The sequence below is a fragment of the Nomascus leucogenys genome, chromosome 11 (assembly GCF_006542625.1).
Source record: "Nomascus leucogenys isolate Asia chromosome 11, Asia_NLE_v1, whole genome shotgun sequence".
Taxonomy (NCBI): domain Eukaryota; kingdom Metazoa; phylum Chordata; class Mammalia; order Primates; family Hylobatidae; genus Nomascus; species Nomascus leucogenys.
Window position 1 is genome coordinate 70,549,673 of NC_044391.1, and position 288,358 is coordinate 70,838,030.

Sequence of the window (288,358 nt, forward strand, 5' to 3'; positions counted from 1 at the left end):
GATAAAGACAATGGCATTTCAAATTATTTTAATTGTTGTATGTTCTTCTTGAAGTGTGTTGAGGCAAATGGCAATACAGTTCAGCTTTTGGTATGCCAGATTTTAAATAAATTCTTGAAAAATATGCCAGAAATTGCTCAAATTGATGTTTTGTGTGTAAGAGTAAGAAAGTCATGCTCACTAGATAAAGAAAAAATTCCAAATGTGAGAACATAGCTCTTTCAGACTTAAGACTGGCCAGGCGCAATGGCTCACACCTATAATCCCAGCACTTTGGGAGGCCAAGTTGGGTGGATCACCTGAGGTCAGGAGTTCGATACCAGCCTGGCCAACATGGTGAAAGCCCGCCTCTACTAAGAAAATACAAAAATTAGCCAGACGTGGTGGCACGCGCCTGTAGTCCCAGCTGCTTGGGAGGCTGAGGCAGGAGAATCGCTTGAACCAGGGAGACATAGGTTGCAGTGAGCCGAGATCAAGCCACTGCACTCCAGCCTGAGCAACAGAGCGAGACTCGGTCTCAAAAAAATAAAAAGACTTAAGATCTATGAATAATGACTGTCCCATGGTTAAAGAATGTGCTTTGAATGAACTAAAATTTGCTATTTAAAGTCAACGGTTTTCTCTATGTTATCAGTATTTCACATCCCAGAACCAGGAGTAGAACATTCTTTCCCTTAATCATTCTTTGTTTTATATTTAAAGATCAAGTACAATTTGTACTAGTTTGATTAAAATGTTGCAGCAATTACAATTTCAGAACTATTATACTAGATAATGTTTTCTGAAATTAACTTTTTTGGTTTTTTCTTGATTTATTCTAATAACAGCATCACATGTACACATGAAAAATGAACACTTGTAACTGGAAAATGAAGTGTAGGGTGGCTTGTGGGGTTTTGGCTGGTGAGTAAGGAGGAAAGTGGCACTAAAAGGATGGTGGGGAAGATAAGGGTCAGATTACATAGGAACTTAAGAGTCTCCAGTAAAATTTGTGTTTTAACTGCAATGGAAAGCCATCGAATGTTTCAAGCAGGAGGATAACGACTTGATTTAGGCTTTTAAAAACGCTGGCAGCTCTGTGGAGAATTACAGGAAACAAGAATAGAAGCAACTGATAGGAAATTATTGTGTTCAGATAAGAGATGGTGGTGGCTTGGAAAGGGAAGGTGATGAAGCCAAGAGAACCAAAAGGTTCACTGATAAATTTGGGTAGGAATGGTATGGAAAGGAAAGGAATCCAAAATTTCTCCAGCCAGCCACTTCCCAGTCACAAACACACTTCTCATCTGCACCCCCAGCCACACACACACACACACACACACACACACACACACACACACACTTTATGCAAATTAATCATGTCATGTCACTCCCCTGTTTGATTCAGTGAGCCTGAAATCCAAGAATGGCATATGTGGCTCTTCCTCCCACAGTAGCTTCATTTCTCGGGTCACTTCCCAACCCACCCTGCCTATAATGGCCTTCACTAATTTCTCTAAAAACCACGGACCTGGCAAAATTAATAACAAATCACTTCTTAGTATCTTCTAATAACTAGTTCATAATAAAATGTTCACAATTGTCTCAAAAAAAAAAATTTTTTTTTTTTTTTTTTGATACAGGGTCTCACTCCAGTAGTCTAGGCTGGAGTGCAGTGGCGTGATTCGACCTCCTGGGCTCAAGCGATTCTCTAGCCTCAGCCCCCCAAGTAGCTGCAACTACAGGCACGGCGCCACCACCACCAGGCTAATTTTTGTATTTCTTATAGAGAGGGGGTTTTGCCACGTTGGCCAGGCTGGTCTCGAACTCCCGAGCTCAAGCAATCTGCCCGCCTTGGCCTCCCAAAGTGCTGGGATTACAGGCGTGAGCCACTTTTCTAGGCTGGGTGTGGTGGCTCACGCCTGTAACCCTGGTATTTTGGGAGGCCAAGGCGGGCAGATCAATTGAGGCCAGGAGTTCAAGACCAGCCTGGCCAACATTGTGAAACCCTGTCTCTACTAAAAATACAGACATTAGCAGGGGGTGATGGTGCCATGCCTGTAGTCCCAGCTACTTGGAAGGCTGAGGCATGAGAACCAGTTGAATCCAAGATGCAGAGATGGCAGTGAGCCGAAATCGTTCCACTGCACTCCGGCCTGGGTGACAGAGCAAGACTCCCTCTCAAAAAAAAATGTTTTCTACACTTTGCAAAATAGAATTTTAAAGCCATTGGTGTGGGGGCAGGGACCAAGCAGCAGGGAGGGGCTTTAAGAGAGGAATCTGAATATCTAGAAGTCTGGCTTCAATACAGAAACTTTTAAGCTTATGTCATAACTCATAGACTGAAGAAAGTAGGATGACATAAGAGCTTGCTTGTTTGTTCGCTTCTTTCACTCCAAAAGAGATAAAAGCTCAATTGAGAATTTTCAAGAATGACAGGCAGGAGGGTTTGCAGAGTAAATCCCCTAAGTGGGTCTTAGAGAGAAGACCTGGCATACCATCACACTGGGCCAATCTGCACAAAGGGAGAATGCTAGAAAGTCTAGCAAAGTTTCTGTAGATTACACAAGAAAAGGAAGCTATGCCACATTTCCCAGAGAGTGGCCTCAGTATTCTGCAGCTCTCAGAGAGAACCTCAGAGACTAGAAATGTGCCAAGGCAGTAAAGGAGTCAAGGTGACTGAGGTGGCTCTGTTAAGGGGACCAGGGGCAGCCTTGTGAGCTTCTAGCCCTGTGAAGGCTGGAGGGCATTATCAGGATTATGGTTCTAGCAAACAAAAGCAGGATGCTGGTCCCCAGCAATGAGGTGAGATGAGTTACATCTGCAATGGGTGACTGCATTAGATGAATGGAGTCCAAATATAACCTCCCTGGTGGGTAAGAGGAAGGGAACTAAATCTGAAAGCTGCATTTAAATGACTTTAAATCTTAAAATGACTGAACTATTCAGAAGTGACTAAATTAGGTTACCTGCCATTAGGCAGAATGAAGGTTTAAGAAAAATTAAGTTCAATAAAGAAATATAAAGTTTTACGTTTGCAAATATAGTCAGTGATTGAAATTCATACATGCTATATGTCCGTATGCACACATCTTGATGAATATATACCTAGATATTTATAGTAAATACCTCTAGCTAGAAAAATTAGGGAATTTTCATTTTCTTCTTTTTACTTATATGTATATAAAATATTTGCTACATTAAACATGTATTTCTTTTTGCCATAATAAATAAAATAGTAATTTATTAAATAAATTAAAGAAATGATGAACTATTATTCAACTTTATTTTTATCTAATTGTAGACTTACAGAAAATTACAAATTTAGTACAAATTGTTGCCTCATATCCTTTATGCCACTTATTTTAATACCGTACATAACTATAGTACAATGACCAAAATGAGGGCATAACCATTGGTACAATACTATTTCTGAACCATTTTTTAAAATAACCAAGACAATGCAGTGGAAAAGAAAATAAAATATTTTGTGACTTACTAAATTTTCTTACAGTTAATCAGGTTTCTCTAGATTTTGGGCAAAATCCAGAGTAAAACCACAGCTGACAGGGCCAAAATGATATAAAATCAATGCCAAGCAAAAATCTTCTTAATTAAATAATATAATGAATATGAAGTGCTGCCCTGGAGTAAGCACTCAGTAAGTGCTCTTACTGTTGTAATAGAGTTACTAACGAGTCCTCTAGCACTTAAGAAATATGGTTGATTGAGGCCTATTTCCTGATTGAGGCTCAATCAGCAGGGTTGTTCCTAAATAGCAGAATAACACTGTTTCCAGAAGCCAGTCATTTTTCCAGGTGCACGTCCTTGGTCCTTGAAGTAGACTGAATTGTTTCATCAAGCAGTAGGAGACACTCTAATCTCAACTCCGCCTCTGAGAAATCTATGGCGTTCCAGATTATACAGCCCTTTCCCAGGAGATAATTGTTCCCTCCTCCTTTAGGCCTTAACTCACTAAATGCTCTTACGTGGCTCAAGCCCAGGGTTGCAAGGCATCACGCCAGCCAGGATCTGCCCCCTCCTTTGCTTTCTGCCCAGGGTCCTTTCCCCAGCTTCAGGGAAGTACCACTCTAGGCCCTGGAATGATTTAGGGTTTCTGTCATGGCCATACCAAAGTAATCTTTTTATTTTAATGAATACTGCAAGGATTAATAAACATTTTTTTTGCCTCCTTTTTTTTTTTTTAAGACAAGGTCTTGCTCTGATGCCCAGGCTGGAGTGCAGTGGCACAAACAAGCTCACTGCAGCCTCAAACTTCTGGACTCAATCAATCCTCCTACCTATCTCCCAAGTAGCTGGGCCTACAGGCATACACCACCATGTCCAGCTAATGTGTTTTTTTTTTTTTTTTTTTTGAGAGACAGGGTCTCCCTAGGTTGCCCAGGCTGGTCTTGAACTCCTGGGCTCAAGTGATCCTCCTACCCTCCTACCTCGGCCTCCCAAAGTGCTAGGATTACAGGCAAAGCTGGGCATAGTGACTCATGCCTGTAATCCCAGCACTTTGGGAGTCCAAGGCGGGCAGATCACCTGAGGTTAGGGGTTCGAGACCAGCCTGGCCAACATGGTGAAACCCTGTCTCTACTAAAAATACAAAAATTAGATGTGCATGGTGATGGTCGCCTGTAATCCCAGCTATTCAGGAGGCTGAGGCAGGAGAATCGCTTAAACCCAGGAGGCAGAGGTTGCAGTCAGCTGAGATTATGCCACTGCACTCCAGCCTGGGCAATAGAGACTCTGTCTCAAAAAACAAACAAATGAAAAATAGGGTAAAAATGTGCTGAAAACTAAAATTGTCTCATACTTTGGTAGAGTCTTCCTGCAAAATGTTTTGTCTGCAAAAATTAATGTCTTATGAAACTCTCTTCTTAGGCTGAATCATACACAACATAATTTTCAAGCCAATTCACTTTGTACTTTTCTTGCAGGGATATTAGCAGAAGCCTTTTCCAGGTACACCAAGTTCTCTTGAGGAATTTCTGAAGGCTTTTGTGCTCCCTGTTGATGTTGTCCAGCACCTGCCTTTGTTTTATCAAATGTTTCTCGACCAGAACATCTTTCCATTATAATTTATTCCTTAATGCCAACATATCCTTTTGGATGCCTTGCTCTGGTTTTCTGAAAGATAAATGCAATATTTTTTGGTAGGAAAAAAAGTTCTGTCTTGCAATACCCAGAAACTTCTGGATACACTTCTCAACACCAGTCTGAATTTCTCCCTGATTAGTGCCATTAACAGTCATAAAAAATTAGTCCAAGACAAGTGATACCATCTTAAGCAAATGACAGGGAAGTTGCACACCTCACTGATGTTTCATATTCCACTGAAAAAAGTTTAGTCAGTGGAGTAGCCACTCCTGCAGCAAGAGAGGCTACGTAGTGATGTGCCTAGCTAGAAGTTTATTATCATGGAAGAGAGAACAGATTTAGGGGTACAACTAGTGATCTTCTACAAATCCTAATGTTCAATAACATAACTTTTGACAAGTATAGAAGATGAAATGCAAAAGTTTTTTATGGTAAAATGCCTATGTTACTGAATCAAAGTAACAGAAAAGATGCAAAATTAGAATCAGGAGTAGAGACTTTCTCTCTCTCTCTCTCTCTCTCTCTCCCCCCTTCTGCACATACAGCAGAAAGTCTGTGTGAGCACACAGCAAGGTAGCTAGCTGCACACCAGGAGAAGAACCCTCACAGAACCCAACCGTGGTACCCTGATCTCAGACTTCCAGACTCCAGAATAGTGAGAAAGTACATTTATGTTGTTTCAGCCACCCAGTGTATTTTGTTATACAGCCAAACCTGACAAATAAATATGGGTTTGTCTCTATATTTTCTTCTGTATATTTTAACTACCATTTTTAAAAGCAAAAGTGTATTAGTAGAAGCTAGATAGCATTTACCACGTAGAAGAGTTATTATGCAGAAAAACTTCACACAAATATATTTGAAAGTCTTAATGCTGTTATATAAAACAAATTAAATTTCTACACAAATACAAGAAACCAAAAGAAATGTAATTCCACATCAACTGTTATCCAAATATCTAGAACAGCATTGTTCAAAAGAACTTTCTACAATTATAGATACACTCTGTATCTATGCTTTCAATAGGGTAGTCACAAATGTGGTTAGTGCAGCTATGGAACCAATTTTTTTTTTTTTTTTTTTTGAGAGAGAGAGAGTCTGGCTCTGTTGCTCAGGCTGGAGTGCAGTGGTGTGATTTCAGCTCACTGCAACCACTGCCTCCCAGGCTCATGTGATCCTCTCACCTCAGCCTCCCGAGTAGCTGGGACCACAGGTGCACACCACTACGCCCAGCTAATTTTTTGTACTTTTGGTAGAGATGGGGCTTCACCATGTTGCCCAGACTGGTCTCAAATTCCTGACCTCAAGCGATCTGCTCATTTTTGTCCCCCCAAGTGCTGGGATTACAGGCGTGAGCCACCACACCCGGCTGAAACTGATTTTTAAATTTAAGTTTAAATATTAATTAACTTAATTAATTAACTAAACACATGTAGCTAATGACTACCACATTGGATGGCACAGATATAGAAGATACAACTTTGTAATTTTTTCCAGCACCAGATCCAGTCAAAATTTGCAAATTTTACTGCAGTATATTAGCTCATCCATTCAATGATCTTTAGGGAAAATGAAGGAAGGAATATATAACCCACTGAAACTGCAGCAGTACATGTCCATGTTTCTCTAACATAAAACGTCCACACCCTTCATCAGGATTTCCCAAACTGGACACTATTGAAATTTTATTTATTTATTTATTTATTTATTTATTTATTTATTTATTTATTATTTTTTAGAGATAGGGTCTTGCTTTGTTACCCAGGCAGGAGTGCAGTGGGGCAATCATGCATCTCAACTCCTGAAGCGTTAAACTCCTAGGCTCAAGGGATCTTCCCACCTCAGCCTCCCAAGTAGCTGGGACTATAGGTGCACACCACCATGCCCAGCTAATTTTTAAAAATATTATGTAGAGACAATGTTGTCACATTGCCCAGGCTGGTCTCGAACTCCTGAGCTCGAGTGATCCTCCTGCCTTGGCCTCCCAAAGTGCTGGGACAGGCATAAGCCACAACACTCTGCCACTACTGAAATCTTAGACTGGAACATTCTTTGTTGCAAAGGGGAAATATCTGTCCTGTGCATTGTTGAAGGTTTAGCAGTATCACTGGCCTCTATATGCTAGATAATAGTAGCACCCCTCCTGACCACTTGACAGTCAAAAATGTTTTTGGACATTGTCAAATGACCCAGTAAGAGGGGAGAAAAATCACTCTCCATTAAGAAACACTGCCTTACATGATCTCACTCACACGACTTCCTTTTTTATTTAAAATAACACCACCTTCCAAACCTAACACAATTGTAAATACCATCTATATGCTGATCACTCCCAAATATATGTCTCTCCAACCCTGACTTTTTTTTCTTTTTTCTTTTTTAAGTTCAGAGGTACATGTGCAGGATTTGCAGATTTGTTATATAGGTAAACATGTGTCATGGGGTTTCGTTGTACAGATTATTTCATCACCCAGGTATTAAGCCTAGTATCCATTAGTTCTATTGTTCCTACACTTGATCTTAGCCAAAAGGCCGAGAAGCGATATTAGTTCTATTGTTCCTGATCCTCTGCCTCTTCCCACCTTCCACCCTCCAACAGGCCCCAGTGTACGCTGTTCCCCTCTATGTGTGCATGTGTTCTTATCATTTAACTCTCACTTAGGAGGACATGCCGTATTTGGTTTTCTGTTGCTGTGTTAGTTTGCTAAGGTTAACAGCCTCCAGCTCCATCTGTTTCCCTGCAAAGGACATGATCTCCTTCTTTGTTATGGTTGCGTAGTATTCTATGGTTTATATGTACCACATTTTTCTTATCCAGTCTATTAGGTTGATTCCATGTCTTTGCTATTGTGAATAGTGCTGCAATGAACATATGCATGCATGTGTCTTTATAATAGAATGATTTATATTCCTTTGGTTATATATCCAGTAATGAGATTGCTGCATCAAATGGTATTTCTGTCTTTAGGTCTTTGAGGAATCACCACAGTCTTCCACAGTGATTGAACTAATTTATACTCCAACCAACAGTGTATAAGCATTCCTTTTTCCCTACAACCTTGCCAGCATCTGTTATTTTTTGACTTTTTAATAATAGCCATTCTAATTGGTGTGAGATGGTATCTCATTGTGGTTTTTATTTGCATTTCTCTAATGACCAGTGATGTTGGGTTTTATTTTCATATGATTGTTGGCCGCATGAATGTCTTCTTTTAAGAAGTGTCTGTTCATGTCCTTTGCCTACTTTTTTTTCCTTTGGCCCACTTTTTTAATGGGGTTGGTTTGTTTCTTGTAAATCAGTTTAAGTTCTTTATAGATGCTGGATATTAGACCTTTGTCAAGTGCATAGTTTGCAAAAATTTTCTCCCATTCTGTAGGTTGTCTGTTTACTCTGTTGATAGTTTCTTTTGCTGTGCAGAAGCTCTTTAGTTTAATTAGATCCCATTTGTCAATTTTTGTTTTTGTTTTAATTGCTTTTGGCATCTTCATCATGAAATATTTGCTCATGCCTGTGTCCTGAATGGTATTGCCTAGGTTATCTTCCAGTAACCCTGACTTCTCTGAGCTCCAGGTTCATATCTAAAAGACATCTTAAGCTTATAAATAAAAAAACAGGACTTTTGATTCCACCTCTCCCCTTCAACATGCTTATTCTTCCAGCTTTCCACATTTCAGTAAATAGTATTCCAAAACACTTGTAGTCAGCTATTGTTAATTCTTTACTTTCCCTCATACCTTATGCATCTTATCCCTCGTATTTACTCTCCTTCCAAAATATATCACAACTTACTTACATCCATCTATACTATTATTATACCATTTAAGCCACTGTGACTTCTCATCTGAACTATTGCAATACTTTCTTGACTAAATGCCTTCCTTTCTAGAATGTAAAGTATATTATGTCATCATCTTGCTTAAAACACTCCAATGAATTATGTTTGCCTTAAAACAATATCCAAATTCTTCCACAGTACGTTATCTAACCCCAGCTTATCTCTTTCATCCCATTTCACGTCATACTTTCCTCAGTTCTCTATGCTCCAGCTACATTGGCCCTCTTTCTGTTTATGACATCGGTACTACCAAGCTTGTTCAGACCTCCAGGTTTCTGAAGTTTCCTATATGTGTACCTCCAGATCTTTCCATGCCTGGCTCCTTCTCCTACTTCAGATCTTGGCTCAAAAGCCACCCTCACAGGCCTTTCTTGACTTTCTAATCTAAGATACTATTCTCCAGTTACTTTCTATCTCAGAGATCAACAAAGATTTTTTTCTGTAAAAGATCAGATGGTAGGCCGGGCGCAGTGGCTCACACCTGTAATCCCAGCAGTTTGGGAGGCCGAGGCAGGTGGATCACCTGAGGCCACGAGTTCGAGACCAGCCTGACCAACATGGAGAAACCCCATCTCTACTAAAAATACAAAAAATTAGCTGGACGTGGTGGCGTATGCCTATAATCCCAGCTGCTCGAGAGGCTGAGGCAGGAGAATCACTTGAAACTGGGAGGCGGACGTTGCAGTGAGCCGAGACCGTGCCATTGCACTCCAGCCTGGACAACAAGAGTGAAACTCCATCTCAAAAAAAAAAAAAAAACAGATGGTAAATACGTTCAGCTTTGTGGGCCATGAAGTCTCTGTGACAGTTTTTCAATTCTGTTATAGTAGCACAGAAATAGCCACAGGCAATACATAATGGGAGTAGCTGCATTCCAATGAAACTTTATTTACAAAAACGGCCAGCCAGACACAGTTTGCCTACCACTTCTATCTCATATTTCCTGTTATATTAGCTTCATAGAATTTATAACTAACTGTAATTAATTATTATTTCTTGGTTACCACCTGTTTCCTTCTCCTAGATAAACTCCACCAAAGCAAGAACTTATATTGTTCACAGCTGATCCTATAGCACCTAGAAGAGGATCTAGTAAATATTAAATATTTGTTGATTAAATAAAGTAAATCACTTTTCCTTGCATCTAAGCATAATTTAGGAAAGTAACAACTTAAAAAATCAAATTCTATCCTACCATGAAACATGCTTTCTCCTGTAGATTCTTCTGTTATTATAGAAGTTGAGTATTCCTTACCCAAAATCTTAGGACAAGAGGTGTTTCAGGTTTCTGATTTTTTTATTTTTTTATTTTGGTATATCTGTGGCCAGGTGCAGTGGTTCACACCTGTAATCCCACCACTTCGGGAGGCCAAGGAGGGAGGATCGCTTGAGCCCAGGAGTTTGATACCAGCCTGGGCAAGATGGTGAGACCCTGTAATTCCAGCTACTCAGGAGGCTGAGGTGGAAGGATCACTTAAGCCTAGGAGTTTGAGGCAGCAGTGAACTATGATCAACTCTACTGTACTCCAGCCTAGGTGACAGAAAGAGACCCTGTCTCTATGTTTTTACAGGAATATTTGCATATACATAATGATGTATTTTGAGGATGGGCTCCAAGTCTATATGTGAAATTCATTTATGTTTCTTACATACTTGATACACATAGCCTGAAGGTAACGTCATACCATATTTAAAAGTATTTTGTGCATGAAACAAAATCTGTGTACACTAAACTATCAGAAAGCAAAGATGTCATTATATCAGTCACCCATGTGGACAATCTGTTTTTGATTGGCATCACTATCATTCCTGATTCTGAATTTATATGCTACTGATAAGCAATCATTTTCTTACACTTATTTGCACATAAGTACTTAACAGTAAAAAAAAAAAAGGGGGGACATATCATTAAGATACTGAAAAAGGCTGGGCACGGTGGCTCACGCCTATAATTCCAGCACTTTGGGAGGCCAACACGGGCGGATTACAAGGTCAGGGGATCAAAACCATCCTGGCTAACACAACGAAACCTGTCTCTACTGAAAAAAAATACAAAAAATTAGCCAGGGGTGGTGGCGGGTGCCTGGAGTCCCAGCTAGTCGGGAGGCTTCAGGAGGCTGAGGCAGGAGAATGGTGTGAACCCCAGAGGCGGAGCTTGCAGTGAGCCAAGTTCGTGCTACTGTACTCCAGACTGGGAGAGAGAGTGAGACTCCATCTCAAAAAAAAAAAAAAAAAAGATACTGAAAAAAACAATGTGTTGGAGGTAAGTAAGCAGCACAGTAGCATCACCGGAATGCCTATATCATCCATTAAACAACAACATCAACAAACAATGGCAGGCTTTCAGTCTCCACTTACAATGCTGTATAAGTGAGCCTTGAAAAAAAAAAGCACGGATTTAAACTGTGCGGGTCCACTTATATGCAGATTTTCTTCCATTTCTGCCACCCCTGAGATAGCAAGAACAATCTTTCCTCTTCCTCTTCCTCGTTCTTTGCCCGCTTAATATGAAGATGACAAGGATGAAGACCTTAATGATGATCCACTTTCACTTAATAAGTAGTAAATATATTTTCTCTTCCTTATGATTTTCTTTATAAAATTTTCTTTGCTCTAGCTTACTTTATTGTAAGAACACAGCATATAATACATATGACATATAAGATATATGTTAATCGACTGTTTTTGTTATTGGCAATGGTTCCGGTCAACGGTAGGCTATTAGTATATAAATTCTGGGGGAGTCAGTTATATGTGGATTTTTTTTCAATTGTGTAAGAGGTCAGTGCCTCAACCCCTGCGTTGCTCAAGAGTCAACTCTATTTTGATTAAAAGGTTGCTGTACACTGTATTTTATATTTTTAGATGGGAAGAAACATCAGAAACCAGGACCAGGAAATGAGTTCTCAAGGGATAAGAAGGCATTCTGCTGGATGACTTTTTAAAATATTTCCTCCGGAGTCATCTGACTCATTAACAATAGTTTTTGTCTTAAAAGTCTCTGATTTTATAAACTGATATGATTTCTTGTTCTGTGATGAATGCATGCTACTCTAGTCCTTTTTGTTTGTTTTGTTGTTGTTTGTTTGTTTTGAGACACAGTCTTGCTCTCTTGCCCAGGCTGGAGTGCAGTGGTGCAAGTTTGGCTCACTGCAACCACCGTCTCCCAAGTTTAAGCGATTCTCCTGCCTCAGCCTCCCAAGTAACTGGAATTACAGGCGTGTGCCATCATGCCCAGCTAATTTTTGTATTTTTAGTGGAGACGGGGTTTCACTATGTTGGCCAGGCTGGTCTTGAACTCCTGACCTCAAATGATTTGCCCACCTCTGCCTTCCAAAGTGCTAGGATTACAGATGTAAGCCACCATGCCCAGCCTTGCTCTAGTCTTTTGATAAGTCCATCACACATTTTCACCATGTCATCTATAGGCAATTTTTCTGCAGTATAACAACGTCATCTTCATTGTCATGTTGGAGCGCAAAAAGATTTGGATTTTGGAGCATTTTGGAATTCAGATTTTTGGATTAGGGATTTTCTGATTAGGGATGCTCAATCGGTAGTTGAAAAAAGACAATTAATAATTCCCCAAAACTTCTCAGAAAGCAATTTCTTATCCAACCTTTTATTTTAGATATTTTAGACATTTTATCCAAATCACTGCTGTTTCCAATGAGAACTTTTGCTGTAAATTACACAAAATACATCTAACATGTTTACTTTTAAGTAGAATAAAGTCATACAAATCTGACCATCTTGATAAAAATTACAAACCTAGAGAAGGTCTCCTTCACTGGAATACATACAAAATGAATCATATTGTTACCAAAACACCATGGGTTCAGTCTAGGTCCTGCTGTTCACCACACAGAAAGCCAATCACTGAGACAACAATTATTGCCAAGGAAGAAAGTTTTCATCCAGTGCTGCAGTGGAAGAGATGGGAGATCAGTCTCAAATCCATCTCCCTTACCAATACAATTAGGAGTTCATATAGCAGGAAATAAATGTAACAGTGTGTTGGAAAACCTCAGAAACTAGAAAGGGGTAAAGATACAAAATGAAGGGTCTGGCTTCTCACGGTCTGCATGTGGGGATCTGGTTTCAGTTCTCTGATACTTTTTGAGAGACCTGGGGGTCTTTCCTGAGGAAGGAACTCAGAGAAAAACAAATACATGTTTCAAGCTTTAAGACCAGAAGGACCAGTTTCTATATTTATCAAAAAAAAAAAAAAATCTATTGGACTATTGGATTGGTCTCAATCCCTGCATTTTATTTATCAGTTCCTTTATTATGGGGAATCTGGTCATTGATCTTTCTGGCTGCTGAGGAGGGGAATTGTGGCTCCATATCATGGGTGACCACATGGCCAGCTAGGAATCCAAGGTTAATCTAATACTATAGTTTTTTTCTGAAACACAATCTTTCTCTCTCCAGTTCCCCACTTCCACCAAAAACAAGTCACAGCAAGACCAACCTACTTGCAAAATAAGCTTCTGTTACTATACTTGGCCTGATTATCCCCACAAATACAGCAAGAATCATTGTCCATATAGGGCCTCCTAAACTGGCTTTGCTGGAACCTCTCACAAGGCCATTTCAGTCAAAATTCTGGGAAAATAACAAGTTCCTCCACTGTGTCTCATTAGAAAAGAAAACAGGTTCTTATTAACCACATGCAAACAACCACATTGCCATGAATTAAGAATATTCACAAACAGTTTACAAATTCTGGAGAAATTAGGCAGAAAGAGAAATATGCCTCAAAGTCTGTTTACAAAAGTATATTCTACTCAATATACTTAAAGTATCCTTAAAGGCTATAAATAGCTCAAAAGAAAAAAAATTCTACATACTGAAAAAAACAAAGAATCAGCAATATTTCAAACAAAAAAAGCCATAAAAATTATTTCAGTCCTCCATTAGTTCAGTCCATGCAATCAACTCTTGCTCTGCTTCATAATGGGTTAGCAATCTTTATGAACATGTCAGCCTTTCAGTTAGTGCCCTGGAAGTTTTCTTTCTAATGTAATGACACAATCTCCAAAGTTATCAGAAACCTGCACTCAGATTCCTTTCATGAACTCCCCCAAAGAAGCAAGCCCTGGACTGTAGCTAATTATAAGTCACTTTTTGAGAAGGATCAAAGCAAAACAACAATTGCAGATGGCAAAACTTAGCACGGCCATAAAGACACAGTTGACAAGATAAATTGGTTATTTCCATGGCATACAATTTAATAATCATAATTATTACTGAAAACATATATTAAGACATACCAGAATTTTAGGAGTCTCATATAATCCTGGAATACACTGGCAACACATCTAGAAATATGACCCAAAGGAAGCTAACTATCGCCTCGGATTTGACAATGCTTCCTGCATAATTCTAACAGGACAAATAAGCCTAATATGTGTCTCTCTTGGAGAGAGACAGGTAACTTCAGGGAATCTAATATCCAAAAAAGTTTGTTTAAGGTCAAAAAGATTGAATTTAAAACCTGAAATTCCACTCTTGGAGTCTGTCAAAGGTTTAAGACACTTCATATCACAAAATAGGATCATAGGTCATTATGAAATAGTCATTCATCTAGCTGAAATGATAAAACAAAAATATTTACTCTTTGATAGACAGACCCAGTTTCCCAAAAAATAACACCTAATAAACTCAATATGAAGCCAACTAAATGTGTCTCCCCCCGTCCATTTTTTTCATGCAGTTTACTCAAAAGGTAAACACAAATCTCTTAATATCTCTTACATGAAAATGTTATTTAAAAGAGAAAACCAAATTTTACATTTGTATGGTGTATTAACACTAAAGCTGATTTAAATAAAATCTTATAAACAAATCTATCTAATTTTAATCAGTTTGACCATAAAGTAAGATTTCCATAAACTTATTATAACCTTTTATGATTTTTTATTAAATGGCTGATTAATGCTCTAAGAAAACCCTGTTATTCTGACACACAGTCCCAGATGCTGGCTTGCATCAGTATGCTTTTGATATTAATGTTTAATTTACAGAAACACTCTAATCTTATTCCTCAAAATCGGCACTTACAATCTCATGTGCCCACCTCTTCCACTATAGTCCCAGGGCCTAGAGGGATTGCATAGCTTTAATTTCCAGCCCTGTGTCTCATGAAAGCAGATAATTTTGATTGTTGCCTTCTCCTGCATCTGAAGACGATACTTCAACTGGTGTCAATGCTCAAAATTTAGAAGGGGTAAGTGCCTTCTTCAGACCCAGGAGTCAAAGCCCTTAACAGCACAAGCATTAGTTAATAGGATATTTATACTACAGAAATTCCTATCACTCTCTCTAACATGTTACAAATTAAAACACTATGATTGTGTGTATAGGAGTTACTGCCTGCATCACTTCAAACCACCATATTAAAGTAGTTAGATTACTCATTGCCTATGTCTAATTGCTAGCATTCTGTGATAGATCTGTGACCAAAAGCATCAAAAAGTGATAGGTCCTATGCCAACTCACCAGAGTAGGACAACTAATCTTTCTCTCCATCATTAAAAGTTAAAAAAAAAAAGCAAATGAAAGTATCAGTTCTCGAAACTCAGTATGAAGATAAATTATCTCCCTTCCCTTAAACTCCATACTACAAAACAGGCACAAAGTAAGGACAAGCACACAATAATTTATTTTCAGCTATGTAAACGAACATCATCAAGCATTTCCAAGATTGGTTTCTAGATATAGTACTAACAACTGATTAGGTAAATTTCACCATGAAAATCTTCAAACAAATTTAACATTTATACATATTTTATTTTCAAGTACACACATGAAGCCCTAACAGTGATAAAAAGCTTAGGATCAAAGATCACTAGAAAGTCTCTCCTTAAAAAAAAAATTACTACTTAATTCAAGTGACTGTCACTTAATTTTAATAATGGTTAATGCAACTAAAGCAATTTCAGAGAAATCCTAGTCAATGTAATTTCTTTAAGAACAAGGCTGGCTGGGCACGGTGGCTCACGCCTGTAATTCCAACACTTTGAGAGGCCGACACGGGCAAATCACCTGAGGTGTGGAGTTCGAGACCAGCCTGACCAACATGGTGACACCCTGTCTCTACTAAGAACACAAAATTAGCCAGGCATGGTGGTGCATGCCTGTAATCCCAGCTACTTGGGAGGCTGAGGCAGGAGAATCACTTGAACCCGGGAGGTGAAGGTTGCAGTGAGTCGAGATCACGACATTGCACTCTAGCCTGGGTGAGAGAGTGAGACTCTGTCTCAAAAAAAAAAAAAAAAAAAAAGAACAAGGCTAATCTTTCCTGAACGTTAAAACTTTGCACCCATATCACAGTTTGTCTTCATGACCTAAAGGAAAAGATCTGAAATCAATTCAAATTATTGAGTGAATTGAATTTCTTTGGAAACAAACACCATTTAAAAAATATGATTCTCATCTACTTTTCCAAATAACAAGATATATAATGTACTATTTCTGCTTAGAACTTACAAAAGTCTTTTATGTAATTTTTTTTTGCCAGGAACCCTAAAGCTCTCATAGCTCTCAAGAGCATCAGAAGTAGCAAAACCAATCAAATTTCAAATATCTGGTATCCTCTATCAATTTTTAGAGGCTTCATAATGGTAGCTTAGGGATTTTTGGATAAATAGAGCAGATAGTGAATTCTTGGAAATCCATAGGAAACAAAATGAATATTCATAGAACCAAATAAAAGCCTTCCATTAGAAACTAAAAAACATCAATGGTGTTTTATGTGTTTATATAAGTAAAATGCAAATGAGAAAAAACAGCAAATAAATGAAAATTAGAAGAAAAAAAACAAATAAACAGGAAACCACCCCCCAATTTTTCTCTTACTTGGTTTACCCGGGAGGCTATAGTATTGCCCTGAGCCTAGAAAAACAAATGATGAATATTTTGTTCCTGGTACACAATTTAATGTCTTTAAGTCCACCGATACCATTATGTATTTTTTGCAATTGAGAAATTCACTTTAGGTACATGATCAGTAAGTACTTTAGTGCTGAAACTGTCTATGCAGAATAGCAAAAATAGTGTGAAGCAATGCAAGCATATATGTGAAATTTGGCTCCATCTAACTAAATCTGGCTTCACGCTTAACTTTATTAAAAAAAAATGGCCAAACTGCCAATGTATTTCTTTACAATATTTTTTTATTTTACTTTCTTCAAGATTAAGAACTTTATGAGCAGTGTTACTTCGCTGAATTTCTCCAATTTTCTATCAGGTTTTAAAGAATATTTTACTATCTAAACTTTTTCAACTTTTTTTTTTTTTTTTAAATAACCAGTCATTTTACTTTAGGACAAAAATTTACCTTACAATTTACCATCCTTTCTCATATGAAAGTATTCTCTTTTCTTCGTAACCTTCCTTACCGAAAACACATCTTCATATCTGTAACTTTCTTTTTTTTTTTTTTTTTTTTTTTTTTCTGAGACGGAGTCTCACTCTGTCGCCCAGGCTGGAGTGCAGTGACGCAATCTCGGCTCACTGCAAGCTCCGCCTCCCGGGTTCACGCCATTCTCCTGCCTCAGCCTCCCGAGTAGCTGAGACTCCAGGCACTCACCACCATGCCCGACTAATTTTTTGTATTTTTAGTAGAGACGGGGTTTCACCGTGTTAGCCAGGATGGTCTTAATCTCCCGACCTCGTGATCCACCCCCCTTGGCCTCCCAAAGTGCTGGGATTACAGGCGTGAGCCACTGCGCCTGGCCCATATCTGTAACTTTCTTCACATCACTCTCCCCTACTTACTGATTCCTTGCTACTTTGTTTCACGAATAACCTTTTCAAGTCCATATTTTGAATTAAACTTTAGATAACTTCTGAATTAAATAAAAATTATTATTTTTCTCACTAAGAACACCTCTTTTTGGTACATTTTATATACAGAATAATATATTAACTATAATTCTTATCCCTAGACCTTAAATTTTAGCAAAAACCTAGGAAGCAAAAAATCCTGAGATGCCTATCAGATATCATCATTTTATAGGTGAAAACCATTCCACAATTTTTACAAATATGTTTCTCCATATGATAACCTTTTAGTTGGAAATGACAGCTAATGATATCTAAGGAGCATTAAAAATCATTTTAAGATTTTAAATTACACAAAAAATTCACCTACAACATTTATCCCATTTACAAGTACTCAATTCTTTCATTTTTAACAGTTTAGATGACTTCTGAAAACTGAGATATTAGTCACAGCTAATCATCATTTAAAGTTATTTCCTTGTTAGCTTTTGTTTTGTTTTATTTTATTTATTTATTAATTTATTTATTTACTTATTTATTTTTTTGAGACAGAGTCTTGCTCCGTCACCCAGGCTGGAGTGCAGTGGCATGATCTCAGTTCATTGCAACCTCCGTCTCCTGGGTTCAAGTGATTCTCCTGCCTTAGCCTCCCAAGTAGCTTGGATTACAGGTGTATGCCACCATGCCCAGCTAATTTTTATATTTTTAGTAGAGACAGGGTTTCACCATGTGGGCCAGGCTGGTGTCAAACTCCTGACCTCAGATAATCCATCCTCCTCAGCCTCCCAAAGTGCTGGGATTACAGGCTTGAGCCACCACACACGGCCTGTTTTATTTTATTTTACCTTTTTACAGCCATGAACATCAGGTACTCACCGACATAAGAACCTTAAATACATAGGTATTTTTGCCAGTAACTCAGAAGATTCAGCTAACAACATTAGTCTCATTTGTCAAGGCATACAAACCAAGATCATTTTGTTTTGGCTGGGTTTATAGTTTTATAACCGTCTATGCCAAAGCCTGATACCTCAAAATATCTAGCAGAGACAAATACAAAATCCAGACATAAATGTATGCTGACAATTCTGAAGGATTTCTATTTTTGTATTATCAATAATTTTAAAGCCAACTTGTTTATTAAAGGTTTACGTAAGTCACATGAACTTGAAAAATACTTTGGGCTTAATTTATTAAGTGCTCTTTTATGTATAAGCCAATTTAGTAGACACAACATACAATAAATGTACATACATAAACACATCTAGACATGAATACACACACATAAACAAAGATCCAATAGCTTTTACCTCAGAACTCTAGCTATGAGATAGCAATACAAACTCACCAGTTTACATGGCTATGCTTTGTTTCTCTCAATAGGTAATCCAGTGTATTAGTCCGTTTTCATGCTGCCGATAAGGTTTAACTGTAAGTCCAATTAAACTTCTTTTTCTTCCCATCCAGGACTTGGAAGAAAAAGAGGTTTAATTGGACTCACAGTTTCACATGATGGGGAGGCCTCACAATCATGGCAGGAGGCGAAAAGCACTTCTTACATGGCAGCGGCAAGAGAAATGAGGCAGATGCAAAAACAGAAAGCCCCAATAAAACCATCAGATCTCATGAGACTTATTCACTACCATGAGCATAGTATGGGGGAAACTGCCCCCATGATTCAAATTATCTCCCACTGGGTCCCTCACAAAACATGTGGGAATTATGGGAGTAAAATTCAAGATGAGATTTGGGTGGGGACACAGCCAAGCCATGTCATCCAGTGAACGCTGTGAACCAAAATTTTGGGTAAAGCAGTTTCCATGGCAGTTTGATTTTTAAAGGCCAAACCTCCCAGACTCCAAGGAACACTGAGGCCAAACAGCAGCACCACAGGAGAACACCATATACTAACCAGGCCAGACCCAGCTTAGAACAGCAGCACAAAAACTTTAATACATGGAACTCCATTTCACTTGCCCATTCAACAGCAAACTCCAGATTCCAAACAATATTGGGGCCAAACAATATTATAAAAGGATATTAGTTTATCAAATTCAAATTTCCCATGACTATACTGACACACACACAAAAGAATCACCAAAACACAATCCAACTGCTGCAGCCACAAACTAGCTCCAACAGTGTCCTCTCTCAATAGGTTGGTTTTGGTCAACCTGCAAACAAAAATTCCTTCGGGATTTCTCAAATTAAGAGGAGCCAGTCCCTCTGTCTGAAATCCACAAAAGACACTCACACAACAATTGTGACGTACGCACAACAATTACAAACAAGCCTGGATGCACACACAACAATTACAAACAAGCCCCCAAGAGGGTCCAAACTGAAACAAGGTGCTTTACTCTCTTACTCAATGGGCTTCTTCATCCTGCAAATGGAAATTCCTTTAAAAATTTCCCAAATTGAGAGGAGCAGATCCTTCTGTCTGGGCCCACAAAGGACACTCACCTATTCGTATGCATATGTCAAATTTCAAAGGCTGTTCTTTGTAGGCAATCAGGCACATAGTTGGGGCTGGCAGCCACAAGGCCATAGACAGACCAGAACTTAACCTCCAGCCAAAATTGGGCGGTCAGCTGATTAGGAGGTTTTCCAAGTCTTCCTGGCCCCACAGCAGCTGAGCAACGCATTCCAGGTCAGGGAATGAAATCTGTTATTGAACAAGGGTTCAGTCTAGGTCCTGATGCTCGCCACACAGAAAGCCAGTCACTGAGATGATTATTGCCAAGGTTCAAGAAGGCTTTCCCAAGGAAGAAAGCTTTCAGCAGTCACTGTCCAGGGAGATGGGAGATCAGTCTCAAATCTATATTCCTGACCCACTAAAATTAGGGCTTTATATAGCGGGGAAGAAATGTAACAATGTGTTGGAAAACAGAAACTAGGGAGGGGTAATGAAACGAAATGAGGGGTCTGGATTCTAATTGCCTGCATGTGGTGATCTGGTGAGTTTCAGTTCTTTGATACTTTTTAAGTGGCCTGGGGATCTTCTCGGGAGGAAGGAATTCAGACAAACGAAATATAACTTTCAAGTTTTAAGACCAGAGGGTCAGTTTCTATGTTTATCCAAAAGAACTATCTATGGCAGGAGTCCCCAGCCCTTGAGTGGCAGGCTGGTACTGTTCCACGGCCTGTTAGGAATTGGGCCTGTGCACAGCAGGAGGTGAGCTGCAGGCAAGTGAGCATTATTACCACCTGAGCTCCGCCTCCTGTCAGATCTGTGGCAGCATTGGATTCTCATAGGAGCCCGATCCCTATTGTGAACTGCGCATGTGAGGGATCTAGGTTGTGTGCTCCTTATGAGAATGTAACTAATGCCTGATGATCTGAGGTGAAACAGTTTCATCCCAAAACCATGCCCCTCCCCAGCCTCCTGCCCTAGTCTGTGGAAAAACTGTCTTCCACAAAACCGGTCCCTGGTGCCAAAAAGGTTGGAGACCGCTGGTCTATGGGACTACTGGATCGGTTTAAATATCTCCCTCTCATCCCACCTCCATTTGCTCTCCCAATTTGTGTCCCTTCTTTTCTTATATTCTTTGAGCCATTCCTTAGGCTTTTCCACTTAGAATCTGTGCTTTTACAAGAAACATAAAAATATCATTAGCACCCATTGTGGGTATTTTTAGACCTCCTTAAAATGTTTCTGGAATTAAACCACTTAAATAATTTTTTTTTCTTTGTTTGTTTGTTTTGATACAGAGTCTCACTCTGTTGCCCAGGCTGGAGTACAGTGGCATGATCTCGGCTCACTGCAACCTCCAACGCCTCCTGGGCTCAAGTGATCCTCCCACCTCAGCCTCCTGAGTAGCTGGGACTGCTGTACGCACCACCACACCCGTTAGGTAACATGGGGTACCTTAAAATGGCGCCGTACCTTAAGATGGGGCTGGTTCCGGGTTCTTCTCCCCTCCTTGACTGGGCACTGTCTGAACCCGCCAAAGGAGGGCCAATCAGAAAGAAGCATCTCCCGCCTTCCCTTGGGCCCGCCCCTAGCCCAATCCACGTAGGCCCAAGGGATATAAAACCCAGCACACCAGCAGCCCTCTCTCTCTTCTCTTCCTTCTCCGCTCGATACCTCCAATAAAGATCTCTTGACCACGACCAGTGTAGTTTGGTCTCTGCCTGGCCCCTTTCAACACCTGGCTAATTTTTTGTATTTTTAAAAGAGATGGGGTTTCACTATGTTGGCCAGGCTGGTCTCGAACTCCTGACTTCAAGTGATCCACCTGCCTCGGCCTCCTAAAGTGCTGGGATTACAGGCGTGATCCACCATGCCTGGCCTAAATAACAAATATTTTGAATAGAAGATCACTGTAATTAGTATTTCACTGTAATAAGTTTTCGTATCTTTTGGCTAAAGGAAGTTGTGAGGTGTTTTTTGGAATTTAAATCTAAAATTCTTTCTACTTGCCTTCCAATTCAAAATTTATTCAACTCTTAAAATGAACCTTAAATAATATTGTAATTTATTCTCTGAAGCTGGAGATGGGAAAACCCAAGAATACCAGCTAAAGGAGGAACTAATAAAAAATGAGGCCTATACTTGGCCTATCTAAAAAAGATTAAGCCAGAGGCATGATAAATGGTTAAAGTAAGACCCTCTAGGACTTAGCAAAATTAGGGAGTTCTTTTCTCTCCAGGCTAGACCACCCTTACATTTTTTTCCACCAAGACTATTTTATTGCAATATCTAAGATAGTACTGAATATTTTGTATTCAATTTTTCATTTAGTTATTGAAAAGTATTTATTGGTCAGCTCCTCTGTGACACAGCCTTTTCTACTAAACACTGGAGTTACAGAGGTGACAAGTAGCTGACAATCTAGCTTATTTGGGTAGGTCTCAGTACTGTTTATGAGCCAGACTGATTCAGTTCCAGGCTGTCATTGGAAAATAGATTGGACTACCCCATTGAGAGTCACCAGGAAGAATACTTCAGAAGAATAAATGTTCTGGAGCTATAAGGTTCTCTCAAGGGTTAGTTGCATAGGAGAGTTCTGCTGAGTGGTAGCCTTCTTTCCTCCATTGCCCCAATGCACCTTTATCTGTCTTTCCCCCTGACACCCCTGATACTCATAAGGAAACAGCTTGGACCTCCAAGATATCTCTGGGAACGTACTTCAGTAACAAAGACCTTTTCTATTTAGAAAGGTTTCCTCCATGTGTGGATATTCCTCAGGGACCTAAAGCCTCATACAATCCCCAGAGAAAACCATTCCTGAGATTTATTACGCTATAGGCTCCCCTAGAATTACCACATACCTAGGAGCTGGCCCAGAAGGAGTTGTGTTACTGAAGACTTAAGTTGCTTCTAAAAGGAAGGTCACCTCTTCTCTATTCCATTTGGGGTCTCCTCTATACTCTTCTCCACTTTTGATTGTAATAAAACCATTAGCACAGTTGTGTGAATTATTAGTTCTTTCCTGGAGGTACTTCTCCATCACCCAGAAAGGAGGGAGCCTGGTTTTTACTTCTCTCTCCCTGTGGGGATCCCAGGGAGATCTGGGACATCTAACCTCCTATCAAGGACGTGTGCTACAGACCCCGTGGAGCCTCTCATCAGCTTGGCCAACAAGAATCTGGCATTTACTGGGGAAGAAACCTACCTTCCTTTGCTCAGCCTGGCATTGGTTATGGCCTACTTCTGCCTCCGGGTCAGCCCCAGAAGAAAACAGGTTTTTGGTTTCTCTGCCATTTCCCAGTCCACCCTTCAGCAACACGAGTATATATGTTGACAGTTCTGTGATCAGAAGGAGGCTGTGAATGCTTGTTAATTTTTACACCATAATTTCCATTTCGACAAATGTTCCCGAAGTTCCATGTTTGCATTTTTGAAGCCTGGAAGATATATGTATTTCAACCCTTCTTTTCGCTTGCCTGTGTACAGTCATCCTAGGTTCCTCTTTTCTAAGGGGGCATCTCTTCTACAGATGCCATTATCAATAAACACAGCAAGATTCCTTTAGTACTTAAGGCTCATGCTTAAATTCCACATGCTCATAACGATTGACTGGTCCATTTCTAAGGAGTTGCCTTTTAGAAATTAAGCCAAAAGAGGCTAAGCAGCTTGCACAAGAGCTCACCATGAAGAGGAACGGACCCTGAGGTGTATAAAGGGAGGAGTGAGGTGGCAAGGACCTAGTCTGTCATTCCAAGTCTAACACAACTTCTGCATTTATGTCTATCAGTGCATTGCATATTATGTGTGTTCACATGCATATGTTGTGCAAACGGCTGGAAATCTCCTTCAGTTTATTTATTCGAATGAGATAGTTTATAAATCAGGGCATCCTGTGTAAGAAAAATGGGCAAACACGTGTGTGAATTTCTCTATCCAATGAGTGGCACCCACCCTACCCCCAGGGAGGCCCAAAGTAATCTACCATCCCCCACCCAATCAATTACCATTTTTTCCCCCAGCCTATCTCCTAAATACATCTCATTGCCATAATATCGTCTCCTCTCCATCTCCACTGGTTCTACTCTAGCCAAGATCACTATCATTTCTTCCTATGAATTCCTGGCCCCAATGTCAGTCATTCCAATCTACCCTCCACAATGTAAATGGATTGTTTTAAAATCCAATTTTGAGTAGGTAAGACCTCTGCCTAGAGTTCTAATGTCTCCATACTGTCCTAGGCACACAGTCCTAGTTGCTCAATCTGGCTTTGGGTGGTCCTTCTCCCTACTCCCACCTCTCTCCCTGTTATCCCTTTACTCTCCCCACCAAAGGTTTAAGTTCTGTTAACTCCTCTCCGGTCCCTGGGCCTGTGATACCTCTCCCAGAGACCTTGGGCCTGCTTGTACACCTTGCCAGCTTCCAGCTTGCAGGTGCCCCAGATTTCTGCTCGAACTTCAGTGCCGCTGGGCAACTTTCCCACCCATGTGCTTCTGCCCAAGGCAGCAATTGTAACATGATGTTTTGTTGGTTTGCTTGTTAGCCCTTTCCAGATTGGGAGCTTTGGATACACTAAGTCCCATGCCACAGTAAAGTCTTAACAACCCTCGACAGACAGGCAAATAGCAGGGTAACAGTCGCACCCACCCCACCCCTGGTGGCACCAGGCCAGCCTCGGGGGATGGCCACATGTGCCCGCTTGGCACAAGATCAGGCCCCAGCCTCGAGCACAGTGCAGATGCCAAGCAGGTCATGTGCATCCGGAGCACAAAAACTACTATTTCCAGGGAGCTTCCAAAATGCACCCTCTTCATTCGGGACTACACTTCCTTGAAAGCTCCACAGGGCTTTGCTCTGGGTTTCAAAGCTTTTCTTTCATCCAGACTACAGAGGCCAGGATTAATCCATATCTTTCCCTTTGCCAAGGGAACCAAGGCAGCCCCTGGCTTTTTCCTGGTGAAGGTGTCTGCGAAGCCTCTCTTAGACTTGACAGTTTGGCACCTCATGGTGTCAATAAAAGTTCCAAGAAATTGAGACTTTGGATGGAGTGGAAAGGGTAGGACTCTCCACTGCTGCCGCTGGATTCTCCTGTGTCAAGCAGAGGCAGGTGAATAGAAAGGGGTAGGAGACCCTATCTATCCCTCAGGTCTTTTCCTGCTCACACTGGCTTGAAAGGTCTCTTGTTCTTTAGGGGTCCCAGTGCCCTAGGATCCACACCTTAGGCATCTGCTACACAAAATAAGGTAGGAGCAGTGCAGCCACTGACTGTTCTCTGTCTCTAGGGAGGACACCTATATAGGGCCGCAGCCTTCCTTTTTCTCTTGCTCCTGGATCTTCAGTCCTCAAATTCCACTCAGTTCCTGCTTCAGGTACTATTTCCCCCAGTCTAGGTTCAAAGATCCCTTCCCGCCAGCCTGAATCTTCAACCTCTACCCTCCAGCTCTGATGTCCTAGCTTCTTTCAGACTACTTTTCCTTCGGACTCTGGCATCATCCATTGTTACTTCATATGGAGAAAGTCACACCTCTGGTGTCCCATTAGTGTTGGTGCTACAAGTCAGCCAGGGGCTTTCAGAAGCCTACCTGAAAGCATAGTTCTGTACTTGGGTCTCAGTTTCCCCACTTGGTATGAAGGCCCTTGGATTCAGGACAGAGAGAAAGAATGTGTGGAGATAAATGGTCTTAGCAATTACCTTCATTGGGCCTTAGTCCTCTAATTTGTTAAATGGGAACCATTATCCTTAACCAGAAAAATCAGCCTATATTTTGTCCCCATCCATCAGATTTTCCTACCTAACACTGCAACTTTTTCCTTCTACCAGGGGGGAAATCAAAATCCTAGGGTATAGAGGAGAGGGACCACCATTACTATCCAGATATTCTGGCTAAGGTTAGTCATGTAGCTGTGTTTGGCAGTTGCAGGTATCAACCAGGGTCATGCTTGGGAGCTAGAAAAAAAACCCTGGAAGCTATTAGTGAATGCTGGTGTTCCTTATAATGGGAAGATGTGAAGATGAGGCCACTCTGGGGGAGGATGCCCTTGAGAGGAAGTGGAGGTAGGTGGACCAGTCAGGTTCCAGTTCCACAGCTATCAATTACTCTCTGGGTCTCCGTTTCCCCTTCTGTATAATATGTGTATGTACGGAAGAGGTGTGTTGGGGAGGGGAGTGGTCATTGGCACCTTTTTCCTGCGTTAAGAGTGGTCCTACACCAAGAAAATTAGATTATTCGTTTAGGTTCTCAACAGACCGCCAGATGTCGCTATTGACTAACAGTATTCGTCTGAAGAGCTAGTCTGTTCAGAACTTGACACACTTTCACAGTTTTATACACATTAGTTGGAAAAGTGAAACAACGTCTTAGAGTAAGGGCTTCGATTTATTCAGTGCTCTAAGCACAGAAAAAAAGGGGTCTATAAACTCAGTGGTTCCTAAACTTTGTTGCAAATTGGAATCTTTAAAAAATACTGACTTCTATGTCTAGAAATTCTGAGAGGGGTTCTGTGTCAAGGATGCAATGAAAGATAGTGGTAGGAAAGCTTGGTTGGAGGTTGGAGAGAGACACAGGCCAGATAATGCAGGGCCTCACAGATCAACCTAAGAAATTTTACCTTTAATCTCAGTATCATGGGAAGCCATTGGGTTGTTCTGAGTAGGCAAGTGGCACTATCTCTTTCTCCTGCTCTCTCATATTTTAAATTCTTGAACAAATATTTATTAAGTATCTACTATGTAGTTAGGTACATATAGTGAGCTTTACCTTTAAGTAGCAGTATAATTTGGAATAATTTTCTTAGTCATATGTCTTGTGGTCTTTAAAAAAAATCCACATATTTTAAGTATATAAATTTATCCTTATAGGTATATGCATGTAATGTTCAACATATGCATATACCTATAAACCCATCACCGAAATCAAGATACTGAACATATCCATCACTCCCAAAAGTTTATCTGTGTTCTTTTGTAATCTCTCCCCCTCTCTCACACCCCTGACCCCCCATTCAGACCCAGGCAAACTACTGCTTTCTGTTACTATAGATTAGTTTATATTTTCTAGAATTTCATATAAATGGAATTATATGGGATGAACTATTTTTTGTCTGGCTTCTTTCACTCAGCATAATTATTTTGGGATCCATTCATGTTGTTGTGTATATCAATAGTTCATTCCTTTTTATTGCTGAGTAGTGTTTCACCATATGGATAAAACACAATTTGTTTATCCATTCATCTGTTGATGAACATTTGGGTTGTTTCCAGTTTTTTACTATTACACATAAAGTTCCTATGAATATGTGTTCACAAGTCTTCTTAAAGACAAATGCTTTTATTTATCTTGGGTAAATACCTAGGAGATGGAATGGTTGGATCATGTGGTAGGTGTATGGCATATGTTTAATGTTGTAATAAACTAACGAATGGTTTTTACAAGTTGTTGTACCTTTTGGATACCTACCAGTAGTGTATGAGAGCTCCAGTTGCTCCCCATACTCATCTACACTTATGATAGTCAGTCCTTTTCATTTTAGTCATTGTAAGTTTGTAGTGGTTTCTAATGGTGCTGTTGACTTGCATTTCTTAAATAATTAATGATGCTGAGCATCCATCCTTTCATGTACTGATTTGTCCCTATGTATCTTCTTTAGTGAAATATCTGTTCAAATCCTTTGCCCATTTAAAAATTTTTTTCCATTGTAGTGTTTAAAGACAGTTCTATGTATTTCTGGAAACAAGCAAATATTTTCTTCTGGTCTTGTCTTTTCATTCCCTTAGCAGTGTCTTTCAAGAAACAGAAATGTTCAATTTTAATGAAATCCAATACATATTATCCTATATATATATTCTTCTTTTGGAGACGAAGTCTCACTCTGTCACCCAGGTTGGAGTGCAGTGGCGCGATCTCGGCTCACTGCAACCTTCACCTCCCAGGTTCAGGCAATTCTCCTGCCTCAGCCTCCCAAGTAGCTGGCATTACAGGCACACACCGCCACGCCAGGGTAATTTTTTGTATTTTAGTAGAGACGAGGTTTCACCGTGTTGCCCATACTGGTCTTGGAACTCCTGAGCTCAGGCAATCTGCCTGCCTCGGCCTCCCAAAATGCTAGGATTACAGGCATGAGCAACCGTGCCTGGTCTATAATATATATCAATTTTTTTCTTCTCTGCATTGTATTTTTGGTGTTGTATCTAAGAAATTTTTGTCTTACTCAAAGTCACAAAGTTTTCTTTTATGTTTTCTTCTAAGAAGTTTTAGGTTTTACATCGTCTACTACCTATTTTGAGTTAATCTTTATATGGTGCAAAGTTTCAAAGTTTACTTTTTGCATATTGATTTTTAATTGTTTTCATGAACTACTTGTTGAAAAGACTATCCTTATTACACGGAATTGCTTTTGTATCTTTGTCAAAAATAATGTCAATATATTTTTTATTAAATATAGTGAATTATATTGATTTTTTCAGATGTTAAGCTAACCTTGCATTTCTGGGGTAAACTCTTCTTTGTTAATATATTATTCTTCCTATATATTGTTAGATTCAATTTGATAACATCTATTTAGAATTTTTGCATCTGTTGAGGTACATTGGTTTATAGTTCTCTTTTCTTGTGATGACTTTGTTTGGCTTAGTCATCAGAGTAATGCTGGCCTCACAGAATAAGTTGGGAAGTATTTTCTTTTTTAACATTTCCTGAAAGATTCTGTAAAATTTGTATTTTTTTCTTCCTTAAATATTTGGTAAATGGATACATGAAATCATCTGTAGGTATTAGTTTTCTTTTTGAGAAGGTTCTTAGCTACAAATACAATTTCTTAAATAGATACAGCTATTCAGATTATTTCTTTTTGAGTGAGCTTTGGTAGCTTGTGCTTTCAAGAGTTTTTGTCCATTTCATCTACTTTGTACACTATATTAGCATAAAATTATTTATAATATTCCCTTATTATTGTTTTAATATCTGAAGAATCTTTAATGATGTCACCCTTCTCATTCCTGATACTTGTAATATGTATTTTTATTCTCTTTTTTTTCCTGATAAGTCTGACTAGAGTTGTACCAATTTTATTGATCTTTTCAAAGAAACAGCTTTTGGTTTTATTGATTTTATCCAATGGTTTCGCTGAACTCTGCTCTGAACTGTATTTCCTTTCTTTTGATTACATTGGGTTTAATTTAGTCTTCTTTATTCTAGTTTCTTTTTTTAAAATTTTTTCTTTTTAAAATCATCTTCCCCCATTCTGAGATCAGTTTCTTAAAGTAGAAGCTGAGGTAATTAATTTGAAGTCGTTCATCTTTTCTAACGTAGGTATTTTTTTTTTGTTTTCATTTTCATTCAGTTCAAAATATTTTCTAATTTTCCATTTGGTTAATTCTTTGACCTATGGCTTCTTTAGAAGTATGCTATTTAGTTCTTACATATTTGGAGATTTTCCAGACATCTTTCTGTCATTAATTTGTAATTTAATTCATCATAGCATCTTCCTCAAATTGCATTGGTCTGGCTGGGCCCGGTGGCTCATGCCTGTAATCCCAGCACTTTGGGAGGCTGAGGCGGGCGGATCACCTGAGGTCAGGAGTTCGAGACCAGCCTGACCAACATGGAGAAACCCCATCTCTACTAAAAATACAAAACAGGGTGTGGTGGCGCATGCCTGTAATCTCAGCTACTTGGGAGCCTGAGGCAGGAGAATTGCTTGAACCCGGGAGACGGAGGTTGCGGTGAGCCGAGATTGTGCCATTGCACTCCAGCCTGGACAACAAGAGTGAAACTCTGTCTCAAAAAAAAAAAAAAAAAAAAAAATTGCATTGGTCTGATGTTTTCCTTATTATTAAATTCAGTTTATGCAATTTTAATAAAAGTATCTCAGAAATGATGCTGTATTCTTATTGCTTCCCATCACATGATACACAATTTCAATTTTTCCTATTGACTAATCCTGATTTTCTCCTTTTGGTAATTATACTGTCCTTTCCTTTGCCGGCAGTGAGAAACTTGCCTCCCACTCTTCTTAATATACTGTATTTACTGAACAGATCAACCCTCCATGCCAGGCTGCCCCTCTCACATGAACACCCTCCTCACCCTGTGCTGGCTCTGACATTCCATCCTGGGCCACTCCTTCCCACTGCAGGGACACTCTCTGCGCCGTGCTCAGGCTCTAACACCTCCAACCAGCCCACCCCATGTGTGGATGCCCTCCTTGTCCTGCATGAGTGCTCTCCTCAAATCAGGCTCTGACACACCATGGCAATGCCCTCTTCACCCATTGTGGCCTCTGACTCCCCACACTAGGCCATACCACCCCATCATGGATGCCCTTTTCATTACATTTGGCTCTGCCTCTTCACTTGCATGGCTTCCTCCTCCCCCCACTATGGTGGTCTTACTTTACCCCACCTAATAGTTTTAAGATGAATTTTTGGGGTGATAGAGAAAAGAAGGAGAGGGAAGAAAAGGTGCAGCACTTTTTAAAAAGGTCTCTGGCTGTTCTATGGAGAATACACTAGAGAGGGGCAAGGAGTACAGCAGAGAAACCAGTTAGAAGGCATTTGCTTAGGTAAGAAACGATGGTGACATGGACTGGGATGGTAGTGGTGATATGGTGAAAAGTGGTCAGATTGTAAAGGCAGAACAGACAGGACTTACTGATGGATTGGATGTGGGGTGTGAGAGAAAAAGATGGGTCAGCCAGGCGCGGTGGCTCACGCCTGTAATCCCAGCACTTTGGGAGGCCAAGGTGAGCGGATCACCTGAGGTCGGGAGTTTGAGACCAGCCTGGCCAACATGGTGAAACCCCGTCTCTACCAAAAATACAAAAATTAGCTGGGCGTGATGGCAGGCGCCTGCAATCCCAGCTACTCGGGAGGCTGAGGCAGGAGAATCGCTTGAACCCAGGAGGCGGAGGTTGCAGTGAGCCAAGGTCGTGCCATTGCACTCCAGCCTGGGGGACAAGAGTGAGACTTTCTCTCAAAAAAAAAAAAAAAAAAAAAAAAGAGGAAACAGGAAAAGATGGGTCAATAATATTCCTGGGCTTTTGGCCTAAGTGACTGGTGCTAGTTACCTAGTTAGGGAAGATAAGAGGTGGATGCAGGGCGTGAAGGAATCAGAAGTTTAGTTTTGGACATCTGAAGTCTGAAAATGACTATTAGGCAAAAGAGATGTTAAATTGGTGACACAGTTTGGATCTGTGCCCCCACCTAAATCTCATATTGAATTGCAATCTCCAACGTTAGAGCTGGGGTCTGGTGGAAGGTAAATTGGACCACGGGGGTGGATTTCTCATGCATGGTTTAGTACCCTCCCCTTGGTACTGTCCTCATGATAGGGAGTGACTTCTTGAGAGATCTGGCTGTTTAAAAGTGTGTGGCACCTCTCTCCTCTCTTTCTTCTGCTTTGGCCATGTGATGTGCCTGCTCCCCCTTCACCTTCTGCCAAGATTGTAAGTTTCTTGAGACTTCCCCAGAAGCTGAGCCGATGCCAGCATCATGCTTCCTATGCAGCCTGCAAAACCGTGAGCCACTTAAACTTATTTTCTTTATAAATTACCCAGTCTCGGGTGTTTCTTTATAGCAACGTGAGAACAGCCTAACAAAATTGGATATTCAAGGTCAGAGCTCAAGGAAGCTGAGAGCTGGAGACATAAATTCAGGGGTTCTTAGTATTTAGATAAGTTTTAAAGTGATGGGATTGGTTGATTTCACTGAAAGAGTGAGTATAGATGGAAAGAACATATTCATCTAATTTTAGAGTTCAGAGAAAGGAGGGATAGGATCCAGTAAAGGAGACAGAGGAGGAAAATCTGAAGTGGACTATCAGAAGCCCGGTGAAGAGAATGATTTAAGAAGAGAGAGTAATACAATGGTGCTGACGGGTCAAGATGAGAGCATTAGTTTCGGCAATGTGGTGGATCTTAAAGGCAAGGATATCCTCTAAATGCAGCAAGCCAGGAAAACTACAGAAGTGGCCTGCCTATGCCACTTTGGCAAAGAAAACTAGGGAAGAGAGAGGAGAGAAGAGGAGGCTAGGGAAGAGAGAAGGAGGGCCATTTGGAGCTGTTGTTTCCACCTCCTTACACCCCACCAACTGCTCTGAAGGCTGAGGGCTGGACACCTCAATGCTGGCGCTTGATTTCCCCATTGGGCTTCTCTGACAGTAGTGATGGTGTTGTTTAGAGATGCAGAAACCACTTCATCCATTGCTCTGAGAGAGTCACGTCCTATTCTTCAGGAAGCATGCTTACAACACCAATCTAATTTTTAAAAATCTTTCAGAGTCCCCTTTTTTAAGAAGCAAAAATAATGGAGCCACCTATGCAAATAGTGGTCAGCTACCTTTTGGGAATTCCTATACACTTTCCTTGTTTGATTTTTGTGACTTTTCCAGAAAGAACTTTGAGGAAATATAGAAATAAAAAATGAGAAGTAAATGGCATTTTGTGAGTGACTTTCTCAACACATTCTCTAAGACCAATGCAGATATCCCGAGGTACCTCACAGATGGGATAGGGAATCAGTGCTCCAGAGATCCAGAATCCTTCTTTTCTAGGCTGGTTGAGTACAGCTTTTGGTCCACGTTGTTGCAGAACCATTTTTGTAGCCATCCCCAGTGGTGTTGTCACCTAGAAGAAACTTGGGGGAGCTTTTTACCCACATAGTACCCTATATCTCCCCAGCAAATATAGCTTAAAGAAGTTCTAGGGCCAGGCGCAGTGGCTCATGCCTGTAATCCTAGCACTTTGGGAGGCTGAGGTGAGAGTATCGCTTGAGTCCACCAGTTCAAGATCAGCCTGGGCAATATAGTGAGACCCTATCTCTACAAAAAAATTTTAAAATTAGCCAGCCATGGTGGTATGTGCCTATAGTTCCTGCTAATCTGGAGGCTGGGATGGGAGGATTGCTTGAGCCCAGGTGGTCACGGCTACAGTGAGCCATGATCACACCGCTGCACTCCAGCCTGGGTGACACAGCGAAACCCCATCTCTTTAAATAAGAAAGAAAAGAAAGAAAGAGAGAGAAGGGAAGGGAAGGAAGGAAGGAAGTAAGTAAGTAAGTTAGTTCTCAAGACAACCCTTTTCAACAGAGTGCTACCCTAAGTGCATGTGCTATGGGCTAAATTGTGTCTTCCCCCCAAATTCTTATGTTGAAGCTGTAACTTCCAATACCTCAGAATGTGGCCGGGCGCGGTGGCTCATGCTTGTAATCCCAGCACTTTGGGAGGCTGAGGCGGGCGGATCACGAGGTCAGGAGATCCAGACCACAGTGAAACCCCGTCTCTACTAAAAATACAAAAAATGAGCCAGGCGTGGTGGCGGGCGCCTGTAGTCCCAGCTACTCGGAGAGGCTGAGGCAGGAGAATGGCGTGAACCTGGGAAGCAGAGCTTGCGGTGAGCCGAGGCTGCGCCACTGCACTCCAGCCTGGGCGACAGAGCAAGACTCCGTCTCAAAAAAAAAAAAAACCTCAGAATGTGACTGTATATAGATATAGGGCCTTTAAGAAATAATTAAGGTTAAATAAGATCATAACGGTGGGTCCTAATCTAATACGGCTGGTATCTTTATAAGACGAGGGAGAGACACCAGGGATGCAGGCACACAGAGGAAAGACCTTGGGAGCACATAATAAAAAGGTAGTCATCTTCAAGCCAAGGAGAGGGGCTTCAGGAGAAACCATACCTGCTGACATCTTATCTTGGACTTCTAGTCTCCAGACTGGTGAAAAATGAAATGTCTATTGTGTAAGCCACCCAGTCTGTGGTATTTTGTTATGGCAGCCCTTGCAAACAAATACAACCTCCCACAAGGAATTGATGGTGTGCCATTGCTGCCCCTGCATTCATAACAGGAATACAAGTGGGCAGCTCCTGCTCACAGCTCCTGCTCATAGCTCCTGACAAACGTGGAAACCAGACACATGCCCCACCTTCCCTTGGGTAGCATGTCTCTTTCCAAAGAATCTTAGATGAGTCAGGTGCAGTGACTATAGTAAGAAAGAAGACACTATCTCTAGGAAGGAATGGGGTTCCAGGTTTTGAGCAAATCTCACTTCTTTCTCCAAAATAGACATTCTTTTTATGCAGGTGAAATTACACTAAAGTTAATATCAGTCTTCATTAGGGGAAAATTGATTAGGATAATTAAGTCTTGAAGAAGAAAATTAAGCCAAAAAGAACAATATGGCAGATATTTGTGGAAAGGAATCTTTTTTACTATTGATTTTGATATTTGCTCTCAAGTGTTGTATCTAGAACAAATAACTTGTGCACTATTAGTCTGGTGGTTTTCCATAGGAGCCTTCTGTGATTTTTTGCAGCCCTAGTTCCTGACCTGAGCTACCTCCATGTCTACTTCTCTTACTCACTGAGTTTGACGAACCTGTTGTTTCCCATTACTTAGAGGTACTTTATTCATCTGAAGGGCCTAGGAAAGGGAGGCAAGTTTAACTTCAATCCAATTGCATCTAATTTACAAATTCTGAACTGGAAACTGACTGAAGAAAATTTTGCACTTTCATTTATGTCCCTGTGTGCCTAAATAAAACAGCATCCCTCAATCCATGCTAACACATATATTTTCTAGGTGAACTGGACAAAGTTATACTACTTGTTTTATCTAAATCTGATTTTTTTTAAAAAGGGAAAGTGTTGCGATCGTAAACTCAACGTTGAGATGTCAGGAATAGATCATTTACTACATAGTTTAAGGAGCACTGAACTGAAAGGCAGGAGATTTCCCTCCTAGTTCTTCTATCCTCTGGGGTTCAAACTAGTCTTTTGTCAAATGCCTACAAGATGAAGTCCATGGATTCTTTCATTCAATATCTTTTTGCCAAGCACGTTCAAGGCGTTGCTCTTTCCCGCTAAACTATTCTAGAATTTCCATTATTTTAAAGCAACTCTTCAGAGTGTTTAGCCCCGAGTTGCACCCCATTTCAGTTTTTGCAACCCCATCCTCCAGAAGCTCAGGGGCTACTGAAGAGACATGAATAACGCTCCTCAAAGTAAGTACAAAATGTTACAAGATAGACGATGAATTGTCAGAACGTACTCAGGAGCCAAAACATCCCGCCTGGCCCGAAGCAGTAAAAGACGAAAGGCAGGGACCCAGCGGTCCCCGCACCCACCAGCCACTGAGCGTAGGGCGGTGGCAAGCTCTGGGCGGCGGAGTGGGAGGCGCAGAGACCGAAAGCACTGCAGCGCGAGAGCGCAGGCCGGCCGGTCTGGCGTGACCGCTTTGCCGGCGCCTGCTAAGCTCCGCGGCGTCCTCTTTAAGTAGCGGAGCCGCGGGCGGGGCCGGCTGGCGTTCACGTGACCCGGCGTCCCTGGCTCGCTCGCGGAAGTGGTCCTACCTTCGCGGTCGGCGCGGGGTCTTCGGGCGCCCTGCGGGGCGGGCAGGCTGGGCCATCCCGCAGCTGGACGTCGGGATGGTGCAGCTGTACAACCTGCACCCGTTCGGGTCGCAGCAGGTGGTGCCGTGCAAGCTGGAGCCGGAGCGGTTCTGCGGCGGGGGGCGTGACGCGCTTTTCGTGGCGGCGGGCTGCAAGGTGGAGGCGTTCGCGGTGGCCGGCCAGGAGCTATGCCAGCCGCGGTGCGCCTTCTCCACGCTGGGCCGGGTGTTGCGCCTGGCCTACAGCGAGGCGGGTGAGTAATCGGGAGAGCCAGGGGCCGCCTGGGGCCCAGCGTGAGGCCTCCTAGCTAGCGGACCGAGCGTCTGGGCTGCAGCTCTAGCTGGGGATGGGACTTCTTGCTTTCCGGAATTTGCCGGATGGTCTCCCTGGGTCTGGCCGCTGATGGCTTGAAGTCGCATTGAGCTATGCGGTTGTCGCGGCAAGCATAGGTATGAGCTTGCTTCTGTCGGGGCGGAGACGCTGACATCTCTTCGTCTTGGTTTTCCGCAGAAAGGCCTGTGGCTGGATTCCACTCATCTCGGATACTTAAGCAAACAACAAAAAACTCTTTAGTGCCCCAGATTTCAAAGACTTACCAAAAAAAACAAGTAGGAATAAGGAGACTAGTACTGTATACTGGAACCTGCAAGTACTCCCAGCTTTAACAGTTATTCCAGCTCTTGGCAGTTCTGTCACATCTGTACCTCCATCCACTTCCGGTCGGTTTTTGAAAGCTCACATTGTGTGTTGATTTTTAAATGTGTGTAAGTAGAACTCAAGTCTTAGACTGCCCCCCTCTCTTCTCTTAAACAGCTGTGGCCGGGCGCAGTGGCTCATGCCTGTAATCCCAACACTTTGGGAGGCCAAGGCGGGCGGATCACGAGGTCAGGAGTTCGAGACCAGCCTGTTCAATTTAGTGAAACCCCGTCTCTACTGAAAATACAAAAATTAGCCGGACGTGGTGGTGGGCGCCTGTAGTCTCAGCTACTCGGGAGGCTGAGGCAGGAGGATCGCTTGAACCGGGGAGGCAGAGGTTGCAGCGAGCGGAGATTGCCCCATTGCACTCTAGTCTAGGTGACAGAGCGAGACTCCGTCTCAAAACAAACAGAAACAAAACAGTTGTAAGAGCAGCCGTTACTCTTTCCCACCAGAAATGTGAAGCAATACCAAGGAAATACTGTGTGGGTGAATCCTGTTTTAGAAAAATCCAACATTTAAAATTTAAAATTAGATTACAGAAGAATTTACCATAGAATTCCTTTAATACACTTACCTTCGATTCATACTTTACAAGATGGGTGTAAAGTTCAGTATTTACGGTGCAAGAGCTGGTGGCTATGGTATTAATGAAGTGAAGAACTTGAAACTGGAAGATTGGAGATCTCTCTCTAATCCCTACCCCGCAACTGGTTCGGTGTGAGTTTGTAGAAACCTTGGGGTCTGAGTTTATGTTAAAAAAAAAAAAAAAAAAAAAAAAAAAAAAAAAAAGTTAATAGATCAGTGATATCCAGACACTGGGATTTTGTGGCTCAATTAAAAACTGTGGGGTTACCATACATAGTATCTGACTGCTTATTTTGTCAAGTAAAGACATATACAGGCCTATCTTGTTTTTTTTTGCATTTCACTTTGTTGTACTTTGCAGAGACTGCTTGTTTTTCCCCCAATTGAAAGTTTGTAGCAACCCTGTGTGGAGTAAATTTACCAGTTCCATTTTTCACATTGCATGTGCTTGCTACATGTCTCTTGAGTCACATTTTGATAATTCTTGGCAATATTTCAAACTTTATCATAATTATTATATCCGTTATGGTGATCAGCGATCTTTGATGTTACTGTTGTAATAGTTTTGGGGTGCCATGAACTGTGCCCATATGAGATTGTGATCTTAATTGATATGTGTTGTGTGTGTTCTGATTACTGCTCTGATCGTCTCTGCCTCCTCGGGCTGCCCTAGTCCCTGAGACACAACAATATTGAAATCAGGCCAATTAATAACCCTACAATGTCTTCTAAGTGTTCAAGTGACACTTGGCTGTCTCTCACTTTAAATCAAAAGCTAGAAATGATTAAGCTTAGTGAGGCAGGCAGGCATGTCAGAAGCAGAGGTAGGCTGCACGGTAGGCCTCTGGCACCAAACACTTAGCCAAGTTGTGACTGCAAAGGAAAAGTTGTTGAAAGTGTTACTCCAGTGAACACAAATGATTAGAAAGCCTTATTGCTGGTAGGAAAAAAACTTGCTCTAGGTAGAAGATCAAGCTAGCCAAAATACTCCCTTAAGCCCAGGCTTAATACAGAGCAAGGCCCTCTGTTCAATTCTGTGAAGGCTGAGAGAGGTGAGGAAGCAGCAGAAGAAAAGTTTAAAGCTAGCAGAGTTCAGCTCATGAGGTTTAAGGGAAGACGCTGTCTCCATAATATAAAAGTACAAAGTGAAGCAGCAAGTGATGATGTAGAATCTGCAGCAAGTTATCCAGAAGTCCAGAAAATCTAGCTAAGATGAGTTTATGGAGGCAGCTGTGCTAAACAACAGATTTTCAGTGTGGACAAAACAGTCTTAAATTGGAAGAAGATGCCATCTAGGACTTTCTTGGCTAGAGAGGAGAAGATAATGCCTGGCTTCAAAGAACAGGCTGACTCTTGTTAGGGAGTGATGCAGCTGGTGACTAAATTGAGGTCAGTTCTCATTTACCATTCTGAAAATCATAGGGCCCTTTTAAAAATTATGCTAAATCTACTCTGCTGGTGCTTTAGAAATGAGAAAAGCCTGGGTGACAGCACAGCTGTTACAGCATTGTTTACTGAATATTTTAAGCCCACTGTTTTGATCTACTGCTCAGAAAACAATATTCTTTTCAAAAGATTACTGCACATTGACAATGCACCTAGTCCCTCAAGACCTCTGATGGAGATGCAGGAGGAAATTGATGTTGTTTTTATGCCTGCTAACACAGCATCCATTCTGCAGCCCATGGATCAAGTAGTAATTTTGATTTTCAAGTCTCATTATTAAAGAAATACATTTGGTAAGGCTATAACTGCCACAGATAGTGATTCTTCTGATGGATCTGGGCAAAATAAATTGAAAATCATCTGTAAAGAATTCATCCTTTCTAGATGCCATTAAAAACATTCAGGGTTCATGGAAGGAGATCAAATACCAACATTAACAGGAGTTTGGAAGTAGTCGATTCCACCCTCATGGATGACTTTGAGGGGTTCAAGACTTAGGTGGATGAAATAACGGTAGATGCAGTGGAAATAGCAAGAAAGCTAGAATTAGAAGTGGAGCCTGAAGATGTGTTGGAATTCCAACAATCTTATGATCAAACTTGAATGGATGAGGAGTTGCTTCTCATGAATGAACAAAGAAAGTGGTTTCTTGAGCTGGAATCTGTTTCTATTGAAGATCCTGTGAACATTGTTGAAACAACAACGAAGGATTTAGAATATTTCATAAACTTAGTTGATAAAGCAATGACAAGGTTTGAAAAGATTGACTCCAATTTTGATGTTCTGCTGTGGGTAAAATGCTATCAAATAGCATTGCATGCTCCAGAGAAATCTTTTGTGAAAGGAAGAGTCAATGGAGCAAACCTAATTGTTGGTTTTTTTTTTATTTTTTTATTTTTTTTATTTTTTGAGACAGAGCTTTGCTCTTGTTGCCCAGGCTGGAGTGCAGTGGCGTGATCTCAGCTCACCACAACCTCCATCTCCCGGGTTTAAGCAATTCCCAGCCTCAGCCTCCTGAGTAGCTGGATTACAGGCATGCGCCACCACGCGTGGCGAATTTTGTATTTTTAGTAGAGATGGGGTTTCTCCACGGTTGGTCAGGCTGGTCTCAAACTCCCAACCTCAGGTGATCCACCCGTCTTGGCCTCCCAAAGTGCTGGCATTACAGGTGTGAGCCACTGCGCCTGGCCCATTGTTGTCTTATTTTAAGGATTTGCCACAGCCACCCCAGCCTCCAGTGACCACCACCCTGATCAGTCAGCAGCCATCAGCATCGGGGCAAGACCCTTCACCAGCAAAAAGATGTCTTGTTAAAAGCTTGGGTGATCGTTAGCATTTTTTTAGCAATAAAGTATTTTTAGTTAAGGTATGTATATTGATTTTTTTTTTTAAGGTATAATGCAATTTCACACCTAATAGACTGTAATCTAGTACAAACAACTTTTTTATGCACTGAGAAACCAAAAAATTTATGTGACTCTTTTTATTGCATTATTTGCTTTATTGCAATGGTCTGGAAGTAATCCTCCAATATCTCTGGGATATGCCTGTGTTTTTTTTTTTTTTTTTTAAATGAAAAGCCTTACTATTTACTGTCATTATTTATAAAAGAAAAAACACTTAGCATCAAACATTGGATGTATTTAGTTTTGTGAGCAACTTACTCTGCTGTCATTGGTTTTTTGTTTTTGTTTTTGATTTTGCCTAATGACAACATCAGCGGGGGCCTGCACTGGGCCACGGACCTGTTTGAAAACCTCTCATTAACTCTTTAAGTTCTCTTTAAGCAGGAATATTCCAATTTTGATGTTTCTTATAAAATCTGTCTTTAATGGTCATACCTGTTACAGTATTGGTAGTTTTCTCTACATCACTCCTTTTAAGGCATAGGAGTTCTCACTTTCAAGAGTTCTATTGAGTAACAAACTCACCACTTTCAACTTTTATATGTGTGTGTATGAGAGAGAGAAAGAAAGACAGGGACAGACAGGCATACACACAGACAGATAATATGTTTACATGATTTACTTCATTCTTCCAAGTGGATGTTTATTTTAGAATTTGGAGAGGCAGGTATCATGTAAACGTCTAGCTTTCTTACCCGTCGGATCTTTGGATGGCCACTACCTATGCATACGAATCACTTGGGGAATTTTTAAAAATCTCTATGCCTGGGCCAAACCCTCAGAGATACAGTAGTAGTTTCCCTGGAGTGAGGCCAGCATTGGGGTGAGTCAGATATTTAATCAGGATTGAGAACCACTGACCTAGAGCAGTACTGGCTGCAGGAGGCCATGAGTAGCATTGTAACCTCATTAACGAGGCCTTGAAGAATAAAGATGTTTTTATAATCCAGTTGGCTGCCTTAAAGCAGGTTCAAGAGTCATGTGGGATGGAATTAGCGTCACGGGTCATGTAGCTCAAGGGTAAGTTTCAGTCCACAGCTTGAACTTCAACCCCTGGGTACAGCGCCTATTAATCCACCCATAAATGAACATAAATAGGGCTGACTCTGGCTATGATGATATCCAGATAACTTGTTTTCCACTTCACAGCTTTTCCCTTTTGGCCCCTTCCTTCCATTCACAGTAACTGGGACATAAGGATTCCAGCCCAATGCCCATTGTCCTCCTCTGTAGCAAGTCTCCTCATCAAAAATGGAAAGAATCTTACTTCAGCCATCTATATTTACTAAAAATGCTTTTCAGGTATCTACTCAAGCAGAAAACATTTTTGGGTTAAAAAAAATCTCAAATGAGCTGAAAGTTTTTAAAATAACATGTGGGGGTATTAGGGAGAAAGTAGGTCGAAATTTTGAAGGATGGGGGCCTCTGACATCGTCATCAGTAAGGGAAATAAATTTAGGCTTTGTGTGTGATATGGTTTGGCTGTGTCCTCCCCTAAAATCTCATCTTGAATTGTAATCCTCATAACCCCCACGTGTCAAGGGCTGGACCAGGTGGAGGTAATTGGATCATGGGGGCAGTTTCCCCTATGCTGTTCTCATGATAGTGAGGGAGTTCTCATGAGATCTGATGGTTTTTAAGTGTCTGGCATTTCCCCTACTCACACTTATTTTCTGTCCTGCCGCCCTGTGAAGAGGTGCCTTCCACCACGATTATAAGTTTTCTGAGGTCCCCCCAGCCATGTGGAACTGTGAGTCAATTAAACCTTTTTTCTTTATTACCCAGTCTCAAGTATTTGCTTATAGCAATAATGTGAAAATGGACTAATACAGTGTGTAAAGCAAAGAAGAGGGGAGACCTGAGAACTCCCCACTCCTGAAAGAGAAAGACGTGGTGGCCAGGGTCAAGTGCTATGGGGGGACCTTTGGTGGTAGACATTGGTTTATGGGGTGTCTAGGGTAGGTGGGGCATGGAGGACGCAGACCACAAGGCTGTAATTGCCTGGCCATTAGCACAAGTGTACTAAACCAGCCCCAGCCCATCTACCCCTCCCACAAGCCCTACTTTCTCTGTTTTCCTGAAGTCATAAAACATATTTAGATGCCTTATAAATTATTTCTGCCTTGTGATTCAATTTTGTCATAGGAGTACAACCTTTAATCTGGTATTACTGTTAGCCATGTTTGTGATCTTGCTACATAAAAGGGAAAGTTTACTTATTCTTAAAAATCAGTAACTGTAAGCTCAAGAGTAAAAATGAGAATGATTTTTCAATGTACTTAATAAAGACAGAAGCTGAGCCTGGGCTACATAGTGAAACCCTGTTTCTACGTGTGTGTGTGTGTGTGTGTGTGTGTACACACACACACATTATATATATTATATATATATATACATATATATATACACACACGCACACACACATACAAATTAGCCAAGTGTGGTGGCTCACACCTGTAGTTCCAGCTACTTGGGAGGCTGAGGTGGAAGGATCACTTGAGTTTGGGAGATGGAGGTTACAGTGAGCCAAGACAACTTGGGCAACAGAGCAAGATACTTAAATTTAAAAAAGGTAAAATGAGGCACTGCACACATAATGCTTAAAAAGTTTAGTTCCCCTCTCTTGTAAAGGGTTATAGCCTCCACAGACCCCTGTAGACTTGTATTTCCCTTCTGTCAGTTGGGGAAACAGCATTAGTAGGCAAAGAACGTAAACTTTTGAGCTAACCAGATCTAGGTTTGAGTCCCAGTTTCGTAATTTGTTCACTGTGTTGCCTTGGGCAAGTTACTTTGCTTGTCTGTGCTTCAGATTCCTGATGTATAAAATGAGGAGGGAGATTTATATCTTGAAGGGCTGTTGTGAGAATTAATTGAAGGAACTCTAAAGCTCTGATCATAAGGATTGTCAGGTAGGCACATTTAGCAAGTGCTGGATCATCATTTAAAGACCAGGTCATTAATCTGAAAACACACAACACAACATGGACACTATCTACAATTTGCAACTATAAACATTAGTTAATATATGAATTTTATAGATGAAATGGGCATGTATTTATAGGTATATGAATAAAAAGGTTTATTGTAATTAAATATTCTTAGTTTTAAAATTGATTTACTAACTTGAATATGATACCAAAAGTATAGGCAACAGAAGAAAAATAGGTAAACTGGACTTTATCAAAATTAATGACTGTTGTATATCAAAAGACTCATCAACAGATGAAAAGACAACATGGAATGGGAGAAAATATTTCCAAATCATCTATCTCGTAAGGGATTAACATCTAGAATAGATATAACAAAGAACTCTTACAACTCAACAACAACCAAAAAAACTTTATTAAAAAATGGGCTAAGGACTTGAATAGACATTTCTCCAAAGAAGAAAATACATGAATGGCAAAAAACGTATGAGAAGTTGCTCAACATCACTGATAATTAGGGAAATGCAAATCCAAACCACAGTGAGATAGCACCTCACACCCATTAGGATGCCTGTTATTAAAAAAACAGAAATTAACATATGTTGGGAGAATGTGGAGAAATTGGAACCCTTATACGTTGCTGGTAGGAATGTAAAATTACACAGCCTATGTGGAAAACAATATAGCAGTTTCTCAAAACATTAAACATAGAATTACCATATGATCCAGCAATTCCACTTCTGGGTGTATACCCAAAATAATTGAAAGCAAAGACTTGAATGGATACATGCATACCAATGTTTGTAGCAAAATTATTCACAAGAGCCAAAAGGTGGAAACAGTCCAAGGATCCATTGACAGGTAAATGAGTAAATAAAATACATTGTATGAACATACAATAGAGTATTATTTGACCTTAATGAAATTCTGATGCATGCCACAGCCTGGATAAATCTTGGAGAAGTTATGCTAAGTTATACAAGCCCAATACAAAAGGAAAAATACTATATGGTTCAACTTACACGAGGTACCTAGAGTAGTCAAATTCATAGAGATAGTATAATGGTGGTCTTGCCCTGGGGAGAGGGAGGAATAGGGAATTATTGTTTAATCAGTGCAGAGTTTTTTAGTAGATGAAAAAGTTATAGAGATGGATGGTAGTGATGGTTGCACAGCAATGAGAAGATACCAGTGCCACTGATCTGTAGACTTAAGAATGGTGAAAATGTACATTTTATGTTGTGTGTATTTTACTACAATAAAAAATTTATTTACTGGGGGAATTTTAGGAAGATGGAGGCCTCAACTTCATCCCAACTCTGTCCAAACTGCTTCCCTGGAAAACTGAACAAACTTAGGACACCTGCAGGATCTCTTTAGCATTTTTTTTTTTTTTTTTTTTTTTTTTTTTTTTTTTTTTTAGTTCTCGTGTTGCCATTGGATCAGGCCATCTCCTCACCACCCCCCCCCCCATTCCCCCCCCCCCAGCTGGACTACAGCACCCCCCATGCCGCTAATTTTTGTATTTTAGCAGAACGGTTCACCGTGTACCAGATGTCTCGATCTCCTGACCTCGTGATCCACCCCCTCCCTCCCAAGTGCGATTACAGGCGTGAGCCACCGCGCCCGGCCCAGGATCTCTTTAGACATTCTACAATCTCCAGGGAAAGAACAGGTTCAGGCTCCATCTCTGTGGCATAAAAAGAACCATCATCAGGAGAAAGCTTGCTACCTGTAGAAAGCAGGATCATTTTGGAGGAGGGAGCCTGGTCAGCCCAGTGAATGTCTGCAGAAAGGGGCAGCACCTGCTTGCTTGCCTCATAAGTACATGGGAAGTCAATGTAATGGCAGCATTTCAATTTCAATTCATTGGAAAAGGGCCAATTTGCTTAATAGAGTTAATATAATAGAGTCTACATTCGGAAGAAGTGAAATTAGATCCTCTGACTTATCTCCTTCTTTACCCACAAAATTCTAAAGATTAAAAGTGTATATTTTCTAAACCTCCACTAAAGTAGAAGAAAATATAGGAGCATATTTATGTAATTTGGAGGACATGGATGGGAACTCAGAAGGCAAGGAGGAAAAGATACATATAGTACATTCTAAATAAAAAGGGTATGGTAAAAGATGCCATCAGCAAAGTCAAAATCAGAAAATAGACTCTAAAACCATTTACTATTGATGACAAAAGGTTTATATCCCTTTTAAGTAGAGAGCTACAGTGTCATGATAAGAAAAACAGATGAACAACTTAATAAAAATTGGACATCATGCAGAAGAGAAACTATACATGGCTGATAAACATAGGAAAAGATGTCCACCTTTATAAAAAGGTATAGGAAATGTAAATTATAATAGCCATGAGAGTCCATGTTTCTCTCATTGTGTAGAGTCAGTGCTAGTGAGGCTGTGGGGAAACAGGTGTGTTTAAGCAGTGCTGCTGGTAACATGAATTTCTATTATCTAATTGATAGTAATTGGGCAATATTGAAATTTAAAATGCTCATGTCCTTTGGCCCAACGTATCTCACTTTTGGGAATCTGTACCATTAAAATAAATCCCCCAGTAAATAAGTATATAGATATAAGCCTATGTATTACTATGAAGCATAGTGGCAAAAAACCCTGGAAATATATTTGAATGCTTATCAGTAAGGGAATTCTTGAATAAATTATGCATATGTATGTACATATGGGATGTTGAACATATTGAAAAGTATGTTAGATATCCATGTATCAGCCTGGAGGGAGAGATTTATTAATAATTTTTAAAAGTTGCAGATTGTTAAATATATTTAATATGATTACATTTTAGTTTTTGTTTGTTTTTAAAAAAGACAAAATACCGCTCTGTGATCTCTGTTTATATGGGAGAAAGGTGTTGAAAGGCACATACCAGGCTGTGTGTTAACACTGGGTCCTCAAGGGGGAGATCATTATGCTTTTCATTTTGCATCTCTTTACCACTTTACCGTTTTGACTTCCCACAACCAATATATGTTTATAAGTTAAAACTTATACAATCAACAATTTAGAGAAAATTAACTTGGATTTGTATTTTCTTTGCTGTTTACAACTTTATCCTGTTTCTCAGACTTGTGACTTCTGGGAAGGAGAGGGTTTGAAGTGTAAGTTCTGCTAATCCGAGAATTCCTTAATGTATACCTAATTTTGGTGTCACCCTAGTAGTGAATTCTGTGTCAGTAGAGCTTTGTTAGAACTGCAGATTTAGAGCTACAGTAAACACTTAATTTTACATTTTATTCCTTATATGAACTTTCTGTATGTTACGTGGACAATTAATAGGTTGTCTTAAGACACTCAGATGTGAGAGATTGCATTTCAGAACCTCAAAGCTTAATGTCAGTTAAAAATACACCTAGGATTTTGTTACTTAGGGTTTTATCCTATTCAGTCTTTAATTCGACCATTTGTGTTAGAATTCATTAATAGTACTCACGTCAGCAAGGGAGATGGTTGTATTTCTAATTACAAATTCTCAGTATAATCTTCATTCCTTCTCAGGAGATTATTTGGTAGCAATTGAAGAGAAAAACAAAGCTACATTTCTACGTGCTTATGTGAACTGGAGAAATAAAAGGACTGAAAACTCTCGTGTGTGTATCCGAATGATTGGGCATAATGTGGAGGGACCCTTCAGCAAAGCCTTCAGAGACCAGATGTACATTATCGAAATGCCACTTTCGGAGGCCCCCTTGTGCATTTCCTGTTGCCCTGTGAAAGGAGACCTTCTCGTTGGCTGCACAAATAAATTAGTCTTATTTAGTTTGAAGTACCAGATCATTAATGAGGAATTCTCACTATTGGACTTTGAACGTTCTTTAATTATACACATAGGTAATATCACTCCTGTTGAGATTTCTTTTTGTGTTGGATATGTTGCTGTCATGTCAGACTTAGAAGTCTTAATCCTAAAACTGGAGTCAGGCCCTAAAAATGGAGAGAGAGTTCACCACCATCCACATAAGACCAACAATCAAATGAGACGGACAGAAGAAGGTAAATAATGAATTTGACTTGCTTTCTTGTTTTAGGAATATAGAAAACCTTCACCTTTGGCAGTTTGAAGGTCCGTGGTATATATGGTGCCTGGCCATGTTATTTATAGATTTAGTTATTCCTATTTCATGGGATTTGGGTTTATGATCTGGCTGTCCATATCTTATTCTGTAGCATGTGAATATATTTATCAGTAGAAGTAATGGAACAGCCACGGCTAGATGAGGGGCTTCTAGTCCTAGTCCTCATGGTTACTAGTTGAATGACCTTGGGTTAATAATACCATCTGTGAGTTTCAGTATCCTCGTGTGTAATGATAATACCTACTCTGTTGTACTTTATCAGTTGTGGAGATTAAATGAGCAAGCGCTAAGTCTTTTCACAACCATAGTGCCTTGTAAATGTGTGCATATTATAAATAAATAAAATTACTATATGTCTATTTAATTGGTGAGAGGATGTTGTAAAATCTAATTTTTATTCAAGCAGGACTGTTACATTTTATTTTTTTAAGGCATCAGTAATGAAATTTCACAGCTTGAGTCAGATGATTTTGTTATCTGCCAGAAGCCCCTGGAACTTCTTGGTGAAAAAAGTGAACAGTCTGGATTATCTGTTACACTGGAGTCTACGGGATTAGCTGATGAAAAAAGAAAATATTCCCACTTTCAGCACCTGCTCTATAGGTATTATAGTGCTTTTTATTTACCAGCATTTTATGTATATATGCCTGCTTAAAGTAGATGGAAGTTATATTTTTCCCTTTCTCTGTCTTTTTAAACCCACAGACGTTTTGCTCCTGATATTTCATCCTATGTCTTGTCGGATGACATCAAGCTACATTCCCTCCAGTTGCTGCCCATTTACCAGAGTGGTAAGTATGACAGTGCAGGAGTGTGACAGTGCAGCAAGGTGAAAATGCTCTGTCTGGGCTGGAAGTGAAGACCCGTGTGGGTAATAGGTTTGGTCTTTTGGTTCTTGCACTGGAGTCTCCTTGTGGCCCTTTAACAAAGTTCTTATTTTTTTTTTTTTTTTTTTTTTTTTTTTTTTTTTTTTTTTTTTTTTTTTTTTTGAGATGGGGTCTCGCTTTATTGCTTTATTGCCAGTCTGGAATGCAGTGGCACGATCTCGGCTCACTGCAACCTCCGCTTCCTGGGTTCAAGTGATTCTTCTGCCTCAGCCTCCCGAGTAGCTGGGACTACAGGCGCCCGCCACCACGCCCGGCTAAATTTTTTTATATTTTTAGCAGAGACGGGGTTTCACCATGTTGGGCAGGATGGTCTCGATCTCCTGACCTTGTGATCTGCTGGTCTCGGCCTCCCAAAGTGCTAGGATTACAGGCGTGAGCCACCGTGCCAGACCTTTATTTTATTATTATTATTTTTTTTTATTTTTTTTCTTGAGACAGAGTTTTGCTCTTGTTGTCCAGGCTGGAGTGCAATGGTATGATCTTGGCTCACTGCAACCTCCACCTCCTGGGTTCAAGTGATTCTCCTGCCTTAGCCTCCCGAGTGGCTGGGATTACAGGCATGCCCCACCACGCCCGGCTAATTTTGTATTTTTAGTAGAGATGGGGTTTCTCCATGTTGGTCAGGCTGGTCTCGAACTCCCGACCTCAGGTGATCCGCCCACCTTGGCCTCCCAAAGTGCTGGGATTACAGGTGTGAGCCACCGCGCCCGGCCCAAAATCCTTAGCAAATACTTGTGAGTACTAGAAAGGGAAGTCATACCTGCTAGGAGAAGCCACGGAGAAGGCGTGACAGACTGAACTCATTTCTCTTTTTGAAATGGCCTCTAGGCCCAAAAAGGAAATTGGAGACCTGTTAGAGCCAAGGTGTGTCTGGGTTCTAGCTAGGTATTTGGCAAAGCTTCTTATGATTGGCTTGTGAATTAGGTGTAAAAATGTGGACTGAATGGAAAATAATTTAGAGCAGTGGTTTTCAACCCTGCCACACAATGAGCTTACCTGAATGCTTTTTAAGATATTGATGCTCAGGCTCTACATGCAGGATATCAGTTACAGGGCCTGGACATTAGTATTTTTTAAAAGCTCCCCAAGAGTCTAATGGGCATCATGATTGAGAATCACTAATAGGCCCTGCACTCAGTTCTGGCCTGATTAACATCTTTAGATGTTATCTAGAGAGAGGTACAAATATTATTCCTATTAAAAGTCTTTCTAACCTTCATTTATTTTTTCTTTCTTTTAGTAAGTATTTATTGAGTACCTACTATGTTGAGCGTTGTGCTGAATACTAGGGAACTAACAGTGAGTGAAGTGCTTGCTCTTACGGAGCTAATTGTCTAGCGGGGGATGGGAGACATTTGAATAATGGCAGATTCACAGTTGTACCCTGAAATGAGTGATCTGTGGTAAACCTCCCTGTGAGAGCCTATAACAAAAGACCCTGACCTCATCTTGAGGTCAGGGAAGGCTTCCTGAGAAAGAGGATCTGAAGGGCGAATTGGACTCACTTGGGAATAGGGTTGGGTTGGTGCAGGGGAGGGGAAGAGAGCCTTCCAGGCAGAAGCAGCAGCAAAGGCTCTGTGGCAGAGGGAGGATCACATCTGAGAAACTGAGAGAAGCAGAACTAAGGCGGCGGCAGTGAGACGGGGCTGGAGACCAGACAGGGCCAATAGCCATATTAGAGGGTCAGCTAAAGATCCAGTGAGCTTCCCATGGCACTTGGAATAAAAACTCCAAATCCATTCCGTGGTGTATATGACCTTAACTCTGAGCCCATCTTGTCCCACTCTCACCCTGCTTACTGTTCTTCATCCATAGTGGCCTTTCCCTCTTCCTTAGAGACGCCACATGCACGCTTATCTGAGACCTATTATTTGCTCTTCTTGTGCATAGAGTGTACTCCTCTCAGCCTTGTGTGACTGGTGCATTTAAGTCATTCAGTTCACAGCTGAAGTGTAACCTCATCACGGAGGACTTCTCTGACCTCTCAATTTAAAATATCCCTTCCCCACTCACACTGGAGTTTACTTGTTTTCTCTCCATCCCAATCCCCATCACTAGAGTGAAGGCTTTGTGAAAGCAGTTACATTGTCTTGAACACTGTTGTATCCCTAGAATCTGGAACAGCAGCACTTAGTAGGTACCTGATGAATACTGACTGAATAGACGAATGGATGGGTGATATGTATTTGAGCTGGGCCCTAATGGATGATAGAGATTTTGGTAAGATATTACATAACGGGAACCAGCATTATATGAGGTGTAAAATTATGTGTATTTGGAGATTCGTGAGCAGTTCTCTTTGGCCAGAGCACAGATGTGTGTAAAAAAAGAATAGGGAGAAAAAAACTGGACAGTTGGCTTTCAGCCAAATATGGAGAGTACAGAATTGGACTTCTGCTATTAATTGGTGTCCTTCAAGGGTGTCAGTCAGGGTACTTGTTAAACAGCTTTGGTTATGAAAAATTACAGCCATGTGTAGATAGAAAATAGTGCAGTGAACCCCCATGTACCCATCAAACAGCTTCAACAGTGTTGCTCCATGCTACATTATTTTGATGCACATCCCAGAGTTCATACCATTTCATTCATAAATATTTCAACATATGTCTCTAAAAGGATTCTTTTACTTAAACCCAAAATGCTATTTCACATTATAAAAAATTTGTTGCTGGGTGCAGTGGCTCACGCCTGTAATCCCAGCACTTTGGGAGGCTGAGGTGGGTGGATCACAAGGTTGGGAGTTCGAGACCAGCCTGGCCAATATGGTGAAACCCCGTCTCTACTAAAAAAAAAAAAAAAAAATTAGCCGGGCATGGTGGCGGGCTCCTGTAGTCCCAGCTACTTGGGAGGCTGAGGCAGGAGAATCGTTTGAACCCGGGAGGTGGAGGTTGCAGTGAGCCGAGATCGCGCCACTGCACTCCAGCCTGGGTGACAGAGTGAGACTCCCTCTCAAAAAATAAAAATAAAAAAAATTTTGTTGATACCACCAGATATCCAGTAAGTGTTCACATTTCTCTAATTGACTAAAAAACTTCTATAATTCATTTGTTTGAATCATATTCCAAATAAAGTTCATACATTGCAATTGATTGCTATGTCTTTTAAGGCTCTTTTAATATCTAGGCTTTCCCTCCTTTCTCTTTGCATCTTATTTAACAAGAAATTAGACTCTACTGTAAAATTTCCAACAATCTGAATTTTGCTAATTGAATCCTTGTGTGTCATTTAACATGTTTCTCTGTCCACTGTATTTCCATGTGAGTTGGTAGATGGAAATCTATGCTGTTTAGTATGGTAGCCATTAGTCACATGCTGCTATTAAGCACTTGAAATATGACTAGTCTGAATTGAGATATGGCATAAGTATAAAATACACACTAGATTTTGAAGACTAAGTACAAAAATGTATATAATATTAATTTTTGTGTTTGTTGCTTCTTGAAATGGTAATATTTTTGATATGTTGGGTTAATAAAATATTATTAAAATTTTACTTGTTTCTTTTTACTTTTTAAAATGTGATTACTAGAAATCTAGTAATTACAGATGTGGCTTATATATTTCTATCAACATTGCTGGTCTATACTCAGGCTTGCTCAGATTATTTATTATTCTTGTTATTATTTTGAAACACAAGTAGTGTTGAGCTCTGCCAGTGGACTCTTTTTGTGACGTTAACAGCCATTGATGATCATTACTTAGATCTGTTAATTTAGTAGGGGTTGTACAATGCTGATATTCTAATTCTATTACTCCTTTTTTGTTTCTTATCAACATTCTTCTATAAAGAGCAACTTCCCCTTTGCAACTCTTTGGTTACCCGCTGATACAATTTGCATAGCAAAGTCAATATTTGATTATTTCCCCCTTTATTTACTGGTTTCATGGTGTTTTATTTCTTTCATTTTTGCATGCAGGTTCTCTTACATCTGATGGAAAAAATTGGTCGCAGGAAAAAGAATTGCTGAGTCTCTTTTGCTTTTTCTCCTTACCTCATGTGGGCTATCTCTACATGGTTGTCAAATCTGTTGAATTGATGTCAGTCTACCAGTATCCTGAGAAGTCTCAGCAGGCAGTACTCACGCCACAATTTTTGCACGTCATTACAAGGTACTGTTAGAGGGTCACTTGCTGGCCTGTGAGTCACTTGTTTGTAAATTTTTGAGGTACTGCCTAAATCTGTGAGAATTGTGTGAACTAGCATAGAGTACTATAAATGCATGAGTTATATGTCATTGTAAGTCCGTCTTTTGATGACCCATACCTGCCTTTTCAATGTCAAAGATTTAGACTCTGGTTTTGTCTTTGTTTTGTTTCCCTTGCCTGGATATGGGTCCCTGTAAGGAAGTATAAGGTTCTTCATAGAGGAAGACTTTCATAGGGAGTTTTAATGAAAAGTCAATGCAGCCAGTCAGGGCGTCTCTTTAAGTTTCTTTTTAGATTTCCTAAATTTTTTTTCTCACTGCTACCATATTTTTCTAGTATAAATTGAGTTATTTATAATAGTTTAGAACTGTGAAGGGGCCAGAGAGATGATCTTATTCTCTCCCTGATTGGCAGAGATAGGGAAGTAGTTACAGAGAGGTTAGAATTGGCCAAAGTCATGTGCTAATTGGTGGCAGACGTGTTGAGTTGCCTCCCCCTATTATGCTGGCATGTAAACTGTGTTCACAAGCAGTAGCTTGATTTCATTTCCTTTTAATCTCAGCAGCATATGATGGTTTTGGTTCTATTTCCTGTTTTTTGAGTTTAGATTATGTTCAGGGCACTTCCTTGTGCCCTCTGACCATGCAACTATGAATAAGATACACCAACCACTTTCTAAAGCAACAATAGAAGAGAAGGTTAGAGAGACATACAAGAGTCACAGACACTAGGAGATTTGTGAAAAATGCCTTAAGACCTCATGAAAGTGCCATTGACATCGGGAGGAGGGAAATTACTTCTGGCTAAGTTGTATGAGGAAGTTGTGGATAGCTGATTGTGTTTGAAGTGAAGCATGAAAGCTAGCTAGAATTTTGGTAGATGAAGATTGAAAGAGATGTGCATAATAGATTGAAGGAAGACTATAAACAAAAACCGTATCAAGTTTTTAGGAACATCCAAAAATTAATTGCACAGGACAGAGATCCCCCGACCACTGAGTGGTAGTATCACAATCTCTAGCAGGTGCTGGAGATTCCAAACTGCATAGAACCAATCTGGAGATTCTGATATCCACTCTTAGTGGTTGTACTGCCTTCTCCACCTGATTTCTGGCTTAAGGAGAAATGCTGCCGATGGCAGTGTGTTTCTTAAGTGAACAATGTGGAGGTAGCTACTCTTTCCAATGTCCAAAGTGTTGTGTAGTTATGTTCTTTAAATATGAAGAAGCTGAAAAGTAGACAGGTGGTGAAACAGTGCTTGAAAGAGAGCCCAAGGATTTAAAAATTAAACTAAGGACTTTTTTTTAAAGTTTTAACCAGAGAAAGTAATATGATCAGAACATTGCTTTAGGAAAATTAATGGTGGCTGTTGTGGAAGATGGATTGAACATAGATAAATAAGCTATTGGAAGAGTTCAGGCAAGGATATTAAGGGGTGGTATTCAGGCAGGGTAGTATTAATGAAAGGAGAAGGGAGAATGGATGGGAGAGGCTTCAGTGGGAAAGTTAAAAGACTTGTCTGATGGGATAATGGGGATGTAGGAGGCATGAAAAATCCTACCAAGGTTTTGCCTGCTTTTATGAAACAATGGAGGCTGGTGAAATGTGGGGCAAAAGAGATATTTGGTTTAGACATTTGAGTTTGAGATGCTTATAGATTATCAAGAGATAATGCTAAGTAGGCTTTTGGACACATAGAACTGTAGATTAGGGTAAAGAGGAAAGCTTAGAAGTTTTATTACCGCCAAAAAAAGAGTTGATTATTAAAGTAGTGAGAGTGTGTAGATAGTGAAAAGTTATTAAAAAACTAAACTCTGGTGAAGGTCTTGCTCAGTAAGCAAGAGGAGAAAGACAAAGATTTTTAAGGATGCAGAAGAATCTAGGAAACTATACCATCTCAGAAACAATGGAAAAAGGGAAAAGGAAGGAATAAAAATACTAATTTCTGTCCCATCATATAGATGTAAAAGACTATCCATCTTTTTCCCATCTGATTGCATATACTTGAAGTACACTGAGAATTTAGTGAGTGGACCCACTAAATCTATTGCCCCATCTCTCTTATTTATAAGTTATGTACATATTTGGTGTGTAGAGTCCTGAAAGCATTATATTATGGGTTTGAATGGACTTGTAATGCGTGGGTTTAGACTGCCTCCAGATAGGAAATTTTTGAGCTTTTCTTATTATCAGCACTAAAGGAGACTGACATCATTAACTTGACTGTGAAACCATTAGACATTAGAATAGCAGTTGTTTTATGTAAATTCAGATTCTTAATAAGAATCTCCACTCCTGTTTTTCAAATCAAATCGGAGTTTCTCTTTTGTTTCCCAGGCTGGAGTGCAATGGCCCGGTCTCAGCTCACTGCAACCTCCGCCTCCCAGGTTTAAGCAATTCTCCTGCCTCAGCCTCCCAAGTCGCTGGGATTATAGGCACCTGCCGCCATGCCCAACTAATTTTTTTGTATTTTTAGTAGATATGGGGTTTTGCCGTGTTGGCCAAGCTGGTCTCCAACTCCTAACCTCAGATGATCCACCCGCCACGGCCTCCCAAAGTGCTGGGATTACAGATGTGAGCTACTGCGCTTGGCCCATCTTTTTTATTTTACCCAACAGATAAATGTTTCAAAATCTCTTGTCCCATAAGGTGGTCTTGAAAAGTTTCTTGAAGACAGGTATACGCCTAAAGAAAACAATAGAGATTTTTTAAGAAGCAAAGAACAAAGTAAAATCATGTAAAATGCCAACTTTATAGAAATGTGTAAGTAGGAAAGCCCCCCATGAAATCCTATTCTCCCAGAGTTAAGCATATCAAGACTTTTTTTTTTTTTTTTTTTGAGACGGAGTGTCGCTCTTTCGCCCAGGCTGGAGTGCAGTGGCATGATCTCGGCTCACTGCAGCCTCCACCTCCCTGGTTCAAGCAATTCCCCTGCCTCAGCCTCCCGAGTAGCTGGGGTTACAGGTGCCCGCCACCATGCCCGGCTAATTTTTTTGTATTTTTAGTAGAGGCGGGGTTTCACCATGTTGGCCAGACTGGTCTGGGACTCCTGACCTCAGGCAATTTGCCCACCTCAGCCTCCCAAAGTGCTGGGATTACAGGTGTGAGCCACCATGCCTGGCCATTTTTTTTTTCTTTTACAATACATGTACTACTGTGCCTTATTTATTACAGAAATTGATCATGCTCTGTCCACTGTTCAGCAACTTGCTATTTTACATAGCATATCTTGGATGTCTTTCAATGCCAGCACATTTCAGTTTATTCTTTCTCTAGTATACACTTCTGCTTAGAATTCCAACAGTAGCCAATAGACTGGATTCCTATAGGTGGGGGGAGTCAGGGAACCCTGCCTTTTTTTTTTTTTTTTTTTTTTTTTGTGACAGAGTGTCGCTCTGTCGCCCAGGCTGGAGTGCAGTGGCACGATCTCGGCTCACTGCAAGCCCCGCCTCTCAGGTTCATGCCATTCTCCTGCCGCAGCCTCCCGAGTAGCTGAGACTACAGGTGCCCACCACCACACCCAGCTAATTTTTTTTTTTTTTTTTTTTTTTTTTGTATTTTTAGTAGAGACGGGGTTTCATCGTGTTAGCCAGGGTGGTCTCGATCTCCTGACCTCATGATCTGCCTGTCTCGGCCTCCCAAAATGCTGGGATTACAGGCTTGAGCCACCACACCCGGCCAAAACCCTGCCTTTTTATCTCTAGAATCTAAAGGTCATTTGTTTTTGTGGTCATAGCTATTCTCATCTGTCCTTCTGGTCCCACTGCAGGTGCTTTTTTGCTTCCCTCTCTCTCAGTTTACTTCCCAGGGTTGCTAACTCTACTCCAGATTTGTAAATGGTAGTGCTACAGTCCTAGTTATTATCAGGACTCCAGAGGTCATTTCCTAGAACGTTGCAGAGATAGAGATGGCTGAGGCTGAAGTGGAAGCACCAGCAGATGGAGAGAGGCCTGACTACCTCTTAAATTGTGCTAAGTCTCCTAACTAAAAATATCAGAATGCCTTTTTTAATGAGGACATTTTTTTAAATTTAATATTACTGTTAGGTTTGCTTTAGTCTTTTTTTTTTTTTATTTTAAAGAGTTTGTTTTTACTTTTCCCACTTTCTAGTTTTTTTAAAAATGGAGGGAGAAGGAAGGAATAAAAATATCAATTTCTGTCCCATCACATAATGGAACAGAAATATACATCATTGTGTAGCAATTTCTAAGTTAATTAACTGTTTTTATTGTTAATATTTGAGGGTTGACCTAGATAACAACAACAGATGACAACCAGGCATCTGTTGTGCACTTACTGTGGAGTCCCTAGGTCTTTTTTGCATGCAGAAGCAGCCTGGAGTTGTGGAAAGAGGTAGAGGAGTGTGAGGGGTCAGGACACCTGGGATCTAATTGGCTCTACTCTCCAGAGAGGCGGTGGACCAGTCATGAACCTTTCATGCCCCAATCTTTAAAACAAGCTGCTGGACTAGGTAATTCTGAAGATGCCTTCAGATGGTCTCTCATTTTCAATTCGACCATTGGATTTGAGTTTGCATAGTCTGTGTTGTCCAGCATAATCCAGGATGGATTTCATCATGAGGTGGGTGAGGAAGAGCAACAGTTAAGAAATGGGTTTTAATCTTGGTTTTGATAGACACCCATCTGTACCTTGGGCAGGTACTGGGGGCATCATTTGTCTGTAAAATGAAGATACTGACCCAGATCCATGGTTCCTAACTAGGGATGCACATCAGAGTCACATATGAAGTTTTGTAGAAATATACACGTCTAGATTCAGCCCCTAGAGATTGCGATTCACTAGGGGTGTTATGGGGACCAGTTGTATATTTTTAAAAACACACCACAGGGATTCTGAGGCATTCCTGTTATATTGAGAGGCAGTTTAACTTGGCAATGTTTGACAAATAACTTGACTGCCACCCCTGCCATTGCCCTGTTTGCCTGTGAAACCCTCGCTGCTGTGGGTATGTTGGTTCTTGGCCTCACTTTGCTCAGCAGCCTGTGTCTTCCTCCTCAGTAACAACCTGCAGTGTTTCACTGTGCGGTGCAGTGCGGCGGCAGCTCGTGAGGAGGACCCGTACATGGACACCACCCTGAAGGTAAGAACTGGCTTATGAAGATAGTGAAACCTTAAGATCACAAAAGAGCACATGAATACTCGTAGATTTGCTCTCAGACCTAAGCTAGGCAAGAACGAAAGAGCTTAAGGTTGTCTAACATATTGAATTAGAACTTTTGGATATAAAATAGTGAGGATTTTGTGATTCATGGCTTAGTTGACAGTTTTTAAGATTGCTTTGCAAACATTTCACTCCGAATTGATTTAGTGCATAGTTTTTAAAGTTTGGTAAAGAATATAAAAAGTATGAACTGAGAGCAGTTCACAACTATAGTATGCTACAATTTTATTTTTTATTTTTTTAATTTTAACTTTTAATTTTTTCGAGGCAGGGTCTTGCTCTGTCACCCAGGCTGGAGGGCAGTGGCACAATCATAGCTCACTGCAGCCTCAAACTCCTGGACTCAAGTGATCCTGCCACCTCAGCCCCTCAAGTAGCTGGGACTACAGGTGTGCACCACCATGCCCTGCTAATTTTTTTTGTATTATTATTATTATTATTTTGCAGAGACGGGTTTTGCTGTGTTGCCCAGGCTGGTGTTGAACTTCTGGGCCCAAGTGATCTGCCTGCCTCAGCCTCCGAAAATGGTGGGATCACAGGCATGGACCACCATTCCTGGCCCAATTGTATTTTATTAAATGGAAATATTGGTGGCAGTTTTACAGAGCTGTTAACAAAACAGTCCAGAAATCAATATACTTAAGAGCACAAAATTGAATACAATGCATTAAAATGATTTATTTATACTATTATCAGCTATGCCTGTAATTCTGTATTTTATAAGCCTTTGATAACCTTCTATACTTAATCTAAGAGTTAATGATTATGGTAGATCAATAATCTCATTTTTAGTGAGAAGTAAAGTGCTTGGTCTCTAAAAAAAAAAAAAAAAAAAAGCCTCTTGACCACAGAATAAATGTAGGCATTATTATGTTGAGATTCTGTGTTTTCTGACTTTGAATTTCTGTTCTCAGAAATATACTGATCACTTACATTATATTGATCTACGTTATTTTACTTCTGAAGTATAAGCTATTTGAATTGGGTATTTGTTAGGAATATACATGCTGCAAGAAGCTCCCAAATCATCATGCTCTGTATTTCAAAAATTGGTTTATATTTGTCTGGAAACTGGAATACCTTTTTCCAGAAAAATAAGCCTTCAATAATGATGGTTATCTTAACAAGCCAGCCCCGACTTAGTGCCTAATGTGTCTGAGATACTCTTTCACAGTCACTGTCACCCAAACTGTGTCACATGATAGTGTTTTATGGAAAGCATGGTCTCTGAGTTCCTAGTGACCCTTTTTAATGGCCTGCCTGTGGTTTTCTGTTGCTGACCAGGCTTACTGCCTGCTGACAGCCTCTTGGGAAACCAGAACCACAGATTTCCTGTGCCTTTGTTTGTATAAGATACACACATGGCCTTTTTGAGAGATTATTTTAAAATCAGGATTATTGCCTTTGTAAAAATAGAAAAGTAACAGATTAAAAAAATAAAACTTCCATTCTTTGTCCTCTTCTTTCCCCTCCTTGCGTTTTCAAACCTCAGAAAGAAATAGGCTTATATAGGGGTGATGGTGCAATTTAAAGTACCTAATAGATTGAAGTAGGATCAATGTACATTTGGAAAAAAAAAAATTCCATGTATTTTCAGAGTCTTATAAGAGCAGAATGAAGGAACAAGGAAGAGGCAAAAGGGGAGGGATAAGGAGAGGTGGGCATCTGGTGGAGGTATGCTGCCCTTGAGGCCAGTGGAGGTAGGAGAGGGAAGGCATAATCATACCTCACGGTTCCTCCTTTCCTGCGACTCCACCAGTTCTGAAGCCCTAGGTGCCAGTTAAACAAGTACACATTTAGCCCACCTGCTGACTCAGGCTTTGGAGCTGTGATGTCTGAAAAAAGTTTCACAACCTCAAGAGTGGTTGAAAGTGCTTGTGGTCTGGCTCCTTTTCCTCTGAGATTCTGACTCCTCAGCACTAACCAAGCCACCTTAACTATTTTTACATGGAGGTAACAATGAAGATGACCTCAGAATCAAAACAGCAATGCATGGACAAGAAGGCAGAGTCCTGGCAGCATCATTTTGTGAGCTCCCAGAATAGAGCTCTTCCATTAGTTTTCTTATTCATTCTACTTGAATTAATGGTCCTTTACAAGAGCAAAAGGCTGGCTCCTCTAGTTTATCTGACATGTCCCAGTCTGTCAGCCATTCCAGGCACTGTTCATACCTAACAGACTAACAGTTGGGGGCCATCGGAACATACAAGCATTTCTTTCACACACAACATCCGCAAAGAAACCATTTTATGTACTCCACATGCAGTAGAATGTCCTTTCATAGTGTCTGGTTTTGCCTAAAAACCCCATTTGGGCATACCCCCAACCATCTTGCTAGTAGTGGGGGTTTCCCTGGGTGGCAGAGTACCAGCTTCCTCTCCTGGAGGTATCTGTGGACCCACTCTGTGGGGCACACACACAAGTTCCTGCAGCTGTGGGACCCTCTTTCCGCATTTATTCAATCAATAAATAACTGAGTTTGTTGGCTGAGTAGCTCTATAAAATACGCTATTGGTTACATAGGTTTAGATAACCTCCTCTGTTAAGAATAGGAATTTGGGTTGGTTTTTTTCTGTTTGTTTGTTTTTTGGTGGTGGTGGGTATGGGATGGTGGCAGCAGAAGAGATTTTATCAAATAAACTGACTGATTTTTGAAGATTGAAGTGCATGTACCTTTATTTCTTGCTTAAATTTGTGATTTTCCTTTACTAGGCTTGCCCACCTGTTAGTATGGATGTCTGTGCTTTAAGAATACAGCTTTTCATAGGCTTGAAAGCCATCTGTCACTTTAAAAACCACATCATACTTTTGACTAAAGCAGACCCTGAGGCCATTCCAGAGAGAAGACAGTCACCCAAGAGGCTTCTGTAAGCATCCCCTTGCCCCAGGCATTCCTGCCAGTTTCTGGAATGAGTTGTAACTGGTATATTTTGCGTTTATCTTTTTTCAAATCATAATTTGGAATGATCAAATGGCTTTTTTATGGTGTTCTTTTTCCAGAGAAAGAAAAGAAGGTTCTAACAATACACTGTAATACACTTTATAACTGACCTGGGAACTTTTAGGAGAAAATGGATTATAAAATAATTTCAGTAAAAATCAAAGATATTTTACATTAGTTAAAGGACATGCTTTTCTGTGTAATTAATGGGAAAGACTGAGCCTATAATGCTAATTGAAACTACAGGACTTTTTACTGTCTTTCTTCTTTGACCCTTTCAGTAGTTACATTTTTATCTAAAATTATTTTCTGATATTACGAAAGAAATTAATAATGTATGTCTTATCTTAAAGCACATTTATGATCTATAGATATGTGCTGATCTATCTGAAAATAAAGTTGTATTTTGATAACATTCATCTCTTGTTATCTGTTAGGTTTCTGCTTTCCCATTGTTTAGAATAGAATGCTTAATTCCGGACTAGTTATGCTTCCATTTGATGTTTTCCCACTTAGTGGTAGAGAATGCAATCTAATTTCTCTACGGAAAATTTAATCAAGAAAGAAATCTCTTCAGGGAGTGAAGCATATAGTGTATTTCATATCAAACATAGGTTATTTTTAACATAGATTTTTACTTTTTCAAATTGTTAGTGGCTGTGCTTTGTTGCATCAACAGGAATCAGAGGTTGACTTTGGTAACTGATCACTTTGAGTGTACACAGAGTGGTCTGGGGCTGACTGATCCTAAAAGCTTTCTGGCGAGAGGAAAAGCAGTTTGTAGTCTTGCACATTTGACATTCTAATAGTATAATTTTTTAAATGATCTTTTAAAAATTCTAATTCATTTGATAAACAATTTTAAAAGATTGTACACTAAAGAAAATGTATCACATAGTGAAAGCAAGAGATAAGATAGTGCTTTAAGCAGACTTAACAGTTTTATGTGTCTTCATCATATTCTCAGCAGCCATGATGTTGCTTCTGCTTAGATTTGTGGCTTAGGGCATGCTAGACTCATGAAAGTCAAATGCAGAAAAGAGCCTGGGCATAGGGACTTCCTCAGTCAAGGATCTTTTCCTTTTGATGGGACTTGCCTGTTCTTTGAACTTATTGCTCATTTGAGAATACTCGCGGAGTGAATTGGAAGCAGTTGGTTTATCATTACATGAAAATTACAATATTAAATGCAGTTAGCCTATGTAGTATTGTGAACTAATATTCCATAAAAATAGAGTGTACAGTTAATCACTGAAGAAAATAGTAAATGAAAATGATTTTGTAGTTATTTTATATCCAGTATTTACCATTTACAACTACCGTTTGTTAATAATGTCATTTTAAAATTCTTGTCCTTTGTTTTGCTTTTAGTTCTAGAAAAGATACCAGTGTTAAAATCAAAATACCTCCTGTAGCTGAGGCTGGGTGGAATTTGTATATTGTGAATACGATCTCACCAGTGCAACTGTACAAAGAGATGGTACTCTTTTCAAACTTCTGATTCTTGTTTGTAGTATTTAGGGTGAAATTAATGATCAGAAATTGATTCTAATTATCATACATTCAGGATGCCACAGCCATTCAGCTTCCCGGCACTGTCTGACAGTGGAATGTGTATCTCTTTCTGCCTCCTCGTTGTTACAGCTTCTGACGTCCGAGGAACCAGTAGAAATTCCCTTCACTAGCATAAGACTCCCTTATTCATACCCACTCTCCTAAGAAGATCAATTGGCCAATCTAAACATAGTCTTTGACCTTAATTTGAACTCTAGCAAAGATAGCTAAGAAATGGAGCAAATAAATAAATAAATCTAGGATTATGTGTCCCTGTCCCACTCTTCTTATTTAGAAATGTTAGCAGATTGTCCCAGGGCACTACAGCTACTGCAGCATTGTCCTGGGGGGAGGGATCCAGAGGGAGCATCCTTACTGATCTAAGAGTGACAGCTTCCTACTCATCCCTGGCAATTATTTTAACTCTTTATTTTGAAACAATTTCAAACTTACAGAAAAGTTGCAAGAATAAGTATATTCTTCCCAACCCTTTGGGAGGCTGAGGCAGGTGGGTTGCTTGAGGCCAGGAGTTCGAGACTAGCCTGGGTAACATAGTGAGATACCATCTGTACAAAAAATAGAAAAATTAGCCAGTTGTGGTGGCACATACCTGTAGTCCTAGCTACTTGGGAAGCTAAGATGGGAAGATCACTTGAGCCCAGGAGTTCAAGGCCACAATGAGCTATGGTCGTAACACTGCACTCCAGCTTGGGTGACACAGCAAGACCCTGACTCTTTTGACTCTTTTTTAAAAAAAGAATATTCTATATATTCCCATTCCCCACACAGATTTCTTCACAGTCAACATTTTACCCTGTTTGCTTCTCTCTCTCTCTTTTATGCACTCTGTGCTTTCTGTGCACACACATATACATACACTGTTTTCTGATTCTTCTTCAGGAGGTAAACTGCATACATCAGTCTTTTGCCCCTAAGTACTTCAGCGTACTTTTCTAAGAATAAGGATACTCTCTTGCATACCACAATACAGTAGTATGCTTTAATAATTTTAACACTGACACAGTGCTTTATCTGGTTTATGGTTCATAGTCCAATTTTGTCAACTGACCCAGTGGCTTAATAGCATTTCCCCTTCTCCAGTTCAAGACCCAGTCTAGGATCAGGTAGTGTGTTTAACTATGATGTCTCTTTAGTCTCCTTGAATCTGGAATATTTCTATAGCCTTTCATTATATTTTATGACATGAGCATTTTTGAAAAATATAATTTTCCCCTCTACTTTTTTTTGAGAGCATTCCTTATTTAGGGTTTGCTTTTTTTTTTAATGGTTAGATTCAGATTATGCATTTTCAGCCAGAATATTGCATAGGTGATTTTTGTGTTAAGGGTATCACATCTGGAGGCATATGCTGTTCATCCGCCCCTCTTTGGTGATGTTAATTTTTGATCATCAGGTCAAGGTGTTGCCTGATTTGTCCCTGCCAATAATTTAATGCCAGTTATTATATTAGCTGTGCCCCTGTCTTTTCAGTCTTGCTTAATTGAAAGTCTTCATTTAGGTGATTTGGCTGCTAGAGTCTGAATATATTGATTGAGTCAGATTAGCTAGTGATAATTTTTATGAGCCCTTTATGAGTTATGGAAATAGATGTAGTAGAGCCTAAACTTACCAATCAAAACTAAAATAAGGGAAGAATACTCAGTCCAAATTTGGGAAAGAATTAAATCACAATTTTTTTTAAGTTTATTTCAAATATTAACATGTTCACTAGTCTTATCGAGATCAAACTGTTGCTAAGTTTACAGTATTATTAGTATTACAGTATTATTTGGACCTCTCTAATGATTAGAGCTGTTTAACAAGGTATTATTTATAATCATGTATGTATTAAACTGGCTTAGAGGTGGTGGGAAAAAAGCCCTTCAGCTAAGCCCTTGTCAGAATGGTAAATAACCATTTTGTTTACTTTTAGAGTTTAGTATGTCCAAATGTTAACTTTACTAACAAAATATATAAATGTTTTTAAGAACTTAGGAACTTTTGAGAGTCTCTCTTCAGCAACATTAGTGTTTGTCTTTTTTGTTTAGATAGACTATAGCAATACCTATAAGACTGTCAAAACCCAGAGCTGCATTCACCTTCTCAGTGAGGCTCATCTGTTAGTGCGAGCTGCCCTGATGGATGCCAGTCAGCTGGAACCTGGAGAGAAGGCAGAGCTTTTGGAAGCATTTAAGGAAAGCTGTGGCCACCTTGGGGACTGTTACAGCAGGTGGGTGACACCTCTTGGAACCTTGTTACAGAAGTCATTTTGAACTTGGGTGCACTTGTTAGCTTTTCCATCTCTGGTAGTTACCTGATAAATGGGGAGGTGGTTCATTTATTCACTTCTTCCACAAGCATTTATTGAGCACATACTCTGTTAGGTACTGTGCTAGGCTTAAACATACAAAAATGAATGTGACCCATTTCCTGCTCTCAAGTAGTCACAGTTTAGAAGATGAGCAGTAAGTCTCAAGTTTGTGATTTTCCCGCCATTTAACTTAGGACTTTGACATTTTTCTCAGGCTTTGAAAATCCTTGACATTAAAAACATATATTTTGTTAGTAAAGTTAACACTTGGACATATTAAACCCTAAAAGTAAACAAAGTGGTTATTTTCCATTCTGACAAGGGCTTAGCTGAAGGGCTTTTTTCCCACCATCTGTGAGCCAGTTTAATACATACATGATTATAAATACTACCTTGTTAAACAGCTGTAATCATTAGAGAGGTATGACTAGTTTATTGTCTGCTAGCTTAAGGGAGAGCTGCCAGTTGGACGGTCCGTGATTTTGATCTTAGTAGTCAGCGCTTTTATGATGTCAGAAAGGGACATTGGTATGAATAATGTTTTTATATTTGAGAGTAATGTTTACAAATTTTTTTGCATATGATTGTTTTCAGACTTACTTGATCCACATGAATGGTTAAAAATTAATAAAACAGACTTTTCCTCCTGTAAACACCATTATTTTAGAGTCCGGTCATGAATATTAGAATTAACTTAAATTGTTGTTTTTGTTTCTATTATGAGCAGGCAAAAAGAAACTGCATTAATTAGAAGTTTGTAAGATAAAACTTAGGAGTTTGTTTCAGTTACTAATGGCAGTAGAAAAGCATTTTGGAATTTCTATCTTCTGGAAAGCATGGTATATTCTGTTATAGAATGTGTTAGATATCCAGGTTTAAAAATTCCAAATTTGACTAGGCATGGTGGCTTACACCTGGATCCCAGCACTTTGGGAGGCTGAGGTAGGATAATCACTTGAGGTCAGGAGTTTGAGATCAGTCTGGGCAACATAGTGAGACCCTGTCTTTAAAAAAGTGACACATTTGAGGTTTTTCATTTCCTTCCCTTTAGGCTTGACTCCCAGCATTCTCATCTCACCTTGCCATACTATAAGATGTCTGGTTTGTCTATGGCTGAAGTTCTGGCCCGCATGGACTGGACAGTAGAGGATGGATTACAGAAATACGAGAGGGGATTAATTTTTTACATTAATCATTCACTTTATGAAAACCTGGATGAAGAATTAAGTGAAGTGATTATAGTTTTCTGTTTTATATCTAATATTTTTAACATTTCATTTTAATGGTTTATTTTATATAGTACTGTTTAGAAATCAGATTCCAAATATTTTTCTTCTTTGATATTCTTTTTCCAAAAAAGTAATGTGCTCTTTTCTTCATTAATGAAGATAGAATTATAGCTTGGAAAAGAACTTATGGGTAATCTTTTCATACTTTCTCATTATACAGACAGGGACATGTTGTCTGTTGTAGTCTCAACACCTGCCCAGTGACAGTAGCATGTCCTCAGTAGAGCTACACAGAATGCAGGCCTTGCCTTCCATCTTCTCATCTGCAGTCCTTCCTGCAACCCTAATTGTTCCTTACTCCTTGTGTCCTAAACTTCACTTATAAAACCCTGACCTTAGGCCAGTAACCTAAAGACATTATTAAGGATTATTTTTAGGGCTGGACACAGTGGCTAATATCTGTAATTCCAACACTTTGGGGAGGTCGAGGTGGGAGGATCACTTGAAGCCAGAAGTTTGAGAACACCCTAGGCAATATAGCAAGACCCCATCTCTACAGAAAATTAAAAAATTAGCTGGGCTTGGTGGCATACACCTGTAGTTCCAGCTACTCAGGAAGCTGAGGCAGGAGGATCGCTTGAGCCCAGGAGTTTGAGGCTACAGTTAGCCACAATTACACCACTGCATTCCAGGCTGGGCAATACAGAAAAACACTGTCTTAGAGAGAAAAGAAAAGATAACCCCTCATGTATTTTATACATAGTTGGATGCAAATATGCCAAGTTAGAAATCATGGTATCAAATGTTTTAAAGTTTTGAAATGAAATTTTCTCATACAAATTACTTAATTGGGTATATTTTGAACTAAATAGTAGTTTTTATGATGGATTTTTATTGTCATTCAATCAAATATTTATTTTCTTCTTCTGAAGTGTTAAAATTAGAAATGCTGGTCATAACCTGGTACATATTTTCATTGTTTTTCTTCATTATAATCAGCAAAGAGATCACTTCAGGTTATCTCAGGCCTCCCATGTATTAGTATCAGTTTTGTCTTTTTAAAATTAAAACATAATACTATAATTTTATCTTACTTGGAATGTTTGTGTCTTGGCTTTTTGCCCATATGTTTTGCTGATTTTGTTGCTTTCTTCTGGCTGACTGACCTTTTATTCCTTTTATTCCTTCGTGCTTACCAAAGGAATTAGCAGCAAAAGTGGTTCAGATGTTTTATGTGGCTGAGCCAAAGCAAGTGCCCCATATTCTCTGTAGTCCTTCTATGAAGAATATTAATCCCTTAACTGCCATGAGCTATCTAAGGAAGCTGGATACTTCTGGGTTTCCATCGATCTTAGTGACACTGACCAAGGCAGCAGTGGCTCTGAAAATGGGAGATCTTGACATGCACAGAAATGAAATGAAAAGCCATTCAGAGGTATGGAGCCCTGCCCAGTGCTAACAGAAGGCTGAAATAGGACCTGGTAATCTTGAAGTGTTTAGCTGTCTTCTGGCTTCTTTCTAGCTCATATATTCTTGGTTGTAATGGAAAACAGACAACATTAGAAACAAAGTGATCCAAATGGGACTTCAGATCTGGCAAATGAAAAATAAATAAGACTGATAAATGACAGCAGTGGATATCCAAAGACTTCAACTTAGTGTCAAGTGTGTTCAGAGCACTGAGCTTGGTACTGAAGAACAGGCTCTGCTCCGAGGGGACGATGTGATCTGGCATGAGGGATATGGTGTGTGCACTGGAAAAGCACAGAGTAATATGTATTTAAGAACAGCAAAGGGGTTATTAGCCATGAGCTTTAGGAGTCTAGTAGTTGCAGAAATAGCCCCCACTTGGGAAAATCCCAGATAACTTTATGGAGGATTGGACATTTGAATGGTGTACCAAGAAACACAGACTTTCCCTTGGAAAAGAGGTCATTTAGGGACACTATCAAAGGTGTTAATCATTTAAGGGAAGAAAATAAGAGGTAGTGTAATTGAACACTTATTATTTACCAGGCCTATTCTAAGCTCCTTGCATATATTATTTAATTCTTAATAATGCTATAAGGTAGGAGTATTATACAAATGAAGGAATTAAGACACAGAGAGGTTAAGTAACTCATCAGGATCACACAGCTAAGTGATAGAGCCAGAATTGAACCGGGCAGCCTGACTTCAGAACCTGTGCTCCTGCACTGTTTTCTTGCCAGACTGGCCAGAGCCCACAGTATGACTTGGGTTGCTAAAAAAGGAAGAACGTAAGTGCTTTATCACCGTACAAATGACTTGCTTTGTTATGATGAGGAAAGCAAGTCAACATCGGGATGTCTTCTGTTTTGAAGAGTAGAATTCTAGAAAAATGAATTTTCTCTTCATAATTTTGAAAAAATTTAAGATATATTAGTCATCACTCGGTATTTATGGGAGATTGGTTTCAGAACCTTCTACAGTTACCAAAATCCACAGAAGCTAAAGTTGCTTATGTAAAGTGGCATAGTAACCTATCTATAGGTTTTGCATGTAACCTATCTGCTTTCTCCAGTATACTTCAAATCATCTCTATATTACTTATAATACCTAATATAATGTCAACTGCTATGTACATAGTTATTAATACTGCATTGTTTAGGGAATAATAATAAAAAAAAATCTGTACATGTTCAGAACAGAGGCAGTTTTGCCCCCCACCCATTTTTTTTTTTTTTTTCTGAGAGCCTCGTTCTGTGGCCCAGGCTGGAGTGCAGTGGCTCAATCTCAGCTTACTACAACCTCCACCTCCCAGGTTCAAGTGATTCTTCTGCCTCAGCCTCCCAAGTAGCTGGGATTACAGGTGTGCACCACCATGCTTGGCTAATTTTTGTATTTTTAGTAGAGACGGGGTTTTACCATGTTGGCCAGGCTGGTCTCGAACTCCTGACCTCAAGTGATCTGCCCTCCTCGGCCTTCCAAAGTGCTGGGATTACAGGTGTGAGCTACTGCGCTCAGCCATCCCGAATATTTTTGATCTGTGGTTGGTTGAATCCATGGATGTGGAACCCACGAATACAGAAAATGGACTGCATTTTCAAATCAAGTAAACCTAAATATAAAGCTCTCTACAAAAAATAGGACATCTTGATGCTTAGTTAAATGTCAGTAACTTCTGTAAGACAGTCAGTGGTTTCCTTCTTTGGGTAAGAACTAGCCTTTATAGTCAAAGAAAAAATTGTGATTAAATTATTAATAGCTTAACCATGCATTGTGAATGCACTAGCATGTTTAGTATTTCTAAGATGGGCAATCTAAATACAATGTACCTTTTGTTCCTAAATTTCTTTCTTATCTGAAGATGAAGTTGGTATGCGGCTTCATTCTGGAACCTCGGCTCTTGATTCAACAGAGAAAGGGACAGACTGTTCCAACCGAGCTTGCACTTCACTTGAAGGAGACTCAGCCTGGATTGCTTGTGGCTTCAGTTCTGGGCTTGCAGAAGAACAGCAAAATTGGAATTGAAGAAGCAGATTTCTTTTTTAAGGTTTGTCACTTTGAAAATGTGATTTTTCTGGATGACCTCATTAAATTGGTGGTGGGGAGGGACACAGTAAGAGAAGTGAGTTTTTCATTTGTTTATTGAAAAAACAGACATAATCAGTTTATAAGATAAAAGTACTAATTAAAAGACTATATCTGAGGAAACTTTATTTGTACAACCTAGAATCTGTTCCCTTTTAAAAATGTCTAAATTTGCTTTTGCCATGGCACTAATGCTAATGGTAAATTATTAATTGCATGGCCCATGTGATGCTGTGATATTCAGCCCAGCTGTTGCTTTATCAGTGCTATATATTTATCTGGAATATAGAGGCTTCTTTTACTGTTTTCAAGGTGCTTTGTGCTAAGGATGAAGATACAATTCCTCAGCTCTTGGTAGACTTTTGGGAAGCTCAGCTAGTGGCATGTCTCCCAGATGTGGTACTTCAGGAACTCTTTTTCAAACTCACATCACAGTACATCTGGAGATTGTCTAAGAGGCAGCCTCCTGACACCACACCATTGCGAACATCGGAGGATCTGGTAAGATAATGGAATAATACCTTAAATTTAACTCATGCATTGCCCATTACAAAAACATACCTTCTTATTTTTAAAAACTTATTATAAAATCTAACCTAGTTTTCTATTACCAGGTATCTTATTTACGCAGGAGTTAAAAATACACTTAAAATGTGTTTATAACCGAAGTGGCCTACATTTTAAATAATTTTGTACTCTAAAGAATGTCCTCTACTTACTAATGTCCCTCACTTACTTGCAGTGGTAGCTCAGTTGCCAAAGCATGGAGAAAGGGACTTCTTCCAGAACATCACCTCATCTGTACTTCCTCAGCAGAGGATCATTAAGTGGAACATAAGAGAGAAGACATCTGCAGACCTCCTTGGTGGGAGAGGAACTGCAGAAGGCTGTGGGAGGGAGACTTCCTTAGTGGGCCCCCATTTCCTGTCTGTTGCACATACGGGAGCTGTTCTGTGGCACTTGAGGCAGCCAGTAACAACTCTTTCTACCCTTCTTGCTACCGTTCTTGCTCCTAGCCCATTTCTGTCCCAGCTCATTAGCCATGGCTAATGGAGAGTTAAGTGGAAAAGTTACCAGCTTCTTGAATAAGCAGGGCTTCTTGGGAATTGTCTTGAGAATTTATGAAAGATATTTTGCCATCTAAAGAAAGTAGTATTAATAAAAATTATTTCCAATATTCTTTTTAGGTATAATTGGCTTAAATGCAGTATTGCTCTTTTTGCTAGAAAGTGCCTCTTTAGAGTATTTACATTTTAAAATATAAGGAAATATTTAGCATAGAAGCAAGCAAGACTGAAATATTTTCCAGGAGAAAAATTCTTAAAAACTTTCCTTCCCATTCCCAGGAAAGTGCATACCTAATTCTATGACATGGCAGAGAATTAATGATTACTTTGCTCTTTGTGGAATGGATAAGCAAGCTTTTGTTGTTACATTTTGTTTATGAGAAATTCTTTTATGTTTTAGATAAATGCCTGTAGTCATTATGGCTTAATTTATCCATGGGTTCACGTCTTAATATCATCTGATTCATTAGCTGATAAAAATTATACAGAAGATCTTTCAAAATTACAGGTAAGTAAAAATACCTCCTTTTCTTATGAAAGTGCATATTACGATATAGTGTAAGATTAAATTTGCTGAGACCCCAGGTGTCCTGTTAATCTAGAATGTAGAATTTTGAGGGACAAAATCCATAGTTAGGCATACTCAGGAGACTTGGAGGGAATGCCTGCCTCTGCCTGAAACTGATGATGGATGGGACACCTGTGCTGAGCAGCTGGTTTCGTTGCAGGTGGATGAACAAACTTCACCAAGTCTCCTGGCTGATTTCCTCATTTTCAGGATGGGCTTGAAAACACTTTGTGAAATGAAAGTGTGGCAAATGTTTAGTGGTATTTTTATTGATGTAGTTTGTTTTTGTTAGTGTTGACTTATACATTTTAGGCCTCTAACCCAAGCCAGGCACTGCTATTCCTCTTCTAAGAAACAGGTCAAAGTAGTCAGTTTATCCAGCTCCTGAAAAGGATTTTTCAGGAATGAGGGGGATGATTAGAGAATGTGGATCATCCTTTAATAATTCTGACTGCAACAGTGTTTTGACTGGCAGTGAGAATTAAAGTCCACATTTGACTTGGTGGATCAGGCTGGGCCACATGAGCATATGATTTTATTTAACGTAGTTCAGCGGCCCAAAGAATGAATATAATTCCCACATCTATTTTCTTTGGTCTTCCCCGTGTAGTTGCTAACATACAAAACTTAAGATTTCCTATTAAGAATTCTGAGTTTCAAGTCACTCTTGAAAAATTTAGCAGCTCTGTTAACCCAAGGTCCTCATTGCTTCTGACCTGAGGGTTGGGGCTGACCCGCAGCCCCTCCTTAGGCAGTGGTCACACTGTCCTCCCACACAGTTATCATCTTTGTGGCATCCTGACCCAAATGCTGAGTGTCTGTTTTCCTTATCCCAGCTGCCCTCATGCATCTTCATCATTTGATTGGCCTCTTTAGGCTTTTGAATTTGCAATACCTCATTTACACTATGGGAACTGGTATAAGTGTAGTTGTTACTTAATGTCAAATTGGGAATGGGGCTTAGAGGAGAGAAGCTGAAGAGGCCATATTGCTTAGACTGAGCCTTCAGGTGGGGCTGTGGTGTTCCCAGAGATGGCATTATTTATGTGCTTCTTTAAAAAATAACCAAAGAAGATTCTTCTTGTCTCTTGTCTCTAGTACCATTGTGATACAAAGGCTTCTGAGGGGCTAGCCTCAGATTTTGTTCATTTCACGAATATTGCTTGAGCATGTGCTATAGATGTTATGGGGAGCATTGGACAAGACAGGTGGAGCTTTGCCTTCCTAGAACATACACACTAATTACATATTTAAAAATGTAATTGGAATAAGTGCTATTAAATTTCCCCTGATAAAGCTTTAAAGCATATTTATAATCGTTGCTTGAAAAAATATAATTCAGTGATCTTTTAAAATTTGTTTTAAAATATTTTAAAAGGAAAATCCTTGCTATTAAAGGAGGAAAATCTTTGCTATTAAATAGCAAAATCTTGGCTGTTGAAGGAGAAACATAGTCTGCCTAAACTTTTATAATTTTTTTTTTTTAAAGAGACAGAGTCTTACTCTATTGCCCAGATTAGAGTGCAGTGGCAATCATGGCTCACTGTAACCTCCAACTCCTGGGCTCAAGCAAGCCTCCCACTTCAGGTTCCCAAAGTTCTGGGATTATAGGTGTGAGTCACTGCACCTGGCCTTACTTTCAAACTTCTTGATTACATGGATAAAACTAAGTAAAAGTTCATGGGAGTTGAAGTTATGACTACTTTCAGTCATAATTTGGTACACATGCCCTACTCCCTCCTACTGCCCCCACTCCCTTCCCCATTATCTGGATTAGTCAAGAGTTAAATACAGAGGTAATCTCTTTTCTTCCATGTTGGGAGACCCTTTGAGTAAGAGATTATCAACCTTATTTCATCTCTGCCATTTGATTGTCAGGAAATTATTCACATGAATAATTTATTAAACTTGCAGGAAGAAAAGGGACCAACCTTATTCTCCTGGTCATTCTTTGGTAGATATTTGGAATAAAATAATCACACCAACTGTGATTGGGTAGATCACATTCCATATTCTCCTGTGAGTCTCAGAAGATGCTGTAGCAAAGAGATACAGGGACAAGAAAATTAGGACATGACCATCTCATCTTTATCCTGGAGAAAGGGAAAGTGGAGATTAATTTGGTGGTAGAATCAAAAGTAGTATTTATAGTTTAATTGCTTAAAGTAAATATTGGTAAAGTTGTAAATTCTGAGATAATACTGCCCCCTGTTATTCATCTTGTGACAAAGTGGTATTGATAACAATGATTAGTTCTAAACAATCACTTTAGTCTTATTAAGTGTTCAATTTTATTTTTGCATATGTATGTAGCACATGCTTATAGAAAATTTGGAAAATACAGGAAGGCATGTAAAGAAAACAGAGTAGGCTTTGTTGTCCCATCCTGTGTGCTGTTTCAAATTGCCATGCTCTTCCGACAGTATTTCTGTATGTGCATTTACCTATGTAGATTTTATAAAACTAATCATGTTCAGAAATATAATTTTGTATTAAAATTTTTTTATTCATTTTATCATAAACTTTTTTTATTAACTAGCCTTTGAAAAACATAGTTTTGATGGCTGTGTAATGTTCCATTAGCTGAGTGTGCCATATGTATTTACTCATCCTTTGTTGTTAAACATGTAGATTACTTCTAAATTTTCAATATTGCGAATACTCTTGCGGTGAACATCATTGGACATAAATCTTTAACCACAATGTTGATTATTCCCTTAGGATAGAGTCCTAAAGAATGCCCATTGGGTTTAATTTGCAGTCCACACAAAGCAAATAAAATCATGTTATTTAAAAATGATTGCTTTCTATTAAAGAGATCTTTAAACTAGAGGTAGTTTCAAGATTATATTATGCTTAGATTTATTAAATAATGACCACATGCATGTGCTCTAATATGGCATTCTTTCTATTTTATTTTTGGCAAGTGAGGTTTAGTCTTAAGAAATTGAATTCTGTATGTTGTGTTTTAGTTTTTGAGGCGCCTCATTTCATAACATTTCACTTTTCTGTTCATAGTCTCTTATATGTGGTCCTTCATTTGACATAGCTTCCATTATTCCGTTCTTGGAGCCACTTTCAGAAGACACTATTGCCGGCCTCAGTGTCCATGTTCTGTGTCGTACACGCTTGAAAGAGTATGAACAGTGCATAGACATACTGTTAGAGAGATGCCCGGAGGCAGTCATTCCATATGCTAATCATGAACTGAAAGAAGAAAACCGGGTATGCTTTTTCAGATTATGTTTTTAGGCTTGATCAGTGATAATCAGATTTGATAACCTCATTTCCTTTCCTGCAAAATGGGGACAATTTATGCTAATCCAACCTCATAAGGCTGTATGGGTCCATTGAGCATATATGTTTAATACGCTATGTGTTTTGAGTACTATTAAATGCTGTTAAAATATATGGAGATGGTATATTATCATCATTAAACATCTTTTGTTTGGAGATGAAGTAGTTGATTACCTGAAGATTTGGGAACAGTATATGATGTGAAAATATTTTCTCTGCTATACGGTTTTTAGTTTAGAAATCAGAAGAATTTTGGACCTTAGTTGTTTTTTTCTTCATTCCTTCCTTCTTGCCACATAAGAGATGATAACGGGATATGTCTGTTACTTCTTGAAAATAGCCATGTACATATGTACAATATATGTATTACTGGGTTTTCAAGTTATAAACCTGACTTTTATGTTATAGTTAAGGCAGAAGACTGGCTGCTGATATAACTTGTGTTATAACAAAGTTAGCTGCCTTAGACAAAATGATGTATTTTTGCTCCGTGCTTTCCTGCACAATCTTCTTATTCTCCTTTGAAATCTGAGAATAAAATGCATCAAACTAAAATTTATTCATTTTTTCCTAAGATAGACTCTGTGGTGGAAAAAACTGCTGCCTGAACTTTGTCAGAGAATAAAATGTGGTGGAGAGAAATATCAACTCTACCTGTCATCATTAAAAGGTAAAATGATTTTTTTTTTTGCTTGATTATAAACTTAAGAGTTTCAGTTTTAAATTTGGTGAAGCCTTCTTTCTCAAGTATTTTCATATGATTCTCAAGTGAGACCAAGGGCCTTTCAGAACCGTCTGGGGAGCTTATTTTCAGCATTCACATACCCCCCCCTTGACATTTGATATTGATTTATCTTCTAGTCACAGAACTGATGTTCTTTTGACTTAATCCTTTCAAACACTTAACAAATTATTACAGTCATAGAAAATGACAGCATCAATGTTTTAAAATGTGAGTAGTCATTAAGGCAATTACATCTTTTATCAATGATCAGAGTACTTAATTTACTTCATGTAGGAAGTTAAGATCATTACTATTAAACATAATTACAAGCAAGTATTGATGAATAACAACCTCAAGGATTTAAAAGTTGAGTATCTAAATTACACCGTATTTTACAGCATAGTAGTTATTTGAATTTTCATAATTCATAATCATAAATCTTGGTAGATATGTAATCTGTTTCTGTACTGCTGTGTGTTAATATAGTTGTTTTCCTGATGACAAAGGGTATGGGTATATCAATTGCAGAGCACATAAAATATTAGAAATTGACAGTGTTGAAATTGTGTTTTCCAGCCAAGACAGTTGATTTTTAAAATGTAAGGCCAAGTCAGTGGCCACTGGAGATTATTTTTCTGAAGATCCCCCTTTAATTAAAGCTGTATGCTTGTGATTGGGAAGGGAAAGGGGTGACTTTATTCTCTGTCCTACCCATCTCCCTGATTGCTTTAGGTTTTCAGAAGGTGGAAGTGTCAGGTGTCTGATTGCTTTGCCCCACTTGCATACACTTTACATAATTTATCACTGACTGTTTGTGTTAGTGGAGCACTTTCCAGTACAGACATCCCGCATCTTTACACCTCAGCATCATCATTATCTTAATCAGAAGACTCTTTCTTCATCCTTTTCTGATCCACATCCACACACTCCACCCCAACTCACCCATAATCATTTCTCCAAATGTTGCATTTTTCTCTGTCTTCAAAATATATTTGTGTGCATACGTGTGTGTGTGTGTGTGTGTGTGTGTGTGTCTGTGGCTAATGAGACTAAGTGCCATGTGTGATTTACCTTTATTGGACTGTAGTACCTCAAGAGCTGGCATAGTGTTTTATTCATTTTTCACGTTACACGTTCCTCACCAGCCATATGCCTCTCCTATAGGAAGCATTCTGTAACTGTTCATTGATTAGAAAGGGAGACAGCTGAAGAACTTTAGGTTCATTTCACAGAAGGGTGTTTTCTTAACAGTTGTACACTGAAAAGAGCCCTATATTGGGATCTGGAGAATTGGAACTGGGTTCCAGGTTCGCTACTTACTAAGTGTCCTAGAGCAACCCAGTTTTCTAATGTGGTGAGACTAAATGAGAAGTTCAGGACTGAATCAAAAGTTAAATGTTAGGCAAAATTGCAAGAGGGCGAGGTTGGAGATGAAGCTCAGGGACTTACATGCTTAGGAGTTTGGATTTCTTATCTCTCCAATACAGCGTTTCTCAACCTTGGCACTGTTGACATTTTGGACCAGATAATTGTCCGTGTGTGTGGGGGTTTCCCCTGTGCATTTTAGGATATTAAACAGTATCCCTGGTCTCTACTCATTAGATGCCAATACTACTGCCCGTTATAACAAACAAAAATGTCTCCAGATGTTGCCAGATGTCCCCTGTGGGACAAAATTTTCCTGGTTGACAACTGCCACACTAATGCAGAACCATTAAAACCGGGGTTAGTGGATGGGTTGTTTGTTTTAAGGAAATATTCAGTACTGTTTTTGTAATGAACCATGCTTATTTTTTAAAATTCTGGTACTATGGTAAATTACAAAAATTAAATTTAAAAATCATTTAAAATCCCACCATCCAGAAATTTTCAACCTTTGACAAATATTTTCTAGACATGCTGGAGGATTTTAAGGGTAGAGGTTTACATTTAGATATATCATTTATATGCAACTTGTAGATTTAGGTAGCTGGTGAGTGGAGTGGAGCAAGTAATTTTAACCTTCTCTTAGCCTCAGTTTTCCCAACCCTAAATCAGGCCTAACACCCATTAGTTTACCCTGTTTGGGATGGGGCTTGGATTAAATAAATAAAAACCTCAAAGGATTCTAGAAGGAATTAAAGAGAAGTTATACATGGAAGTACTTTATTAATTTTTAAAGTACTCTATGAATTTAAGATATTGACCTTGTTCTTGGAGTGATAACCTGTATTAGCCCCTCCTTATTTGGGAGAAGAGGAGAATTGGGAAGTGGTGAGATTTTTGTTGACTCTGTAACAACTCCACACTAGCTCTCCAACTCAGTTTTTTTGTTTCTGAGATACTACTTACAGGCTCCACATTTAGGTAAGTAAACTGCTTTGATAGGAAAACATCAATAATTCATATTTTTCACATACATTTTGCAAGCTAGTTAGTAGTTGCCGTTTATTAAGGTCTGATTTTATGTCAGATGTGCATCATTGTATTTTAGCCTAATTTTCACAGGAACTGTGGAAGCTAGCAGACAGTACCACTACATTATAAATGAGGAACCTAGGACTTGGAAGATTAAGTGATTTTCTTAAAGCCACTCAGTGAGTAGGTGGAAGAGTCTGGATCTCTTCCCAAGTCTGTCTGGATTCCAGAACTGGGAATCTTTTCTATAAACCATTGCTGCTTTATTCATTAACTCTTTAGCAACAAAGGCAGTTCATTCTTTTGTGTAAAGAAAAATTTAGGTTGCTGTATATTGGACAGATGACTTTGGAATGGATCTTATGTTTCACTTACTCTGCAAATAGAGTAAGCGATGGGCATGCAACAATCACACAGGGAATGGCAATGACATGTGGATAGAAGGTGTAAGACCAAGTGGATGTTTATTGGGAACATTGTTCATAACTGTCACCCTTCTATTCCAGGAGAGGGCAGCATGTATCTGTTAAGAAGCTGTAGAATCATAAAGTTGCATTTTTTTTTTAATGTATGTTACATTCCTTAATATTAAAAATGTTCATTGGGGCCAGGCACGGTGGCTCACAGCTGTAATCCCAACGCTTTGGGAGGCCAAGGCGGGCAGATCATGAGGTCAAGAGATCGAGACCATCCTGGCCAGCATGGTGAAACCCTGTCTCTACTAAAAATACAAAAATTAGCTGGGCATGGTGGTGCGCACCTGTAGTCCCAACTATTTGGGAGGCTGAGGCAGGAGAATCTCTTGGACCCAGGAGGCAGAGGCTGCAGTGAGCTGAGATCACGCCACTGCACTCCAGTGTGGTGACAGAGTGAGACTCCATCTCAAAAAAAAAAAAAAAATGTTCATTAGAACACCATTGCAGTTTGGGGGAAAAAGCAGTAAATGGTCATGAAAACAGATTTGTGCTTATTAACAACATGAAATGTTACATTAGGAACTAATATGGGAAAACATTGGTGTTTCTTACCCTATCAAACAATCTATAAATTAGCTTTAGTTTAGACTTAGCATTAAAAAGAATATTCAAATGATTGTACTTTTCTTTAGAGGATAGTAGAAATCGATTGCAAAATAACGTAATTCAGCAATGAAATAATGAATCCAAATTTCATGTGGCTGATATAAAATAAACTTCAAAGGATTCTAGTAAGGAAAAATAAGTTACAACCATAAAGAAGCCTATGGATTTAAGAGATTGATTTTTTTTCTTTGAAGTTATAACATTTTGTTACCTGAACTGGCTTTTTTTTTTTTTTGTTTTCCTGAGATGGAGTCTTGCTCTGTCGCCCAGGCTGGAGTGCAGTGGTGCAATCTCAGCTCACTGCAACTTCTGCCTCACGGGTTCCAGCAATTCTCCTGCCTCAGCCTCCTGAGTAGCTAGGATTACAGGTGTGCACCACCATGCCCGGCTAATTTTTTTGTATTTTTTGTAGAGACAGGGTTTCACCATGTTAGCCAGGCTGGTCTTGAACTCCTGACCTCGTGATCTGCCCGCCTCGGCCTCCCAAAGTGCTGGGATTACAGGCACCGCACCTGGCCTGAACTGGCTTCTAATTGGTTGGTTAAGTAAGAAGAGATTGAATGAAAGACAGACTTTCAGTTCTAATTCAGATATTCTTTTCTACACAGAAACATTGTCAATTGTTGCTGTGGAACTAGAACTAAAGGATTTCATGAATGTTCTCCCAGAAGATGGTACTGCAGCATTTTTCTTGCCATATCTTCTCTATTGCAGTCGAAAGAAATCATTGACTTAAAGGTATCATTTGAAAAATACCATAATGGCATTTGAGACTGAATTTCTAAAAATTGAATGCCAAAGTGCAAGTAGAGGAGTTTTTGATTTTATATATATCACACACACACACATACACACACACATATATGATGCAAATGCTTTCAGGCTGCTTACCTTACCATGTAGTGGTAACTATTCAGTTCTTAATTTATGACCTCAATCAATTTAATTGTCTAGAATGTAGAAAATCTTTAAGACATAATTCCTCAAAGAAGCCATGTATTTTTTAAGGTGGGGATTGACTTTTATTCCAAAAAACAACATCAGTTCACTATTGTTGGAGACATGACAATCATTTTCATCCCAAGAACACTTTAAGGAAACATTTTACAAGTATGCTTGAAAGAATGTCACTAACTGGCCCACAATTTTATCTTTTTGATTTTTCCAGATTTTTCTATGTTTTTGAGAAAGATGTTAATGTTTTGCCATGGTAAAAAATTTCAAACCTCATTTTTTTTTGTTCCTTTTCTTGTTACTTTGAGAAAACTCATGCTCTGTTTCTCTGAATCAAATGAAGTAGAAGTTTACAAAGCTAACTTTCTTCTTGTCTAGCTATTAACGTGATTTGTCAAATGCATGTTTTTTTCAGCCAAAGCCTTGTTTCCATTTTTTGTTGATGTGTACTCTTGCTCTTTTAGCTAGAGTATATGTGAAAATAAAGAAATATATCATTGTATTCACAACCATGTGTCTTCATTTATAACTTTTTGTTTAAAACATTTTTAGTTCAAGTTTAGTTCATTGATATTATCCTCTGAATGTAGTTAAGGCTGGGCAGAAATTCTACTCATGTGACATCTGCCATAGGTCTATTTTGAAGCTTTTCTTCTAATGGCAATGTTTATCCTTACCAGGATTTAATCTATAGAATTGTCTCTCAACTCTGCTTTTCTCCAGTTCCAGATAACGTCCTTTAGACCATCTCTTCAGGGGTTCACAAAATCAGATTTGCGTCATTCTATTTTATTTATTTTATTTGTTATTTCCTTCCCTCATACCTTGCCCATTCCCTCTGAATATTAGGTGTGATGTCAACAGCATGTTAGAAGGATCAATGGAAAGGCAATAATTGAAAACATTTCAATGAACCTTAATAGTGTTCCTCTGAGGAGCACCCAGGAGAATATCTGGTCATAGATCTTTTTTTAAATGCAGTTTTATAAAACCCTAATAGTGGTGAAATGATTAGACTGTATGAATCAGTTTTATTACCTAGTGTACAAGTGTCAGTCATGTATCATTAAATAGTCTGTTGATCTTTCCATTTGCAAAAAATCAATAGTTTTCCCTCACAAATGCACAAAGTTGTGTGTTTCCAGTCTTCTTTTAATGTTTATAGTCATTCCAAAGTAACATTCTATTTTACACTTTCACATACATTGTTATGAATCATTGGTTTTTCTCTTTTTTCCACTTATCATCAATTTATTTCATTCAGCCAGACTTGGTGTCTATAGAAAAAGAAATTTTAAGACCATTATTAAAAATAATATATGGTTAAAAATTAGTAGATGGTTCTTTAAATGTATTCTAATTTTTAATGTTACTTTATTCCTGATTCATTTGTATTTTTCTACTTTTTATATGTTTAAAAATCTCTCATTCTATTGCTGCTTTATTTAAAGAAAGATTACTTTCCTCCCTACAAGATCTTTATTAATTGTAAAGGGAAAATGAATAACTTTACAATGGAGACACCTGGCAGACACCACCTTAACCAAAGCTTGAAGTTAACATAACCAGTAATGGAACCAATCAATATCTTGTGCCTCCTGATATGGTGTACTAAGAAAAACACAACATCATGCCATGATAGTCTTGCCAAAAGTGCATAACCTAAATCTAATCATGAGGAAACATTAGACAAACTCAAATTGAAGGACATTCTACAAAGTGACTGCCCTGTATTAAGGAACTATTCAGAGTAAGGGAGACTTAAAAGACATGCCAACAATGCAGTACATGATCCGGGATTTTCGTTTTCTGTAAAGAACATGATTAGGATTATTAGTGAAATTTGAAGATCTCTAGTTTTTAAATCATTGTTACTTTTCTGATTTCGATCACTGTATTGTGGTCATGTACAAGAATATTCTTGTTTTTAGGAAAGATAGTTGTATGTATCTATACACGTCTGTGTGTGTACATATAGAGGGTGAGCATGAGAGGGAGATAGGAAAAAGAATGAGAAAGCCAGTGTGGCTACGCAGATCATTAATATTTGGGGAATCTGCGTGAAAAGTATATGGGAATCTGAAATTATGTCAAAAAAAGTTTCAAAAGTTTCTCTTCATTGAATTAATACGTTGTTATATATTCAGTAAGCAAACTATTGTATTGGATTTGGGTACTTAGCTAGAAATACAGAATATATAGTCCCTGCCTGTAAGAAATTTAAAGCTAAGCAGGCTTTTCTAAGACATAATTAATGTAAACTTGCTCAAAGCTTTATTGGACTTATTTAAAGATGATTCAGACTGATAAACATGGCTACCGATTTTATGGGCCAAAGATAGTTCAAACTATCTTTTTTTATTCAGTCTGCTTCTTTCAGTCTCATGCAATACCTTTTCTCTTTGCAAAAGTCAAATTTCTCTTTAATTTTTTATCTAGTGTTGATTTTTCCTTCATATTTGCTATTCTGTAGTTTTTCCTATAGCTTTAAAAACTATCTTGGCTTTCTTAACCAAGCAGTAATCTCCCTCTTCTTTCACGGTTGTTACACAGGAGGAATCTTCTCTGTGGCTGTGTGTGTAGGGTTACCCTATAGTGCCATACTCTGCATGCCAGGCATTTGCACACATGAATTCCCCAAATGCCTCCATGTTACTTACTCACCATTATTTTTCTGAGCAAGACCATCCTTTGGTGTGGTTTACATGCAACCACATGTAACCACATGGTTACTAGTGTTATTTAAAGACTAATGTTTTCTTTCTCATATTTGGCTCTCTTCACCTTGTTCAAGTTATTGGCATTAAATTTAGTCGCTTGTCTGTTAGAGTCTTTGATATTCTAGTGTTATCAGTGACTGCTCTAATAAAAAGGGCATTAATGGAAATAGTTTTTCATGATGTAAGTTGTTTGTGTAAGACCCAGGAGCAGAAATTAAAACTTTCCATTTGCACTAAAGGTTAACCTTTCAGGGCTTTTTAAATCTTCAAATATATTTACATTTATATTTTCTTCATTTGTATGTTCCCTTTTTCCCCATTTAGGGAGGAAAGACAGATTGGTTTTCTTTACATAATTTCCTCCCTTTGAATTTACCATTTCTAATTACAACAATCCTCAACTCAAAAGACCCAGGAAAGACCAAAGCCTGCAGCCACAGTGCAGGAATCTTACAAAAAAATTGTTCATTTTTCTCCATTTTAAGTGTGTGTGTGAGTGTGAGTGTGTGTGTGTGTGTGTGTGTGCACCTACACATGGGGAGGGTTATTGCAGGGGTTGGGGAGCAGTGCATTTAAATTTTGTTTCTTCCCTGGATCTTTCACAAACAATAATTGGTAAGGTTCCTCCTTCCCTTGGAAGCACAGAAAAGACACTGCCTATTTGAAATTATATTATTTGGGGTTGTCTTGGGATTCTCTTACATGGAGGTGCCACCTAGAAAAAAAAATGTTTTCTGTTAAGAAAGAAATTAGATTCTAAATATGTCTTATGTAAATAATGGCTTGTTTTTTGGTAAATAACTAACATGACTACTCCCTTACATCAGCTTTAGGTATAATTACACATTTGTATTAACTTAGAAATGACTGGTGCTGTTACAAGTACTGGCTGTCAGGAAATGAGCAGTATCCCTCACCATTTAGCAGGAAAAAAAATGCTGTTTGGAGGTAGAGAAGGAAGAAATCAGGGCAGCAGATTCACAAATGCTTCATATTGGGGGAAGTATTTAGGCAAATTAGTTCCTTTAATTATATCTTTTATATATGGCTTCTAGAATTACTACCTGGATATTCACCTTCATTTTGTAGAACGGTATAAGTGGTTTCCATTCCAGCATGAATGTGGTCGGTCACATGGCAGTGGAGTAACCAAATTCCAGGTGTTCTTGGAAACATTTCTAGGGTTTGGTATGTTCCAGGGAAAATGTCAAAGACATCAGAACTATAAACGCCCCTGTGCTTAATTAGAAAAATGACAAATAATGTATAATATTGTATATGAGAGTTCACTCTTGTCATTTGTTAATGTTCAGCTCAGGGATATTGAAAAAATGGATAAATCTGTTTTTTAAAAATTGAGCTCGTTTCTGTGTTTAAGACAGATGGTAAAATGTGGTTTTTGTATCCTAATAAGTCTTTGGTATCCACATCAAGTGGGTGGGAAAGAAAGATGCAATGAGAATGAATTCATCAATCAGGACTACCCACAAACCTCCTGTACCTTGATTCTGGTTTGCCTGTTTGTCATAGCACTGAAGCTATACAAAAGGAACTCAGCTGTGGCCCCATTTCAGCCCTAGCCTCACTTTTGCCTGAATCTATCCTAGCTTGTCTGTGAAGCTTTAAGTCAAGGTAAATAATAAAGGAAGCAGAAAAGGAGGCTGATGAAAACGACAAAAACCAGAGGCACTGGTAACAATAGTTGGGCGACAAGAGTCTATTTCTGCAAGGGTAGAATTGAAAACCTACTAAGAATACAATGTATCTATGTAAAACAAAATGCAGATAACAAAACAGGCTTTCTGCAGTATGCTTTTTGATAACTTCTGCATTTTCTAAATTAGCCCAAAGCATAAGGAAAAAGCATTTCCAGGAGGGCCACTGGCTTCTGCTGAAATCGGTACTGAGAAAGAATAGAAGTAAGATTGAGATGTACAGAGCAGTTGCTTGTCACCTAACTGATCTTGCTCACCTTGGGCCATTTAAAATACAGTACTTAAAACAGGCAGGGCAAGGGTTATAATAAAGTCTTGTTGTGGTCTCTACTCTCATTCATCATTATGTGAACATTCCTATCCTCTTTGTTAGCAATTCCACTCAGTTGCCTTAATCAGGAATCTGTGAGCAGAACTCCATGAAAATTCAGTTAAAAATGCAAATCCCAGGAAGAGCTCAATGTGTAACAAAGGCTAGTGTGTCAATTGAAATTGCTGTGCCTTATATAGTCATCCCTCAGTATCTATGGAGGATTGGTTTCAGGAATGCCCCCATACCAAAATCCATGGATGCTCAAGTCCCTTATATAAAATGGCATAGTTCCATATAACTTATGCACATCCTTCCATATACTTTAAATCATCTCTAGATTATTATAATACCTAATACAATGCCTACATATCATTTCATTTGCATGGATTCAACATAGTACTCAGTGCAGCAGATCCAAGTTTTGCTTTTTGGAACTTTGTGGAATTATTTTTTTCCTTAATATTTTCAATCCATGATTGAATCCTGGATGGGGAATCCATGGATATGAAGCACCGGCTGTACTCTTTGCAGCTTTTTTTTTCATAAGTCTCTCTGAGGAAATATTTTCTTCACTTGTATTAAAACATTTTCAAACAGAGCAAGAGTTATTGCCATGGATAGCTCTTACCTTGTATTGGAAGCTATGGCCGTGAAAATGTACAGTGTGTAAGTCTATTTCATTGCCCATTCCCATCAGATACCAGTTGACTTCATCTCCCACGTGCATTGTGAGGCCTTGTAGGTTTCCAAACATTCTTCCATTAATAGCTAGGGAAAGCATATGGTTTTATGTTACTTTTCAGGATATTTTAAAGCAATAGCTATTTCAAAGAAAATATGATTATTAGTTTAATGTAAAGAATCTTTTTGGTGCAATAGGACTTCTTTTACTACAAATGAGAGAAATGGATACTTTAAAGTCAGTAATACCACACACTGCTTTTCTAGGTACTTTGCACCAAAAGCCTTAATCTTAATTTTGGATTATTTCAAAGGAAATGAGATTTTGGAATTGGAAAATAAATTAGCAAATGATTTTGAGCATAGTCCCCTTTTGGTTTTGAACAGAATTCTACCTGACATACAAAGTGAGGCAGAAGTGGTTTATTTTAAGGGAAAACAAATGAACAGTCTCCAAAATAATTTTATTTGAAAGAGAAAATGATAAAAAAGTAGAAAAATTGTTTTAGAATAATGTAACATACCATGCATTTTATTGCTTTCTATGAATTCCTCATCATCTTTGTTTACTTTCTCTGGGTGATCAGAGTATGTTTTGATGTTGTCATCTAAGTACCAAGATTCATTCTCATCAAAAACTAGAAACAGAAGGGCAAATTCCAGTTTCTTTCTGGGATTGAATACTTTCAAGTAATGTCTTCGACAAACAATCAGGGGGCCAATTAATCCACTGTAGAGATCCTGGAAACAAGGAAAATCTTCAGTAACCCTTGTGAATTAGGTCAGGATTTCAGAGAACTGAGACTTTGCACCCATGGCCTCAGGAATTTTGGAGAGACCAATTGAAGTAGCAGACTTTGCCCAATATGGTACTGCCAATTTAGTAACTTTTCACTTGAAGTAGTTAAATTGGAACAATGGTGAGTAGTAGGTAGGTCATGTGGGTGATGCTGACATAACAGAAATGTCTGCAGAGGCAAAAATTAGCTCAGCTAATGAGCAGTGATTTTAAAAGAATCCCAAATGAACAGTGTTGGTTTGTTCCATAAACTCAAGAACTCTTGAGTGTGAGCCAAGCACTATGGCAGTCCCTAAAAAAATCCATAGATGAATGAAATGTATAATAATAAATAGCACCACAAATACCAGATTTACTCATTCATTTGAGCCAGAACTCTGAATTATCAAGGAGCTACTTCCCCCGGCTCACTCAGGCACTTCACCCACCTATCTATAACTGACTCCATTTCTTTTCTCCCTCCTCACAGTAGAGGTCCTTGAAATTTGCCTCACGTATTACAACGGCCTCCCAACCTCCAGTCTCTTCCCCCTCCAAGCCTTTCTTCGTTCCACCCGAATGAATGATCTGAAATGCAAATATACTGCCATTCTTTGTCAATTTTTCAGTGGCTGTGACCCACAAGACAAAAATCTAAACTTCCCAAATATGATCTTGAAAGGCCTTTAAGCTGTATCATATTAGGAAATGTTAGATTTTTGTCTTGTGTGTCATAGGTAGCAGCATGTTTGCTAAGTAGATTGTGAACAGCTTATTTTCCTAGGATTTTAACATAGAATTGGACCACAGGAAAACACTAACCTCATCTTCCTTCAATTGTGTGTCTATTTTGGGAAGTGTTACAAAACAAATGATTTATATTTTACCTTAACTTGATCCACAGTTGAATAATAAGCCCATGGAATACAAGCAGAATCCTCTGTTCCAGCTCCAGATCTTTCTGGGATTTTCCATACGTAAGTGCGAGTTTCACCTAAATTCATCAAGTGTTAATGGATCTGGTTGTATTTGGTTTATATTACACACACACACACACACACACACACACACACACACACACACAGCCTTGATAACTAGGACCCAGGAACTGGAAATGTCAGTGTAATTAGTTTTTAAAAATTGTGGTACTCAAGATTCTTTTCAGGAATTTAGTTTTAAGATGAACTATAAGACAAAATTTTGTCATTTTGGGGGTTAATTATAATTACCTATAACCCACTTGCCATACCACAAAGCTAGGAGGTGTACTTCCAATATTACAATTTGAAAAAACTTTGCAACCAATCTCTTCTTAACTTGAAGTATGTTTTCCTAATATACTTTTTTCTCTTCAGATACCAAGTGATTTTTCCCCAGTGGCTGGCACCTTTCCCATAATCTCTGCATGTGTGTATCTGGACTATTTTGTGTAATTCCCTCAGCTTTAGCATTGGCTTCCTTTCCTTGTCCTCTCTCATGATCATCCTTAGTGAGTTCATGATTCCTGGCGAGGAGCCATTAGACCTCTTGATCTCTTGAGTCACCAACTTGCCACAGTTACGTTTACCTCCCCCTCCAGTCCATCTCATTCTATCACACCATGTGCTGTTCTGTCACTACTCCCACATACAGGACATAACCACACCCTCGGCCTTGGCATTTTGAAGATGACCAGTTGCTCCACCCTCCTGCTTTGCCAAGGCTCTTACCCTTTTCCCATGTGCTCTAGGCTTTTCTCCAGTCTGATCTGCATTTCCAGTCACCTCAGGGCTTCCTGTGCAACTGCTCACAGACCTCGACTTTTGGCCATGCCCACTCACCAATCCTAGCCACACTCATTTTTCATTCCATTTATTTAGACCACACAATTACATATTCATGCTATCACACTAACCTGCCAGAGTCCGACAGACATTCACTAGAGAATCTAGCAAGACAACAGAGATGGTCTCAAGTGATGTGGTAGACGTCTTACTTTTTCTTCAGGCCTCAATCTGAGCTGTTCTATGTCCTCACCCTTTTTCTAAGCAGAAAATTTCACTAGAATATAAAATATTGATTCACCACCTGCACATATTAGTGTCTTGCCATCTCTGCTTTTACTTATAAGCTGCAAAATAACATTTCCTTCTCTTTTCCACACCCCTTTACAACCTGCTCTTCCACCAGTGGTCAGTGCCCAAAACCTTGGGGTCATGCTTGACTCCTCTCTTCCCTAACACTCCCTAGTGCCCATTTTCCAGCAGGTCCTTTTAGCACCACCTTTAAAGTAGAACCAGAATATGATAACATCTCACCACTTCAGCCACTTCCACCATGTTCCAAATCTCGATGATGATGATGATTACTATTATTTTACCCAGATTATTGCAATGGTCCTTAACTGACCCCAGATTCTGTCCTTGCCCCCTTATGGTCACTTAACCACACATCACCAACAGCCCCTTAAAAAGTGTCCATCAGAACATCAGTCTTAAATCTCGAGTCTGAGGTCCTCTCTACTCCATCTGGCCCCTGCTGTCTCTGGATCTCATCTCTAGCATTCTGTCCCTTGTGTGCTTTTCTTTAGCCTCTGGCTTCCTTGCTGCCGCTCAAACGCACCAGGCATGCTCCTGTCTTCGGGACCTAGAATCAATTCGTGCACAATTACCTGAATTTCATTATTTCTCAACCTTTAGGTGTTTTCAACAATGCCACCTCCTCAAGGAAGCCCTCCTGACCACTCTACCTAAAATAGCACCCTTGCTACACCCTGCTCAGTTACTGAGAAATAGTCTTTTCCTGGAAGCCAGCTTTACAACCAATAGAAGAAAAATATGGTTCTTATTAAAGAAAATGCTCAGCTATGTATATAATCTGTTTACAATTTTACTATGTTTTGTTTTTGTTTTTGTTTTTCGTTTTTTTTATTATTATACTTTAGGTTTTAGGGTGCATGTGCACAATGTGCAGGCTTGTTACATATGTATCCATGTGCCATGTTGGTTTGCTGCACCCATTAACTCGTCATTTAGCATTAGGTATATCTCCTAATGCTGTCCCTCCCCCCTCCCCCACCCCACAACAGTCCCCGGAGTGTGATGTTCCCCTTCCTGTGTCCATGAGTTCTCATTGTTCAGTTCCCACCTATGAGTGAGAACATGCGGTGTTTGGTTTTTTGTCCTTTCGATAGTTTATTGAGAATGATGGTTTCCAGCTTCATCCGTGTCCCTACAAAGGACATGAACTCATCATTTTTTATGGCTGCATAGTATTCCATGGCGTATATGTGCCACATTTTCTTAATCCAGTCTATCGTTGTTGGGCATTTGGGTTGGTTCCAACTCTTTGCTATTGTGAATAGTGCCACAATAAACATACGTGTGCATGTGTCTTTATAGCAGCATGATTTATAGTCCTTTGGGTATATACCCAGTAATGGGATGGCTGGGTCAAATGGTATTTCTAGTTCTAGATCCCTGAGGAATCCCACACTGACTTCCACAATGGTTGAACTAGTTTACAGTCCCACCAACAGTGTAAAAGTGTTCCTATTTCTCCACATCCTCTCCAGCACCTGTTGTTTCCTGACTTTTTAATGATGGCCATTCTAACTGGTGTGAGATGGTATCTCATTGTGGTTTTGATTTGCATTTCTCTGATGGCCAGTGATGATGAGCATTTTTTCATATGTTTTTTGGCTGCATAAATGTCTTCTTTTGAGAAGTGTCTGTTCATGTCCTTTGCCCACTTTTTGATGGGGTTGTTTGTTTTTTTTCTTGTAAATTTGTTTGAGTTCATTGTAGATTCTGGATATTAGCCCTTTGTCAGATGAGTAGGTTGCAAAAATTTTCTCCCATTCTGTAGGTTGTCTGTTCACTCTGATGGTAGTTTCTTTTGCTGTGCAGAAGCTCTTTAGTTTAATTAGATCCCATTTGTCAATTTTGGCTTTTGTTGCCATTGCTTTTGGTGTTTTAGACATGAAGTCCTTGCCCACGCCTATGTCCTGAATGGTATTGCCTAGATTTTCTTGTAGGATTTTAATGGTTTTAGGTCTAACATTTAAGTCTTTAATCCATCTTGAATTAATTTTTGTATAAGGTGTAAGGAAGGGATCCAGTTTCAGCTTTCTACATATGGCTAGCCAGTTTTCCCAGCACCATTTATTAAATAGGGAATCCTTTCCCCATTTCTTGTTTTTGTCAGGTTTGTCAAAGATCAGATAGTTGTAGATATGTGGCATTATTTCTGAGGGCTCTGTTCTGTTCCATTGATCTATGTCTCTGCACCCCACTGTCAACATTAGACAGATCAACAAGACAGAAAGTTAACAAGGATATCCAGGAATTGAACTCAGCTCTGCACAAAGTGGACCTAATAGACATCTACAGAACTCTCCACCCCAAATCAACAGAATATACATTTTTTTCAGCACCACACCACACCTATTCCAAAATTGACCACATAGTTGGAAGTAAAGCTCTCCTCAGCAAATGTAAAAGAACAGAAATTATAACAAACTGTCTCTCAGACCATAGTGCAATCAAACTAGAACTCAGGATTAAGAAACCCACTCAAAACCGCTCAACTGCATGGAAACTGAACAACCTGCTCCTGAATGACTATTGGGTACACAATGAAATGAAGGCAGAAATAAAGATGTTCTTTGAAACCAATGAGAACAAAGACACAACATACCAGAATCTCTGGGACACATTCAAAGCAGTGTGTAGAGGGAAATTTATAGCACTAAATGCCCACAAGAGAAAGCAGGAAAGATCCAAAATTGACACCCTAACATCACAATTAAAAGAACTAGAAAAGCAAGAGCAAACACATTCAAAAGCTAGCAGAAGGCAAGAAATAACTAAAATCAGAGCAGAACTGAAGGAAATAGAGACACAAAAAACCCTTCAAAAAATTAATGAATCCAGGAGCTGGTTTTTTGAAAAGATCAACAAAATTGATAGACCGCTAGCAAGTTTCCTATGTTCATTAAAGAAACATTTGATGATCTCCTAATACATGCCAGATACTGGACTAGATAGGGGGAATTTAGAGTTCCAAGTGGCAGCCTCTGGCCCTTAGAACCACATGTGCTAGAGATAGGCGTGGGAACATCCAGCCACATGCGGTGTGATAGATGTCATCTGAGCTGTGTTCTAGCTGAGCAAGGAGACAGCATGTCTCTGATTCACCCTTGAAGATTCATAGATGTCCACTGCCTTCAGGTTTTTCTCGTAAGCTCTCCTGTGGACTTTTTTTTTTTTAGTACGAGCATGTGCATGTACTTGCATACATACAGACACCTCCTTGCATCCCCTCTTCACAACTACCTCCCTTTTCACTTTCTTGGTCCAGACTCTCTATGATGAGAGTAATCTGTGGAAAGGCTGTACAGCCTGTTAAAATGCACCATCCCCACCCCCGCCCCTGTGAGTACCTGGTAATGTTGGAGTAACTGTAGAACTCTCCGTTTGTACCCCATGGGCATGTATTGAGTAGGGCCTTGTGGCCATGTTTTTAAAGATAATTTTGACTTCGTCTCCAACATCTGCATGAAGTTGTGGACCTGGCAAAAGTGAAAAGGAAGAGTGTCCAATCAGAAGGTCTAACTTAGTAATAAAAGCAAAGATCAGCAAAGATAACTTGTTTCTCTCCCCCATGGGTTTGTGGTATAATACTCTTGGATTTATACTGTGTCCCAGGGAATTTGGAATCAATACACTGGAAATAAAAATGGAGACCATTTGTTTATCTCTTAAGAGTTCCAGGGGAGGTTTGGCCTGAAAGTGCTTTGCAGAGTACTGGTCTAATCATGGTGGGTTGGATATCTGGCCAGGAGTCATTTTGCAGCTGTTGCTATGGGGATACCCCTCCCATTTCTACCCTTTATCCAATCTTAGCTTGTCTCTTGTCTGGTAGGATTTTTGTGCTCCAGCAACAATGCCATTTTGCCTTGGTGTCTTAGTCTAGGGGTTGAGGATAACCAAGCCTCAGGGGAATGCTGATGGTATGGGAACACAGTGGGGTGGGGATGGGAGTGGGGGTCCCTGCAATTGATAGTTTTAAAGAAATGTCTCAAGACCAGTGTTGCTCGAGTTCTAGACATTCTGTCTTAAAGTGAGTCCTAAAAAATTGAAGGCAGCTTTTCCCCTGCTTTGTGTGTGGTACCATTTTTTCTTTTATTTCCTGTTGTAATTTCCTTTTGTGTATTTCTTCTCATAATTAATCATTTATATTTTAATTTTAAAAGTAAATAGCTATAATTTGAGAGGAATGGGTAGGATAATGGGGATAAATTGGTTAAGAATTTTATTAGGGCCAGGTGTAATGCCTCACGCCTGTAATCCTAGCACTTTGGGAGGCTGAGGTGGGCGGATCACTTGAGGCCAGGAGTTTGAGACCAGCCAGGCCAACATGGCGAAACCTCATCTCTACTAACAATACAAAAATTAGCCAGGCATGGTGGTTCATTCCTGTAGTCCCAGCTACTTGGGAAGCTAAGGTGGGAGACTCACTTGAGCCCAGGAGCGGCAGGTTGCAGTGAGCTGATATCACACCACTACACACCATCCTGGGCGACAGAGTGAGCCTCTGTCAAAAAACAGAATTTCATTAGAAAATAGTTTCTGAGAACTTCACTAAAACTACAGGCATCAATTTGATAAAAACAAAATAGATATAATTTCATCAGTATACGGGATAATACATTGTTTCCAAGAGAATAAGTAATATTTTACTATGTCATATTATTTAATAAACATCGGTCTTATTTTATTAGATAACTAATTTTTAAATTTTTATTTGAACAACTTTGATATATGAACCAAGAAAATGACACCCATAGACATGAGTTGACGGTTACTGCAGGTAGCATCACATCATTAACCCACACCTGATAAACTGGAGATATTAACATACCTAGAATTCCCAGATGTTCTTCTTCAGCTTTTCTCTCCACTGGAACACGGAACGTGCTATCAGTATACTGCCGATATACAACTTTCTTGTACTTTGAGCCTATGTAAAACTCTCCCTTATCTAAAAATGCATTTGAAACACTTTAAAAAAAAAAAACAAAGGTTAGTATTTGTCTTAATGAAAATGTAACTTAAGTTTTAAACTTTAAATTTTGAATAAAAGTATAGTTTTTATTAGAGTAATTATAGTAGTTTTTAATCATCACTCTTCTATCCAAGTAAGAATGAATAATAAGACTTTAAAAGTATGTATGGTAGAAAGCACATCTAGCCATTTGAGTGTAGCCATCTGAGTCCTGGCCTCTACCCTGCCACTAGCAAAAATTTCCTCCAGCTAGTCACTGCCTATTGGAACCTCAGTTTTTTCATCCCTAAAATGAGATATTTGAACAGATCATCTCTAAGATTACTTTATAGCTCTAAAATTTTATGAGTCCAATATTTCTGATTTATAGGAACTGAAATGGACATCTTTTCCCAGGCATTCCCTTTTCCTGAAGTTTTCACTTCTTCTTTTTTTTTTTTTTTTTTTTTGAGAAGGAGTCTTGCTCTGTCGCCCAGGCTGGAGTGCAGTGGCGTGATCTCCGCTCACTGCAAGCTCCGCCCCCCGGGTTCATGCCATTCTCCTGCCTCAGCCTCCCAAGTAGCTGGGACTACAGGCGCCCGCCACCATGCCCGGCTAATTTTTTGTATTTTTTAGTAGAGATGGGGTTTCACCATGTTAGCCAGGATAGTCTCCATCTCCTGACCTCGTCATCCACCTGCCTTGGCCTCCCAAAGTGCTAGGATTACAGACGTGAGCCACCGCGCCCGGCCAGTTTTCACTTACTTCTAATGGCACCTGTAGCCTTTTAACCATTTTACCCCATTACAAAATAAAAGTTTACTCCTTTACACTGCAAACTATACTCACTACTGCTGTCAAACAGGTAACCACTGCCTAGCCACAGGTCACCAGTTGTGCTATGCACCCTGGATCTGAACACCTGCCCACCCCAATCCCTCAGATCATCTCCATGTGGTCAGTGCATGATGTAAGTGGGAAGATGGAGAGGAAAGTGCTTGGAAAAGTATGAAGAAAGGGCTAACTAGAAGTGATGAGTGATGCTGCTCTAAATTAATGTTTGTAAAGCTCTAATAATCATCCTCTACTTATATCTATTCATACAGAATTTATTTTGTGCTTTTTCCATGATGCACATGTTACTGGTAATTTTGTGCCTGTAAGTTCTTTAGAGGGTAGAGACTATATCTGCTATATCATCTTCAAGCATTTAAAATATTCCATACATAACAGTTTTAAGAATGTGAAATGACCAATTGTTAGACTAACAATGAAAACTCTGAAGGAAAAATAAGCAACAAACAGTTGCTAAGGGGAGTAATATTTCTGCTCTGAATTTGGGCATTAACTTTTGTTAAGTTTGAATATAAATGACAACATGAGGGTACATGAATGTGAGAAGACACTCCAGTAGAAAAGAAAGCAAGACTCCAAAGGATCAAAGAAGATAAATAGAAATTTTCCCTTAAAGAAATTGAGAGAAGCAGAAATGAATGAGGACAAGTTCCTAGGAAGTGTTTTGTTGTTGTTTTTGTTGTTATCGTTTAATGCAACTTTTTTTTTCTAAAATTTGGTGTAATTCTTACTTCTCTGAAAAGGAAACCTAAAATTACTGCTGAAATTGGGAATCAGAGTCTGGAGAATTACTTCTGCTCTTGTAAATGATGCAGCTCCTTTTCCCACTCCCTTTGTGGGGAATAATCCCATTCCACCTCCACTGCTGCAATATAGTATGTCGTCTCTCCCAGGTAGAAGGTGGAATCCTCAGACTGCCGCCTGCATTGGTTCACAGTATATTTTTGCTTCATGCCGCCTGTGTAATGATCAGTTGTAAGGCATTCAACATTAAAAGTCCCTGGAGTGGTAAATAAGAAAACATGTCACTTCTTTGCTAGTGCCCTCTGGGGCTCTTCACCTTCCTCAGAATTAATGCTGAAGTCCTTATCATGGCCTCGGGTAATCTAGCTTTCCACACCTCCTCCTCACCCTGCTCCATCCACATAGGCCTTTTGCTGTTCTTAGAACAGGTCAAGTGTGTGTCTGCCTTGGGACCTTTGCACGTGCTGTTTCCTCTGCCTTCTCCCCAAAATATCCTCATGGTTCATGCCCTCATTTTATTCTGGTCTCTCCTTAAGTAGCACCTCCTGAGAGAATCTTGACCCTTTCCCCCTCAGTCACCATCCCCTTCCCCTGCCTTATTTTTCTTTATGTACTTATAATCGCTTGACATATATGTATTAATATACTTGCTTGTTGTCTGTCTCCCTGCATTAGAATTTCAGCAGCATGAGACATCTTATCTCTTTTGTTCATTGTTGTATTTACATTTGTTGAAGGAAGGAAAGGGTGACACTGGATTGGTCTTAAGTTTCAGTGGCATATAATAAACCAAATAAAGCGTGAAACAAGCTAGCATATTTTCACATTTTGACTAAAATTCTTTCTCTTAGTTTTAGTTTGTTTTACTCATTCAGAGCCAGGTCTGTAGATGTCTCTGAATTTGCATGGCTACAATGCTAGAATAGAATATTCACTTGCAACCAACAAGCCAACACTACATCTGGGCTACAGAGACATGATGAAAAGTTTAGGTGCAGAATACTTATGGGAGTCATTCCCCTTCTAGTCTGGTTTTCCAGCTATCTTTAAAAGGACCATAATCTAAAAAGGGATCATCTTGAGGAGCCTATGGAAATGGAGAAAACCGCACCATGTTCTTTTACTCCACATTCTCCGCAGTAACTAGGAAATGGACCTATCTGGTACATACTTCAGCTGATAGTGGCCCAGACTTGCTCTTTCAAAGATAGGAAGGGCACTTGAGAGGCTTGGGGAAGGGATAAGTTTATCACCCAACACATTCTGCTACAGGATTTTAAACCAAAACTACACAAATCCATCCAATAGAGACTTGGCTTTAAGTAAATATACCCTCTGTGTCAGGCCACATGTGGAGCGTAAGACTTGTTTGAGGGAAGAGGTTTGCTGTGTCTCTCCGTTCTCCTCTCCACAGATATGTGTTTCCTGAAAAGTATATTCCATGTACATCGGCCTCATTTCCGGCGCTGAATAAGTACCACACGACCGAATCTCCTTTGCACATATTGAGACCCGGCTGATTCCCATACATGAATCCATTCATGGCTGTAAAAGTTGGGAAATAACATTTTGGAAGTGGTTTAGATTCTACTACATGACAACCTCCCAGACTTGCCAAGACCAACTTTGTTTTTTTAATTTTTAATTTTTAAATGACCTATTCAGGCTTGCCCATGCTTTATGTGTGAAGAGTGTCCTTGCAACTCCTTGCTGTTCCTGGCACTTCCAGAGCAGCCGCTGGCTGAAAGGAGCAGAGCTGAATGCATAGTTCTTGAAGTTCTATGCTAGTGTCCCTAGCAACCTGGGAATCCCACTGCTCTTCCTGGCTAAAACAATGATTCTGTTATTTCCAGTTCGTTAAGTGATTATATTTGTGAGCACCCAAATCTGCACATTGGAATCACCTGGGAGCTTTTAAAAAATGACCAGCGCCCTGGAATACCCCCAGAGATTTTTATTTAAGTCTAATATCAGATTTTTTTTAATACCTAGTGTAATTCTAAAAAGTGGTTAGAGCTCAGAGACAGTGAGTTCATTATTCAAAAGGCCCACACCACTAATGGACATCAGTAAAAATTATTGTGCACCATATACTGGGAGTGTGTTGCTGTTCTAGATTAAAAAAAAAAAGTCTCTAATTCATCATGAATAACAGGAAAGGTCATATGTAGGAGGTTTTTTTCTTTATCTTGCATATTTAATTATTTTTGATGAATAATATTCTCAATGCTTCCAAATATACAAAAATGCAGAATGAAAAGAAATATTTTAAAGATTGTGGGTAGCGTGACTAGTACCTAGCTTAAAAAAAATCAGTTTGTAACACAACTTTACATATTTTTCTTCTATTAGCTACAATAATTTTTACTGATGTCCATTAGTGGTGTGGGCCTTTTGAATAATGAACTCACTGTCTCTGAGCTCTAACCACTTTTTAGAATTACACTAGGTATTAAAAAAAATCTGATATTAGACTTAAATAAAAATCTCTGGGGGTATTCCAGGGCACTGGTCATTTTTTAAAAGCTCCCAGGTAATTCCAATGTGCAGTCAAGGGTTAGAATCATTGAGGGCTGAAATCACATCTTTCTGCATATTGAATAATCAAATGAGCCTGTCATTATTGAGCCAAAATGAGAAAAGCATCTGATCCAGTAGTTTTCAAACTGTAGCGTTCATCAGAATCATCTGCAGAGTTTGTTGAAAACAGATTGCCGGGGTCCATCTCCAAAGTTTTGGACTTTGTAGATCAGGGTAGGGGCCTAAGAATTTGCATTTCTAATAAGTCCCTCAGTGATGCTGAGGCTGCTGATATAGGGACCACACTTTAAGGGCCATTCATGTAATTGACATATCTTGAATTAAGTGAAATAATGGATAATTGACTGACACATCAAATACACAATGAGATTACCTTCAGGACACTATTGTAATCATTCATTGAAAAACAATCAATAAGCAAAGCTCTTCACAGTTTTGTTTAGTTAAAAGCATTACATATGCAGTACTAAAATAACTTGGTAGAGTGGTGGATGATGCAGTACTTACAGTGCATTTTATTAGATTCCTGGAAGTCTTCATCTTCCTTATCCACCTGATCAGGTGCAGTTGTAAACATTCTAATATTATCTTCCAGGAGTAAACTCTCATTCTCATCAAATACTGTAGGAAACAAATAGAACTCCTTGTCTACATCTTTCTGTAAATCAAAACAAAATGAGATGGAGACAGAATGAGTAAAGCAGAAGACTTCCATGTGCACAATACTATTTGTGCACAAACATGCCTAAAGGAAGGAATGAGAACAGAGTTTCTGTTGCTCTTTGTAAACTAGGGTTCATGAAATATGAAATATTTCAGTTCACCACCAGAGCTTTCTTTGGTATCTGTTTAGTGGATTTGTGGTTCAATATGGTAATCTGAGTCTCTCTCTGCATCTAAAAGTTCTAACTCTACCTTCCTGCCCACATTGTGCATACCAATTGAAGCCTCCAAAAAAAAAAAAAAATGTTAAAATAGGAAAGAATATGGGTCTGTGCTGGAAATCAGGGCAGATGTCATCCACGTTCATGAAAACTGGAAGAATTCCTGTAAGGCAGAGCAGGATGGAAGCAGATTTGAGGAAGAAATCATCCTCAAATCTGAATCCTCCCAATGAATTCGAACAGAGATTCAAACAATCTCCAGCCAGCTGTTCAAACATTATCACCTCCTCCCACTTCTCCCAGTGGAACAAAAAAAAAAGGAGCAGAAATGCATCTGGTCTATGAAATGATTCAGTAGTTCAGAAGAAGGCAGTCAAAGGAATCAAAGCAAATGAGCCCCTGAGAATAAGTGACTCTCAAAGGAGAGAATACTTTAGAGATTATTGCCTGTCTTTCCCTTAAGATAAGTCCTTCAGATACATGATAAGGTGATTATCAAATTGAAAAAAATCAAACTAAAGCAAAGACCTGAAGGTTAGATCCTGCAGAGAACTGAATCTATGATGAAGGTAATCTAAAGAAAGCTCCCATAAATCAGAGGAGAGCATTTGAGGATGAAAAATATACACATTGTAATAATTTTAGAAAGAAGTTATAAAAGGAGGAGACACAATCATAAGAAATACTAGTGGAAGTGTTTGCCACCACAGAGGGAAAAGACTAGAGGATTTAGATTCAAAACCTTCTTGAAAACAAGACAAAATTAGTAACAGAGATCTGTACCTAAAAATGTCCTGGTAAATTTTCCATTTCGAAACTGTTATGAAAGGGCCAGGTGTGGCGGCTCACGCCTGTACTCCCAGCACTTTGGGAGGCCGAGGCGGTTGGATCGCAAGGTCAGGAGATTGAGACCATCCTGGCTAACATGTGAAACCCCGTCTCTACTAAAAATACAAAAAAAAATTAGCCGGGTGTGGCAGCGGGCACCTGTAGTCCCAGCTACTTGGGAGGCTGAGGCAGCAGAATGGCATGAACCCGGGAGGCGGAGCTTGCAGTGAGCGGAGATTGAGCCACTGCACTCCAGCCTGGGTAACAGAGCGAGACTCCATCTCAAAAAAAAAAAAAAGTTATGAAAGGAAAAAATCAGGTTGACATTGAAATTATCAAGTATAATAATTGCCAGAAGAAGATGAAATAGCATTTATCTTTTTTGAGAAGAAAATATTATGATACAAAAATGTAACACCAGGTAAAGAAAAACAAAAGTCATTTTCAGATGTATAAGAATTCCAACAGGGACTGGTACAATCACCTATATACTGATTGAAAGAGAAAACTTCAATGAATGTGTTCAGGTCATGTTTTCTGATCATAATGCAATAAAATTAAAAATTACTAGCCAAGGACAAGAAGTAAAAAAAGAATGTCATTTTTCATCCAAATAACTTAGATCAAAGAGAAAATAAAAATGAAATACTGAGATTTGATAAGTAATGTCTTTTCTTATACTGTAAAGAAAAATGTATGGAATGTAACTACACATATAAACTAAGAATCTGAAAAGCCTTTTACCTTAAAACCAAATAAAAGTAAATGTAAATATCTGAAAAATTTTTTAAATTAGTTACAGAGAAAAATTAATAAAGACAAAAGCATAAATTAAGAAATTTAACACAGGTAAAATGATTAAACCCAAAAATATATTATGTGAAAAGACCAGAGAAATATATAAATCTCTGGCAAGTCAAATAAAAAGGGTGGAGAGAACCAAAAAATACCACATTAGAAATGAGAAAGGAATATAACCACATATATAGGGGAGAAAAATGTAAATCATTATATGCAATTAATGTGATCAGCTGACTTAGAAAGAAGTGCCCGACTAGACCAGTACTCATGGATGAAATAAAATAGTGATTAAAAACATAAACAGGCTGGGTGCGGTGGCTCACACTTGTAATCCCAGCACTTTGGGAGACCGAGGCAGGCAGATCACTTGAGGTCAGGAGTTCGCGACCAGCCTGGCCAATATGGCGAAACCCCATCTCTACTAAAAATACAAAAATTAGCCAGGCGTGGTGGCAGGTGCCTGTAGTCCCAGCTACTCAGGAGGCTGAGGTACGAGAATCACCTGAACCCAGCAGGTGGAGGTTGCAGTGAGCTGAGATCACACCACTGCACTCCAGCCTGGGTGACAGAGCAAGAATCTGTCTAAAAAAAAAAAAGAAAAGAAAAAAGAAAAAGAAAAAAAGAAAAAAAAGAGAAAAACCCCATAAACAACAAAACTACTCCTTTTTAAAAGTCAAAATAATTTTTACAGGCAGTTTCTTTCAACTCTCTAGGGAGCAGATGGTTCCCAAATATTTAAACTATTCCTAGTTTATTTAATAAAGATAGTATAACCATGGATATTAATATCTGAAAAAGCAAGCAAAAGCTAAACTAATTTCATTTATAAACTTAAATGAAAAATTCTAAATCAAACACGGTCAAATTCAGCCCTCCAATATATTCAAGAAAAATTCACCATACTTAAGTATTGTTCTCCCCCAGAGTGCAAGGATAGTTTAACATTAGAAAGTCCTTCATGTAGCTGGTCATATTTATTTGTAGTTGATCACATTGAAGGAGAAAAACTATATAATAATTTCAAGAAAATCTAAAAAGAAATTTTTATAAAATATGACATTTCTGGCATTAGCTCTTCCCTTTGCTTTCCTCTCAGATCTTGCAAGGCTGCCTCTTTGAAATTTAGATATCACATTAAATATCATCTCCACATTATCTGAACTAGAATTTCTGTTCACTATCTCATTACCCTATTTTTTTTTTTACAGAACTTGTCACTTTCTGAAGTTATCTATTTCATTTTCTTTTGTTTGCTTATCTTCATCTCCTTTCCTCCCATTCCCCTCCTTCCTCCCATATATACTAGAATAAAAACCTATCAGAGCAGGAAACTTATTTGTCTTATTTATCAGTGAATTCTGTGCCTAGCACAGGATGTTTTTGGCGCAGCTCAAGTGATTTGTTTTTTAAACAAGTGATTTGTTTTAAAAACACTGAGTGTAAACTAGAAGTAGAATAAAGCACTACCACTAGCCAATTCAACTTAGTGGTAAGATAAATAGAGATGTTCTCATTAAGATCAGACACAAAACAAGGCTACTGGCTATTCCACTATTGTTTAATATTATTTTTAATATTCTACTCATCATAATAAGGCAAGAAAATAGAACAAATTTGAAATACTGGTGATGAGAATTAGCATTATTTATAGATAATATAGAACCTGTATGAATCAGTTGGAAATTACTTGAACTAATAAATGAATATTTATGATATCCAGTTCCAAAATAAATGTTAAGCAATTAACAGCTGTTTCTATAATGACAATATGCAATTAGAAAATACCATGTTATGCATAATATTAAGAAAAACAGGAATTCAATGAGAAACATGCAGGATGAATATGAAAAAGACTATAAGAATTTACTGAATAAATAAAAAGACAACTTGAATTAAAGGGCTCCTGAGTGAAAGACTAACTATAGCTAAGAGATGAATTCTCTCCAACTAAAGCTATTCATTTAATGTAATAATAATAAAAACTACCAATGGCAGTTTTTTAGTTTAACAAAATTATATAAAAATTGATCTAGAATAATGTATATGTGAGGGTCTCTAAGAATAAAAGGGAAAAATAATTCTTTTCAGTAATGGATGAACATGTTCTATCATGTATTTAAAACTCTACAAGCTACAATAATAAAAACAATGTGGTACAGGTACTGGTACAGATAGGTCACACGGTAAACTAGGAAACCCGGAAAAATGATCCAGATATATTTAAGATTTACAATATGTTAAAGGTGACACTTCAAATCAGTGAGTAAAGAATAGATTTGTTAATATGTAATGCTCAGATAATCTAATAGTTGTTTAGAAAAGATAAAACTTAGAGCATTAGAGCTCTACTCACCAAACTGAAAATGTGTTACAAGTAGCATTTTTAAGATACTAAAATGTAGATGAACATTTACTTACCTATAGAATAGAAAATAATTTTCTAAGTATGATACAAAAGGCAAAAAAAAAAAAGAATTGATAATTTGGCTATGTAACACTGAAAACAGCTATACTGTCACAGGCAAACAAACAAAAAAGGAAAAACACTCAACTATAAGCAATAATGGAATATGAAAAAACACACACAAAAAAGAAAAAGACCTGCATTATACATAACAAAGATAATACGTATGTAGTATACACACACATATATATATATTATATGGCTTAATATATATTTTGTGGATTAATAATTGAAAATGAATATCTGCCATCACCAAGAAATTGACTAAAGAAGTACAAATGGTCAATGAACATTAATTAAACTATAAATTTAAATGAGAATGAGGTGCAGTAATTCACCTATGCCATTTGTAAAAATTTAAAACTAAGTATTAGTAAAACGGCAGAGAACAGCCTCTGTCCTACACTTTATGCAGTGATTTTCAAACTTTTCTATTGCAACCACAAAAGAAGTACATTTCATGTTGTGATCCTATACACACACACACACACACACACATACATACCAGAAAAGAAATTTCCTTAACCCTTACTTGTCCTTACTGTATGTGGTATACTCTCACATTGTCTCTTCTTTCCCACTTGATACTTCAAAAAATTGTAGTCACTAGTTACAACCGACTAAATGGGTCATGATCTGCAGTTTGAAAAATACTACTTTATGAAGAGCAGTTTGACAAGCACGTAAGTTGTGCCTGGCCTGTGACCTAGAAATTTAAGTCCCAAGATTTGTTCCCATGAAGTAAAAATGGGCATATCCTACTGTTTAGTTAAAACAAAAAATATTATGTCAAATACACCCAGTTCATAATTGTAAAAAATTGCAAACCATCTAAATGTTTGACAGTAGGGAAGTGGCTGAATAAATTATGGTGCATTCATATCATGAAATACTTTGCAGTCATTCAGAATAAGGCTGGAGTTTTTTTAATGATATAGAAGTATAATCATAATCATAATATTTTTAAGTGTATAAAGCAAATTGCAAACAATATATGCAATTGTGATCCCTTTTTTGTGTTGAGACTATTTTCTTCTTTTACCTGCATATATTTTCATAATTTTCACAGTGTTCATGAAATACTTTCATATTAAAATGATAGTTTTTTAAAAAGAGTAGTTGTAAAGGTCAGGAACTTGCTTTAGAAATTGATTGACTTCACATTGTGTTGTATGCATTTAGACAAGATAACCATTCCTTGTCAGCTTAATATATTTTAGCTTACCTAGGGCTTTAACCTATATTCATTCCATTTGTTTCTTTCAAAAAGAAAGAATGCAACCCATCAAGATGCGTCAGCAGGGCAGGTATCATCTCCATTTTACTGATGATTCAGATGGGCATGAGAAATATTAAATAACTAATCTGTAGCCACATGGCTAGTAGACTTCTGATGCCTCTGTAGGCCTTCCTGTGTTGTGATTTCTTCATTTGCAAAATGAAGATAATGAAATATGCAGAAGTTAAATCTCATTTTAAATCTCAACTCATTGAGCATCAGTTCTTTGTCCACAAAATGGGCATAAAAATACATAGCCTCTCGTGTTGTTGCAAAGGTTAAATAAGGTAATATGTCTGATAGTACCTGGAGAGAATTTAATAAACATTAGTCTTGTTTTATTCCTTCCAAAGTCAGCACAAGATCAAGAATAGGAATCTAAAAGTAGAAAACCTTTTTTTTTTTCAATTACATATTTAAATTTTTTTTTTTTTTTTTTTTGAGACAGAGTCTGGCTTTGTCCCCCAGGTTAGAGGGCAGTGACACAATCTCTGCTCACAGCAACCTCCGCCTCCTGGGTTCAAGCAATTCTTGTGCCTCAGCCTCCTGAGTAGCTGGGATTACAGACATGCACCAGCACACCTGGCTAGTTTTTGTAATTTTAGTAGAGACGGGGTTTCACCATGTGGGCCAATCTGGTCTCAAACTCTTGACCTCAACTGATCCACTGACCTCAGCCTCCTAAAGTGCTGGGATTACAGGTGTGAACCACCACACCCAGCCACATACTTAAAATGTTAAGTGATGGTATTACCATTTACAAAGGCCAAATAAAAATAAAACACCTCAGCGTAATCTTAAAAAGATATCCAAGATCCATATAAGAGGAACTATAAAATACTCTTGAAAAACACAAAAGTAGACTTGAACAAATGGAAAGACATACGTTCTTATGTAGGATGACTCAACTTCCTAATTATGTCTGTACTCCCTACTTTAACTTATACGTTTGAAACAATCCCAATAAAACACTATCAAGCCTTTTTTCTGGATCTAGATAAGTTTTTCTAAGGTTCAGTAGAAAGAATAAGGAAGCAAAAATAGCCATTAAAATGATGGAAAAGAAGAGAAATGAGACATAGCTATAGCCATTAAACATATTAAAGGGCTCTCTAATTAAAGCAGTATGGTATTGGTGGATGAATAAAGACCAGCAGAACAGCATAGAAAATCTAGAAATAGACTCACTTATACATAAATATTTTAGTAGATGATAAAGGCAGCATTTCAATCAATGCGGGAAAGTTTAGCTTTTTTGTGGGTAACTGGATAGCCATACAGAAAAAAAGATAAATATGATTCACTCCACGACTGTATCATTTATTTCCTATCAGATTTGTGAAAATCCCCAAATTTGACAATATAGTTTGTAATGACGCTGTGGAAACACAGATAATCTCATGTATACCTTCTGGAAATACAAACTGGCACAACTACAGAGGGAGATTTGGCAATATTTCACAAAACCATATAAGCATTTACCTTTTGTCCCAATAATACAATTTCTAGGAATTTATCACAAAGATATGCTGGCAAAAATACAAAGAGACATGAACAAGGCTAACAAAGCTGTACATTGTTTTGAATTTGTGAAGGCAAAGACTAGAAACAACCCAAACACTTGCCAAATAAGGGACTGATTGTGTAAACTGTAGCATGTCCACACATCAGAGTAATATATACTATGCAAAGAAATGAGGAATGAGCAATATTTCCAAACAATACTATGAAGAGATGTTCAGATTCTATTGTGAAGTGAAAAAAGCAAAGATATGAATACACACACATTTGTTTATTTAAAAATGGAAGAATAGGCAGAGGCGGGCGGATCACAAGGTCAGGAGATCAAGACCATCCTGGCTAACACGGTGAAACCCATCTCTACTAAAAATACAAAAAAAGAATTAGCTGGGCGTGGTGGCGGGTGCCTGTAGTCCCAGCTACTCAGGAGGCTGAGGCAGGAGAATGGCATGAACCCAGGAGGCGGAGCTTGCAGTGAGCTGAGATCATGCCACTGCACTCCAGCCTGGTTGACAGAGTGAGACTCCATCTCAAAAAAAAAAAAAAAAAAAAAAAATAAACTATAAAGCAAAAAAAAAAAAAGGTAACTATGGTGAGATATGAATATTTTACATAAAATAATATTACAGTTTTAAAAGCAATTTCTGAAACAGAGAAGTACAATGAATTAACCCGTATATCCAGTGATGGCAAAACTAGGTAGAGAAGAACTCTTCCAAGTGATTTTAAATATGTAATTTGGCTAAAAATCTCTAGTGGGATCTACCCTAATGACAAAAAGAGTGGCAAACAAATCTTAAACTGTTTTCAGTAATCATATTGTTGATTGTAGTATTGTAATTGTGATTCTGAGACTGTTGTATGTATATTGTGGGATGAATCAAATGAATATGTTGGTGTCATGAAAAAAATAAGATTTTTCAGTGCAGTTTAAGGCAGATACAAATATAAGATTGATGCAGTTAATAACAAACCAAAAAATCTGTAGACTCAAATTTGAATAGAAAGTATTAGTATGAAATCATGATGAATTTATCTGAAAGGATTTTTCCCATTTTCTTCCACTGAAAAGGCCCAGAAACAATTGTTTGCCCAACAGCAACAAGCAACTCTAGTGCCCACATTGTGATCCCAAATCCTCACCAAAAAAACAAACAAAAAACAGGGCTTTTGGGAACAAATGGTTAGTTTCAGTTCTGGCTCAGAAAACGTGCAAAATGAGCCTGGTGTCTTGTTATACTAGAAAGCAAAGAATCTTCAAAGACTACTATGATGTGAAAATAAAGGAGTCAACCTGAACAAGTCCTTCAGTGTCAAAAAGGATACTTTGAACATCAGTAGGAATAATGGCAGTGAATTGTAACACACCAGATATGCTTAAATCCACAAGTGCACAATGCTACTTAAAAGTAAAAAAAACTATTGAGAAGCCTTTGATTAATTTGAAAACTTACAGGGAATGAATCAAGTATTTGTCATACCCTTTCATATACTGTGTACCTCAGGGTAACCAAATAATTCATTAAGAAGTTTCTGTTTATAGAGAAGTATGCCAGCTAATAAAGAAAGGAAGATGGAATTAGAATATTACTATTATGCAACACTGATTAGTTTATGAATCTAGGAAACTGTCATCAGTAGCTGATAACATCCCCAGTTAAGGGACAACTATAAATTAGGTACTCCCTGATAGAAGTGCCCAGTACCACATTTGAAGCAGTCATGAAAGAAAAAAAAAATCTGAATTAGATCAAACTTTTAGATGTAACTACTAGTTATAGGAAATAAGGGCAGAGAGAAAGACATGTTTTAGCGATCCCCAACATTTTTGGCACCAGGGACCGATTTCACGGAAGACAATTTTTCTACAAAAACTTGGGAAAGGGGGGTGGTTTCTGGACGAAACTATTCTACCTCAGATCATCAGGCATAGACACAGTTCACAAAAGAGTTTGCGCTCGTATGAGAATCTAATGCCGCCACTGATCTGACAGGAGGCAGAGCTCACGCGATAATGCTTGCTTGCCTGCTGCTCACTTCCTGCTGTGCAGCCCAGTTCCTAACAGACCACCTAACAGGCTCACCTCCTGCTGTGTGGCCCATGGGTGTGTGTGGGGGGGATGTTGGGGACCCCTGTGTTAAATGATACCATACGATAAAAAGTAAAATCAAGACATGGGAAATTTCTACAGGATCAATGACTCTTGCAACAGAAAAATGCAAGTAAACAATCTTAGGAAACATATAAATTGATTGTAATATGTGTAATTGTTTGGATACTGATCCAAACAACAGACCTAAAAAGTCAATTGGGGAAATGTGAACATTGATTGGCTATTTGATAACTTTAAAGAGTTACGATGTGTGTTATTATTTTAAGGTGTGATAATTGTGGGCATTTTTAAAGAAGTCCTTTTCTTTTAAAGGTATATACTAAAGTATTTTTGGAGATAATGATGAGGTTAGATATTTCTATTTCTGTCAAATGATCATTTTCTTTTTTTGTTTGTTTGTTTTTTTTGGAGACGGAGTCTCGCTCTGTCACCCAGGCTGGAGTGCAGTGGCGCTATCTCGGCTCACTGCAAGCTCTGCCTCCTGGGTTCACGCCATTCTCCTGCCTCAGCCTCTCCGAGTAGCTGGGACTACAGGCGCCCGCCACCACGCCCAGCTAATTTTTTGTATTTTTTTTTTAGTAGAGACGGGGTTTCACTATGGTCTCGATCTCCTGACCTCGTGATCCGCCCGCCTCGGCCTCCCAAAGTGCTGGGATTACAAGCGTGAGCCACCGCGCCGGGCCTAATGATCATTTTCAAAGAGAGTGAACAATTTTTTTCCCCCAGTTGGACTTACCTGTCTCCCATTTGCACGTAAACTTCCTTTCTTGCATATTTTCATTGGCCCAATAAGCCCAGTGAATATATCTTTAGTGGGATCCACAGCAGAATAATACATCTTGGCTAGACACACAGGATCTGCATTAGTGGGTCCTACTTCTTTGGGGACAGTCCATTCATAGGTGAATGTTTCTGTGGGTGCCACATGGGAGGCTGAAGGAGGCACACCTGTGAGAAAGGTCACATTAGAGAAGTGAAGTGTGCTTTCTAATGTGGTCATTTGAGCCACAAAGTAGACTAAGTTTAGTCTAGAATAGCCCACTTCTGAGTTCTTTGTTATAAATTAGAATGGCATCCCACTCATGCTCTGGTGTCAGATAACAGACCGATGTGATTGCATCCAGACAGACTCTTCTAAACCTCCTCCTGGGAGTGGTGACCCTCTTTGTGCTCACACATCTTCCAGGAATGTCCCTAGCACCTTTCATGTCATATTGTGTGTATTTCTCTCGAACAGAGCTTAACTTTCTTGAAGGCAAGTACTGTCTCTACATTTCTATCAGCTAGAACAATGCCTGGCAATACAGTATAATCAATGCATTTTCTATTGAATAAAATGGAACTGAAAATTACATTCCATTTCATAATTGTAGAACTGAAAGGAACTTTGCAAGTGATCCTATTTAAATCTCTCAAATTTACACTTGAATAACCTGTTCACAGTCACACTGCAAGTGGTAGCAAAGTCACTAGTCTTCACTGGTCCTTCTTGATGTGTAAAAATAGTCAAAAAATCCACATAATGAAATATTTTATATCATTAAAATTATGTTTATAAAACCCTTGTAATGCTAAGAGAACAAACTCTGATTATGAAATTTAAATAACATTTATTTGCTATGATCTCAACCATATTTAAAATATATATGTATACAGATGAAAATGGAAGAATTATATAAAAATATAAGAGTGATTGTTTATAGAACTATGGATAATTAGTATTTTTTGCTACCTTTCTATATTTTTCAAATATTTTAAATTGAACATCGAACATTCTTATAATAACTTTTTTAAAAATTAAAAGTCACCCAGGGTACTCTAGAAATGGATAATTAATACAACCCAACTAAATTACTATCAGGATTGTCAATAATCATCCAATTAAGGCAGGACAAAATTCCGTAAACCAATTGGAGGTAGGAGAAGGGGTTTATTTGTTTCCTGGCATGATGCCTAGAAATGATATATGAGCAGTTTCCTTGGGAGTTCCTGCTTTCAGTTTTTGCAGGACACTGTCAGTGACCAGTACAGTGGATTATTAAACATTGTTGATTTGTTACAGAGTGCTGTACTCACTTCCGCTCTGGGGGTTGTAATGTGGGGAATAGTATGTGCCCTCGTTGTTCTTATTGAATCTCACCCCAATCGGCTCAATACTGAGGGGATATGCTCCTTTGTTATGGAAGGTTACTCTGATGGTGTCTCCTACCTCTGCCCAAATGACAGGACCTGGGAACAAAGAGAGAATTATTATCCTTCCTTGGTATATAACATGTAGAATGCATAAGACAGTTATCTTCTTTGTGTTTTCTGGCAAGAACTACTAGGAGCAACATGCTTATTTGTGGTGAATGGAAAGCTTGGTTTTTGAAAAGTCCATAATCAATCTGATATGTCGAGGTTGGAAGGAGAGAAGGGCTTTTGATTTCAACTTCAGATTAATGAAATTGATTATCATTTTTGTACAAGTCAGTTAGTAAGCTTTACACATCTACAAAAACTATTCGGAATGTTAAGACTCCTCAGCCTAATCTTCTGTTGGCTGGAGATGTGTCATTTGTCCCAAGAGTTAGGTGCTATAAACTTTGACCACCCAAAGCAGGTAAGTTGAATTGTTTTGGATGGGAAGGATAACGCCGTTTTGGATTTTCCATGACCAAAATTAATGATTACCAATTATAGAATAAAAATATATATTTTACATAAATGTTTTATGTAATATACAAAATGACATTTATAGAGAGTTTCCTATTGGTTCTTCTGAGTGTTTATGTCTATTAACTGATTTAATCCCTATACCAACTTTAGTAACTATTGTTCCCATTTTACAGAAGGGAGCAGGGACAGACAGTGAGTAATTTTCTTTTTTTCTTTTTTCTTTTTTTGAGATGGAGTCTCATTCTGTAGCCTAGGCTGGAGTGCAGTGGCATGATCTTGGCTAACTGCAACCTCTGCTTCCCAGGTTCAGGCAATTCTTCTGTCTCAGCCTCCCAGTAGCTGGGATTACAGGCACTCGCCACCACGCCCTTCTAATTTTTGTACTTTTTTTTTTTAGTAGAGATGGGGTTTCGCCATGTTGGCCAGGCTAGTCTCAAACTCCTGACCTAAGTGATCTGCCTGCCTCGGCCTCCCAAAATGCTGGGAATACAGGCATGAGCCACCGCGCCCGGCCAAGTTGAGTAACTTTCAAAGGTCACACAGCTAATGTATGCATTGTGTACTCACAAAAAACAGCGTTTTATAAGGGCCTCCAATTCTTGTAATACCTTGTTCAAAAAGTATTATACCTCTGAGTCACCGCCAGGAAAAAAAATGTGAAGAACCAGGACAATCTGAATCCATACTCTGTTTGCTCACCCACTATGTTATTCTGCCTGCGTGCCTTGGTGAGAACAGGTCTCTGGACTCTGGCTGGGGGCAGCCTGCGGAGGACTCTAGGACAGATCCTGCTAGCTTCATTAGTAGCCTGGGATTGATTGATTGATTGATTGATTTTGAAACAGAGTCTCACTCTGTCACCCAGGCTGGAGTGTGGTGGCATGATCTCAGCTCACTGCAAGCTCCGCCTCCCGAGTTCACGCCATTCTCCTGCCTCAGCCTCCAGAGTAACTGGGACAGGCACCCGCCACCATGCCCGGCTAATTTTTTTTTGTCTTTTTAGTAGAGATGGGTTTCACCGTGTTAACCAGGATGGTCTTGATCTCCTGACCTCGTGATCTGCCCGCCTCGGCCTCCCAAAGTGCTGAGATTACAGGGGTGAGCTACCACTCCCAGCCGTCAGCAGGGCTTTTAATGATGAAAATTTACTATTGGTAATTTACATTTGGAAAAGTACTTAGCTGCTGTATTTTATTGTTTTATCTTCCACATGCCTACTTAACACATAGATATCATGCAGTAGGTCCTGAAGTTACTATTCTTTCTGAGGTTGATGTAGCCCATGGGAAGAGTAAACCAGCCATATATATTCTGCACGAACTCACCCAGGATGCCAAGATGCTCTTCTTCAGGGCCTCTCTCCTTTTGATTTGTGAAGGAGGCATCTGTGTACTCACGATAAACCAGCTTTTTATAAGAGCCTCCAATTCTTGTGGTACCTTGTTCAAAAAACACTGCTGAGTCACTGCAGGGGGAAAAAAATGTTTAATGCTGGGGTTGAAGTAGAACAGAAAGCAGGTATTCACTTAAGGTGCTAATTGAAGAGAAAAATTCTGACCAGTGCTTAGAGATGAATATTATCTATGATTTACAGCAATCCGTACCAGTTACTCAAATAAAGCAGACAGTTCCAGTCCACTCACAGAAGGATGGTCAGTTAAGAAGTAGAGGATCATGGAGGATGTTTACTTTTTCAAGTGAAGAGAAAATTTTCAGAAGGGCCCCTTCAACCCCTTGACAAAGGATTCTACCATAGAATCTTTTTTTTTTTTTTCTTTTTTGGGAGAACGGGGTCTTGCTATATTGCCCAGGCAGGTCTCGAACTCCTGGGCTCAAGCTATCCTCCTGCCTCTTGCCTCCCTGAGAGCTGGGATTACAAGCGTGAGCCACCACGCCCAGCCAGAATCTTTTTATCAAATTGTGAAATGTTTAAAAACACAGTGGCTAGTTTTTATGTTTTTTTTGTTTGTTTGTTTTGTTTTTTGACCTGGAGTCTCACTCTGTCGCCCAGGCTGGAGTGCAGTGGCACGTATCAGCTCACTGCAAGCTTTGCCTCCCAGGTTCACACCATTCTCCTGCCTCAGCCTCCCGAGTAGCTGGGACTACAGGTGCCTGCCACCATGCCTGGCTAATTTTTTGTATTTTTTTAGTAGAGACAGGGTTTCACCATGTTAGCCAGGATGGTCTCGAGCTCCTGACCTCATGATCTGTGCGCCTTAGCCTCCCAAAGTGCTGGGATTACAGGCATGAGCCACTATGCTTGGCCTGGTTTTTTTTTTTTTTTTTTTTTTTTTTTTGAGACGAGTCTTGCTCTGTTGCCCAGGCTGGAGTGCAGTGGTGCCATCTCAGCTCACTGCAACCTCCACCTCCCAGGTTCAAGAGATTCTCCTGCCTCAGCCTCCCGAGTAGCTGGGACTACAGGCGTCCACCACAACGCCTGGCTAATTTTTTGTATTTTTAGTAGAGATGGGGTTTCACCGTGTTAGCCAGGATGGTCTCGATCTCCTGACCTCGGTGATCCGCCTGCCTCAGCATTGCAAAGTACTGGGATTACAGGCTTGAGCTACTGCGCCCAGCCCCAGTGGCTACTCTTTATTGTATATTAGCACTGGCCAGCTGCTCAGGAGCTTTTATTTATTTATTTATTGTTTTTTGAGCAGAGTCTCACTCTCTTGCCCAAGCTGGAGTGCCGTGGTGCGATCTTGGCTCACTGCAACCTCTGCCTCTCTGTTTCAAGTGATTCTTATACTTCAGCCTCCTGAATAACTGGGATTACAGGCATATGCCACCATGCTCAGCTAATTTTTTGGTTTTTAATAGAGACGGGGCTTTGGTATGTTGGTCAGGCTGGTCTCACACTCCTGGCCTCAAGTGATCCACCCGCTTTGGCCTCCCAAAGTGTTGGGATTACAGGCATGAGCCACCGCGCCCAGCCAGGAGCTTTTGTTTATTAGCTGAAACTCACATGACATCACAACAAAGTCGGTATTATTCTCCCTATTTTGCAAATGAAAAAATTAAATTTCAGAAAGGTAATTATTTGACTTGCACAAAGCCACCTCATTCATCATTTCTTTCGCTTGACAAATGCATCAAACACCTGCTCTTTGCTGGGAATCCTGCTATGTGTTGATGACTTAACCATAAGTAAGGTGGACTCTTCCTTGTCCACATGGACCTTACATCTGGCAGAGAAGACAGGCCATGAACCCATCAATATAATACAGAGTAATAAGCACAGGGTGTTATGGAGCATTTTTTTGAGGTTGGGGGAAGTGCAGCGAAGAGGCCACAAAGACGTTCCAGAGGAAGTGATTACTTAAAACTACCTAAAGGGGAAGTAGAGTTAGCAAGATGAAGTGTGTGTGTAGCGCAGAGACTAGGGCAGGTGTATACAAAGAGGAAACTGCTTATGAGCAGGCTTAGAGAAAAGAGCGAGCATGCCGTGTTCTAGAAAATATGGCAGAAGCATAGCATGCAGGGCAGGGCAGAGGAGTGAAGAATGAGGCTTAGATAGATGGGAGATAGGCAGTAGGACCTAGTTAAGGTTTCAGCCTTCCATCCCAGGGCAGTGAGAAGCATTTGAAAGATTTAAGCATTCAGGATTAGCATTTTAGGAGGATCCCTCTGGCAGATATTTGGAGAATGTGTTGGAAAATACAAGACTGCAGTAGGGAGACCAGTCAGGAGCCTGCTTTTCTAATCTCAGTGAGAGGCAGAGATGAGTTCATAGGTATTGGCAAAGAAGATGGAGAGAAGTAGATAGCTTTCAGAGATAGTTTCTATAAAATAAGGCAGTACTTGATGAGGAGAGGAGTTTGAATAGCCTCATCCATGTGGGGGTGTCACTAGGAAGTTTGAAATGCAATCTGAAATTCACTAGATCCTCCTGAGTTGGAGATGCGGCGTTGGGAGTAATCACATGTAGGTGTCAGTGTAGCCTGGGACTTAAATCTCTGCTTCAGGAGTCACAGGTCTGGGCTGAGCAAGTCCTAGCTATCCATTTATTGTGTGATGTTGGATGAATTACTTAACCTTTCCAAGGAAGGTATTTTTAATATGGATGGCAAACAGGGCTTCTCTGAGGAAGTGATATATGAGTAAAGACTTGGAGCAGGGGAGATGGCAGCAAAAATGTCGTCTCGTTGACATTTTTGAAAGATCACAGTACTGCTTTGTAAGAAATTGATAGTAGGAAAGGAAGACAAATGGAAAGAATGGCTGGGAGACTGAGGAGTCATTCAGACACGTACAAAGAGTAGCTTGTGTACATCAAAGGACACTATCAAGAAAGTGAAAGACAACCTATAGAATGCCAGAAAACATTTGCAAATAACTGATAAGGAATTAATATTCTGAATATATAAAGAACTCCTACAGATCAACAACAACAACAACAAAAATCCCACTTCAAAAATGGCTGAAGGACTTAAATCGACATTTCTCTGAAGAAGATACACAAAAGACCAAAAAGTACATGAAAAGATCCTCAACATTACTAGTCATTAAGAAAATGCAAATCAAAACCACTATGAAATATCACTTATGCTCATTAGGTTGGCTATTATTAAAAAAAGAAGAACAGAAAATAACAAGTGTTGATGAGAATGTGAAGAAACTGAAACCCCTGTACATTGCTGATGAGCCTGTAAAATGGTGCAGTTGCTATGGAAAACAGTAATGTGGTTCCTCAAAAAATTAAAAATAGAATTACCATTTCTATTAATTATTTTGCATATCCAGCTAGAAGCGGAATCCAGCGATTCCACTTCTAGCTGGATATGCAAAATAATTAAAAGCAGAGACATGAACAGTGATATTTGTATAACAATTGTTCATAGCAACATTAATCACAATAGCCAAAAGGTGGAAACAACCCAAATGTTTATCAACAGACGAATGAATAAACAAAATGTGGTATATACATACAATGAAGCATTATTCAGCCTTAAAGAGGAATGAAATTCTGATGCATGCTACAACATGAACAAATCTTAAAACATTACGCTAAGTGATACAAAAGGCACAAAATAACCAATATTGTATGATTCCACTTGTATGAGTTGCCTAGAATAGGAAAACTCATAGAGACAGAAAGCAGAATCGAGCTTATCAGGGGGTGGAGAAAGAGTGGAAGAAGGTTGTTATTGTTTAAAGGGTTCAGAGTTTTCATTTGGGATGATAAAAAAAAGTTCTGGAAATGGATAGTGGTAACGGCTATACAGTACTCTAAATGTACTTAATGCTGCTGAATCGTACAGTGCCACGTTTTCTGAAATGGAAAGCAAATTAATTGATTTATCTAATTGTATTCAGAGTTTTCTTAGGACTTTGTCAATCATTTGATAACTTTGGAACCTATCTTTTTTCATGGACTCAAAACTCATAGTTCTCAAGCTCAGACTCTTACATCAAATACCTTAATAAATATTTAGCAGTCTAATTACTCAATTTCAGATACCAATTAAAATTTTAATTGCTGAATTAGCCTTTTGTAGTTCCTTTGTGCAGGGGAGAGCATATTTTGAAATAGTACTCTTTTTTGTGAATTACCTTCCAGGTGCTGTTAAGTTTTCTTTAGTGAAGATGTCTATACCAGAGGGAGCATAGTTCCAGATGATTTCCTCAGCAGCAATGTAGTAGTGTCTAACATGCTTCCCATGGATATTATCCTTTGATGAAGACTTGTTACACTCCTGGACCTGGAAAAAGGCTTGCAAACCAGCTGAAATGAAACAGAAAGAGGCATTGATTAATGAAGCCAATGTTTCTCTCTCCTATTGCCCTGTAAACACTGCTCGGGTGATGACAAGTAGAAATTGAAGGAATAGACAGATAGAAACAGTACTATAAACTAGGGCAGACAGCTGTAAATAAATTAGTGATGGAAAACTCAAGTTTAAAACAGACATACTTTGTTTTTTATGTACATATAGCATAGAGATATTAAGCATATGTGTTTTCAAAATATGGTACCAGTTTCTGTGGGGTTTCACTTGGTAGTTCTTTTGATGACAGAAAAAGAACAAATCTGTAGATAAACAGAGAAGAGAGGCTTTGACATATTTTAAGGGGTTGCGTTGGGTGGAGGAGAAGGTACAAGGAGGAGGTACCAAATGAGCTTGTATTATTGCTCTCTTGTACAAGATGGTTGTGCATCTGCTGTGCTGGGCCTTCTGTGGCCCAGAGCGTATTTGATAAAAGCAATTATATTTGCAGGTCAAAGTAAAATATCTGAACTGCTATGTTAAACTTAATTTATTCAGTAGACCAATATTAAAAACTAATATTTTTCAAGAACAAGGAATGTTTTTATTGCCTAAGTTAAAGAGATAAAGGAAGGATTTATCGAGTTAAACTAAGGGATGGCCAGGCTCAAATAAAGAACAAAGTTAATTATACTTGACAGAAATAAGTCTAAAAACAGGGTGCTTTCCAATGCAACATACAATTTTTCTTGATGTTACAACACTGTATATTTTACAAAGCTGAGTAAGTATATATAGTACTATACTTTCAGGGCCAGTTGTTCTTTCCAAAAACTAATATATTTTCAGATTTCATTACTTTATAATATTCCTGTCTTACAGTCTTTTTTATTACATTATTATATATACCATCATAGGGATAAAACTAAGATGCCAGTTCAAAGCTCAGATTATTTCAAAGATATTTAGCTTTTAGATTCTGATTCCCAGTAACCACCTTTTTCAGCTGACTGCTAATTTCAGGTAAAGATGTCCTACCTTTCAGATGGTTTAGATTCTGACAGCTGAGCATCCATTCTCCAGGGTTCTGGGCCACCATATAAGCATCAAATAGGGTAGCAGGAAAGAGGTTGATTGTATCAATACGGTAGTTCTTGTTGGTCAATGCTTGCCCGTGAAAGAAAGCTGCGTGCACATCAACTTCATTACCCATACCAAAAAGGTACCATTTTACTCTGTCTTCAGCACACATGGAGAGTCCTGGGAGACTTCCAAAAGTGTATCCATTCACAGCTGTAAGTCAAGAGCAGAGTTTGTGACTAAGAGTCATTAATGCTTGAGATAGTGAGAGTTACCTCTATATAAATAGAATCAATTTGGAATGGCAAATATCTGGCACACATGCTGGTATTCCTCCCTCCTACACTCATGTCAGACATTGCTAATCAGTCACAGCACTCTTTCATTTTGGAACTGAATTCAGCCTGACGATTCTTATCGATACCATATTAACAGATGAACACAATACTGAAGATAAAACCTATTTGCTGTCTTTGTTATAAACTGTACACATTGTGTGTGTGCATGTGTGTGTAAATACAGATGTGTGCATTTATACATACATATAAACAAAACACACACATAGAATTAATAGAAAAAAGATTGAATATTAGTATTCAATCAGTTATTCATCATGCTGGTAGTATGGATGTTTTTGCTTGTCAGAAAATTTCCAATTTTCTACCATAAATTTATTTGGTAAAAAGAACATAAGAACAGCTTTTTTTAAAGATTGCAAGACAAAATTTTTAAGATTGGAAGAGGTATGAAGGAGGGAAAAAATGTAGAAGGACAGCAGGGACAGAACCACAAAGACCTAAAAGTTCATATGCAAAGTGGCCTGAAACCCTCAGAAGAAACTTAGGGTCACTGTTCAAACTGGGTGGCCCTAAAAATTTCCCAAGTGGAAATTAGTTCTGGGAAGAATCCTGAGTACACCACATTTAACACTGGTACCAAACCACACCTGCTCAGGCTAGAATTTTGAGTATCTTTTTATAACAACTATTTTTGTTAGTACACAACAGAGACAGGATTAAAGTATGGAAAGAGGACCTTCCACCCAGATATAAGTAAAAGTTGGAAACAAAATCTGTACTTTGTTAACTAGTTTATTTTTCTACCTTGGTAGTATCATTATTTTTGTGCTCTCGGTTTCTGAGTACAGGTTATTTTGAAGAAGTTAAACACAAACAAATAAACGAAAATATCTACTTATTGGTCTAGTTGTTGTTAAGGGACTCTGTTTCTCATGCAAATTATGAGAAATAGATAATCTTACTAAGCTCATTATTTTGTGTCTGAGAATTAAGAAAAAGTCCAAACTGTAGAAAAGGCATTTCTAGAAAAGTAAAGTGAACTGAAATGTAGAAAAGAATGATGCAGACTAAGGGGCCCAGTGAGGGCAACATAGTATGTAAAATGAATACCTTTCAGAACTCGTGGTTGGAACTATTTTCTTAAATATAGTTAGATGCTTTAAAATATAATATGGTTTTAAGCATTTACTTTAATAATTTGGAGCTGCCTCAAATAATTTTTAGAATGAGTCCAGTGGATAAATAAATATATTAATGTCACATACATATGCATTAAACCATAATTGGTGCTTTATCCTTACCAGTTTGGGAACGAGTTTGGTGTATCTGGCTTTACCTGGCTTAGAGTTTTTATTTTGACTTACTTAGCTGAATATCAAATTGCACATCCAATATGCTTTGTTATAAGGACCACAGACTAGACACACACTACTTACTTATGTGAGGGAATAAGCTTAGCAGCATTAATGGATCAAGGAAAAAAAAAAGTAAAATTAACATGTCTGCTGTAATCTTACAATACATTCTGTTACTCTCCTGGAAGTCTTCGTTGTCTTTGTCAACTTTCTCTGGTTCTGAGCAGTAGGTTTTAATGTTGTCTTCTAGGTACCAGCTGAAATTTTCATCCACCACAGAAAACATCACCACAAATTCTCGGTCAATATGTTTTTCTTTTTCTTTATCTAGAGAATCTGGAGTTCAAATTACTCTTTTAGTAAGACTAAACTTTTAGCATGTATTTTGATTTATGTTTTCAAGTGATTTATAGTTTTTAAAAATTTCAGTATTTATTTTTTCTAATAAATCACAAGTCAGGACCAGTCACTCCTGTTTTACAGACACAGAAACACTCAGGGAATTTTTATGATCAGTATCTGGCGCTTGGAAGACACTCCTGTATCTGGATATCCACTGACCACATAACAATTAAATGCTTTTTGGCAAATGGGAAGATTGGAATTCAGAGTTGTGCGTCTATTTTCTGGTGCATATAGCCACAAACTGAGACAAGTCTTTACAGGTAATGATTGTTCAAGTTAGAATTGTATTTCAGGCTCTTGAGCTACGTTACCTTTTTCATGATGTTAGAAATAAATATTATGATATTATGTTCACCAATATAGTATGAGTAACTACAGATCTATCACCGTGGAGTGCCCTTTTGGTAGTCACATTTGGTAAAGTCATATGTCTCTTCAGCACCACTGTTGGAAGTTAGATACAGCAAACTGATCCCTGGGAGAATATATTTCTTTCAGATTAGCTTCATTGGCATTTTCCCCGTAGGAATGCTTGTTCTATTTATCCCTTCTTCTTCTAGTCCTGCCTGGCTCTTCCCTTCCTTTTTTTCTACTTACCACCTCTCTACCTTACCTGCTCAATCTCAACACAGAAGACTTGATTTCTTTTTAAAAGACAAACTGCCCTGCCTCTGTCTTTTGGTCATATAGTGTGTGCAATGAGGAGAAGATGTACCTTTTTTACAGATTATTAAAGGTCCGATGAGTCCTGAGGCAATATCTTTTGGAGCATCAATGTGGGAGTGGTAAATCCTAGTCACACAGTTGCCATCTCCTTCACCAGGACTTTGTTCTTCAGTGGCAAGCAACATGTATGTATACTGCTCTCCTGGATATACTTTGTCATCTGCTCTTTGAAAATCTGTGGTGTTATCAGGGTAGATGGCCCCTAGGAAGCAACACGCAATGAAGGTGTAAAGTGAACGTGTTTGAACTTGAATGAGAGAATAGATAGTCCATTAATTCATTCAGCAAACATTTATTAAACATCTACTATGTGATCCTTGGGGATGTGATATCCTATTTGGACACAGGAAAATGAAAGGCTAATGGCTGGGGTGTTTAGAAGCTTCACAGACATTTTTATTATTTTTTATATTTGATTGGGTTTTCAGAGAGCATAATGACTTTTTGTTTGCAGTGTAAAGAACTCGGGTCATGGTATGGAAGTCTGAGCAAAATGGCTACCCTCTTCTAAATTCAAAACTTCTTATATGATCTCAGATTTTTGCCCATGAAGTAACCATAAAATTAAAAACATTTCTACTCTTAATTTTGGAAATTTCCAAACGTACACAAAGGTTGAGAGAAGAAAATGCTGAATCTCCGTGTACCCATCAAACCAGCTTTAACAATGGTCGACTCAAGGCCAACCTTGTTCCATCTGTACCCCCACACACTCTTATCCCCAGTATCATCAAATTATTTTAAAGCACATCTCAGACATCATATTCCATTCATAAATACTTGAGTATGTATCTCTAAAATATAGGAACTCTTTTTTTCTTCTAACAAAACCACAGTACCATTACCACACCTTTAAAATGAATGGTAATTCCCTAATAAGCCATGAAATCATTAAAAAGAAATAGGATGGCAGTCAGCCTTTTATGCTATGAATGTAATTTATCCCTAAACAACAACAAAAATAAAAAAGTCAACACATTCACCTTCTAAACCAATATCTCTTTTAAAAAGACAATAATGAATCAAATCTAATTTTAAATTAATTTCCCTACTTGATCATTATAATTTCAATGAACTGTAGCATGACTTCAGCATTTTTGCTTATGATAGCAGCTGATATTTATGGAGGTATTACTATGTATTCTTATTGTCTGTATTTTATAGATGAGGAAACTGAAGCTGAAAGAATTTAAGTAATTTTTCCAAGGTCACTCAAACAGTCAAAGGCAAGGCTGGGGCTCAGACCTTGGTCTATTAATTTCAAAGCCCTTGCTTTTCATCACTACAAAATATCACCTTTTTCACCGTCATTGTTAAGGACTAAGAATGAGATCACAGGCACCAAACTTTATCTTTGTTTCTCAGGTACTATTTTCAAGGCTTCGAAGTCCTACATTCAAATGACTTTTTCAGTTAATTGTGTCTCATACGTGACTAGAGTCATCCAGGCACATGTACCATTTGACTGACATATGAGACTACTTATGCCACCTTAGCTGGGGCAGAGTTTATCTAGAGTTAGGATGGGAGGTAACAACAGCACAGTATGTTTACATGTAGGAACTTCAAAGATAAGGCAATCCACATCTTGAGTCCTTCTTTCTCTTCCCTCTGGATTTTGCCTCTTCTAGGCTCTGATGCACATTGTCCATTTCTCTTATTCTATTTGGCCAGAAACGACTGGGCTCTGGGAAAGAAGCTCCAGCTCTCTCTGACTCTCACTGAGTCCACCTAGAAATTCTCTCACATTCACACTTTCCACGAACGAGCACAACCAAGAGAAACATGCCATTATTATATGTAAACAAAGTACCTATTAATAAAATAGTTGGCCGGGTGCGGTGGCTCACGCCTGTAATCCCAGCACTTTGGGAGGCCGGGGAGGGCAGATCAGGATGTCAGGAGATCAAGACCATCCTGGCTAACACGGTGAAACCCCGTCTCTACTAAAAAATGCGAAAAAAAAAATAGTCAGGCATGCTGGTGGGTGCCTGTAGTCCCAGCTACTCGGGAGGCTGAGGCAGGAGAATGGCATGAACCCCGGATGCGGAGCTTGCAGTGAGCTGAGATCGCACCACTGCACTCCAGCCAGGGTGACAGAAGTCAAAAAAATAAAATAAAATAAAATAAATAAAATAAAACAGTTAAGAGCTGAATGGTAGTTACAGGTCTTATCCAGGAGAAAGTCCACAATTTTAGAAGCTAAAAGGCACCTTTACTGAAAAGTAGGAGGACATTCCAGCTACATGAGCTGAACTTACCCTCATGTTCCTTATAGTAAGTTATTCCATGTGAATGAAAGGTGTAGGGCCTAGAGGCAAGGTTTTTTAAGTGTACATAAACTTTGTCTCCAGTTTCAGCTTTGATAATAGGGCCTAAAAACCCAAGCCAGACTGGTTTTTCTATAGTCGTCCTAAAGGTTTCATCTGTGTACTGAAGATAAAGGGCCTTCTTATATAGTCTCCCAATTCTATCTGGGCCATTTTGAAGATAGATATTGGAATGTTCCCTGCAAAGAAAAAGAAGACAACTCTATCAGAAGCCATCATTTCTAGGGATGATGTTATCATTATAATTTAATAACATTATAATTAGAGAAATTAATGAGCACATCACATTGAATGTTGGCCTGTTGTAGGGATGCCTCCAAAATTGAAGTGGAGGGCTGGTAGTTAGCCCTGTTATTTTAATGATGTGAGGCTTTCCATACAGGTATATGTCAGAGAACCATCTGCGAAGGCATCATAGAAATATAGTGCATCTTACTGAAGTATTTTTTCCATGATTTTTATATTAAAACACAGGCATATTATGTAATGGAATAGAATACAAAATTAAGCTGAAATATTAAAATAAAGCAGTTAATTAAGACATTTTTTCACTTATACCTCTCTTAGCTACTGGAAAAATTTGAGTTTATAATTAATCAATCTGGGTATTTGAGACTTCAAAGTATGTGTGTGTATATTTATATATTTTTTTCCTTAAAGTAAGATTAATAAAGCTAAATTAATTCTTTTTAATTTCTTTTAACAGCACTAAATCAAAGCTAGAGTGGTTGATGCATGCAATATGTGTGGTTTTTAAATTACTTTTGAATTTAAATAATCCCTGTGTTTTTTAATCCCTCACTAGTACAGATTCTTAACATTGAATGTTTGTATTCTAGTGAGTGTCCATTAAGAGTTGCTTAAAACTTTCTTAAAAATATCGGTGAAGTAAATAGTAATCTGGAAAAGAAAAGATGGAAAGAAAGTAAATTTTGTTTGAACTGATTTCTTATGTTATCAACCTTAACTGAAGGCTGTATATAGCCCAGTGGGATCTATTCACAGGCAACATCATGTTGCCATTTGGCAGGACCCACTTAGATTCTGGCCTTTGGCAAGCCCCTCCACAACCAAGGCTCTTCCATTTGAATAAAAACTGCTCATCATCGTGTGTGTGTGTGTGTGTGTGTGTGTGTGTGTGTTTTGCCTTCTTTCATCTTAGTGATCTTTGATACTTTACCAATTTCTACTCAACATTTGTGGGGCCGAGTAACCTGACTGAGGAGTAAGTTTTGTCTTGTTTCCTCAGTTGTAAGCTCATCGGTAAAAGTGAGATATATTTTTCTTTCCCTTCTTTAAGACAAGAACAGAGCTTGTGTGAGAGCTCTGGACTTTCACTGCTACAGAATTTAAAGATGTGGTTTTTCAAAAGTCTAAGGCCTGATGTTTCTTAAGTCTGAATATGCACAGGAATCTACTGATGAACTTAGTGAAATGCAAACTCCTGGGGCACAACTCCAGTGATTCTGATTCTGTGGGTCTGGGGCAGGGCCCAGGCATCTGCATTATTAACCAACACACTGGCGTGTTTTGATGAGATAGGCTGCTCTGGGCCCCTGGGTAACCTGTGTTGAAGAGGCTCTAAGGTTGAAGATTAAGAGAGCTGCCCAATCCCAGAAGCAGTGGGATTCCTGATACCATGAGACAGAAAGGTAGAAAGCTCTGTTTCCAGGTCATACCTGGTAGTGGCAGGACCTCTGCAGTGGTGGCTATATAGATTAAGCCTGAGTGCTGGGGCCAGGTACCACGGCCACTTGGCAATGGTCCTGGTGGCTGAGTTTGGGCAGAGTGAGCAGGTGTTGGAAATAAGAGCCACCATTCTCTAGATTGATCAAGGTGTTTCTATGATGGGCGTTTCCTCCTAGTCACTACCATATACCAATACACTGGGAATGCCAATTTTCCTGAATTGTATAAACCCAAATTCCCAAAGAAGATAAAATTATTCCCTAAAAAAATGACTGAGATGATGTTTCCCTGCCCATCCCCCATCCTGGTGGGAGGGCTAAGCTAGAAGTCAGAAAAATAAAGTGTCATTATTTGCAGCCTGTATGGAGCAGCAAAACTGTGGGTATATCCTCATTTTTTCTATTTGTTTTCACTTTCTAATTGTTTGTTGCCATTTCCCAATTTGTTAAAGCAAAATAGGAAAAGATTGGGAGAGACTTCATGGACACAGGTAGGCGTGGGAAAAGGGCAAGACACTGGTGTGAACTCTGTCCCTAAACCCATAGCAACGAATGCACAGAAAGAGTCTTAATAAATATATGTCTAAACAACAGCAAAATTGTTGCATCAAAGACCACTGAGATTAAAAGCAGAGAGTCATTCAGTCCATATGACTGAGAGGAGGTCAACAAGAGTGCAATTTCAGTTAGGTACACAACTGCAGCTGCAAAGTCTACAGTACAAAGGTACAATTCCACTCTGGTCCCACCAGAACCCTGGACCAATCAATCTCACAGAGACTTGTCTAAGCCCCAGGGTAAATTTTCTTAAGAGTCTGAACACACTTTTATTTCTGAGAGATTAATTTGATAATATTTGGAGATTTTACTCCATGCTTTACCATGTCCTATTGGTACACATCTTACATAGGCCAAAGTTAAAAGCCCTCAAATTCTTAAGGCTTCATTTAAATAAAATGTGTATTTATATTTTCTAAATGTGAATACACTTTGGCATACATCATGTCCTATTCTGATAAACTATAGCAGGCTTTGTCAAAATGATTTTATTGCATTGAAATGCTCCTGTATTAATCATTTCCTAAAATAGGAAAAGCATTGTCATAAACAAATACCTAAGACCAAGACCAAGACCTATATTGCCTAGGCTTTGTAACTAATTTTTCTAGGCAAAGTTTTTTGGGGGGGTTAAAATTGCTTTTAAAATTATTGATCTAAAGGTATAACATATCTAGGCATTTTCATATTTGAAATTCCTTTTATACACATGCAATATGCAAACTGCTTTTTGCATCTTGCCTTTTATTGTGAAAAAAACTGTCTTAACCAAATTGGAAAATATTTTACACTGTGTGATACTTTGGGAGAAGTCTATTTGTTTATGCTTTGTCTCCAAATAAACATTAAAAGGTCATTAGGGGCTCTCTATTTAATTTCGACAGCACAGCTTGAGGACAAAGGGTCAGTTACTGGAAGCTTGCAGGAAGTTTGCCAGTTAGATATTCAGCCACAAGAATCTATTATAGCTGTTCTTTGAACCAAATAATTCACATTTAATTGTAGTTCTTCCTGTTGACAACTGTAATATGTTCCTTTCTACTCATTACTATAGACATATCTCCCTTCAAGTAATCAATCACATTCTCTCTTTTTAGCCCCTTATTTAAAAAAAGAAAAGCCCGCTCGTATAATTTCTGGTAGTCTTAGACCCAGAAATGAGTTTTTAATAGTAGGATAACTATTTTTTAGTATTGCTTTGGTAAGATATTAATAATGCTATTCCCTCCCATAAATTTAGAATTCACTCAAGTGATCTTGGTTTATGCTTAGACATGGTTCCCAAAACTTGGGTATTACAGGTGAAAAGTTTCTGGATTTTTGACTTCATTAATTGAGACATATGTTTTTTATTGCTGCATAACAAATTATCACAAAGTAGGTTAAAACAACACCCATTTATAATCTCACTATTCTATGGGTCAGAAGTCTGGCATGGTGTGGCTGGGTTCACTGCCTCGGGCATCACCAAGCTGAAATCAAGGGGCTGCTGAGCTGAGTACTTATCTGAGGCTCTGTGGAGAAATCTGCCTAGCTCATTTGGGTTATTGCCAGAATTCAGTTCAATGGGGTCATAGAATTAAAATCCCTGTTTGCTTGCTGGCTATGGGCCGAGAGCCTCTCCCAGGTTCTTAAGGTCACCTGTATGCCCTCCTAGGTGGCCCTTTTCATCCTCAAGTCAGCTTCAGTGTGTGGACTCTTCAGATAATCTCACTGACTAAAACATAAATCATGAGAGTGATGTCTCATCCTGTTCACAGGTTGTGGAGATTTAGGATAGGATTTCTTCTGGGAGCCACTTTGGAAATGCTGCCTACCATAAACAAGAATCATAAGGAAAACAGTCAAAAATTAATTGCTGCAAGAATATGGCAGAGACTCAACCTATGTATGTATAACACAAATTCAAGTGATTTGCCGGTTCTAACTAGCCTTCCTCCACTGGCACAGCATGAATGCAGTACCTAGTGAATTTTCTTTTGTCTGTGTTCTCAGGAGAAATAGGAACTTGATAATAAATGGAATTTGGTAAGTGTGAAATGTTAGTCACTTAATTAGCTCTTCCATACAAGCTGTCTTGTGTGAAGTGTTTGGAAATGTTTGTACTGCACTAGCTATTGGTCGCTTTTTTTTTGTTTGTTTTTTTTTTGAGATGGAATCTTGCTCTGTTGCCCAGTCTAGAGTGTAATGGCGTGATCTCAGCTCACTGCAATCTCCACCTCCTGGGTTCAAGCAACTCTCCTGCCTCGGCCTCCTGAGTAGCTGGGACTACAGGCGCATGCCACCACACCTAGCTAATTTTTGTATTTTTAGTAGAGACGGGGTTTCACCATGTTGGCCAGGCTGGTCTCAAACTCCTGACCTTGTGATCCACCTGCCTTGGCCTCCCAAAGTGCTGGGATTACAGGTGTGAGCCACCACGCCCAGCCCTATTGCTTGCTATTTTTTATTTGGCAACCTTGGAGAATGAGTCATTTAAAGTAAATTTTCCAGAAAATTTTAGCTAGTAATTGTACCTATTTAAGAATCATTTAAAAATTTAAAAATCATTTTTGAAGGGATGCTATATAACTTGGGAGGCCACTAGGCTGAGACAACGTCAGTGTCTTGGGTTCCTACCTAAGCAAACCAAAACCCAATTCAATGTAGTAAACAGTAAAATGAAACTTCTAATCTGTAACTAGAGACTTTACCAATCAGAAGCCACCAACTAACATCTAACTAGGGAGTCTCCACTTTAACCAGTCTAATATCTATTTCTTAGTCTGAGAATATGTTATAAAAGTTTCCTCCCTGCCCAGAGGAGTATTGACAGAACTGCTTGTGGTCTTAGGGCACCCAATTGCTGTGGCTGAATGCTTGAATAAACTTGTTAAACTTTCAATATGCCCAAGTTTATCTTTTAACAGGGGTAAAATGAATGCCTTTAGTGCAAGCTTTTTCTTTAAAAATATTTTATTTGCTTCCCTGTTTTCCTAAACAGGGGATATAATGGAAAAAATGTAACTTTTTTGATAATAATAGTGAAATGAACACTTAACGAATACTTATTATATCCTGATCACTCAAGATCATAATTATAGTAATTATGATTACCATAGGGTGGAATGTTCTTTGTTGCCTAGTTTTTTGGTCAGGATTTGAGCTGTTATTTCTTCTTGGTCATTAGGCCTGCTTATAGTGACATCTTCACTATACCATTTGTTTTGGAAACCTCTAATGGAATGAAAAACCCGGTAATAATGTTTGTAAGAACTGTATGTTAAGAAAGTCGCCAAGCCTGAGTGAGAGCCTGTGAAGTCAAGTATAAAAGAGTTTTGTGATGGCTGTTCTTATGCTTAAAAAGTTTTTCACTTATTTCCAGCTTCCTAGAGGTCATCAGAAAAAAAAGTAATCTGAAGATAACAGAATTACTATAATTTTTGCTATTATATAGTCAATTAACTCAGTAAATAATTAACTAATGCCTACTATGGACCCAGAACACATTATTGTGTTTACTAATTTTTTTTATGTATGTCATTTATTTTAATTTGAATATATATAACTTAGGATCAGGAATTATGTCTTATAAAGTCTTTAGCTACTTATTGATGTGTTGAAATGACAGATAAGGCACTGACCCAAGTAAATGGCAGGACTGAGTATAAGGAAATTATTTTCCACTTCACTCTTTTAGAAATAAATATTATTGGCATTAATACCAGAGAAGTAAACTTTATTTTTTTAGTCCCCCCCAAAATCTATACATTTTTCTCTTTTAATATCTGCCAATGTTTTCAGTTGCACTAACCCTGCATATAATCCCCTAAGGTGACTTTTCTATTTTATTCTGTTTCCTGATTTGTTCTATAGCATGAATCTCTCCATATGAGGAGCAAGGAAAAGTTTTTACAATACAGTCTATGATTTTTCCTATCTTCCTATGTATCTTTTATTTACTCATTTAAACTTATTCAGAAATATTTATTTAGTGTCTCCTATATTCTAGGTACTAGTGACCAAGCACTGGTACTTGCATAGGCATATACTAGTACATACTCTCAATGCGTATTTTCCTGTTCATCATCCCAGACCTTCAAGATGAACATTCAGCTTAAACTCGATTCTTTACCTAAAATTCATATTACACTCTTTCACATCTTATTCTTCAGCCCATTTATTTCCACTCCTTTTTAGTCATCACATGATAAGGAGTGGCAACCATGTCTTGTGATACTCCATCATCCTTCACTGACTGGGCTAAACATGCTGCAAATCTGGGACAAAGAAGTGACCAAAAGGTTGCTATCTGCACATATTTATGCAAAAAGTTTAGCATAGTATTGGCAAAATTGCTGAAGCTGTATTCAAAATTCACTGGTAAGATATATGGGGAAAAAAAAATCACAGAGAAAGCAGTCCCCCCTAGAGTTTGCACAACTGTAGCATATTGTTGAAGCCAAAGGAGATGTTAAAGTCACAGGACAATAATAAAAAGAGAGGTAGACTTTGCAACTAGAAGATGCTCCATTTTTCCTTTTAAGGAGCCTTAAGTATCGCTATTAAGTATACTTTTTAAGTAACTGATATGGTTTGGCTGTGTCTCCACCCAAATCTCAACTTGAATTGTAATAATCCCCACATGTCAAAGGTGGTGGCCAGGTGGAGATAACTGAATCATGGATGTGGTTTCCCCCATATTGTTCTCATGGTAGTGAATAAGTCTCATGAGATCTGATGGTTTTATAAATGAGAGTTCCCCTGCACAAGCTCTGTCTTGGCTGCTGCCATATAAGACATGCCTTTGCTCCTCCTTTGCCTTCTGCCATGATTGTGAGGCCTTCCCAGCCATGTGGAACTGTGAGTCCATTAAACCTCTTTTTCTTTATAAATTACTCAGTCTTGAGTATGTCTCTATTAGCAGCATAAGAAGAGACTAATATAGTCACAATGGGGTCGACAAGCTTATACTCATTGGATAGCTTCCCTGGCACAGACAGGCCACGGGAGTAATTAAAAACAAAGGAATTTCCTCTGCCCCCATTCGCCAAATTCTAAACAAACTCCTTCACTCTTCTACTCCCTGATTTTTAGAATTAAAGATGTTTTTTTTTTGAAGCATAGTCAGGGCAATGTCTTGCATTTAGTTTATGCCTGATAAAGCTGATTTGATTTTTGATCATGAACAATGGCAGAGTAGTGGTGAGTGGGGGCATGGAGAAGGATAGTATTTTTATTTTTTTAATGAGTCTGACTTTTTCCTTGGAAATAAAAACCACGTATAATTTATATTATATTTAATCAAGAAAATACTGGATCCATGCAAAATAATGTTTTTGGTGAAGCTGTAAAAATATGTCATATTCCTTAGAAGATAATACCATCTGAAAACCAGATTAAAAAAAGAAATAATTACAAGATGTATTAGTTTTATTTACAACTACTTATCTTCAGGTCAGAAACTTTCCTTACTGTATATTATTAAATTCATAATATAATAATTGGATATTAGTATCAGTTATGTATTTTTATGGTGAAAAATTTCAACTTTACATAATGTTTAAGAAAATAGTATATACTCATCAGTAAGATTCAATAATTACAAACTTTGGCATCCTTATTTAGCTATTTTTTAAAGATATAATCTTGACAGCTGATGGTAATTGGGCTTATTTGTGTTTTATTATCACTGAAATACATTTTAATGTAGTGAATATTGATTTTGAATTCCAAGTTCCCATTTGGTGGTTAATGTTTAATTAACATCATTAAAAGTGAAGACCTCAGTATAGATAAACTTGTACAAAAATCTCCAAGGAGAACTAAACTTTTTTTGTTTTACTGTGTAGTGAATATTGCTTTCAATAAGGGGATTTTCCAACTGAAATATGAAGACATTTAAGTTACATGGAGCTTTTTGAGGACCGTCCTAATAAGTGCCTGACATTTTTTATGCACATATGTGCCAAGCATTGTACTAACTTTACATGCACCCGCTCTTTAAATAACCCTATGAGCTATGCTTATTATCCTCATTTTACAAGTTAGGACCCTGAAGCTGTGAAAGATTAACCTGCTTAACTGTCTGGAGTCTCTCAGTAAATATCAGGCAGGATCATATTTGCTAAAATTGTATTTTATTTCTATAAGTGATGTTTTGAAAGATATAAAAAAATTTTATCCCTATCATGAATAACCATTAAATGGTGTAATAAACATAACAATTTTATATGGTAATTGTTTAAATTAAAGAACTTCTGCATAAACAGACAAAAAGACAGAATCCTAATCGGAGATGCAGTAATGACCATGGGAGGTAATAAGAGGTGAACACAGATCCCCAGGAACAGCAGGAAAGAAGCAGGGTAGTCCTCCAAACAAAAAATATACAGGAATATAAAGGAGATTGATTCAAGCGTCCTGGGTTTCAAGCCCACATTTTGCAGTTTCTTTATATAAGAAATTTTAAAAACATTTCATTTTATTGGCTCTATTCTTTAAAAATCATTTAAAATTTTGGTCTATAAACAATAAAAATAGTGACTTACGTGTCAACAGAAATAAGTTTCTTTTCCCCATGGTCAGAGGCATAATCCCAAGTCGTTTCAATAATTCCAATGTAATAATGCTTTTCTTTCGCCCAGGCTGGGGTGCTATATAAAAACAGAAAAATACCAAGTATCAAAATCTTCATTTTTTTTCCCCTTCTTGGAGCCTGAGAAGAAATGAAGTAAAATCAGGAGCAGGCAATTTTATAAATAAGACTTTCTTCCTTATTTGCTTGATTGACACAATTTAGTGTTGCACAAGAGTAAATTGTTTCATTAAAGCAAATATTTTCCAATTCAGTTAAGTTCTCGTAAACCACCAAAAAAACAGTTCTTGGTTGCCAGGCTTCTCTGACTGAAAATAAAAAGTCAACAGTTATTGTTGGAGGCATTAGGGTGTGCATAACTGCGCCTTTTTCCGTTCATCGTGTAAATTCCAGGAGGGCAGAGAACGTGTCTAAATGCTCCCTTTGTTCCTCTGACAATATGTCACAGCACAGCGTCCTGCAAACAGTGCACTTTTAGTAAATCAGGATAAGGATTATGTAAAATGAATCAAAACATGTAGCTTTTTACTACAGTCGTTCTTAATGACAGGGATACGTTCTGAGAAATGCATTCTTAGGCTATTTTGTCATTGTGTGACTATCATAGAGTGTACTTACACAAACTTAGATGATACAGCCTACTGTACATCTAGGCTATATGGTATAACCTATTGCTCCTAGGCTACAAACCTGTACAGTATATAACTATGCTGAATGCTGTAGACAATTGTAACACAATGATATTTGTGTATCTATACATCTGTAAACATAGAAAAGGTACAGTAAAAATATGTTATTATAATCTTATGGGACCACCATCACATATGCAGTTTGTCATTGACTGAAACATTATTATGTGGTGCATGACTATTTCTAAAAGTCTAACAAATGATTCATTGCAGCTTTATGATATGAAACATGATATCTAGCATGCCAAATTTAAGTAAACAAAAATAAGAATTTTATTTGGAAGAATTTATCTGTTTTATGAGCTTGGACCACATATGCATGAAAACTTTACCAGATCATTCTGTATTGCTATATGCAAATAACTAGCAGAGCCTAACAGGGGCTAATAACTTTCTTTTAATCATCAAATAAACAAACCATAACTAAACCTGTCTTCAGAGGCAAAGATTAGTCTTAGTAAATAGAAAGTACCCCAGTTTATTATTAGACTGAAATTTCTCTCTTTGAAGTGGATATGAATTTTAAGGTGGAAGGCTTTTTCTTAAAACCCTGTTTTTAGTCAGGAAGTATATGTCTAAAAGTATGCAATGGCTTTTTTTTTTAGCTGAAGAAAATCCTGATAACAGTTGACACTTTGTGTTAGTATAATTTTTTTTTCTCTCAAATACCTCAAAACATTGTGTATTTGCTAAAGGCTACTTGTTGAAATAGATTGGTATAGAAGAAAGCATGAGATATTTGAACAATTCTTTCATTTAGAAAATATTATTGAATGAGCCAAGCTCTGTTCTACTCACTGGGAATACAGCAGAGAACAAAACACCTACCATCATGCAACTTACATTCTACTTGGGGAAACTGAAAATATAAAAATGAAAAATGAAATACACAATATTAGTGGTGAGTGCAATGGAGGAAAATAAAGCAGAGAAGGAGAATAAGGAGTGCTAGGGAAAACAGCAGGGTGAAGATCAAAATCTGATGCTACCAAATGACCTCAAGTAAGATACTTCAAGCCCAGCTTCAGTTTCCTCATCTGAAAATCTCAGGTTAATTGAAATGACCTATGTTAAGGCAGACAGTGGAGGAGCTTCTCTCACCAGCTGGTAATAATCTTAACTAAATGGCTTGGTACAGAAAACTGAATCATGTTGCCCAGGATGCCCCAAGGCCTCCTTCTAGGACTGCCTTGAACAATTGTGCCGTCATGTCCACTGAGAGGACTGACGAAAGACTAAAACCTTGCTCAGATGCCACTGGCCATACCCTGTGCCTTGCAAGAAGCTGCTTTTCGGTCCACACAGATGGGGGGCATCTTTCAGCCGTTTATCCTCCCCAGGGCATGGGGAAGGGGGACAGTTTTTTTTCTAATTGGCATGAAGCCACGATGTGAACCAGCAACTGTCTCAGCCATTTGCTTTTCATTTTGCACTCAGTGCTCAAACTCAGCCCCAATCTTGTGGATGGAAAGATGTTGATCAGAGCACAGTAACCACTCCCAGAGTCACTGGTTTCAGCAAATTGTACCAACCAACCATCCAACAAACAAACCTGTTCAAATAGTTGCTGAGGGTTCCAGAATGTATGCATAGCACACCCCTCATATTGGTGGTGAAATGAAATGGTTAAACAGTAACACTGCGACCAGTGCCCTTGTGAACGTTTTATGGTGTAATGCAAAAAAGGTCATGCAGTCCATATTTCTGTTCTGTTTTGTGGTAGTTACTCTTCTCATCAAAAGGCATGTGGCAGGAAGTGGGGAGAATTCTCTAAGCCTTAGGATTATTTAAATAGGAGGGAGAGGGGCCGGGCGGAATGGCTCATGCCTGTAATCCCAGCACTTTGGGAGGCCAAGGCAGGTGGATCACTAGGTCAGGAGATCGAGACCATCCTGGCTAACACGGTGAGACCCCATCTCTACTAAAAATCCAAAAAAAAAAAAAAAAATTAGCCAGGCATGGTGGCAGGCACCTGTAATCCTAGCTACTCGGGAGGCTGAGGCAGGAGAATGGCGTGAACCTGGGAGGTGGAACTTGCGGCGAGCCGAGATCACGCCATCGCACTCTAGCCTGGGTGACAGAACAAGACTCTGTCTCAAAAAATAAAAAATAAATAAATAATAAATAAATAAACAGTAAAATAGGAGGGAGAAGGCACTGGGAACTAATAAGCTCAGCCATTGGCAGAGTCGTTTTGCACTGCAAACTTCATTACAGTGATTCCAGAGATAGTACTTAAAAATGAACTTCGGATAATGTTCCAGTTGAGAGTTTTCTGCACTCAAGGAATACACCACAACAGCACAGACTGGGGTTAGACAAGAAGGAGCAGACGGGCACCAGAAGAAGCCTAGGAAACTTAGAGTATTGCAAGAAAGAGAGGAATCTAGACTGCCAAACAGCCTGTCCTCTTAGCTGTGCTTGTCAAAAGGTTTTTACCTCAGAATCTCAGGGTATATCTTTGTTATAAACAACTGGTGTATGTCTAAGTTAACAGCTTAGTAACCTGAGTACAGTTATGTAGCAGAAGTTTTCATCATTTTCCACATTTTCTTTTTTTGTTGTCTTAAGGATTTCTGAACTGGGTGAATCTTATCTGCATTTGGCAATCATGATTCTGAGACTGTGAGTGGCTAACGTCAAGGAAGCAGCCTCCTTTACAGAATAACCCTTCTGTTTATTTCTGTCTGGCAGGATGCAATCTCTATTTACTGCCACTATTCCCGTATATACCTTCTAGTTTCATTTTTTGCTGACCCTTGAGAACTGGCTCTTAACCCCTACTCCATGCCAACAGAATTATTAGGAAATCATCGAGAACTGTCCTTCACTTTGTGACAGCAGGAGACTCTAAGTACAAAATAGCGGGTCACTCTGACTATGACCAATCGGACAGATAACCACGCTGCTTTCTTTTTCACAGGAAATTGTGTAACTCTGGAATTTTAGAGGTGAGTGTGGTCACGTACAGACTTTGCTAATGAGTACACTGACTTGCCCTAGCACAGTGTGAGCATTGCTGATCCTATTCTCCCCTATCAGTCAGGTCATGAATGTTTAGGAAATGATCTCTCAGATAGGTCTTCAGTCATGCCACCATCCCCCTGTGGCTGCCTATTAATGGGTCATGGCCCTATTCATCAGCTCCTCGGATGTAAAATGGTCTCAGGCAAGGGAAGAGAGAAAGCCCAGACTCTAACATACAGAAAGCCTTAACATACAGTAGTACTATGGGAAAGAGACTTTAAAAAAAATGGCATAAGAATTTAACTGAATCCTTCATTCTTTTTTTTTCTTTTTTTTAGTATTATTATACTTTAGGTTTTAGGGTACATGTGCACGATGTGCAGGTTTGTTACATATGTATCCATGTGCCCTGTTCGTGTGCTGCACCCATTAACTCGTCATTTAGCATTAGGTATATCTCCTAATGCTGTCCCTTCCCCCTCCCCCGACCCCACAACACTCCCCGAAGTATGATCTTCATTCTTGTTCTCTCACTACCTTGACTGTTACAGAAATCAAAGCATGTGATTTATCAAAAATGAAATAGAACCACAATAATATAATTTTTAAAAAGATTAAAGAACAACCTTTTTAAAGGAATAACTTAATTCACTACTTTGACTACATAGAAATTTAATGCATTACTTTCTTGAAACACTCTCCTCTCATAACACCCCTGGCCCATTTTCTCTTGTTTTGACACCATGTGAGGGTTATATACACTGCATAGCTCTTAATGCTCTGATTTGTGTCCTGGTCTTAATTTACAAAAGGTGACTGAGTGACAATTCTGAGAGGACAATGCCATTGAGAGAAAAGTTTACTGCTACTCATGATGGCGCCCCTGGAAGCAGAAGACAGAGCACGCTACAGAGGGCCATGTGGGAAAGCACCGGAGTAGCTCCAGGCCGGGCTTCCCAGTCTCTTTGCACTCTGGAAGGAGTTTGCCTGGGTTGGGGTTGTCACTTGGTAGATTCCAAACCTTCATTTTGTCAGTTTACTTAAAGGTGACTGGGTTTTAAGGGGCTGATTGATTGTAAATAACTTGGAGAATAAATCAATATTCATTAATAAAGTTAAATAATTCATGTAAAATTAAAGTATAATAGGCATAATTTATATTATTGTTTTTTTTTCAATTTAGGGGCATTCCCTCCTTGTTTATAGATTCACTCAGAAAATTGTATTATGGAACACAGTTTACTTCATAAGTATAGAGTTTGAGCAAAAGGGTAGATATTCTTTTTTGTAAATTAATTTTAATTTGTACTTTAAGTTCTAGGGTACATGTGCAGGATGTGCAGGTTTGTTACATAGGTAAACGTGTGCCATGGTGGTTTGCTGCACCTATCAACCCATCATCTAGGTATTAAGCCCAGCATGCATTAGCTATCTTTCCCAATGCTCTCCCTCCCCGTCACCCCACCCCCCGACAGGCCCCAGTATGTGTTGTTCCCCTCCCTGTGCCCATGTGTTTTCACTGTTCAGCTCCCACTTATAAGTGAGAGCACGCGGTGTTTGTTTTTCTACTCCTGCGTTAGTTTGCTGAGGATAATGGCTTCCAGTTCCATCCATGTCCCTGCAGAGGACATGATCTCATACGCAAAAGGGAAGATACTCTTAAAGCATGTTTCTTTTCTTTTTTCTTTGACATTTTAAAAATTAACATGATTTCTGTCTAAATACTGGGTACTCATTATTAGAATAAGAGGACCTTCCAACAGCTGTGCAGGGGACATTCCATTGACACATTCTTAGTCTTTGACTCTCTTCTGTTAAGAATTCATACAGATTACTACCCTTCCATTCGAATCCATTTACTAAATCATACTTTGCCCACCTGATAAGTCAAAGTTTGGAACTGTGTTCTTAAATGAATGAATGAATTAATTAAACATTATTCTTGGTGAAATTTGGGCATATCTTTTGCAGTTTATTAAAGAATATTCTAGTTTTATCAGCACCTTTGAAAGTCTCAGACTTGAATGCTTCTATGGAAGGAGTTAGTTGCACCCATATTTCATAAGTTCTTAATAGTTTTAATATCAAATAATGAGGTATTATTGCTAATGTTGTCCGATGTTATAATAGCATTATTACTATATTATTATTATTTTTTTTTTTGAGACAGAGTCTTGCTCTGTTGCCAGGCTGGAGTGCAGTGGTGTGATCTTAGTTCACTGCAGCCTCTGCCTCCTGGGTTCAAGTGATTCTCCTGCCTCAGCCTCCCGAGTAGCTGGGACTACAGGCATGCGCCACCACGCCTGGCTAAATTTTGTATTTTTAGTAGAGACGAGGTTTCACCACGTTGGCCAGGATGATCTCCATCTCTTGACCTCGTGATCCGCCTGCCTCAGCCTCCCAAAGTGCTGGGGTTACACCTGGCCACTATATTACTTTTTTAAAGTTTTTTTATGCTGGAGATACATATTGGAGTTAAATGATATAATGTCAGGAATTTACTTGATTATACTCCAGGTTTTCATGTACCGCCTACACAGCTAAGAAGCTAGAAAGTAAAAACATGAACTCTTTTGTTTAACCAAGCTCTGATTTCAAGTATTCTTACTTACTGTCTAAAGCAAAGGCTGTTAGCCAACCCACAAGACATTTCTAACCCAGTCTCCCTTGTTCCTTTCATGATAGAGGCTACAAAATTTCTTTTCCAGTCTCCTTTGCAGTTAGGAGTAGCCAGATAATAATGGTTTTGACCAATAAGACAAAGGCAGAAATTGGCTGGTGTCTTCTCAGATGTGACTGATGCTCCCCCTTTTTCCATCTTCTCTGCCTTCAATGTGGATGTAATATGTGGAGCTGCAGCAATCATTTTGCAACCATGAGGCAGCAATTATGAGGAAAAGGCCAAGAGAATTAAAGACACTGGCCCTCATATCATCAAATTGCTAAGCCAGGCTGGGTGCAGTGGCTCATGCCTGTAACCCCAGCACTTTGGGAGGCCAAGGGGGGTGGATCACTTGAGGCCAGGAGTTCAAGACCAGCCTGGCCAACAAGGTGAAACCCTATCTCTATTAAAAATACAAAAATTAGCCAGGTGTGGTGGTGCAGGCCTATAGTCCCAGCTACTGGGGAAGCTAAGGCAGGAGAATTGCTTGAACCAGGGAGGTGAAGGTTACAGTGAGGCAAGATCGTGCCAATGCACTCCAGCCTGGGCAACAGAGTGAGATTCTGTCTTAAAAAATTGCTAAACCAATCCTAGCAGCCACTTATCTCCAAACTTTTTTTTATTATATAAGACAAATAGCACTGATAATTCTCTCTTAGGGGGGTTTTCTGTTGCTTATAGAACACATCCTAACTGGTTAGTACTGCCAGATATGAGCTCAGAGCTTGAGTCCCCAGCTTTTTTTTTTTTCTTTTTTTGTTCTGGAAAACTGAAAATTATATATTCTGTAATCTATCATCTTCCAATCCTAAGGCATAATATAATATATAGATTTACATTTCAGAGATTGATTTAAATGGTTACCCATGCTATAAGAATTTCATTTTTTAAAGTTTTACAAATGTTGCAGTCTATGGTAAAGTCTTGGGTTGCATACATTTAGTACTTTTTATAACTGAGCAAGACTTTGCTGTTGCTCTCTTTGTCTCTCCTACCTACCCCCACTGCATTTGTTAAAAGCCTTATTACATTACTCATAGGCACAATACAGACACCACTTCAGGGTCAATTTATGAAAATCAGAAGCAGCTCTCACACAAAGTTTACTAAGAAAACTTTTATTTCAAACCAGTTTTCCTGGTACATTGCCATGAAAGTCTTTAGCTGGTTCCTCCCAGACTCCTTGGTCCCTGGAGTTTTCCTTCTTTGGCAGCTTTACCTTGGTTTATCAGCTTGTCAATATTCATATCATATCAAATATTTATGCTGTAGAAAAGGAAGTTTCAAAAATAGGTAATATTATGTAATAGCATGCAGTTCTAAGTTAAAATACTAAGCTAAAATGATTACATACATTTAAGGAATAAATACAAAATTTATATTAGTCTTAGGAACATCCTTAAAATAACTACCATCGCTTTTGCCACAAAAAGTTTACTTACTAAGTTAATAGCAACATCAGTATCACCCTTCTGTGGGAACAGATGACCTGTAAATCCAATCAAATTTGACTTTATATTCTTTGAAATGCAAAATCTACTTTCCCAAAGAAAGAATGATAGCAACGGGGGATTTATTTCATGGACAGCACACCAAAGTCTCTTTTACTAAGAATGTGCATGAACACTGATAGGAATAAGGGCAATGATTATTAGAATTGTATCAATAATGATATTATTGACATTAATAGGATGTTGTAGGTAAAAATTATATTGGTGGCTAATCAGTTTTTGGTTTCGTTGACAAACGTAGTCCTGATATTGAGCGAAGATTCTAAGAAACTGTTCATGCAGACTCTCCTTTCTCTGCTTCAGAGGTTCTGCTCCATCAGCCCTGCAAGGAGCCCCACAGAGAAAATATTCACATAACTTGAGAGCTGCATGGTGTATTTTAAATAGTGTATGATATATATGTGTTCAATAGTTTTCCTAATTTTGAAAGTAATTTAAACTTTACAGAAACCTTGGAAGAAACAGATTATTAGTGAGAGGTATTATTTCTTAATAAATATCTTCTTATTTTCTTAATAAATCTCACTAATAATTTCACCACCTAGAAAGAGTCATCAGTAACATCTCATAAATTTCTATTCAGTCTTCATATATATATTTCAGATACTATTTTGTAGACTGCTTTTTTTGCCACCCAGTATGGTATTATAAGCATTTACTCATTAAAAATTTTAAGACATGATTTTTAAAGTTGGATATTTTAGATGATATATTGCAGTTTTTTACACACATTGCAGTATATCATTTGCTTGTTTTCAGTTTTCCATTAGCATAAAATAATGTGGTGATACATATTTTTCTGCCTTGTTGATAATTTTCTGAGATCAAATGCCGGGTGGAAATACTGAGTCAAAATATGAGGCTCATGATTTAGGTTCCTGCAAGATCTGCAGAACCAATTTACACATCCACCAAAGTATATGCAATGCACCCTATCTCACCACACTGTTATTGATGCTATCATTAAAAATAGATAAATATTTGCCAAAATATACTCAAAAAGGTATTTTATTGTTGCTTAAATGTGATTTTGAAGTGATTTGATTATTGGCAAGTTTGGATATTTTTATAGGTTCAAAAGATATTTGTTTTTGATCTTCTATGAATTGTCTGTTTATACCTTATATGTATATCTTATGTGAATCTGGATATTACATTTAACTCTAGAGTATATTTTATCAGATCATGAAAAGTTATCTGAGTTTTACAAAGAAAATAAAACTAGAGTAACTCGGTCATCTCAAAATAGTAATCTTTGAATGAATGAATGGCACATCACATTATGTGAATGTACGATGCATTAAATATCCTTACATAAACACTGCATTTGTTTAAATATCACTTTTAATTAACTTAGCCAATGGATCTTACCTTTTCTTTCAAGTACAGTGTAAGTACTTTCCATTCCAGCACCAATGTGCTCAAAAACATGGCAATGAAATAACCAGGTTCCAACACTTCTTGGATACATTTTTACAGTTCGATAGACCCCAGGAGGAAGGTCATAAACATCAGATCGATACACTCCCCAATCCTTAACAAGGAGATTAAACACCATTACATGGCTTATAAAAGATATCACCACTTGCTATAATTCCCAAATTCTAATATACCTAATTAGGTGACAATTAGAAAGCATTAGGTGCTGGGCTGGGCACGGTGGCTTATGTCTGTAATCCGCTACTCGGGAGGCTGGGGCGGCTGGGGAGGATGACTTGAGCTCAGGAGTTCAAGACCAACCTGAGCAACGTAGCAAGCTCCTCATCTCTAAAAATATACATATATATATTTTAAAGATGTACACTGGTTCAGTCTGGAAAGGTGGGACAACTGGAGGAGGTGAGGCTTCCAGATCATAGGTAGATTCAAAGATTTCCTGAGGGGCAATTGATTGAAAGAGTTTATCTAAAGACCTATAATCAACAGAAGGGAATGTCTGGGTTAAGACAAGGGGTTGTGGAGACCCAGGTTTGTATAGTGCAGATGAAGCCTCCGGGTAGCAGGCTTCAGAGAGAATAGATTGTAAATGTTTCTTATCAGATTTAAAAAGTGTCAGGCTGGGCATGGTGGCTCACACCTGTAATCCTAGCACTTTGGGAGGCTGAGGTGGGCAGATTATGAGGTCAGGAGATTAAGACCATCTTGTCTAACACGGTGAAACCCCGTCTCTACTAAAAATACAAAACATTACCCAGGTATGGTGGCAGGCACCTGTAGTCCCAGCTACATGGGAGGCTGAGGCAGGAGAATGACATGAACCCTGGAGGCGGAGCTTGCAGTGAGCTGATATCGTGCCACTGCACTCCAGCCTGGGTGACAGAGCGAGGCTCTGTCTCAAAAAAAGAAAAAAAAAAGTGCCAGACTCTTTTAAGTTCATTCTCTCCTGGATCAGGAAAAAGACCTGGAAAGGGAAGAGGATTCTCTACAGAATGTAGATTTTCCCCATAAGGGTTAGATTTGCAGGGCCATTTCAAAAAATGTCAAAGAAATATATTTTGGGGTAAAATACTTTGATTTCCTTTAGGGCCTGCTATCTGTCATGTTGGTATCTTATTACTACAAAGAGCCTGTTCTATCAGTCTTAAGGTCTTCATTTTAATGTTAATGCTGGTCAGCTGTGCCTGAATTTCAAAGGGTGGAGAATATAATGAGGAATATCCAACCCTCACTTCCCATCATGGCCTGAATTAGTTTTTCAGGTTAACGTAGGAATGCACTTGGTCTAGAGGGGACTTCGAATTTTATTCAATTTTTCAATTGTTTGGGGGACTTAGAATTTTATTTTTGGTTTACAATGAGGATTGGTAACCAGAAAGACCAGGGCGGGATTAGAGGATTGGGACTTTCAGCCCCATCCCCTAACCTCTGGGGAGGAAAGAGAGGCTGAAGGCTAAGTTGATCACCAATGGCCAATCATCTAATCAATCATGCCTATGTAATGAAGCCTCCATAAAAACTCAAATGGACAGGATTCAGAGAGGCTCCAGATAGCCAAATATGGTTCCTGGAGGGTAGCTCGCCTGGAGAGGGGATGGAAGCTCCACGTGATTCTCCTGTACCTTACCCTAGCATCTCTTCTTCTGGTATTCATTAATACACTTTCTAATATCCTTTTTGATAAACCAGTGAATGTAGGCAAGTGTTTCCCTTCATTCTATAAGTCATTCTAGGGAATTAATTGAATTCAAGGAGGGGGTCATAGGAATCCCAATTTATAGCCTGCTGCAGATTAGCATATGAAAACAACCTGGAGTTTGTGATTGGCATTGGAAGTGGGGGGGAAGCCTTGTAGAACTGAGCTCTCAACCTGTGGGATCTGACACTGTATCCAGGTAGATAGTGTCGAAATTGAATTGGAGGACAACTAGCTGGTGTCCAATGCAGAATTGATTGATTGGTTGCGGATGGAGGGAAATCTCCACACATTTATTTGTGACCGGAAGTCAAAGAAGTCTTCTGTGTAACTGATTGTGAGTGAGAGAACAGGAAAATCACTTTGATATTGTTTCTATTCCTATATTCTCAATCACCTTAATCAAGTTCTCAAACTTAGCCTCAGCAATATGAGGACCTAATGCCATCATGTTCCTCTTGATGCAATGTGTGGGGAGCATTCAACATCACCTTTGTGGTGTTCTTGGCAAATTTGTTAAACATGGATCCAATCATGAGGAAACTATCAGGCCAATGCAGAATATGGAACATTCTATGAAACAACTGGCCTGGACCCTTCAAAAATGAAATGTTATGAGGGAGGAATTTTTTTTAAAGGCAAGGGGATCTCTTCAGATTTTAGGAAAGCTACGGCAATGGCAACCAAATGCTATGTATGCATCTTGATCAGATCCTAGATTAAAAAAAAAACAGCTATAGGGAGCATTTTTAGGACAACTTGGGATATTTGAATGGATTGGACATTAGACTATATTATTGAATTAATGTTAATTTGGGGGTGTGATAATTTTATTGTAGTTGGGGTGGAGACTGTCATTCTTAGGGATGATTCAGTATTTAGGGGTAAAGAGTCATAATGTTTGCAATGCACTTTGAATTGCATTCAGAAAAAAACATAGAAGAGAAAGCTAATGTGGCAAAATGCATATGAGCATTCAGAGTATTTTTCTTTATGTTACTGAGGGCGTGAAAAAAGTTTTTTTAAGTTAGGATAGAAAGTACAAAACTAGAAATGACTATAAATGTCTTAGTTATCTATTAACTAACAATAGATTAGAGTGAGAAATGCACTTCATTCTTTGGTCAGCATTCATCAAATGTTCATGGGATATAAAGAGCTAAATTATAATTATTTACTTGAACCTGATATATTATAGATGATATGGATCAAATTTCTGACTTGGTCATTTTCTTTCCAGCCGTGTTATCTTGCCATGCTACCCGATAACTGGTTTACAAGACATCACAGGATATGGACCCATTGAAGGCTCTTACCTTGTATTCAAAGCTATGGCCATGAAAGTGAACTGTGTGCAGGTCAGCTTCATTCCCTATGCCAATCAGATACCAATTCACTACATCCCCAACATGAAATGTTAGACCTTGGTTATTTCCAAACAGTCTTCCGTTAATTGCTGTAGGAGGCAGGGAAAGGCACAGTTTATTATATTCAAAAAGGTTTTAAAATAATGTGGGCTTTTTAAAAATAACCACTTTAAAAAAGTATTATCATCCTTATAGAAAATATCATGGATGTTTTAAGAAGCAGTGGGGATTTTAAAGCCAGACTGAGGAAGTTGTTAAATGTGACCAAGCCATCCATTCAAGGATGTGTCTAATTCTAAGGAGTTTTTCTTGCCCAAGGAAATGAGGCACTTTGTGTTAACACAATCAGGTTGGATTTGACTATTTCACAACTAAGCATACTTATATTGGTGAATTGTGTATTTAAAATTATCACAAGAGACTTAGAATATTAGGAATGGCCAGGCATGGTGGCTCATGATTGTAATCTTAGCACATTGGGAGGCTGAGGCGGGAGGATCACTTGAATTCAGGAGTTCGAGAACAGCCTGGGCAACATAGTGAGACCCTGTCTCCATAAAAGAAAAAGAAGAATATTAGGAGTGTGCATTCTTATTTAACTGCCCTAAGTCAAACCTTTGTGATCTGCCACTTGTATGTCTGGAATGGCCATTTGTGAGGTTCAGGCCCCCTCTTGTCCTCTACAGGTGTGGTCTCCAAAGGGTAATGTAAATAAAATATGAAGATTTTATATATACACACACACACACACACATCCTCTTCTTACTTTGCTGTTTTGTGTGCATCTTTAAAATGTATAAAATGCATTGGTACAGTGGTGCAAGTATATAATCTGTAACTATATATCTATGGAGGCTGAGCTCTAATGCTTTCAGCTGATGGAGGGATGTAATAGAAGAAACTAGAAGACACTGCTCTAGACTAGTGCTTCTCACACTTTAATGTGAATATGGCCTGGGGATTTTGTTAAAATTCAGATTCTGACTTAGGTCTTTGAAGTCTGAAATTCTGCGTTTCTAACAAGCTCCCAAGTGATGCTGATGCTGCTGGTCCTTGGGCCACACTTGGAGTACAAGTGCCCATATGAGTGCCAGAGTTATTCCTAAAATCTATCTCACCACGCCCTAGCTCAGTGTACTTGGTGCTTTAGTACAGTGATTCTCTACAGAAGGTGATTTTTTTCCCCAGAGGACATTTGGCAATGCCTAGAAATATTTTTGGTTGTCATAACTTGTGGGGAGATGCTACTGGCATCTAGTAGGTGGAGGATACAGATGCTGATAAACATCTACAGTGCACTGGATAGCTCCATACAACAAAGAGTTATCTAACCTAAAAGGTCAGGAAGTTAAGAAACCCTGGTTTAGATCAAGTCTAAATTCTTAACAAGGTGTTTGAGGTCTTCCACAATTCTGTTGGCTCTTTCTTCCCAAGTGCTATGTGACTTAGATCACATTCTTCCATCTACTTGGAATGCCATTTCCCTCCTTTTCTAACTGGACAGACTCCTATACAACCTTAAAAAATCAACTTGAATGTCTCTTCCCTATCATGAAGCCTTTCCAAATCTTGCAAATAAGAATTTAAAGCACTGCACTGTGTTTAAATTTCCGTGACAGCATCCCACCCTGCGTCATCCTCCTTGGATTGTAGCAATGCGCAAGTCTGGCGTCCCTTAGACTGTAAACAACATGAGGGCAGATGACCCATATTATGGGCCTTTGCATCTCTTTAGGGCCTCGCAAGGTGCTTTGTGCCCTCTATGACACTTATTAAAAAGACTATTGGTAAAATGGATGTCACCCTTGAATTAACTTTAAATTTACATATATTTCTAAAAAAGAAAAAAAACAACCTTAGAAGTGGGAGATTATTATATTTGAATTTGCCTTAGTTAAGGCTCTTTTACCCAGTCATATCTCTGACCCCCCTCAGCTGAGTGGCTTAAGATGAGAAGTTTCCCTGGCTAAGAAAGTAAGTGAGATTGTTCATGTGCTTTCTATTGGAATAATTGTCTTGTTACTGTGATTCTAGAGGTGGGGAGGTCATCTAGATGTACCTAGATGCATCTAGTCACAGTCAACCTATAAAATAATATTGGTTGATAAGCATGAAGTTTTCAAAAGTTCTGCCTGTGAAGGTAATGTGATGGGGAAAGGTGGGTGGGGCCATGTTCACTTTGGTTTGCCCCAAGCCCCACCTCTCTCTAGGTTCATCCAGGCAAAATACTTAGAAAATTATGGTAGTAAGGCCCTCCTGAAATGACAGCTGATGTTCCTGTTTTTACATTGTCTGCATAGCTCTAGAAAGCATGAGCATTTGCTGTGCTTGCTAAGTCAGTAGTCTGTGGCATATGGGCAAGGTTCAGCACACTGCCTCTGTTACCACAGCCCATGAGCTAAGAATGGTTTTAAACTTTCTAAACAGTTGAAAAAAAATTTAAATAGTATTATTTCTTGACATGGTATATGAGATACAAATTTCAGCATCCATAAATGAAGTTTTTGGCTCTCAGCCACTTTCATTTGTTTTCCTATTGTCTATGACCACTTTCATTCTACAGTGGCAGAGTAGAGTATGGCTTATGACAGAGACCACGTGGCCTGCAAGCCTAACTTCTCTACTATTTGGCCCTTTGCAGAAAAAATTTGCTGACCCCTGGTCTACATGATCTATACCAGTTCTATGTAGTTGAATTCTATAAACTGTGTGGAGCGAGGCCCTTTCATCTGTTTCATTTGTGCAGAGCAACCTGTGGGTTACCATTGGTGAGTCAGTGAGAGAATGTTACCGTGCATTTGGTTGCTGAGTTGAAAATTATCATCTTCCTTGTCCACTTGGTTTGGTTTTGAAGCATAGGTGTTGATATTGTCTTCAAAGTACCAGGATTCATTCTCATCGAATATCATGAAGTGGAGAACACGGTGAACTATGTTGGGGTTGATGTCTTTGCGGCATACAATCAGAGGGCCTACCAGTCCACTGTAAAGATCCTGAGGAGGCAAAGCAAGATCATTCACTGTGGCCACAATTAACATTTTCCCCCACAAAATAAAAGAGGTAGAATCAAGTTTTAGTTTTTAATGAGGTCAGATCCTGAGTTTTTAATTATCAGGATTCTGAGAGTGAGGAAAAAAAGTTTGACATGCTCAATGCTTGACTGAAGAAAAATTGTAACCTCATTCATTAGAGTTGAAGTCTAAAGAGAACTCCAAACCTCTGAAAGGGATTTTAGATACATTTTTCAGTGGATTTAGCTCTATTTTTGACATTTTAATAAAAAAATAATTTTGGTTTCAATTAGAATTCCTGGCATTGAAGTTGGTTGGCAGGACGTCTAAAGGAGTTAGTCCCTTCACCTTTGTGCTTTTGCCCCTGCGGCAGCTTTTAGTTGAGAGTCTTGGTTTGTTTGTCTTCATTTTGTTTTTGAATTAAATCTCTGTGTAGATTCTTGCTCCAGGCAGAGTGGGCCAAGATAAGAGTTCAAATAGAATATTTGCACTGTTGGTTTTTTTTAGTGCAAGTAAACTTGAACCCTATCGTTGAGGGTTTTAAATATAAGCACACACACATACAATCCCCTATATACACACACACTCTCTCTCACACACACACACAATATGTATATATATATATATATACTTCTTATTAATCATAGAATTATATCATTCTTTATTATTACTATTGTTACTATTATTATTATTTAGAGACTGAGTCTTGCTGTGTCACCTAGGCAATGGAGTGACCATAGCTCAGCATAATGTTGAACTCCTGGACTCAAGTGATCCTCCTACCTCAGCCTCCCATAGCTAGGACTACAGGCATGTGCCATTGTGCCTGGCTAATTTTAAAATTTTTAGTATAGACATCAGCCACCACATCCAACTGAATTTTAAAATTCTTTAGTGTATGTTGTTTTCTGTAATTCGAATACTATTCAGTGGAACAAAGTATAGTCTATTATTGTATAATTAGATATATTTTTCAATTCACAGTGAGACTATGTAAAGAATTATAAACCTAAGTAATCATAATGTAATAATTTATTTTGCTCTTGAAAAATGCAGACCAATGTAGGAATAAAAGCTGAACAGTAGTTAAGTTACTTAATAGAAAGTTTACACAGAACTAAGATTTTTAAGAGCAATGATAAATACCTTCTTCCTTCCATTATAATTTCTAGGAGGAGATAGGATGAGAACTGTTATTTGATTTAAAGTTTACCTTAGCTGCAGATACAGTTGAATAGTAAAACCAAGGTATGCATTCAAAGTCCAGTGAGGTAGGACCAGTTCTATCAGGTATCTGCCAAGTATATATTTGAATCTCTCCTGAAATAAACAAATGAAGTGTATTTAAATAGAGCTTTTAAAATCAGACTTCTTTATGGAGAACCAGACAACGAGCAAACACTAAAGCTATAAAAATAGTAGGCAGCATAGTCCTAGCTTTCACTTCTGGTTTCACTTCTTGCTTTGTGATCTTAGTCAATGTGGCAATTACTCAATGTGACAAAGCCTTGAATCCCTGCTCTGAACCTTCCAATGTGTGGATCACATGTACCTCTTCCCTGCTCTCAAGGCTGTGCATATTAGTCCCATTGGATCTTAATTCTATATTCTATGTTGCAGTGAAGTTCTTTTGCTCCCTCCCCACCATAACCTTGTATCTCCCACTTCCAAAGCTCCATGGGAGTTATAGTCCTATGACATTAATAAACCCCACCCCCAGCTCCCAAATCTGTAACAATCTACCTAGCACTAACCCTTGCCTTCCAGTACCTCACACAATGCCTGGCATACAGCAGGTAGAGTACTCAGAAGTGTTTATGGAATGCATGTAGTAGATCCTTTCCTAACTAATCAGAGCAGAGGACTGACTTGCAAACTCCCTTGATATGAGACTCAACAGACCATAGGACTGTTTTTAAAAACAAAAAGAAATATTTTGCCTACCATCAAAGTCTATTGTCAGTCCCTCTGCTTTACAAATCTTTTCTTTCTGAATTTGGCTTTCATTGATACTCTTAATTTCCAAAACTACTTGTTTTGGTGAGCAACTGTAGTAGACATTCTGATGCCACCCCTAGATCCCCAATCAAGAATGAAGAATATTTCACTCCAGCAGGTGTCAGCCTCCTTTAGAGAGAGCCTTGGCTGAAGAAAGCCACCTTGCTCAAGATTGCATCTAATGACTGCTGCAGGGACATAACAGCCCAGCTCTCTCACTCCAGCTTAGGACAGCTGAAGGTCACCCTATCTTCAGAACTGGGTTGGTTGTGACTTCTGTTGAGGCTGCATCTCTGCTCAACTTCACTCCCTGTCCAATCCTACTCATTTCTCATTCTTTCCATATTAGTTGATTCCAAAAGCACTATCTACACACAAATCCTCATATCAGAGTCTGCTCACTGGGCATTTTTAATTAAAATATATTAATGTTCTTCTGAGTTAATTATGTTGAATGGCATGCTGTGTAGCAGTGATTCCATTCCATGGAAATGTTATTACATGGGGTCCATCATTTCCTCTTATTGGCTCAATCCTCCTCTACTTTCTCACATATTGCATCTTGTACTCAACTCCTACTTTAGCACTTTAGTTGCAGAGATTGAATATAGTATAAGAATACCTGGCAGCTGGACAGGTACAGAAGTGGGAGGGAGGGTGGACCTAGAGGAGAAATTCATACACTGGGGAGGTGGACCTTGAAGACCAAACCTTCACTTCACAGTTTTACTCATGGTGCCCCAACCTGGAAGTAAACTTGACTTGCAGAAGGAACTCCCCCACCAAATGCTTTCTTCAGGCCCATCTTACTAGTCCACTAGTCTCTCTCATCTGGAACTGCACCCATATATTTAAAAGAACATTAGCCTCATAGTCCTGCATAAAAGCTTTGGGGAGTTTTTTTCTCCCAAAGTAGTTACCTGGCTGAGTTGGAACAACAGTGGAATTATTTGTTTTCACTCCATGAGCATGAATAGAATATGGTCTTGAGGCTTTATTTTTAAAGATAATTTGAATTTTTTGACCAGGGTTGAGCAATATTAATGGACCTAGGGAATATAAAAAGAAATATGTCTGAGTAATTGTTATTTATTTTACATTATGAGTCATCAGTCTTCTTAAGTATTTACACAGTGACTTATTCTTATCCTTTTACTTAACATGCAGCCAAATGAAATAAAAACTTTTAACAAGTAGATCATTGCTGATTTATGAAACATGATTTTTGCCTGAAATTTTTAAATCATTCAGAATTTTATAAGGTTTTTTTTGCCAGAAAACTTATTTTAATGAACATCGGTTTATGCCTAGGAAAACATACAATTTAAAAATGAAACCCTTTCTTTTCTTTCCTGACCAGTCTCACCTTTCAAGCCTTTTATTCTCTTTCTCCTTAATCTATTGGAGGATTGCAAGGAGCTGCGAGGCCTGTTTATTGACCCAAAGTGATTTTCTCTCTTATAGACTAAAAATCTTCATTTTACTTTCTCTCCCTTTCATCCTAAGCCAAAAACTACAGGTATAAAATTAATTTTAAATCTTCTTTCTATTTGGAAGCAGATTGAATCAGTGGCTCTGAAAAATTCTGAAACACAGGTGGTTTTGAGATGAGATAAGCAGCAAGAACTTTCTGCAAACTTGTGCTACAGTTACTAAAATTAGAGCCCTGAAGATGCCTGCTGGAGGCTAAATGCTAGCTAAAGACAGGGTCTCTTTGCTCCATGTGACCTTTTCACCTCCCCAAACAATATGTATGTTTTTTTCTTTTTAATAAAGTGTTTTCCTTTTTGCATAAATAATAATGGAAGCTTGAGGGTCAGATTACATTATTTATCTTCATGCATTCATCCAGAATCCTAGAAAAAACAAACATCCTGTGGTTACTAAAGATAGGGGCCCACTCAAAAGCAGCAGTAACAGGATAGCACAGGCTTCCCTCCAGGGCTCACAAAGAGACAAGCTCTAGAGGCTGACAGAGAGCAAAGAAGAGCAAAAATTCCTGTCCATCTGCATGTAAATCCATCTCCTCAGGATCCCACATCATAAAATAACCTCTAATATACACATAGATATTAAGACTGAAACAGGAGTTGGGCATGTGGAAATGTCGCATGTGGGCACCTGGGGTGACTCAGAGGTTTCCTACTTGATCTATCAAGGGTGGAAGAAAGAGTTGTAATTTTCCTCACTCAGACAGAAGACACTTAAATTTACACAAAGAAGTTCCTTTCCTCACATATACTAGGGTCCCCTGGGCTTTGTTTTAATTGTATTGAAATTTACCTACATGCTACTTCTAAACTCCTTTCTAGAATTTTTTAATTCTGAGAGCAAGAATCCAGGTCATCTGAAACTGAGCACATTACTTTTCTACATTCTCCTTATTTTTTAGGAAACAACACTTGAATCATTTTTTTCCCTAATGAAAATGCCTATCAGCAAACAAATCCAAATTACAGGTACTTTCCTCTGTCGAAGTAGAGGTTGACAATGGCCTCCATGTGTACAACAATCTCTAATGGCTGAGGACAAGAAAAACTCGAAAACCAGTCTTATGGCATATCAATACCTAGTATATCGAGATGTTTTTCATCTTCATTCCTTTTTGTTTGATTTGTGAACGTGTTATCGTCATATTGACGATATAAGACTTTCTTGTATTTGGACCCAAGAAGTGTTCCACTTCTATCCACATACATGCTCGTTTGGCTTTAAGAAAATAAAAACAGAAACCAAAAAACCCCACAAAGTTAGTTAATTTAACCATTAATTTAGACAAATAACTCATATGGAAGAACTTCTTATATCTAGAAGCTGTTTTACCTAAAAATGTAAGTCATCTTTTTAAAAAAATATATATTAATTCTAGCAAGATAGTTAGATATTCATTCTACATTTTAAAGCTTATTTTCACGATAAAATTTAGTTTTTATAAATAAATATATAGTAAGAGAGAAAACCAGAGAGAGAAATCGAATTGTACAAAAAGAGAAAAACGGGTGTCTTTAATTTGAAGTTCTCAGAAGAATAAAGGTAGAAGAAAATGAAGACAAAAGAAACACCTGACTGACTGTAGACACTGAATGTAGCTGAAGTTATGTTACTATTCCTGTGGTGAGATCAGACAGTAACATATGTCCAGGAAGGATGCAAGAAGTGAAAAGACAGGGAGGAAGAAATAAAGCCCATACGTAAGTTATATAGATATTTAGAAAGATTTGAAGCCCTTTGCAATTGAATATGTCACACACACACACACACACACATTTTGAAGTGATTTATAATTGAGAATATCCTAAACACACAAATACCACATCCACATACCCATTATGCACACATACACCATAACAAACACAAATAAATATACCACACACACCCAACATACCAAACGCAAATAAATACAACACACACACAGACACAGACACACACAGGGAGACTGAAAGGAGAGAGGAAGACTCAGAAAGAACCATTAGAACCTTTCCCATTTAGAGACTGGAGTTATCATGGTACTTCTCTCTTTGTAAGTGGTGGAGTTCCTTCTCCCACTTTCTGCTAGGAGAATAATCCCATTCCATTTCCTCGGCTGCAATGTAAATAATTTTCTCCTCCTGGTATTGTGTTTGATCAGGGTTTGGCTTCCCACATTGCCTCACGTGATATTTATGTTTCATGCCTCCTAGATTGTGCTTTATTGTTATGCAAACCAAATCAAAAGTTCCTACAGACGAATACGAAAGGAATGGTTAAAGCTTTGCCTTCAGATTTCTTTCCTCTGTAAAATTATTAATAAGCTGCAACACTCAAAAGAAATATAGTAAAATCATCCATTCATTCTTTCATTAATTCAACAAATATTTATTGATGACCTTCTTTGTGTCAGACGTATTTCTAGGCATTCGGGAAACATCAGAGAAAAAAATAGTTAAAAATTCTTGCTCTCAGAGTTCATATTGCAAGGTGTTGTGGAGACAGACAATAAACATGTTAAGCAACTTGTATGTATGCTGGAAGGTGATAAGAGCTATGATTAAAGAAAAAAAGTAAAACAGCGTGAGGAGGACTGAGAATTCTGGGTGCGTGTTGGGAAGGGCTCAAGAGAGCAGTGAGCAATATCATAGGGTAAGCAGGGTAGGCCTTGATGAGAGGGTGATACCTGGGCAAAAATTTATAAGAGATGAGGTGGGTCTGGAGGAAAAGTGTGTTCTCTCTAGGCAGAAGAAACAGGTGGCAAAGGCCCCAGGCCAGGAGCCTGTTTGGTGTGTGTGAAGACCACCCAAGAGGCCGGTGTGTCTGGAGGGAGGGAGCAAGGGTGAGAGTACTAGGGAGCGGAGGGCTAGGTCATGGAGCCCTTGTGGGCCACTGAATACATGATAGCATTCACTGAGTGAAATGGAGAGCCACTGTGGGATTTTAAGTCAATGAAGGGTATAAGGACACTCTAGCAGCTGTGCTGAGAATAGACTGGCATGTACAATGGTGAAAGAAACGGGATCTGCTGAGAGCCTATTAAAAATAATCGATGAGAGATGATGGCTTTGATCAGAGTGGTAGGTAGCAGAGAAGGGAGGGAAAAAAAGTTCAATACATTAAAAATACATTAAAAATGCAAAACAATGACAAAAACAAACAAAAAAAACCACCATAACAAAAAAACTCTAGCCTGATTCCGACCAGAACATTCCACCTGAATTCTAGTTTTCTTTCTTTTACCTTGGTAATTTTAGGCCCACCACGTGCTGACACTGCTACTTGACAAATGCTCTCTTTCAACTCTACATATTTCTGTTGTTGCTGTGACTTTTGTGGAGGGTAAGGTTTAAGAAGCTGTACAAGGAAGCAAAACCTTCAGACTCACAGAGTTTGAGAAAAAGAATTTGTTTAAAATGAAATAATCCCTGTATAAGCTCTAGCACCATGTTTAACACATAGTGTACCACTTGTTTGCTACAGTTGATATGCTTTGGAAAAGAGAATGAGACAAGGTAGTTTTTAAATCCAGAAAAACACCTGCAGGGGAAAGGAGAGGAAGGACTGGGGCAGGAAAAAGCAGTAACTTGTCCCTGAATGAGCATGCAGGTACATCTGCTAACAAAGAGGAGAAGAAAAAAGCACCAAAGAAAGATCTCTCTCTCTCTCTCTTTTTTTTTTTTTTGTGAGACCGAGTCTCGCTCTGTCGCCCAGGCTGGAGTGCAGTGGCACGATCTTGGCTCACTGCAAGCTCTGCCTTCTGAGTTCATGTCATTCTCCAGCCTCAGCCTCCCGACTAGCTGGGACTACAGGCGCCTACCACCATGCCCGGCTAATTTTTTTGTATTTTTAGTAGACACAAGGTTTCACCGTGTTAGCCAGGATGGTCTCAATCTCCTGACTTCATGATCCGCCCGTCTCAGCCTCCCAAAGTGCTGGGATTACAGGCGTGAGCCACCGCGCCGGGCCAAAGATCTCTTTCTTTTCCCCTCCAGTTACTCTGAATCACAACTTTTGTTTGTTTGAAAAGTAAAATTTTAAATTTTGAAATGAAGAAAATGTAGTCAAATGAATATTTGGCATCACAGAGTCAAGATACCAATTCTTAGTATTTACAGAGTAGTTTGTTTATCATATAGCCAGGTTTTGATTGGTATCAGTCATTTTTGACCAAGATAGATGGATTTTGAAGGGGCAGGTGTATGGGACAAGGGCGGATCTACAGGATTAAAGAAGGAACTAGCATTTATTGAAAGTCTAACATATGCCATGCACTTTACTATACTTTGCCTGTCTCATTGATCATTATCTATTCATTTTTGCAAATTACAAGTTTTTACAATTCCTATTTTACAAATGAGGAAACGAGGTTCAGAAGGAAGGCTGGTTTCCTTTGATCCCCACACAGTTCTTTGATATGGGGTGCCTTCTTTAAAAAAAAATGTTGCCAGCAAGGATCAACTTCACTGAAGCTAAAATATTTATCTAGAGAGCAAAGCTAGTAAGGAGGATAGAAAAAGAAAGGCACAAGGCAGTAGGGTAAGGTCGAAGCAAGAGGAAGGCCTGGGAAACAAATGGACAGAAGAGTAAGAAATGCAGAAGACAACAGAATGAAAATGAGTTTAAAGGGTTTAAAACATCTTCATCATTTTTGAAGAGCATTGGGATGGTTTAAAGCCTAAAGGACTAAGAGGACCTGAAAAAACTTAGGGGATTTATGTGTATAGGAAAATGAGACACTAAGGCCCTTATAAATGAAGTGGAGCAGGGCAAAGGTTTCTCAAGCATTGTTTGTATCAGTTCAATTTTTTTTTCCTGTACAGAATATTCAGTGCATATAAAGATAGTGCTTCCACATACTTTAATGTTTCAGGCTGAATGAGAAGACCCACTGCTCACCTATAGAATCAGGTGTCATCGAAAGCGTCTGAGAAGTATGAGGAAACATAGGTATTGTGTCCTTTCTTGCTCCTAAAGAAGTGAAGGTATTTCCTGAAAAATATATCCCGTGTAAATCTTCCACTGATCCTACACTAAAAACGTGCCACAAAACATTGTCTCCTAAGCACATATCCAATCCAGGCAGATTTCCATACGTGTATCCATTTATGGCTGCAAGGCATTTGTAACAAAGGAAAGAGTATTTAATATTGGTACTTGATATCTTTTGAAACCCAACAAAGCATTAATCATGAAGCAGCTCATTCATGTAAAAAAAGCAAAGCAATTTTTTCAACTTTCCTCTCCTCTATTGTTATTTAATCACTTCATGGGGGCTAAAAATGACATTATAGAATTAGAGAATGACAGAATTCCATGATACTCTCACTGGGTTATTCCAGTCAAGCTCTTTCTTTTAGAGTTGAGGAAACCAAGGCCAGAGAAGCAGGTACTTGTTCAATGTCATATGGCTAATAAATGAAAATGTTAAGATCAAAGTCCAAGTCTCCAGATTCTGGATCAACCCTTTTCCCACTGCACCGTACAGTCTTCAAAAACCAACAACCAACCAACCAGCCACCCACCAACCCACCCAACCAGCTCAACAAACACCCTACTCCATCCACTCTATGAATTTGGCAATAGAGAAGTACATGACTTTTCATATTTAGCTATAGATAAAATATGTTGCACCAAGAAGGTGTTGGTAAATATTTGGTAAGTTAAATTCAAAATAATCACCCTCGTAGACAGTATTCTTCTTGGGAAATGATATTTATTTATTATTTATATATTTATTTATTTTTTGATATGGAGTTTTGCTCTTGTTACCCAGGCTGGAGGGCAATAGCGTGATCTCAGCTCACTGCAACCTCCACTTCCCGGGTTCAAGCCATTCTCCTTCCTCAGCCTCCCAAGTAGCTGAGATTACAGGCACCTGCCACCACTCCCGGCTAATTTCTGTATTTTTAGTAGAGATGGGGTTTCACCATGTTGGCCAGGCTTGTCTCAAACTCCTGACCTCAGATGATTCACCCACCTCGGCCTCCCAAAGTGCTGGGATTGCAGGCGTGAGCCACCGCACATGGCTGGGATATTTAAAGGAAACATAAGTGTATTAGCCAACCGTTGTGAGGAAAACTTAAGTCTCTTTTAATCCATAATTCTTTGGGCAAAATAAAATTAAGTGTTTAATGCATTTATCTTGTAAGTTAAATTGTTTCTTACAGTACATCTTATTTGAGGCTTGGAAGTCTGGATCCTCTTTATCTACATTTTCAGGCTCTGTTAGAAATGTTCTGATATTTTCATCCAAGAGATTACTTTCATTTTCATCAAATATTGTGGCAAGTAGGTAAAACTCTTTGTCTACTCTTTTCTGTGGATGAGAACAGAAAAAGGAATAGACATGAAGTATAGATGGTCCATATTCAAATCTAGCCAAATGGTTGATCTGCATATAGGGTTTCCCACACAAGGAGATTGTGTACTTGTGAAAAATTTGATCAATTGACTTCCTGATTTTGGATAGTCCGTAGAAAGGCACAAGTCCCAGTGAATGAATTATCACAGAACTAAGAAGTTGGGAGGAATCTCTATGGCTTTTTTCATATAAAGTGTTTACTCCAGGGATTCCTATATCTAAACTTCATAAACTAAACCATAAGATGTTTATAGTGGCTTTTAACATAATGTACTCTATGGAAAGTAGGTTAAATAAATAGTTTTCAATTCTAGAAAGTCTGAATTTTTAGGGCTTTTGAACAAATTTAATATAAGCATATTACTAGATTAAATATAAAAATTTTATGTATTATAAGAATTATGACACTATAAATATGACATATAGATAAATATAAATATATATTTATAATTTTGAATAAGGTATACATTGTTATATATGTATGGATTCATAAAGCTTTGTTACCTATACTTTTTTATATAAATGTAGAAAAGAACTAGATATTCACTTCTGAGTGAGAAAAAAGGGAAACTCATTTAGCTAACATTTATTGAGCACCTATTATATGCCCAAGAGGAGCTGTGGTTATTATAAAAAATTAATAAAATCTTGTGTGCACTTTCTAGAAAATCTTGTGTATACTTCCACTAGAAACAGTCTAGTTTCTAGTGGAAGGAGCTTCAACTAACTTTAGTTAGGGAAGATTGTCCAAAGGAAGGTACTCTCAGTCTGAGTTTCAAAAATGTCTCCCACTTTTGGCAGATAAAACACTGAGGAAAGGCCATTCCAGATGGAGAGAAGAGGGGAAAATCAGAGATGTCAAATAGCCTTCCTTACTCAGGGCCTAATGAGCTAATTCCATCATAATGCAGAATTCTACTTTGCCATTTAGAAGAAGCTAATTCTCAGTGTAGGGGTGGGAGGGGACATAAATATGAAGTAATTGTCAAGATCTGATGTGTTGGCTTCTGAGCCAACAAATTGTGGGTAGATCTTTATTACAGGGAGTGCTATAACCAGATTCCTTAGGGAGGGATGTGGACTAGCTGTATTAAAGCAAGATAGGAGTGAAGACAGAAGCTAAGAATGAAAGGAATTCAGAAAGAGATGATAGTGCCTAAAATAATGCAGAGGTATTGGAGACTTAGTGATAAATGTGTAGGTGAGACAGAAGGAGTTGCTGATGAAAGTCCAAGGTGTGGTGACATTATTAACTAAGGGATAGAACAGAGGAAGAAGAGGCTGACTGAGGAAAGGGAGGGACAGTAAAGGTCTGCCCAAAAGGATGAGATGTCTGTGAGACATGCCAGGATGCCAGTTTAATGGGCAGATACAGGTGTTTAGTTGAGGTAAGAATAGAACTGTGAGACATCAGTACACAGAAGTTGAAGCTGCTGATTCTTCTGGCGCTGAGACATTGTCATTTCTCTGCAGTTCTGTCTCAGGCACCTCTCACCAAGGGTTACCTGGCCATACACTTCAGGACTCACCTGTTTGCCATTGTCTCCAAGACTTCCATTTCTACATACAAGGAGAGGCCCCAGAAGGCCACTGTTGATGTCTCTTTTCCCATTTACTGAAGAGTAATAGAACCAGGTCAAGCAGTTGGGATCTGTGGAGGTGGGACTCACATCTTTTGGAACTTCCCATGTATAGACAAATGTTGTGCCAGGACTTACATGTGAAGAGGGTGGAGGGGTACCTAGCAAGAAATAAACATTTGCAAGACCATAAGTACACTAGTCTAGACTGGGAGATCTCTGAGAGCAAGAACAGATCTTTCTCTTTGGGTGACAGTTGAATAGGAACTAAAGTAATAACTCTGCCACAATAAGTATACAGAGCTGTTACACTGTGACAGGTAGGCTGCACAAAAGGAGTTATATTTCTTGCGGCATTATATGGAGGTATGGCTCACTTGGACCTCCCTTGAGCTCTACTTACTTCCTCCAGGTGTTTCATAGAATGAGCCCTCTTTGCTCTTGTTGTAATGCAGTCCATGAGGCTGAATGCTGAGTGGCAGGGAAGCATTGTTATAGAAAGTGATTTTGATGGTCTGTCCCACCTCTGCCTTAATAACAGGGCCTAGAAACCAACAGAGTTAGTAGTTATCTTTGGTTTTCATAAAGGTAATTGTCAGGTTGTGTTACTTGAGTAAAGTTCTTTTAGGAAGAAATTAAAGGGATGATGCCACGAACCCAGAAATGGGTGCAACTGCAAGAAGTCTAGATGATTCACGGTTTTATAAAGTCACTTTGGATCAAAGATATTAGATATTAGAGGAAGATTAGTCTCTTTGGATTTATAGGAATAAAGAATGTAGTTAAAATCACTGGGTGGGCTGGGCTCGGTGGCTCATGCCTGTAATCCCAGCACTTTGGGAGGCCGAGATGGGCAGATGGCTTGAGCCCAGGAGTTCAAGACCAGCCTGGGCAACATGGTGAAACCTGGTCTCTACAAAAAATACAAAAATTAGCCAGGTGTGTTGGTGTGTGTCTGTGGTCCCAGCTACTTGGGAGGCTGAGGTATGAGAATTGCTTGAATCTGAGAGGCAGAGGTTGCAGTGAGCTGAGATCATGCCCTTTCACTCCAGCCTGGGCAAAAGAGTGAGACCCTGTCTCAAACAAAACAAAACAAAACAAAAAAACAAAAACATCACAAAAATTAGCTGAGTATGATGGTGCATTCCTGTAGTCCCAGCTATTCCAGAGGCTGAGATAAGAGGATCACTTGAGCCTGAGAGGTGAAGGTTGCAGTAAACAGAGGTCACACCACTGCACTCCAGCCTGGGCAACAGAGCAAGACTGTCTCAAATAATAAAATAAAATAAAGTAAAATAAAATAAAATAAAATAAGTAAAATAAAATAAAGTCATTGGGTAAATTGATGTATTATTTTCATAAGGCTATAATATTATAGCTAAAATCTCTAACTGGGTTGATGAATACGGGTTTGATTGCAGAATATTTATAAATAATGTTTATAACCCTACAAGCTATGAATAGAATTTTACCAAGGATTCCAAGGTGTTCTTCTCTTGCCTTCTGTGTTTGGAAGGAAGCATCTGTGTATTCACGGTAAACCAGTTTTTTGTAAGTTCCTCCAATTCTGGTTGGACTTCGTTCAAAAAATAACTGGGATTTACTGTGCAGAGAAGGTAATACACAAAGAACTTTTATATTCACAGTTATCATGTGAAAAGAAAGAATCCAAACACATCTGTTTAAAATATTTGTAATTTATTTCTGATTATAAATCTAAAATTTGGAAAAGAAAGAAAAATACAACAAAGAAAATGGAAATCTCCTTAATCCCACCATCTATATATTACCGTAGTCAGTATTTTCTGTAAATATCCTTTCAGTCTTTTGTCTATGCACATATATATAATTATCTATATGTATCTACCTAGTTATTTGTCTGCTAACTTTCTTTTGGAGTAAAAATTAAAAGATATTATATCTGACTTTTTCAGGCAGGTAATAACAAATATTGCTATTAAAACAACTATTTGCAGAGATGCTATAATATTAAAAATATAGATGTTATTTTTTTTTAATTGTTATAATAAAAGGGAGCCTCTGAGAAGAAGTATTTCCTAACAATGAAGTGGTAACTTGCTGTGCCAAAACATCATAGAATTTTACAGCCAGGAAGATCAAGCAAAATGAATCTATTAATTCATACTTATTTTAGTCAATACGAAATGAGAGCAAGCCCTAAATCTAAATCTAGTTTTTTGCTCTAAGCCCAGTTATCTTTCTGACATTTAATACAAAATTTCCATTACACAGATTGAGTAATTTATTGATGAGCGTAAAATGTAAGAAAAGGACTAAAGGCACCCAGAACTCACATTCACAAAGACGGACCAAAACACTGAGTAGATAATCACAAGTTGGATACAGCATCTAAGAGAGAACACTGGAATTCAGCAGGAAAGTGTCAAAGAACATCTGAGACACAGAAGGAAAGGAAAGCAAGGCAGCTGTCACTGCTCAGATTGGCTGGGAGCCAGGAGAGGCTCCCCAGTGTGGGAAAAAGGTGAGAGATCCCCATCAGTCCATACTTCTATCATAGATTCCTGCCAATCCTAGCCACAGGAGAGCCCCTCAGCCCTTGCAGGCCCTGAGACGAGTAGAGAGAGTGGCTTGGAGTTGATACAATGGCATTATTCCAGACAGGTAGTTCATGCTGGGTCCCATAAAACCCCCGAGACCCAAGTAGCTATAGCATGGCACCATTTTGGGAGCCCAGCCTCAACCAGACTGTATTCTGCCCCAGGGCCCAACAGCCCTTGTATCTCCACATCCCTGGAACCCCACTGACATTCTCCTGTGTCCACTCAGAGGGCTGAAGCACTGTGACACTGAAGCCGGATCCAGTAGAGTGGCCGGGTCCCCAGCACTCTAGCCCATAGGATGTTCTACACTGTGGGGCATGGGCTGTGCCGTGCACCAGAGAGGCTACCCCAGAACAAAGGGAGCTGTGCGTGCCCTCTCCACAGCCGAGAGCCACCTGCCTGGAGTAACTGCCACTGATAGCAAACACTGCCCTCTCAGCAGCAGGGCTGCCACACACTTGAATGCACCTTTGGTGGACATGAGACCAGCCCGTCTAGATGCTCTCCTGGAGTCTGAGGACAGGCACACCTGCCCACTGCTGCTTCCACTCAAGTGCGCCATCTTGGGTTCTGGGTATCGACTTGCCCTGCCTGCCACAGCTGTTCCTCATGTGCACTATCAGGGGATCTGAAGACAGTCTTGCCCCACCTGCTGTTGGCACCCAGGCATGCCATCTAGGGGCCTGAGGGTGAGTCTGCCCACTCTGCTGGTGCCCACACACATTAACTGGGAACCTAGGGATTGACCCACCATATCCACCACAGTCTGCACTCATGCACACCATCGAGGGCCTGAGAACAGGTCCACTCTGCCTGATGCCACCTCTGCCATTGCCCACGTGTGCTGTCCAGGGACCTGGGAATCGATCTGCCCTGCCTGCCATCACCAGCATCTATGCACTCTGCCTCCCCAGGAGTCTCAGGGGCCTGCCTGGCCTGCCAGAGCCCACAAGTGTTATCGAAGCCTGAGGATCAACCTGCTCCACCAACCACAGCTGAATTTGTACACTACTTCCAGGGTATGAGGACACATCTGCCCAACCTGCTGCCATCACCACTGCTGGCACCCACCTGCATGTACCACCTGGGGGTCTAGGGAATGGCCTACTCAGACTGTTGCTTCCACCACTGGCACTTATGCATGTCACTTGGGGGCCTGAGGGTTGGCCTGCTACCACTCCTGCCTTCACCACCCTCCATGCCACCCAGGGACACAAAGATATGCCCAACTCACCATTGCCACTGCTGACACCTGAGAAAGCCACCTGGAGGCCCAAAAATTAGCCTGTGTGGGTCCTCTAACACCAGTGCCCATGTATGCTGCTGGGCCCCAAGGATGGGAAGACTCAGCCTGCTGCCACCACCACTGGGGCCCAAGGACGGTCCCATCTGGCATCCCCATCCCCAGCAAAACCACAGCCTCCACTAACAACCACAGCATAAGCCACCAAGGAACTCACAAGCACCACTGATGCTGATTACAGCTGAAGAAATTGTACAGAAACCACATGACTGCACACAGCAAGAATCAAAATTAAAGCATCCTACCCAATCCACACTATAAATACATCTATAGAAAATGTCTCTTTTGCTACAAAAGCCACCCCCCCTACAAAAAAATGGGAAGAAGTGCAGATATCAATGTAAAACACAAGAAGCATGAAAAAGCAAGGAAACACAACACTTCCAAAACAACACAATGATTCTCCAGTGACAGATTCTAATGAAAAAGGAATCTATGAAATGCCAAAAAAAGTCAAAATAACAATATTGAAGCTCAGTGAGATACAACGGAACACAGATAAGCAAAAGATAATACACCATGATCAAGTGGGTTTTTTTCCCAGGTATGCAAGGATGTTTCAACATATGCAAATCAATCAATGTGATATATCACATTAACAGAATAAAGGACAAAAACCATATGATCATATCAGTAGGTACAGAAAAAGTGTTTGATACTATCAGACTATCAGAAAAACTTTTTGCCCACGTTTAAATGCTAATGCCAGAGTAATGTATTTTAGTGTTAGTTTTTGGTTATTAAGACAACAACTGCTAATATAGTCTTAGGTGTTATTGAGTACATAATATGTATAAAATATAGTTTAAGGATATCACATTCAATGACTTAATTATGCCTTCAGATCTTAGCAGGCGTGTATAAGTTACACACAAAAAATGTTTTAAAATTTTAATAAAATGTTATTGATGACATTGTCTGCTATGTTGTTAAATGTTTCATAAGTATAAAATAAATCCACTTTAAGGTTTTATGCTAGGAAAAAGATGAATAGTATATTTTCCTTTACATTGTCAGCCAGCGCATTTAGAGAAGAATTTTGTCTAGCAATGCTCCTTGGCTTCAAAATTTTCCAATTATTTTCTTATATTTATTTTATCAGTATATTTTAATTAGATGCCTAAATCTTTTTTAAAAGTAACTAGATTATGAAATTTTTCAATTATCTTAATTATTTAACTATAAATATTTTAACCAGTGAATCATTACCTTCCAGCTGCTGTTAAATTTTTTTTAGTGAAGAAATCTATACCAGATGGAGCATAGTTCCAAAGAATTTCCTTAGCAGCAATATAGTAACGTATAACATGTGTCCCAGTAACGAAGGCTTCTGTTGAAGGTTTCTGGCAATTACTTACTTTGAAAAATGCCTGCATACTCTCTGAAAAACAGTAAACCCAGATTGAGAATGTTATTAAAACATTAAGACAATTTTCTTGGTCAATACATATTTTCAGTTTTAGCCAACAATATTGAGACTTCCTATTTCTTTGAGAAATATGACGTATGAAATCAATGGAAAAATTTAAGATGTGTGAAATAAGTACAAAAGTCAGGATGCAAAAATGAATATTAAAGGCATATATATTATTAGAGAATAATAACCAGCTTTGGACCAACTCTTTTGTGAAGATGGTACCTACATACTGAGAAGAATTTGAGAGTCCAAGAACATCTTCCCTCATGAATATGAAATTACTACTACTAGTCATTAATGAGTTAGTTGGTTTATTCAATTAATCAGTTGGCTGGAAGAAAGAAACTCAAGGCATGAGAAAATCAGTCCTCCGTTTTAATTTCAGAGCACTGTTGGTGGGAATGTAAATTAATATAGACTTTATGGAAGACAATTTGGCAAAATTTGTTAAAATTAAAAGCGCTGGCAGGCAGTGGGTCACATGTGTAATCTCAGCACTTTTGGAGGCCAAGGCAAGCGGCCTCACTTGAGCCCAGGAGTTTGAGACCAGCCTGGGCAACATGACAAAACCCCATCTCTACAAAAAACAAAACAAAAAAATCAGCTGGGTGTGATGGTGTATGCCTGTAACGCCAACTACTCTGGAGGCTAAGGTGGGAAGATTGCTTGAGCCCAGAAGATCGAGGTTGCAGTGAGCCATGACTGCACCACTGAACTCCAGCCTGAGCAACAGAGCATGACTCAAAAAAAAAAAAAAAAGCTCTCTGCCGTCATATAGTTTCACTTCTTGAGAGTCATGAGAAGTATTTTCACATACATGAAGAGACATATAAAAAGGTATTAAATAAGGTCAGTCATGGTGGCTCATGACTGTAATCCCAGCACTTTGGGAGGCCAAGAAGGGCGGATCACCTGAGGTCGGGAGTTCAAGACCAGCATGACCAACATGGAGAAACCCCGTCTCTACTAAAAGTACAAAATTATCTGGGCATGGTGGCACATGCCTGTAATCCCAGCTACTCGGGAGACTGAGGCAGGAGAATCGCTTGAACTTGGGAGGCAGAGGTTGGGGTGAGCTGAGATCGCGCCACTGCACTCCAGCCTGGGCAACAAGAGGGAAACTCCATCTCAAAAAAAAAAAAAAGGGTATTAACTATAACTTTGTTAATAAACCAAAAAGGCAGTAGCAACTTAAACATCTGTCTGTAGGCAAATGGTTAAATAAATTACAGTACAACCAAAATATGGAAAACTATGCAACAGTTAAAAAGAATAAGTTAAATATATAGAGAATGCATGGAAAGAGACTTCAAGACTTTGATATGAGTGATGAAAACAACAGAATATTATATGCAGTGTGATCTACTTACATAAAACAAAACACAAAACATAGCTATGTATTTTTATTTCTACATGTTCATGTTTATGTTGTGTGAAAGTGCATAGTGAACAGGTTTTCAAATACTTGCACAAATTCATTACAGTGGCTAAGATGGTGGTGGAGTGGAATTGGACTAATGGTGTGTCCTTAAAGCAGCTCTCCAAAACTAAACACAAACTCTGATTTATGTGCTAATTTTTTTGTGGTGTAAGCACTCCCATTGTGACCAATTTGAAGCTACCAATAATTTAACGGCTGGATTATTTAACTCTCAGTTCTTTTGAGCTGGAGGCTAATGAATACTGCACTAGCCTTCTTTCACTTTTTCTGCCTGCTTTCCTCCACCTACTTTTCGGCCTCTTTTCCTCCTTCCCTCCTTCCATTTCTCCCACTTTTTTTCCTCCTTTCTTTCCTTCCTACCTTTCTTTCCAGCAAAGGTCTATTCATACATTCTTGTAATTGCTTTAAAAAAATGGAGTAAATTAAAGCACAGAAAATCTTCAGAAGGACATAGAAAGAAAAGACACACAGGAGAAAGTGATGGGGTCCCATCAGCCAACTAGGCTTTGAGGCGTTTTTTTCACTTGGTTTAGGGCTGACACTAGTCTTTCTGCAGGGTTGAGATAGAAAGACTGGCTTGAGGGTATGATCTGAGAATAAGGTAGATAGGAGGTACTGGTGGAGCCGAGTGTATATTTCAATCTGAAAATTATCATCTTTTCTAAGTGAAAACTTTTTATCACTAAATTCAGTCCTTGAGTTATAATAGCCGTGAGTGGTTCTTCTTTTTCTCACACCCCTGGGAGGGATGCAGCACATAGAAAATCCTGATAAATACTTGTCATCTAGTTGTTTGAATAATTAATTGAAACACGATACTAACCAAAGTTCGGGACTTACAAAAAGAAAGGTTTTCATCAGAGAAGTAAACTCCATTTTTCTACCAAAAAAATAAAGTTAAATTCTGTAATTCTAATGAAAATTATGTTTTCTGATTGAAAAATAACACAGAACGTTTACGTGATCATATACAGAGTTTTGTCATATTCAAGAATAAAAAAGATAAATAACATCATAACTGACCATTCTGTTATTAAATGGCAAATGTGATTGGAGAGGGAAATAAACAAAAATAAGGAGGTTTACTTGAGTAATCAATTAGAATTATTGGGTTCTGCATAATTTCTTGCTCTGCTTCCCATAGGATTTTGATACTTGTTTCCTCAATTAAAGAAAAAGCTGTAATAATATCTGCTCTGTCTGACACTCAGGGTTTATATTCTCACAATGAATATAAAAGTTTTCATAAAAACAGCAACCCAATCCTATATACTTGAAAGGATTTAAAGTAATCGAATGAAAAGCTCTCAGGGACCTGGGCTCCATCACTGACTGTTTCCAAAACGAATCATATCACCTTCTTGGATATCGGTTTCTTCATTTGTAAGGTAAGACATTTGTAATGGGCTATGACCTTGGATGTTCTCTGACTCTGTATTTTGAAAAAGTAATAAATCCCTACCATATATCTGGCATCCCAGCATCCACACTCCGGGGGCCTTGGCCACCATGAAGGCATCTTCCAGTGAGGAGGGGAAGAGCATAATGGTGTCCTTTCTGTGATTCCGAGAGATCAGAGTTTGTCCGCGGAGGTAGACAGGGTGTACGTCAGCCACGCCACCCATGCCAACAAAATACCACTTGACCCTATCTTCAGCACACATGGTGAGATTGGGCAGATTTCCATAGATGTACCCATTTATTGCTGAAAATAAATGTATATTAATCAATCAGGCATGATAGATCAGTGCCACCTGGTAAAAATTCTATGTATTTCCTCATCATATTAATATAAACCTCACAATGTCAACATTGTTCTCACACATAATCTATAACATCTGATTTGTGTTTCATGGGAAAGGAGTCCATATGCATTGTGTATGATGAGAAGTGAGGGAAGCACAAAGGTTTAAAGGCAAGAGGAGAAAAAGTTCCTGAAAGGCAGGAAGCAGTGAAAAGGGGAAAAAAATAGAAACTAAGTTCATGAGAGAAGAAAGCAAGGATAAGGGTGACGGATTATGATGACATCATTTCTGAAAAATTCTATGTTGGATAAAAACACATATTCATAAAATATTTGGTCAATTATGTCTTTGTTATTCCATATTTTATTACTTAAAGTTACATCTTTCTTAGGTTTTTACTGTCTATTTTAAATCAATATCAGACTTCAGAAAACAAATGTTGACCAAACTTTACTTGCTATCGAACTTAGGAAATGAGCAGGCTTTACTAGTGATTTGCATTTGCATGTCAACCCAGTATACTCTGAGTGAAATGCTGAAAAATATAAACTCAACTAAATAAACTTGAACAAAGGGAAATGACTGAATATGTTCATAGAAGTTAGAATTATAAGATATTATGTATGAGAAAGTTCTTTTTAATCGTACATTGCATGCTCATGCTCTCCTCAAAACGGGGATCACTAGTATTAATTTTGCCAGATTCAGTAAATGCACGAATATTTTCATCACTATACCAGCTTCTGCTTTCATCAGTTGTAGAAAACATCAGAAAATAAGACCTGTCAATATCTTTTTCAGTGTCTCCTTTCAGTGTCCCTGAAACAAAAAACACATTTCTTACTTTTCATATAGACATTAATTAGAACCATTGTTACAGATACAACTACTTTTACGATCTACAGTTTTGTTAATTGTTAGGGCACATGAAAAAGGTAAATGTTTGCGATGTGGGATGCCGGTTTTTGTAAAGTTTACAACAAACTTTAAAAAGCATATTCTCTACATGAAGCCATATTTAAAGAATCCATACTCATCTTTACATCAAATCAGTAACTTTCTGCAGTGTCTGCATCTGATGACCATTATCGCGTGAGATAGTTCAAAGTCTAAAAATTTGTGCTTCCTCAAATGAAGGATAACTTTAGTTCATATCAATTTATTTATTCTTCTATGCTTATATTCAACAAATATTTATTGAATATTTGTAACATGTTAGGTACTATGGCAAGTGTTGAATTTATAAAAGTGAACAAGACGGTTATCTACCCTTGCAGGGCATACAATCAAGGGTGGACGCCATCAATTAATAAGATATTATAGTGTGTAAAATTCTATAGTAGGGAAGAGCTCAGTGTTTGGGAGCTGGTTAATTTAATCTTGGGTATGGAAATCTTTTCTGAAGGCAGTGACACCTTAGTTGATATTTAAAGGATGAGGAGTTTGCTGGGGTGTACCTGTAGAGAAGATTCCAGGCAGCAATTAAGATAAAAGGAATTTGGACTTTATCGTCAGAACAATCAGCAGTCATTGAAGGATTTTAAGCGAAGGAGTGACAGAATCAGAATCATTCTCCCACCTTCACCCTCCAGACAGAAAGCCAAGTGGAGATGAATTGAAAGGGGAAGCACTAGAGACTGGTGGGGCAGCTAAGAGGCTGTTGTGGGTATCCTAGCAAAAAGATGGCAGTGGCCTGAACTAGGTTAGAGTTCGTGGAGCTGAAGAGAAGTGAGCTGACCTTTTGATGTGTAGGAAGTAGAGCTGGCGGGACTTGACTGATGTATTTAGCAAGTGATGAGGGACAGGGCAGTATCAAGAATGATACCCAGAGTTTTGTCTCCAGTGACTAATTGGAGCATACTGGGGCCGTTCCCCAAGGCAGGGAACACAGAAGGAAGGGAGAGATTCAGGGCAGGAACAAATGACGGGTTTTGGAATATGACATATTTAGGTACCAATGAAACACCCAAGTAGAGACGCCAAGTTGCCAGGCCTGACCATCAGTAAAGGAGTTTGAACTAAAGTTACAGATTTCAGACGCATTAACCCACAGATGGAAACAAATGACTCAAAATGGATAAGATCCCTCTGCGCGCTTAGATTGAACACAAGAGAAAAGTGCTTAGGACAGTGGGAATAAAATAGTTATAATATTAAAAAGTATATAAAAATATAATATTCTATAAAATTATTATCAGTCCCAAATATTTTATATCAGCCTTATATTTAAAACCATAGGGCATAAATCAACATAACTGCAAGTGAGAAATTCTTTTTCTTTTTCTTTCTTTTTTTTTGTAGAGACACAGTTTCACTATGTTGCCCAGGCTGGTCTCGAACTCCTGGCCTTAAGTGATCCTCCCAGCCTGGCCTCCCAAAGTGCTGGGATTACAGGCATGAGCCACTGTATCCAACCAAGGAAGGCTTGATGGCAGTTTACATACTTGCCTTTGAGAATGCAAAGCATTAAGTTATCTTACTGTTTAAAAAGAAAAGGGAGAAAGTTTGGAATGTTCAGACTAGATAGCTAATGTTTAAGTTAAATATGATAAACACATATGCTTTATCTTGCCATTATGCAGTTGAGTTCCTTGCAATTTTGAGAAGGGCAAAAAGCTCTTCCAAAGTTGGTTTAAAAAGTTATCTCCCGGCCGGGCACGGTGGCTCACACCTTTAATCCCAGCACTTTGGGAGGCCGAGATGGGCGGATCACAAGGTCAGGAGTTCAAGACCAGCCTGGCTAATATGGTGAAACCCTGCCTCTACTAAAAATAAAAAAAATTTAAAAAAGTTATCTCCCAAGGAATGTAATTTGTATTCATGAGACTATGTGTGTTTGCCATAGGAAACTGCAATTATTAAAATATTTATTGTGGAGAGCTGTTTGTTCACCTAAAATTTAAACTTTGATTGTCATAGGAAGTTAAATTTGCTCATTAACTTCATAATTAATCTAGTGCTGTCGCTTTGTTGATCTTGTTTTAAAGAACCAAATCAGAATTTTCAAAACTCTATATTCCTTTGCAAGTTAGAAACGTATCAATAAAACTTCCTCCTTGCAAGAATTATTAATAAACTGGTGATTCTAACTGATTCACCTTAAAACATAAACACAAAAAGGTGGCAGTAATTTTGAATGAAGATGGCTGAAGTGAAGTTTATTGGGTTTGACTACCATCTAGTGACCAACCTGCATTATTGGTTGAACTGAGGGTTGGATTTGAGATCGCCATCTAGTGCTCAGCGTCCAAGATGGCAAGTTTCCTTCCTTGACTGGAAAACCAAGGTCAAGGCAGGAAAATGGAGTGCCTTGGATAGTAAAATTCCTCTAGGAGAGCAGAAGACAGCCTACGCATTCTGGTTTAGTCTTTTACTGCAATGAGATTTTTTTTAAAGTTACCTCTTTTACAAGTCAGAATTGGTCCAATAAGTCCCGAAGCTACATCTCTTGCGGTGTCTACATGGGAATGGTAAATCCTTGTCACACAATTACTGTCATTGGGGCCAGGTCCCTGATGTTCTTCTACATACCACCTGTAGGTATATTGTTTCCCTGGCTCCAGATAGTCATCTTCCTTTTGCAGGCCTGTCGTATTATCAGGATAGATAGCACCTAGAAAACATATTCTGCACTGTGGTTACAGCAAATATTGGATAACACTATTTTGAATGTGACTCGGGCTTCCTCCATCAAGCTATTTTGTATTTCTCAAAAAGTGTGCATTTCTCCCCACCATTTCCCAGATTCCTACCTCCCTTAATCCCTTTTAGTTGGCTTCTACCTGAATGCTCAGCTTGGCTGCAGTTTTTAGACTAAATTGGAATGGGGCAGGCAGTATATTAATAGACTATCATCACTCTTACTGATGGATTCAACAATATTTATTTTGCACCTACCATGTGCCTAGATCTCAGATGCAGAGGTAACCTCTGGACTCCCGAGTTGCCCTTCATATTTCCTTCATTGCCAGTCAGACTTGGGATCCAGGGCATCCAAGTGTGTCCCTGTTACTTCTAAGTAGCCCACCGCAGTCCGAAGGTGGCCCATGCCGTTACTCTGAACTATTACCTCAGTTCTGACTTTGGACCCTTGCTCTCCTTTCTTTCTTCTTCTCTGGCTAAAATGTTGCCTCAGATCCTTACCCCTCCTGGCTGGGATCCTGCTAACTATGAATAAAATTCCCTTATTCAATAAAAGACTTTGAAAGAGGAGCAGCCTCTGATTCTCTATTCTTCTTTTGGGACCCTCCTGTTCCACACTGAACATGAAGAAATTATGACTGACTGTTCTGTGCTTTCTTCCTGCCCAGCGGCCCATCTGGAACTGGCTCCAGTCATGGTCCAGTTTCCTCAGTCTGTTTTCAGTCCAGAGGACTAATTCAAGGCCTGTTTCTAGTTCTTCTTCATGCTTCCCTGACGGAATCATCAAACCTCAGTCCAAGTTTTGAGAGTTGATTAAAAAATAAACAAATAAAGCAAACTCTTAACATTTTTCACATTATATGTCTATAATATAGACTATTTTTCTTTTATTATTTTTTTATAGAATATATTTAAAGGGCAATAATCATTGCAAGATGGGTCATGTAACATGGCAAAATAATGATGACAGATGAAAGGAGTGGCATATGGGATTTCCACTGCCCTGTATTATCATAGAGCCTCTGTTGGAAGGAGCACGTATCCTATAGGTGGTACTCTTATCAAGTTGGCCTAAAGTTCCAGTTTTCTAAAGGTTTATGCCAGGCCTTTTAAAAACCATATTTCAAACACTGGGAAAAAATATCTGTGTTCTACTAAAGACAAGTCTGAACTCTCTTTTCCTAGCTTTCCTTGTTGTCTCCCAAAAACTCACAAAATCCTATTTGTTGGCTTTCTCTTCCCTTCCTTTTTTTTTTTCAAAATCATGATGTGTCTGTGACCGTAGTTGTGTAGGAGAGAAGATTCTGCCTGGAAAGTAGTGATTTCTCTTGATACTGATATCTTCCCAGAGAGTGATCCTCATCTACTAGGAAATGGAAATGAGGTGGGGGCAGAACAGGATTTCTGCCAACCTAACATTTAGCTCATGAGTGTTTCCTACAAAACAAAACAAAAAAAACACCTTTTTTTTCTTTTCTGGTGAGTAAGGGAAAAGTGTTTTATCTCCTAGGAATTGCATAAGGGCTGTCACTCAATTAAGATGAGAAACTGAAAAGGGACTGTCTTGGGTATAAACGTTAAATACATCAGAAGTAGCGTCTGCATCCACTCTAAACTCCATGTAGCTCATAATGCTGACCAGTCCATGATTACCTGGCTTTTTCTAATGCAATGTGCTCATACTTTCCATAAGCAAAACTCAGGAATGTCAGGAAAGAGGATCCGCTTACCTTCATTTTCTTTGGAGTAGGTGAGCCCATGAGGATGATAACTATAAGCTCTTGAAGCATTATTTTTTACATGTACATAAATGAAGTCTCCAGTCTCTGCCTTAATCATTGGACCTAAAAATCCCAACCAGGATGGTTTTTCAATGATCGTTTGAAATGTATTATCAGTATATTGAAAATACAAAGCCTTTTTAAAAACAAAGCTCTTCCTCGCTTGACCTCCTTGTAGAAATTCTCTATAAACAAACAAAAAAGAGAGGACTTTAACAAATGTCCACTGGAAAGAAACAAAGTGTTAAATAAGCTAAAATGAAAAGTCAGAAGTTCTACAGCCTAATTTTGGCAAATAAAACCCAGAGGCTGGAGAAAATGTGATGGGAGTCAAAAACAGGTGTAATTGGTGAGAAGAATGTTGAAATACTGAATGAAGAAATCAAATACAAATGTAGTAAGTAAAACATGTGGCATTTTGGTTTAAAAGACATGCCAAATTCTTTAAACTGAACTGTGTCTATGTTTCTAACCCCACTTTAAGGTTACTTTAGCATTCAAGTAGTCGATCAGTTCCCATGATTTAGGACTGTTTACACATTTAAATGGATTTGTGGATTTGTTGGTAGTATTAAGGTGTTTTGCTCTTAAACCGTGGTAAATCAGAACCCCACTCATGTCCTCTATATTTCCCTCTCTCAATTATCTGAAGACAAAAATCGAGAAAACAGCTACACACATATCAAAAGGAAAGTGTTGTTTTATACCTTATCATGTGAACAAAATTAATGATAAACAGAATTCGCTATGATCTGCAAAATAACGTGTCAGGAAGACAAGAGTGGCGATCGTTCCAGGAAAGAGCAATTTTGGATTTGTATTACTACCTCTTTTCCGTATCATGTTGGAGCTAAACAAACGAAGTGGTTCTAATGGCATATGTGCCCTGCAAGTGTCAATCATGAGAAAGTCTTCATCAGCATTTCATCAATGATCAACAATTATCAACTTTTGCTTCAGATAGTAACTTTTTAAATGCAGAGGATTACTTACAGGTCTTCAGAAAAAGGCTTTCCATTGAGCATATTTTTACCAGAAGGAGCATAATTCCAAATGCTTTCTTCAATGCCTATGTAGTAGTGCCTATCTATTGCCCAACCTGGAGAACTAATAAAAAACAGAAAGGTCAATGGTAAAAGCACCTTCATTTTCAAATTCTGAGCCTGGAGATGTTAACTGAGTAGGGCTTCCCTACCTTTTATAATCCAGGCTTTCTTCTTTCATTTGTGTCTGTTTACATACATTATCTGTCTTCATTAACATATATGTCATTTGCATTCCAAGTGATTTTGGATTTCATTGTCAGGTGAGGTGAAATGTTGCACAACACACTGAATCGTTAGGTTGCCCATCATCCACTGTCCCTTAATGATGATTATCTATGCCTAAATTATAGGAATATTCTCCTGTCTAGTCTCTGGCCTCCACTTTCTTACTATTTAGTCCATTCTACGTACCATTCCCAGAAAATTCTTGAAATGCTACCTTTATCAAGTTTTTCTACTAGATGATAATTTAAAATTTCTTGTCATTTAAGACTTTCATTAAGTTATTCTCAAATTTCTTAGCATTTAAGACTATCCATGTAATCTAGGCCCCAATCTGGTATCTCTGATATTCCAGATTTGTCCCCAAAATTCACTTATAGGATCCCTTCCCTTTGGGGAGTTTTCTTACTAGGAACACGGTGTGAGGTGGGAGAGAATGCAGAAAACATGGAATCAGACAGCCTGTGTTTGACTCTTAGTGCTGTCAGTTATCAGCAATGTGTAATTATGTAACTTCATTTCTTCATTTATAAAATGATAATATTACCTACCCAGTTAAGAAGTTGTGTAAATTCAATGACAGCCATCTTACAGAGGAGCTTGCGGACACACAAGGAAGCTGATGCATAGTCAACATTTAACAAGTGTTACTTACAGTACTTCCTGTTCCTTCGTTGTTATAATGTGCTTTCTGAATTTATCTCATCTTATTTGTGCCCATTTCCCAGTCTGATTTTGCCTCCCTCAGCCTCTCTTTTTCTCGGCTAATCCAAATTTTTCCCACTCTTCAAGGCTCAACTGAAACTTCACCTTCTCAGTGAAGACTTCCCTGACCATTTCAGCTTAGAAACATGCCCCTCTCTGAATTTACCAGCTGTAACACAGACTGTCAACAAACCACATCTTGCTTCAGACTGTTGCTTAAATTTCCATGTGGTATTTGCTTTACTCCAGTAGGTTATAACTTCTATAGATTAGGATAGGAAGATTAGATAGGAAGCATTTATTCTTTCTCTTTCCCGGAGATACCAAGAAATGTTAAATTTAAATGTCAAATTTATTGAACAAATAGAGTGCCTTGGCTGAGAATACAATAAGTAAGGAAAGGAGAAGGAATGTTTATAAGCCATTGATCTGATCTGGGTATCATCACGTATTGTAATATCTATTACTATTAGGTATTGTTTGAGATTTTAGAATTGGAAAGCCACAGTGTATTTCAAAAGTTAGACTCTAATTTAGGTTTAGAAACCCATGGTTAGAAATATTAAGACAACACAATCGTATGATATATGAGTAAGACCTAGTATTTGATAACACAACAGGGTGACTATAGTCAATAATAACAAATATACATAAAATAACAAAGAATGTAATTGGATTGTTTGAAACTCAATGGATAAATGCTTGAGGGGATGGATACCCCGTTCTTCATAATATGCTTATTTCACATTGCATGCCTGTATCAAAACATCTCATGTACCCCATAAATACAGACACCTACTATATACCCACCAAAATTTTTAAAAAATTAAAAGAATATGGTGTGTATAATTTTGTAGCTTGCTTTTATTCCTCAACTATATATCTTAGATGTCTTTTATGTCAGTACCTAGAAGTCTAGTTCTTTCGTTTTAACCTCAGCATAGCTTTTCCTATTTTGGATATACTATTAATATACAAATATACTATAATTTATTTTTTCCTTTTTTGTTTTTGAGACAGAGTTTCACTCTGTCGCTCAGGCTGGAATGCAGTGGCCCAATCTCAGCTCACTGCAACCTCTGCCTCCTGGGTTCAAGTGATTCTTGCGCCTCAGACTCTGAGTAGCTGGGATTACAGGTGTGTGCAACCACACCAGGCTAATTTTTGTGTTTTTAGTAGAGATGGGGTTTCACCATATTTGCTAGGCTGGTCTCAAACTCCTGGCCTCAAGTCATCTGCCTGCCTAGGCCTTCCAAAGTGGCAGGATTACTGGCATGAGCCACGACACCCGGCCTATTTTTCAAAACACACAAAATCAAAGTATATTTTTCCCATGTGTACATGTAGATATCAATACGTATTTAAGAAAATGCCACATACTCCAAATGTCAATACTCCAAAAAGTGTTGGAGTTTTGGATGAAGAGATCAAATATAAATGTAGCAAGTAATATATGTGGCATTTTGGTTTGAAAGACATACCAAATTCTTTGGGCTGAACCATCTATATGTTTCTAGCCTCACTTTAAGGTTACTTTAGCTCTTAAGGAGTAGATCACGTTCCATGGCTTAGGATTGTTTACGCAATCTTTGCCTGAGCCACTGAGTGCTTTGGCAGATTTAAAGTCACCAGCAGATCTTGGAAGGAATTCAGGAAAGCTGTGTATCCTGGAGGGACCTTGGCACAGGAGAACCAAGAGAAGAGATTCACATCTCACACCTTTTGGGAAACAGTTGAAAGGGCTGGCAAGAAGACCCCAGTCAAACACAACGTATCACAAAAGGATTATACACGGGCTCTCTGCCTCAAGGAAGAAACTCAACTGGATTCGAATAGTTGGAAGCTATAGGCCCACAAATTTAGCTCTGTATGTGGAAGAACCATAAAACCTACCCTGTCACTGTGGCCTGGACCAGCAGCTGTAAAAGGACCCCACCCACCAGGTGGGAATGGGATTCTTTAAATGAGCTTTCAAAGGCCCCTTCTTCCCAACATTCTATGACTTCTTCCTCATTCTCATAGGAACATTAATTTTACCCTGGAATATGGATAGCAAAGGATCGATTCAGCTGGCATTTTTTTCTACACAAGGTACCCCAAAAAGTGCAAAAAAATCTCCTGTATTCAATTCAAGCAGATCTACCTCCAGTTCAACTCCACCATTTACTACCTGTGTAATGTGGGACGAGCTGCATAATCATTCTGACCCAGAGTCCTGTTATTTGTAATATAAGGGTAATAATAATTAAAGTTCATGGCTCCTGTGAGGACCTGGCCTCTACTTTTACACAGAGCAGGCACATGGTAAAAGCTCTCGGCCTGCTGACAACGAAAATAGTAGAGCATGGTATTGGTAAATATTTGTTGTTTTGGTTCTTTTCAACAGGTTACTGGGAAAATTGGCTTCTATTTTTTTTTTCTTGTTGAAGGGTGAAGGGTCAAGCACTTTTTCCTAGGTTATGTTACATATTATTGTTTGTCAATATGAAAATAATTGTTCTAATCCTTTCTGTTCCTCCCTGAATAGCCCTCATTAGATCAGCCTTTTGGTACAGCAGTGTTTAAAGTTGATCACTATCATTTGATTGTATTGTTGGTTACAGCTCAAGAACATAACTCACTTTATTTAAGTTTACTTAGCCAAACTTTGTTGAATTTAGCCTGAAGGCGTGAGGCTAAATACCTTGGAGGAAATTTAGATTCCTTCCTGGTTTTCCATTCCAGAACTGTAACTAAGTTTAATAAATAAGTAGAGCAAATAAAAATGTGCATAAGGGACTAGTGATAATAACATCTCATGTTTGTAAAAAACTCTGCTATATAGAAAATATTTTATAAATGAAAATTATTACCCTATGTAATTTTCCCAACAGTCTCTCCCTTACCCCTGCCCTTTCCTTACACCTGTTTTGTAGATAAGAGATCAAAAACTCAAAAGGTCAAGTAACTTGCTGTAGAATGTACATTTCCAAATTGTAGTGCCAGTAGTCAGATATAGATTACTGGATTCCAAATAAAATTTTCTGTTCTTTTCATACTACCTGTAATAGCAGTGGCTTTAATAGTTTAAGTGTGTAGACTTCTATATTATCTGCAAATGCTCAGTTTTGCTCAGAGTATATGGCTCTAATTATATCTTCCAATAAAGCTGATAAATTAGATATAAAAGACGTTGGGGCAAGATGGGGAGTTTAAAGACACCATGGAGGATGTCAGTCACTGTTAGATCCATTTCTATTCTTTGTATTACTTCTACCGATAACCACCATTTGTTGAAAGTCAGCTCTTCCTTAGCCCTTTTGTAAATATTAGCTCTAATTGTGCCAGCAACTCTGAAAGGGAAGCTCATTAAGTTCTCTTTTACAGATAAGGAAATTGGAACTTGGAGATTTTAAACAACCAGCCAAAAGAACTAAATGTTATTGCCAGAATTTAAACCCAGGCCTTAAATCCTGGTGGATGCCCTACCATTAAACTCCTTGCTTTATAATCAAGGTTACTCTATGGAAAACTATCAACCAGATTAGAAAAATTTGAATAAGTAGAGCAGCTAGCAGGTGGGGCAGTGAGTTCCACTTGGGCTGGAGCTCTGAGTCCTTCGCAGTTTAAGGCTATGCAGATCACAAGCTTTCGCAGTATGGGGTAGACTACATAAGACACTGGAGGCCTACAAAGCAAGGCACAGAAGGGAATAGTGGGAAGATACTGAAGAACAGTAAGAAACAGAAAAGCAGCCCCTGACATCCAGGAGCTGTCCTGGTACTAGTGGCTAAGCTTTGCCCAACTAGGAGCTGGCCTGGCACTCACAGCTAGGCCCCGGTGTCCTCCTCCTTGGCATAAACAATCTCCCAGAACACCAACATCAGACAGCACCACTCTGTGACCCTAATGGAGCCAGAAAAAAAAATACCACTCCAGAAAATGTCTGAATATTGTTGATGAAAAGAGTCAAACTCTATAAAATATTTGAAGACATTTATTCTGAACCAAGTATGAGTGACCATGGCCTGTGACACAGCCCTTAGGAGGTCCTGAGAACATGTGCCCAAAGTGGTTGGGGTGCAGCTTGGTTTTATACCATTTTACGGAGGCATGAGACTTCAATCAAATACATTTAAGAAATACATTGGTTTGGTCAGAAAGGAGGGACAACTCCTCGTGGGGGCTTCCAGGCTATAAGTAAATTTAAACATTTTCTGGTTGACAATCGGTTGAGTTTGTCCAAAGACTGTGGATCAACAGAAAGGCATGTCTGGGTTAAGATAAAGAATTGTAGAGACCCAAGTTATTTACAGAGGAAGCTTTTGGATAGTAGGCTTCAGAAACAATAGGTTGTAAAAATGTTTCTTATCAGACTTAAAGTCTGTGTTGGTGTTAATGCTGAGAGGTGTAATGAGGCATGTCCAACCCCCGCTGCCCTTCAAGGCCTGAAACAGACTCCAGGTAAAATTTTAAAAGAGCCCTGGCTGAGGAGGAAGTCCTTTCAGATGGTTGGGGGGCCTTAGAATTTTATTTTTGGTTTACAGTATACATGAGAAACATCAACATTGTCCAAATCTCAAAAATAACCATGCATTCCCTGACTATATTTTATGGCTCTAGCTTTGTTTTACTCTTTACTAATTATAGCTTTAGCTTTATTTCATTCTTTTCTTATAGATTACATTTATTAAGATACCAAGTCATAAATTTCCCCCACTTTCTCACTGCCTCTGATCCAGAGCAAAGCCCTGCTTCCTTAAACATCCCCCACAAATCACCTAACACAAACCCCAATCACACAATAAGTTCTTTTTAACACTGTTTTTTTTTCTGAGATACTTCAAGGTTCTTTTTCATGTATGTTCTCTCTCAATGCGTTAAGCAAAAACACAACTTGTTCATCTACAGATGAGTTCCTGTGGTTTAGTTGGAGTGCACTGATACTAAAGTCCATGATGTAGGTCAGGGAATCTGTTTCATGGCTTAAAATAGTGCCAACACGACAAAAACTCAGAAATGTGTGTCTCTGGCTTGAACCTGTCTGCCTAACAGTATATACAATAATCTATGCCACATTTTCACTTAGATGGTTAATAAAGCAACTTCTTAAACGTTTATGCACAGAAAAATCATCTGGAGATTTTTTTAAAAGGAAAAATCTGTGTTCTATACGTCTGGGTGGGTCTGAAATTCTGCATTTCCTCACTGGCTCTCAGATGATGCCAGTGCTGCAGGTCCATGAACCACACTTTGAGAAGCAAGAGTCTAATGAACTCGTCAAACTCAACATGCCCAAATACGAACCCTTAAGACTTCCAGTTTCAGCTCCGGCATGTAAAGAGCATGGAAGTCATCACCCTTACAACAAGAGAAACTGGACAAAGAAAATCAACAGCTTTTCTTAAACCCATCAGATAATGGAGTTTGTAGGGCAAATCCCCATATCTGCAGAGACAGACAATCTAGAGTCACAGAAGAAATATGCTTACCTGGAGCAGAAGCCACTGGTACAATAAACTGGTAATTTCAACAATTGCTGGAGGCTGAGTTTGGACTGGATAGAAGTCGGCTGAATTAAAAGGCTAACATCCAAGATGTGTGTGTGTGTGCATGTGTGCATGTTTATATTTGAAAGGCCTTCATGTTTTTGGTTTTGTTTGTTGGTTTGTTTTTCTCTTCTAAGACCTTGTCTTTTTGAGCAAAAGTTTATTTTTTTTCTCAGTTGACTGAATTCTGTTTTCACCTGATTTTCTTTTTTTTGACTAAAATAGTTATTGCAACAGAGACTACTCTTGGGATTTTAAGGAAGAGTGTAGTTTAATTTTATGTTTAATTTGGCTCAAAGAAAAATAAAAGTGTCTCCTTCTAGCACTGTCAGATTTTTTCTCTTTCTATAATGTAAATTTTGCTATTTGATTTTTACCTGAGTTGTTTCCTTTAATGTGGACATTTTAGACTATTTAGCTGACAACTGCCTAGGGTTGTGAAACAGATTATAGAGAATCCGAAAGTCTAAGATAGGAAAAAAAAGGAGGGAGTCTTTGTAAATCTATAAAATGTACTGTAAACAACCAATGGGTTCACCTTGCCAAGACAGACTGATTTACCAAGATAGCAGAATTGCAATGGAGAAAGAGTAATTCACGCAGAGCCATTGTGCGGGAGACTGGAGTTTTATTATTTCTCAAATCAATCTCCCTGAGCCTCTGGGGATCAGAGTTTTTAAATATAATTTGGCAGGTAGGGGCTTGGAAAGTAGGGAGTGTTGACTGGTCAAGTTGGAGGTGGTGAGAGGTGACAGTGTGCTGGCAGTCTTTGCAGCCCTCGCTGGCTCTCGGCGCCTCCTCTGCCTGGGCTCCCACTTTGGCTGCACTTGAGAAGCCACTCAGCCCGCCGCTGCACTGTGGGAGTGCCTTTCTGGGCTGGCCAAGGCTGGAGCCGGCTCCCTCAGCTTGCTGGGAGGTGTGGAGGAAGAGGCGTGGGTGGGAACTGGGGCTGCCCATGGTGCTTGCGGGCCACCACAAGTTCCCGGTGGGCATGGGCTCTGTGGGCCCCATGCTCGCAGCAGCCAGCAGGGCCCGCCGGTCCCGGGCAGTGAAGGGCTTAGCAACTGGGCCAGCAGCTGCTGTGCTCAATTTCTCCCAGGGCCTTAGCTGCCTTCCCGCAGGGCAGGGCTTGGGATCTGCAGCCAGCCTGCCATGCCTGAGCCTCCTCCTCCTCCCCGCCCACATGGGCTCCTGTGCGGCCCAAGCCTCCCCAACGAGTGCCACCCCCTGCTCCACAGTGCCCAGTCCCATCGACCACCCAAGGGCTGAGGAGTGCGGGTGCACTGCACGGGACTGGCAGGCAGCTCCACCTGCGGCCCCAATGCGGGATACACTAGGTGAAGCCAGCTGGGCTCCTGAGTCTGGTGGGGACTTGGAGAACGTTTATGTCTAGCTAGGGGGTTGTAAATACACCAATCAGCACTCTGTATCTAGCTCAAGGTTTGTAAACACATCAATCAGCACTCTGTGTCTAGCTCAGGGTTTGTGAATGCGCCAATCGACACTCTGTGTCTAGCTACTCTGGTGGGGACTTGCAGAACCTTTGTGTCTAGCTCAGGGATTGTAAACACACCAATCAATGCCCTGTCAAAACAGACCACTCGGCTCTCTGTAAAATGGACCAATCAGCAGGATGTTGCTGGGGCCAGATAAGAGAATAAAAGCAGGCTGCCTGAGCCAGCAGTGGCAACCTGCTCGGGTCCCCTTCCACACTGTGGAAGGTTTGTTCTTTTGCTCTTTGCAATAAATCTTGCTGCTGCTCACTCTTTGTGTCCACACTGCCTTTATGAGCTGTTGACACTCACTGCGAAGGTCTGCAGCTTCACTCCTGAAGCCAGCGAGACCACGAACCCACCGGGAGGAACGAACAACTCCAGACGTGCCGCCTTAAGAGCTGTAACACTCACCATGAAGGTCCTCAGCTTCACTCCTGAGCCAGCGAGACCACAAACCCCACCAGAAGGAAGAAACTCCAAACACATCTGAACATCAGAAGGAAAAAACTCTGGACACACTGCCTTTAAGAACTGCAACACTCACTGCAAGCGTCCGCAGCTTCATTGTTGAAGTCAGTGAGACCAAGAACCCACCAATTCCGGACACATTTCGGCGACCCAGATGGGGCAATTGCCTATTGCCGAGCGGTGAGAGCCTCGCCTACGGCTGAGTGGCGAGACAATCACCTATCGCCAAGCAGTGAGTACCACTGGACCCCTTTCGCTTGCTATTCTGTCCTATCTTTCCTTAGAATTCGGGGGCTAAATACCAGGCACCTGTCGGCCAGTTAAAAGCGACTAGCATGGCCGCCAGACTAAAGACATGGGTGTCAGGCTTTCTGGGAAAGGGGTCTCTAACAACCCCCGACTCTTCGGAGTTGGGACCGTTGGTTTGCCTAGAACCAGCTTCCGCTTTTCCTGTACTTCTGGGCTGAGCTGAGGGTCAACAGAGAGGAAAGCCATGCAGCTGCAGGGTCCCGACAACAAGTTGGTTGACCCTGTGGCCATGAGCGGAACTCTCAAAGGCATTTCTCCCAAGCGAGACTCGCCCATCTATCCTATCTATCCTGACCCTTGCCCCCTGGGTCCTAATGCCTACCAGACAAACTTCCTCTCGCCTCTCTTCTCTGAGGTTAGCCTCACTTCTAAAAATTGCTACCTGGAGGTGGAGCCAAGATGGCCAAATAGGAACAGCTCCCATCTACAGCTCCCACCCTGAGCGACACAGAAGACGGGTGATTTCTGCATTTCTGCTTGAGGTACCGGTTTCATCTCACTAGGGAGTGCCAAACAGTGGGTGCAGGACAGTCGGTGAAGCGCACTGTGCACGAGCCCAAGCAGGGCGAGGCATTGCCTCACTCAGGAAGCGCAAGGGGTCAGGGAGTTCCCTTTCCTAGTCAAAGAAAGGGGTAACAGACAGCACCTGGAATATCGGGTCAGTCCCACCCCAATACTGCGCTTTTCCAACGGGCCTGGAAAACGGCACACTAGGAGATTGTGTCCCGCACCTGGCTCGGAGGGTCCTGTGCCCACGGAGTCTCGCTGATTGCTAGCACAGCAGTCTGAGATCAAGCTGCAAGGCGGCAGCAAGGCTGGGGGAGAGGCGTCCGCCATTGCCCAGGCTTGCTTAGGTAAACAAAGCAGCCAGGAAGCTCGAACTGGGTGGAGCCCACCACAGCTCAAGGAGGCCTGCCTGCCTCTGTAGGCTCCACCTCTGGGGGCAGGGCACAGACAAACAAAAAGTCAGCAGGAACCTCCTCAGAATTAAATGTCCCTGTCTGACTGACAGCTTTGAAGAGAGTAGTGGTTCTCCCAGCACGCAGCTGGAGATCTGAGAACGGACAGACTGCCTCCTAAAGTGGGTCCCTCACCCCTGAGCAGCCTAACTGGGAGGCACCCCCCCAGTAGGGACAGACTGACACCTCACTCGGCCGGGTACTCCTCTGAGACAAAAATTCCAGAGGAACTATCAGACAGCTGAATTTGTGGTCTCACGAAAATCGGCTGTTCTGCAGCCACCGCTGCTGACACCCAGCCAAACAGGGTCTGGAGTAGACCTCTAGTAAACTCCAACAGACCTGCAGCTGAGGGTCCTGTCTGGTAGAAGGAAAACTAACAAACAGAAAGGACATCCACACCAAAAACCCATCTGTGCATCACCATCATCAAAGACCAAAAGTAGATAAAACCACAAAGATGGGGAAAAAACAGAGCAGAAAAGCTGGAAACTCTAAAAAGCAGAGCACCTTTCCTCCTCCAAAGGAATGCAGTTCCTCACCAGCAACGGAACAAAGCTGGATGGAGGATGACTTTGACGAGTTGAGAGAAGAAGGCTTCAGACAATCAAACTACTCTGAGCTACGGGAGGAAATTCAAAACAATAGCAAAGAAGTTAAAAACTTCGAAAAAAAATTAGAAGAATGGATAACTAGAATAACCAATGGAGAGAAGGGCTTCAAGGAGCTGATGGAGCTGAAAGCCAAGTTTCAAGAACTACGCGAAGATTGCAGAAGCCTCAGTAGCAGATGCGATCAACTGGAAGAAAGGGTATCACTGATGGAAGATGAAATGAATGAAATGAAGCGAGAAGGGAAGTTTAGAGAAAAAAGAATAAAAAGAAATGAACAAAACCTCCAAGAAATTTGGGACTATGTGAAAAGACCAAACCTACGTCTGATTGGTGTACCTGAAAATGACGGGGAGAATGGAACCAAGTTGGAAAACACTCTGCAAGATATTATCCAGGAGAACTTCCCCAATCTAGCAAGGCAGGCCAACATTCAGATTCAGGAAATACAGAGAACGCCACAAAGATACTCCTCGAGAAGAGCAACTCCAAGACACATAATTGTCAGATTCACCAAAGTTGAAATGAAGGAAAATATGTTAAGGGCAGCCAGAGAGAAAGGTCGGGTTACCCACAAAGGGAAGCCCATCAGACTAACAGCTGAACTCTTGGCAGAAACTCTACAAGCCAGAAGAGAGTGGGGGCCGATATTCAACATTCTTAAAGAAAAGAATTTTCAACCCAGAATCTCCTATCCAGCCAAACTAAGCTTCATAAGTGAAGGAGAAATAAAATACTTTACAGACAAGCAAACGCTGAGTGATTTTGTCACCACCAGGCCTGCCCTAAAAGAGCTCCTGAAGGAAGCACTAAACATGGAAAGGAACAACCGGTACCAGCCACTGCAAAAACATGCCAAATTGTAAAGACCATCGAGGCTAGGAAGAAACTGCATCAACTAACGAGCAAAATAACCAACTAACATCATAATGACAGGATCAGATTCACACATAACAATATTAACGTTAAATGTAAGTGGGCTAAATGCTCCAATTAAAAGACACAGACTGGCAAACTGGATAAGGAGTCAGGACCCATCAGTGTGCTGTATTCAGGAAACCCATCTCACGTGCAGAGACACACATAGACTCAAAATAAAGGGATGGAGGAAGATCTATCAAGTAAATGGAAAACAAAAAAAGGCAGGGGTTGCAATCCTAGTCTCTGATAAAATAGACTTTAAACCAACAAAGATCAAAAGAGACAAAGAAGGCCATTACACAATGGTAAAGGGATCAATTCAACAAGAAGAGCTAACTATCCTAAATATACATGCACCCAACACAGGAGCACCCAGATTCATAAAGCAGGTCCTGAGTGACCTACAAAGGGACTTAAACTCCCACACAATAATAATGGGAGATTTTAACACCCCACTGTCAACACTAGACAGATAAACGAGACAGAAAGTTAACAAGGATATCCAGGAATTGAACTCAGCTCTACACAAAGTGGACCTAATAGACATCTACAGAACTCTCCACCCCAAATCAACAGAATATACATTTTTTTCAGCACCACACCACACCTATTCCAAAATTGACCACATAGTTGGAAGTAAAGCTCTCCTCAGCAAATGTAAAAGAACAGAAATTATAACAAACTGTCTCTCAGACCACAGTGCAATCAAACTAGAACTCAGGATTAAGAAACTCACTCAAAACCGCTCAACTACATGGAAACTGAACAACCTGCTCCTGAATGGCTATTGGGTACATAATGAAATGAAGGCAGAAATAAAGATGTTCTTTGAAACCAATGAGAACAAAAACACAACATACCAGAATCTCTGGGACACGTTCAAAGCAGTGTGTAGAGGGAAATTTATAGCACTAAATGCCCACAAGAGAAAGCAGGAAAGATCCAAAATTGACACCCTAACATCACAATTAAAAGAACTAGAAAAGCAAGAGCAAACACATTCAAAAGCTAGCAGAAGGCTAGAAATAACTAAAATCATAACAGAACTGAAGGAAATAGAGACACAAAAAACCCTTCAAAAAATTAATGAATCCAGGAGCTGGTTTTTTGAAAAGATCAACAAAATTGATAGACCGCTAGCAAGACTAATAAAGAAGAAAAGAGAGAAGAATCAAATAGATGCAATAAAAAATGAAAAAGGGGATATCACCACCGATCCCACAGAAATACAATCTACCATCAGAGAATACTACAAACACCTCTATGCAAATAAACTAGAAAATCTAGAAGAAATGGATAAATTCCTCGACAAATACACCCTCCCAAGACTAAATCAGGAAGAAGTTGAATCTCTGAATAGACCAATAACAGGTTCTGAAATTGTGGCAATAATCAATAGCTTACCAACCAAAAAGAGTCCAGGACCTGATGGATTCACAGCCAAATTCTACCAGAGGTACAAGGAGGAACTGGTACCATTTCTTCTGAAACTATTCCAATCAATAGAAAAAGAGGGAATCCTCCCTAAAACATTTTATGAAGCCAGCATCGTCCTGATACCAAAGCCTGGCAGAGACATAACCAAAAAAGAGAATTTCAGACGAATATCCTTGATCAACATTGATGCAAAAATCCTCAATAAAATACTGGCAAACTGAATCCAGCAGCACATCAAAAAGCTTATCCACCATAATCAAGTGGGCTTCATCCCTGGGATGCAAGGCTGGTTCAACATACGCAAATCAATAAATGTAATCCAGCATATAAACAGAACCAAAGACAAAAACCACATGATTATCTCAATAGATGCAGAAAAGGTCTTTGACAAAATTCAACAACCCTTCATGCTAAAAACTCTCAATAAATTAGGTATTGATGGGACGTATCTCAAAATAATAAGAGCTATCTACGACAAACCCACAGCCAATATCATACTGAATGGGCAAAAACTGGAAGCATTCCCTCTGAAAACTGGCACAAGACAGGGATGCCCTCTCTCACTGCTCCTATTCAACATAGTGCTGGAAGTTCTGGCCAGGGCAATCAGGCAGGAGAAGGAAATAAAGGGTATTCAATTAGGAAAAGAGGAAGTCAAATTGTCCCTGTTTGCAGATGACATGATTGTCTATCTAGAAAACCCCATCGTCTCAGCCCAAAATCTCCTTAAGCTGATTAGCAACTTCAGCAAAGTCTCAGGATACAAAATCAATGTACAAAAATCACAAGCATTCTTGTACACCAATCACAGACAAACAGAGAGCCAAATCATGACTGAACTCCCATTCACAATTGCTTCAAAGAGAATAAAATACCTAGGAATCCAACTTACAAGGGATGTAAAGGACCTCTTCAAGGAGAACTACAAACCACTGCTCAATGAAATAAAAGAGGATACAAACAAATGGAAGAACATTCCATGCTCATGGGTAGGAAGAATCAATATCGTGAAAATGGCCATACTGCCCAAGGTAATTTATAGATTCAATGCCATCAAGCTACCAATGACTTTCTTCACAGAATTGGAAAAAACTACTTTAAAGTTCATATGGAACCAAAAAAGAGCCCGAATCGCCAAGTCAATCCTAAGCCAAAAGAACAAAGCTGGAGGCATCACGCTACCTGACTTCAAACTATACTACAAGGCTACAGTAACCAAAACAGCATGGTACATGTGGTATATAACATGGCTTGCTTTCAAGATGCTTGTTTCAGCAAAGGCTGTGAACAAGGCTTAAAGGGGGTTGTTGGCACAGCAGGCATCAAGGAGAAAGATATTCTCTTTCGTATCCCCCCAGCCTACTCCCTGGCTTTGGCACAGAGCAGGTGTTGACAGACCATTGTTGACAGTGTCCATGGAGGAGATGAATGGGGAAATGGCAGAAGTGTTGAGGCCCAGTGCACCTGTGATGGAAGCAGTGCTCAGCAGGGTAACTACAGGAAGCAGAAAACCTGGTATGAGCATTCAACACTGAGTGCCTACTGTGTTCACTGTGTGCTGGGTCCTACGGATGGTGGGAAATATATAAGATGTGGCTACTGTCCCCGAGGAAGTCATGGCACGTATAGGTGGAAAATTTGTAAGTGTTCTACTTTTTAATTACTTTAAAAATAAATATAGGTACTGGTAACTCCCCCGACACAGGTATTGACTGGTCAGTGGTCATTTTCTCTTGCCCACTGAGCATGTTCCCTAGCTGCTCACTTATTTTAAGGCTATTTCTTCTAGTCCATCACACTCACCATCAGGAGTCAGAAAGGAAGAGCAAGAGTTTAGATTGTATAAGTTTATATAAAACTCTTTTTGGCTATATCACTACTTTCCTCATTGAATGTTGATGGAAGTGTCATTTCATGATGTTTGCAAATAATGTTGAGGAATGTGGAAAGAGCATATGCCTCAAAGTTTGGAAAAATAAAAAAAATTTTAATAGTGAAAATATGAGTTTAGAAAATATTTATAGTAAAATATATTCAATAAAGAAATCTTGGAAAATATAGAAAAGTGGGAAGAAGGGTCATCAGTGCCCCAAACCAAGCATAATTGGCATTTTGTTATATTTCCTTTTAGATTTAGTTTTCATCCTAAATTTTGATTATTAGTGTTCGTTTGCTTTAAATAGTTATACAGTAAACATGAATCTGTAACCTGCTTTTTGATGTAGCATTATTCATAATTTAAAAAACATCATTTGTAATGACTATAATTTTACAACCATGTAGTACTCTTTATTTATTTATTTTTTTAATATCAGAAAGCATTTACAGTATGTACCACTCTTTACTTAATCCTTCCTCTGAGTTTAGAATTTTGGGGTGTTTCCAATTTTCCAGAATATTAAACAATGTTGCAATATACATATTTGCATAAAGTTTTCTCTCATATTCTTATTTACTTCCCAGTACAGATTCTTGGAAATGGATTTGTTTGATCAAAGGGCAGAAGTATTTCTGAAGTTTCTGATGCACATTACTTAAAAAACATACTAAATGGAAGGGTGGTATACTTGCATGTGCAGTGAGGACTGCAAATTTTACAAATAAACACCAAATGCAGAAAGCACCATCATTTCAATATTGCCCTCAAGTCTACACAGTTGATATAATATTTAGATAGATGGCCATGTCTTGATAATGGCAAACATTTTGTCCTTATTCAAATGATTCCAGGCTATAGGAAAAAAGGAAAAACAAAGTGATTAAAGTTATAAACTTGGCTTGGATTAATCCATAATCCAGGTAGCAACTTAAACTTATATTTCATATTCAAAATATGACAGAAAAAACATCTCTTAGAAATTGCTGGGAAAGGTATTACACATTCTATGTTGTTAAACAAAATACAAGTGATCTAATTCATAATTTCTCTTCACTCTGGACTTATTGATAGCAGTTTCAACCATAACTAAATTAACATTAGTATTTTAGCAGACGAAGTAGAAGTAGTTTCAATGGGATAAATACATACTTCCCTTCTTCAAAAGCACTCACTATGCACTCAAGATAAAGGTTTATTAGTTGAATGTAGCAGCATTCAGAAGATAAGTTATTTCAATGAGATAAGGTTCTGAGCCTTTGCTTAACTTATGAACAGGGAAATTCTTGATAAATGGTAAAATTTCATCATGCTTTGAGTTATCTCTATGTAGAATACTAAAACATTGCTCATTCAAAACACTTATGAAGCCTTACCATACAACAAGAAATGCAGATTTTACAATTACTGAGTTGATTCAACCCTTATAGATAAGCCAAGACACATTGGGATATCAGAAAAAATTGAGATATTAGAGCTTGAATAAAGATGAGGGCAATAGAAATGGGGGGAAAGTGATGGAATTCTAGAGTCTTTTCAAAAAGCCTCATTGAATCCTGGGAAGTGGGGGAAATATGGATGAGCTACAGGTGCCCATGAGAATCTGTTACCTGGATGATCACGGAATAGCTTCCACACAGTATCTTGGATAGTTGCATGACTACCCTGATGAGGCAGATGATCACTTGAAGCCCACTGAGGGTTATGAGAATGGAAAATAAAATGATGTTCCACTCCACAACATGTGCAGGTTCCAGGCACTGAATCCATATGCTAGAATCTGTAAGGAAACTGAGAGAGACCCATGGCCAAATCTACATACTGGGTCCAAGGAAGAAAGCTACAAGCATTTGTATGTTTGAGAAATTACTGTATAACTAAAATATATAGTTATTAGATATGAATTAATACATTTTAAAAATCATTCAGGTACGCATATTGGACATATCTTATGCATAGCACTGAGCTAGATACTTAGTTTATTATAAATGTTGTGCTTGCCTTATCGCCCCCATGGCCTCTTTGTTTTTCTTCCTCTTCCATTTCTTTCCTACTTCCTTCTTTTTTACTCTTTCCCCACCTTTATTTATTTTCTACTTTGTAATGCTCCAGGAAATAGAGGCACTCTGAGAATTTCTTTATATTGTTAATGGCTCTTGTCTCCAATGGGAAAGAGCACTGTATATGAAATCAGAATTCCTGGATCTGGATCTGCAGGATGTTGAGCAAAGAACTTTACCCCTCTGGCCTCCAGACATGGTTTTTTTTTTTTTTTTTTTTGAGACGGAGTCTTGCTCTGTTGCCCAGGCTGGAGTGCAGTGGCGCATCTTCTCTCACTGCAAGCTCTGCTTCCTGGGTTCACGCCATTCTCCTGCCTCAGCCTCCCGAGTAGCTGGGACTACAGGCACCCACCACCATGCCTGGCTAATTTTTTGTATTTTTTTAGTAGAGATGGGGTTTCACCATGTTAGCCAGGATGGTCTCGATCTCCTGACCTCATGGTCTGCCCGCCTCACCTTCCCAAAGTGCTGGGATTACAGGCATGAGCCACCGCGCCTGGCCCTCCAGACTCTTATCTTGATAATGGGGTTAAAATATCTAACGCCAGAGTTATTGTGAATATTTGGTAAGAATGTGTATACAAACAGTTTGGAACTTGTAAAGTACAATACAGATGTGGTTTTCTGTTAAATTTCCCTAAACCTATCTCACACCCCCATTTACCCCTATCTCCATCTCAGCCGCCAGGGAAATGAGTCCCTCCAGATCCCTCCTCTAGACTGTTCCTAGTACATACTCTGCACAGATCATCTAGCAATTTAAAACAAGATAACTTGCAATGTTGCAGGATGTCAGGGACCCCAAATGGTGGGACTGGCTGGAGCCGCCACAGAGGAACATAAATTGTGAAGATTTCATGGACATTTATCAGTTCCCAAATAATACTTTTATAATTTCTTATGCCTGTTTTTACTCTAATGTCTTAATCCTGTTATCTTCCTAAGTTGAGGATGTACATCACCTCAGGACCACTGTGATAATTGTGTTAACTTTACAAACTGATTGTAAAACATGTGGTTTGAACAATGTGAAATCAGTGCACCTTGAAAAAGAGCAGAATAACAGAGATTTTTAGAGAACAGGGGAAGACAACCATAAGGTCTGACTGCCTGCAGGGTCAGGCAAAAAGAGCCATGTTTTTCTTCTTGCAGAGAGCCTATAAATGGATGTGCAAGTAGGAGAGACCTGAGGGAGAGTCATGTTTGCTAAGAAAGGTCATGGTATATGGCACCATGTAAAAATCTTCAGAATCAAGGCAGCTACAGTCACAGAAGCAGCTCTGCCATGTAGGCCTAGATGCACATGTAAGACTTTGGATGGGCCTTGAACATGGAGAGTTAAGAAGAAAATATAACTTCCCCCAGTGAATGGTACAGACATTCCCTCATTTTACTCCATTAGAATTCTGGACCTCTTCTGTATTTCTTTCTGGGCCCTGCTACCTCCCAATCTGCATCCGGTGCTGGGAACCCAATAAGCCCAGCACAATGCCAGTGTGAGGCATTCTGAGATCCGGGATTGGGTTGTGAGACTCCTGACTGAATTACCAGCCTTCTGAGCAAGGCTACCTCATTAGACCCTTCTCCAGTATAAGCTGCATAAGCTCTGGCTCATTCCACAAACTCCTGCACCTAATCATGTTCCTGGACCTCAGACTGCACTTTCCTGCTCATCCTGCCTTGTTCTATCTCTTTATCATCCCTCCTACTATAGCCCTGAGTGGCACCATCCAAGAGCACCATGGTTTCTCTCCTTCTCAAGCCCTTTCACACTTGTAACAGACCACATGTCCAACCTGGCCATAAAACAAAACTGAGTTCCTGGATCCACCCAGGCCATAAGCTCCAGCTGTCACCAGACCAGACCATAGTAACCACACAACTTTAATCTGAGGTATGGGAGAAACACACCTTTCATTTGGATAGCTCCATGACAGCCTCAAGACATTGAATGAAAATGGCATTAAAAGACTGAAGAAAAAAATCTAAACAAAGATCTGTGTAAGAACAAATTGGTCTGGATATTAGTAAACTAACAGGAAAATTCTGCACTAAAACAGCCACATGGAACCGCAAAGTGACCATGGAAAATGAGCGTGAGCTTGAGCATGAGGCCAGGTATTTCTGATTTCCCGACCTCCTTGGTTTGGGGAATTATTCCTTACCGTCCAGCAGTGCCTTCAAAAGCATACTCCCAGCCATCAAGGGTGCGGCAATATGGCCCCTGGACAAGACCCAAGGCAGAGATGACCAGGCAGTATCCAGAAAAAGCAATTCCAAGGGAAGAAAAGATAATTGACAGCAGTGTCTAAATTAAAACATAGAAGCAGGTTAGTACCATAGAATGCGACAAGGGGATATTGTGGATAAATTATCAGATAGCTACATTCCCCTATTCACTCAAGCTCATGCAGTCTATACAATACTAAATGCCCACATAGAAATAAAAAAAAAGCAATCCAAACCTATTTGATCTTAAAAATAAGTTTTTAAATAACATTTTGTTTGGCATCACATAGAGGTAACTAGGTAATTTACTAAATTTATTCTTTCCTTCTGGAATTTTGATATCAAAATAATGATCTCCTCTTATGAAAATGCAGTGAAGGATGTGATCAATCAACCCATAACTATTTATTGAAGACCTGTTATTTTCTAGGTAGAGTGGGTTCTCTAAGAATTATAAGCTATGACCTCTGCTTTCCTCTTATAAAGATATTAAAATATCTTTACAAGAATATAAAGGAAAACATCAGGTATAGTATTGATATTTATATTCATATTCAAGTGAGGATAGGATTCATGGAGAGGGGGATGTTTTCATTTGAGTAGAGAGAATGAGTGTTATTCCCAGGCAGATCAGTGCAACCAGAGTTGTGAGAAAGTAGGTTTAATCTAAGAGTTTATTCAGGTGAGTGAGGAGAAAGGCTCTAAAGACAGATTGACATGGTACTAACGCTGGGAAAACAAGGTTGATAGGACACAATTCAGCCCTTGAGTAGCTTAAAAAGTGAGTACAGCTTGGTAGATCCAGGCCAGAGCTGGCCTTGAATGCCAGATTAAGAAATCTGGACTTTATCCTTCAGGGCAAGCGACTTCCCTCCTCCCAACCTTAAAAAATTTCAAATCTACAAAAAAGTTGAAAGTATAGTATAATAAACCCCTACATATCCTTTATCTAGAATCACCTACATGAATATTTTACCGTATTTGTTTGTGCTTTCTCTCTTTCTCTGTGTGTATGTGCGTATATATTCATGCAAAGTATATATGCACACCTATACACATATACACATGTGTATTTATTACGTGTTTTTGTTACTGAGCCATTAGGTTGCAGACATTATGATAGTTCACCCCTAAATATTTCAGCATACATCTCCTAAGAACAAAAACATTCTATTATTTTGTAACTTTTAAATTTTTTTTGTACAGGATCCAATAAAGGTTTATGTACAAGATTACATCTCTTTAGTTTCCTTTAATTTACACTAGTCTTTCTTCCTTTTTGTTTTTTGGGGTGTTAAACTGTTTTTAAGAATCCCAGACAGTTGTCTTGTAGATGTCTCACATTCTGGGCTTTTCTGATTATTTTCTCACAATTCAATTCAAACATTTTAGCGAGAGTACTTAATGGGTGTGGGGTACATCGTGGGCCTTTCATGCTAAGGGTGGTGCTAAGTTTGATCTCTTGGTTAAGAGTGTCCTTCAGATCTCTTCCCTGGAAAGGTACATTTTCCACTTGGCAATTAGTAAATAACTGCCAAGGTGATGCTTTGAGACAGTGTCATATTCTGTTTCTTAATAACATTTCAACTGATGGATTTAGCATCCACTGATGATCCTCGTATTCATTGATTACCAGCAATCACTGCGGTTCCAATGTGCTGCTTTCATAATGCTATAATTTCTCTGCATTTACGTTATCATTTTTCTGCACAGAACAACTTCCATTTCTCATTCCTCTCTCCTTTGCCTCTGTCTATGTTTTCTGGACTCACGGATCTTCTAATTCATTGTGCTATAATCCATGAATGCGATTATTCTTTTAGATGCACAGATGGTCCAAATTTGGCCAATGGGAACATCCCTGTAGGTCAACTCCTATGCCCTTTGACATACTCCTGTCATTCTTTGAACATTTTCTTGCTTTCTGGCACAAGATGTTCCAGGTTCATTTTGAGCTTACCCTGCCATAGACCCGGGAAGAAGCTGGGGTTTTGTTGTTGTTGTTGTTTTGTTGTTGTTTTTGAGTTGTAGTCTCACTCTGTCACCCAGGCTGGAGTGCAGTGGCCTGATCATGGCTCACTGCAACCTCCACCTCCTGGGTTCAAAAGATTCTCCTGCCTCAGCCTCCTGAGTAGCTGGGACTACAGGCACGTGCCGCCACGCCTAGCTAATTTTTGTATTTTTAGTACATATGGGGTTTCACCATGTTGGCCAGGCTGCTCTCAAATTCCTGACCCCAGGGGATCCACCTGCCTTGGCCTCCCAAAGTGCTGGGATCACAGGCATGAGCCACTGTGCCCAGCCAGAAACTATTTTTTAAACAAGTCTTGTAATTGGTTTTTGAGCAGGAAGTGATATGCCCAAAATGTGTCTTTTGGAAAATTACTCTGGCAGTGGTCACACAAGCTGGAAGTAAGAGACCTCAAAGATCAGGATCCAGCTTGGAGACAGATGCAAGTTGAGGTGACAAAGACACACACTGGAGGAAAACACATTAAGGAGGAAATGAGTAGCTGGAGATGAAAAAAAAAAATCCAGAGCTGGGGCTTGGATAAAAAGGAGACAGAAATAAGGATACCAAGAGGGGTTATTTGGTTTGGAAGAAAAATTAGCTTTAGAAATGTTGATTGCAGGGTGAGAGCAGGCAGCAGGAGAGTACCATGCAGTAACCAATTGATAATACATTCAAAGGCTGAGACCAGAAAAAGTAAGACCAACAAACCTGTGATTTTAGGAATAAAAATCATCTCAATAACATTTCTTTGTTTAAAATTATTTCACTGAGTATAACATTAATATATCCTCTTTATGGAAAACTGGAAAAAATATTCACTGGGAAGATCAATGAAGAATTTCTTCATTGGAGGAAACTTGCAACCATAGCATACACACACACACGCACACGCACACACACACACTACAATCTAATGAGTGGATATCATTGCACTATCAAGGTAAGCCTCAAAATAAAGTGGGAATAAGAATTTGAATCATAGTTTTCTTTTCTGTAAACTGTAGATGATGTAGACAGGAATGGTACCTATGTAACAGGGCAATTTCAAAAATAAAATGTAATAAAATATTAGCTATTATTTCAAGTGCCCTTATTTGGCCAATATTTGCTTTCCAGGAATAATTGTCCAAGAATTTTGGCAGAAAACCAGACTCCACGTAGGAATGGATAGTGCCTTAGTTCCTGCTGCTGTAACAAAAATACCCTAGACTGAGTAATTAATAACCGAATTTTATTATTCACACTTCTGGAAGCTGGAAAGTCCAAGATCACTGGCAGATTCAGTGTCTGGTGAGGGCTCATTCCTTATAAATGGCACCTTCTATGTGTCCTCGCATGGTGCAAGGGAGGTAAGAGTACTCCCCTCAACCCGTTTTATAAGGGCACCACTCTCATTCATGAGGGAAGAGCCATCATAACTTAGTCACTTCCAAAAACATCCCACCTCTTAATACCGCCACAGTGAGAATTAGGTTTCCATGTGAATTTTGGAGGAACACATTCAGGCCATAGCAGATAACAACCAAGAAATGAATCAATTTTTATTACATTTTGGAAGTTACAAACTGACGCAGATTCAGATTTTCCTGCAATATGTAATTTGTTTGGTTTAAATGAAGATTAATTGCCAATATTTTACAATTGAAAAGTTTTACATAAAAATCCATATTTTTGCTTTCTACTGAAAACTGAGAATTATTGCCCTACTTCATCAAGGCAACAACTGGCTGGACTTCAGTAGCAGCTCCTTCTCCTCCTTAGATGGAAATTGTGCTCTGATGCCTACCAGGCTCATTTAATTCATTTGTATCACACACATGGCTTCTGGGGGCATTTGAATTGGGACTTCTCTTCTAGAACTTACCTTGAAAAGGCCAAAAAGGGAATCCAGAGAATCCTCTCTTCCTTTCTCCTGCTGTTCCCAAAGAGATGTCAGTCATCTAATTTAATGCTGATTATAAGACCCTTTTCAGACTATTTCTAGCATCTATTTGTGCTGGAAGTGCTAATAGTGAGTTAAGGCAAATTGAACATGTTAATTTTTATTATATACTTAATATCACATATATTTGTTTTCTAGAAATTCTCTGAGTATCATAACTTGAATCTATACCTGAATTTATTATTTCCCCTAGGCAATTTTGAAATCTCTTCCATAAGTATATTACAAGTAGCTACTGGGGGATGACTGAGTCAACTGGTCTCACACACACACACACACACACACACACACACACACACACACAGTGTTTTTTAAATTTTCAATTCTTCTCCATCAGGGACACCGTACTAAATAAAGCAACGAATTTAATTTTTAAAAGACATTGGTCAAAGAAAGTTTGCCATACAATCTTGACTACGCGTTAAAATATCCTGGGGAGATTTAAAACATATCCATGCCCAGGTTGTACCTCAGACTAACTAAATCAGGGACTCTGGGGATGGGATTCAGGCATTAGTATTGTTCCAGGCTCCCAGATGATTGCAATATGAAGCTAACAGGTAGAAGCACTGCTGCAAAAAATGCCTACCAGATATCATCGTAAAACTCCTCCTAGCTGATAATCACTTGTTCTCTTTGAGCCACAAGTGCTTCATCTATAAAATAGGAGCAATAATGGCTTAATTTACTGAGTAAATGTGAAAGAACTATAAAGCTCTATGTAAGTGTGAATAAACGATGAAGAGGAGGAAGAGGATGAGAAGGAGAATGGTAGAAATGCAGGAGCACCGGCTTAGAAAATGTGGTTGTATTATTCACCCTGATACTATTTTAATTATTTTAAAGTGCCGACTTAAAAAATGCACATCACATACACCCAACAATATGGATGAATCTAAAAATTATTATTCTGGATGAAAAAACCCAGATAAAAAAGACAAATACTGTATGATTCCACATATACAAAATACAAACTATAATGACAAAAAGTAAATCAAAGGTTAATCTTTGGGGATTGGCAGAAATATTCTGTTATCTTGAATGCAATGGTGGTTTCATGAATGTAGTCAACTGTTAAACTCATGATATTGCATACTTTTAATGGATGCCACTTATTATATGTAATTTAGCCCTCAATAAAGTTTATAAAGAAAAAATAGACTAATGGAAACTCAGTTAGGAAAAAGTATTATTTCCTAATTTTAGGTATCTTTAAATGCTGATTTTCTGAAAGTGCATCAGTAGAACAAAAGTGGAGAAAGACTAAGCAAAACGGAAGATGATCTTGGCAGTAAACTCTTGATCTCTGCACTGTACTCAACAGTAGTGAGGGTACAATACTGTCAATACTTTTGTGTTTCTGAGTGAGAGGAAAGAAAGCTGGAGCCCACTCAACCATCCTCAAAAAAACTGTTTCTCTTACCACATATTTTTTGCTGCAGTTCTCACTCTGGCAACATTTATAGTTGTTATTATTCTCCAGTACCAGAAGAGCTGTTGTTACTATAAGCATCTATAGGAGGGAAGACATAAAATGTTAGCAATGAAATGCTAGTGTACATTTGTGCTTATAATCAGAGGACTGCAACTTCAAGCATACAGTCTGGGGTCAGGTAGATCTGGACTTGAATCCAGTCTCTGTCACTTTCCAGCTGTGTGAATTTGAGACACCTTCTCTATAAAATGGTATCAAGAGGTTGTCACGAGGTAATATATGTGACATTTTGAGTATAGTGGTTGATTCATAGTGACTGATAAATGTTAGCTATTATTATCATGGTTAGCAACCATCGAAAGCTAATGATTAAGGAGAAGTAAATGGATGGACAGGAGAATACCACCCTGGGCAGCAAAACCTGCCTTTCTCAATGAGTCAGTTGTGGAGAACCAAGGAAAATCATTCAGCAGGCTTGGTAGTTTGCCAACCTCTCTTCATTTACTGTCCTCTGGGAATGGAGGTGAGAGGCTCAGTTAATCTGAAACCATATCTCTTTAAAGTGACTTCAATTTCCCCATGCATTCAAACCATCTCAGGTTTAAATTGTTTCAATGTGTTTTGTCTGTATCAAGCCAACAAAGTGGGAGAATCAATGCATCTTATTTCCTTTTTTTAAATTTTATTTTAGGCAAAAGGCCAGAGCTCTGGAAAGAACATGTATTTCTTTACCATTATAATTTCTGGTTAGGCTAGATACAGACCATGAATTTCTTATGGGAAATTCTCCACCATTTTTTTACTGTCACTATTCAGGACTGAATCCTACAGCTGAGTTCACTGTTATTTTACTCTTTGTAGCCAATGTTTCTAGTTTCCAAATTTCTTCAGCTTTCATTAACTTTTTTGTTCATTTTATTATTTACCTATATTCTTCTCCTTTCTCCTAAAAGGATTTGATGCAGTTATAGTAATATATTTTAATAGTTCCTGGAAAATGAAAAAAAAATACAGAACAGTTTTCTTTTCCTAGTTTTAATTTTTACGTGGAACATAAGCAAAAGAGTCCTATATTCCCCTCCTTTCAACATTGTTGGTTATGACAGATTGAAAGAAAGTCTGGTCTAATCTTAGTTATGTCTTGCAAGTCTTCCATCTATTGCAATTGCATATTGAGGGAAACAATGATGAGACAAGGCCAAAGCATAGTAACCAGCTTCATTACAATATTGATAGAGATAATTTGACCTAGAGCCTGTAGTCTTATTGCTCAGGCATCAACTGTTGAAAGAGACACTGCCTTCTTTTTGTGTTTTAAAATATAACTTCAGTACAGAGGAGTCAAGAATAACGGAGGTAAATTACACATAATTCCACCACCCTCGTGTGTCTTCCTGCATTTATTTCTGGTGCTTTCCCACATATGTCTATTTCACACAGCTGCAATAGTCATTTACCCACAACGTTATTGTGTCTTTTTTCACTTAACATGAAATAATGTGCATTTTCCGTGTTGTTACATCTTCATAATTATAATTTTCACCACTGTATGAAGTGAATGTACCATAATTTATTTCGCTACTTCTCTGTAAGATGCTTCTTCTAGTTATTTACTATTATACCGATGCAGCCACAAACATCTGTACACATAGCTCTTTCCTTATTTTGGATGATTTCCTCAGAATAAATGATGAGATGTAGGATTACTGAGCCAAAGGACATAAGCGTTTTCATAGATCTTGATATATTATACTAAACTCTTCCCGAAAAGACTGACATTTATTTGTAGTGCAGCCAATATCAGTTATGTACTTATTTCATAGCAACTTCAATAGCATTGGATATTAATATTTTAAAGTTTATTAATTTAATGTGCAAAAATTGCTTTACAACATAGCTATTCAAATGTAATAATTAAAAACCCCTAAAAAATGTAGAAATCGATTATAATGAATTTTCTTCTACATTATTGGTGGTCTGATTAGCTTACAGTCCATAATGCACTATTTTTAGAAATGACTTGACCAGGAAATTGTCTTTTCCTCTGAGTTGCCAACATGATTTGCTATCAGTTTGTTTATTTTTAAAGAGCACAAAGTCATCAGGAAAACGTTCATGGATTCTTGCCATCGATAATTCAATTTACTTTTCAAAAACTCCCTCCATTATTGGGGTCTAATGTAGGACTATTTTAATGATGACACAGCTCATTCTTTAATAATCATAATTACAACAGTCACTGGCTATCTACTACATGTCAGTCTCTCTCCTGGGCACTTTATAGATATATTTTATCTTTAAAAGTAAATGCCATTATTCACATTTTTCACATTAGAACACTGAGGCTCAAAGATACTGAGTAACTTGCTGAAGGTCTCATGGAACAAATGACGGAGCTTAGATTTACATGCAGGTTTGTCTGAATAGCCAAGTCTCTGCTTTTTTTTTTTCATGCTGTCCTAATGCCCCTTCAAGCTAGAAAAACATGAGTGCAGACAGAAAATCTGTTCTAGAAAACAGTAATGCCACTGAAGATCAGATAGCTTAAATTGATATGCAGGGTTCATGAGAACATACTGTTTTTACAGGCCAGTGTCCCACAAACTTTCATTAGGACTAATTTCCTGCATTACTGAAGCTGCATTGCCGAGCAGCTTATTGAAAACAGAGCTATGTCCCAAATCCTAGCAGATTACCTGCCCCTTCACCCCCACCCCTCTTTCAAATCCTACACCCAAGATTAGCAGAATGATTTTTCCATTATTCATTATTTTTACTAGTTACAGGGTAAGTCTCAATTACAACTCTCCCTTCTCTCCCAAGTCTCCAAAGTCACACTTACCATGATGCCTGAGAAACAAATTCCTTCAAAATACCACACGTAGTTGGTGAGTTTATTGCTGGATGCATAGGAAGTTTGCCCATTCGGGAAATACAATAATATGTTCACGATTATACTCCAAAATGCAAGCGGAATCAGCAGACAACTTAGGCAGCCTCCACACTTCTGAGACCCCATTTTGCCCTGCTTAGAACCTGCGGGAGATTTCAAGAGTACACAGTCACAGAAAGTCTATTTTTCTTCTTCCTACCTGACCTTTTCTCTCTTTTTTTTTTTTTTTTTTTTTTTTTTTTGAGATTACCTACCACTTTCAGGGTCAGAGCCCTTCACTTCATAGTCATGAGGAGACAGGGAATTGGAATACACCGGCAGCCGACAATCTCAGTGTGAAATAGTGGTTTACTGTTTGGAGAACAATAGACAATGATCAACACTGAAGAGCTGAGCTGGTCTTCATCCTGTGCCAAAGGAATGCGGTGTTTTTCACTGCTTTTTAAAATAAGTCATTTTCCTCTGGATTAAAGCATTGAAGGCTTAACCCTGACCCTGTGTTAAGAAGGAAGTTGGGGTGGGAACTGGAATTGAATTTAGCAAATTTCATCCAACAGTGGAGAGAGGGTTAAAGAGAAAACTACCAAGGAGGCTTATATTTAGAGCTTGATAGGTTTGTTAAAATGTCCTGACTTTACCCTCTTTGTGTATCTGTCTTTCACCTAGTGTGCTTTTTGTGTGCACACTATTCACCAAGCTTTGTTCAAATTGCAAGGGATACAGAAAGGACTGAGAAAGTGACTGGTGGATGAGAAAAACAAAATATCTTGGTTAGATCAGTACAGCTTTCCTTCCAAGAGTTTGCATCTATTATCTCTACCTCTCTGAAAAATCATAACAGAAATAAAGGCATATTTTTCCTACTATTAAGAAAACAAAGGTAGGGCTGGCGCAGTGGCTCACGCCTGTAATCTCAACACTTTGAGAAGCTGAGGCGGGTGGATCATCTGAGGTCAGGAGTTCGAGACCAGCCTGGCCAACATGGTGACACCCCATCTCTACTAAAAATACAAAAATTAGCCGGGCATGGTGGTGGGCACCTGTAATCCCAGCTACTCCAGAGGCTGAGGAAGGAGAATCACTTGAACCTGGGAGACAGAGGTTGCAGTGAGCCGAGATCGTTCCACCACACTCCAGGCTGGGTGACAAAGTGAGACTCCATTTCAAAAAAGAAAGGAAGGAAGGAAGGAAGGAAGGAAGGAAGGAAGGAAGGAAGGAAGGAAGGAAGGAAGGAAGGAAAAGAAAGAAACTAGCAGTCCAGGTTCCAAAGAGGTTTCTTGGCATCCCCTTGTGGATATGATTTTTTTTCCCTCTAGTGCTTTTGATCTAAGTGCATCAAAAAATCTGGGCATTAGACGTTTTTTCCAGTCACATAGAAGCAGCATAAAATCATATTTACTAGAGTTCCTGGGATGATTGGGAAGAGAATAACATTGTTGGTTGAGTATTCATTGAGCATCTCTTATGTGGCAGGCACTGTGCTTGACATTTTAAAAGGTTCATTCTGGCTGCTGTGTTGTAAATAGGTGGTAAAGGGTGTGGAGGACATAGAGATGAGTTCTGAAGCCATTTCCACCATCCGGGTAAGAAATGATGATGACTCGGATCATGATGGTAGTAGCAGTAGAGGTGGTAAAAGGAAGCTGGATTGGGGATATATTTTGAAGCTTGTGCCAACAGGATTGGTGGCAGATTGGATGTGGGTATAAGAGAAAGAGAGAAGTCAAAGACGACATAATTTGGGTCCAAGAAACTGGGAGAATAAAATTGTCATTAACAGAAATGAGCAAGTCAGCTGAATGAGCAGGGTTGGGAGAAGAGGAATGACATGGTCAGTTTCGAATGTACTAAGTTTTGAAATACCTTTTAGAAATCCAAGTGGAAATGTCAACTAGGCAGCTGGATACACAAATATGAAGTTCAAGGAAGAGGTCTGGGTGACATATAAATATGACAGTTGTCAGCATATAAATGGTATTTAAACCCATGAGACACTAAGGAAATGCACGTTGATGGAAAAGAGGCCCAAGGACTAAATCCTGGGCAGCCCAGGACTGAGTTTGGGGATACGACAGGAAGGCAGAAAGGATACTGAGAAATGGCCAGTGAGTCAGAAATGAAGATCAGGAGCTTATTCTCAAAGTTGACTTTCTAAGAAGAAGGCATGATCAACTAAGTTAACTGTTGCCAAAGGGCACATCATACGAAAGAACTGAGAATCGGCTATTGGGTTGAGCAATGTGGAGGTCACTGGTGGCCTTGATAAGAGGAGCTTTCTTGGTAAGTTAGAGATGAGATGACAGTCCAGCTGGAGTGGGTTCATGAGAGAATGGGAGGAGAGAAATTGGAAATAGACGAGGTAACTCTTTTGGAGAGTTTTGCTGTAAAGGAGGGCAGACAAATGGGGCAGCAGCTAGAGGAAAAGTAGAAGTCAAGGGACAAAAATTAATGGAAAAAATGGTAGCATATTTGTATACTGTTGTGGGAGGGGGGATGAGGGAGAGTAGGTATGTATTTACCATAAAGGAGATAAAGGAAAGAATTGCTGGCACAGGCTCCTTGAGTAGGTGAGAAAGGGTGGGAGTGTGTGCACAGATGGAGGAGCTGACCTTAGATGGCAGCAGGGCAGGTCAGTGTCAGCAATAGAAGGAGGACATAGCAATGGGCTTGGAGGTGGTTAGCAGGAACTTCTGATTATTATACTTCTGTTTTCTCAGTGAAACAGGAGGCAATTTTATCAGCTGAGAGGGAGGATGGGGAGAGGGTGTTAAAGGTTTAAAGGAAGAGAGGAGAAGTTCAAACAGTTGGCTTGAAAAGTGGGAGAATGAACAGACTAGAGAAATGTGGCAGGTGCTGAGGGACCACTTGAGTCTGTGACCGTGAATGGATAGTGAGACTGGACAGGAGACTTGGGTATTTTTCCTAGTAAGGGTCAGTGGCAGAGGTGTAGCCAGCAAGTAGGAAGAAAGCTGGAGTCAACCAGGATTGGGACTTTGCCAGGCAGATACCATGAAGAGAGGGGTGGGCAAAGGATTCAAGAATGCATGCAAGTGAATGGTTACAATGATGGACTGTGGAACTTAAGCTGCATAAGGAGGGAAGTAAGGACGTGAAGGAGTGTGAGAAATAGTAAAAGAGGCACTGGATTTGTAAATTGTGTGTCCCAGTGTGGCTGAAAAATTACTGGTTTTAGGTAACACACAGAGCGAGCTAGAAAGAGAGGAGGTAGTGATTGAGAAGTGTGATGCTGGAATTTGAGATTTTAGAGATGTTTCAGGAATAGGTGAAGAAAAAGTCCGGAGGTGTGTTATGGGCTGATCATGTCTCTCCTAAATGCATATGTTGAAGCTCTAACCCCCCATAATCTCAAACGTGACTGTATTTCGATAGGGCCTTTAAAGAGGTGATGAAGTTAAAATGAGGACAGCATGGTGGGGATAATCCAATCAGATTATAAAAAGAGGGAATTTGGACACACAAAGAGATTCCAGGGGTGCAAAGAGAAAAGACCGTGTGAGGCACAGTGAGAAGTGGCTATCTGCAAGCCAAAGAGAGAAAGGCCCCAGGAGAAACCAATCTGCCAACACAGATTTGGCCACAATTTACAAATCTGCTTTGAGATTTGGCCACAATTTACAAATCTGCTTTGAGATTTGGCCACAATTTACAAATCTGCTTTGAGATTTGGCGCACAATTTACAAATCTGCTTTGAGATTTGGCGCATAATTTACAAATCTGCTTTGACCTTGGACTTCTGGCCTCCAGAACTGTGAGAAAATAAATGTCTTTTGTTCAAGTCACCCAGTCTGTGGTGTTTTGTTATATCAGTCCTAGCAGACTGACACAAGCTGTGAACCTAGGAGTGAGTAGTGTAGGGAGGTGGAGGACAAGATGACTGGCAAAAAGGAATGGAAAGGGCTGTGTATTGGAATGATCATTTATGATGAATACTAAAATAAAAAATTAGACAATGTCAGTTTGGGACAGAATGACTACATTTAGAAAGCCAGGTGCTAGACTCTTCAAGGAATGAAAGAAAGTAGGTTTGAGGGAGGATTTAGAACTAGAAATACCATTTGATCCAGCCATCCCATTACTGGGTATATACCCAAAGGATTATAAATCATGCTGCTATAAAGACACATGCACATGTATGTTTATTGTGGCACTATTCACAATAGCAATGACTCGGAAACAACCCAAATGCCCATCAATGATAGACTGGATTAAGAAAATGTGGCACATATACGCCATGGAATACTATGCAGCCATAAAAAAGGATGAGTTCATGTCCTTTGTAAGGACATGGATGAAGCTGGAAACCATCCTTCTCAGCAAACTATAGCAAGGACAGAAAACCAAACACTGCATGTTCTCACTCATAGGTGGGAATTGAACAATGAGAACACATGGACACAGGAAGGGGACCATCACACACCAGGGCCTGTCGTTGGGTGGGAGGAGAGGGGAGGGATAGCATTAGGAGATATACCTAATGTAAATGACGAGTTAATGGGGGAAGCACACCAACATGGCACATGTATACATACGTAACAAACCTGCACATTGTGCACATGTACCCTAGAACTTAAAGTATAATAATAAAAAATAAATGCATAAATAAATGAATAAATTAATTTTTTAAGAAAGAAAGTAACCTTGAGGGGGACTGAACTGCAGGTGGGAGATGGAAATATCATCTAGCATTGAAATTTACAGTGTCTGAAACCAATAGTCACCACTCCCCTTCCCAATGACTTTTAAGCAGAATTTAAAAAAAAAAATGAAAATGTTTGATTTGGCTCTTAGTTTTCCTCTATGTGAAACCTTCTCTCATAGACGTTCTAACAGGCAACAAAACGAGAATTAAGAAGGCGTAGGAGCAGAATAATCGCCGAAGTGGGGGGTCATTGGCTACCAGGAAACCCAGAAGCAGCTGTGTTCTACCAGACGTACTTGCAAGGTTCTAAGGAGGTTTAACTTAATTGAGATTTGATTTTAAAAAACCACTTTTTATTGCCAATATTTTGCTCTTTGGAGAGCAGTGACTAAGATTACATTTTGTTAATGTTTGTGGGGAGCAGAATCATTGAGCATTTTCTGCCTTGTAAAAATGCTGTGGTTCCCAGGAATCTTCAGTGTCAGTGAAGTGAGCTGTCACTCTCAGTCAGGGTCTCCTTCCAATTAACTATGATAAATTGACATCTATTCAGTATCTTCTGTATGGAGGCACTGTGCTAGAAGTTTTCATATGCATTAAAAACAAAAAGCCAAAAAATGAATTCTTACAATAACACTAAGGTAACGGCATTATTAACCCCATTATGCATGTATAAAAAAATGGATATAAGAAAAAAAACTGTCCTTTTTACTTTATTGTTATTTAAAAAATAATTTCGACTTTTATTTTAGATTCAGAAGGTACACGTGCAGGTTTGTTACATGGGTATGTTGCATGATGCTGAGGTTTTGGACCATTTGGTATAAATGGTCCCATCACCCAGATAGTGAGTATAGTACTCGATAGGTAGTTTTAAAGTCCTTCCTTTCCTCCTTCTTCACTCTGGTGGTCCCCAGTGTCTGTTATTGCTATCTTTATGTCCATGAGTGCCTCATACTTAGTTTCCACTTGTAAGTGAGAACATGAGGTATTTGGTTTTCTGTTCCTGCATTAATTCACTTAGAATAATGGCCTCCAGATGCATCCATGTTGCCACAAAGGACATGATTTCATTCCCTTTTATGGCTGCCTAGTATTCCATGGTGTATATCTACCACATTTTCTTTATCCTATCTACCATTGATGGGCACCTAGGTTGATTCTATGTCTTTGCTATTATGAATAGTGCTGTGATGAGCATACAAGTGTCTTTTGGGTAGAACATGGATTTTTCTACAAAAGAAATTTAAAAACGTGCTCAGAAACTAGAAGTTAAGTCTGACTTTCACATTCTTTATGCTATTCCACCATGTTCACCCTTGCCTGATAACATTGTTGTGCATTACCCCTCTCTTCTTCATTGTAAATTTTTTTTAAATTTGGAGGTTCTGATTCCTTGGTAGTAGCTTCCGGCAGTGCTATTTTGAAGGCACACTGGTTTCAGTGGGAGAGATACACAGATGAGCTAGATAGATTAGTGATGTCTGCAGTGGAGATGGGGTCAGAGAAGAACGATACACATGGCTAGTATTCCCTAGTCTTTGTCCAGCCCCAAACGATGTCTCTACTGATGGTATCATGTCACAGGTAGTTATGAAGACTTGGTGAGGAAGTACATGATCAAGTGTTATTTGGAAGATGGTTCCAGAAGAATGACAGAAGTGAATGAAGAGGATATTCCTGGTTGGAAAACTTGATAAAATTGTCAAAAAGGGAGGTGAGTAATTTCTTTGTCTTTGGTTACCCTGTTAGTGAAAATAGCTAATGAAGTCTCCCCAGATAACTCAACATTTTACTTAATTTCATCTCTAAGAAAACACTTTTAACCCGCCTCTGGAAAAAAACATGTTTGCTCATAAATAACATTCTTGAAGCCATTTGCCTCCGGTAAACTCTTAATTTTTTTTGCCAAAGAATTCTTACTAAATCAGGATTTTCTTGCTGGTCCTCCAGTAACTGGGAGGAGCCACTGGGATGCCGTGCTCGTTGGCTGCTTCTGGCCTTGGCTTCCTGTTCTCCACTGCAGAGCTGAGGAAATCCGCAGGATGCCTGCTACCAGGGGACAGGGTGACTCAGGAGGAAAGACTCCACCTAAAATAGTCGTGGTATGCAGTCTCTGAGTCACTTCATTTTGAAATCAGTTAATAAAAGATCCTGGAATTAGCCCCACAGGTGATGGGAAGTGGGGAAGAAGGAAATATCTGAAAAAAAGTTTATCCAAAAGAGAAATTGTCCATGAATACGACTTTTTAACAGCAGAAAAGGCTAATATTCAGGGAGAAATTTCACCTTGAGAGTTTAAAGTAGATAAACTGTGATTTCTTCCATGGAGCATGGGCATAAAACACTGGTCTGGGTCCAATTTAAGGACCCACTGGGAGTGAATGTTTGCTTAAAAACACATTAGAAAAGCAGCAGCAGGGCAGCTGTGTAAACAGAAGTGTGCTGTTTTGATGCAGTTTTCCTGAATGTTGTGTTTGTAATCCTTTCTCTAGAATTATCTGGCCAAAATGTCCATATTGCCAATAGATTCCAGGTTTATCTCTAACGAACGACAAACAATAAGCTCTTTCCTTACTGAGACAGGGAGAAGAGTGTTCCTGTTTCTATTCAAAGTTCCCCAAAGCAGCTTTCTGTATTTGAAATGTCCTCTCAGACCATTGTCAAATCCTCCCTTTACTCCCTTCTGACTGGCTCCCAGCCTCCTAGAATTAATTTATTTATTCAAGCTCTTCATAGTAGGGGAGTAAGGAACTGTATTCAGTCATTTATTCTTAAAACGTGTATTGGACATTTACATGATGACACATGATGACTGAGGCAAAGAGCACCCAGTCCTTCAAAATGCTCAGAGTCTGGTTGAGGAAATAAAAAAGTTTAACAACAAATTCGTAATACAAAATGTTGAATATCCAGTAGGTTTAACCACAGGCTTTTTGAAAGACACAGGAACCTTACATGGAGCTGGAGTTCAAGTGAGATTTCTTGGAAGTCTGGGGGACAAAACTGAGTCTTCAAGGTTAAGATGCAAGTATCTAGGTAAACTGAGCCTCAATCAAAGCTAAAGGTTGCCAGGTGTGGTGGCTCATTCCTGTGATCTCAACACTTCAGGAGACGGAGGCAGGAGAATCACTTGAGCCCAGGAGTTAGAGACCAGCCTGAACAACATAGCGAGACCTCATCTCTGCACAAAATTTTTAAAAAATTAGCCAGGCATGGTGGCACATGTCTGTAGTCCCAACTATTTGGGAGGCTGAGGTGAGAAGATCGCTTGAGCCTGGGAGGATGAGGCTGCAGTGAGCCGTGATTGTGCCACTGTATTTCAACCAGGGTGACAGAGTGAGATCCTGTCACACACACACACACAAAAAGCTATATATTCACTGGTAGATAAATGCAGTGTGAAGCTTGATTGGATGTTGGTTTGGAAAAAACATGGTGAGACACATTTTGGGGATGATTGGAAAAATATGAATGTATGAATGTAGACCATATTAGACAATATTAGAAGGTTGCTATTAACTTGGATGTAATGATGGTATTATGAAGGAGTTGCTCTAAATTTTAGGAGATGCATACGTCTTCCCTGAAATGGTTTAGCAAAAGAATAAGGAGAAGGAGGAGGAAAAGGAGGAGAAGAATGGTAGATAGATAAATGAAGCAAATGTGACAAAATATTAACAATTGTTGGACTTAAATCTGAATGTTCATTGTACTAGTTTTTCCACTTTCCTGAAATTTTCGTAAAAAGTAGTTGCAAAAGAATACCCTAGTAGACACTCAGTTACATGAATGGCAATGTTTTCCAGAATTCAGAGGGTAATTTCATCTTGGGAATACAAAGAAGAAAATAAATGCTCTGTCCAAACAGCTGCACTTCCTGCACAGGCGCACTTGTTAGAAAAGAGAGTGGCACCCTCTGTAACTTGGAGCCAATTAAGCTTAGCTGTGTCCAGCTGCTTGTTGGATGCAAGAGATATGATTGGGAGGGTGGGTGGGGATGGAGCTCAGAGCTTGAAGGATCTTCTCTATGTCATGCTGAGTAATTTGGACTTTATCCTGAGGATGTTAGTGACACTAAAGAGTCGAGGGCATTTTTAGAGACTCATTTTGGTTTCGTTTGAAGGACAGATTAGAGTTTGGAAGGTATAGGACTAAGAGATTAGCCCAGAGACAATTACAGTAGTTCCATCAGAGATAAAGGGCAAATGGTGGTGTGAAGGGGGAGCAACAGAAATTCTTTCATTGCTGGTGGGAATGCAAAATGGTACAGACACTTTGGAAGGCAGTTTGGCAGTTTTTTTTTTTTTCAAACTTAAACATGCACATACCATATAATTCAGCAATTCCACTCCTAGATTTTTATTAATGAAAAATGAAAATATGTTCACATAAAAACCTATAAAGGAATATTTAGAGTAGCTTTATTCGTAATCACCAAAAACTGGAGGCATTGACTGGCAAATACTTAGATAAACTGTACATTCATAAATGGAATACTAATCAACAAAAAGGAAAGAACTCCTGATACTACAACATGGAAAAATCTCAAAAGCGTTATGCTAAGTGAAAGAAGCCAGACTACATACTAAGTGATTTCATTCATATGACATTCTGAAAAAGACAAAGCTATTGGGGCAGAAATCAGATCAGTAGTTACCAGGAGCTGGGGTCGGGGAAGGAGTTGATGACAAAGGGGCACATAGAACTTGCTGGGGTCTTGGAAATACTTTATACAGCATCTTTCTGGTAGTAGTTACACAACTGTATACATTTATCAAAACCGTGTACCCGTAAGTATACATTTACTCAATAGAAAAATTCTATAGGAAAAGTGAAAGATGTTTTAGTGATCAAAAGATGGATACACTAATAAAAGAAGTAGCAATATGAGAGAATAGCACCTGATACAGCCAAGTGACTACCCCAAGGATGAAATGCTGAACCAAGTTACATCTAGGAGTAATTCAGAATGTACTAAAATATTTTTGTCCATTTTCATGTTGTTACGTTAGAGGCTACTGTGATCTGAGTGTTGGTATTCCCCCTAAATCCATATGTTGAAACCTAACTCACGGTGCAATAATATGAAGAGGTGGGGACTTTAGAGGGTCATTAAGTCATGAGGGCTCTGCCTCATGAATTGAATTAATGCCCTTATAAAAGAGTTTGAAGGGAGCTGCCTGGCCCTCCTGCCATGTGACGACACATAGAAGGCGCCACCCATGGAGCAGAGAACAGCTCTCACCAGATACTGAATTTGCTGATGTCTTGATCGTGGACTTCCCAGACTCTAGAAATGTGAGAAATAAATTTCTGTTGTTTGTGAATTAATGGGTTTAAAATATTTCATTATAGCAACTTGAATGGAGGCAGAGGCTAATTTGGCACAAGTATTATTAACTTTAAAAAGTGTGTAAAGGATTCTCAAGCAGAAATTTGTGTTCTAGGATCACACAGAGTTAAGTTTCTCTGTGTCTGTACAGGCATGGGCATGCCTGTCTCAAAGCACTTCCTTGGAATATATTTTTCATTGATTTTATATGTTCTTTTTTTTTTTTTGAGACGGAGTCTCGCTCTGTCGCCCAGGCTGGAGTGCAGTGGCGCGATCTCGGCTCACTGCAAGCTCCGCCTCCTGGGTTCACGCCATTCTCCTGCCTCAGCCTCTCCGAGTAGCTGGGACTACAGGCACCCGCCACCGCGCCCGGCTAATTTTTTGTATTTTGTAGTAGAGACAGGGTTTCACCGTGGTCTCGATCTCCTGACCTCGTGATCCGCCCGCCTCGGCCTCCCAAAGTGCTGGGATTACAAGCGTGAGCCACCGCGCCCGGCCTTATATGTTCTTTAAACAATTAAAATGTATAAAAATACTTTCTTAATTCTAATCTATAAAAAATACTAGACATCCATCTTTTATAAATGAGGAACACCTATAATATGGTGGTGGCACTGAACGTGGAGAAAATTTAAGAGTAGAATCTTTTCCAGGAATAATTTTTCAGATAAGATATGTTTGCACATGGGCATACAAACCTATCAAATAAGAATTCTACTGTGGAAAGAAAGGACTGGAAATCTGTCTCTCCATCCATAGAAAACTGGTGAAATAGATTATGGAATTATTTATGCAATGAATTACTATACACTTGTTAAAAATGAGATAAATATATTTTTGCTGATATGCAATGATGGCTAAGTTTAAAAACAAACAAACAAACAAACATGTGACTGGGCACAGTGGCTGACACCTGTAATCCTAGCACTTTGGGAGACCGAAGTGGGAGGATCACTTGAGTCCAAAAGTTTGAGACCAGCCTGGGCAACATAACCAGACCCTGACTCTACAAAAGATTTAAAAATTAGCTGTCCACGGTGGCACACACCTGTAGTCCCAGCTACTCAGAAGACTGAGGCAAGAGGATGGCTTGAGCCCAGGAGTTCGAGGTTACAATGACAGAAAGAGACCCTATTTTCAAAAAAAAGAAAAAGACAGTGTATAAAGTGTTCCCATTACATAACAAAAGCGTGTGTATACACACATACACTTGCGTAGGCATAAAAGATCTCTGGAAGACTACAACAGGAAGCTGCTGCATTAGTCAGGAGCCATTCAGGGGACAGAAACCACAAATAATTTGAATACAGAAGGTTTAATATGAAGAATGAGTATTTACAGGGAATTTACTAAAAAGGAACACTAGGAGAACTCTGAAGAATACCCTTGGGCTGACAAAGAGTACCCAAGGAAGAAATGAGCTTGGAAGTGATGCCCCTCAAGGTTGGACCCAGATTTCCTGGGATAGGGTGCAGCCCTCTGGATGTGCATTTTGCTTGATTGCTTCATGTCAGAGCTGATCCACAGTTGACAGGTTGGGAGTCATAAGCCAGGGCTGGCAAGGTGGAAATTCCCCCAGTGGGAAACCAGCAGGCTGAGGCTGGCAGGCAAGAAATCAATGGCTGAGGGGTGCTGACAAAATTCATGGGGAAACTGCCCATGGGGAGTGCTGTTGAACTTGTGGGAAACTGGTTGGGCCATGGTGGGGACACACTGGAAAGCTTCCAGGATGCTGCTGCAGGACCGTTGAGGAACTGGCTGCAGTGAAACCAGCCGGGGCACCCACGAAACTTGTTGGCGTGAGCTCCATCACTGCGTCGCTCACATACCAGGCCAGCACCACAGGAGCAAGAGCAGAAAGTCTACCAGTATCAGGAAGGAAGATAATCCCGTTTTTCTTCCAGAGTCCCTCCAGGCCTTCTACTGGCAAAACTTAACACTGTGTCAGCTGGCAAAGGAAAGATATTTCAGTATCTCAAGCAGAGAAAGGAAGGGTGCATTTGGCACAGAAAGGCAATAGGTTCATAAATGCCACAGCTGGGAACAGTCATATCTAGGGAGAAAAACTGGATGATGAGGCTCAGATGTGAGACAGAAACTTACTTTTCACTGTAAATCTTTGTACTGCTTGATTTGTGGGAAAAACATTGAGAAATTTCCTTACTGCATCAAGTATGAGTTTCATACTTCAGAATAATAATGATGCTGCTGATAGTAAATGACAGCCATTGTTAAATGCTTTTGGTATATTAACTCACCAAATCTTTGTGAGTTACGACTATTAGATCTCATTTTTACACAGGAAGAAATCGAGGCACAAAGAGGTTAAATAACTTGCCAAAGTTTCGCTAGCAAGCGGCTCAGCTATAACTATGATAATCTGGCTGCAGAATCTGTGCTTTTGACCACTACACTGTACTAATTTACTGCATCTATCAGTGTTTACTGTGGCATGAAACACAGCAAATGAATGGAGTGATAGTCATTAACACTATTCGTCAGATATTTCCAAATCATTGACTCCCCCAGGGGTGAATTGGGTCATGTGATTAATGAGCTGTATGTGTCATTTCCAGTCAAGCATTTTAATTGCGAGAGACTCTCCATGGCTGGTTTTTTCTTTTCTTTATTTTATTTTATTTTATTACTATACTTTAGGTTTTAGGGTACATGTGCACAATGTGCAGGTTTGTTACATATGTATCCATGTGCCATGTTGGTTTGCTGCACCCATTAACTCGTCATTTAGCATTATGTATATCTCCTAATGCTGTCCCTCCACCCTCCCCCAACTCCACAACAGTCCCCAGAGTGTGATGTTCCCCTTCCTGTGTCCATGAGTTCTCATTGTTTAATTCCCACCTATGAGTGAGAACATGCGGTGTTTGTTTTTTTGTCCTTGTGATAGTTTACTGAGAATGATGGTTTCCAGTTTCATCCATGTCCTTACAAAGGACATGAACTCATCATTTTTTATGGCTGCATAGTATTCCTTGGTGTATATAGTACATAGTATTCCATGTGCCACATTTTCTTAATCCAGTCTATCGTTGTTGGACATTTGGGTTGGTTCCAACTCTTTGCTATTGTGAATAGTGCCACAATAAACATACGTGTGCATGTGTCTTTATAGCAGCATGATTTGTAGTCCTTTGGGTATATACCCAGTAATGGGATGGCTGGGTCAAATGGTATTTCTAGTTCTAGATCCCTGAGGAATCGCCACACTGTCTTCCATAATGGTTGAACTAGTTTACAGCCCACCAACAGTGTAAAAGTGTTCCTATTTCTCCACATCCTCTCCAGCACCTGTTGTTTCCTGCTTTTTTAATGATGGCCATTCTAACTGGTGTGAGATGGTATCTCATTGTGGTTTTGATTTGCATTTCTCTGATGGCCAGTGATGATGAGCGTTTTTTCATGTGGTTTTTGGCTGCATAAATGTCTTCTTTTGAGAAGTGTCTGTTCATGTCCTTCGCCCACTTTTTGATGGGATTGTTTGTTTTTTTCTTGTAAATTTGTTTGAGTTCATTGTAGATTCTGGTTATTAGCCCTTTGTCAGATGAGTAGGTTGCAAAAATTTTCTCCCATTCTGTAGGTTGTCTGTTCACTCTGATGGTAGTTTCTTTTGCTGTGCAGAAGCTCTTTAGTTTAATTAGATCCCATTTGTCAATTTTGGCTTTTGTTGCCATTGCTTTTGGTGTTTTAGACATGAAGTCCTTGCCCACGCCTATGTCCTGAATGGTATTGCCTAGGTTTTCTTCTAGGGTTTTTATGGTTTTAGGTCTAACATGTAAGTCTTTAATCCATCTTGAATTAATTTTTGTATAAGGTGAAAGGAAGGGATCCAGTTTCAGCTTTCTACATATGGCTAGCCAGTTTTCCCAGCACCATTTATTACACAGGGAATCCTTTCCCCATTGCTTGTTTTTGTCAGGTTTGTCAAAGATCAGATAGTTGTAGATATGCGGCATTATTTCCGATGGCTCTGTTCTGTTCCATTGATCTATGTCTCTGTTGTGGTAGCAGTACCATGCTGTTTTGGTTACTGTAGCCTTGTAGTGTAGTTTGAAGTCAGGTAGCGTGATGCATGGCTGGTTTTTTCATCTTGCATGGAGAATGGCAATGTTAGAGATGACTCTACAATTGGAGATGATGAATAGACTTCCTATATTGACTGTAATGGCCATATCACATGAGCAAGAAGTAAACCTCTGATTTTCTAAGCCCTTGCTATTTTGATGCTGCTGCTTACTGAAGCATAATTTAGCTCATTTTACCAATATAAATGATGTGTTTCTGATTAGAGTTAAAGAGAAAAACACATGTTTTTAAAAATTTCAAAAAAGTGAATATATTACTTTATTCTGAAATGTTTCTCCTAAAAGTTTTGAACTTAGAAAAACTGAAGGAATAATACAATGATCACTGTTTATCTTTCAACTAGATTCATCAATTGCTCATTTTTTATCCTCTTTATCTTTCTCACATAATTTCTTTCTGAATCATTTGAAAGTTGTAGACATCATGAAACTTCACTGAAAAAAACTTCATAGGCATCTTCTAAGACCAAGAACATTATTCTACTTGACCACATTGAAAATGGAAAATCTTGATTCCTTATTGAATTAGCATATTTTAAAATTCTACAATATACGTAAAATAGCTTTAGAATACCAATATAACTATAAATTATACATCTATGAAGTAAAGTCCCTTTTTTTCTTTAGAATATAAAGACGTTAAGCATGTGTCATCAGGGTATTGTGTTTGGTATGGAAAAGAGCAATTCAAGTAACCTTTGGGTTTATTTTTACTTTTCAGATATTAAAAATGGAATCTCATTATGTTGTCCAGGCTGGTCTCAAATTCCTGGTCTCAAGTAATCCTCCCTTCTTAGCCTCCTGACTAGCTGGGACTACAGACATGAGCCACCATGTCCAGCTCTCAAGTAACTTTGAAAACAGTACTCTGACTGTATATTCTTAGTAAGATGTGTTCTAAGGACAAAAGGGTCTTGCAAAAATAAATATTGATAATAATTTGATATAGACATTAATTTGTTTTCTTTTATATTCTCCTTTAGGGTTTGCTTTTTAAAATCTTTTAATTAGATGGATCACTTTTACTTGGTTCAACAGTCAGAACAATATAAAAAGGTATATTTAAAGAAGTGCCACTCCCATCTTTTGCTTCCATTCTGTTCCCACCCTCCTCCATAAGTAGATATTTTCGTTAGTCTCTGTTTTATCCCTTTTGTTTCTTTTTTTTTTTTTTGCAAAATAGGCACACACACACACACACATTTCTCCTTATTTTCCACACAGTGTCCTATATATGTCCTGTTTTTTTCACTTAATAACATTTCGTAGAAGTCACTGTATATTAGTATATAGATATCTTGTTGGCCAGGTGTGGTGGCTCATGCCTGTAATCCCAGTACTTTGGGAGGCCAAGGCAGGTGGATTACTTGAGGCCAGGAGTTCAAGACCAGCCTGGCCAACATGGTGAAATCCCATCTCTACTAAAATACAAAAATTAGCCAGATGTGGTGGCATGCACCTGTAATCCCAGCTACTCAGGAGGCTGAGGCAGAAGAATGGCTTGAACCCAGGAGGTGGAGGTTGCAGTGAGCCGAGATTGCCCCACTGCACTCCAGCCTGGGCAATAGAGTGAAACTCTGTCTCAAAAAAAAAAAAAAAAAAAAAAAAAACTTGTTGTTATTGTTATTACGTCTACATAGTACTCCATCATGTAGCTGTGCTACAGTTTAATTTATTAGTGACAGCTTGGGTTGTTTCCATTATTTTACTGTTATAAATGATACTGTGATGAAAAACTTTGTATGCGTGTTCTTTCATATTTGTGGAGATGTACCTTCAAGGTAGTTTCCCAGAAGTGCATTTTCTGAATGGAAAGGTAAATAGCGTAATCATAATTGTTAGATATTTCCCAGTTTCCTCCATCAGGGGTTGTATCATTCTGCATTTCCACCAGCATTGTATGACAGTGCTTGGCTCTCCCCAGCCTCAACCAACAAAGTTTGTTCTCAAGTGTTTGAATTATTGCCAGTGTAATAAATAAGAAATGATATCTCCATGTACTTTTAATTTACATTTTTCTTATTATCAGTAAAGTTGAACATCTTTTTATACGGTTAAGGGCCATTTATATATCTCTTTCTGTGAATTGTTTATGATTGTGTCAATTTTTCCATCAGGTTTTTAAATTTTATTCTTTTTGATTTTTAGTCACTCTTTATATATTAAAGAGATTAGTCCTTTGCAATATAAGTTACAAGTATTTTTACTAGTATTTATTTGTCTTTGACTTTGCTTATGATGTTGTATGCCCTGCCAAAAAAAAAAAAAACCCTTTATTTTCATGTAGTCAAATTTATCAAGATTTTCTATTATTGCTTTGGGATCTCATTTTATAGCTTTGAAAATAATTATCTCCAAACCCAGTTATAAAAATTTATTCATGCTTTCTTCTAGTACTTTTTTTTTACATTTAGATTGCTGATCCACTTGAAATTTATTCTGGTATATGTTGTGAGATAGGGATCTGAATTTATCTTTTTGAAATGTCTATTGTAGTTATCACTACACCATTTTTTTTTTTTTTTTTTTTGAGACGAAGTCTCGCTCTGTCGCCCAGGCTGGAGTGCAGTGGCGCAATCTCGGCTCACTGCAGGCTCCGCGTCCCAGTTTCACGCCATTCTCCTGCCTCAGCCTCCCGCGTAGCTGGGACTACAGGCACCCGCCACCTCGCCCAGCTAATTTTTTGTATTTTTAGTAGAGAGGGGGTTTCACCGTGTTAGCCAGGATGGTCTCGATCTCCTGACCTCGTGATCCGCCCGCCTCGGCCCCCCAAAGTGCTGGGATTACAGGTGTGAGCCACCGCGCCCGGCCATCACTACACCATTTTTAAAACTTATTTGTTTCTTTAGTGATCATCTTTGTTATTTACTAATTTTTATATGTCAAAAACAAAATCAGATCAAGTTAGAAAATTTTAAAGAATGTATCGTACTTAACAAAAGAACAGTTTTCCAACCAGGAGATTTTGAATAAATGTAAGAAGGTAATAATGGTAAGAAGCTCACCTTAGAGCAGTTAGAGCACAGTGTATAAAGCATAAAGGAGAAATTATATGGACCTTTTTCATGATTGGCTATTACACATTGACGTTCTTTTTAGGACAAATAGTGCTGTTTAATCAATCAAGCTAATTTTTCTATAGCTGATTGGCTTAATTTCACTGAATTATACTGGCAAGGACATAAAGTTATGTTTTGTGTTTTGTTTATGATTAGAAATTAGCATTTCAGGAAAATCGAGATGAATGACGTTTTGGTTATATGGTTAAAGATGGTTAGCCTTGGGGTATATCTAAACTGTTGCCTCTATATTTTTCTTTAACACATAAATACTTGGGTCTATTTGGAAATGTCTAATCTGTTCCATTTGTTTGTCTTTCTATTCACGTTGTATATTTTTTAATCATATGCAAGTGTTACTCTCCTATTTCTCTTGAAAGATAATTATAAGGAAAAAGTGCTGTGCCCATGGGACTTGGTGACTAATGGAATGTGGAGTTTGGAAGAGAGGAAAGTGTCCAGGCTAACTCCCATACTTCTTTCCCAGATGACTGGGGTGGAAAGTAAGGCTGTTTGCCAAGATGTGGCATGGAGACAGTATAAAGAGAGAGTATTAACAAAGGATGGAAACTTTGTATTGCACTATATATATATATATATGCCTACGAAAAGGAAACCAGAAAAAGGACTGAGAACAAAGAGTTAAAGAGATGTGTATTCGTTTTGTTACCTACCATGGGGGTCTTGGGCTCTCAATGCAATAAAAATTGAGGCCAAGGTTGGTGGCTCATGCTTGTAGTCCTAGCACTTTGGGAGGCTGAGGCAGGAGGATCCCTTGAGGCCAGGAGTTTGAAACCAGCCTGGACAGGATAGTGAGACTCTGTCTCTTAAAGAAAAAGAAAAAGAAATTGACATGAGATCAAAAGAGTTTTCTCAGACAAGGCTCAAGCATAAAGGAGGTAGCACAAGAAAGAGATTCTCTGGCTGGCCTCCTCGGTAGGTGATAGAAAGGCAGTTTTAAAGGAGTGAGGTTCAGGCATGCAGAGGCGGGGAACTTTTAACACCTGCACAGTTTGATTTCATGCTCCTTCAAACATCACATGTCTTATTAGCATATTAACTCTCTACCTCTGGATGTGATTTTTAGTATTATAATGAAGCTAACATTAAGGATTGGTTATTCTCCCGGCCTTGTACGCATGCAGGAGATAGGGTTAACTTCCTTGAGTAAGATTTGTGGTGGGAGCTGCTTATTTCAGCTTCCTTAAGGTCCTGAAATCAGTGGGTATAGCACCTTGAGCAAGATTTATAGTGCAAGGTCTGGATGGTCTGTTTGGGGTCTGGTCCATGCTTGCCCCCAACAGCTTGCAGTAGAGGTCCTCGGCTGTCACAGGGCAAGTAGGCAGGGAGTTCATTCCAGATCTGTTGCAGCCTCTTATAACTGGTATAACAAATTACCACAAACTATGTGGCTTAAAACAACAGAATTGTCTGTATTGTATTGTCTCCCAGTTCAGGTGACTAAAGGTCTGAAATTAAGCTGCTGGCAGGGTTGGTTTCTTCCGGAAGTTTGGAGAGAGAGTCTGTTCCATGCCCATGTCCTAGGAGGTTGCCAGCAATCCTTGATGTTCCTTAGTTAAGCAGCATCACTCCAATCTCTGCACTTTGCACAGAGTAGATTCTTTATAACTGTTTGCTGAATGAATGAACTAATGAATGTATTTTAAAGTTAATGACAATGCAAAACATATTATTCTATAAATTGCTTTTTTGTTGTTGTCATAATTTCCTTTTTTTCCTCTTAACAGTAAATTAATTTACCTGGTACCTTCTGGCACAGATTTATATAGTAATATTTGAAACTCTTCTCTAACCACTCCTGGAGTGAGGACTCTCAAATTGGGTATTTCGGTGTTAGTTTCTCACCACTAAGATGTAGATTAATTTAAAGTGCCGTATAGTCTGTTTATACTAATGCATCTTGGAGTAAATTACAGATGATATAAAACTGAGTTAAAAAGTATATTTTATTTAGCACTTATATGGTGCTTACTATCTTCCAGCTACTATTTTAAGTATTCTACCAATACTAGCTCATTTAATCCTCACAACAATCCAATGAAGTGGGTACCATTACTATCTTCAGGAAATTAAGGCACAGCGAGGTGCCTTATGCACAGATGCACTCATACTGCTGGTAAGAGTTAAGCTGAGATTCAAACTGGGTAATGTGGCTCTGCATGGAGTCTATGCTCTAGGCTGTCTCTTGAGAAAGTGCCTTTAATATTTTGTTAGGTTGACAGTTGCCTTTTTCTGCGGTGTGGGATGAAGAGATCAGCCTACATGTTTCTCCTGTGATCCCCATCTACAAGCACCACACCTGCATCCAGCTGCTCACAACACAACACACAGAACTCTGTAAGAACACACAATCATGTACACACACACACTAGGCAGTCCCAATCAGAGAACAAGAAGCCATTTTCCAAAGTCACCACAAAATAGAAGGCATCTTTCTGCTTAAAAAGCATCCTCCCACCCCCAAATTGACATGACTAATTAAAATCCTTAATTCGAACTCTGGTTACTTTTTATCTTTCTCTATAAAATTTCATGAACTTTGGTGCTCTATATTTGCATATTGAAAAAATATAGTAATTAGTTTTCCATAACAAAGGAGTCATTAGGCAGAGCCTGCTGGGTAAATGGGTGTTTTTAGATGAATGTTTTAGATTTGTCATGATAGGTCATTGATTAGGATAGAAAATAGAGTGCACTGCAGTATTGTTTTTGTGAAACCTTGTATACAGAATTTCTATTTTATATATAACAATTCCCTATACAAGGTAATTCTGTATACAAGATTTTATATGCCTGAATTAACACAGCTCTGCTACAAGGTGGTAGAAAAGTTAGCACTGCACAGCAAAAGCTATGACTTATGAAACAGCAGTTTTTACAGTTTTGAAAAGTATAATGTCTAATCTCCACTGGGTACTTAATTCCATTCATATATCATGGTTTACAACGTACTTTACTGACACAGTCTCATGGACCTAACGACTACTCTGCTAGGTGTGTAGGAAGGACACTGTCATCTCCATTAACACGCAAAGTGATAAGAAAACCAAGATCGGAGAGGTGGGAGACGCAGTCTCTTGGCTGTGCTAGGATGGAGCTGCCCCTGGAATCCACCTTTCTAGGCATTCCACAGTTGCTGGTTGAGGAAACTGCCCTGGTACTGATAGGGTCACAAATGCCTCAAGGGGTTAACAGGATGGGAGATACAGTTAATTTTGATCACCAGTTGGTAGAGGTGACTCCCTTTCCCAGTGGTGTTTCCAAGACCACTTCTAGCTCAGAATGTGGGTGTATAAGGGGAAACTCCTCATCAGCAACTGCTCTGGTTGCCTGTGAGCCGAGCATAGATCTGCTCAACCTCCATAGTCAGTTAAACCAGTGGGTCCCAACCCTGGCTGCACATTAATTCCTGATTAAAAATCCTAAACCCCAAAGCATACTGCAGACCAATTGTATCACACTATTTGGGGTTGGGGTCTGGGCGACAGTATTTTTAAAACTCCCCAGGTAATAGTATTTTTAAAACTCCCCAGGTGATTTTAATGTGTAGCTGAGGTCAGGATCCATAGAATTAGAGAAATATGGTGTTCAGTGAAATTCAGCCTAAAGCTGCCTGCTTACATATTTTAAATCTGGCCTAAAGTTTTCTCCGTACATAATGAACTATTACCTAACTGGATGTGTAAACAGGCTGCTACCTACTCTTTTACTCTTTTACCAGTCACTGAGTTTTGGCCACTAAAGGTGACCAACTGTTCAAACCATGTTCAAATAATGCAAATGCCAAGCTGTAACCAAGCCAACTATTTCTCTTCATCACTTGTTTTCTGTATGCCACTTTCCTTTTTCTGTCCGTAAATTTTCTTCTATCACACGACAGTGCCAGAGTCTCTCTGAACCTATTTTGGTTCAGGAGGCTGCCCAATTCATGAATCCTTTCTTGCTCAGTTAAAGTCTGTTAAATTTAAATTGTCTAAATTTTTGTAAAGAGATAGGGTCTCACTCTATCACCCAGGGTGAAGTACAGTGGCATGATCATAGGTCACTGCAGCCTCAAATTTCTGGGCTCAAGCCTCCTGCCTCAGCCTCCTAAGTATCTGGGACTACAGGTGTGGGCCACTATACTTGGCTACTTTTTTTATTATTTTTTAAAAATGGGGTCTTGGTATGTCAACCAAGCTTGTCTCAAACTCTTGGCCTTAAGTGGTCCTCCTACCTCAGCCTCCTGAGTTGATGGGAGTACAAGCATAAGCCACTGTGCCCAGCTAGAAAGTTTTTCTTTTAACAATGGTGGATCTCATCCGGTCTAAACCTGTAGCTCTTTATTAAATGGATTCAACTCTTGATTTGAACATAAGAAAAATGCATCGATGATCTGATCGATCTACAAATTTTTGACTCAATTTCATGATTATAATAAAGCTCAATTTATAAAGCAATCCTGCTCAGCATTTGACTTTGCCAGTATTATCTAATTTAAACCTCTCTTAAGGTAGATGTATATTCTTTCTAAATCACAGATGAGAAGGCTGAGGCACATAGGGTGATGTGCTTAGATCACACAGTTAGTAAATGTGGAACTGGGATTCAAAACCAAGTATCCTTGACTCCAACACCTGACAATTTCTGAGCAGCATTCCCTCCCATGTAAATTATTGATTTCATGAACTGGTTCTACTTTTGGTTTTTGGTATTTGTACATGCCTTTATGTCTCTTAAAGTTAGCAGTGGCAACTGAAATTAGCTCAGATCTTCCTCCTCTCTGCTCCTAAAACTGTCCTGTGCTTCTCTCCAGCCAAGTAGATTCCTTGAGTGGAGAGGTTGTGTTCTGGTCTATACTGCCGTCTGTTCCATGCCCAGAACGATGCCTGACACTGGGGCTCACACTCTAAACCACATGAACTATAGACATTGACTAATTCACACAGTCATATTCCTATGTATTAAAAAATGCCATAAGAAACAGACTGCGGTGTTCAACTAGAAATAAAATCGAACATTCCAACTATAAGACCATAGTGAGTGGCATGAATAACTTTCCCAGGAGATTCTTTAAAAATTAAACAGTTCCATATAAAAATTGCAGACATTTCAACTGAAAGATATGTTAGAGAAAAACCTAATAATTCAGTGTAGTGTTATTTGAAATTCAAAAATTGAGTCACCCACTCTTCCCTCTTCCTCTTTTAGAAACAACAACAACCAAAAAAAACAAGTTTGCATACCATGAAGTGAAACAAGAAATGAAACGAAGCTGTGTTCAGTGGCTTGGAGTGTGATGCTCAAGGGCTCCCAAAAACTTGCAAAAGTCAATATTATGTAGTTATGAATTTCCAGAAATATAAGTAAAGTCAACTTGTAACATTTGATTTAACCAATAGGAACTGCTCCAACAACTCAATGTATCAACTCTGAAAACAAATTACTGTATCCCCTGCCTACCCTAGTAATTAGAAGGTCAGTGTCTCCCTCCTGAAGTGTACCTCTCAACGGCCCAAGTTTGGGTTTAGGCTAGCCAGGCATCTTCAACCCCAGGGGAGAGACCATTGGTCAGGGTGTCTTTACTTCTCTAGACCACACGGTGTCACTATTGAAGACCATTTGGTTCACCAAACATCTCTGCTGTGAGGAGCGGGGGCGGGGGGAGGGGGTGGTGCCAGTCCTTCCTGGGGCCACATGGCCCTTTTTGGAGGACAATGGCCTCCCACAACATGTAGCTCTGCCCGGGTCCCCAGTGTGGCAGCCCTTTAAATTCATAAAATCAGTTTACATACACCGGAGCTGGCCCCAGAAGCTTTGAGTCAAATGGATTCCACTGTTTACAGAAATGCCTCCCATTGTTTCTTTCTAATCATGGCCAAAGGGTAGGCGGCAGTGCTATTTCCAACACAACTCTGCAACTCAGAAAACATAAAGGGTCTCTCTAAGACCACCTTTTTCTAGACAATCTAGGTTACTCACCCTTTACTTACCTCTCTTCTGTGGTTTAAATGATATGTATCCCCTTAAGAAAAAACTCCTCCTGGGAGTTCATAAGGCTATTTTTCATCCTGGCCCATAATAAAAAGTTGCTTGCACTTCTCTTACTAAAAACTGAAGAGCCACAAGAGAAGATTAGCTTCTCTTGTAGGGCTAAGATAAAATAATACCAAATATATTTTCATTCTATCATTTTTATTTTTTAGTAAAGCTATAGATCTGTGACATAATACCTTTGTGATTTTAAATATATCTAATCCCTCAGGGGTATTTTATCCTTTTATTTTCCCCACTCTCAGACCTGCCCACATTTTCACCATACTCTGCTTAAATATTGTCTGGCCTAATGCCATGTTTCTTGAGAAGGAAGTGAACTTGATCAAGTCAGGGGCAAATGTGAGACTGAGGGCCCTGACTACTAGTACATGCTCTTTCCACAGCATGATCCTGTGTCTCCATTTCTGGAGGTATTATTAGGTTTGGAAGGCCAAAGAATTACGTACTGACTGGATGGAAGCTGGAAGTGAGTCGAGGTGGGTGGTTAAGTTAGGTCTGTCAGCATCTGCCCTGGTTTTCTACTTTCCAGCACTGAATACACAAGCATTTGACTGGGGCCACTGAGTTCCAATTGCAACTGGTCATTGGAGCCACCTCACTGTGCTATTTTCCATGTCCCTCTCTCTACCCCAGGTGGAGAGAGTACTACCCCAGGTACTTGTGAGGTTCCCACCATGTCCACTCATAGCAACTATGTATTATTGTTTTGACTGCCTGGAATCTCCTTTTTCTTGCCTTTTGAGAACTACCCTCTAGCATTCATGTGATCCTGTTCAGTCGGCCAATTACAGTGGTCTGTTCCAGCTACCCACTGAATTAGGTAGATAGACTTTGCATGGACTGTCAAAATATCTCAACTCTGGGGCCACAGTGAGTTGTTCTTGTGACCTATCTTAACCCTTTTGTACTGCTATAACAAAATACTACACTCTGAGTCATTTATAAACAGTAGAAATTTATTTCTCACAGTTCTGGAAGCTGAGATGTCCAAGGTCAAGACACTGGAATTTGGTGTCTGATGAGGGCCTTTTTGTTGTGTCCTCATATGACAGAAGCCAGAAGGACAAAAAAGGGCCTAAGCTAGCTTTCTTCAGCATTTCTTTCAAAACAGATATCAGTAAAATTCTAAGATTTTCCAACTTGATACAAGATAGGTGAAAGCTCTTCATCTGTCACTAACAATACAAACTAGTCAAACACAAAATACTCTCTTCAGCATCTTTCTCTCATTCCAGTTGCCACTCCAGATATACAACTGGAGTTGATATAGACTGAAGTTATTGAGTTTGATGGTAATACAAATTCAAGTGTAGACTCGATCTCTTTCAACAGCATCCACATGAGGTAAAAAGGAAAGAAACTAACACTTATTTCTTACTTTATTTTCATCATTCGGTGTGTTGGGTTCTATGATGGCCAGTCTCCAAGGTGGTTCCCAGTGATCCCTGCCTCCTGTGTAGTCCCTTCCCCTCTTGTACTATTGTTGGCCAGTGTTACCAATAGAATATGAAAGAAGGAATAATAGGTAACTTCCAAGATTAGGTATAAAAGACTGCAGCTTCCATCTTGGGCTCTCTTTCTCATCACTCACTGTAGAAGAAGCCAGTTGCCTTATTGTAAGAAGCTCTGTGGAGAGGCTCACAGTGTGGAGAACTGAAGCCTTCTACCAGCAGCTGTGTGGGTGATTTTGGAAGTGGATCCTCCACTAGCAAGCCATAGATGACAGCAGACCCAGCTGACACCTTGACTGTAACCTCTTCAGAGACCCTGAGGTAGAACCTCAGCTAATCTGCTCCTGGATTCCTGGCCCGCAGAAACTGTGAGAAAAAAAACTGTTGTTTTAAACTCTTATGTTTTGAAGTAATCTGCTATGTAGCAGTAAATAATGAGTAAGGGCTTTTCCAAGGTTATCCCCTGAGAGATAGTTACTGTCATATTTAACTTAATCTAAGATGCCTCAATTTGAAGATGACCCATCTATGAGCCCTTCTTCTGTCCATGAGTTAGTCTATGAGATAGTTAAAAGGGCAAAAAATGCTGCTAATGAATCTATGACCTGCCCTCAGTTGTGAGATACACACAAATTTCAGGCATGTTATCGGGTGACAAAAATGTGCATCTTATAATTGATGAAACATATTATCTGCATTTTGTAACAGGGATTTCTTCTCATGCATTGGGAAAATAAAAGCTTTCTTTTCATCCCCATTATTCGGCTTCATGAGGAGTAGCCAGTCAGTATATGTTTGTTGAAAGGTTTTGTTCTTAATAGAGATGGATATAACATGACTTCTAGGGTAAAGCAGGACTCAGCAGAGAGTTTTTTGCTTGTTTGTTTGTTTTTGAGATGGAGTCTTGCTCTGTCGCCCAGGCTGGAGTGCAGTGGCGTGATCTTGGCTCACTGTAAGCTCCGCCTCCAGGGTTCACACCATTCTCTTGCCTCAGCCTCCCGAGTAGCTGGGACTACATGCACCTGTAACCACACCCAGCTAACTTTTTGTATTTTTAGTAGAGACGATCTACTAAAAATACAAAAAGTAGAGGATGGTCTCAATCTCCTGACCTCGTGATCCGCCCGCCTCGGCCTCTCAGAGTGAACACAGATCTTGTTCTTAACTATTGATCCACATGGAAAGTGTTTTGAAGACATAAATTCTTCTCATTCTCATGTTAATCAAAGGAAGGCTCTTTTCCAGATTCTTAATCAGCACTGTCCTCTACATTTTATTTTGCTTAATTGAGAACGTACTGCCTATGTGGCCCTTTAAAATCAGCCTAAGGCAGTTCCCAGCTCCTTAGAATAACTGACACTGAATGTCTACTCCATGCCAGCATTCTCACTTACGTTATCTGAGCCAGACATTATCATTCCCATCGGACATATGAGGGAAGAGAAGCTGAAGGATGCTATGAAACTTGCTTAAGATCACAAAACTAAAAAGCGATAGAGGCTGGAGTTCAACCAGGCTGTTCTCACTACTCCCCTTCCCATGTCACTGCACCTTCTCTAAAGAATGGTGGTGTGGCCCGTCCCTTGGCCTTAAAGGATTTTCACCGCAAAGCAAAAAAGGCAGCCAAGTTGGGCGAGAGTTTTCAGAGACCTCTCAATATGCCTTTTACATGAATAACATGCTATCTCTCATCTTGGGAACACAGAGTGTTTCATAAACATTATCTGTCCTCACAACACCAGACATTTTCAAACAAATGAGTTAATGTTTGCAGAAAGTCCTTGAGATATGAAGATTGTAGGCACAGTATGAATGTACAGCATTGTCCTAAAGCCTGAACAGCTGTCAAAGGGTCACAGCCTTGGAGAGCTTTCCTATGAAAATGTCAGATCTTTCAAGTCATGGAGATGGAGGCAGGAATGGAGCTGGTCAGGTCCAAAAAAGCCGTCTCTGGTTGGGGGATGGAATAGATGTATAATTCAGAGATGCCAAAGGGGATTCCACTGGCAACTCAGATCAATTATTAATCCTGCTTGACAGGCTGAGGAGAGGTGGATTTCAAAGCCTAGGCTCATTGGCAATGAGTAGCAACGGGAATGAGTAGCGATGTTTGCAATGGGAGTAGAACTGAGAGTTGGAAGCATATGTTCTAGGAATTCACCATTCTTGAGATCAGTGATTCTCAATCATGGCTTTATACTAGAATCATCTGAAGAGCTTTAAAAAATACTAATACCCAGGTGTTGCTCCAGATCAAATGAGTCAGAATTGCAGAAAGTGGGGCTTGGTCATCTATATATATATTTTAAAGTGCCTGGGTAATTCTAACTGGCAGTTCTAATCGAACTCTAAGTGAGATTCAAGTGGTGAGTCTAACCTAACTCTAATTGAGTAGCATTCTCTAGGGCAGTAGTTCTCAGCCTTGGCAGTACTTTGAGATTCATGGGCTCTATTAAAAACTTACTGATGTCTAGGTCGCACCTCATATATCCTGAGGTAATTGATTTGGGGTTTGGCCTAGGCTTTGGGAATTTTGAAAGCTATTGGGTGACATTTTTAATGCAGACCTTATTTTATTTTATTTGGTTTTATTTTTCCAAATATACAATTGTTTGGACCTGTTCCTGCATCTTCACCAGAAGCTGGACACCTCCGCACTAGGTGTTTCTGGTGTAAATTATTTGAGCTCTGCGCACTGAAACTAGTTTGATAAGTCTGTTACTAAACAGCTCCTAAAAGGCTGCCCTGGACAGACAACTTTTCATCTTCAGTCTCTCAGAGACCTCATTTTGGGTTATAAGCTTAATGTTGGGACTTCCTTACTGAGTTTGTCATATGTAGCTTTGTCAAACAAGACTAGGTTATTGAGCTTGTCCCAAACTTTGCCTTTGGACCGCTTCTTCTTTCTGTCCTTGGAGCCACCAGATTTGTTCATTGGGTCTCTGTCTTTCTGGTCTGACTTTCCAGTGTCTTTCTTCTTCTTGTCGTCCTTGGGCAGCATTGCAATGCCCAGGGGGCAGCAGCAACCACTTCAACCTCGCTAAGATGTCAAACAAAAAGCTATTTAGTTTTAAGATCACTTTTAAGTTCACAGCAACATCGAACTGAAAGTAAAGAGGGGTCAGCTCACATATACCTTCTTTCCCCACCCCCAACCCTGCAGCCACCTCCATACACACAAAATCTCCCTCACTTCCAACATCCTGCATTGGAGCAGTAAATTAGTTGCGATTGATGAACTTCCACTGACACATCATTACCACTAAAAGTCCATAATGTACATTAGAGTTCACTTGCTGTTGTATATTCTATCGACTTGCACAAATGAATAATGACATATATCCACCATTATAATGTCATACAGAGTAGTTTCACTCTCTTAAAATTCCTTTATGCTCCACCTATTCCTCCCTCCATCCTCACTAACACTTGGCAACCACTGATCTAGTTACTGTCTCCATGGTGTTGCCTTTTCCGTGGCATTTATAGTTGGAATCATACCATATGTAGTATTTTCAAATTGGCTTCTTTCACTTCATAATGTACATTTAAGGTTCCTCCATGTCTTTTCATCACTTTACAGATCATTTCTTTTTAGTGCTAGATAATATCCCACAGTGCAGAAGTCCAGATGTACCACAGTTTATTTATTCATTCACCTACTGAAGGACATCTTGGTTGCTTCCAAGTGTTTTGCCAACTATAAATAAAGCTGCTATAAGCAGCCTTGTGTAGATTTTTGTGTGAATATAAGATTTCTACTTATTTGGGTAAATACCAAGGAGTGTAATTATTGGATTGTATGATAAGAGTATATTTAGTTTTGTAAAAAACTGTCGAACTGTCTTCTAAAACTGCATTCCCATCAGCAACGGATGAGAGCTCTTCCTACTCCACATCCTCACCTGTATTTGGTGTTGTCAATTTAAGGACTTTGACCATTCTAATAGGATTATAATGGTATCTTGTTTTAATTTGAAATCTCTAATGGTCTCTGATGTTGAGCATCTTTTAGTATGCCTATTTGTCTTCTGTGTATATTTTTTGATGATGTGTCTGGTCAGGTCTTTCACCCATTTTTTAATCAGGTTGTTTGTTTTCTTATGTTGAGTTTTGAGAGCTCTTTGAATATTTTGCATAACAGTACTTTAACAGACATGTATTTTGCAAATGTTCTCTTCCAATCTGTGATTTGTCTTCTGATTCCTTTTGATAGTGTCCTTCATAGAGCAGAAGATTTTAATTTTAGTGAAGTCCAACTTGTCAATTATTTCTTTTATAGATTGTGCCTTGGGTGTTATATCTTAGAAAGTCATCTCCATAGGTCGTCTATGCTTTCTACAATGTTATCTTCTGGGAGTTTTATAATTTTACATTTCACATTTAGGCCAATGATCCATTTTGAATTAATTTTTGTGAAAGGTATAAGTTCTGTGTCTGGATTCTTTTTTCTGGCATGTGACGTTCAGTTTTTTCAACATCGTTTATTGAAGAAAAAACTGTCTTTTCTCTATTATATTGACTTTGCTCCTTTGTCAAAGATCAGTTGACTGTATTTATGTGGGTCAATTTCTGGGCTCTATTCTGTTTCATTGATCTATTGTTCTATTCTTTCACCAATACCATATTGTCTTGATGATTGCAGCTTTTATAGTAAGTCTTGAAGGCAGACAGTGTCAGTGCTGTAATGCTGCTCTTCTCCTGCAACATCGTGTTGGCTACTGTGGATCTTTTGCTTCTCCATATAAACTTTAAAATCAGTCTTGACACCCATAAAATGACTTGCTGGGATTGCATCAAACCAAAAAGCTTCTGCACAGCAAAGGAAACAATTGACAAAATGAGAAGGCAACCTATGAAAGGGGAGAAAATGTTTGCAAATCATATATCTGATAAGCGGTTAATGTCCACAATATATAGGGAACTTAATAGCAACAAACAAACAAACAAACAAACCCAAGTAGACATTTTTCCAAAGAAGACATACAAGTGGCCAACAGGTTTATGAAAAGGTGCTCGGCATCACTAATCATCAGGAAAATGCAAATCAAAACCACAATGCCGTATCACCTCACACCTGTTAGGATGACTATTACAAAAAAGACAAGAGATAACAAGCATTGTCAAGGGTGTGGAGAAAAGGGAACCCTTGCACACTGTTGGTGGGAATGCAAATTAGTATAGCCATTATGGAAAACAGTATGAAGCTTCCTCAAAAAAATAAAACTAGAACTGATACATAATCTAGCAATCTCAATTCTGGGTTTAATACATTCAAAGGAAATGAAATCGGTACCTTGATGAGATATCTATACTTCCATGTTAATTTCAGTATGAAGTGTCCATTGACAGATGAATAAAGAAAATATATATATGAAATATTTTAAGTCATAAAAAATAAGTAAATTCTTCAACTTTCAACAACATGGGTGAACTTGAAGGACATTGTGCTAAGTAAAATAAGCCAGATACAGAAAGAAAAAAATACTGCAGGATCTCACTTATATGTAAAATCTTAAAAAGTTGAACTTATAGAAGTAGAGGTTAATGATGGTTGTCAGGGGCCTGATGGTGGGGAAAATCAGGAGATGTTGGCAAAAGATACAGAATTTCTGATATAAGATAAGTAAATTCTGAGGATCTAATGTACAGCATGGTGCTTATAGTTTATAATACTGCATTGTATACTTGAAATTTGCTAAGAGGGTAGATTGTAAGTGTTCTCACTACACACATACACACACACACACACACACACACAGAAATGGTAACTATGGGGAGTGATGGATGTGTTAATTAACTTAATTGTGGTAATCAATTCACAATGTATATGTATATCAAATCATCACATTCTACATCTTGAATATATAAAATCTTTATTTATTCAGTTATACTTCAATAAAGCTGGGAAGAAGAATCCCAAAGTCCTGTGAGGAAGGGGAAAATGGGGCGAGAACTAAGGAGGCAATTGTATAATAGAACTACAGTTCTAAATTTTTATGGCCAAAATACTCATATCTGACCCATAACTTTATAGTTTATGATGAATTTTCATTTGGGATCTAACTGAACCATCCCAATCTCGGTAGGCAGGTAGAGGTAATATTATAATCTCTATTTTACAGATTAGGAAACTGAGGCTCAGAGATAAAAAGTGACTTGTCCAAGATCAGCAACCACGACTCAAACAAAAGGTTCTTGAGTGAAGCCCAGCACTCTTTCTGTTTCTTCAGTTATTCAAATCATATGGTTGCTCAGCTACTTAAAGCTACTTTCTATGTACTTCACAGTTGTTATTTAATTCCCTGTGACATTAAGAACACAGTTGTCATTTAATTCTCTGTGACATTAAAGAGAGAATAATTTCCAAAGAAAAAAAATTAATATTCACAAAGCCAAATGGGAAAAAAACGCCTACTTCCTGTCTATGGGAACTGTTTAGTTTGCTGTACCTTCAAAACCTGTTTCTGAGTGTTGCCAGTGGAAGAGTGGAAGATGGGGAGCCATGGAAAGGGTGGTGGTTAAGGAGGACCCAGGGAGCCTCTGCAGCCCTCCTCATTCTTTTTCTCTGTACCTGAGCCCAGTTCTCCCACCTGGTATGGCTCTACGACCATGAAACTCTGATGCCCTCACATGCGTAAGGAGCCCTGGAGCCCTGACAATGTGGACATGGACATTTCTCTCATTCTGCAAAATGAGACTCATGATGGCCTGCAGTATGATGCTTCTTTGGGCCAATAAAAAAAAAAAAAAAAAACACCCGATTGCCTTCAGGTTGCCTGACTCACAGGGCACCTTGATGCTCTGGCCAGGGACACGGAAGACTGAATCACCTAGCTTGCCTTTGCAGAAACTGTTTACTAGTATGTCATTTCATTTCTGTCTTTTTCCGACCTTAAGCTTTGTGTGCCCCTCATCCACAGCATGTCCTTGTCCCCCATACCTCTACTCCCATGCATAAAAGGATGCGTAGGCAAATGTACATGGAAGTCTCTTTTCAACCTCTGCAGGGGATTGTAGGTGACGTATACTATTGCCCACACTTATGTACAAGGATACACTATGATAAGCGTTATTGGGATTAAGAAATATTGAGTGGTATTTCTATCTCTGAAATTCTGTTGTCTCTCCCACTTAGAGAAGACTCTTACGAGTCAGCTACAATAGGACTTTTTTTCTCCAAAGTTGTGACGTTGGAAATCAGGTCTCCCCTTACAAACCCAGGTAGCTGATTTGTTTAAAGGACACATAGTATTTTCCTAGAGAATTGGAGCAAGAACAACAGGGTAGAAGCCCTGCAGACCTGTTTGAGTACAGAAGACACGGACGAAGCATATCCGTGTTCCCATCCATTGAACAGGCGGCATCTAATAATGTAATGAATTTTTTTCTCTCATCCTAAGCTTTTGGTTGTCATTGAAGTACTCTTCTGAATTCCACCTATTGTCATTTAAAGAGAGTTTGCTATGTTTCGGGCTCTGTGCTTTTTGTTACATCTGCTATTCATTCTCTTTCCAAAGCTGTAGCCCCACAGTCTCATAGTTAAATAATTCAGATGTTTTGACTTAAATAGGTTTTTACAACAAGACTTTTCAGAGCTAGTGGAAGGTCCGTGTGTGTAGTGAATCTCTGGGAAGATTTATTTGGTACATATTATTTCCCAGATTTTTTCAAGGGCATCTCATAAGACATGTTTAGTTCAGAAGATGCTACTGAGGTCTCAGAGACTACTATCTCTTTCTCTGTTATGAGTTGAGTTGTGTCTTCTTAAAAAAGACATGTTGAAGTCCATACACTTTAGAATGTGACCTTTTTTTGGAAATACAGGCTTTACAGAGGTAATCAAGTTAAAACGAAGTCATTAGAGTGAGCCTTAATCCAACATGACTGGTGTCCTTATAAAAAGGAAGAAATTTGGACAGAGAGGCAGACATGAGGGAGGACAATGTGAGGAGACACAGGGAGAAGATGACCACCTACAAGCCAAGGAATGTCTGACGTTTCCCGAAGCTAGGAGAGAGGTCTGTAACAGATCCTTTCCCGGTGCCTTCAGAGGGAGCATGAGCCTGCTGACACCTTGATTTCAGACTTCTGGCCTCCAGAGACACGTGACAATATAGTTCTGTTTTTCTAAGCTACCTACCAGTTTGTCGGACTTTGTTTTGGCAGCCCTAGGAAACTCATATATTCTTCTAGCTGGGTGGTGGGTTAATCAGGCCCAGTTTCTCCCCTCTTTACTTCTTTATTTAAAAAAATGTATTTGAAAACTTCTATCATAAGTATAAAATTAACAAAAATACCCATTTACCTCCTTTTCCATTGTAATAGAAGTATCCATTTTTATCTAGGCAAATAGCCAGCTACATTAGAAACAAACTTTTTCCACAAAAGACCACAGAATAAATATTTTAGGCTTTGTGCGACCTGTAGTCTCTGTCAACTGTTCAGCTCTGCCATTATAGGGGAAAAGCAACCATACACAACATGTAAACAAATCAGTGTTGCTGTATTCCCATAAAATTCTATTGACAAAGCAGGCAGCAGACCAGATTTGTCCCATGGGCCATAGTTTGCTGACCCCGGATTACTGAGCACCTACTATACGCCAGGCACTACTTTAGAATTTGGCAATGCAATAGTGAGCAGCACAGTCAAGGTCTCTGCTCTCATAGAGCCTGGAAAATCTTGTTCACAGCTGAGTCCTCAGCACCTTGTGCAGTGCATGACATACAATGAGCAATCCATAAATACTGAATCAGTGAGTGACTGGAAGTCCCCCGGGCAGGAAGAGAGGAAGAGATAAGCCAAACCTAGAGAGTACTAGGCTAGAGGAAAACTCTGGGAACCCTGGGATGCTAACTAATGCAAAACAAAAGAAGCTCCACTAGCAGTTTGATTCCTTGACAACAAACAAACAAGCAAACAAAAATCAATGAGTTCTCATATGCACCGAATGCACCGAAAGACATGTACAAAAATGATCACAGCAACATATTTCCTAAGATCCCTGAAAACAAATAAGATCCCTGAAAACAACTCAAATGTCCATCGATAGAATGATGGATATTATTCTACCCCATTGCAACATTTCACACACAAGTTTTGTGTTTTATTTTTATTTATTTATTTTTCATGTCAATGAATTCAAAGGAATCACATATAGGTTTTTGTATAGAAACAACATTACATTTCTGTAAGAGGTGCTTTTTCAAGACATCTATGTTCACTAGTTGTAGCCTACAACTAGAAGGCTGTGTGTCAAAATTTCCACTTGCTAGTAATTCCTACCACACCCCTCTTTGTTCCCAGAATATTGTATCCCACATGTACCCCAGAACTTAAAGTATAACAAAAAAATAAAAAATAAAAATAATAATGAAAAAACTTAAAAAAAGAAAAAACGAAAAGAAAAAGAAAAGGAATTGTGACAGGAGATAACTTTGCTTTGTACACAATCTTAGTGGGAAAGTTTCTAGTTCCTCACTTTTAAGTATTATGTTAGCTGCTTTTTCATAGATGTTCTTCATCAAGTTGAGGAAGTTCTCCTCTATTTCCAGCTTGCTGGGAGTTTTTATCATTAATGAGTGTTGAATTTTTTCAAATACTTTTTCTATATCTAGTGATATAATCATGTGATTTTTCCTCTATAGCCTGTTGGTGTGATGGATTACATTACTCAGTTTTCAAATGTTGAACCAGACTTTGATACCTGAAATAAATACTATTTGGTCATGGTGTTAAAAGGAAAAAAAAAAAGAAACCCAAAGACAGGAAGCCTTCAGTAAAGATTATGATATGATTGTTTAAGACTGGGGGAAACAGCAACGCAGGACTTTGAGGTAGGGGGTTCAAAGGCTCTTGAGATACAAACTGTTGATGTTTTCTATTGAGGAGATGGTGGATCTTTCAGAGATCCCAATAATAAATAAAGTTATTTGCTTAGGAAAGAGTCTCCTGGAATAGTAAAACTGTGCTCAAGAAGAGTATGGAATAATAAAATCATGATAATGTTAACAGTAAGCTGTGGAGCAGTTTATGGTTTTGGTTCTCCTTGCCCAAGTTATGTGAGTCTTGGGGGAGGAGGGAGTAGATGGTTTGGGTTCTTAATATTTGTGGGATTCTTTCATGTATTGAATATATGACAGTTTATTATATGGACATCATCTATCTTCTGAGACAGGAGTGGCCATTTCAATTGGCCCTTAGTCTTGCACACGAATCAAGGATATCTGTACACATGTAACAAAGAGGGGTGTGGTGAGAATTAGTAGCTAGTGGAATGCTTGACACAGAGCTTTCTAGTTGCAGGCTGCAACGACTGAACACAGGTACTTGAAATGGCACTTCTTGGGAACTGTATTATTGCTCCTATACGAAAATCTGTGTGTGAAATGTTCATAAGAGATCTACTGTCTCTGTCTCAAGGAGTTAGCTACATTAGCTGAGATTACATCCAGAATTGGGGGGCAGGGAGGGAGGAGAGATTGTTTTGATTCTCTTTATTTATTTATTTAAGACAGATTCTCGCTCTGTTACCCAGGCTGGACTGCAGTGGTGCCATCTTGGCTCACTATAACCTCAACCTCCTGGGTACAAGCGATTCTCCTGTTTCAGCCTTCCCGGTAGCTGAGATTATAGGCATGCACCACCATGCCCGGCTAATTTTTGTATTTTTAGTAGAGATGGGGTTTCGCTCTGTTGGCCAGGCTTGTCTTGAACTCCTGACTTCAAGTGATCCGCCCGTCTTGGCCTCCCAAAGTGCTGGGATTACAGGCCTGAGCCACAGCGCCTGGCCTTGATTCTCATTATTTACAAGATTCATCCACATTGTCTCATGCAGCAGTAGTTTGTTCTTTTTAATTGCTGTGTATTAGGAAAGTGTGTGTGTGTGTGTGTGTGTGTGTGTGTGTGTAAGAGAGAGAGAGAAAGAGAGAAAAAGAGAGAGAAATGAGAGCAAATAGTTGATTCTAGGAAGTAACATGAAATCTAGCTCCAGAAAAACCTAGTGGACTTCTTTAACTACAATAATTAAAATATGTGTCTAAATTGGCCAGGACTTGCATACACAAACTATTTAATGTTAAAAGAAGGAGGGCCGGGTGGGGTGGCTCACACCTGTAATCTCGGCACGTTGGGAGGCCGAGGTGGGAGGATCACGACGTCAGGAGTTCGAGATCAGCCTGGCCAACATGGTGAAACCCTGTCTCTACCAAAAATACAAAAATTAGCCAAGAATGGTGGCGTGAGCCTGTAATCCCAGCCACTCGGGAGGCTGAGACAGGAGAATCGCTTGAACTCAGGAGGCAGAGGTTGCAGTGAGCTGAGAAAATTAAAATAAGGAAAATCCAACCTGTAGTACACAAAGCCCTGATAAAAAGCCAATGTTCAAAGTAAAGGTATGCCATTTCATTTTAAAATACAGAAAACAGATACATGGTTGATATTTGTAAAAAATCTTACTTAGTGGCTAGTCTAAGTAGAAACTGTGCACTTAACATTTCCCAAACACACAATTGAAATTATGGGCTCCCATTATATTTTTAGCCTATGGTTACTGCCAGCCTCACCTGGCCCATCCCTTCACCTAATTGCAGGCATAATTATCCCCCCGTATTTACTGTAGGATGACTCCTCTGTCCAAGCACAAGAACAATGGTTTTCTCACATACTTGGGGAGTTTCCCGTAAAGACTGCGGGCTGCTCCCTGAATTATTTTAGGACTGAATCTTTCTTCTCATCTCATTTTTGTTTTATTTCTAAAAGTAATACGTACTTATGGTAGAAATTTCAGAAAGTATAGATAAGCGAAATGAATCAAGACAAAAATCACATTGAATCTGATTGAAATTCCTTTTCAGTAATATATTTAAATGGTATTTATAATATACATATACCTAGTAGAGAGAGATATAGAACCCTTCTTTTCTATATTTTCGAAACTTTCTCTTTCATGTAATGTTGTGTGGTTCGTATATTTACCCTGATTTAACAGCCACTGACTACATTTATCAAATCAGTTCCTTGTTATCAGAGATTTAGGCTCTTGTCATTTTTCCTGGTGTTACAAACAATGCTCCCATAATTATTACTGGAAACTGAACTGTTGTGAACATCCTTGATGATTTTCTTAAAATAAATTTCTACAAGTAAAAATACTTGGCTAAAGGATGTGTAGGCTTTATATATTGTTGACACAGATCACCAAATGTCTTCTCTGAAAAGTTGCATCAAATCCCATACCCGTTCTTAACATGGGTAAGCGTCAGAGAAAACAATAAAAAAGATCTCACACACATACAAGAAACTCATACTGTGGTAAAGGTAACATTCCATCAATTGTCTGAGATTTCAGTGCGTGAGATTTCCTTTATGTAGGAATATATTTGTAAATTTGGTAACTATGGCAAATTGACACTCAGAGGCCTTGTGTACTATTCAAGTGATTCAGATTCTACAGTAATTTTTATTGTTTTAATGTTGTCAGGTAAGAATGAGCTGTTTTAGTACAACCCCTGAGGGAGTTTCCAGCCAAATTGAAAGGCCTAGAATATTACAAACCAGGAGCGTAGGCTATAAACAGAACTTAAGGAGGGTGTAAGGTAATTTGTGTAAGCTATTTCCTTCAGGTGATGACAATGTCTACTATTAAAGGATCCACAAACAAGGGGAAATGTTGAGTCACTCAAACTTAGGCTCTAGGATAGGGATGACTGAGGCTCTCAGGGGCCTGTCAAAGTCCCCATTAGGTGGGTGGAGTATCTGAGTGCCAGTGTAGGATAAGAGGAAGACTCTAGCCCCTGGGCCCTGGTGGCAGAGCAGGTAGATGAGGCAGAGGAGAGGAGCAGGGAGAACACAGTGTTCATGTTACACCCACTTGGATTCAAATCAGCTTTTTTTTTTTTGCTACAGTTTTTTTCATTTGCTAAAGATGTGGCCTTGGACAGATTACTTAACCTCACTGAGCTTTGAGTCTATAAAATAGAGAGAAGTAATACCTTCTAGGACTGCTGAGAGATTGCAGTGGAATAGTATGTGTAAAACTAATTACAGTAAGTGACATACTGAAGGGACTCAAGAAATGGTTGCTGTTATTATGATAATGGTTGATAATTATTATTGCCATGTCCTTTGAGGATAGATTTAGGAAAAAATGATGCTTATGACTGATTGTTTTGCCTTTTTTCTTGGATCCCGTATTGCAGGAGTTTTCAATCTGGTGTCCAAGAATTCCCAAAAGACCCCATGGATAAATAACTGGGGGAGTGGGGTGTTAAATTTAGATGGGAAAAAAGTGTCATTTTTTACTAACTTATAACAAAAATTTAATATTTCCTTTAATTATGACTATGCAACAAACCAAAGTAGCATCAGTAATACTGATCATACTTTGATCTACAATAAAAATTTGCATATGTTTTCATATCACATTAAATTTGCTGCAGGTATCTTGAAATATCATTTTAATTGAAATTGTATTTCAAAAGTACAGTAGTTAGGGGGCTGGGGGGCAATGGGAGGGAGGGCAAATACCTAATGCGTGTGGTTGATGATGGGTTGATAGGTGAAGCAAACCACCATGGCACATGTATCCCTATGTAACAAACCTGCACGTTCCGCACTTGTATCCCAGAACTTAAAGAAAATAAAAAATAATAATAATAAAAATAAATAACAAAAGTGCTTAGCATATTGGCTAACTCTGCTCAGTAAACAAAAAAAAAAAGTAGGATAGTTCTTAGACCCACTCATTAGAAGGCTGTTAGGACACACATTATTGCTGTCTGTCCACAGGTGTTGAAGTGACAGAGCTGGCTGTCAAGACAACTACACTATACATTTAAAAAAACATTTTCATAAAATATTCTAGTGTATTGTTTTCTTCATAATTCTATGCATTTTATGTATTTATGAACATTATTCTTCAAAGGTGTCTGTAGGTTTCACCAGCCTGCCAGTGGGACTATGGTACAGAATAGGCTGAAACCTTCAGTCAGGAGCCGCCCACCGCAGGGCAGCTTGACCATAGGAGGAGCTCTGCTGTCTAATAGCTGGTTATGCTTCTTTATAAATGTGCTTGTCTGTTGTCCAGACCAATGAACACCAAAAACAGAACATTTCTATAGAAAATTCCCAAGAAGTCCGGGAATCCCGTGACTTGAAAGAGCCTAACCCTGTACAGTAAGGAGAAAAATGCCTCTTACCCTTCCAGGGAGGCCGATACCTGCAGCACCTGGTAGAAAGGACCACTGCCTAACTGGAGTGATGATCCCACAGGTACAGCAATGGCAATTTACAGACAGCAGAGAAAGAAGAGGAGAAAGAGGATGAGAGAGTAGGATAAGGAAACAAAAAGACAGGAAGCTGTTAGCAATAGGGGCCACATAACTTGCAAACTGGAAAAAAAAAAAGGGGGGGGGAGAAAAAAGAGAACTTTTAAGGACAATGAAACTAAACAACAACAACATGGTAGTGAATACTTTATTTTGTTGTAAACAAGTTAGTTTTGAAGGTATTTCCTCGTGGTCCTCCTGCCCTCACTCCTCCCCGTGATCCAATGATGCTGATCAACTGCTTTATTCAGTTTCCCATCTTTCTTCTTGCCCAGTCATCTTAGCCTTTCTTTTTTTAAACACATGATCCCTAGTACTCGTCTTTGGAGGACAAAAGGCTTTCCATATGTTAGAAAAATTTGAATCTCATAGTACTCACAACAACGAGCAGCATTGTAAGTTGTGATGCATTCATTTGGATTGGAACATTCTCAATCAGTCCTTCCACTCTAAGTAAATATTTGTTTCTCACAGAACACAAGGCAGTTCAAAGGGCCTCTTGTTAGAGATTTATAGGTGTATGAATGGGAAACATCATATAAGCAGTGAAAACAAAAATCTTTCCAGGTTGTCGGATTTTCTCCTTCTTGGTCTTATAAAAAGCAGCTAGACATCTTTAATTTAAGAAATACATGCACATATATACAATAGTGATTGGAATGTTATTTTTATCCAAAACATTATAGAGTTTATCTCAGATATACTGAGGACTGTCACTTAGTCTGTAAATTACCCCCAGAGGGTGGTTTGTTTCCTCATTCCTTAAAAAAAAACAAAAGCAAAAAAAGTTTACTAAATTTAAACACTGACGTCCTGTGAAGATGCCAGTCTTTATAGGCGTTTGTAAAAGTAGACTATGGGGAGTATATTACACTAATACAAAGTTTTACAAATGAATACAAGTGAAATATATAAATTACAATGAAATAGAGGAAGATTGTGGCTCTGTCCTGGGGTGGTTCTTTTAGCAGTCATATTGCTGTAAAGAAAATAAAATACCATTAGGTTATAATCAGGATAAATAATGATGACATTTTAGTCCTTTAAGTTCCTATTTTAAGCAAACATAAACAGACTGATCCCAGCTTCAGCAAAGCTTAGGCCAACCATACTTAGGGCTTGGACAATGTTCACAAAATGTTTCCTAAACAAACCCAGATCCCTTGTCTTCCATGAGTAAAGGCCGCAGAAAGGGCCCATAGAAACTGCAGGATACTGATGTTGGGTTGCTTTGAGTGCATTTGTGTGGGGTTTTAATCTTAGGGATTTAAAAGATAATGCCATGGAAGTTTCATACTGGTATGAGCTCAATGTGGGTAACCTTTCAAATTAAATGCTACCGAGTTAGGGACCTGACTCTTCTACATGAAAAGCCCTGCCCTTTCAAAGTGTCTTTTGTCTTATAAACAAAGGTAACAGATCTTCCCTGTAGTATCTGGGAAGAAGCCATCCCTACAGTGACTCAGCTGGGAAACCCGGTGTATTTACTACCCCAAATCAGAGGAGAGTCTCATTCCCTGCCAAATCACTTCAGCCATTTTGGTCATTGGCTCTTTATGTTTGTCCCCAAAATGTACTAAGTGAGTACATTTAGTACAAGTAATCACTTACTTTGAACTCTGCCTTGTATGAAATTCAAGGCTAAAGGGAAGCTGCATGACAGCCATCCCTAGAGGATACTTCTCTGCCCTTCCCCAACCATATTGCTTGAAAGAAGCTCCATATTGAAGGTTTCCCACTCCCTTATTTTCTTGGAAATTTGCCAAAGAAATTATCAATCTTGCTATACTGGCCTGATAAGGAAAACTAGATTTTCATTTTAACCTTCCCCCAAAATTACAGAGAGTTTCCTTTTATTTTCAGCAAAGTTTTTCATGGTAGCAATGGACTTTCAGTTTTCATTAGGTTTTTGTCTTATTTTTAAAAGAAAGTTAACAGATCCGGCACCAGAGGAGTAAATGGTTTGAAAAATATAAGACATAAAATAACCCTCTCAAAGATAGGATCAAAGCTGGACTTTCATCAATTCAATAATATATATATATCTATATTAGGAGGATATAGAAACAAGAACTTTCACTGCTACAAACAAATGCATTTTTTTCTCCTAAATCATATCCCCAGGAAACAAGTGCTTCCTGGCTTTCTTTCACAACGAAAGGCTTTTCATGAGCTGCTGTTCAAAGATTGCTAGTGATCCTCCATACTTACTGCTTAGGCATTTTTATGACTCCTTATTAGGAAGGAATTGCAGAAAATCCAACCAAACAGCAAGTGTGGAATACAGGTTAAAAGCAGGAGCTTTTGCACAAAATGACTCAAGGTTTGAAGCCTGTTATTTCCTGAGTAGGTGATCTTAAGCCTATTGCTTAATATTTGAGTCATAGTCTCATCTGAAAAATGCGTTTAGCATAGTGCCTGATGCATTGAATGGTTGGCTATTACTTATGTATACTAGTTGGGAATATAACAGCAAACAATGAGCAGACATCTCTTTTTTTCTGTCTCTGCAGCGAGAGCAGAGGCAGTGAATTAGATCCTGAAGGGAGTGCTGTGTCTATGGGCAGCATGTTCTTGTGTACATAGAGCCAACTGCAAAGAACTAAGACAATCCTGTGACTGTGAGACTCGAGGAAGCTTGTTACTGACAGCTGAAGTGAATGCTATAATTGTATTGCTACAAAGATGATATCAGAATAAATGCTGGTAGGTCAAGCATGTTTGGTTTTGCCTTTTTCTTTATGATGAAAACAATGGTATATTAACACCAGGGCCAGACTACGACATTTTCATGCAGGTTCTTACCTGTTGGCGAGAGCAGCAAAAGCCACATATGCCTCCAAGCACTCCATTTATTACTTGAATAAGACACAAGATGAATTCAATTCCACCAAGAGCCAAGAGGATAGAAAACAGAGATACATTCCATTCCACAATGTGCTTGGGTTCAGTGCACTGGGACCATGTGGAGGTATCCAGAAGGTACCTGTGGGTAAAAAGAGAAACTTCTGACACATGGTCATACTTAAGGGGATACTTCATAAACTACTTTTGTTTGGTGGTTTTTCATTCAGAAAAAAGGAATGAATTATTCAATATCCTGTGTAAGTTTCTTCCAATGCATGTCATTCCACAAAATGGAGGAATTTAGCCCAGATCCTACTGTAATGATAAACATAAAATTATAATTTATAATTTTTGACCCCAATCTAGGATTACCTGGTCAGAAATTCTCACCTTATAATGATGTTTATATTCCCTAACAGGCATCTGAATTCTTATAAACAAAAATAAAAATGCAGAACTGTGTTTGTGCTTTGTTTAAAGCTAGGTAAGATTCATGTATGTATATGGAAGTAAACTACGAGCAAATGCAGAAAAATGAAAATAATCCATGTGCTAAAGTAGAGTACGTGTATGTGTTTTTTAAAACTGTTTTCCAATTTTATTGTTGTTATTGGTATAAAAGATGGGTATTTGTATTGAATATTGAGTGAATACTTAGAAAATAAAATCTCTTTAGGCTAGTTTTTTTTTGAACTTTAAAATATTAATTTAGATCATTTTATTACATCTCAATTTGTCACTTTTGAAAATTATCCAAATTCTGGCAAGTTTGGATATTTAATATGCTGGAATTTTTCAACTGAGACCTTTGGAACAAAGCTATTTTTTGTTTTTAAGGAATAAATTAATTTGCAACATGAAGCAAATTCATGGGATTAAACCCAACTAATTTGATAGCTCTTTACTCTTTCTTGACATGGAGTCTGGCTCTGTTGCCCAGGCTGGAGTGCAATGGCGCAATCTTGGCTCATAGCAACCTCTACCTCCTGAGTTCAAGCCATTCCCCTGCCTCAGCCTCCCAAAGTGCTGGGATTACAGGCGTTAACCACCACGCCCGGCTGATAGCTCTTCACTTTCATGATGCTGTGCCCAAGTGTTGATAATAGCATGTAGCACACTGCATTCGCTCATTCAACAAAGATTATTGAGCACTCAGTGTGAGTCTGACACTGAGCCAGAGCTGGGGATATAATGGAGCACAGGGCACGGGCTCTGTCCTGAAAGAGCATAGCTTCTAAAGGCAGAGACAAGTCACAAGTAATCTCAATGCAACAGATATGCTGATCGGTAAACAAAGTACGGAAGAGCCACAGAGGAAGGGCACCTAACCTAGTCCAGGGAGAACACCTGCTTATGTATCTATTCAATAAGGCTGAGCTCCATGAAGGTAGGAGCCAGACCTATTCATCATTGTATATCCAGCCACTAGAACAGTATCTGACACACAATAGCCACTCAACACATTTTAAAAGCAGTTGAGTGATAAATAACAACATGAAGTTGCTTTGTGAAATGTCAGCAAACCATACTGAGGTGATATCTGACTATAGATTCTAGGATTTAGTCGAGTTTATAAATACCTGGATATTCTTCCAGTCTGAAAAATTCTACTTCTGATAGCCCTCCTAGAATTTCAGCCTTTGCTACAGAGTATTTGGATTCTTAACGAAATATAATACAATCATGTGGGAAAATCAAGGTTTGACTTAATTCCACAAAGAGGTCTGATATAATTCTTTTCTTATCACAACTTCCTGCCACAACAGAACAAAGGGGCTTGGAATTTGAGACCTAACTTTACAATAGTTCATTGAGCCAATCAGAGATTATAGTTGTTGCTTTCAAAAAAAGTTCTGTTTTTGTGGCCCTTTCTGCATGTCAGCAGAACAAAAATCTATATTTTCAGGTTGCAATGTAAAAAAAATTCTTCGGCTCCACCTGGCTCCCAGGCAACTAACCTGTGGCTTGTGACTGTTAGTTATTTCCCATATTGAAATCCTTGGACAGTTTTAAATGAAGAATGACATAGAAGAGGAGGAAGGTTTCTTGTAGAATCCAGGGTTAGAATCCAGGGTGGATAATGGGAGGGGCAAACAGTCAAATAGCTATAAAAACCATTTAGCGATACTACCACCTCTCCCTGCATTCTGGCTGCATAAGTCATGACTTTTCTTAGAAGTCTGTTTGTGCAATAGTTTTGTATGTTTGTACATATGTGAATAGCCATTTTCTACTAGTACATCCAGTATGTTCTGATAAAAGCTGAGTCATGATTGATCACAGTTTTGAACACCAAAATTTCAAACTTCTGTAAGTATCAATTTTCCTTCAAAGGCTACCATTGGGTTATGTTTATTGTAAGGTAGTAGATAACATTAACAGCTAACAGTGGCAGTTGCTCACAATGTGGCAGCCTCTGTGGGGAACATTTTACATATTATGTCATTAATTCTCATGACAATTGCCATTGATTTTATTTTACCAGTGGAGTAACTGAGATGCAGAGAGCTCAGTTCACCTTTTCCTATAGATAGGTGCAGAGCTGTGATTGAACCCGGCTAATTCAAAATCATGATCTCATAACTATGCTAAATTTGTGAGATTCATATATCCTCACTACATGCTTTAAATTCATGGGGACAAACATTCTTGATAATATAATTCGTTATTAATATTATTTTTAATCATGAATCTCAAAACTAAACCTTTCAAAATTCAACTTCAGAAAGTTGAGTAAGGAAAAAGTAAACTCAGAGTCAACTCCTGCTCAAAGAAACATGTCATCCATTCATCACCACATACATCCGTTTCTATCAGCTGTGCTGTTTCTGTTCTTTTCTTGATAACTGATAAAAAAAAATAAGTATCAACATAGAATGGCGGAACAGCACAAATTATCCTGATATTATGATTGTGACTAGGCCTTACTTACATAGCTTAATAACTAAAAAAGGGGGCATTGTACATAGTTTGTATGTTTTATATGAGTGTATGTGTGTATAGGGGTAAGGGCATGATTTGCCCTGGGCTTGAGTTAAATTCATATAGTTGCCATTCTTATTATATATGGATTCTATAATACTTTCTTATAAAATAGTAAAATGTATTACACTTAATCAGGCAATCGTTCTGGTATAATGTATGAAGTAATTGAGATGCACTATATGAACACAAACTCTACATCCAGACTGCCTGGGTTCAAATGCTAACTGCCAGTTTCTGGCAACGTGACCTTGGATGAATTACTCCATCTCTCTGTGATTTTGTTTCCTCATCTTTAAAACAGGAAGTCACTTCATAGGGTTATTATGAGGATTGAATTATTGAATCTATTCAAAAGCACTTTGTATTTGGGAAGCTGAGGAAGGAGTATTGCTTGAGTTCAGGAGTTAGAGGCTGCAGTAAGCTATGATTGTGCCACTGCATTCTAGCCTGGGTGACAGATCAAGACCCTGTCTCTGGGAAAAAAAAAAAAGAAAGAAAGAAGGAAAGAAAGAAAGAAGGAAGGAAAGAAAGAAAGAAGGAAGGAAAGAAAGAAAGAAAGAAAGAAAGAAAGAAAGAAAGAAAGAAAGAAAGAAAGAAAGAAAGAAAAGAAAAGAAAAGAAAAGAAAAGAAAAGAAAAGAAAAGAAGCATTTAGAACTTGTTTAGGTCAGGGACTGGGCTCCATCCTTGGATACCTATTGCCTAAACCATGCCTGAGTCAGTGAGAATAAACACTGGCTAGGTGGGTGGATGGATGGGTAAGTGGATGCCTATCTGGTTTGATAGAGCTGCCACTATATACATGTGGTGGATAAAAATGTGTAGCCATGTAGAGAATAATTACATACTGGCCCTCGGTACTGGCAAAGGTGTAGTTCCACTGGCCGAGGGAATCAAGACATAGTGGTCCTTCTGCTAAGCCAAGGGCTGCCACAATGACACAGTAGCCAGATCCTGCAATTCCAATGAGAGCAGCCAGTACAGAAGAAAGCATCTAGGGAAAAGGAGAAACACAGGACGTGAGCCACAGAGTGCCACAGCTACATCTTAGGAGTCATTTTCACCACCAGGGCAGGAGGACCTACCGCACATCGTTTGCCACAGTTTTCATGGCCACAGCAGCCACAGCAGTCATCCTGCTCCAGCCCAATGAAGACAAATGCTGGCAGGAGCATCTGGTTAGGAAACAAACAAAGTCAAGTCATTGACTTGCTCAGGCTCATATGGGTCAGGTTAGGCATCTCTTGGTAAAATATATTTATTTCTAATGACGTTAACTGGCTTTGATTAGGTTGACCAGATATCCCAAAGACTGTAAACCTCTGAGGAGAAAAAGACCATCTAAATGTCATATCTGCTTGTTTTCATGTAACCTGTCAAAGCATTTTTTAGGATGAGGGTGTAACATGGGAGGAGTAAAATAATAAACTGTAAATGTGTTTATTCCTCAAGAGTTTATCACACAACCTCAGATACAAACTCTTGGAAATATTAAACCCTTTTTTTAAATATGATTTTTTCCCCTTGTAAAATGCAGAATATACCAACAAATCTTTAATAGAATAACTGAAACTTTTTTGTAAATGGGAGACATGAAAGCTATATATAATAAATATGAACTGCTTCCTTGATTATACAAATGCATAGTTTTAACTTAACAATATTAAGCTCTTAAAATATAGTAAATATGAAATACTTCAGGTTCAAGATCGAAAGAAACTTAAGTGTGATGTTATGTTTAAGACAAATAATCATGTTAACATGATAATAATGCTTAAATTTGAGGCAGACGGGCACTGTGGCTCATGCCTGTAATCCCAGCACTTTGGGAGGCCAAGGTAGGAGGGTCACTTGGGCCCAGGAGTTCAAGACCAGCCTGGGCAACATGGCGAAACCCCATCTCATTAGATAAAATAAAATTAAATAAAATCTCATTAAATAAATAATTTAGGGCAGATTTGCCATGCCATAATCCGTGTATTAGGTTTAAATGTTTTACTATCTTTTACTTGATTAAGAAAATTTATCATGTATGGTACCATTCCATAAAATTTCTCTTTAAAATTTTTAATCCCAGCACTTTAAAGTAGCAAACTTAAGTTTGTTCACATTCTTTCCATGCTGTGGTTGAAGCTAATGCTTTCAGCTCCCAGGTTGGCAGGGAAATTCCTCTCACTTCAATCAAAAACAAATCTTGGAAAAAACAACACATTCCACTATTAGCTTCAGACACCGACCTGCTGCTAACTGTAGGGTTTTTCCTAGACACCACACCCCAGCATTACATAAAGAAGAAAGCTTAGAGTTCTTTTAAAATAGCAATGCACTCACAATTCATTATTTTTCCCTATCACAGATGGCTGAAAATAAACAGCAGAGAATTTGGATTCAAAACTGTTGATTTAGGCAGAGAATCAGCCAACCCCTTCCAGCTCCCCAGAGCAAATGTTAAATGACTACCCGCTCTAGTAGAAACTCTATAGTCTCTCAAATCTGATTTAAAAGCGAATATCTGTTTCCTACCTATAGAGTTTAGCAAAAAGGCCATTCACTTTTAGTTGAAAGAGTGTTTTGTAAAACAACATCTAATAAAATTACTACGCTATACTGTACCAATCTCGCTTTTGTATAATCTGCTTTCAAAGGAATGAACAAAAACAAAAAAGTCACTTGATTTGGAAATATGCATTACAAAAAACTTTCCATGAAAATACATAATGAAAACGTCTAGGAAACGGAGATAATTCAGTAATAATCCTGAATGACTTACCAGCAGGCCGCCTCCTACGATGCCAGAAAAGAACCATACGAAGCGGCTGAGGTGGTTTTCGGAGGCATACCTTGTTTCCCCATTGGGAAAGTAAAGCAGAATATTAGCTGCAATGCACAGGAGGGCGAGCCCCACCAGAGAATGTCCGATGCATCGTGCACACTTCCCGTAGCACATGGTGGTCTGCGAGGTTTTCTCCCCCTTCTCTTTGTCTTCAGCTCAGTGATACCGCAAATTAGATGAAAGTGTGCCCTTCTGGTGGAGAAAGCAAACACCACTCTCAGCCCATTCCTGCCACCTCTTAAATACTGCGATTCTTAGTCACTGAGTGGATGAGGTACTTTGCTTTCATTGGTCCTAATGGCAGGCTCCAGCTGTGGTGAGAAGAGGCAGGGGGAATGTCCCGCCCTTCAGACCAAATCCTTGGGACAGGCAAAACCAGGGGCAGGACGTGAGAAACAGCCTCAGTCATAGGCAACAGGGAAAATGATTAATCTTGAACAAGGCATTGACTGTGCAACTCCTCCACAAGATAAAGAATCAACAGGAAAGCCTAACATGACTTTCCAGTAACTGCCAAGTGTCCGAGATGCAACAGCCCTGGTTGAGGTTTTGAAAGACAGTGGGCTGTGCCCCTGCTCCATGCAGCTGTCTGGACAGCTTCCAATCTGAGAGCTCTGTGTTCATTTCTACCTTTGTGCTGATTTAATTTACAACCTGGGGCAAATCTCCTGAGCTCATTTCCTTGTCTATTAAATACAAGGTGTCTGAGACGTCACCCATGGATTTGAGGAGGCTGTTGGGAAAACTACAGAGCAAACTTCTTTACTCTGCCTACAGCAAGCTCTGCAGGATGGATTTCAGTTTTCAGCGTCCCTGGACATCTGTCTCTAAAACAAATCTGCACCACAACAGAGGTGGCGTCAGTCAACACAAAGGGCTCAGGTGCTTTTTAAAAATTATTGAGTGTTGCTGTCAGGAAAAGCAATGCCAGGAAGGGCCAAGGAAGGCCTAAAGCATGGGACAAAAATAAAAAGAGGAAGAAGAGAGGGGGAGGAGGAGAATGGGAGAGAAGGAAAGAGGAAAGGAGGAAGGAAGAGAGGAAGGAAAGAAGAGAGGGAGGGAGAGAAGGAGGGAGGGAGGGAAGGAGGGAGGGAGGGAAGAAGGGAGGGAGGAAGGAAGGAAGGAAGGAAGGAAGGAAGGAAGGAAGGAAGGAAGGAAGGATAGCAGGAGGGAGGAAAGGAGGGAGAGAGAGAAAAAAATAAGAGAAAGGAACTTGGCAAGCAGAGTGGAGAAACAAGGTTCAGAGAAACGGAACTGGCTAGGAGTGTCAGAACCCACACGGAGGTAATCAGATGGTTTACCCAGCCAGATCCTGAGACCAGCTTCCACAGGCTCCCCACACAGGGCAGAGAAAGGGTGTTAGACTAACTTTCTAGGTGGTTACCTTGCAGAAGGAGGGGCTGGGCACTGAATAAATTTAAGCCTTGAACAGCAGATTGCACCAGCCAGTGGATGGCGGTGGGAGGTGGACAGGGTGGCTGGGTGGGGCCAGGCCTGAAGGGCCTTGTCACCAGGACAGGATAGAGAGTACAGAAAATAGAAAAGGACCAAGGTAGGGAGGCATTAGCTTAGAAGAAGAAGGTGAATGTGGTTCGTGAATCTAGAGTCTGAAGGATTTGGCCCAAAACTAGAGGGCGGGACACATACAAAATTTGAGGAGACCAGCTGTGGTTAGTGATGTGGCATGGGACCGGAGGAGGGCCCAAGAAGTGTGGCCTCAGCACACTAACAGGGGTGAAGCCAGAATCCAGGATGGCCTGAGGAAATAAATCAGTGGAGTTGGGAAGCCTGGAACCACCCACTTGCTCAGGCAGAGGCAGGCAAATCCTCACAAGAGCATCATTGGGTCACCACCATGTATCCAACAACAGGGAACGTGTGTTCGGCCTGACGGCTTGGAGACAGGCTTCCACTGGTGACAGCCTGGGCACTATGGGTGAATGACAGCATCTTTTGTTGAAGCATAATCATTGCAACCCTCCTGTCTGCTGATCTATCCCACCTGGAGCCAAAATGGGGGAAAGTGATTCTTAAACCACTGATATGGTTAGGCTTTGTGTCCCCACCCAAATCTCATCTTGAATTGTAATCCCCATAATCCTCACGTTCAAGTGAGACACTAGGGGGAGGGAACCGAATCATGGGGGGCGGTTTCCCCCATGCTGTTCTTGTGATAGTAGGTGAGTTCTCATGAGATCTGACAGTTTTATAAGGAGCTCTTCCCCCTTCTCTCAACGCTTGTCTTTCCTGCTGCTTTGTAAAGAAGGTGTCTTGCAGCCAGGCGCAGTGGCTCACGCCTGTAATCCCAGCACTTTGGGAGGCCGAGGTGGGTGGATCACGAGATCAGGAGATCGAGACCATCCTGGCTAACATGGTGAAACCCCATCTCTGCCAAAAAAATACAAAAAAATTAGCCGGGCGTGGTGGCGAGCACCTGTAGTCCCAGCTACTGGGGAGGCTGAGGCAGGAGAATGGTGTGAACCTGGGAGGTGGAGTTTGCAGTGAGCCTAGATAGTGCCACTACACTCCAGCCTGGGTGACAGAGGGAGACTCAGTTTAAAAAAAAAAACAAAAAACAAAAAGCTGTCTTGCTTCTCCTTCACCTTCCGCTATAATTGAAAGTTTCCCAAGGCTTCCCCAACCATGCAGAACTGTGAGTCAATTAAACTTCTTTCCTTTATAAATTACACAGTCTCAGGCAGTTCTTTATAGCAGTGTGAAAATGGACTAATACAACCACTTCACCCTCAAGTGCTTAAATTTCGTTTTGTCTTCTTTCCCCCATCTCCAAGTCAGTAGGGCATGGAGAAGAGTGAGGGGCTTGGAAAGAGAAAGCCTGGAGTGAGACCCCCAACTCTGCTATATTCCAGCTGTGTGGACTCAGTCCAGTCACTTACATTCCAGGACTGTTTCCTAATCTATAAGACAAAAAGCAGGGCTAGAGGAGTGGTTCTTAGCAGGTTTTTGAGGATCTTAAAATAAAAAATAAAAGATTTTTTTGAAAATCTGATAATAAAACCCTCTCCCCAGAAAAAAGAAACATACGTGCTGCAGGATGCTGCTCATATGTAACTTTGTCAAAGAAGTCCTCTCTGCAGACCTATCTAGGGAAGATATTCCCCCTATCTCTAGTTATGCTCCATCATGTTACTCTGCTGTATCATCATCACAGAATTTATCAGCCTCTGAAGTTATTCTGTGTATTTGCTTGTTTCCTTTTCTGTTGTCGTCTCCCCTCCCCTCCCCACTGAGTGCAGACACCTTCTGCCTTGTTCACCATTGTTTCCCCAGTACCTGGAGCATGTCTGGTGCATAATAGGTGCTCAGTAAATAGTATTGAATAGTTGGATGACTAAAATAAGCGAATCTATGAGTTTTTAAGCCTCTTTTTAACCAGGCTGATGCTCCAGTCTCCCCACCCTCAATTTCATTATGCCTCTCTGTGAGCCCAAGATCTCCCAGCCACTCACACCATTGCTCCCAGGCCCTACCACTGCCTGGTTGTTTGATTTGGGGCAAGCTATTAACCATTGTGTACCGTGTACCTCTATTTCTATAATTCATTCATTCACCGACATCTATTGATTCCTACTATGTGTTATAAGTGCTGAGGATATAGCAGTAAGCAAAGCAAACAACAAAATTCCTGCCTTTAAGGAGTATCCACTCTATCAGAAAGAGAGAGGCAAATAAAAAATAATAAGTAAAACACAGAGGGTATTAGACGGTGATAAGAGCAGAAAAGGGGAATAGGTGAGAGAAGGAGAAGGCCTTACTGAGAGGACCTCTCTGACACAAATAATAAAATCTGCCTCATAGGGTTGTGGTATGCAGAAATGAGTCAATGTGTGTAAAGCTTGAAGCATCTGGCATATAGCAGTCACTCAAAAAAAGTTACCTATGATTATTTACTATTTTTATCAGCCCACTCTCTCAGAGGAGATGTCTCTATCTGTGATTCACTATATTTACTTTTCTGGGATTCTATCACTCCAATATATGTTGGATTCCTTTGTTATCTTTCGTGATAAATTTTAAAATACTGGACTTCCCCCGGTTATAGTAAAACTCATTTCTAGCTCCCACATCCCTTCTGGAATCACCCTTAATCCATGATACCCTTGGAAGCAGTGGTTTTTACTGCATCACAGAACTGCAGGTTCCAGAGCATGAGCTGCTGGTTCTCAGCCCCATGTTTTGGATATGCCAAAACTGCCGGCAAGGCCCTACTATTTCTGCCCAGCCTACCCTACCCTGCCTTGTTACCCTGACTGAACTTGTTACTTCATCCATGATGCCTTTCGTCACACCCCTGCCTGCTTCCCCCACCACCCCACCCTCAGCCTGCTCATGACTCCCGCTTTGTTCTTACACACACCACACCTGCATGGTAGCCCCAATCTGACCACGATGCACGAGTGTGTATCCTCCTTAGCTTCCCCACCTTCACTGAAGTCTCAGAGAGCAGGGACCTTCTATTTTCTTCTTTGAGGGCACAGCGGCTAGCATAGTGTCAGGCATTTAGTTGGCTCTCAATTAATATTTGCCAAATTTTGTTCAGATGAAGAGGGAAGTTGAATATGTTGAGTTCTAAGATTATTTGTGTTTAAGCAAAGTCAAAACATCTTATGAAAAGTTAGGGAAAATTGACATTTACTATATTTAAATTAGAAAATGTTCAATTTTACCTATCATTAACATAAGCAGCTGGTATATGCTTCTTCGGGTTAGCTCTTTCAACCTTTTCATGCACAGAATGTGGCTTCAAGAATAATTCCAGGGAAAACTCCTTTTCCTTATATCAAGTGCTATATAAGCATAGATTTTCATGCTGAAAGAAGCCTCAATAGAGTGAATGGAATCATTATGGCCATTTTATAGTTAATCCCACAGGGGTTAAAAACTCTTCCCAAGGTCATCTAGCTAGTTGGCAGTGGAACTGAGTTACCTTTAAGAATTAACATAAACAGTCTATGATTCTATGTGGTTATGAGATTCTAGGAGGAAGATTTGAACTCAGATCTCCTGCACCCCAGTTGTGTTTTTCCACATGTATTTCTCCTTCCTTGTAGTTTCTTACTCATTTGAACATGACAAATGTAATGATTCCTATATAGTAACAATGATCATTAGAGCATTCTGATTATAGTAACAGAAGCCAGTTGAGTTACCTAAAACAAAGGGGCGTTAATTATAAACTTCAAAGGTGGAGATGCAGATAGGATGATGGAACTCATGGACAGGGGAACAAAGTTCTGGAAATTCAGAATGTCATACTCCACATTTTGCGTTTTTGACTCTTTCTATCCATATACTTTATTCTTCTTAGTGCAGTCTCGTTGTCTCTGGTTCTCAGTTCACACACAAAAAATATGGCTACTGACAGTTCTGAAGTTTATAGTTTTTTCAGTTCAAGAGATTCATCCCATGTCCAGATTGTGAGAGAAGGGACATGCATTGGACAAGACCAGGTCAGGTGCCCATGCCTGTGGGGCCAGGTGCCCATGCCTGTGGGGCCTGCAAAAACATGGCTGCTGGGAGCCATCCCTGCAACCAGGTACATGCAGGAGAAGTCGTTCTCAGGAAAAGGTGAGTGTGGGACCAGACAGGGAAGCCAGTTGCTGTCCTTTATTTGGAACTATAATCAAGGCAGACAACCACAGTAGAGAGATGCAGAGGCAGGGAGCAGTGTAAGATCACCTTACACACAGCTTCCTGGCTTTCCCTTCACTTTAGGTTGTAGCTCAAGTTATTCTTGGCTAAAAAATAAGCTCTGTTGGCCCAATTAAACTAGAATTAATCACCAATTCCCCATCTTTATCTGCAACATTGCTCAGCTGATGGCTCATTAAGCCAAGAACTCTCTCAGGTCTCAGTTGCCATTTTCAGACAAGACACCTCCTGGAGTGCCTGCCCTATGGTCTGAAGCTCAAGATGTGGCTCTGGGTCTCCCTTCATGAGGGCTAGCTACCCAGAAGGGCTGGTCTGACTTCCTGTTGAATGGGTGAGCTGAAGACATCCAGGGCACCTAAGACAACTAGTGCACAAATACTTGAAGGGGAAAGGACTCTCGTGTTCTGAGTATCATTTCCTTGGGTTGAATAATTAGAGCCTGGCACGTGAGATGTGGAGGGCTTCAAAGACCATTTGACTTTCAACAGAAAATGGTCTATGGTTTTCTAAAGCGACACACCCTGATTCAGCCCAAGGGAAACAGAATGTCTGTGGGTGAGGCCTGGAATCTGCATTTTAAGTAAGTCCTCCAAATGACTCCAGTGCACAAGCAGAGTTGAAGTCCACTGATGTAGGTGGCCCAACTTTCTAGTTTTATACATGAGGCTACACAAGTCCAGGAAGGTTCATTTCAGTTGAGAAGAAAACCGTTGATTAAAATAAAAAACTCTAAAAAATTTAAACTGATGAATTCATGTGTTTGCACCTTTTGAACCTGGTTCACCAAGTGGTTCTCTTTGTGAGGTAGGAGAAGTAGCAGTCCACTTGCAGCTCCTCTCTCTGTCTGATGGGAGACCAGATCCTCCCTGGGAAAAGTGGCAAGTTCTCTCCTGCTGGCCTCCTTCCACAGATCACAGCTGCCTTTGGGGAGAATGACAAAAACTGTTCAGGGTTCCTGGGTAATACGTATCCAGTTTCTGTGCATTCAGGGGAAGAGGAGCGTGGAGCAGAAGGAGAGTGGGCACATGCAAGTCACTCTGATGCCGTAATTTAACTTTACAGCTCCCTTGTGCAAAGCTGTTTACAGGTGAGGAAACTGAAGCTCATCTGGGTTAAGCATGCAGGCCAAAGTCACAAGGCTGGCGAGTAATTAGGCCTGGATTCCTCCTACGCAGGGCTCCCTGACTCACGTACCCATGCTCTTTCCTTCACACAATGGGCTGATTTTACTACAATGTTGATCAGATTCGGGGACTGTTTCTTTGGCACTTCTAAATAACATAATTTTGAGACATTAATCACTTGCATTCTACTTTAATTCGACGAATGATTTCAAGGTTAACCTGATGTCTCAAAATTAAAGCTACAGCTCCTATTCTACAAACTTGGTTTTATTGTAGCAAAATAGAACTATCAACAAACAAAAGATGTATGCAATTAAAAGTTTTTAAAAGAATTGTCTAGATTCAGTAGAGGAGAGAAATAATAAAGCCTATTTTCATTTCCTTTACCCAGGTCTAACTTGTAAAAGGATTTCCCTACCTGTGTCACTGGTCATGATTGCAAGTTGTCCAGGTTCTTGGCGTTTTGAACAAAGAATTGGACAAAACGCCCAGCAAAGCAAAGAATGAAGCAAGAAAAGAACAAAAGCAGGGATTTATTGAAAATGAAAGTACACTCCACATTGTGGAAGTGGGCTCGAGCACCAGCTCAAGGGCTCGAATACAGAATCTTCTTGGGTCCAAATACCCCTGGAAGTTTCTCATTGGCCACTTCATGCTCACCTCATGTAAATGAAGTGGTAGCCCACAATCAGTCTGACTGGTTGCAGAAAGCAGCCAACCAGATGATGAAGTGAAGTTACAAAGGTCACACTCCTGCGCAAACATCTGATTGGTTGCAAAAAGCAACCAATCAGAGGGTACGGTGAAGTTACAAAGTTATACTTCTATGCAAACTGAAGACTCCACCCACAATCAGTCTGATCAGAGCCACAGTCAGACCATTCAGAGTCTGGAGTGAAGTTACTAAGTTGGAAACAAAGTCTCTACCAGCAATCAGTCTGATTTGTTGCTTACAGACAATTTCCCAACTGCCACGCAGAAAATGTCAAAGGGAGTAGCCTCTGGTCCTTTTGTTACTGAGGCATGGAAAGTTAGGGTTTTCCTTTCAATTTAGTTCTAGGAAGTCGGTGTGAAAAGCCTTAGGTTCCCTGCCTCCAGACTCTATTCTCCTGCCTCACATGGTCTTTTGACCTTATATAAAATATCCTTGCTTTTTTGCAGAAAGGTTGGGGTGAAACTCTCCACTCCTGCTTTCATACCATTTGAAGTTCAGACCAGTGAGATTTCCATCAGTTGGGAGTTGAAGATGCCACAAGGACAAGAACCGAGGATGGTTTGCTCAGAGCTTATTTTTAGAAATCATTTTCCAGGGATCCCTGGTGACAGAGGAGCATTATTTTGTGTTTGAGTTCTGAATTAAAAAGTTTCCTACTATACATTTGTTTGGTCATTTCTATGACTTCAGCACTCTCAAAGACTTGGACCGAGGCATAAATAAGAGGCAGTATGAGCATTTTCCAAGTAATCATTCCAAGTTGGTGAGTTCATACTCCACCTAGACCTCATGGCCTCGCCACTCTCAGTCAGACTGGTTTTTGTGGCTGTCAAAGTCCAACATGGCAAATTTCCCACTGATACTAAGTGAGCTGAAAACTCAAGTTACAGTTGATTTTGCCCTAGGGAATTTTACCAAGAACAGCTTTACAGCAGTGGAGAGTTGAAACGTGTGTGTGTGTGTTTGTGTGCGTGAGAGAGAGAGAACGAGTGAGCATATGTATTAGAAAGAGAGACACTCAAAAAAAGGTGACAGATTTGGTTTGGCTACACTGCTTGCTCTTCTGGCCCAGGTGGACAGTTCACCTTCCTTCCCCCTCCCTGTTCATAGTCTCTAACTGGCTTTGATGCGGGAGAACTGAAGTCCAAATAAGCATGACCCTAGCCTCTAATACAAACACCATGCTTCAGATTTCCTCCCCAGAAAGGGAGTTGAGATTCTAACTGGCTGAATCATCTAGTGACAACTCCCTTCATTGTGTTAGGTTACAAAAACATAGTTGTTCACTATGGGAACCCTGATGGGAAATCCATTCCACTTTCAGGTTAAACCGTTAGCCTGGCCTGTTTCAAATGACTGTAAGATTCTACAAGGTCTTGATTTTTCAATAATGCCTTCACCGTGATTTGGAAACTACTTTTTCAGACTTAGAAGGTGAGGAAATCTTGAGCAAGAATTGCAAAGGAACTGAAAAACCAATTTGAAACATAAACATTATCTGGAATGTTTATAATGCATTTATTACTTGCCCAGTAGAAACCAAATAAGCTTCTCTGATGAGACCTTTCAGAATAGCTCTCCCTAAGAGGAACTAAATCAGGAATTGGGGATAGCTGGCAAGAAGATATTATCAAAGCAAGCTCAGGATGTGGAATCCCTACATTGCCCTGGATCTTCTTTTGCAGGTGCACGTTCCTAGAGTTCTTATTCACCATCCTGAGGACACCAGGGGAATAAAAAGGATTGCAGGGCCTCATCCTTCCTGACCTTCTCCCCCTCTGATTTCCTGACTGTCTTCTCAATGGTCTTGATGTCTTCTATAATGACTTGATGTTTTTAGGAATCAGAGTCCTGGACACAGACACATCCAGGTTTGGCACCAGGCTTGTGTGAGTTCTTTTCTATTTTTTTTAATGAAGAAGAAGGAAGAACATAAGTGTAAGTGGAAAGCATTTTTTTTTTCTTCTAGGATCACATATGTGGCATTTTACAGGGACTTCTTCTAGATTGTCAATATGTTAAAGACAACTAAAAAGATTATTACAGGGAATTCTTAAAGTCTTAAAGGAAGATAGTCTCACAGGAGGATGAGATCTCTGACAAATCAATATTTTAATTATTGTCTGAAAATTATGTGGAGCAGGATTTTCCCCTCATTTTCATTCTTCAGTTAGAGCTTCTGATCAACATAAGTATCATTCACCCAACAAATATTTACTGAGCAATCACTGAGTGCCAGGCATGAGTCTAAGAGCTTCACACACATATCTTACTACCTTCCACAGCAATCTTCTGAGGTAGGTGCTATTGTAAACACTATCACACAGGGTATAAAACTGTAAGAGCTTAAGTGCCTTTCCCAAGGCCTCACAGATTGTCCAGAGTGGCCAGGATTTTAATTCAGGCAATCTAGATCCAGAGCCTCTTAACCACTATACGGTGTTGCCTCCAACCTGGGGGAACTGGTCTGAAGAGAACAAGTATTACCATGAGTGTTAATACCATTATAGGTAAAATACACATAGTGCCCAGATATTGGTTTCTAAATACGATTCTCCAGTGAAAGGAACCAAGGCACTTTGGACTTTGGAGAAGTGGCTGACTTCAGGGCTGAAACAAGAAGAATATGACATGATTCTGGAATATTTCGTGCTGGTGTTGTGTTCTTTCACGAGATGATCATTCAGGTGAGATCACAAGAGGACATACAAGGAGGCTCAGGAACTCACAGGTCCTAAAGACAAGAGGCACAGGACACCACAAAGGGCCTCGGGGGAAAGCTCCGGGGCGGCCAGGAGGCAGAGGGGCAGGAGTGAGAGGAGATCCAGGCCCATGGCCATGGGAAAAGCAGGGCAAGGTGAACTGTTTAGGTTTGAATACTTTCCATGGGCTCTAAGCCATAGAGGTATCCTCTAGTTGCTTGGTACTTGGCCTTGGAATGACTAAAGCAGAGAAGGGTTACCTCTTGTGTGTATAGCCAAATAGAAGAGATAAGGATCTGGTCTGGTTAGTTTACATATTAGAGACATGCTCCTGGCTGAGAGGGGTGTTGGTCTTTCTCCCCAGCTCTAATGGGAAAGGATTCACTTTGAAGCTTACTCAGGTCGTTGGCAGAATTTATTTCCTAGTATTTGTAGGACTCATGCTTTTTCAAAGTCAGCAGGAGAGCAAGACTCTAGAGTGAGTCTACCAGCAAGGCAGATCCTTACATAATGTAACACAATCACAGGAGTGACATCCCATCACCTTTGCCTTATTGATTAGAAGCAAGTCACAGGTCCTACCCACACTCAAGAGGAGGGGATTATATGAGGATGTTAATACTAGGAATCAGGGATTTGGCGGGGACATGATAAAGTTGGCCATGGTGATGCTGTGTTCACATTGCATCCTATGACATGGTTTACCATACCCCTTAGTCTACTACAAGTGATGTTAACTTGAATCACTTGATGAAGGTGGGGTCCACCAGGCTTCTACAGTGCACTTACTCTTTTCTCCCTTTGTAAATAGTATTTTGTGGGGAGATACACTCAGACAATGTCAATATTGCTTTTTCATCAAACTTTTAGTTAATATCTCTATGAACTCATGAACTCCTATTTTGTTCAATGAATTATAATCCATTACTAATGCTCAAATTGTCCCAGATTTGGCCTGTGAAAGCCCTTTAAAGCTGGCTCCTGTGTCCTTTTCACAGGACATTATTCTTTGCCACTTCCTTACTTTCTGGATGTATTATTTATATTTTTTATTTTCTGTATATTATAATGTTTTGATTTCTTAAAAATCTTGATTATAACCCCATAGAATACCCAGCTAAACTGCCCAGTCTTGATCCACAGGAATTGTGAGATAATAATTATGTGTTGTTTTTAGCTGCTATGTGAAAATTGATTGACTGCAATATAGAAAACTAATATAGTTGTTTCTATTTTATTCTTGCAAAAGATGCCTGCAATCTTCAGTTGCATCAAGATAACAAAAGTAAGGAAAGACTGAAGAAACTTGCTAGGTTGAAGGAGACTAAGGACATATAACCACACAATGCGAGATACTATTTTGAATTGGATCCCGGACCGGAGGGAAAACTATTGCTATTAAAGATATTACTCTGACAATTGGTAAAATTTAAAGTTGGTAGAATTTAAATATGGACTGTGGGTTAGATAACAGCATTTTATAAATGTTTAATTTCCTCATTTTGATTATTGTATGGTGGTTATGTAGAAAATTATAAAGTGAATATGACAAGATGTTAATTTGTGAATCTAGTAAAGGGTATATGGGAGGTATTCGTACTATTCTTGCAACTTGGTAGTAAGTTTGAGGTTATTTCAACATAAAAAGAATAATCCAGCCATATTTGTTTATACTTGTAATCCCAGCACTTTGGAGGCCGAGGCAGGAGGATCTCTTCAGCCCAGGAGTTCGAGAATAGCCTGGGCAACACAGTGAGACATCAGGTCTTCAAAAAAATCAAAAAATTAGTCAGGCATTGTGGGACACACCTGTAGTCCCAGCTACGCAGGAGGCTTAGGTGGGAGGAATGCTTAAGCCCAGGAGGTCAGGGCTGCAGTGAGCTGTGATTGCACCACTTAAGCCTGGGTGACAGAGTGAAAAAATAAAAAATAAAAAAAAATTCGAATGTTAGATTTTACTTTTAGAATAGTATTGGAAATCATTCAAATAGCTCTTTTGCCTCTGTGGGAACTTTAGGGACCTGGGGAGCACTAACATATAAGATACTCACCTACCAGTGTCACATAGGTATAAAGAGCATGAATGACACATAACCTTTTATCACATTATACAGGCTTCGTGTGTTGTCAGGAATTTGATGTCAAGACTTGCCCTTTATGACTAATTCTTATGTGTCATTCACCTAGAAGCAATAATCCTTGCATTGGTGTGCAGTAAATTTGGTGTGACAACAATGTCGTCATTGGTAGACCCTGATGGGACACAGTCCAGCTCTCTTTCTGGCCTGAGGCCCTTGTTCCTCCTCCTGTTGACAGCGTGCTATGAGTGTTAGCCATCCACAGCCCAGACTGTCTCAGGGACTGCCCTCCGCCTAAGGAAGCTGCATCACCCAAGCTATGGCCCCTCCCTGAGGAAAAGCCACCTCTAACCACTGAGGAGGCAGACTATATCTGGCTTCCTTGCCTCAACTGACAAACTTGGTAGGGCCATCCTAGCTCCACAGCTGTCTGTGGGTTGGCCGAGGCCTCTGTTGAACTGCATCAGAGTACATCTGCTGCCCAGCCCCACTTCCCTCACTCCTCTCCCCTCATAGGGATGATCCTGAGGGCACTCCCCCAGAGACCGCCTGCAAGCTCATCTCCACCCAGAATCTGTTTCCCAGGGAAGCCCGTCTTCAGCACATGCCTTCTCCAAACCCATCAACTCACCTCCTGAACCCTAGGCTGCCCGATGACATTGCTGCTTCTTTCTATGGAATGCAGACAGGAACATTTCTGATCCATAAGGAACGCAAATTTTTAAACTCTGATTAAAAAAAAAAAAAACCAACACATGTATAGGACCTAAAAGGAATGAGTTAGTTCAACTCCCTACTGCCAAATTTGGCAAAAAAAAAAAAAAAAAAAAAGGATATCTCTCAGACCTTCTTGTGATACAATGTCCCTTTTCAGGACAAATTGATCTTTAATGATTTTGTTTACTTAAAAAAACTTTAACATATACAAAATTAGAATAATATAATATAAAGCCCCATAGATTTCCCTCACCTGGCTCCAACAATTATCCGTGACCAATCTATCTGCTTTGATACCTCAACTATTCCCACATTATTTGAAGCACATTCCAGATATAGTATTAGTTCATCTGTTTTTTAGTGTCTTTAGAAGAGAATGAACTCTTTGAAAAAACAGAATCCTCATAGCATTATGTAAAATATTACAAATTAGTAAAACAAGTTCTTTAATATCATCAAATATCCTTTCACTGTTGAAATTTCCAATTGTTTTGTAAATATTATAAAAGTTATTTTGTTTATACAGTTTGTGTATTTGAATCAAAATCCAAATAAGGTCTGCGTATCATGATTGGTTGATAGTCTCTGAAGGTTCCCCTCCACCTACCTCTTTTTATCTCCCTTTCAGTTTCTTTATTGAAGAAAGCTGTAGAGTTTCCCGCAGTCCACAGACTGCAAACCTCTTGTATTGCTTAACATGCCAATTGGCCGTTGGACCTGGAGGCTTCATCAGATTCAAAGTTTTTTGGTTCTTTTTTTTTTCTTTTTCCTGTATTTGGCAAAACAACCTTTTATGTGGGTTTGCGCTTTTTCATTAGGATGCACCTAAGGCCAGATTGTTTTCCTTTTGGTAAAGCTCACAGCTGTGGGTGGCCAACGCCTGGATACAATCATTCATTAGGAATTATGAATTTTCTCATTCTGTTTTAATTTATTAGCTGGATTACTTTTTATGAAAGGAAACTTCTCCTTGTCTATTATTTGATGACCTGGAGACTCAGTTTGCATTAAAAAATTAGAATAGGGCTGGATGCAGTGACTCACGCCTGTAATCCCAGAACTTTGGGAGGCCGAGGTGGGCAGATCACCTGAGGTCGGGAGTTTGAGACCAGCCTGACCAACATGGAGAAACCTTGTCTCTACTAAAAATACAAAATTAGCCAGGCATGGTGGTGCATGCCTGTAATCCCAGCTACTCGGGAGGCTGAGGCAGGAGAATTGCTTTAACCTGGGAGGAGGAGGTTGCAGTGAGCCAAAATCGAACCATTGCACTCCAGCCTAGGCAACAAGAGCGAAACTCTGTCTCAAAAAAAAAAAAAAAAGTTAAAATAAATGCTAGATTCTTTGCCTGGATTTACCAATTTTTAAAATAATTCGTTGGTTCCCCATGATCTACCCAGTATGACCAATTAATTTTCATTTTGTTTAATATTAGTATGAACTTTATGCCTTCATAATGTATTTCATCATAGCCATTGCAGTTATTATCTTTATTGATGCTTAAGTTGCTCTGTCTTTGGTCAGTAGAAGCCTCTTCAAGTTAGTTTATGAGTCCTTTTGCCATGGCCCTAGTCGTCTTCATACCTTTCTTGCTATGCGGTATTAATAAGAGGTGCCAGGCTCATCTTGTACATTTCCTGCCCGAGACCTGCAATCAGTCATTTCTCTAAGAAGTCCTGGTTCTTTTTGAATGGTATTTCAAAACCATCATATAGGCTCAAGGAGGAGTGCCCCGTAATTTTTTTAACTTTTATTTGAACTTTTATCATGTATACTTATTATTTTATTTATTACACACAAATTATACATAAGTACACAGTTGAAAAAAAAAAGCCAAAGTAAAAAATTTTCCCACTCCTTTCCCATGCTACTTCCTCTGCCAGAGATAACTATAGTTAGCAATTTGTTGTGAATTCCTCTAGAGTTTTTCTTAGATAGTATTGTTACCTAAATAAGACTAAGGCACTTAGGATTCCAGATTATATTTTAATCTATTTGGAATATTCAAAGAAACAGAAGTCTGAGAGAAAAATACAATGGACTGCAATTTAAATCTTCTTTGGAATCAGCAGCCAGGGCCTCCACATTGCCAACTCCAGGGGGTGCTGTGTACATTCAGGTCTCTGTGACTGATGTCCCCTGGCGTTTGCAACACAGCAAACCTGCTAACAAACCAATAGGACAATGAGCAAGGGGTATGAACACGCAGAAAAGAAGATGGTTCATAAATATATGAAAAGATGTTCAAATTTGCTTTTGACAAGAGAGTGCAAAATAAAACCACCAAAATATTATTTTTCATCTCTCGTATTGGCAAGGATTAAAATGCTTGTTAACATACCTTTATTCAGTGCTGGTGGAACGACTGCATTTTCAGCAGTTTGGCAATATGCATTCAATTATAAATGTATTTGCAGTTGCTAATTTAAAACACTTCTAAAACTATACCCTACAGATATACATGAGTGTTTGGGAAATGATGTATGTATAAGGCAGGGTTTCTTAACTCTAACTAAAATTTGTCATTTCCTTTAATTATGAAAGCATGCAGGAAACCATGATAGTATCAGCCTATGCCTTTGTTACCAATAAAATCACAGATATTTTACATCACTATTGTTGCAGATATTTTGAAACAGCATTCATGCTCATTCATATTTCGAAATTACAGGAATTTGATCCACTGCTAGATCTTAATATGTTTTAATAAATAAGTACATATATTTCTAAATAAATGTTTATATAAAGAATATTTTGATACCTATATATCAGCATAATTGGTTTCCTTTTAATCCTGAGGATTTTGCATGCACTTGAAAATATTATATTAAGAAGAAATTAATAGGCTTCACCAGACTGCCAAAGGGGTTCATGACAAAAAATAAATTAAAAATTTACAGCATCGTGTATATAATAGCAAATGATCAGAAGCAACCAAGAGTAGAAACTGGCCAAAAACCATCTGTACCTTGCTATAGTGAATACTTTGCAGCTGAAAAAAAAAAAAGAATGAAGAATCTGTCTAATAAAATGAAACAATATCCAAGATATTTTACAGAGAGTAAAGCAGGATACAAAATAATTTATGTAGCAGGCTGCTACTTGTTTAAAAAAAAAATGAAAGAGAGAGTGAATATATACAAATGTCTGTTTGCTTGTATGTGCATAAAATAGCTCTGGAGGACACACAGGCAACTGATAATATTGGTGGCTTCTGGGGATGAGAACTGGGTGGTTTGGGGCTGGAGTGTTACAGAGACTTTTTCCTGATAAAACCGACAGGACCTTTAAAACTTTTGAACCTTGCAAACGTATAATCTATTCAAAAATTAAATTTAAAAAAGCGAACACTTAAGAACTCCTTATTGGAGTCTGTACAGGAGATTCATACACAGCCCCAAGGCAACACCTGGTTGAGTCCTGTCTCCCCTCCTCTGTGGAGCCTCAGCCTGCTCTGCAGCAAGTCCTGTAGCTTCTATGCCCTCAATCTCCTATTCTGAACCCCCAGTCATAACTTTCTCTCTAAGCCTTCTTTGGCTCTTGCATTTCCCAACACCTTTAGCATTTTCTCATTAGCCTAGTCTAATGCCAAACAAGCACACTCTAGCCCTGTCTCTCTATTTTTGCTGCACACAAATTGTTACAAGTCAACTAGGCATTGGTGGAACTGTTCTTAATGGGCAATGAAATATGTGAATATTCACAAGTTTTTTGTTTCAAATATTTTTTATGTTTTCACAATATAATTATTTTAAAATGAAATCCTATTCATAGAATGAGGGTAAATTTTTAGTTTGTTGGTCACAAGTGGGGCCTAATCACTACTATTTGTAAGAGGGCATAAATATTATGGGATTACATCACTAAAATATTTCATCTTCCCAAAACTCCTCTGATAAATTTTCTATTTCAAAGATGAAGCCAAGTTTCAGCACAGTACAGTGATGACCACCCTTGTCCAATACATCTTTGGCAATATAGGGTACATTTATACTACAAAAGTAAAATATTTTGAAGAAAACATTAATGCCAAGCCCTGAGTGATGATACTAGCATGAGTAATGATTGCCAAAATTATGCAAGTTTCAAAACAAATTTAAGCAGGGTTTATAAATATTTGTTTAGAGCCTTATAACAAATGCTGACTCTTCTTGAGATTTGGGTCAGCAGAAGGAAGCCTGCTATATTTTTGGAAAATATTTTGTTTAAAATGTTCTCTGTATGATCAACAAAACTATAGCAAGGTCTTTCCATAAGAATCTGCATGAACAAATAACTTAAAATTAAAATATAACCTTATTATTTTTATGGTGGACTCTGGGAAAATATCTGAGTTCCCAACAGAAACTGCCAGTTTGTTTTTGAGTGGGAAATGTGTTTTCTTTGGAGTCATGAACAGGATGAAGAAAACTGGGACAACTGCCAAGACTGGGCTTTGGGCATCTCCATGCTGCAGAACAGAACAGGGCAGCCAGTGGATGTGGTGGGGGTGGGATTTAGAGAGGAGAGGGATAAAATTTCCTGCGGCTTCTGAAGAGCTGAATAACAAGGTCAGTTATTAAGAAAGGAATAACTGGTATTTCCAGCTTCTTTTCTTATTCATGACACCTAGTACAAAAGTTTTCCCAGATTGCGTTCACAAAGGAGGGGCATGGAGGTTAAGTCTTTGGAGTTGAAGACACAGAAGCTACCTAATTTAAGGAAACATTTGATTTTCCTCAGGCTAGGAGTGGGGAGTGTGCACAGAAATCAGGCAGGTTTCTGGAAGGGCCTTGGCTCCCTCATACATATGTGCTGGCCAGGAATTATTTTGGGATGTGCTTTAGAGGCTCAACACTTAATGCCAAGCTCACAGGAGACATTGAGATCCTGAAGGTCTCTGTGAACCTGTGTGTGGTCAAGGAGTGTCCCACCATGAGGTGCATCTCTGGTCTGGCTGGAATATATGGCCTGTCCAATGCTTTCAAACACTGGTGAGCCACCGATGACTCTGACAAGGAACATGCAAGCTTCTGTCACTCCAAATACTAGGAGATTTTTGGATGAACACCAAAGCCCCCAAATATTACTGAGATTGAATTTTCTACCGTCATGAGTGAAAGTACAGAACTAATTTTTCTGTCACATTTACACACCAGAAAGTGGCACCGTGACATTCGTACCTGCTATATTGGAACTATTTCTATGCAGTCAAGTTTAAAGTTCACCTTCCCTGGGCTACTTCTTCTCCCATACAAACACACATGCACGCACACACTTCTATCAGCATCTGAGAAGTAAGATCTGCTGGGGCTGGCTGACCTCCCTACCCTTCTTTACATACCCCTCAGTCTTCATGTTGCCTGTCTCATTTGTCTTCTTTTGCTTGTTGGCCTCGTTCACTTTTCATTCAATTAATTCTGCAGAAAATCTAAAGAACCTAATATTTGCCAAGGGCTTAATCTCGGTCTCAAAATGGTCATGGTCTAGAGTTTGATGTTGAGTAGAGGGTAGAAGGGTATGGTGGGAGGACATGAGAGCAGTGCCCGCCCATGGAAGAAGGACAGGGGATTTTAGCAGTACAGAGGGGTTGGTAACCCAATCTGGAACAAGAGGAGGGGTCAGGTGAAAATTTTACAAGAAACTGATGACTTAGTATTAGCAGATCTTAAGTTGCAGAGAGTAAATAGGGACAAGAAGAGCATTCTAGGGAGATAGATTAGTCAGGAAAATGCTTGGGGACATGAAAAATATGGTCTGCTCCCTGAACCTCAGAGTTTAGCATTGTAAAAATATAAGCTCCAGGGGAAGCAACCAAACACTCTTTCTCCCCATTCTTGTGCAGTTTCTAAACATGCTCTACAAACTGCCCTTAACAGTCATCTAACTCGTTTTTCCACCTCTCAAGAGTCTGCCCAGTGTGGATCCATGTAAGAAGCAGCAGCAAACCAAGCAAAATGATTTCTAGCAGCAAAATGAAAGACTAAACTAGACTGTTGGGAGAGTTTTATCAGACAATTCCCGAGCTCCTCCTGCTGTATAGGATTAATCAATATATATTAGTCAAATGCCTGGATCCTTTCATTTCTGTACCTAGATTAAGATTTGTAATATAATCGTTTTCTGAGAACAAGCGTATATTAACAGATGTTACTGCAAGAAATTTATTATCTTATGTGAACAGATTGAGTGTATAATGTAGTGCTTGTCAGTTGAAAATAAAATTATGAAATTATTTCATGCATAATTTGATTACCTAGGCTGACAGGACACAGAGAGTTAGGTCAGGGCATGGATTTTCACATAAAGACAAATGTTGTTTTTAGACTCAATGCAGAAGGCCTTCTTCAAGGTAAGATCTTATCGTTGGCTAATTCCTTCACATAGATATTCCTTCCCTTTCCACTTTATTCTGTCTTAAACTGTCATTCCTTTCAGGAAATGTCCCATGAACCAAACTCAGTTTGTTTTCAGCACGCCGCTAATTTTGCCAAGAATAAAAAGGGACATCATTTTTATGAATGTTTATTGCACATGTGCTATTTGTCAAGAATTCATTCAATCAAGTAAATAAATGGAAGAGATGATGAAATTAAGGAATTGTTGCCCTAACATCTCTCTTCCTTAAAAAAAAAAAGGTTTGAAAATTTTGTTCCTAGGGAATAATTTAAGATTTTCAGTGAATGTCTTTTTGGAGCAAGTTTTTAAAACTTTTGTTTGCACTGTGGACCCACGTGGTAGCAGAGTGATACCTGTACCCCTCTCAGAGTAATGTTTTTAAAGGCATAAAATAGAATACATAATATGACAATTGAAATAGAAAAATAATTATATGGAAATACAATTATCAAAATGACTCTTAAAACTTCATTATAAAATAACGTATGTGTGTTTCTTAACATATTAAATAATAAGATCCAGCTGCAAGTCTAGTAGCTACCATATTTTGAAGTTGTGACGAGTGCAAAGGCTAGTTTCAAGATACGGTAGTGCATTGCTTGATGGTGAAGGATGAGGGTACATCCCGAGAAATGTGTCATTAGGTGATTTTGTCACTGTGCAAATATCCACAAAGTGTACTTACACAAACCTATGATGATACAGCCTACTACACAACTGGATGTATTGTATAGACTATTGTTCCTAGGCTGCAGCAAGTTACTGTACTGAATACTGTAAGAAATTGTCACACAACAGGAGGTATTTGTGTATCCAAACATAGAAAATGTACAGTAAACATGTATAATCTTATGGGACCACTGTTGCATATGCAGTCTGTAGTTAACTGGAATTTTTATGCACAGCATTACTATATCTAAAATTATAATGTGATAGGAAAATACATTTTACTTATCTTGGTGACATACTTATAAGAACAGCTAATAATTGCCATGGTTTGGAGTCTAAATTCATAACTGAGAGAAATGCTAGAGGTTCAGGAAATCAAAAACAGGAATTTTTTTCTTCATCCAGGCCCATGGACTGCCTGAATTCTATCCCTGGACCCAAAGAACCCTTGTTTCCAGGGGCCCAAGATCAACATATTGACTCAATTTCTGCCATTAATATAGAGATGACCCTAATGAGATCAATTTCTTCATGAGAAGGCAAGGAACTTCTTAATCCCTGATAACAAGATATGAGAAGGAAGAGGAGGTTTACTATTGTGTTGCCCCTCTAAGATGCTTCATTGCAAACTCATTCTGCACTCTCTCCTACCCTAATCCATTCTAACTATTTTAGAATTTACTTTTTAAAAGGTTTTAACCCAGAAGCAGCCCAGAAGAATGAAACAACCATGAGCTTGACAGAGGCCTCTTAAGCCCCAGCCTCATCTCTTGTGTGACCTTGGTATGTCCCTTAACTTTGACTGTCAGTTTATTCACCATAAAACAGGTGCAATTATGCCTACGTAGCAGTGTCATAGTGATGTTTAAACATGATGACAATTATGAAACTGATTTGTAAGCTACGAAGAGCTGTGCAGTCTTTTCTATATCTTTTTCTCACTGTAGTACAGGACTATGGGATAAGAGAAAGGCAAAGCTAATGACAGTACATTAAGGAAGAAGAGCCCAGGTTAGATTGGTACAGAGCATAAGAAAAGCAGAGAATATTCTCTACACACTGGAGGATCTCAGAGCTTTTTTCCCTGCTACTTCATGACTATATAAAAGCATTCTGCCCCACCAGCCCTCACAAGAACAACAAAAGTCCATGTTTGCTTTAGCCACCCAAGCGTTCATCCTTCCATCCACCCAGAGTCATGAGAGGATGATAGAAATGGCTTTGCAGGTGCCAACCAATTGGAATTACATGGGCAAATGATCCAAATAGCTATATTAATATCTCAAAAGACAGATAAATGACCACAAATATATATATTAAAAAATTCTCAACATCATTAATCATCAGAAATGCAAATCAAAACCACAATGAAATGTCACCTCACACCTGTTAGAACGGCTATTGTGAAAACAACAAAAAATAACAACTGCTGGCAAGGATGCATAAAAGGGGGAACCCTTAAACACTGTTGGCGAGAGTGTGAATTAGTAAACCCATTGTGGAAAATAGTGGGGAGGTTTCTCAAAAAACTAAAAATAGAACTACCATATGATCCAGCAATTCTACTATTAGGTAGTTATCCAAAGGAAAGAAGTCATTATATCAAAGGGATATCTGCATTCCCATGTTTATAGCAGTACGATTCCCAATAGCCAATGTATGGAATCAACCAAAATATCCATCAACAGAAGAATAGAACGAAAATGTGATATACACAATGGAATACTACTTGGCCACAAAAGAGAATAAAATTCTGTCATTCATGGCAACATGGATGAGCCGGGAAGACATTATGTTAAGCAAAATAACCCAGGCACAGAAAGGTAAGTACTGCATGTTCTTACTCATATGTGGGGGCTAAAAAAATTCTGTGCTAATAGAAGTAGAGGGTAGAATTTTGACTATTACAGGCTGGGAACGGTAGGGGGCTGGGGAGGTTGGGGAGAGGTTGGTTAACAGATACAAAATTACAGCTAGATAGAAGGAAGGAATTCTGGTGCTCTACAGCACTGCGAGGGGAATATGGTTAATGATAATTTATTGCATATTTTTAAAAAGCTAAAAGAGAGGATTTTGAATGTTCACAATACAAAGAAAGGATACATATTTGAGATGATGGATGTGCTAATTACCCTCATTTGATCATTATCCATTGTATACATGGGTATCGAAATATCACTGTATCCCATAATATATACAATTATTACATGTCAACTAAAAATAAAAGTAAAAAATAAAAATTCAATCATGTATACATAGCACTCAAGGGCACATTTGCTTAATCCTTAGAGTGACATTTTGTTCGGTGCAAAAGAGTGATGCAAGAAGTTAAAAGCAATGTGCTGGGTATACTCCTTACTAATAATACTAACAATACTTCTATTTATATAAACTTCTATGGTCTTCAAAGCCCTTCTAAATGTATAACCAAAATGTTGAGAAAAGGCTATATGATTGTTACATTTACTGACCAGAATTGAGCTATTTTGTTCGATGCTCAAAACAATGTTTGATATAGGTAGAGAAGGTGTTTTATTACTTCACCGTTATTATTATTATTTTACGACTGGAAAAACTAAGAGAGTTCAGATGACTTGCCCAGAATCCAGAAAAAGTAGCAAGACTAGAAGTAAACCTATGTCTCCAATCCTAGTACCTTTTCTCTCCTAACATGTCATACAGTTCCTAAGATAATTATGAAAGGTGATTGACTTGAAATCACTTGTTTACCTTTGAAGAGAGATTTTCTTTCCAGATCTCTAGTTGCCTGTCACCAACCCTCTGTCAAGACTCTAGGAGTCATGACTAACAGGAGGGGAGCAGGTGGCAGTGTGGCAACCTGCCATGCAGAAAGACTGGATCATTTTCTGTTGGTAAAGATTTCCTGGTTCAGGTTTGTCAGGCATTCTAAAATGGAGAGAAAAACAAATGCACCCCTAAAGCACATGGAAAAATAAACACCGAAGTCAATGTTTTTGTGTTCCAAATGAAAATGTCACTCTAAAGAGAATTAGCTGTTATTTTTAGAAAGAAAGAATAAAATTTCAGCTCTGTATACCAAAACTATAGCCTCATCCATTAGGGACACTGATGTAGAAGCAAGTAGAAACTATCCAAAGTCTGCAGTTCCTCCCTGACTAGGTAATGCTTAAATAAATAATCGGTTCCCATCATGCAACTCAATGTTTAGCTGAGTCCAAACATACTGCTGCCAACATTTTAAAGTCAACAACGATATCTAAAATAAACATAGGCTGACTAACACACACTGGTGCTTTAATGAAAATATATTGTGAAATAGCTCCTTGCCAATAGAAGTTCTTGGGCTCTTCCTTTGGATAACTGTGGACTATTCAAAAGAATGTTAAGCCACCTATATTTTTTAATTAATTAATTCAACAACCTCCTCCCCTTTTTGAGCACTTACTCTTAAAAATTTGAAGGATCTGAGATTTTATCCTATTTTATCCTATTTTGAAGCTATTTGTTAGCTTGCCAGTTTCAAAGGAGCTGGTAGAAGTCATGAGATTCTTGGGTCAGAGACAAGTGACTTTGTTACTTACAGCGGTAGCAGTAGCCAGTGTCAGCATCTGAGAGGAACTCTAAGCTTAGGGAAATCAGGCCTTTTACACCAAACAGGAAGCATGCCTACTCATTACTCTTGAGACACTTTTTCACTCTTCCAAGGTGGTTTGCTAACAAACACCCTTGAAAAATAGCCCAGAACAAAGTCAGTCAATCCCTTTACTCATGAGACGTTTAGAAATGTGAGAAATCCAAGGAGAATTGTCTCCAGACACTCACTCTCTACCAGACATTGTAATAGATGCTAAACATATGACGATAGAAAGAAAGAACATGCTACCTAATTTTTGATAAATATAATAGTGCTAATAAATTCAACTATGACATTAAACTCTCAAGTTCTGTCCACAGAAAATGTGGGAAGTTCAGTTTGTTTAGTAACCCTCTTTAAATTCTTCTAATCAAGAAAATTGGTGAAGGATTCACAAGGCAGAAAGCCTTCCTTTTCATCACCAGCTTGTTTGCCAGTGAAGTGTGAAAGTACTATGTGTTGGCAAAACGGAACTAACACATTACAATTACATTAGAGTCCAATATCTCAGCACTTTCCAAAGTTTTCAGTCTGTGGCATAATGATCAAGATGACATAAAGGCAAAGGTCACTATCAGGGGAAGTAGATAAGAGAAAAGTGAAAGCCTATAGAAAAATATTATCAGGGAAACCTTTCTTAATTGTACTGATAGGACTTTGCTATAAAAGAAATTAGAATTAAGCTACACCAAAATTCAGACCAAAACAGCTGACTCTAGCAAATGCATGAGTTACAAATGCCTTTAGAATACAATTTAGAGGTGAGTTTTTCTTTCTTTTTTTTTTTTCTAAAAACAAAACAAAAAAAAAATGGGATACATGTGCAGAACGTGCAGGTTTGTTACGTAGGTATACATGTGCCATGGTGGTTTGCTGCACCTATTAACCCGTCCTGTAAGTTCCCTCCCTTAACCCCCCACCACCCACCTCCCACCGCCCAACAGGCCCTGGTGTGTGATGTTCTTCTGTCTGTGTCCATGTGTTCTCATTGTTCAACTCCCACTTATGAGTGAGAACATGCAGTGTTTGGTTAGAGGTGAGTTTTTCTATGGGGACTTGAGCATTCTTACCAGAATGAATTTAAAAATAAAATTTTAAAATTCCACCTAAAATATACAGTCCGAGCCTCTGAAAAAGACAAAGACATGTTATCTAAATCATTTCAACTTCAGTTAATTCTTTATAATGTCATTTCTCCCATTATTCTGATCCAGCTCCCTTTAGGCTCACTCGGGTTTTAACAAGGAACTTTTCAAAAGTAAATTGACTTCCTAGGCAGACTTTTCCACAAGTGAGAGAAAATTCTGACCTGACAATATGGATATTGCAGACTCCTTAATAGCACTCTTTTTTTTTTCCATTCCAAATTAGATAGTTGGCGATTTGATTTGTCAATACGGCTCTTGTGAATTTAGTCAGCATAAGCCACTTCCATCAGAGTCTTTCTCCTGGGTAACATGAAAATAACTACAGGATATTTTGAAGATGCAAACAAACTGTTGAGAAATACTTTGTTCCTAAGTGGGCTCATGCTGAGGCTCCACTGACAAGTGCAAGTCCTCTGGAGACTGAATGGATTACCTGATGGCTGTTCTCCCTTTGATTTGTTTTTCAATATAATAATAATTTTGTCTTTTTCCTTTGATTTTTCCATGAAAGTTAAAATTTAAGAACCTGTTGAAGATCTATCTCTAGTATGGTACACAAAACACCATTTCCTACATCTGAGCTAATATAATTCTCTTGGGCTACCTACAAAACTGACAATTTCTATGTAGGGTAGCATACAGTCATGTCTGTAATTCTTCGATCTGTCACAGGTACAAGAGTTCCTCTAGGATTATAGATGTATGTTTATAAAACTGGTAACCTATACTACACTTGATTTTAGCCAAAAGGCTGAGAAATGATTTTATATATATGTATGTATGTATGTGTATGTATGTACACACACAAATACATATATGCATATATAGGATTGCCAGTATATATGTAAATATAATATTTTGGGACACAGTGAAATAATATTGGATAACAAAGACCTAAGTGGAAATACAATGTATGTTTAGATTGTTTAAAATAATTTAATAATAGTAAATAATTATCTCCAAGTTAATTTATCATCCTGAACTATTTGAATCATTTAGCACTTAGGAAATTTTTAATTTCCCAGTGTCTCAGGAACTTTTTCCAAGAGTATTGATCCCAGTGTACTTTGATTGTGAGGAAATGCTGTGAAACAAGTCTTGTTATCTCCATGTTCAGAGGCATCCAATGTTCTGATTGTTCTTAGAAAGATTGTAAAAGTCATAAAACTTACCACTGTGAAGAGAATTAATGAAATACTTTTATAATATCTATTGTCTGTGTCTGAAAGAGTTAGCACTAAGGGTAATGTGGCTGTTAGGTGGGGTTCTGAGGAAATGGTGGGAGAGGCCATGGTGAGGCGTCTCCAGGAGAATCTGTCCCACAAACCCATTCACTTACCCATAGCAAGAGATTGCCAGAGCAAAACCTCCTTGGATGGGTAAGGAGGAAGGAAGGAAAAATCAAAGTGGAGCCAAATTGGCTTCTCTATAATTTCTTTTTGGGTCGCCATCAGTCAGAGGTATGTGCCTTTTCCCAGCTGTCAATAACCTGAATCATAAGAGAAGGAAGATAGCAGATCACCCAGAGGAGTTGATGAGCCATAGCCAATCAATTTTAGCAGGAAATGGTGTGGGCATTTGATATGAAGAGACATTAAACATGTGCACAGGGGCCACGGGGAGGTCTGGTGTCTACGCCCGAATGGAGTTTCCAAAAGTTGTATATTTTACAAACAAATGTGGCACATCTTACACGGCTTAATGTTTTTAGGGAACGACTTTGATATGACAATTGTGAAGGCTATGATGAAAAGACAAAACAGAAAACAGTGTGAAAGTAGGAGCCTGACATTACAAAGAACGATACCTTTGTGTGTTTGCTCCCCCAACAGCCAGCACCAGGCCTTGCTTTCCAGCCAGCGCTACTGCAGGTTTGTACTCTCTGAAGTTAGACGTTGCTTATTCCCCCGAGCAAAGCAAGGGATATAAACAAAAAAGAAAAAAGAAAAGAAAAAGGAAGGAAAGAAAAGGACCCATCCACCTGAGTTAGAATCTTAGCTGCCATTCTCTAACTTGACTTGGTTACTTGGCTGAGTCTCAGTTTCCTCACCTGTAGGATGGAGTTTTTTAAACACCTACCTCCCAGAGCACTATAAAAATTTAATAAAATAAAGTTTGTGTCTCAGCCTGGATTCCCAGAAGAGACCTGAAACTAGGACTTGAGTGCAAGTAGTTTATTTGGAAGGCGAAGGGAACGCTCAAAGAGGAGTGGGAGCTAAGATAAAGGAAAGGAAGGAGCTCTTCAAAGGAGCATTAGCCGAGCCTGGGCAACATAGTGTAACCTTGTCTCTACGAAAAAAAATAATAAAAAAATAAAAAAATTAGCCGGGTGTTTGGTACATGCCTGTAGTCCCAACTACTCAGGAGGCCAGGGTGGGAGGCTGACTGTAGCCCGGAAGGTAGAAGCTGCAGTGAGCTGTGATCCTGCCACTGCACTCCAGCCTGGGCAACAGAGCAAGCCCCTGTCTCAAAAAATTACACAAAAAAACTATTAGCAAGACACCTTTCCCTGTGTGTTATTGGAGCTTAGAATATCACTAATAATTCTTTGAAAGAAGAAAAAAGTCAGAAAATATATATGCATACATACGAATACACATGTATATTTGTTCATGCAAAAAATATATTTAAACACAAAAATGCATTAGAGAGGTTGCCTCTGGGGAAGAAAATTGGAGGACAGGGAAACATGAGTATGAGGCATACTTAAATTTGCTCATATCACCACCCATACCTCAAATTTTCCGTGCTTATGTATACTTTTAAATTAAGAAAATTGACAAAGTTTGCTAATACTGATTTTTCCCTAGCCCACTCCCTTTTCTTCATTTATTTTGAAGTTCATTACCTGACAAACTCAGTGTTATAGAATAACTTTTAAAAGTTTTAAATGCGAAGCTGGGCTGAGTGGTTTGCATCCCGTAATCTCAGCCACTCAGGAGGCTGAGGAAGACTTGCTTGAAGCTAGGAGTTTGAGACCAACCAGGGCAGCATAGTAAGAGCCCGTCTCTATTTAAAAAAGGAAAGAAAAAGAAAAGAAAAGAAAGAAGAAAGAAGAAAGAAAGAAGAAAGAAAGAAAGAAAGAGAGAGAGAGAGAGAAAGAAAGAAAGAAAGAAAGAAAGAAAGAAAGAAAGAAAGAAAGAAAGGGAAAGAAAGAAAGAAAGGAAAGAAAGAGAGGAGAGAGAGAGGGAGGGAGGGAGAGAGGAAGGAAGGAAGGAAGGAAGAAGGAAGGAAGGAAGGAAGGAAGGAAGGAAGGAAGGAAGGAAGGAAGGAAAGTTCTATATGGGAAACAACCCAAATATCCATTAATGGATGTATTGAATAAACAAGTTATGATCTATATGAGGGAATGTTATTCGACCATAAAAAGAAATGGAGTACTGACACACAGTACAATGTGGATGAACCTCAAAAATATGCTAAGTAGAAGACATCAGACACAAAATTCACATATCTTACGATTCCATTTATAGAAAATATGCAGAAGGGGTAATCCACGGAGATCGAAAGCAGATTTGTGGTTGCTAGGCACTGGGGTTAGGGGAGAATGAGGAATAACTGCTTAATAGATATAAAGTTTCATTTGGTGATGATGAAAATGTTTTAGACTTAGAGGTGGTGGCTGCGAAATACTGTGAATGTGCTAAATGCCAGTAAATTGTTCACTTTAAATGGTTAATTTTGTGTTACATTAATTTCATCTCAATGAAAAAAATTTTTGAAGTCTTATAATTCCAAAAGGAATAAATCGATGCCCACTTTAGGTTTAAAGAACAGAAGTTTAAAAAGAAAGAAAAGAGACACGAAAGAAGGAAGAAAGGGAAGAAGGGAGGGAGACACAAAGAAAAGGAGAAAGGACCACTCCTATTTCCACCACTCAGGGAAATTCATCATTAATATTTTGAGTTAATATTTTGGTATATTGGTATTACCTTGCAGTCTGATAATAATAGTCAAATATATTCCAGACGCACAATGCTTGATATTACATAAGCTTCCAGTCCTTTTTTCTCTACACAAATAAGATTTTTTTAAAGAAAATAAAAAATGATATTATGTCATACATATGCTTACATCTCCTGCTTTGTTCACTTAATATAGCACAGGTTTTCACATCATTAGTCTTCCACATGATGTTTAATGCTGTATTGTACTCCAGAGCATAACATACTATAATCTATTCAACTAATCTTTTAATGTTAGATGTTTAGGCATGCAGAGTTATTGTTGAGAGATGAAAACATAAAGACTATAGTTATGAGACTGGTTTTTGTGTGTCACATGGGGTACTAGTTTTTTCCCTGATATGTCACCTCATTCATGTAAAGTCAGCACAGCTCCCTCTACTTTCTCACAACTAAGGCACCCCCTACTTAGCCAAAATCATATATAGAGTGTTTTATTTATAAAGAAGCCTTTCATTAATACTGGGAAACTGAAAAAAAACCCAGTACATTAAAAATATTTCACAGATCATTCACTCATGATTATGACACTAATTGGAAACTGTGGAATTATCTTTTAAATGTCAAGATACAAGGAGGTGCTCATTTTAATTTATAGAAAGTATCACAGGGTTTGAGCAAACTTGCCCAGGAACCGGAACATTTGCAGAGCAGAAATGCAGAGAGAAAATGGAGCATGTTTATCAAATAATGTAAATAAAGTTATCAGTGGTTTGATAGCTTCTGAAAACAATAGACTCTTGCATTTAACAAAGTCATTTCAACCATCTGTTCAAAAACCACGATTCCATACAAAGTCAGGCTTCCAAAGGTACAAAGCTGAAAGGAACTTTATAGGCTTAAATTCTGTTTCCCACAATGTCTGTACCCTAGGGGCCTGGAGGGATGCTGCTGTCTACTGCACTGTCTCAGAAAGTGGGACTTGAGTAGCTCAGACCCTACCCTGTGGTTTGAAGACTTGAAGGCTCTGAGAAGTGCTTCCATAGCAGAGTAGTGACCTTGGGAGCTAACTGGCTAAATGTGTGATTAAAATCATTATGAAAATAATACTTATTTTTAGAAAACTTGATGTTACAATCAACATTGTCATATATATTAAATTTGACCCAACTGTTTGAAAATCTTTTGATATATGTCTTATACCTTAAATATGTTAATATATGCTATTCATTCATTCAATAAATATTTATTTGGTGCTTGGTGCCAGACACCCTTCCCAAGAAAAGTGCAGAAAAAGCCCTTCCGTCATGAATCTTACATTCTCATGTTCGGGGCTGTCCATAAAATAAATAAGCCAACAAATTAATAAAATTATTGCAATAACTATCAATAAGTGCTATGAAGAAAATAAATGTGAGCTGAGTTGAGAAAAATGAAGTGAGATGTCCTTTAGGTAGGCAGCCAGGGAGGAACTCTTAAAGGAGATGAAGTTTAACCTGAGATCCATCTCCAAGAAGAGAGAGAACTAAGCTTGGGAGTGTGGGAGGAGGGACATTCCAAGTAGAGGGAACAGCCTCCTAGGCCTCTAGCGATAGATCAGACCTGGCATATCTGAAGAACTGAAAGAAGGCAAGCATGGCAGAGTGTGGTGATGTAGGAGTGGGACAAGATGAGGCTGAAGAGATGGTTAGGACCCTGTTAAACAAAGCCTTGCAGGCTGAATAGGAACCTGGCTTTTTTTCAGAATGCTAAGTCCATCATCACGTTTGTAATGATGCTTTCCTAAAGGTCCTACTCAAGAAGTTAAACAAACTCAATGAATTGTTCTATTTTAAGAATGAAGACATAAGAGTTCTTTTAATGCCAACTCAGGAGACTAACAGCATCATGTAGCTAAATTCAACCAGTCAAAGTGGGTTGGGGCTAGGGTGATCATATATGCCAGTATACTCAGAAGAGTCTCAGTTCACACCTGTATTTCCAGCATCCTCTTGGTGCTTACCATTTGTCCCAAATACTTCACTTTTTAATGGAGTGTGCTTGTTAGTAGTTGCATTAAAACAAGCCAGAATGGATTGGGCAGACAGCTACTTTATACTTCCAGCTTCTCTCCTTTCATGGTGTTATGGAATAGTGTGTGAAATGTATATATAATGTTGACTTTTCACTTTAACATATGGTAAAATCTGACAGACACTAACAATAACCCATTTCTCTTTTTTCAGCTCTTTCAAGCAGCAATGTAGCTAATATTTTCTTTTCAGGAGAACCATACAGGACTGTTGCTGATAAAATGAAGTTGGCAGTCATTCCTTGGAGATATTGCAGGTTTAGTTCCAGACCACCACAATAAATTGAATATTGTGATAAGCAAGTCACGTAAATTTTCTGGCTTCCTAGTGTATATAAAATTTATGTTACATGCCAGGCATGGTGGCATGCACCAGCTACTTGGGAGGCTAAATTGGGGGCATCACTTGAGTCCAGGAGTTTGAGACCAGCCTTGGCAACATGGTGAGACCCTGTCTCTACAAAAAATTTAAAAAATTATTTGCCAGGCATGGTGAAGCATTCTGGTAGTCTCAACTATAGGCTGAGATGGGAGGATTTCTGGGCCCAGGAGGTCAAGGCTACAGTGAGCCATGATCATGCCACTGCACTCCAGCCTGGATAACATAATGAGACCCTGTCTCCAAAAATAAAATACCAATCATCTGAGACTTCATCAACTCATAATCCTTTTGCTGGAGGAGGGTCTTCCTACCCATAAGAAGCAACTCCTCATCTTTTCAGGTTTGATCATGAGATTGCAGCAACTTAGTCTCAGCTTCAGGTTCTACTTCTAGTTCTAGTTTTCTTGCTATTTCCACCACCTCTGCAGTTACTTCCTGCCTGAAGTCTTGAACCCCTTAAAGTCATCCACAAAGGTTGGAACTAACTTCTTCCAAACTCCTGTTAATGTTGATATTTTGACATCCTCCCATGTATCACAAATTTTCTTGATGACATCTAGAATAATGAATCTTTTCCAGAAGGTTTTCAATTTACTTTGCCCAGGTCCATCAGGGGAATCACTATATATGCAGTTTATGAAATGTGTTTTTGTATAATAAGACTTGGAAGCCAAAAAAATATTACTTGATCCATATGCTGCAGAATAAAAGCTAGATTTTCAGATGGCAAATGAGAATTGGCTTCAACTTAAAGTCACCAGTTGCATTTGCCCCTAACAAGGGAGTCAGCCTGTCCTTTGAAGCTTTGAAGCCAGGCATAGACTTCTCTTCCTCTCTAGCTACAAAAGCCTTAGAAGATATCTTCTTCCAATGGAAGAAGATATGTTTTACTTACATTGAAAATCTGTTGTTCATTGTAGACACCGTCATCAATGATCATAGCTAGATCTTCTGGCTAACTGACTGCAGCTTCTACATCAGCAATTGCTGCTTCACCCTGTACTTTTATGCTACGGAGAGACAATTTCTTTCCTTAAACCTCATGAATCAACTTCTGCTAGCTTCAAACTTTTCTCATGGAGCTTCATCAGCTCTTTCTGCCTTCATAGAATTGAAGGGAGTTGGGGCCTTTCTCTTGATTAAGCTTCGGCTGGTTTGATCTTCTTTGATTAAGCTTGCGGCTGGTTTGATCTTCTATCCATACCACTCCAACTTTCTCCATATCAACAAGAAGGCTGTTTCACTTTCTTATCATTCACGTGTTCCCTGGAAGTAATTTTCCTCAAGAACTTTTGCTTTGCATTCACAATGTGGCTAAGTTTTTGGCTCAAGAGGCCTAGCTTCCGGCCTGTCTTGGCTTTCCATATGCCTTCCTCACTAACTTAACAATTTCTAGCTTTTGCTTTAAAGTGAGATGTGCGACTCTTCCTTTCACTTGAACACTTAGAAGCTGTTGTAGGGTTATTAATTGGCCCAATTTCAATATTGTTGTGTCCCAGAAAATAGGGTAGCCCAAGGATAGGGAGAGAGATGGGGAAAGGCTGGTTGGTGGAGCTGTCAGAACACACATAGCATTTATTAATTAAGTTCAATGTCTTATATGGGCATGGTTTGGGGCACCTCAAAACAATTATAATAGTAACATCAAAGATCACTGATCATAGATCGCCATGACAGATATAATAATAAGGAAAAAGTTTGAAATACTAATAATAAGGAAAAAGTTAGAATTACTAAAACGTGGTACAGAGACATGATGTGAGCACATGCTGTTGGAAAGATGGCACCAATAGACCAATGCAGGGTTGCCACAAACCTTCAATTTGTAAAAATCATAATACACAACTCAATAAAGTAAAGCACAATAAAACAAGGTATGCCTGTACTCAGTCATGAGCAGTTAGGGACAGATAACTCCTGGTCTCCAGTGATGGTAAAAGAGATATTCTATGCTGCTGGCCCTGCCAGACAGTCTTTCAGCTTGTGCCACTCTCTATAAATGCACAAAGTCAGCAAGTCACTAAGTTAGTGGAAAACGTGGGAAATTATGGGTTAGGTACATATAAAGTATGTACAGAAGACAGAAGACAAGCAGTCCTGCCATAGAACTTACTGTGTAGTCTGAACGCTGCAATTGTTTTGCCTTTTATTGAATTGAATGGCATAAATCCAAATAAATCCATGACTATTTTGTTGTTCTGCAATGCTTTTTTATTTTACAATAAACACTTTCAATAGCAATGACCTCAAGGAAATGAAAACATGAGTTTAGTACAAAATCAAGTACAGAATTGCCGTTTCTCAAGAAAGTAAATGATTAAAGTGAAACTTGCACAAAATGTAGACATTTGCTATCCACCGTGGGACCCATTGTGATATCACTGACCACTTGAAAACAAGGAAATACAAATCTGCTGAAAAATCATCAGGGTCTACTTCGAAAGTTAATAGTAAATTTAAGAAGATGCACGTTGAATGTGACAACCGTTGAGCAGGTGCAGCTTCAGAAGGTGCATTTATACAACCTCTTTTGAAGCATGACTTTTCATTTAGGTTAAATGATCCTTTATCTATTTTAATTTTGTTCTCTTTAAATCCCATTTCCTCATGTACATACACTTGTAAAGTGATAGTGAATAATGATAGTGGATAATTAGCATAAGAAGAACTTGCCAAAATGGCCTCAATTTTGTATCAATGTCATCTGGTGATTCAAGTAAAAATCTAGTTAACTCTGATGACAGTTGAAGGCTCTCATCCAATTCACGGAATCAAAGTAAAACTTCTAGGATTTTCTTTTGTTGAAAGTGAAACATCTGAAATTATTGCGAATACTATTGTAAATTCGGTTACAGAGTACAGCATTGAAGATTAAATGGTTTGTTTTTGCATCCATAATATGCTTACAAATTCTGGCGATGTACAGCATTGTGGAAAAAATAATGCTCTTACTAAATTAAACTTGTAGAGCAAAAATGTACTTGGAATCGATTGCCATGCACATGACTCATAATTGGGTTAAACAAGCTATGATATTCTACCAATTGACACAGAAGCTGTATTGCCAAAACTCACAAATATTTTTACATATACACGGATGAAATAACTGAACTACATAATTTTCATGGTGATACTGATATTGAAGAAAGAAAATACTTGGGTATAGCAACATGTGAATCCACTCTTTGCTGTTCATCATTAATTAGATTTTAAAAACATTTGAGTCTTTGAAGAACAAATTTGTAACACAACATAAGTATCCTATATTGGCATTGACATTTTTTGGTAAATGTGTCCTTTAAATTTTGGTTGCATTTCATTCAAAATCAGCTGGAAAACTTTAACCAAGGTATCAAATGAGCAGAGCACCCCAAAACTTCAGCTTTTAAATTTTGACAAACTGCAATTATTGGAGGCAAAGCTTATAAACAAGAAGATATTAAAATTAAGCCATACAAAAGCATGGGAGGAACTGAACAAAACAATAAATGAGAGTTTAAATTGTTTATAAGATTTAGTTTCAAAGCTTCATGATTGTGCTCTGGGCTATTTTAACTTATATAAAAAATGTTTGCTAGACCTCTCATTTTTAGTTGCATAAGTTTGTATTCTATACTAGAATAAAATGAAATGGAAAGGACCTGTATTTTTGCAGTATCTATATTTGTTCAAACACTCAAAGAATCATATTATAGAGAACTTTTAAATAATTTTTGCCTTTTTAAAAATGTTTGTCAAAGGTACCAAACTGATAGTGAAAAGAGGCAAAAATGACAGTATTTATAAAAACATTCAGACTTAAATATTTATATATATTTCAATACAAAAAAATAAAATTACAGTTAAAACTCTTCTGTTTATAATTTTCTCTGCACCTACCAAGTATTATGCAGACCTTACATTTAATTATTATTATTATTATTATTTTGAGATGGAGTCTCACTCTGTCACCCAGGCTGGAGTGCAATGGCAACATCTCAGCTCACTGCAACCTCTGTCTCCCAAGTCCCAGCAATTCTGCCTCAGCCTCCCGAGTACCTGGGATTACAGGCACCCCCTACCACACCTACCTAATTTTTTGTATTTTTAGTAGAGATGGGTTTGATCATGTTGGCCAGGCTGGTCTTGAACTCCTGACCTCAAGGATCCTCCTGCCTTAGCCTTCCAAAGTGCTGGGATTACAGGCATGAACCACCGCTCCCAGCTGTAAATTTAAAAAATTTGATAAATAACTACAGGAAAAAGGTGCTAATGGTTTCAAATTAATTAATTATAAGATACAAATTTGAAGGCTATTTCAGATAATTTTATGAAAAATTAAAAATAAAAAGACCTTATTGAAAAAGAACATATACAGTCTTCAGAAAAAACATACACTGTGATATGGTATTAGAGACAGGGTATATCTAGGAAATACAGTGAAGTATGTTACTGTATACCAAGAATAATTATTCTTATGTGATTAATTTTCAAAGGATCAATATGAATAAATCTTTTTACATTTTGCCTTAGTAAATATGAATACATTATTTTTATTTTGGGGAGCAATTTTATTTTTAAAAATAGTTTTTGAATAGAACTGTTATATCTTATAAGTTCAATAATAATGAAACTAATTTTTCATTCAACAAATATTTTTAAAACTATATAGTTTTAATTATTTTTCACAATCCCTTTTATTTTTAGAAGTGTCCTGGTCTGTATGATAAATTATATAGTCACCTTAGTTAGGGCAGTGTCACCTTGAAGAAACGAATCTAAGGCACAGGGCCTAAAATGTCTGGGTGCCCAAGCCAGCTGGGAGCCCCTCTAAAGAAGTTAAGCCTCAGGAGCACAAATGCTCAGCTCCTACCTGTGCTGAGGTCATCTGCATTTAAAACATTTGCTGACTAAAGATTTCCTTGGTGCACAGCTCTATCATGAGAAGAGGTGGATAAATACTCATCTCATGCTCCCCCAGACTTGATTCTCAGTCTACAGTTTGTGTAGGACACACAACTCTGAGCGCCTCATCAATTGAAGAGCAGGTGTTGGACAGGTCTGCCCTTCCTGTGTGGGTGCTTCTGTGGAAGGCAAGGAGAATGGGAGGAAGCAGGCCAATGAGAAACAGGCAAGAGTCCCTTGAAAACCCTGCTTTGAAAACTTGGGCCAAAAAGAAAGAGCATGAGGGCCAAATATAAGGGGGAAAAAAAAAAGCATGGGAACTTGATCTTTGCTAATGGGTTTTGAGTTTAGTTTGAAAGTGATTGAGGAGGGGAAGGGGAAATTCACAATTTTGCTCAGAAGCCATTTGACTTCAAAGGTCTTGCTACACAAATCACGTATGACTCCAATGTTTACTCAATTACAAAAAGTCAGAAGGTCTTTCACTGAATGGAATGGTATGTCCTGCTCCACCCTGAAATAGCGGAGTTCAAGGGTTCTTAGCACTTTCCATTTCTCATGGTTTCTGTCTTTCAGAAGTGGAAACTCTGGGATAAGATGGGTTACAATTCCTATTAAGGAAAAAAAAAAAACATTTTAGCTAAAGCTAAATCCACAAGAAAATTAGATAAATCAAGTATAATTCCTATTTTAAAGGAAAGGAAAACTCAAATACACCCTTCACCATGTCATTTCCATAAAATTATTCCAATTTCCCTTAAAATATAACTTCTGAGATACACTTTTTCTAGGCTTTTCATAATATAAACCAATCAACCTCTGCATCTTATGTTTCCTCAACTCTTAGACATGATATTTCTCTCTTGTCACCTGGCCCTCTCACTGTTTCTCAAATACTCATGCCCTTCTCTCTGTCCCCAACTAGAAACCCCTCCAACAACTTTGCTTCTAGAATCTAAACACTACCCTTTCTTCAAGTATCAACTCCAATCTCTCTTCTACCATGGAGTCTTCTCAGTCCACTCCAGTTCACCACGATTTTTCATTTTGGAGAATTTACAGCACTTTTTAACAAGTCACTTCACCTTTGGGCATTCTCATTTCCTTATCTGCAAATGGTGACATCATCCACTTCATGTGGTTTGGGAGGACTGAATAAATGACACAAATAGCCCTGTGGTTGGCCATAGTAATTGTCAATCACTGTTTGCCATTGCATTTGGGGATAGAGTGATATTATAATATGGAGGGACAGAGTGAAATTACGGAGAAAGTCCTTTGTGTCTGCCAGCATTGGGTTCCAACATCACTTAACCCCCTGAGTTTATAAAATGCAAATAATAATTTTTATTACATAAGAGTATGGTGAAGACCAAAGAAGAGAATGTAGATAAAGGTCTTCCTGGCCTTACCACATTCAGTGTTGTCCCTCTGCCCCATTTCCTTAAAGGCAATTGATTGATTTACTCATTTCCTGAACATTTATTGGGAGCTTAGGGTACAACTGTGAACAAGACATAAACAGTTTCCCCTTCCATGACATAGCAATGGCAGTGTCCTGATGGGGACTCTCAGGAAGTATATAGGAAAGGCACCTGATCTAAACTTGGGAGGTCAGGAAATCTAGGAGCTGAAGAAGGGTAGGGATTGGTGTGCCTGGGAAGGGGGGCTATTGTGGTTGTGCATTCTAGGAGAGGCACACTGCACATGCAGAGGCCTACATGTGGAGGGTCCAGACATATGTGAGTTCAACATAGCCGGACACAATGTGGACAAGATGAGGCAGGAGAGGTCATGTACCCATAGATATGTGTGGTCTTTTAGTGTTTGCAAACATGGTCCACTCTGATCCTCAAAACAACCCAAAGAGGTGGTCAAGGCAGGAATAGTCATCTTCATTTTAAAGATGAGCAAACAAAAGTTCACAAGGATTGAATGACTAGTCCAAGCTCAAAAGCTAATTAAAGGTGAAGTCTTGTGACAGTTCCTAGGCTGCTATCTGGATCATTATTAAACTCTTATTTTCTTAATTTCAAGCTAGGTGACAAGAGTGTTAAGACCAATCATGTTTTAAAATTTTATTTTTGCATCCCTCACAGTGCAAGTCACCTAGTAGTTGTTTAGTAAATGTGTGCTGATGTTTGCATGAATTGACTCACTTTTTATAACTTAATGAGGAGAGACACAACAAATCATAACCAGGTAAAGCAGATACACGGATACTAAAATACGTGGGTTAAAATTAAGTCCTGTTGGAAACCATTATAGTGTCTCTGCATTGTAGCTAAATAATAGGTAAATAAATGATGCTACATCCATGCGCTATTATATTATGCAGCCATGACACTGATGTGGATAGAGCTTTATGATACATTAAATGGGGGGAGAGCAAAGTACAAAATAGTGTATTTTAATATTTTATAGGTTCATATGTATACCAAATGGGGTGGCAGAAGAAGAATAGATTATATTACTTGTTTATATATAGACCATCTCTTCAAGAAAACTCAACAACTGGTAATAGATATTGCCCCTGAGGAGGGGAACTACATGGCGGAGGGATACTGGTAAGAGAGAATTTTATTGTATACCTTTTTGAGCCATTTTATTGTATTATCCAGTTTTTAAATTATAACAAATTTTAAATATTTTCTTTTTTTTTTTTTTTTCTTAGAGATTTTGGTTTCCTATGAGATCTAAACAGAAACTAGTCTTGTAGGCTAAGTTTTGTTTTGTTTTGTTTTTTGCATAGGGTTTAATTTCAAAGGCGGTGGTTTGCTGGTAAATGTTTAACACCTGGCTCCGTAAGTAGTTTCGCTTTGAATATTGGTTGGTATTTTTGTTTATGTTAATGAATAAGATGAAAGTAAAATAAGGAAGATATCTCTCAGAACCTCATTCATCAATGATGTGAGCAATTTCTTTGCTAAATTGTGTAATGGTTTTCAAATACCAAAAAAAAATTTCTTGGTTTTTGTGCTAGTCACAATGTAATAGTTAGAGATTACAAATTTTAAATTATTACCATTTTCTCTATCATGTTCTTAAGTCTAGTCAATCAACAAAATAATAAATTCCACTTTGAGTTTTGTCTTTTGCCAATTTCCATCATGTAAATAGTCCCACCAAGGCTGATTTTGGGCTACCAATGTTACATCACTGAAAGTAGAATTAAGAAGAAACAAAATAACTTTAAAAGCCTAGGAGTTAGTAAAATGTAGTAAAATAATTAGAAAGCAATGAATTTTTAGAATGTTTTCAACTTTGTTTTTAATATCATATATTTAATTGAAAGTGTATATTATTTAATTTGTATAACAACTGTGTTTAGCTTTTAAAAACCTAACAAGCAGCTCTTATGAGCCTGCACAAGTAAGCTCCAACACAGTCCTGCTCCTGTGGGAGAGAAGGCTACCTTTGGCTGATAAAACATTCCACAATATTTTCCTACGGTAGGAGCATATTAGGAATGAATTTAAACAAAAGGGTACCGGCATTTAGCTGACAAAGAAGAACCTTCTGACTTTACCCTGAATAAAGAGAAATACTTAATAATTCATGTTGATCACAAATCAAATCTCAACACCAAGCAGTTGAAAGAGCAAGAGGGCAAGAAAGAAAGAAAGACGAGAGAGAGAGATGCCTTAGTGTTCCTTTCAGCTCAAACATTGTAATAATTTAAGGCTCTATGTTCCAAGTACTGTCTTTGTACCTTAGACAAGTTACTTGGCCTCTGAGAGTCTTTTCATTTCTTCATCTGTAAAATGGGGAGAAATGATTGTGAGAAAAAAAATGATATTGGTGATTCATCAGAAACAAACCAATGCCCATCAGCAGGTGAATGAATAAACAAATTGTGATTAACCATACGATGGACTACTATCCAGCAACACAGACAAATGGACTCTGGATACACACCACATGGATAAATATCACACTCCTTTAACTTGAGTGAGTTAAAGAAGCCAGACCCAGGCCAGGTGTGGTGGCTCACACCTGTAATCCCAGCACTTTGGGAGGCCAAAGTGGGCGGATCACGAGGTCAGGAGTTTAAGACCAGCCTTACCAACATGGTGAAATCCCGTCTCTACTAAAAGTATAAAAATTAGCCGGGCATGGTGGTGTGTGCCTGTAATCCCAGCTACTTGGGAGGCTGAGGCAGGAGAATGCTTGAACCCGGGAGGTGGAGGTTGCAGTGAGCTGAGATCGTGCCATTGCACTCCAGCCTGGGCGACAGAGCAAGACTCCAAAAAAAAAAAAAGGAAGAAGAAGAAGCCAGACCCAAAAAACTGTACATACTGTGTGAATCATTTCTATAAAATTCTAGAAAATGCAAACAACAGAAAGCAAATATATAGTTGCCTATGGGGAGGAATGGGAAAGAAGGATGGCAAAGGAATACAAGGAGACTTTGGGAGGTAATGAAATGTTTGTTACTTTGATTGTGTTGTTGGTTCCATTTATCAAATTGTATTCTTTAAATAGTGCAGGTTATTGTATGTCAGTTATAATTCAATAAGCTATAAAAGGTAGGAGAAACCAAAAAGCAGTTTTTTACTCCATGATTTTCAGTTCCTAGTGAATCTTGTCCGAATCTTGTCATTTAAGAAGTCACCAAGAGTTATGAATCTGTTTTCCTTAGCAATGCTTTCTCACTATGAAGGGAATGTAAAGTTTTCAAATTGTTTGTGCTCTTATCGTGTCCCACGAGACCGATTCACAGGCAAAGGATCATAAGCTATCATGTTTCAGACACTCAAAGACTTACACGAAGGTGTAGTGTGTGTTCATTGTTTGAATTCGTGACTACATACTATGAGCTCTTCTCCTTTCACAGAGATGTCCACCCTTACACAAGTTTAGCAGTTTTGCAAACTGTTATTTGCCAAAATACAGACCTAGTTTCTGGGAAACGGTAAAAACAATATATATGACTAGCTTAAATGACAAAACTGGCTGTAGTCAGTGTTTCTTCTAAAGGTTCAGTAGAGATAGGTAGATAGATAGATGAGATAATTTTATGTTTTTGAAGTGATATATAAACATAGTACATATTTAAATACAAAACAGTATGTGGGAAAAACCTGAGTCATACACCCCTGCCATTTCTGGCCATTCCCTAATGGTGACCAATGTTAAGAGGTTTTTACTACCTTTCTAGATATACATGGAATTATGCATTTATATATTCTTCTCCTTCCCCATTAAAAACAAACAAACAAACAAACACCCCAGCAGTCTGTTTTAACAAGCCTTCCATGTAATCCTGATGCACACTGAAGTTTGAGAACCACTGACGTTTATAGACTGAATTATGTCCCCTACCAAATTCTGCGTTGAAGCCCTAACCCCCAATGTGACTGTAATTGGAGATAGGGGTTATTACAGAGGTATTAAGGTTAAATGAGGTCATAAGGTGGGGCCCTAATCCCATAGGACTAGTGTCCTTAAGAAGAAAGAAGAGGCCAGGCGAAGTGGCTCGTGTCTGTAATTCCAGCACTTGGGGGGCTGAGGTGGGAGAATGGCTTGAGGCCAGGAGTTTGAGACCAGCCTGAGCAACATAGAGAGACTCTTTCTACAAAAAATAAAAACTAAAATAAAAGAAGAAGAGGAGCAGGGCGTGGTGGCTCATGACTGTAATCTCAGCACTTTGGGAGACCAAGGTGGGCGGATCACCTGAGGTCGGGAGTTCAAGACCAGCCTGACCAACATGGAGAAACCCTGTCTCTACTAAATACAAAATTAGCCAGACGTGGTGGTGCATGCTTGTAATCCCAGCTACTTGGGAGGCTGAGGCAGGAGAATCGCTTGAACCTGGGGGGCAGAGGTTGCAGTGAGCCAAGATTGTGCCACTGCACTCCAGCCTTGGTTGCAAAAAAAAAAGAGGAAGAGATACCAGAGATTTCTCTCTTTCCACATGAGGGAAAGCAATGTGAGGACACAGTGAGAAGGTGATGTCTAAAACCAGGAAGAAAGGCCTCAGGAGAAACCAACCCTCCCCTGGCACATTGATCTTGAATTTCCAGCCTCCAGAACTGTGAGAAAATAAGTTCCTATTGTTTAAGCCACCCAATCTGCAGTATTCTGTTATGACAGCGCATGCAGACTAATACCCTGACCTTATATAATTGTATCCTTCTGGGTTTTATCAGTTGTGAAAGGTGGACATCTTTGTCCAAAATTCCCGACGCAGAAATTACAAAGCCTGGTTCTGAGCTAGTAATGAGGATGAAGGATGGCAGACAAGGGACAAATGAAGGGAGAAAACTCAGATGACATTTCAATTAGTCATCCCAGCTCATGTATTATTCATTTACTACTTGAAACTATAAAACATATGAATTTATAATATATCAAATTTGTGAAACCTCACCACTCATAGATAACTACTTAACACATTGATTTATCACTGAAGGCAATGGGACATTTTAAAATTTTATTTAATATTTTTATATGCAAAGATTCAATATTTTCTTTTCTCAAGAGTGATCCTACCTTATATAATTTTGTATCTGTATTTTTTCACTAAAGTATATCTAAAGCATTTTCCCCGTGATGGGGAGGAAGTTGGATCCACCAGTTGGTGGGGAGGAGAGGAGGTCACAAAGC

At 39.0% G+C, this 288,358-nt stretch overlaps 5 protein-coding genes, 1 long non-coding RNA gene and 1 pseudogene across 8 annotated transcripts; 2 read left to right on the plus strand and 5 right to left on the minus strand.

The window, feature by feature from the left end:
- Positions 1–35,409: 35,409 nt before the first annotated feature.
- Positions 35,410–79,078, plus strand: HPS3 (HPS3 biogenesis of lysosomal organelles complex 2 subunit 1). Its single transcript, XM_003256250.3, has 17 exons — positions 35,410–35,763; positions 46,102–46,596; positions 47,111–47,282; positions 47,385–47,470; positions 51,484–51,676; positions 56,731–56,812; positions 59,606–59,760; positions 61,206–61,314; positions 63,437–63,618; positions 64,751–64,931; positions 66,130–66,363; positions 68,257–68,442; positions 68,793–68,981; positions 69,948–70,055; positions 73,134–73,340; positions 73,992–74,082; positions 78,224–79,078. The coding sequence occupies exons 1-17, from the start codon at positions 35,547–35,549 to the stop codon at positions 78,349–78,351; spliced, it is 3,015 nt and encodes a 1,004-aa protein (XP_003256298.1). The 5' UTR covers positions 35,410–35,546; the 3' UTR covers positions 78,352–79,078.
- CP (ceruloplasmin) lies at positions 78,615–129,523 on the minus strand. Its single transcript, XM_030822700.1, has 19 exons — positions 129,171–129,523; positions 120,326–120,573; positions 118,054–118,266; positions 117,096–117,269; positions 115,238–115,492; positions 114,045–114,216; positions 109,817–109,956; positions 107,910–108,062; positions 106,570–106,781; positions 96,450–96,600; positions 94,734–94,946; positions 93,450–93,657; positions 91,680–91,819; positions 90,199–90,327; positions 85,664–85,770; positions 84,523–84,739; positions 83,946–84,085; positions 82,354–82,528; positions 78,615–79,846 (listed from the first exon to the last, which is right to left on the minus strand). Exons 1-19 carry the CDS (start codon positions 129,314–129,316, stop codon positions 79,830–79,832), a joined length of 3,210 nt encoding a protein of 1,069 aa, XP_030678560.1. The 5' UTR covers positions 129,317–129,523; the 3' UTR covers positions 78,615–79,829.
- Positions 129,524–137,345: 7,822 nt separating this feature from the next.
- LOC100588786 (ceruloplasmin-like) lies at positions 137,346–171,025 on the minus strand. Its single transcript, XM_030822801.1, has 19 exons — positions 170,871–171,025; positions 169,827–170,062; positions 167,855–168,067; positions 165,103–165,273; positions 164,172–164,414; positions 161,061–161,232; positions 157,439–157,569; positions 156,370–156,510; positions 155,916–156,127; positions 154,191–154,341; positions 152,922–153,134; positions 150,066–150,273; positions 149,125–149,264; positions 147,476–147,604; positions 145,771–145,877; positions 144,338–144,539; positions 141,496–141,635; positions 138,418–138,580; positions 137,346–137,368 (listed from the first exon to the last, which is right to left on the minus strand). The coding sequence occupies exons 1-19, from the start codon at positions 171,023–171,025 to the stop codon at positions 137,346–137,348; spliced, it is 3,150 nt and encodes a 1,049-aa protein (XP_030678661.1).
- Positions 171,026–185,846: 14,821 nt separating this feature from the next.
- Positions 185,847–198,452, minus strand: TM4SF18 (transmembrane 4 L six family member 18). Of its 2 annotated transcripts, XM_012510572.2 has the most exons (6): positions 198,283–198,452; positions 197,978–198,171; positions 195,124–195,213; positions 189,681–189,823; positions 187,066–187,246; positions 185,847–186,310 (listed from the first exon to the last, which is right to left on the minus strand). In XM_012510572.2, the coding sequence occupies exons 2-6, from the start codon at positions 198,152–198,154 to the stop codon at positions 186,296–186,298; spliced, it is 606 nt and encodes a 201-aa protein (XP_012366026.2). In that variant the 5' UTR covers positions 198,155–198,171; positions 198,283–198,452; the 3' UTR covers positions 185,847–186,295. The 2 variants fall into 2 exon arrangements, with proteins under 2 accessions (XP_012366026.2, XP_030678965.1); XM_030823105.1 differs by lacking the exon at positions 185,847–186,310 and having other exon boundaries at positions 186,955–187,246.
- A 26,810-nt stretch (positions 198,453–225,262) lies between these two features.
- Positions 225,263–225,695, minus strand: LOC100589115 (annotated as a pseudogene).
- An 11,463-nt stretch (positions 225,696–237,158) lies between these two features.
- On the minus strand, positions 237,159–246,067 carry TM4SF1 (transmembrane 4 L six family member 1). Of its 2 annotated transcripts, none has more exons than XM_012510671.2 (5): positions 245,625–246,067; positions 243,940–244,029; positions 243,703–243,848; positions 239,830–240,010; positions 237,159–238,003 (listed from the first exon to the last, which is right to left on the minus strand). In XM_012510671.2, the coding sequence occupies exons 1-5, from the start codon at positions 245,799–245,801 to the stop codon at positions 237,989–237,991; spliced, it is 609 nt and encodes a 202-aa protein (XP_012366125.1). In that variant the 5' UTR covers positions 245,802–246,067; the 3' UTR covers positions 237,159–237,988. The 2 variants fall into 2 exon arrangements, with proteins under 2 accessions (XP_012366125.1, XP_012366123.1); XM_012510669.2 differs by having other exon boundaries at positions 239,810–240,010; positions 245,625–246,035.
- LOC105740521 lies at positions 246,032–253,860 on the plus strand. The gene is made up of 3 exons (XR_004032326.1): positions 246,032–246,569; positions 252,271–252,447; positions 253,646–253,860. It is a non-coding gene; the product is annotated as an uncharacterized LOC105740521 (long non-coding RNA).
- The last annotated feature ends 34,498 nt before the right edge of the window (positions 253,861–288,358 follow it).

What these genes read in the sequence shown, in the direction of transcription:
- TM4SF18 (XM_030823105.1), bottom strand. Translation starts at nt 198,154, where the DNA reads ATGGGGTCTCAGAAGTGTGGAGGCTGCCTAAGTTGTCTGCTGATTCCG. An exon ending in ACTGCAGCAAAAAATATGTG is followed by an intron (nt 189,824 to 195,123) that starts GTAAGAGAAACA and finishes GTTTTAATTTAG; the next exon opens with ACACTGCTGTCAATTATCTT. An exon ending in TTTGAAGGCACTGCTGGACG is followed by an intron (nt 187,247 to 189,680) that starts GTAAGGAATAAT and finishes GGTCTCTCTCAG; the next exon opens with TTTCCTTACAGATTCTAGCA.
- LOC100588786 (XM_030822801.1), bottom strand. Translation starts at nt 171,025, where the DNA reads ATGAAGGTGCTTTTACCATTGACCTTTCTGTTTTTTATTAGTTCTCCA. An exon ending in GGAGAGCATGAGCATGCAAT is followed by an intron (nt 164,415 to 165,102) that starts GTACGATTAAAA and finishes ATTTATTTTCAG; the next exon opens with CAATAAATGGGTACATCTAT. An exon ending in ACTCAGCAACCAAATGCACG is followed by an intron (nt 141,636 to 144,337) that starts GTAACATTCTCT and finishes TGCCTCCTACAG; the next exon opens with CAATTAACGGAAGACTGTTT.
- TM4SF1 (XM_012510669.2), bottom strand. Translation starts at nt 245,801, where the DNA reads ATGTGCTACGGGAAGTGTGCACGATGCATCGGACATTCTCTGGTGGGG. An exon ending in TTTGCCAGTACCGAGGGCCA is followed by an intron (nt 240,011 to 243,702) that starts GTATGTAATTAT and finishes TTTTACCCACAG; the next exon opens with GTACCTTCTGGATACCTCCA. An exon ending in GTAAGAACCTGCATGAAAAT is followed by an intron (nt 238,004 to 239,809) that starts GTCGTAGTCTGG and finishes TTTTCTTTACAG; the next exon opens with CAATATGACTGCTAAAAGAA.
- CP (XM_030822700.1), bottom strand. Translation starts at nt 129,316, where the DNA reads ATGAAGATTTTGATACTTGGTATTTTTCTGTTTTTATATAGCACCCCA. An exon ending in AGAGCATCTTGGCATCCTGG is followed by an intron (nt 108,063 to 109,816) that starts GTGAGTTCGTGC and finishes CTTTGTTCCCAG; the next exon opens with GTCCTGTCATTTGGGCAGAG. An exon ending in AGAACATCTGGGAATTCTAG is followed by an intron (nt 90,328 to 91,679) that starts GTATGTTAATAT and finishes CACTTTTGCCAG; the next exon opens with GTCCACAACTTCATGCAGAT.
- HPS3 (XM_003256250.3), top strand. Translation starts at nt 35,547, where the DNA reads ATGGTGCAGCTGTACAACCTGCACCCGTTCGGGTCGCAGCAGGTGGTG. An exon ending in CCTGGCCTACAGCGAGGCGG is followed by an intron (nt 35,764 to 46,101) that starts GTGAGTAATCGG and finishes ATTCCTTCTCAG; the next exon opens with GAGATTATTTGGTAGCAATT. An exon ending in TGCAACTGTACAAAGAGATG is followed by an intron (nt 61,315 to 63,436) that starts GTACTCTTTTCA and finishes TTTTTTGTTTAG; the next exon opens with ATAGACTATAGCAATACCTA.